Here is a 288,358-nt window from a genome sequence, read left to right as displayed (position 1 = left end):
AGGGTCCTGGGATCGAGCCCCGCATCAGGGGTCCCTGTTCAGCGGGAAACCTGCTTCTCCCTCTCCCACCCTCCACCCCCCTGCTTGTGTTTCTGCTCTCACTATCTCTCTGTCAAATAAATAAATCTTTAAAAAAAAATGAATGTGTATTAAAGATTTTATTTAATTCAGTGAGGAAACTGAGGAGATTTTACAACCAATTCAAAGCAGAAGTCAAAAACAGCACACATTTACATGGAGTAAAGAAACGAGAAATGAATGAGCAAATGAAGGCAAAACGAGCTTCTGTGTGGATAGTCGATGGAACCTCTATTAGATAAGACAGAATTTACATGTCTATAGACAAGAATTTTTGTTTACATGACTATCAGTTACCTACAATTTATAGAATTGTAAAAAAGCTCCTATACAATCAGAATCAGATAACATAGAAGAGTGTCCCCTGCATAGCACGTAGTTTTTCACTGAAGTACAAAATTGTTCCTACATCTATATTTATACCAACTTGAGATTAACAGATAGGGAACTGTTGTCCAAGTAAACAGTCTGAAAGAATGGTACAAATTATCAATGATCTTTCAAGGACCCTGACCAGTAAGACTTCCCAGTGTCATACCATTAATATGTCACTCCATATTCAACAAGAGTAGTAAATACTATTATGTGATTAATGGTACATACAGCTAGTTCCATAATGCTGGTTGAACCATTTTAGTCCATGTTCCTTGAGGACCTACAGCCCAAAACTGTTTGAGACATTGCTCTATCTGCACCTACACTCCACTCTTTTTTTTTTTTTTTTTACCACAAGAGTAGGATCTTTAGAACTGAACAAAAAAAGAGCTCCTGTCTCCTGGACCATAACTGAGATAATGATGACTCTTACGTACAATGTTCCAAGTTCAGATGAGTGTTTAGAATTGCCATATTGATTGACAATAAATATTTTCCTCCACCATCTCCTCTAGTGTCATTTGGCTTTGATTTTACTTACTTCTATTCTATTCTATGCTATTCTAGTCTATTCTATTCAGCTCCACCAACCCAGATCTCACAACACCACAAAGTGAAGGAAGCAATAATTCCCCTCCAGTCACAATTGCTGAAATGGAATCAGCTGATATTTCTACACCTGTTCATATAGCTCAAAGATAACCTTACAAATGTCATGCCCTTCCTTGACATTATAAGCCAAATGAAGACCAGTGGAAATATATGCCATGGGCCTGCCCAATATTGGCATGTGGCAGGATCATATTTTTAAAAATTAAACTGATGCTGTTTTGGTCTCATAGCCCTTAGTAACTCTTAGTTTCCCTGAGGCTTCCTACCTATAGCCTAGAACAAAGAGGCCAACTGAGTTGCTTCATCAGCTCTCAGAAGACACACACGTTTCAAAGCAAAAGCAAAGGGACTAAGGGAAGCAGCTTCCAGGGTACCCTGGCAGACGAGGACCATGGCCGTATTGTCCCCTCAGGACAATACCAGACTCCAAGACATCCTACCACACACCGCCTGCCTGCGGTAGGGGCCAGGTCTAGGCCTTTCCAGAGCAGCCACTCTCCACCAGATGGCGGCAGCTTCCCTGGGGGCCTGATTCGGGTCTCTTTCCCCTGGCAACTATTCTGGCTCCTACTCCAAGTCCCCTCCGGGGTCCCAGCCATCATTTGGCTACTCCCCAGGGCAGCAGCAGATGTACCCCAGGGTTCGCCAAGGACATCAACACCATTTGGCTCAGGGTGTGGTAGAGAAAAAAGAATGTCTAATGAGTTGGAAAGTTATTTGAAGCCTTCAGTGCTTGAAGACCCTTGGGCCAGCCTACAACCAGTATCTATAGTGGATATTGACCAACAATACAGCAATATCCAAGCATTCACAGGCAAAACAGGAAGATACTTTCGTTAACATTTCTGAAATTCACCCAAAGCTTCATGTGTCAGGAACATCTTGGACAAAACTTTTACTTGTGTAATTAAGTTGAACCCTAAGATGGTGACTTTGAATAAATTATTTGGATCTTCTTGGTATTTTTCATCATATCAAGTATTGCTGATATTAGGAAAGATAAACAGTGGAATAATTTGCAATATTTAGCTCTTTAGAAGTACCTACCACATTTTAGAAGATTTACAGTTTCCAAATATTTAATGTTCATGGTTATATAATGGACATTTTTGGTTTTCAATGGTTTTCCAATGTTTTAAAATAAAACATTTTGTCTTTTTAGAAAAAAATTAAAAAGCAAAGGGACTAAGTTGCAAGTGCTTGATAAGGTACAGTGATTGTTGCTTTTTTTTTTAATTGCAATAAGGTTTGACTTGCAAGATATCAGCCAAAGCACAAAAGATTAAGCAAAGAGTTTTATATTAGCCATAGCAACAGTTCCATATAGAAAGTAAGGGCAGATTTTTACCCCCACAAGGAGGATTAAAGACCTTTCTCAGTTGGGGGAAGGAGGGAAGTTCAAATACAAGTGAGGAGTCTACTCCTTGGTTCCCTCCCTTCACCCTGGATGAAATTCAGGCAGTCTCAGACTTTTCTGGTCATTCTTAGATAGTAAAAAGCCCAAATGGTTACATCAAGTTGCAAACAAAGTCTCAATTCAGGAAATAAAAGTGTGCGACCTCAAGTAATTACCAATTTAATTTGATTTAACAGTTCAACTTCTCCCCTCTTTCAACTGGGGTCTTTGTAGGTAGACCCAAAGAATGGAACATGATGCTATTTCCCCACCATAGGCTTCAACACCTATCTTGCTATCTTGCTAGCTGGGTTTTCTGACTCCTCCAGGGTCAAAACAGGAGGAAGAGAAAAGGGAAAGGGGAGCAGGGAGGGGGAACAGGAAAGTTAGTACTTGATTAAGACTGTCAATGGTCCTTGCCCTCTGGTCTGACAGATGTCTAAAGCTGGCTCTTACAGGCCCTTTTATGAGCCCCTTCAGAAATCCTCACTGGGAATATTCAGTTTCATTTCTAGTCCTGGTGGATGCATTTTTCTCTGCCTAGCTGCTCCACCTCAGCATTCCACAACCCATTCTCTCCCTTGGGTTCCCATCACTTGGTCCAGGCTTAGACAAGATTTAAAAGAGCCCCAGGTCTGTTCTTTCTCCCAATGACCATATCCGTTGGAGTAAACACACACACGCATCCTTTGCTCCCACCTTGGATCAGCTGGATAGTCCACATTCCTGCCTTTTACATTTTTCAGTCAGAAGTCAAACACCAGTCCACACTGCCACCCTCCTGCCCGCAAAACTGCATGAATCACATATCAAGGTTTCTAAGGAACTCTTCTCGCCAGGTTTGAGATGAGGGAAAACAAGGCAGGAAGAGCTTACAACAGAACTCTTTTCAAAGACATCCTCTATCCAATCCTCTCTTCCCATTTCCAAAGCTATCCTTTTAGAACTTCAATACCAAAAAAGTTTAGAAACTTCCTTTGAAATTTTTCAAATTCTACTCTGTGATCTCACAATCTACTCTGCCATCTGGCATTTGTCATTTTAGGATCCCAGCCCTAAACTTCCATTTATGGATCCTATTACAAGTGATTTCTACTAGGGGCGCCTGGGTGGCTCAGCCGTTAAGTGTCTGCCTTCAGCTCAGGTCATGATCCCAGGGTCCTGGGATCAAGCCCCACATCAGGCTCCCTGCTCGGCGGGAAGCCTGCTTCTCCCTCTCCCACACCCCTGCTTGTGTTCCCTCTCTCGCTGTCTCTCTCTGTGAAATAAATAAATAAAATCTTTAAAAAAAAACACACACAAGCGATTTCTACTACTAGAGGAAACAACGACTCATGAGCAACATAGGTTCGAGTATAGAGTGGGGAAAAAAAGTTAAATTTTAACACATTTAAGTTATGACTAAATGTTATCCCACCTTGATTCTTATTTACCCTCAGTATAATACACACATGTAATAAGAGAGGCTTGGAAAACAGGGGTCCACAAAAAAAAACCCAATGGAAACAGAAAGTAACTCTCTGCAGAAAAAGCAATAGAATGAAGGGGTAAACAAGCTGGCAACCGTCTGCAAAAAGGTCAGGTGTCCTCTCCCCCATCAACATCAAAATAGTTTGTGTACCCATAGGTCTGCAACCCCAGAAAGATGTATGGAGAGTGATTTAGTGAGTTGATACCCTACTGCTCCATCTGTATCTTCAATGAAAGCAAGAGGTAAAAATGCTCACAGCCAAAAAAAAAAAAAAAACCAAAGAGCCAAATCAGGAGCAACAGTAAAGAGAAATGATGGTTCAAATGGAGTGATCTTGGGGGGCCTGGCTGGCTCAGTTGGAAGAGCACAGGACTCTTGATCTCGGGGTCGTGTGTTCAAGCACACGTTACATGTAGATATTAAATAAATGAAAAAAACTTTTAAAAAATGGAGTGAACTTGAAAGAAAATATTCTGATTTACAAGATTTGTGGCTTGCTGGGCATCTCAGGAAACACTGGGTGATAGCAAAGACTGAGTGTGCCCATGAGCTTAAATACCCACCTATAAGAGGAGTTAAGTGGTATGATTTGCAAATTAGATAAATGAGTTGTACAGCTTGGAGTCCCACAAAGTTTGTGTGAACTTAGACCCCTAATATTTGATATGGTTCCATTTATTAATCTTCTTAACATAACTTCATGTTAGTATTAAAAACACTGTTTCAGGGGTTCATGGGTGGCTCAATCTTTAATCGTTTGCCTTCGGCTCAGGTCATGATCCCGGCGTCCTGGGATCGAGCCCCGCATCGGGCTCCCTGCTCCGCGGGAAGCCTGCTTCTCCCTCTCCCACTCCCCCTGCTTGTGTTCCCCCTCTCGCTGTGTCTCTGTCAAATAAATAAATAAAATCTTAAAAAAAATAAAAAATAAACAAATAAATAAAAACACTGTTTCAGATGTCACCAAAGGCACTAGGAAAGGGGATCCATACCACCCAGCAATATTCTACGAAAGCTGGAGGAACTCATGAAAAACTGGACAGAATAAGAGAACATTAGTATTCTAATTCTTTTGCACTCTTGTGGTTGTTGTTAAATATACATGAAGGAGAGTTCCAAGGGTTGTAGCAGAACGTTTAAGGACCGCCACATGAAGCCTTGCTCATGGCTTATCCATGTGTTTAGAAATTTTGCTTCCACTCAGTAGTCATCTCTCAACCCAGTTTTCGTCCCCTGGAATCTAATGAATCTACTCCCTTTGACCCCTTCTATTTTATTTACTATTGCCATGTAATAAATTACTCTAAAACTTAGCAACTTAAAACAACCGTTTTATTAAGTTCATGAGTTCTGTGGATCAGGAATTCCAACAGGGCACAGTGAATAAGACTTGCCTCCACCTCCTGCTCCCCTTTCCCTGCTAAGTGAGGTCTCAGATGGGAGGACTCAACAGCTAGGATTGACTCTAGGGTAGGGGAGGGAAAGAAATGCTGGAATCACCTGGAGGTATATTCACTCAGATATCTGGCTGGTGGTGCTGCCTGTCAGACCTTAGCTGGTGCCGAGCACTTACACATCGCCTCTTGTGTGACCTCGATTTTCTCCTAGCATGGCAGCATGGAAACTTACATGGTGGCTCAGGTTTCCAAAAGCTGAATCTACATCAGCTTTCTGGCCTAGCTTCAGAAGTCACACAGCATCATTTCTGCTGCATCTATTGGTCAAATGAATCACAAGCCAGCTGAGATTCAAAGGGAAGGGAAATATACCCTCTTGATAGGAGGAGTGGCAAAAAAAATTGCAGCCAATTTTTTAAAACCGCCATACCTTCCCTGACCAACACTTGAATACATGCACGACTATCCCAAATGCATGTCTATTTTTATTTTTGTTATCATTTCCCCATTTTGAGTTATCAGACAGAGTAAGGTAAGGCTTCTCTGAGATAAAGCACTCTGCTTGCCTCTCCTTTTATGACCTCAACCTGGCCAAGTACACACAGAAGCACATAAGCATACATACTCACTCACTGAGTACACACCACAGTTTTCAGGGAATTAATTAAGCAAATGAACTTTAAGATTCAGGAAAACTGTCAGAGTTGATTTTCCTTTTTTTTTTCCCCCACTGCAAAGGGAAGCAAATCTTGAACTGTTCACCATCAAAAAGATTAACCTTTCATTTTGTTCATCTTTCAGAAAATCTTAGTAAGCTTTCCCCTATCAACTCCTTTACACCACTTGATGCAATTTTTTTAAATATCATTGATTTTCACACTAGCTATTGTTTCATGATATATAATTATATAAACAATGTTTCAAGGTAAATGTTCTTTCTAGTCCATAGAGAAGTTAAGTATTTAATCTATTAGTACTGAAATCATTCTTATCTTCTCTAAAATATATTTATATTGTATATACTTATATATATACTATATATATATATTCTTGGGGTGACTGGGCGGCTCAGTCGGTTAAGCATCTGCTTTCGGCTCAGGTCATGGTCCCGGGGTCCTAGGACCCAGCCCCATGTAGGGCTCCCTGATCAGTGAGGAGTTTGCTTCTCCCTCTCCCTCTGCCTTCTCCCCACTGGTGCTTGCTCTCTCTCTCATGCTCACTCTCCCTCTCTCTCTCAAATAAATAAATAAAATCTTTAAAAAAATAAAATAAAATAAAAAATATATATTAAACACACACACACACACACACACACATTCTTAATAACCAAGTAAACAATGACTATTGCTAAGGGAGTTGAGAAAAACGTATTCACTTTGAAACATTTTTTCTTTAATCAAAACTGTTGCTACAAAGTACTATATTGCTTAGAAGCTCTTCATCATCCTTCAAAGAAACACTTTTTCTGATCATATTTTCATTTTGAGTTGAGAGGCATGTATTATACACCACAATTTGATATAATGAATGCACACAAATCACTCCAGTTTTTAGCAAGCCCTCTTTTGTGGCTTCTTGGAGTATCATTTGCCGCTCCCTGATTATTGGCAAACCCAGCGACTCATCAAAGGATAACTATCCTGCCCAGAGATCAATGAAAATACAAAAAGAAAATACCTGTAACTTTTACTTAGTAAATTTACCAAACTATTCTATGCTTGGTTTTACCAGATTATGCAAGGAAGGATAATCCAGGAATTTCAACCATGTTCCTGAATGGACAGTGATAAACAGCACTGACAGTGAAATGGAAGAAACACAAAATGCTCCGGGGCTATCCAGCCTCGGCTGAAGTCTTTATCCCAGGGGAATGAATCCATATCTCATAGGAGAGTTTACATTTATAGGGCTAGTTTAGAGGAAACTGATGTAAAGCAGAATGTGAATGCTGTAGAAGAGATTCAGAGTGCTTTGGGGATTAAAAGGGTAAAAACACATAGGTTAGAGGAATCATGAAAAACCTCATAGAAGAAGGGGCCAACCAGCTGCTTAGGGTTCCACCCTTAAATATAATGAACACCCAAGACTTATCAGATATTTCTGAACAACAACAACATGGAAGAGAGAGACCTAAACGAGCAAACAATATGAAAAGAAAGGGAGAAATAAAACTTGAAAATTTTGAGGGGTGGGAGGGAAAAGGACACAATACAGAGAAGAGATAAAAACTTACAAAGAATAGTCTCAGAGAAATAAGAGAAGGTGTATCCTGTAAAAAAGAAGAGGTGCAAAGAAAACAGGCAATCAAAGAACAGGAAAGAGTTCTTGGAATTTAAAAATCTATACACTAAGAAAATTTTTAATTAAGTAGAAGGGTTGGAAAATAAAGTCTTCCCAGAAAGTAGAGAAAAAGAAAGCAGGGGAATAGAAGAAAGACACAAAAGATAAGAAAATTGGATAATCAGTCCTGGCCATGGAACATCTAATAGATCTGGATACCAGGAAGAGAAAAAGACAGAATGAAAGAATGATAATCAAGAAGTAATTCAAGACAACTAGTGGTGCTGAGGACAGAAGTCTGTAGCCTGAAAGGACTTGCCAAGTGACCAGCAGGATTAATTTCAAAAGTTCCATTCCAAGGACCGCATCACACAATTAGTGACTACTGGGGATAAACTGAAAATCCCTTAAGTCTTCAGAAGAGAGAATAAAAGAAATGAGAATGGCCTTGAACTTTTCAATAATGACCCTAAATGACAAAAGGGAAAAGATCAGAAGTTTTTAAAATTTTGAAAGATAGTGACTTTCAACCTAGAATTTCAACCTAGAATTTCTACGTGGTTAGGTTTTAGAGTGGACTAAAAAGCATTTGCCGACACACAAAGGCTAAATAAATTTACTTCCTGTCTCATAAAAATTACTATGTGTCCAGCAAAATAAGTAAATAAGTCAAGAAAAAGAGAAATCATGGATTCCAAAAACCAGGGTATCTAATTCAGGAATGAGTCAAAGAATAGTTGCAGGATAACAGCTGACCTAGAGAACAACCAGTCTGGAGGTCTCCGGGAGGAAAGTTCCTAGAAAAACAAGAAAGTTAATAAACTAGTTGACTTGCTTAGCATTGGGGAAATTACTGGGAGGGGTTAGACAAATCTCATGGAAAAAATTAAAGATAAATACTGAAAGGTATGCAAGTAAAACAAATGTTACAATCATCAACTCCAGGAAAAACAAGCACAAGAACTGTAAAAGCAAGAAAATTAAATCATAATACATTATTTGTCATAGGAATAAACAATATTTATATAGTACAGTGTTATCTATGACTACCAATTAAACTAAAAATTATAACTCTATTATGATGGTGGAGTGTTGCTATCTAGCCAGGATTCCTTCCCTCCCTGTCCCACCTTTTTCCACCTAGGTTTTGTTCAGGTATCTACCATTTTCTGTCTGGCAATGTCCTTTGGGGAAGGCTGATCCCAATACCAGCCCCAGAAGATAAATCTATTTAGTCCCAATCATGATAATCCCATCCATCCCTTCAGTTATGAAAGTTTCAGGAAGACGCATACGTCCAATTCTGTTGAGGGGCCTCTTAAACAGAAATGCAAGGAAGAGTCTGTCTCCTCTTCTTTCTGTGGATATATGTTAAAGACAACTAAATTTGCTGCCTCCATCCAGCAATCATGAGGGCAATCTAAAGACAAAGTGAACACCCCAAGGATAGTAAAGCAAAGATCAGAAGACTCAGGTTTTGATGATGCCACTGAGTTATGCAACCCTGAGAGATAATATCTTTAGATTTCTGGTAAATGGAAATAATAAATGTCCTTATTAAGCCAGTAAAGTCAGGGTCTTCTGTAATCCTCACTTGAAAGCATTCTAATTGTTTTGGGGTTTTTTGGGGGGGTGGGAAGCAGAGGGAGGAGTGTACAGCCTGATACTCAAAGTACTAAATTGCTAAATCCACATCTACCATTAACAGGACACATATAATATACTATCTAAAATTATTAAATCAAGATAGAGTAGAGCAGTATAAATTCCACATTTAGAAACAGAGAGGCAAATACTTGGGAAAACGTTAAAATAGTAGATAGTTGGGGTGCTTGGGTGGCTCATTTGGTTAAGTGTCTGACTCTTGATTTCAGCTCAGGTCATGATCTCAGGGTTGTGAGACTGAGCCCCACATCAGGCTCTACACACAGCAGGGAGTCTGCTTGAGATTCTCCCTCTCCCTTTGCCCCTCCCCCCTCCCCAAACTCATGCACACTCTCTCTCAAAATAAATAAATCTTTTTTTTTTAATGAAAAATAAAATAGTAGATAGTGGGTAGTTTTCAGGAATAGGAATAAGAGTTGCAGAGAAGTGAGGTAATATTTAATTATGTGGATGATTACTTTGATAAAAATAAAAAGTAATCACAATAAATAAATAAATATGCAAAACAAAAACAAAGAATGTGATTTTCCAAGGTAACTGTACAGAAAGCTTGAGCACCTCATGTAGCTATCAAAGTAGCTACTGACATCCCCCAAAAGCCAAACCAGCTGGTCTTCAAGAAGCTAATATAATAATCATAACCACATAGATCTTACAGTGCTAGGTACCAATGGCTTATAGTGGGGAGCAACCTGAATCTTTTTAATTACATAATGCAATCCTCAGATAGGTTCAGACAGGATTAGAACAAGAGGATATGATTACAAGGTTACATGATGAGGGCTAGGTTGAGGTCACATGACTTCCCAATATTCTTTCCCCAAGTTATTTGCTGGCAGCTAATTTCATCCCTTTTTTATTATTATTTAAAAAATGTCTTCCAGCTCTCATTTCTCTATAATTCAAATATGAAATTTTACTCTCAAGGTCTCAATATATTAAAGGGCTATAACTGAAAAAAAGATCTTTTCAGCAAACTTCCAAGATTTTACAACTGTTAGACAACATTAAGGTCAGATGATGGAATCTGATTTTTTTTAAAATTTATATTCAGTTAGCCAACATATAGTACAGGAATCTGATTTTTGATAATCAAAGAAAACAGAAATGTAAGATTTTGGAGTGAGGAAAAATTTGTCATTCTATTAAATAGAACTCAATTTATTTATCTCTTGATCTTTGACAAATTAACAAATAGGATATTAAAATTAACATTTTAAAACAAAATCTTGTCACTGATTTCAGCCACTTGGCCACCAAACTTTTCACCAGATCAAATAATGAAAATGAGTCAGATTTGCTTTCCCATCTTGTTCCCTGGTCACCTCTTGGTGAGGTGTGTCTGAGTCTGCTCTAAGAAGGAAGTGCAATCATTCCCTAGGATCTGGAAGAGTTAAGGAGGAGGGACCAAGGCATTGAGATGTTGCTATTAGCATTCTGTTAATACCAGCCTGCCTTCAGGTCTCAGTTTACTTCTCCAGGAATCTTCTTTATCCTCCTAGACTAGGATAGGCCCCCTGTTACATCCTCTTATTATAACATCCTACCCTTATCACAACAGTAATCAAATAATTGTTTCTGTAATGAATTGTTTCATGTCTGCCTCCCCTACTAGACAGTAAGTTCCATGAATAACAGGTTGTGTGTATTTGGTTCAGTTTTATATTACCTAGCACAATGCATGGCATATTATACATGGTCAGTAAATATTTGATGAATAATTGAAAAGGGGAAACAAATGGTTTTTATGCATATTAAAGTATGTTCAGCCTTACTCATATATAAATAAAAATGAAAACATCAATAAAATGCTATTTTCTACTTATCAAACTGAAAAGTTAAAAAATTTTGATAATATACTCTGTTGTTGGTAAGAGTGAAGTGTGCCAGGTGGCCCCTGTTGGGGGTGCTATAGGTTGGCAGTCTCTTTGGAAGAAACTTAGCAAAATATTTCAAAACTTAAATACATATACCCTTACATCCGACAATTTCACATCTAAAATTTTATTCTACCATTATGCTTTCATTTCTATTCAAAGACACCTCTACAAGGATGTTCATGGTGATTTTGCTTAAATAGGAAAAGAATCCTAAACTCATAGAATCCTTAACTCTCACTCATGTGAGAGTTAAATATCCCACATCTCTAAGGTAGAGGCAGCCTCCTCCAGCAGTCGTGAGGGAAAGTGAGGGTTTCAACTTTGCCACTGGCCTAAGAGGTTTTTGGCATGGAGGGTTGCAATGTCAGAGAAAAAGCAGCTGGTGGCCTTGGGTCTCCGGGAGGAAGATAACAAGTTCAGGGAGTTCCCTGAGGAAGATTGGTCTTGTTTAGATGAAGATGAAGAAGCAAACCTCTGGGAGGATAACCTGGATGATGACAATGTAGAAGGTAACTTCTCCAGTCAGTTCTGAGGTGAACCAGAGAAACATGCTTATAAGATGGAGACCTCACAGCATCCAGAATTGTTGAAGCAACCTAAGCTTGAACTGGTTACGAAATTCTAGGACAGAGAACCCAGGATAGGACACCTTAAAAAATATGTTTATATATTCTTTTTCTTTTTAAGATTTTATTTATTTATTTGACAGAGATAGATACAGCAAGAGAGGGGACACAAGCAGGGGGAGTGGGAGAGAGAGAAGCAGACTTCCTGCAGAGCAGGTAGCCCGATGCAGGGCTCGATCCCAGGACTCTGGGATCATGACCTGAACCGAAGGCAGACGCTTAATGACTGAGCCACCCAGGCACCCCAAAAATCTAATTCTTGAAGGAATATTTTTCTAGACCAGATAGTCTTTCCACTTAGATCTTTTTTTTTTTTAAGATTTTATTTATTTATTTGAAAGAGACAGTGAGAGAGGGAACACAAGCAGGGGGAGTGGGAGAGGGAGAAGCAGGCTCCCCGCCGAGCAGGGAGCCCGATGCAGGGCTCGATCCCAGGACGCTGGGATCATGACCTGAACAGAAGGCAGACACTTAACAACTGCGACACCCAGGTGCCCCTTCACTTAGTTCTTTTAATCAGTTTGCAATTATAAATATGTAAGATGACTGAATTTTTATTTAGATTATTTTGAAGATGCTCTCCTGGGGATGCCTGGGTGGCTCAGTCGGTTGAGCATCTGACTCTTGGTTTTGGCTCAGGTCATGATCTTGGGGTCCTGGGATCGAGCCCTGCGTCAGACTCTGCACTCAGTGCGGAGTTTGCTTGTCCCTCTCCCTCTGCTCCTCCTCTCCCTCTGTCTGTCTCTCTCTCTCTCCCTGGAATAAATAAATAAAATCTTAAAAAAGAAAAGATGCTCTCCTTAATGTATGTTTATTATATGTCTCTGTTTAAAATAAAAGTCTCTTTTTATATCACTAATAATTTTTCTAAACAGAGACAGATAATAAATGTCTCCTGGGGCGCGTGGGTGGCTCAGTAGGTTAAGCATCTGCCTTCGGCTCAGGTCATGATCTCAGGGTCCTGGGATCGAGCCCCACATCGGGCTCCCTGCTTAGCGGGGAGTCTGCTTCTCCCTCTCCCTCTGCTGCTCCTCCTGCTTGTGCTCTCTCTCTATCAAATAAATAAATTAAATATTTTTTTAAAATGTCTGCTAAGGAGAGTCTCTAAAGTAGCTATAGGCTAATCACCTTCATTTAATATAGAAGGTACATTTCTCTTTTGAAGTGGGAGCCATATTCATTCATTCATTCATAATAATAAATCTAATTTAATTTCTATGACCATGCATTTTATAAGAATTATACAATTCTTATTTATTTTATGAAATAAATTTCAATTAAGTTTTAAATGTTATTTTTAAAAATGTTAATTAAGAAAGTAAATTAAATGCTATTAAGAAATCTTATTAACATTAAATGTTATTAAGAAAAATAAGACTTATGTGAGACAGTTACAACTGTTGGCTAGTTGATGCACCATCATAGCTGATGATCTAATTTTATCAGACTACAAGTCAAAAAGTGCATAGCATGGGAGAGAATATCTCATATGCCTGGAATCCAAGTGAGAGAACTGCCAAGCACCATATGCATTCAGCTAAACTCCTCCCAAATTGAATGAGGCTTTCAGAGTGTAAGTACACCTGAGCCACAGAACTGTCATAAGAATATGGAAACTTGTTACCAAAATAACATAACCTGGCATCAAAAATTTGCTGTTGAATAAGAAAATGTCAACGCATTAAAACATTTCTAGCTACCTCCACCTAAAGCCATTAATTTTCTAATAAAAGTTAAAAGGTGAGCAGTATCTTATTAAGATCACTAATTTTGCAGGAAGAATGCTTCTACCTAGTTTGATTAATGTATAAGGTACTGTAACACTTTATTTTTAGGTTGTAATATATCACTTAAGTAATATTAACATATAATTTCTATATAGGGACACCTGGGTGGCTCAGTTTTTAAGTGTCTGCCTTCAGGTCCTGGGATCGAGCCCCACATCAGGCTCCCTGCTCAGTGGGAAACCTGTTTCTCCCTCTCCCACTCCTCCCTGCTTGTGTTCCCTCTCTCGCTGTGTCTCTCTCTGTCAAATAAATAAATAATATCTTTAAAATATATATATAATTTCTGTATAAATGGACTATTGACCTATGGAAACTTTATTTTTTAAAGATGTATGTATTTATTTACTTATTTATTTGAGAGAGAGAGAACATATGCACAAGTGAGTGGATTGAGGAGCAGAGGGAATCTTCAAGCAGACTCGCCACTGAGTATAAAGGCTCAATCTCACAACCCATGAAATTGCAACATGAGCCAAAACCATGAGTCAGAGGCCCAACCAACTAAGCCACCCAGGCTCCCATTATTGAAAACTTTATTTATTTATTTATTTTTAAGATTTTCTTTTTTTTTTTTTTTAAGATTTTCTTTATTTATTTGACAGAGAGAGAGATAGCAAGAGCAGGAACACAAGCAGGGGGAGTGGGAGAGGGAGAAGCAGGCTTCCCGCCGAGCGAGGGAGCCTGATGTGGGACTCGATCCCAGGACCCTGGGATCATGACCTGGGCCGAAGGCAGACGCTTAACGACTGAACCACCCAGGCACCCTGAAAACTTTATATTGACATCAGTTGTAAATATATATATTGGGGGCGCCTGGGTGGCTCAGTTGGTTAAGCGACTGCCTTCGGCTCAGGTCATGATCCTGGAGTCCTGGGATCGAGTCCCGCATCGGGCTCCCTGCTCAGCGGGGAGTCTGCTTCTTCCTCTGACCCTCTTCCCTCTCATGCTCTCTCTCAAATAAATAAATAAAATCTTTAAAATATATATATATATATATATATATATATATATTGGGGGGGCAGCAAAGCAAAGTTTATTGAGTGATAGTAAAGTGATAGTACAAAGCTCCCAAAGAGAGAGGGGACCCAAGAGGGTTGCCCATAAAAAATATTTTTTAACTCTTTTTAAATGTTAAGAAATTTAGAAAGTTTTTGACCAGGCTGAAAAGGCACAGAGCAAAGGTTGATTCTGCCATGTCAGTCTTCTCAAAGTTAAGGCAGTAGCCTTAACTTAAAATGCCCTTAAGGAGTGGGAGAAATAAGATCAATATTTAAGGGTACAAACTTGCAAGACATAAAAATCTAATGCACAGTATAATGAATATAGACAACAATATTGTATTACAATCATCAAACTTGCTAAGAAACTAAACGTCATTTCCCATCCACTAAAAAGAAAGGATAATTATGCAATGTGACAAAGGTGCTAAATATCACTGCAACGGCAATCACATTATAGTATATAAATGCATCAAATTAACACATTGTATGCCTGAAATTACATATTATAAGTCAAATATACTCAATAAAAATTTTTTAATGATTCAGAACTTAAAAAATTACAATGTTAGATCATTTCGCAACATATACAGATACATTTTTTAAAGTCTTACTATGTCTAAAATTAACCCATTTTAGACAGACAACAGATATTCTTAAATGGAACTGAAACAATGATATTCTAGTAAATAAAATGGATAAATGTTAAAGTTCTAAGAAATTTGATTATCATTTTAAGCAATTAAGCTTAAAAAATATCTACTTCCTTAAAAAAAGCCACATTCTTGCTGAAAATCCTTAAGGCATGAATAGTCTCACAATTCCTTAAACTCAAATGAAATACTTTTAAAAACAAATCTTTGATCAGATGAGATAAATTCAGAGTCCACAGTATGTATTCTGTCCCAGCAGAGAGTTCTCAGTTGTGCAACCAAGAACCTAGTACTGGAACAAGCAGGAAGTGGGGCAGAGGCTGCTAAAAGCCATCTCACAATCACATGACATCATATTTTACAGATTTTCAGATAGATTGCAAAGGTAGCCACCCATATAAGTCCAGTGAAAACTGATGGTCTGCTAAGTTGTCATGTGAGGCAGTAGGACCTGTGCGCGTGAAGTGAACCGCAGAGGTAGGCTTGTCAGTGAGTTGGTGAGTTGGTGGAATGGCACAGGGCTAGGCAGGAGCAGGGATATTGTGCCTTTAAAACACTCGGAGCAAGGGGCACATGCACCCTGATGTTTATAGCAGCATTATCAACGATAACCAAATTATGGAAAGAGCCCAAATGTCCATTGACTGATGAATGGATAAAGAAAATGGGGTGTGTGTGTGTGTGTGTGTGTATACCATGTAATATTACTCAGCCATCAAAAAGAATGAAATCTTGCCATTTGCAACGACGTGGATAGAGCTAGAGGGTATTGTGCTGAGCGAAGTAAGTTGGTCAGAGAAAGACAAATATCATATGATCTCACTCATATGTGGAATTTAAGAAAGAAAACAGATGACCATAGGGGAAGGGGAAAAAAAGAGAGGGAAGCAAACCATTAAGAGATTCTTAACTATAGAGAAGAAACTGAAGGTTGATTAAAAGGAGGTGGGCGGGGGATGGGCTAGATGGGTGACGGGGATTAAGAAGGGCACTTGCTGTGATGAGCACTGGGTGTTATATGTAAGTGATGAATCACCAAATTCTACTCCTGAAACCAATATCACACTATATGTTAACTGGCTAGAATTTAATAAAAATTTGGAAAAAAAATACTCAGAGCAAAGGCTGTTCTTGACCATGAAATCCCACCCCATCCCCACCTCTGGCCAGTCCTTTCTCAGTCTGCCACCTGCCCAGCCCAGAGGCCCGGTGTGTCTCCCCAACCCTTCCCTGCCACCTCCCAGGTTCCTCCCTCCAGAAGGGCAGGGTTTGCTGAAAGGCTTAGCAGTACCTCCAGGTGTGCACGATGGCCCTGGCCACCACTCTCAGGCTAGAGAGAGGGCTTCTGAGGGATACTATGGAAACCAGGGAAAGCTGGGGGATATCTTCCAGGCCACCATGGCATGGTGAAGCATGGGAGTGCATGGGAGGGCTGGAGGAGAAACCTGGAGGAAACCCAGAGGCCAAAGAAAGGGAGGACCAGGAGAATTCCTCCTGTACCTAAAAGGAGTCGGGGTGCCAGAGGATAGTACTGGAGCTAGACGTGGAGACTCTAGGAGACCCCAGCCAAGGTTGCTCAGGTTCCTGGAGCCTCATCCCTAGACATATTTCTATATCAGCTGGGTCAGTGCTAGGGGTTCTAGGCTGTGCATGTGGGGCTGGTCTCTCCCAGGAGAAAGTGCTAAGTTCTAGGCTTTCCTAATACACAGAGGAATCCCTCCCTGTTAGCTTTATGTGTGAGGTACAGAATAAATTTGGTTATCAGGTATGTCTGAAATAGCATTCTCCTTCTCTAGAAAAGCTGCTTATCCTGTCATATATACTGCAGTGAGCCTTTGGCTCTGGAAAAACTAGGCCGCCCTTCTCTATTTAGCAATGAGTATATAACCTAAACCCTTTTTAACACTACAAGCCAGTGAGTTGGAATAGCTGCTGGGGATTGGTTAGAGAGGGATGTGGCTGCAGGATGGGAGGGAGAGGATCTTTGCAGAGACAGTGTTATTATACATGAACAGAAACATCAGGGTGCAGCTAATGAGAATCCTCATCAGGGCCAAGGAAATGTGTTTATCACAACTTAATATTCTTCCTAGGGTCCAGGAGAACGTTCTGCATACTGAGAATCTTATTGGATCCTCAAGGATACAACGATATGAAAGACACTTACAAACACTAGATCTAATGGAATTATCAGTCAACAAAGGCTGATGCCAGCAAGTGACCAGTGTCTAGAATCTCCTTTGTCAGGTCTTAGGCTCATAGTTGCAAAACTGGGACAGCCCAAGGCTAGAATTTTTCTTGGTCAGGGAAACTATCAGGTGCTTTGAGAAATGTCTTCTTCACAACTGCACTGTGATAAACCCATGCTGAAAGTGGGATTCTAGCCTTTTTGTATTTATTTCATTCCAAGCAAAGCCATTTCTGGTACCTAATAAGAACTTAATACTAATTAACATGTTAGACATGGACATTCTTTATTTTAAGGTACATCCTTGTCCAAAATAAATTTAAAGAGATGTGTTTTATTTTGGGAAGAAAGACGGGTGTAGCTATCAACTGACTTTCTTTGTGAAAAAATAACCATTGATAGAAGGCTAGAGGCTTAGCCCAGCAGAAGCTAAATTAGAATCTTGAACTAGAATTGGAGAGTAACAACAAATTTAAACATTATATCAGTCAGGAAACCAGAAACCACACCAGTTGTTTCCACAGAGAGAATTTAATACATGGAATTAGTTAAACAGATTTTGGAAAACTGAAAAAGCAAACAGAGAAGTTTGAAGTAATATAGACTGTAACAGTGTCAGGAAGCAGCTATCACCCTGAAAGTGAGGGGGCACAAAAGGAAGAGGGTGGAGCCATTAAAACTCAAAAACTCAGGGGAGGGGGGCACCTGGGTGGCTCAGTCGATTAAGCGTCTGCCTTCAGCTCAGGTCATGATGCCGGAGTCCTGGGATCGAGCCCCACGTAGGGTTCTCTGCTTGGCGGGGAGTCTGCTTCTCCCTCTGCCCCTCACCCCACTCATGCTCTCTCTCTCTCTCCCTGAAATAAATAAATTAAAAAAAAAAAACCTCAGAGGAGGAACCCCAAGATCTGAGATTCTCTGAAGAAGAGAGACTGCCCAGCTGGTGCAGGTTACCTCTGAGGCTGGAACCAATGGCTATTCTTGGTGTAAAGACCCCAAATAATACACCAATTATAGTTTGACTGGTCAATTCACCATAAGAAAGGATTTAGAGGCAATATATGCAAGAGGACCACCCTTTTTTCCACAAAAGTAAAGCCTGCAAAAATGGCAGAAGACATGAAACTCAAGAATACAGAGACAAATAACCCAACAAAAAAAAATAATGTAAGTATTTAAATAGATATTCTTTGAAAGAAGATATACAAATAACCAATAAGCACATGAAAAAAATGCTCAATATCACTGCCATCAAGGAAATACAAATCAAAACCACAATGACATACTACCATACCCACTAGAATGGCTATAACAATTTTTTTAAGAGAGAGAAAGAACAGTAACAAGCATTGGCAAAGATGTGGAGCATTAAAACCTTTATACGTTGCCAGTGGAAATGTAAAACGGTGCAGCTACTGTGAAAAACAGTCAGGCAGTTCCTCAACAAGTTAGACACAGAGCTATCTTATGACCTAGCCACTGGCATTCAGACAATGTTCTGGAATTAGTATGATGATTGCACAACTCTGTGAATATACTAAAAGTCACTAAATTGTACACTTTAAGAGGGTGAATTCTATGACATAATGTAAATTATATACTGTGAATGATAATGTGAATTATATCTCAATTTTTTTTAAATAACAGGAGAGAGAAGACAAAAAAATAGGGACAGTGTTTTGAACAAGATAATATTAGACCAAGCATATAAATTTGTCTCCTTTTTCTAGAACATCCTATTCAATACCTTCCCACATCAAAGTGCATTTTGACTTTGTTATCTGCCATTCAAAATCTGACTGACTAATCAAGCCCTCAAAACACTAAAAAAAAGTACGTAGAGTGCTTTCATGATTAACCTGTGGCTCACCCATCCAAGAATGCAAGGACAGAAACCTATAAAGCATTGCGTCCCAGCATTATCTACCCTGCAATCCTGGCTTCTGTGATCGGTGGCCCCTGCTGGTTAGGAAAGGGCACCCACCTTTCCATCAGACTCCTGACCCCTACTTGGCACTTTGCACCAATCCTGGACTCCTACAAGACTCCCACCAGCCCCAGGACAAGCATCAGTAGCAGATGAATTAGTAAGATTATGGACCAGGAAGCCATCTACTCATCTACCTTACAAGGTGTCCCCATTCTCCTACTATCACTCCATAGAACTCTCATCACACATCCTCCTTGGCTAGAAGAGGGCCAGAAACCCAGTGGAAGTAGGAACATCCCAGGTATAAACTTGGCATATTTTAAACACCAATTAGTCTTGTTCATACTTTCTTCTCAGGATTTTCCTCCATCCACCCCTTCTTTTCTTTTACCACTGCTTCTTCCTAGTTTATGCCTGCTTTGTTATAATTGTCTCTAGTTTTCTGCTTAGTCTCTCCCATTTCTTATTATCCTACACACAGATATCAAATAACTTTCCTAAAACATTTTCTCTTTTTCACTTCTCTGAAATCCTTCAATGCCTCTTCAGTGCCAGTTGAGTGTTAATAAAATTTAATATCTGAATCTGGTTTCTCTCTCTCCAGATTTACACAAACTCCCAATTTGATGACATACAATACTCTACCCTCACTCTAAGATTGCCTTTGTCTGTGCTTTTATATGTGCCTTCTCCCCCAGTTCCTAATCCTCTCTCATCACAGCCTATCAAAACTCTTCCAGGTCTTCAAGACCTATTCTTTAAGGCCTAGATCAAGTCTTAGCTTTTCCAAGAAGCCTTGATTGTCCCAGCTGAGTTGAATCTCTCTCCTTGAAACCATCACTATTTTCTCTCCCATTTGGCCCCCACCATCCACTACTTTGTAGAGTAATCACTTCTGGCCTCCCCATCTCCCCTCTAAACTTCAGGGAGACAGTGGAGCTTTGGACATCATGAAGTTCTAGTCAAATTTAGACTGCAGATCCATTCTGCACTGTGACTTTAGAACTTTCAAAGAGTTGTTGTCAACATTTAAAAGTTGGGCAATTTCTCATAAAAAGCTGGGTTTCCTGCTTCTCTTGAGAATTTTGATCACTCTGGGCTGAATTCAATTCACACTGGACCTGTACTCCTGTTTAAAAGATGCTAGGGCTGAGTAGTGGCCACCTCTTTAAGATGGGGCCTGTGTCCTCCAGTTCACCCAAATTCCCATCTTGCATAGTCTTTAAGCCTCATTCATGCCCCAAAGGGGTCTCTACTTCTAACATCTCTACAGTGTAAGGGATGGATGGGTGGATGGATGGATGGATGGATGGATGATGGATGGATGGAAAAAAGGGATAAATGAACAAACTAACGTAGCATGTGGCAAAACTCACATCCTCCACGTGTGTCCTGCTGTCCAGGAAGCTTGACAGCTGAATTCTCTTAGCTGCCCCATCCTCCCACTCTGTTCTTTACTTGTCCCGGGTCATGTTCAGAAAAATTCTGGTCTAAGCCTGAGTGGAGAAAAGACGTATTTCTTTCTTCTTTTTTTTTTAAGATTTTATTTATTTTCTAGAGAGAGAGCGAGGGAGAAACAGCATGAGAGGGGAGAGGGTCAGAGGGAGAAGCAGGCTCCCCGCTGAGCAGGGAGCCCGATACGGGGCTCGATCCCAGGACCCTGGGATCATGACCTGAGCCGAAGGCAGACGCTTAACGACTGAGCCACCCAGGCGCCCAAGACGTATTTCTTTTTAATAAGCACTTCCCACTTTCCCTCTCAGAACTCATAATGAGTGTGAAATGACAGTCAAGGTTTTTAAAAAACCATTACTGTGCCTCTGTATCTGAAACTGGGAAAGTAAAAACTCAAAAGGGATCCATGCAAGTCACAGCCTTTGCTTTGGTGTGCCCCTTGGTGACCCACACTGAGGCAACACATGGCTGTGGGCTCCCATTGTTAGAGTAAATGTGACCTTTCTTACACAAGGGGATTGTGGTTTTGATCGATTGAAAGGACCCCATGGGCAGCCAAGGATCAGCATAAAGGGTTAAAAGGTGAACAATAAATATGCCAGTGCATTAATACAATTAGGTTTATAAAAAAGGCACTGAAGCAAAATGGAACATCGAGAGTTTACAAAAGCAGCTGACGTGTTCTGTGTTTTAGAGATGGATTTATGGCTAATTAACTGTCCAGAACCATTCTAACTCCTGTACATAGGAAAACATGAGCTGAGACAAAGAGTGATTGATTTTAGTGGGAAAGTCCTGTATTGTGAAATGAGAGAGAAAGGGAGGACAGTATAAGGCAATTATTTGGAAGGATTGAGTTTGCACAGCATAGATGTGGAATCAGAGTTTTGCTAAAGACTGAGTTTTGTTGCTGCACTATTGTTCTTATTACTGTTGTTTGTGTTGTTTTAAAGTGTCCTATAGTAAGGCAATAGTTATATCTGTCATGGAAAGGTAGCTGGATCACAATATTTACCAGAGCCTTTGAAGTCACTACACTGGAATCCAACATTAGGCATTAATCAACCCTCATTGTACGGAGATTATCATGCTATCATTACAAGAGAGGAAAGAGAAGATTTTGGCTTTAATAGTAATGACTTCTTTCATATTTAGAGTTTTACCTGGATTTCAGGGGCACCGAGAAAGTGCCCATAATAGGAACAGGCACTACCACATCTAGAAAATATAAGTATTTTCTATTTAACTCATTCTGTCCTGGAGTAAACCCTTTCTGCCAACAGTTCCATATGCAACCACTCTTCTAGCCCTGAAACACAGTCAAACCAAGAGAGCGTATACCACTAATGAATACTGGTCTAATACCAAACATCTATATTCAAAGTAAGACCTAACCACAGATAATAGCAATGGGACTCATCATCTCTGTGGTTCTCTTTCCTGCACTTTTTCTAAAGATCAATTGCTCTAACTGTGGTTATCCACTTCCTCCCTCTAGAGAAGCTTCTTCTTTTTTTTTTTTTTTTAATTTTTATTTATTTGACAGAGAGAGAGCACATGGCAGGCAGAGGGAGAGGGAGAAGCAGACTCCCCGCCGAGTAGGGAGCCCGACGCGGGGCTCGATCCCAGGACCCTGGGACCATGACCTGAGCCGAAGGCAGACGCTCAACGACTGAGCCACCCAGGCGCCCCTCTAGAGAAGCTTCTAAGAGAGGTAAGTGGGAATATAATCAGAGAAAAAGAAGGTAAAGTCTAATAACAGAGCAAACATGGACAACAGAAGATACAGGAAGGTCTACCAAGAGGGAAAATGGGTTGGATACAGTTCAAGTTGGCAGAGTAGTTAAGATTAAAGATAAACAAAAAGCTTGCTTTTTTGAAAGGGGAAAACTGGATTCTAGATTCTGCAGATTTGCTGATATCAGGCTCTAGAAAATATAAAGTGGCTTAAACATAGAGTTGGTTAGCACTTAGAAAGGAACTAGAGCTAACTCAGAGCAATTAACCTCTTTTTCTTTTCTAATAGGATGTCTGCACTGGTAGAGCAGGGATAGATCACTGATACGACTTAGGGATTTCAGAAAGTCATGTGACAAAGTCTTTCATAATAGCCTGGTAGGCAAAATGGAGAAACCAAGACAAGATGATAGTACAGATAAGACTGACAACTTTATGATGACAGGGACTGTCATTAACTTGTTCACTGCTGTATCTTCTCTATGCATCACAGATCCTGACCCAGGCTCAAAATATTTGTGTTGATTTAGTAAAGTTAGGTGCATTCTGATGACTGAAAAGCAGTACCCAAAGCACATTGTTTTCTGGATCTCTGTCAACAGATTTTATTTTATTTACCTTCATATCTCCAAGGGATTAGAAAATACCTGGCATACAGTAGACACTTAATAAAATGTGATGAATGAACGAATAAACCTATAGGTCTTTTATAACATTCTTACAAGGTTTTTTCCTTAGTCTTAACCTAGTCAATGTTTTAATCAATGACTTGGTTGAAGATATATTAAAAAGGGGGGGGGCACCTGGGTGGCTCAGTTGGTTAAGCAACTGCCTTCGGCTCAGGTCATGATCCTGGAGTCCCAGGATCGAGTCCCGCATCGGGCTCCCTGCTCGGCAGGGAGTCTGCTTCTCCCTCTGACCCTCCTCCCTCTCATGCTCTCTGTATCTCATTCTCTCTGTCTCAAATAAATAAAATCTTTAAAAAAAAAAAGGGATTATCAGTTACTGCAATTATACACACTGAAACAATGAATAGATGAAATACAATGGGTGAAAAGGACATAGGTCAATATCAATATGACAAAATTTAGTATCACTAAATCTATATTCAAAAAAATGCATGAGACAAAAAAAATAATAAGCACAAGGCATATGATCTAGCAATTCTACTGGGCACAGGCATACCTCAGAGATATTGTGGGTTCGGTTCCAGACCACTGCAATAAAGCAAATATCACAATAAAGCAAGTCAAATGAATTTTTTGGTTTCCTGGTGCATATGAGTTATTTACACTATGCTGTAGTCTATTAAGTGTGCAACAGCATTATGTCTAAAAAAATTAATTTTAAAATATTTTATTGTGGCATGCCTGGGTGATGCAGTCGCTTGGTGACCAATTCTTGGTTTCGGCTCAGGTCATGATCTCAGCGTCATGAGATGGAGCCCTTCATGGGGCTCCACACTCAGTGGGGAGTCTGCTTGAGATTTCTCTCGCTACCCCTCTCCCTCTGCACCCCCAACCCTGTGCACACGTGCTCACTCTCTCTAAAATAAATAAATAAATCTTTTTTTAAAAAGAAGAGAGAGGGGTGCCTGGGTGGCTCAGTCATTAAGCATCTGCCTTTGGCTCAGGTCATGATCCCAGGGTCCTGGGATCGAGCCCCACATCAGGCTCCCTGCTCCCCAGGAAGCCTGCTTCTCCCTCTCCCACTCCCCCTTCTTGTGTTCCCCCTCTCACTGTGTCTCTCTCTGTCAAATAAATAAATAAAATCTTAAAAAATAATAATAATAAAATAAAAATAAAAAAGAAGAGAGAATAGGCACCCGGGTGGCTCAATCGTTAAGCGTCTGCCTTCAGCTCAGGTCATGATCCCAGGGTCCTGGGATCGAGCCCCACATCGGGCTCCCTGCTCAGTGGGAAGCCTGCTTCTGCCTGTCCTGCTCCCCTTGCTTGTGTTCTCCCTCTCGCTGTGTCTCTTTCTGTCAAAATCTTTAAAAAAAAAAAAAAAGAAGAGAGAACTGGCTCATAAAATAAACCCTACCAAATATAAAAGAATTGAACTCGTATAAAGTTTTCTGACCACAAAGGAATTAAACTAAAGTCAATAACAGCAAGAAAAATGTTTCAAACATATGGAAATTTAAAAACACACTTTTAAGTAATCCATAAATCAGACAGGAAGTCTCAAAGGAAGTCAGAAAATATTTTAAACTGAATGAAAATAAAAATATAACATACAAAAATGTAATGTACAGCTAAAGCAGTGTTTATAGAGGAATCGTGTCATTACATACTTATATTAGGAATGAAGACAGTCTCAGATCCATTAAGCTAGGTGTCCATCTTAAAAGAAAAACTGAAAATGAAAAGTAAAATAAACAAAAATATCACAAAAGGAAAGAATTAGTAAAGATAAAAGCATAAATCGATGAGATTAAAACTAACCAAATCAAAAAAGGAGGGGAGGTGCACTAGAGAAAACAAAACCAAAAGCTAGTTCTTCGAAAAGATCATTAAAATTGAAAACCCTCTAGCAAGACCAACAAGAAAAATAGGAGAAAAGACACATATTACCAATTATCAGGAAAGAAAGAGGGAATCACTACAGATCCCAGAGATGTTAAAAGAATAATAAGGAATACTACAAACAATTCAATGCACATAAATAGAACAACTAAGACAAAATGGACCAATTCCTTAAAAACTTCAAAATATCAGGGAAATAAAAGCAAAAATAAACTATGAGGACTTCATCAAAATAAAAACTTCTGCACAGCGAAGGAAATAATCAACAAAAATAAAAGGCAACCTATGGAATGGGAGAAGGTATTTGCAAATGATATCTGATAAAGGGTTGGTATCCAAAATCTATAAGGAACTTATAAAACTCAACACCCAAAAAGCAAATAATCCAGTTAAAAAATGAGCAGAAGGGGTGCCTGGGTGGCTCAGTCAGTTAAGCGTCTGCCTTCACCTCAGGTCATGATCTCAGGGTCCTGGGATTGAGCCCCACATCAGGCTCCTCGCTCAGTGGGGAATCTGCTTCTCCCTCTCCCTCTGCCCCTCCCTGCTGCTCATGAGCATGGCCCTCTCAGAGTCTCAAATAAATAAAATATTTTTTAAAAATGGGCAGAAGGGACACCTTGGTGGCTGAGTCGGTTGGGTGTCTGCCTTCGGCTTAGGTCCTGATCCCAAGGTCCTGGGATCGAGTCCCACATCGGGCTCCCTGCTCAGCGAGAAGCCTGCTTCTCTCTCTGCCTGCCGCTCCCCCTTTTTGTGCGCTTGTGCTCTCTCTGACAAATAAATAAAATCTTCTAATAAAAAATAAATAAATAGGGGTGCCTGGGTGGCTCAGTCGTTAAGCGTCTACCTTCGGCTCAGGTCATGATCCTGGAGTCCTGGGATCGAGCCCCGCATCAGGCTCCCTGCTCCGCGGGAAGCCTGCTTCTCCCTCTCCCACTCCCCCTGCTTGTGTTCCCTCTCTGGCTGTCTTTCTCTCTGTCAAATAAATAAAAAATAAATAAAAATAAATTTTAAAAAAACCTTTAAAAAATAAATAAATAAAAATTAAAAATGGGCAGAAGACATGAATGGGCATTTTTCCAAACAACACATCCAGATGGCTAACAGGTACATGAAAAGTTGCTCAACATCACTCATCATCAGGGAAATACAAATCAAAACTACAGTGAGATATCACCTCACACCTAACTTAGTCAAATGTCTAAAATTAACAACACAGGGCGCCTGGGTGGCTCAGTTGGTTAAGTGACTGCCTTTGGCTCAGGTCATGATCCTGGAGTCCCGGGATCGAGTCCCACATCGGGCTCCCTGCTCAGCGGGGGATCTGCTTCTCCCTCTGACCCTCCCCCCTCTCATGTACTCGCTCTCTCTCTCTCAAATGGATAAGTAAAATCTTTAAAAAATATATAAATAAATAAATAAATAAAATAAAATTAACAACACAGGATACAACACATGTTGGCAAGGATGCAGAGAAAGGGAAACCCTCTTACACTATTGGTAGGAATGCAAACTGGTGCAGCCACTCTGGAAAACAGTATGGAGGTTCCTCAAAAAGTTAAAAATAAAACCACCCTACAATCCAGCAATTGCACTACTAGGTATTTACCCAAAGGATACTAAAATACCGATTCAAAAGGATACATGCACCCTGATGCTTATAGCAGCATTATCAACAATAGCCAAATTATGGAAAGAGCCCAAATGTCCATCGACTGATGAGTGGATAAAGAAGAGGTGTGTGTGTGTGTGTGTGTGTATATACACACACACACACAATGGAATATTACTCAGCCATAAAAAGAATGAAATCTTGCCATTTGCAATGATGTGGATAGAGCTAGAGAGTATTATGGTAAGCAAAATAAGTCAGAGAAGGACAAATACCATATGATTTCACTCATATGTAGAATTTATGAAACAAAACAGATGAACATGGGTTAAAAAAAAGAGAGAGAGACAAACCAGGAAACAGATTCTTAACTACAGAGAAAAAACAGAATTACTGGAGGGGAGGTGGGTGGGGGGATGGGTTAAATAGGTGATGAGTATTACAGAGGACACTTGTGATGAGCACTGGGTGTTGTATGTAAGTGATGAATCACTAAGTGCTACACCTGAAACTAATATTATACTGTTTTGTTAACTAACTGGAATTTAAATAAAAACTTGGAGAAAAAAATAAAATAATAAAAAAATTTTTTTAATCTTTAACTTCAAAATATCAAAACTCACCCCAAATGAAATAGATAACCCAAATTGCCTTATAACTAATGAAAGAATTAATCTGTAGTCAAAATCTTCTGAAAAGAGATTTCCAGGTCCCAATGGATTCACTGGAGGATTCTACCAAACGTTTAAAAAAGATATTACACAAATTCTACACAATCTCTTCCAGAAAACAGAAGAGGAGGGAATACTTCTCAACTAATTTTATGAAGTTAGCATGACCTTGATGATAAAACCAGACAAAGATAGTACAAAAAAACTATAGACTAATATCCTTCATGAACAAAGATGCAAAAATCCTCAAAAAATATCAAATCTAATCCAGCAGTATAAAAAATACACCATGATTAGGTGGGAAAAGAAGGCTCATTCAATATCTTAAAAATTAATCAATGTAATTCACCATATCAATAGTCTAAAGAAGAAAAACCACATGAGCATCTCAACTGATACAAAAAAAATATTTGATGAAAATCAACATCCATCCCAGATAAAAATCCTCAGCAAACTAAGAATAGATGAGATCTTTCTCAATCTATTGAGAAAAGTCATCCTCAAAAAACCTACAGCTAACATATACTTAACTGATGAAAGACTGAATGCTTTCCTTCTAAGGTCAGGAACTTGACAAGGATGTCTACACTCCACCACTCCAATGCAACATTATACTAGAATTCCTAACCAGTGAAATAAAGCAAGAAAAAAATAAAATAAAATGTACTGTTTCACAATATGTAGAAAATCCCAAGAAATCTATTTCAAAAATTTCCTAGAGCTAATAAATGTATTTAGCAAGACTGCAGGCTAAACAGCCAACACAAACACAAACATCAATCATATTTTTATATAGCAGTGATAAGCAATTAGATACTGAAATTTAAAATACAATATTACTTACAATGGCGCCAAAAAATGAAATATCAGGGTATATATCTAAGAAAACTATATACTATAAACCTCAAAACACTGATTTTAAAATAGATGTGAATAAATGGAGAGACATATTATGTTCAAGAATTGGAAGACTCAACATAGTAAAGATGTCATTTGATCTATAGGCTTAATGGAATTCCAGTCATCATCTCAGCAATATTTTTGGTAGTATAGGCAATCTGATTCTAATATTTATATGGAAAAGCAAAGGAACTAGAGTAGCCACAATAAATTTGAAAAAAAAAAGTTGAAAGAATCACACTACTCTAAGATTTACTACAAAGCTACAATAATCAAGAGTGTATTATTAGTGAAGAAATAGACACAAATCAATGGGAAAGAATAGAACCCGGAAATAAAATCACACATACATTAATTTTGACCTAGCATTTCGATGAAGAAAGGGTAGTTTTTTCAACAAAGGGTGTTGGAACAATTGGGCATCCATACACACACACACCAAAAAAAAGCCTCAACCCATACCTGAACCATATACAAAAATTAACTCAAAATGGGTCATAGATCTAAATGTAAAACATAAAACTATACAATGGTTAAAAGAAGAAATATAGAGCGCCTGGGTGGCTCAGTTGATTAAGCGACTGCCTTCGGCTCAGGTTATGATCCTGGAGTCCCAGGATCGAGTCCCACATCGGGCTCCCTGCTCGGCGGGGAGCCTGCTTCTCCCTCTGACCCTCCCCCATCTCGTGCTCTCTCTCTCTGTCTCATTCTCTCTCTCAAATAAATAAATAAAATCTTTTAAAAAAATTTAAAATTTTAAATTTTAAAAAAAAAAAGGAAGAAATATAAAAAGAGATTCATGGCCTGGGGTTAGTCAGAGTTTTGAAACATGACACCAGGGGCCCCTGGGTGGCTCAGTCGTTAAGCGTCTGCCTTCAGCTCAGGTCATGATCTAGGGGTCCTGGGATCGAGCCCCACATCGGGCTCCCTGCTCCGCGGGAGGCCTGCTTCTCCCTCTCCCTCTGCCCCTGCTTGTGTTCCCTCCCTCGCTGTGTCTCTCTCTGTCAAATAAATAAATAAAATATTAAAAAAAAAAGAAACATGACACCAAAGACACAATCTATAAAAGAAAAACATTGATAAATTGGACTTAATCCAAATTAAAAGCTTTTACTCTATAAAAAATACTCACTGTTAAGAGAATGAAAGACCAAAAATACTCACTGTTAAGAGAATGAAAGACAAGCTAGAGACTGGGACAAGTTATTTGCAAATCATATGTCTGATAAAGGACTTGTATCCAGCTTAGATAGATAGATAGATAGATAGATAGATAGACAGATAGATAGATAGATAGATAAATTCTCAAAACTCAATAATGAGAAAACAACTCAACTAAAAGATGAGAAAAAAACTTGAATAGACATTTCACCAAAGAGGATATTTAGAAGGCAATTTAGTGTAGTCCAGTATCTTCAGCCAGTAGGGAAATGCAAATTAAAACCTGGATGAAATATCACTCAATGCCTATTAAAATGGCAAAAATAAAAAATATTGACAATACCAGGTGCTGACAAGTATGCAGAACAACTGTAACTCTCAAATACCACTGACGGAAATGCAAAATGGTACAAGTACTCTGGAAAGTCATTGGAAGTCTTTTATAAAATTAGATGTATCTTGACAATTCTACTCCAAAGTATTTAGGAGATGTGAAGTCCATGTTCACAGAAAAACTTACACATGACAGGTTACAGTAGCTCTACCAAAACTGCCAAAAATTGGAAAAAACCAAATACCCTTAAACAAGTGAATGGATAAACAAACTATGGTGTACCCATAAAAGGGATTGCTACTTGGCAATAGAAAAGAATGAACTGTTGATACATGCAACAACTGAATAAATCAAAAAGGCACTATACTGAGTGAAAAAAGCCAGTCTCAAAAAGTTACATACTGAATGATTCCATTTATATAACATTCTTTTTTTTTTTTTTTTAAAGATTTTATTTATTTATTTGAGAGAGAGAGAATGAGAGACAGAGAGCATGAGAGGGAGGAGGGTCAGAGGGAGAAGCAGACTCCCTGCCGAGCAGGGAGCCCGATGCGGGACCCGATCCCGGGAATCCAGGATCATGACCTGAGCCGAAGGCAGTCGCTTAACCAACTGAGCCACCCAGGCGCCCTATATAACATTCTTAAAAAGATAAAACTATATGATGGAAAGAAGATTAGTAGTTTCTAGGGCTTAGGAGTCAGAGGAGAGTGTAATTACAAAGATCAGTGGGAGGGAATTCGGGGGAGATGATGAAACTATCCTGTATCTTGATTGTGGTGGTGGTGACACAAATCTATACAGGTATTAAGACTCATAGAAATCGGAGGGGTAGACGAACCGTGAGAGACTATGGACTCTGAAAAACAAACTGAGGGTTCTAGAGGGGAGGGGGGTGGGAGGATGGGTTAGCCTGGTGATGGGTATTGAGGAGGGCACATTCTGCATGGAGCACTGGGTGTTATGCACAAACAATGAATCATGGAACACTACATCTAAAACTAATGATGCAATGTATGGGGATTAACATAACAATAAAAAAATTTTTAAAAAGACTCATAGAACTGTACACTAAAAAATGCTAATTTTACTGTATGTTAATTTGTTTAATTTTTAAAGTAAGATAAGACAGTTTTTGTTGGCCACAGCGCAATATATGCCAAAAGTGTGACTTGATCACCAAAAAAACCCATAAAAAACAAAAGCAAAACCATCTTGGGCTGCATTAATGGAAGAATTAAATCCAAATCAAAGAAAGATATAGATGTATTGGACCCTAAACTGATCAGACCACACTTAGAGTTTTCTGTTCTATTTGGACACTGATAAAATCAACACTATCTAGAGGAAGGAGACCAGGATGAATAGGGAATGGTGGCAAGAAGATATTTAGCCTAGAGAAGAAAAGGAATGACATGGTAATTGTCTTATTCTGTTAGAAAAATTGCTCAATTGTTTACTAAGTCTTATTCTGTATTACTCCTCAGGAAGGAACTAACTCCCTGGGAAGTAGTTGCAAGAAGGCAGACCTTAGACAACTATAAAGGAAAGCTTTCTGATAATTCAAGTCGTGAATAAGTAAAATGACCTGCTTAGATAAGCACTGAGCTTCCCATCGTTGGAAATCACTGAACATGTTTAAGCAGATATTAAATAGCCATCTGTCAAGGTTATCCTCAAAAGGATTACCTCACCAAGTAGGAGACTGATCTCTTTAACCTCTTGGGTCTCTTTGAACTCCACCTCCTGTATTCTAAATTATAAAGGATATTATAAGTCACCCGCCCCCCCCCACATTTATCTCCAACTCCCTACAATTCATTAGATTGTACATTAGATACAGAGTGCTCACAAAATCCGCTTGGACTCCTCCTAACACTGACGGTCCCAAAACAGCCTTCTAGGCTGTTTTAATGATTTCCAACCAGCAACAGGAAAGATATGCAGAGGAACAAGTAAAAAAAATTAAACTTGAGCAGAGAATGGATAACTTCTAATCGCATATAGGGAATGTTTGACCCTGCTCTATTTATGTTTGATGAGTTATTGTATCTTCCTAAAAATGGACTAAAATGAGGTTTGAGATGTATTTTGACTTCCCTGATCTGGTCATTGCTCTAGTCTAGAAAAGGAAACCGAAAAGTTCCATGTCTTAAAATTTACCAAAAGGCAGAAAGAAATACCCCTATTGTTTCCTTTCTTTTCCATTATTTGAATATTACTCTTTATATTTGACTCTCTAGTTTTCTCAGTATGAACCATCTAAGGCTAAACCTTCCAAAAGTCTGGCAACAAATTAGGAGTAAGAGTGCCTAGTTAAGGTCCCATAGTGGGTAACATCAAGGCAGGTTTAGCAGCCATCAGGCTGACAAGAATTGCGACAAGGAGAAGGTATGGAGATTAGTTTTATCTGGCGGGATATGAATTAAGCCAACTGATCAGTATTGGTATATCTGAGGTTGGAAGTGCAAGATTTAAAACAGTAGATCAGGCATGACTTAGATAGGACTTCAATCAGACATCATGTGGCACCCCAATGATTCCAAGAGAGCCAAGTTTTGCTGTCCAAGTCCAAGGCTATAATGATGCCTTCCCACATCAGAGTCCACAGGCCTGCCTAGATGGTCTCGTTCCCTTAGTGGAACTCTTAGTTCTGAATTATTTATGTCAGATACAACTTTACTCTTTTCAGGGTATTCCTGAGGGTACAATCTTTCCCTTTCCAGGTCCAATAGAATTAAAAGTCCGTTTGGCAGACAAAAACAATCTATGGTATGGGAAGTCAGGTCACTCACTGGGGTAGGTAATCACTGGAAGGGAGCATAGTGGGGGGTTCTGGGGTGCTGGTAATGTTTCTTGATCTAGGTGTATTCAGATTGAAAATTCTAGTTGTGTACTTATGATCTGCATACTTTTCTGTATTTATGTTATACTTCAATCAAAATATTCCCAAGATAGGGAAAAAGCCCTGAGCAGCACCTTCCTGAGGCCACTCTGGCTCCTGGGCAGCCAGCAGTGTAATCACTCAGCCTGAGCCCTGGACTCTCAGCCCTCTTTCTTTCTTTCCCTGTGTGTGTGCCTGCTCACACATGTTCACTCATACATGTGCACACACCCAGACACAAACAAGATCTATGCAGAGGCATAAGAGGCCGCAAGCACAGACCAGAGGAGGTTTTTTGCCTTATCTTCCCAACCCTGACCCCAACTCCAGGACTTGGCTCATGTCATTCTACAGACCAGGATTTGACATTCTACTCCTCAGTGTTGGAAAGGGGGTCCTCCTTCTCTTGGTAGAAATCCAGACCTCTGAGGTGGAAGAAATAAGATAACTTTAAACATCAGTTAACTAATGACACCGTATGTTTTTAGTTATGTGTATTTAGCAAAAAAGAAAAGAAATATATCAAAATGCTAACAATTTTTACTGCTGAGCTATGGGATGAATTGCATTTTTTCTTTGTCCTTTTCTCCCATTTTCATATTTTCTATGGTAATTGAATACTACTTTGTAATCAAGAAAAAATATATGCTATAAATAAAAATTTATGTTTGTATATTACATTAGCACTTTCAATGTAACTATAAGCATAAGGTTTTTTTTTTTTTTAAGATTTTATTTATTTATTTGACAGAGAGAGAGACACAGCGAGAGAGGAACACAAGCAGGGGGAGTGGGAGAGGGAGAAGCAGGCTTCCCGCCAAGCAGGGAGCCCAATGCAGGGCTCAATCCCAGGACCCTGGGACCATGACCTGAGCTGAAGGCTTAACAACTGAGCCACCCAGGCATCCCAGCATAAGTTTTCTCAGTGGTTCTCTGTATATTTTGGATACAAGTCCTTTATCAGACGTGAGTTTGGCAAATATTTTCCTTCAGCCTGTGGCTTGTCTTTTCATTTTCTTAATAGTCTGTTTTGCAGAGCAGAGGTTTTAGATTTTAATAAAGTCCAATTTACCACTTTTTTGTTTCATGGATTGTTCTTTCGGTTGTATCTAAAAATTCATCACCATCTATTGATTCTTACAATAATTCTCTGATATTATTACCTCCATTTTGCAGATGAGGAAACCAAGACTCAAAGATGAAGTTGACTAAGCGCACATGGGCAGAAGTAATGGATTTGAGACTGATATACTCCAATACACATTCCATTATGCAATGTTGTAATGCTATCTAACTCTATTCTTCTTGCCTTTTTGTTTTCTTTGCCCTTCTTTCCTTTTTTCTTGAAAGTTTTTTTTTTTTTTTAACCTAGGGTGAACATGTTTGCCAGAAGAAATGGCAACTTCCAGAGAAAAAGAGATTGATGAAACTGGTCCAAAGGTTATCACAACAGTATTGATAAGAATGTACTCTAGAGTGCCTGGGTGGCTCAGTCGGTTAACCGTCTGCCTTCCGCTCAGGTCATGATCCCAGGGTTCTGGGATTGAGCCCCGCATTGTGCTCCCTGCTCAGCGGGGAGCCTGCTTCTCTCTCTCTCCCTCTCCACACGCCCCCCCCACACACACCAGCTTGTGTCTTTCCCCTGGCTCACTCTCTCTTTCTCTCAAATAAATAAAACCTTGAAAAAAAAAAGAAAGAAACATGCTCTAAGGTAGCAGTGTCACGTGTTGTGGAAGCTAAGGGCCCATTTCTCTAGAAACACACATAAACACATTTTGCATACAATTTTAGGTATTCTGAATGCCACTGCTGCTTTATGACATAGGTATAATTAGTTTAGTACCTGGTCATCTGGGAGACATATAAAATAATAAATAAATAATATCTAGCATAGTTCCTGTGCATAGTAGGCACTCAATAAATTCTCATTTAATCTGAAGTCTGATTAATTTGGTTAATAGTACTTCTGGCCCTCAAGTAGGAAATCTATACCCACTCGATTTAAAACAGTCTATTACAAGAATTTGCCACAGGGTGTCGCTATTGTTCTAGAGAAAAATTAAGAGCATACAAACCCCCTCCTCCTCGCTCCCCCCACCATGCCGCACCCCCCTCCCCCCAACCTCCTTAATTTAAAAAACTAAGTAATGCCTGTGTGGTGAGGAGGGGGCGGGGAAGGGCATTGCTTTTGTATTCTAAAAGCTTTTTAAAAATTTAATATTAACACAATTCATTGCATTTGAATTATTACTATAAAAATGTTGCATCAACATATTTGGGGTTACTGAGCAGCTGTCCAGGGTGTAAAAAAAATTAAAAAGCACTATTTGGGTTCAGAAAGTTTACTCCAACCCAGAGGATCCTTGGGGAGTCTCAATCTCTCATTTACTCATTCATCAAAGATTTATTACCTGCTATGTGATATGCATCATGTAAATCATAGTATGCCAAGAGGTTTGGGCATATCTGGTCACTTTCACAATAGCTCGGGGTGATTAGACCCTTGCTTAGGGTAGCAATAGGATAGGGATTTGGTTCAGGGTACCTATAGAGAATTTGGTCATCCCAAATAGCCTCTCATGGTTACTTGACCTGAAAAATGTAGTAATAGTCCTACATCCTATAGTGCTGCCTGGGGTAATATCCATCCATCACTGCTAAAATGAGCAGCAGACACCTGTAAAATATCCTCCTGGCCCGTGCCTTCCTCCCTCTGGACACCACTGATGGCACAAGAGACAACATTCAGATGAGCAGTTTTGTTTTGCTTTGTTTGTTTTTTAAGTAGGCTCCACACCCAACGTGGGGCTTGAAATCAGGATCCTAAGATTAAGAGTCACTTGCTTTACTGACTGAGCCAGCCAGGCGCCCCGAACAGTTTTGTTTTATAACAGCATTTTTGAGATATTCACATACTGTAAAATTTGCCCATGCAGAGAATTGTGCGATCATCACCATTATCTAATGCCACATTTTTGTTAGCCCAAAAGAAAACCACACACCCACTATCAGTCACTCCCACCCTTTCCCCAGGCTCTGGCTATACTTACCTACTTTTGGTCTTGCTGGATTCACTTATACTGGACATTTCATATAAATGGAGTCATAATACAGGAACTGTTTGTAAATGGCAAAAGAAAGCAATTCTTTGATCTCTATTCCAACTACCATAGTTTGGATAGATTTCTGCTTCCAGAAAAGTGCTTTTAGAGTAGTGCCCAATATGTAATTTATAAATTCCTATAATATTCATCATGAACTCCTTTGGGGAATTAGTTCAACAATACATCCAAATTGAAGTGAAACTGGTGTTACTCAAGACAAAAGTGGCTGAAATTAGTCATCTTCTGAAATCATTACTTTTTAAGTATGGGTCTGTGAGAATGTGGGCTCACATTCTCTATTATCCCTATTATCTTACATTCTGAAGTAGGAGACAAGAAAAACTAACTATAAAGCTCTGCTATCTCTCTTAATTAATCCTTAAATAAATACCCAAGTCCTCCACCCAGGCCCACAGCGTAGAATGAGCTGACAAGAACCCGCCTGGTGGTGAAAAATAACATCCACAGAGAGAAAACCGTGCTAGGTATTGTGCTAGGCATTTTCCTCCCACCAATTCTGAGATAAGTACTATAAGAATGAGAACATGAGACTCAGTGACATTCAATAACTTACCCAAGGGAGGGTACATGCCTAGTATGTGGAAGTGTTTAATAATGGATAAAAGCACAGAATCAGGAGCCAAGCTATCTGGGTTCAAATCTTGAATTCCACAGCACACTACCTGTGTGACCTTCAGCAAGTTCCTTTACCTCTCTGTGCTTCAGTGGGCCTCTGGAAGGAAGGGACTCTAATAATGCATACCTTACTGGGAGGTTGTAAGGTTCAAATAAGTTAGTACCTAAAGCACTCAGAACAATGCCTGGCATATTAAAAGACCTCTAAAAGTATAAACTATTACTATTATTAGAATCCAGATTTGCCTAGATTTAAAGTTCTTGACCTTGATGAAAAACCATGCCTCTCCATGCTTACCCTCTATTCTTGCAGAGTTAGAAGATCTGGGCCGGAGCTGAACTGACAGTGCTGCAGAAGGTGATGTCTCAGTCAATGTGTAAGCCTGGTGCACTGAGCACATTGGTGGTACCACCCTGTTCACACTCCGGACAATGTCTGCCGCACCTTATTTCCCCACCCACTCTATGCAAATACCACAGCTCTGGCCTGCATTGCAATAGTAGGCGTTATAAGGATGAAAGAGAAGGGCGTGAGAGCGGTTGCCTCCTGCGAGAGCTCTTTTACATCACTGTAAAAGCAGAATAATAAAACTTCACTGTCACTTTCAAGAAAGAGAGAAGCAAAACCAGGCCAATGAAGTGATAACATGAACTAATGACCAGGAAGATATTTGCCTGCCCACATCCCAATGCAAAGGGATCATTAAGATGATTGATGGCAACAGTGGGTTACCATTATTGGTTTTGACAGCAATTGTCTTTAAGAGGACTAGGTCCTGTAGTCCTAGAAGTCTGCTTAGATTTCCAGAAGGAAGGAACTCCAAGAAAAAAAAAAAGAAGAAAAAAAGCTGTTCCCTAAAACATAAATAGAGGGCAAACTTGAATTTTGCTTTCTTTTTAATTTTTCTTATTAAGTAATCTCTATGCCTAGAGGAAGGGAGAAAGATGGCAGCAGCAATGCTGGAACATATGGCTGCATTATGGATGCCGAATCTGAAGGGGAAGCTGGCCGTAGGGCTTCTTTCATCTCATAATGTTTTACCCCAATCACATATCCACACGAGTGGGTCTCCCGACATTTCTCAAAGATAGGAAAAGAAGGATAAAATTGTTTATCCTCCACAATTGCCTGGAGAACCTCGGACACCAGCAGAAATCTACCATTGTCGAAGGCAAATAAAATACAGCAAAGATAAGATGTGGTATTTGGCAAAATTGCTACGAGGAATGTCCATTGACCAGGCTTTGGCTCAACTGGAATTCAGTGACAAAAAGGGGGCCCAAATAATTAAAGAGATTCTCTTAGAAGCACAAGATATGGCAGTGAGAGACAACAATGTGGAATTCAGATCCAATTTATATATAGCTGAGTCGACCTCAGGGCGAGGCCAGTACCTGAAATGCATACAATACCATGGCAGAGGTTGCTGTGGGATCATGGAGAAGGTTTTTTGCTATTGTTTTGTGAAGGTGGTGGAAGCCCCCCCCCCTCCCCACCTCCACGTGAGGCACCAAAGGCGGCCATCACCCACACCAAGGAGTATTTTCAGGAGCTCCGCAATCAGACCATTATTCACACTCTGTGATTGGGGATTCAGACTCCACAGTGTATATATTTTGCCATTTATTTCTTAAAAACAAACAGAAATTAAAGACAAATGCTTATTTAAAAAAAAAAAGTAATCTCTATGCCTAACGTGGGGCTTGAACTCACAACCCCAAGATCAAGATTTGCATGGTCAGGTGCCTGCGTGGCTCAGTCAGTAAAGCATTTGCCTTTGGCTCGGGTCATTATCCCAGGGTCCTGGGATGGAGGCCCACATTGGGCTTTCTGCTCAGTGGGGAGCCTGCCTCTTCCTCTCCCTCTGCTGCTCCACCTGCCTGTGTTCTCTCTCTCTCTCAAATGAATAAATAAAATCTTAAAAAAAAAAAAGATTCGCATGGTCTACCAAATGAGCCAGCCAAGCACCTCGAATTTTAAGTTTTCTTAATAAAATGTGTTATCTCTTTATCTGTATCTCTTATCTGCTTGCCTCTCTGGAATCATTTTAGAGAAGATTTAATAGTCAGTAAATAAATAAATCCCTGCTGTTTGTAACCTGGGTTCTGCCTGAAATGATCAAATGATAAAATATGCTTCTTTTCCAAAATTCTTTTACAATAGGGACGACTGGGTGGCTAAGCACCTGCCTTCCCCTCAGGTCATGATCCTGGGGTCCTGGGATTGAGTCCACATCAGGCTCCTTGCTTGGCCAGGAGCCTGCTTCTCCCTCTGCCTGCTCTGCCTGCCATTCCCCCTGCTTGTGCTCTGTCAAATAAATAAATAAATAAATAAATAAATAAATAAATAAATAAATAAATAAATAAATCTTTTATAATAGAAATTATAATTAATCTAATTAAAGAAACGTGGTATTTTTTACTAAAACTTGCAGATTCTTTTTTAGTCAATTCAACTTATTTTTCATTTTCATACAAACTGGTAAAATCATTTAGCTCACTGGTTACTTGGGTCCAGCCCCTGAGAGAGGAAGCTTTGATAAATTAGTCCCAGTTTATTCCAGGAACCCGGTTAAGTTGTTTCTGGGACTTTTGATCAGGAATGAGCAATACTGAAGAGTCAAAAAAACACTAATATCATCTGTAATAGGTGTTTTGTGTGGGCTGGTGAGGTGCAGATAGAGCTTCAACCACTTACCCCAATTCCATCTCCCCTGAGCTTAGACTGTGCTTCATATACTGCTCATCATCCACCTGACTCTCATTTCATCAGAAGGCTGACATTAAAAACCAGTGACTCAGTGAGAGAGGAATGAGTAAGAAGCCCAAAACATAAATAGAATCCTATTATGCTTGCTCCTCTTTCACATATGCCTCTGGAGTGCGTGAGTGACTAAATAAGTGAGTGAGTGTAAAAGCATTTGAATCTGAGTAACAAAATAAATAACTATAGTACTGTATTATAACTCAAAGTGTAAGTTAAATATGAGTTCATACTGACATGAGTAAATGATTGAAAAAATAAATACATGGAAGAAAAGGGAAAATCTTTCTTACAGAATTCCAAATAATAAATGTAGATATTTTCACCTCCACGATATGGAGCCTAATCTTCCTCCCTTTAGGTGTACGCTGGACTTAGTGACTTCCAAAAATTGAGCAGGGAAAGAGAAAATAGTGACTTGATGGTGGAGAAACCTGGTGCAGACCCCACCTTAGCCAGGTGATCAAGGCCGGCATTATGGGTAATGTCATGTTGATATCATCTACCCCTTGATCCCATACCTACATCACAGAACTATCTAAATATATAAGGAAATTTAATCTTAAAAATATATTTAAAATCTCTTTTGTTTCTTTACACACTTGCCACAATTTAGGGATAGGTATGAGTGTGTGAGTATACTCAGGAATATACAGAAGAGGTTTGAGAGGAAATAGACCAAACTGTTAACAATGGGTACTTCCAGGGAGAAAAGTGTTCTTGGAGGAAAGGGGACAGATGAAAGAGCACTTTCTTTCTTTATTCTATGTATTTCTGCATGGTTTTAAATTTTTTCACACTTTTGTAATTTTATTAATTTTAAAAAATAGAAATGGTCAAAAAGAAAGAGCTCTAGGGAGAAATTTGCAACTTTACACTCCATAGCTCTGGTCTCCTTCCAAACATGAAGAAGTGCTCTCATAAAGCATCTTTTGAAGATCTTCTCTGATTTGTCATTCTCTACTTTCATTGATTTTCAAAATACTTAATTACAACAATATAATTTAATGCTATTCTTAAATTTGAATTCTCCTTTCTCAACTCTAAACTTTAGTGTCTTTTTCCAGCAGGAGTGTTAAGGCTTAGTTAGATGGTGAGTGCCTATATGTCTGTGGGTGTTCTATGTAAGTGATAAATCACTGAATTCTACTCCAGAAACCAATATTGCACTGTATGTTAACTACCTAAAATTTAAATTAAAAAAAAAAAAGAGTAGCTCGCAGGACTACTAATCTTTGCCCATTCCCAGCTAAGGCAAGTGGCAAGTGGGTGAAAAAGAGAATACATGTCTTACACACCAAAGAATCACTGGAGTTAGAATATGAAACCTATGAGAATGACTATAAGAAAGGGAAAGAACATCACATCTTCATTGAATTCCCGAGATATCATTCTTTTCATATGTGAAAACAGGTATTAATCTACACGAACTGCAGATGTCAGCACCATCACCTTAACTCTAACAATAAGATTGGGTAAAACATCCTCTCCACATTTTATTCAATATCCAAGGTGTCTGTGATATCTCAAAGGGTTTGTCTTCTCATGGTTACCTGCAGTCCAAGCTTTGACTTCCTCTGAATTAATTGGTTAAGATTATGGACAGCCCCTTCTTAAGAAACCCCGTCCCTGTTCTGAGCCACGACATTTGGCATCACTTTCTGATTTCTACCGAGGGAGAAATACTCACACAAAGCCTTTGTGTTTTAAAGTTTTACGAGATGAATGGGGTTTACATCACAATTCTACAGATAACTTAAAATCCAGAGTTAGATGTCCATGCCATTCAAATGACCTGCCATTATGTTGAAATCAGAATTTCTACTTTAGCCTCTCTCCAGGCTTCTCACTTTTCCTCTCCCTCTCTTCCCCCCTCCCCTCACAATGTGAGTATCCTAAAGGTATATAAGCTGAAAGCCTTTTGGAAAGCATTTTTCATACTGTTTACTTTTTTATTAGTACAGATAATATCAGAGCTTACAAAATGGATTTTTCTAAACTTTACTAGTTGTTACAATCAGCAGAGAATAGAAATTCTAAGAAATAGGCAATAACTTTTTTCTTCTTTCTATACCCTCTTTAATCTTTAAAATTAACCTGATGCTTAATGTACTGTAAATAGCCCCAACGTCATAAGATTGTTTTTATGTTTTGGGCTTGCATGAAAGAACAGTAACAATTAAACCCATTCCATTCATAATGTTTATGCTTAATGCTGTGAGGAATTGCTATTTTATCAGCCCATTGAGCACTGAAGCTCAATTTGAGTGTACAAATCATATTGTAAAACAAAATAATAACCTTCTAAATGTGTTACTATGTACTATTAATGGCATGCTATAAAATAACTTTGGGTACCATAGTAAATCTACCTTGGAAGTGTGAGTTAAAAATGTTTGTAAAATGTTTTATAAACATGATTAATAATGAAATATAAATAATTACAGACATTTTCCTTGTTCTTTTTTATACAGAAGATACACAGGAATTATGATGTAGATCAACTTAGATCAAGGCCATGTATGTGTGTAATACAATTGTATTATAGTATGGATATAAATGACTATACTTAGTTTTGGTAAGGTGGCTGCTAAAGAAATGTCTATCGTTTTGGTGACAATGGTCAATATATAGCGGTTTACCCAGTTTTTAGGGGAGGTTGCAGTAATATATATAAATATGAATTTTGGAGTATAACTTGATAGTCTGATAGGTTTAGATTGGGAAGGATGGTGTACGCAGGGAACAGCATAAAGAAAAGTACAGGCACATACTGGGAATCAATTCAATGGTTCAGAATTCCTGGGCATTGGTAAATAATGAGAGGCAATGCTAGAATTTTGGGGTAATCTGGCTTGATAATGATAATGATAAAGAGAATTCATCCTTTTAAAGTTCAGGGAAGAGGCGCCTGGGTGGCTCAGTCGTCAAGTGTCTGCCTTCGGCTCAGGCCATGATCCCAGAGTCCTGGGATCGGGCCCCGCATCCGGCTCCCTGCTCCACAGGAAGCCTGCTTCTCCCTCCCCCACTCCCCCTGCTTTTGTTCCCTCTGTCGCTGTGTCTCTCTCTGTCAAATAAATAAATAAAATCTTTTTAATAAATAAATAAATAAATAAAGTTCAGGGAAGACACACTGACATATGGTGAATGGAACTAGGGTGATTCACTTCGGAGTCTTTGGTTTGTTTCCAATTTGACCAGATCAGTGGAGCTGTTAACAATGGGAAGAGAAGAGGCCTGATACCTCCTATTACCAGTAGCATCAAAACAGAAGGGCTATAGCTATTACCATGAGAACTAGGTAGGAAGACACAAGGTGAGGAGTACATAGCCTTCCTCTCTTCCCTACTCTACTCTTTGCTGTCCCCATTAAAGCTGAGATTCGCCTCCTCTGCATAATCCCAACCTTTTACACTAAACTCAACTCAATCTACCTGAGCAAGAATACATCTACTTTGGATGTGGTACGTTAAGAAAATGAACAAGTTTTGGGGGTGCCTGGGTGGCTCAGTCAGTTAAGCGTCCGCCTTTGGCTCAGGTCATGATCCCAGAGCCCTGGGATTGAGCCCCACAATGCCCTGGGCTCCCTGCTCAGCAAGAAGTCTGCTTCTCTCTCTCCTTCTGCCTCTCCCCCAGCTTGTGCTCTCTCTCACTCTGTCTCTCAAATAAATAAATAAATAAATAAACAAACAAGTTTTTAAGCATGGCATACTGTTCTTGACCGCATATATTAATTGCTGATGAATATTCACAAATTGAGAATTTTTATGTTTCATCCAGTTGCTAAGCAGTACATTCCTTTTCAGTGATATAAGGAAACATCATTTCTTAATGCATCCTCTATGATGTCTAGGAATGCATCTGATAGAACATCTTATAAATAAACCATGTTTCATTTTATTTTGCATAGGCTTAAAGTCTTTATTTTTTTTTAATTTTGTTATGTTAGTCACCATACATCATTGGTTTTTGATGTGGTGATCCACGATTCATTGTTTTCATATAACACCCAGTGCTCCATGCAGTACGTGCCCTCCTTAATACCCATCACTGGGCTAACCAATCCCCCCTTCCCCCTCCCCTCTAAAACCCTGTTTGTTTCTCAGAGTCCATAGTCTCTCATGGTTCATCTCTCCCTCCAATTCCCATTTTTCCGTTCCTTCTCCTAATGTCCTCCATGCTATTCCTTATGTTCCACAAATAAGTGAAACTATATGATAATTGACTTTCTCTGCTTGACTTATTTCACTTAGCATAATCTCCTCCAGGCCCATCCATGTTGATGTAAAAGTTGGGTATTCATCTTTTCTGATGGCTGAGTAATATGCCATTGTATATATGGACCACATCTTCTTTATCCATTCATCTGTTGAAGGGCATCTCGGCTCTTTCCACAGTTTGGCTATTGCGGACATTGTTGCTATGAACATCGGGGTGCATATGGCCCTTCTTTTCACTACATCTGTGTCTTTGGGGTAAATACCCAGGAGTGCAATTGCTGGGTCATAGGGTAGCTCTATTTTTAAATTTTTGAGGAACCTCCACACTGTTTTCCAAAGTGGCTGTACCGACTTGCATTCCCACCAACAGTGTAAGAGGGTTCCCCTTTCTCCACAACCTCTCCAACATTTGTTGTTTCTTTCCCTGTCCATTTTTGCCATTCTAACTGGTGTAAGGTGGTATCTCAGTGTGGTTTTGATTTGGATTTCCCTGATGGCTAATGATGATGAACATTTTTTCATGTGTCTGTTAGCCATTTGTATGTCTTCTTCAGAGAAGTGTCTTTTCATATCTTCTGCCCACTTTTTGATTTGACTATTTGTTTTTTGGGTGTTGAGTTTGAAAAGTTCGGATTCCACAACTTCTTTATAGTAAGAACATCTTTGTTCAACAAAAGAACAAAGGATTCCATAAATTCAGTATTTCAGTATATACATTAATTCAAAATAAAAATTTTTATAGGAACATTAAAACCATCTAGTAGCTCTTTTACATTTTAAGACAGCTTATAGTAAATGCTACTCAGGGACTCGTGACATGTATTTAATGATTGTCTTCACATAGAAGCTAAGGAATAGATCAGAGTTAAGGAACAGATCAAACACTTGAAAAAGCACAAATATAATTACTTCTTCCTCTAAAGGCTTTTTGCTTAGTACCCATTTTCTAGTAGTTGGACTTGGAAATTCATTTCTAAGTGCAATAATTTTATTTTGATAGAAATATATTTCAATCAATATTGATTGCCACCTAATTGAACAGAGTAACATATTTGCACTAATGCATATTTTGTTATATAAATTCTAGATTTTATATTTTTTAAATATTAAGGTTATAAAATATATTTTGGCCTACTGAATGTCTTCCTAGTAAGATGTGTCTTCTTGGCAGAAAGAATACTGGGGTATCCAACGTATTATGAACACACAATAAAAAGTAGAAACTAAGACCTTGAAGGAAAGATTATCATTACCTATGAACTCTCAACATTAATAAAAGTGATCATTTTAAAAAGGAGATGAGTGGAGTAGAGGAAAGAAGAAATGAGTCAGTGACATAAAGGTAACAATGAGTTTTTATTCACGTTTTGACTTTACTGTACTTCTTTGTTACCCGAGCTATATACTGTCTTTCACTGGGCTCAAGGTCATCATATATTGCCCCCTCCCCACACCCTCATGCCCTTAAGTTTGCTTTTAGAAATAAATATAAGTAGGTATTCTTTTTTATGGAAGTACAATTGACATACAACATTATATTAAAATAGGTGTTCTTGGCCAACCCTAAAGGCCCTCATTGACAACCCTATTGGGACCCCTCTCACTCTTGAAAGCTTTTTCTGTATCTTCACTTAATAAACTTCTATCGCTTTACTCACACACACACACACAAAAATAGGTGTTCTTGAAAGAAGTGAGCAGGCAAGAGTAGACCAACAAATAGTACTAGAACAACTGGATATCCATACATTTGTTCCCCATAATAAAGGCACATTATGGGGAACAAAAATGAACCTCTACATTTCCTCACGCCATATGTAAAAATTAACCTAAACCAGATCATAAACTTATATGAAAATCCAAAACTGTAAGACTTCTAGCAGAAAACAGAAGAAAAAATATGCGATCTTGGGCTGGGCATAATTTCTCTGAGAGGATACACAAAAAAACATTATTAAATAGGAAAGAAAAAAGTGATAAATTCCATTAACATTAAAAACTAAAAACTTCTGTTCTCTGGAAGATAAACATTAAGAATGAAAAGGCAAGCCAGAGATTGAGAGAAAATATTCACAACACACATATGTAGCAAAGGACTTTACTCTTACAAAATTCAGTTATAAGAAAACAAACAACCCCATAAAAAATGTGAAATGACATAAACAGGCACTTTATAAAAAATATTTACAAGTGCCTGGTAAGCACATGAAAAGATGCTCAACACCATTAGTCATCAGAGAAATATAAGTTAAAACCACAATGAGATACTACATACCCACTAGAATGGCTAAGATGAAAAAGACTGACAAGTAATGGAGATGCATTGTTGGTGGGAATGTAAAATGGTATAACTGTTTTGGAAAATAGCTGGTAGTTTTTTAAAAAGTTAAACATACACCTATCATATAACACAGCAAATCCACTCCTAGGTATATTTACCCAAAAGAAATGAAAACTTGAAATTGGAGCGGGAGACGAACCATGAGAAACTATGGACTCTGAGAAACAAACTGAGGGTTCTAGAGGGGAAGGGGGTGGGGTGATGGGTTAGCCTGGTGATGGATATTAAGGAGGGCACGTACTAAATGGATGATTTATTCATTCACAAACAATGAATCATGGAACACTACATCAAAAACTAATGATGTAATGTATGGTGATTAAGATAATATAATAAAAAAATAAAATAAAAATAAATTTTAAAGAAAGACTTGTGCATGAATATTCTTAGCAATTTTATTAATGACAAAAACTGAATATGACCCACATGCCAACAGGTGAAACAAAGTGCAGCATATCAAAAAATGCAATACAAGAGGCGCCTGGGTGGCTCAGATGGTTAAGCGTCTGCCTTCAGCTCAGGTCATGATCCCAGGGTCCTGGGATCGAGCCCCACATCAGGCTCCCTGCTTGGCGGGGAGCCTGCTTCTCCCTCTCCCTCTACTGTTCTCCCTGCTTGTGCTCTCTCCGTCAAATAAATAAATAAAATCATTAAAAAAAATTGCAATACAAGACAGCAATAGAAAGGAATGAACTGTTGACATATTAACCATATGGTCCTGGGTGGCTCAGTCGGTTAAGCATCCCATTCTTGGTTTCCGCTCAGGTCATGATCTCAGGGTTGTGAAACTGAGCCCCGCGTCAGGATCTGTGCTTAGCACAGTCTGCTTGAGATTCTCTCTCTCCCTCTCCTTCTGCCTCTTCCCTCTCACACTCTCTCTCTCAAATAAATAAATAATTTTTTTTAAAAAATGGATGAACCTCAAAACATTATGCCAAATACTGGATGTTGTAGGTAAGTGATGAACCACTAAATGCTATACCTGAAACTAACATTATACTGTATGTTAACTAATGGGAGTTTAAATAAAAACTTGAAAAAGAAAAAAAAATTATGCCAAATAAAAGATAACCAGATACAAAAGAGTACATATACTAGTCTTATGTAGTATATATATAATTTATTACACCGTTTATATAAAATTCTATAACATTCAAAATTAGTTTACCAGTATGGCAAATTTCATGTTATAATTATTTTATCACAATAAAATAATGAAAAAGAAAAGCAATCTACAGTAATAGAAAGCACACAAGTGATTTCCTAGGACCTGGAGTTGACTGCAAAGCACAAGGAAACTTTTTGGGGTGACAGAAATGTTCTATAGCTTCATTATGGGAGTGACTACATGGATGCATACACTTGTCAAAATTCATCGAAGAGCACAGCTAAGTAAAATAGGCGCATTTTTTAAAAGATTTTATTTATTTATCTGACAGAGAGAGAGTATAAGCAGGGGAAGGGGGAGAGGGAGAGCAGACTCCTCGCTGAGCAGGGAGCCAGATGCAGGGCTCGATCCCAGGACCCTGGGACCGTGACCTGAGCCGAAGGCAGATGCTTAACCAACTGAGCCACCCAGGCGTCCCATAGATGCATTTTTGTATGTAAATTATATATATTTTAAAAGATTTTATTTATTTATTTGACAGAGAGAGACACAGCGAGAGAGGGAACACAAGCAGGGGGAATGGGAGAGGGAGAAGCAGACTTCACACTGAGCAGGGAGCCCGATGCGGGGCTCGATCCCAGGACTCTGGGACCATGACCTGGGCCGAAGGCAGACGCTTAACGACTGAGCTACCCAGGTGCCCCTGTATGTAAATTATACTTAAGTAAAATTTATTAAAAAATTTTAAAACAACAACAAAATTTAAAAAATTTTTTAAACACACACATACACACACAAAACTTTCCTTACAAAGGCAGGAGAAAACGAAAGTCTGGGAAACAAAGTATATGAAGTTCCAGTTATAAGCACATTGAAATAAGTCTTCATTTCAGTCTTTGTTACAAAAGTCCTACTGTGATGTCAGTGTATTAATTTAATATTGCTGCACAATAAATTTTCACAATCTTAGAAATTTAAAACAACACAAATTTATTGTCTCACAGTTTCCATGGGTTGGGAATCTGGGCTGAGTTCATTGCTTAGGGTCTCACTTGAAATCAAGGTGTCAGAGGGATGTGATCTCATTTGAGGCTTAGGGTTCTCTTCCAGGCTCATTCAGGTTGGCAGAATTAGGTTCGTCATGATTAGATGGCTGAGTTTGTTTTCTTGCTGGCTCTCTCAGCTCCTAGAGGCTGCCCTCAGTTCCTAGCCTTATGGCTTTCTCACACCTTGGCTACTATTTCAACAAATCCAGCAGAAAAATCTCCTTTAAAGGTTCAACTGATAAGTCAGGCCCACCACAGATAGCCTCCCTTTTTGATGAATTCAAAGGACATTAATAACATCTGCAAAATCTCATCTTTGCCACATAACATAATCTCATGAAAGGGCTGATATCCAATTATATTCATAGATTCTTCCATGTTCAAGAGAAGGTGACTAGATAAGGTATGCACATAAGGAGGGCAGGAATCTTAGGGGCTATTCAGAATTCTGTCTACCATCGTCTGCCCTCTGGCACTCAATAATTCATGCCCCTCACAAAAGAAAAAGAAGTTCACTCCCTCCCAAGGTTCCCTTCCCCTGCCATTACACTGGCAGCTCAAAATCCATGATCTCATCATCTAAATCATCTATATGTGGTACAAATAATGCTCCCGGGTATAATCCATTAAGTACAGTTCCTCGAAGCACAATTCCTCTTGGCAGACCTGGGAAACTAAAGAGATCAGTTGTCTGTCCCCGAACTCCCATCACAAAATGGTGGACCAGGCATAGAACAGTTAGATATATTTCAGTTCAAAACTTCCATCCTTGCCTTTTCATGAAAGGTATAACAAACTTGCAGGTGAGTAATTTTATCAGCCTGCTTCCTAACAGAATTTTGCTGGGTCTTAGCCTCTGCTGTTTGTTAGAGTAGCACCACCCTTCATTCTAAAACCTGTCTTAGTTCTCTGTTGTTGCATATAACAAATTACCACCAATTCAGCAGCTTAAAACAACAAACATTTACTATCTCCCTGTTCCTGTAGATCAGAACTACAAGCATGGTTTATCAGGTTTTCTGCTTATGGTCATGCCAGGCTGCATCCCAGGTATTTCCTGGAGCAAAGGGCTTATCAGAAGAATTGCTGGAGAAAGATCTGCTTCCAAGCACATTCAGGTTGTAGGTAAATTCCCATTCCTTGCACTTATATAACTGAGGCTACTGGCCCTAAAGGCCGTATCATAGCAACTGGCTTCTTCAAGGCAAGCAGAAGAGTCTTGCTGCAGTCAGCTAAGATCAAGTCTTACATAACAACATAATCATGGAAATGATCTCCCGTCACTTTTACATCCCATCACTTTTGCCATATTCTGTTGGCTAGATATGGCTAGAAGCAAGTCACAGCTTCTGCCCACATCTAAGGAGAGGATTATACAAGGGCATGACTCATTGGGGGCCACCTTAGTATGTTCCTTTGTCTCCATTATTTTCTTCAACCTGAGAAAAACTCCTATGGTCTTTCACATTTCTAGTAGCCTAACACAGAGGAGCTCTAGATAATTTAAAGCTGCAGTTATCAAACCTATGATTTCAGGACCCCTTTTATACTCTTAAAAACATTATTGAGACTTAAAAAAAATTATTGAGGACCTGAAAGAACTTTTGTTTATATGGGTTGTATGTATTGATTTTTAGTAAGACACTGAAAACTTCATTTACTGATTGATTAAAAAGTAGTAAACTCATTATATGTTAATGTACATAACATTTTCTAAGATTTTATTTATTTACTTGAGAGAGAGAGAGAGAATGCACACAAGCCAAGGGAGGGAAAGAGAAGCAGACTCCCGGTAGAGCAGGGAGCCCCGCACAGGACTCCGGGATCACGACCCCAGCTGAAGGCAAACGCCCAACCGACTGAGCCACCCAGGTGCTCAACGGACATAACATTTTTTTTAAATAATTATATTATCCAGGGGTGCCTGGGTGGCTCAGTCGTTAAGTGTCTGCCTTCGGCTGAGGTCATGATCCCAGCATCCTGGGATCGAGCCCCGGGTCGGGCTTCCTGCTCAGCGGGAGCCTGCTTCTCCCTCTCCCACTCCCCCTGCTTGTGTTCCCTCTCTCGCTGTGTCCCTCTCTTTAAGTAAATAAATAACATCTTAAAAAAAAAATTAAAAAAAAATAATAATAATTATATTATCCAAAAAAAATGTGAGAAGAGTAGCATTGTAAAACTAAGATTTTGCAAATCTTTTTCATGCCTGGCTTAATGGAAGACAGCTAGACTCTCATACCTGCTTCCACACATAATTACACATCATACAGCCTCTGGAAAATGCCACTGTACATTCAATGAACAAGTAAGTTACGAAGGCAAAGAATGTCTTCATATTATTGTGCGTATAGTTTGACCTTATAGGTGTCCCGAAAGGATCTTAAGGAACTCCAGGGATCCCCAGACCACACTTTAAAAACCACTGCTTTAAAGAATTGTCATAGGTTGAGGGAAGGAAGGCGTTTTAACTCATTCGAAAAGTTTTCCAGTGCCTACGCTGCGCCAGCTACCGGTCAAAGTAAACTAGATAGATCAGGTCCTGTCCTCGGGGTACTCAGGGTACGGTGACAGAAAGATCAGGGACCGCCTCTGTTGACATTTGAGCTGAGACTTAAGTGAAAGAGGTCACGCCATGCAGAGATCTGGGGAAAGAGAGTTCCTGGCAGAAAAAGGGGGCCCTGCCTCTCTGGAATGTAGGCAGAAGGATCGGGTCGGAAGAGGTCGGACAGGTGGGCAGGACCAGATCCGGCGGGGCCAGGTAAAGAATTAAGAGTTTTAAGTCTAAATTTCTTGACCTTAGCAAAATGGGGAAGAGGGATGTGTGTTTGGAGCTAGGAAAGTCACTCAGAGGTCAAGCACATGCTCCTGGGCCGCGACCAGTTTGGCTTCTCCGAGCCGCCCAACCCGGCCTGGAGCGTCAAATCCGCTTAATGACGCGACTGGGGGCGAAGGGGGTGGGGAAGAGCGCGTCCTACCTCAGGAAGTTTGGATCTCGGCGCCCGCCGTAGACGTCGTGACAGAGGCGGCCCGTTGCCTGGGAGCCAGTGAAACGCCACTCGGCCTCCGCCGCCGTGGAGAGTGCCAGCGTTGGGCCTCGGTCACCATGTCGGTGCTGGACGCGCTTTGGGAGGACCGGGATGTCCGCTTCGACGTCTCCTCGCAGTGAGTCGCTCCCGGGGCCTGTAGAGGGCGCCGCAGCGCGGTTTCAGGAGGAGCCTGCGCCGCCAGAGCTCACGGCCCTCGCGAGAGCGGGAGGAGGTTTGATCCTGTGGTCTGCTCCCCGGGAGACCCCGGGCTGGCCCGACCGCTGAGGGAATGCATCTCCATTAAACCGTTTCAGTCTAGTGCGGTCCCCGGCCCGCCGGGGAAGCTGAGCCCAAATACGTCCGGGACCATGTAGCGCTTGGGCGTCCAGGACCCCCAAGTGAGCTTGGAGTGCCAGTTTCCTGTGGTGGAGGGACGTTGGGCAGGGACTTAGGAGACGAGGGTTCTGGAACTGGGTCTGGAATAGCGACACACCTTGTGGGCCCTTAGGCTTCGCCATCCTGAGCTTGAGCCTCTCTGTCTGTGAAACAAGGGAGGTGGGAATAAGGATTCTCCAAAATTCCTAACCACGCAGACTTTATTTCCATAAGCTTTTATTTAAATCACCAATGGAAAGAAGGAGCTACTTTTTGGAACCTCTCAACAGAAACTCTGGGTTTTTGGGGGGGGTTTTTGTTGTTGTTGTTTTTAAGTTCATGCTTTAAAGAGAGAATACTTAAAATCCTCCTACCCAAAGACGAGGGGGGAAAAATCCCATTGAGATATTAACTGTTGGAAGACCGTGAAGCTAAGATTCTAGGGTTAATGGAATGAATGAAGCTTCTTAGCCACTTCTTATGATTCCTTATTATGACCAAAACCTTAGAAAATGAAATAATTTCCCAGGCTTAGTTGTGGCTAGATATCTAATAATAACATGATCTTAGATCCTTTAAAAAGTTGTGAGGGAAGGGAATTTATAAAATTATAAACGATGGTTACATATTGCACACATTCTATGATTTTTTTTCTATTATTCTTGGAGGGTTCTTAATCCAAGCAAAAGCAAAATTCATGAAATTATTATTTCATGAATAATTCCATTTTTTTGAACATTTATCAAATGCTTACTATGTGCCAGTTACTGTGCTGATAGCTAGAGATACAAAAATAATAGAAAATTATTATCTGCCCCCCATTTTAGTGCAGGAGATACACATAGACAACTAACTATTTTTAAAAATGTGGTAAATACCATCCTGAAAAAAATGAACAAGAAGCTGGGGTATAATAGAAACAGAATAGTTCATTTTGCCTGGGGAAGGCCTTGAAGAAGAAATAATATTTGAGTTCAACCCTGAAGATTGGACAGGGCCTTGTCAGGATAGACAGGAGGAGAGTATTCCAGAAAAAAAAAGAAAACAAAACAAAACATTAGGAGCATAGTCTTGGAAGTATAAACGTCATTGGCTGGAAGGCAGGGTCGGCAGGTAGAGGATGGAGGAACAAACAGAAAGGTAAATTAGCCAAAATGTTTAGTTGAGGATTTTGGACGTCATTTTCTAGGCAGGAAAACTCTTAAGCAGGGAAGTTATATTATGATTATATCTGTATTTTCGGTAGGTAATTGAGTCAGCTGTATGGAGAATGTGTTAGAAGGCTTTACCACATATTCTGCTAGGTTTTTGTTTAGGACACATTTAGAATGCATTCTACCAGTCAGCAAACTATAGTTCACTCTTTATTTCCTTTTATTTCCTGTATCTAATTGTTTGCCAAGTCCTGACGATGCTTTGCTTTAACTAGCTCCTTCCATAACAGCCTGACTTCCTTTCCTCTACTCAGAAACCTCTGAGGGCTCTCCATTGTCCAGAGGACAAGGCCCATACCTATCCGACTAGCATTCAGAGGTCGTGGCATATATTTCTCACTACCTCGTAACATGGATCTTCTTCCCTAGCCAGGCCCATCTTTCCACATTCCCATATCATTTCTTTTTTCTGGTCTTTAATCATGGACTCTCCTCCCTCTCTCTCTTACTTCTCCAAATCCTACCTCTCCTATTTCAGGCTTCTCTACATGTCCCTGGTCACTCCAGGCCCTAGTGGTCTCCAGATTCTTAAAGTTCTTAAGCCCTTATTTTCAAATGCATGAGCATTTGATACTATTTCATTTATACTGTTGGCTGTTTTATGTGCATAAGTCTCTTCTCTCCTTAACTAGATTGTAAGTGGGTATAGTTGTAGCTATTAAAGCCTTGATATTTACTTTAGACAAATGAAAACAAGACCTGGAGAAGTCCTTATTGATTGTTTAGATTCAATTGAAGACACCAAAGGAAATAATGGGGATAGAGGTGAGTATATTTTCTAATATTTTTTATATTTCTGGTTTGATTTACAAATGTTAAATCATATTAGCTGGAGAATAAGATAAGCATTATATGTAAATGTAATTGTGACAGTCAAAGAGTTAAATCCACATAAGACTTTTCTCAGACTTAAACAGGAGAAAAGGTGGGTATTAAACCTGTAGCCAGGGAATGCAGATTCTTCCTCGGAACTTTGGTCCTTCAGCAAGTCCCAGTTTTGACATCAGCTTTCTCCAACATAACTGTTAAAACTCCGGGATCCCTGTTTGTAAGGGGCGTGGGATAGTTCTGACTTTTGAATCTGCCTCCCCACACAAAGAATATGAGGTCATAGAACATGAGTAGGTCATAGCTGTGCTATCTGGAGCCATGCTTCCTTTTAAGAAATCCAAGAGTAATTCACAATCCCCCAGACTGACACCTGGAGATGGACATGTGGAGAGCAAATTTAGTGCTGTATTGTGAAGTCTGTTTGTAGGTTAAGCACTGAAAAGTCCTGTGAGATATCTGTGTATGTCATTGAGGAGCAGCCAGAGTTGGACTCTAGAGTGCGTCTCAAACCAAATTTCCCAAAGGCTGGAACTTTGAAAAGTCCAGGCTGCATACAACAGCTGTACATAGAGCCAGTATCCAGTGACCAGGTCTTATAAGTATCACTACTGTTGTTTTTGGAAAAAAAATAGGGGATGAGTGGGCAGCCTAGTATATCTGAGAAGGTTTTTTAGAGGAAAGGAGGTTTAGGAGGATGGGTCATAAACCTCTTATTGAAAAGAAGAGTAAATGGGGGCAAAGGAGCAGACCTCTTTCAGGTGAGAAAGATCAGTAAATCCTAGAGTCTGCACAGTAACCCTTATTGGGAGAACATGCTCACTGCAGCCTTTCAAGTGGCCACTTGCTCTCTTAGTCTTTCTTCTGGTCTGCTCTGGGGTGGAATGTGAGCAGCAGGTTTAGTTGTGGGCCTTTCTTCCCTGTGAAGGGCACCTGTCGTCACCACCAGCTACAGGCAGATCCTGTCAATGGCAAGGGCCCATCCTTAAAAGAATGCTTAGATCATGGGACGCCTGGGTGGCTCAGTCAGTTAAGCGTCTACCTTCGGCTCGGGTCATGATCCCAGGGTCCTGGGATCGAGTCCCGCATCGGGCTCCCTGCTCCGCGGGGAGCCTGCTTCTCCCTCTGCCTCTGCCTCTCTCTCTCTCTCTATCTCTCATGAATAAATAAAATCTTTAAAAAAAAAAAAAAAGAATGCTTAGATCACATTTATGAAATGCTTCCTAGTGTCGGGCAGGCCCAGGTGAGAGTGAGGTATGAAGGTTTAGCAGCAAACAAGAAGTCTTAGTTTGTGCCTTTGAGGACCTTTGAGAGTGGAATAATAATCTCTAGATATCTGGATCTTGACAAACCTGAATTAACTTAAAGAAGCCAAGAGAAAATTCGGTTGTTCTCATACAGACTGGCAGGAACTCTTATGTGACCGTCCATCCACTAGTCCAGACAAAGACTATGGGTACTAGAACATTTTTCAATTCATTGAGTACTCATTGAGTGCAGAATCTTATACTAGGACTTTGGAATGGGGGGGCAAAACACCTCCCTGGCCAGAAGTATCCATCACAGTGAGTGCCTGAAATCTTCCTATTCAAAAAAATAACTATGTGTACTCACCTCAGAAACAATTCCCCAGAAAATGGAATATTATAGGAGGGTATAGAGCTTCTGGTTAATAAGAAGGTAGAAAAGAGAAGGGGACTCCTGCCTTTACCTGTTTGTTTTGTTTCTTAAATTCCACTTATGAGGGGCGCATGGGTAGTTTATTCCTTAAGCGTCTGCCTTTGGCTCAGGTCATGATCCCGGGGTCCTGGGATCGAGCCCCACATTGGGCTCCCTGCTCGGCAGGAAGCCCGCCTCTCCCTCTACCACTCCCCCTGCTTGTGTTCCTGCTCTCGCTCTCTCACTCTCTCTGTCAAATAAATAAATAAGATCTTTAAAATTAAAAAAAAATTCCACATATGAATGAAATCATATGGTGTCTTTCTCTGACTGACTTATTTTGCTTAGCATTATACTCTCTAGCTCTGTCCACGTCATTGCAAATGGAAAGATTTCATTCTTTATGGCTGAATAATATCCCATGGTTTATATATACCACATCTTTATCCATTCATCAACCAATGGGCACTATATCTTGGCTATTGTAAATAATGCTGCTATAAACATAGGGGTTCATGTATCCATTTGAATTAGTGTTTTTGTCTTCTTTGGGTAAATACTCAGTAGTGTGGGGGTAGTTCTATTTTTAACTTTTTGAGGAATCTCCGTACTGTTTTCCAAAGTGGCTGCACCAGTTTTCATTCCCACCAAGAGTGCATGAAAGTTCCTTTTTCTCCATATCCTCACCAACACATGTTGTTTCTTGTGTTGTTGATTTTAGCCATTCTGACAGGTGTGAGGTGGTGTCTCATTGTAGTTTTGATTTGGATTTCCCTGATGGTAAATGATGAATATCTTTTCATGTGTCTGTTCGCCATCTGGATGTCTTTGGAGAAATGTCTGTTCATGTCTTCTGCCCGTTTTTTTAATTGGATTATTTGTTTTTTGGGTGTTGAGTTTTACAAGTTCTTTATATATTGTGGATACTAACCCTTTATCAGATGTCATTTGCAAATATCTTCTCCCATTCCATAGGTTGCCTTTTGGTTTTGTTATTGTTTCCTTTGCTGCAAAGAAGGTTTTTATTTATATTTAGCCAGTAGTTTATTTTTGCTTTTGTTTCTAAGTCTGAATTTCTTGATCTAGCATTGAAGAACTTCTAGTTTGTCCACAAACAGTCTTTCTTGGTTGCGCCACTGGCTTACATTTGTCACTACAGGTCCAGCACCCATCACCCTTTCCCCCTTGCCCTGGAAAAATGACTTGTATAGACTACGTCTAGGGGCTCCTTATGCATTCTAGCTTTGGGTTGGAAGAGCCATGCCAGAAGATCAAAGGGAGGCAGGAGAGTGAGGTCTGGGTATTTATTCCCCTGGTTCTTTCTTCTCAAGGTATTCAGCTGTGCAGGACTTCCAGATTTGGCTAACTGTTCCCTGTCCTTGTCCCACTGGGCTTGGGGTGGTAACAGGTTTGCAGCACTCACTTATGGTTCCTGACACCCCACCCATACCTTTGTAATAAGTCCTTTTATAAATAAACCTCAGTTACTCTTAATTTGAGTGTGCCATCTGTTGTCTGTTTGAGCAGTGTCTACTCTTCTATGATCTTGAGTGAATCTTATACTCTTGCCATGCCGGGTTATTTATTTTTTGTCAAACATATTATGTTATGTTCCACAGTTTCTCTTCAGAAGGCCTTCCTTTAGGGCGCCTGGGTGGCTCAGTTGTTTAAGCGACTGCCTTCGGCTCAGGTCATGATCCTGGAGTCCCAGGATCGAGTCCCGCATCGGGCTCCCTGCTCACCAGGGAGTCTGCTTCTCCCTCTGACCCTCCCCCCTCTCATGTGCTCTCTCTCTCAAATAAATAAATAAAATCTTTAAAAAAAAAAAAAGAAGGCCTTCCTTTATTTTGGTAACCGCCTTATATCATTCTCACTCTAGCATTCATACAAGCTTAGTTTCTCTGATTTTGGATATTCTAGAGGTTTTCAGGGAGGAAGAAGTATTACCTGGCTATAGATTACTCATCAAAAGAATTCTGTGGTTATAATTTGTTGAAGAAATGTTGGTTAAAGTTAAGTGAGTTTTATTCAGGATATCACAAAGTTATGCTAAAATGTTAATTACATTATAAATCTGTAAGACAGTTTACCATGCTCAGATTTACTTGACTTTTTTCTAGAGCATTTATAGGGACTACGGTTTCATAAGACACACTTTGAGAAATGAAGTTTATCTAACTCTATTTCAGTGTAAGAACATCAGTCTGAAGTTAGGAATGAAAAGCATAAAGCCTTAAGCAGACTTCAGCCTGGTCATAACTTCATATGAGCAAAAATTCTTTGCTTATTACAAAAAAAAATGGGTTTATAAGTGTGGCTCATGTAAATGAGAACTGTTAAGAGAGCAGTCCTGTGGCAGAGATTAGTGTATATATGAAAGTCCTTTGAGAAGTATGATTTCACTAAATGGCTTTGTAATTATTCTATCCCATACTCATTCTCAGTTGTGCACATATGACCTGCCAGGACTCCCAGAACAGCTTCCACCAAGACAAAAATCCAAGACACAGTTCTCTCTGCTAATTTGAGTCAAACCAAGCTGTTGGCATTGAATACCTGTATCCCTTCTGTAACTATCAGATTTTGTTTCTCTGGGATTCTGAATCATGCATTGCATACCTTACACAGGATAGATATGAGCAACAAACATGTTCAGTTGATAAATGTATGAGAACATCTGTGGGGATTACTGCTGTTACTGAGCTAGAGGTTCCATGTCTACCTCTTTCTGTACTGTAAAAATGGGTCCTTACTTAAAGTAACCTATTTTTTTGTTTGTTTGCTCTTAGGTAGACTCTTAGTAACAAATTTAAGAATTATCTGGCATTCTTTGGCATTACCCAGAGTTAATCTTTGTAAGTATCTTTGTTAGATTACACTAAAGAAAAAAAATACTTTGTCAGGTGAACTTGCACAGTGGCTTTTGATAACGAAAAAAGCTATACCATGAAATATGCGGAAAACTTAAGTTGATAAAAACTTTAGCAATCTTAGACTAACCACAGACTGTACCATTTTGCAAAAGAAATATTTTTCAGTCCATTTTGTCTCTTGGACATACACGAGATTAGTGCTTTTACACTGAATGGTTTTTGTTCTTTGCTTATCTTTGACAACTTGCTGTGACCTATTTTCAACTAATCCCAAAGAAGGAAGATCTAAATTGTAATAAAAGTGTAACCTTCCATTGTGTTAAATTTTGTTTTACTTATTTTTTAAAATTATTTTAGATTGTCCAGCTAGACTTTTTCTCTTGAGGTAGTGGTGCTAAGATGTTCAGTAAATAATACTGTATAGGTTTTAGAGAAGCAAACTTCCTTTCTTTCTTCCTTAGAGAAGCTTTGAATGTTGTTTGTCCAAAGAAGCAGAATTTACTTTTAGTTCTTTTAATTATTTAACTTAAATTTCTAATAATTTATTAAAACGTTTTAAAGTTGTACTTTCCATATATTTAATTTTTAACACTTAAAGTTCTGTATGTAGAGGTTTTTATCTCTCAGTTTATGATATCATGTTCTTGAAATTCTTTGCTTTTGAATTTCAGCTATCGGTTACAACTGCATATTGAACATTACAACAAGGACTGCTAACTCTGTAAGTCTGAAAAACTTATTGAAATATATATAGTGAAGAAACATTAGATATTTGAGATTGGACTTTGTTTTCACTGTAAATGGGAAATTGCTCTTGAAATCTGAACTTTTAAATAAATTTGTCCTTACAGAAATTACGAGGCCAGACTGAAGCTCTTTATATACTAACAAAATGTAACAGTACTCGTTTTGAGTTTATATTTACAAATTTGGTTCCTGGAAGTCCTAGACTTTTTACTTCTGTGATTGCAGTACACAGGTATGGTAATACTTTATGGATTATTGAATAATTTTAAGGCAATTCTATGATACAGAGGTTTAGAGGATAAAGTGTGTAAGTGTGGTACTATTTTCCTCCAAGCTCAGAAAATTGCAATATCCTGAAGATAGATAGAAGAACGTATTGCATTATCATTTAATAAGCACTTTGAAAGTATTTTTAAAACAATAAGACTACTGAAGATTCATAAAAATTTCTACTTGAAGATTCTATTAAATTTTTAAGCTACCAGGGTAGTTACAGTGAAATAGAGAGTTCATTCAATATAGATAACCAAGTTGGATAATTCAATTAATGAATTTAAAAAGATTATTTTAGGGGAACCTGGGTGACTCAGTCAGTTAAACCCCCAACTCTTAGTTTTGGCTCAGGTTGTGATCTCAGGGTCATAAGATTGAGCCCCACCTCAGGCTCTGCACTCAGTGCAGAGTCTGCTTGAGTTTCTCACTTCCTTTCCCTCCCTCCCCCCTCCCCGCACTCTCTCTCTCTCTAAAATAAATAAATCTTAAAAAATATATATTTTAGGGGCACCTGGGTGGCTCAGTTGGTTAAGCGACTGCCTTCAGCTCAGGTCACGATCCTGGAGTCCCAGGATCGAGTCCCGCGTCGGGCTTCCTGCTCCTCGAGGAATCTGCTTCTCCCTCTGACCCTCCCCTCTCTCATGCTCTCTCTCTCTCTCAAATAAATAAATAAAAATCTTTAAAATAGGGCGCCTGGGTGGCTCAGTCGTTAAGCGTCTGCCTTCGGCTCAGGTCATGGTCCCAGGGTCCTGGGATCGAGCCCCGCATCGGGCTCCCTGCTCCACGGGGAGTTTGCTTCTCCCTCTCCCTCTCCCCCTGCTTGTGATCCTGCTCTCACTGTGTCTCTCTCTGTCAAATAAATAAATAAAATCTTTAAAAAAAAAAAAATCTTTAAAATATATATATATGGGGTGCCTGGGTGGCTCAGTCGTCAAGTGTCTGCCTTCGGCTCAGGTCATGATCCCAGGGTCCTGGGATCGAGTCCCACATCGGGCTCCCTGCTCGGCAGGAAGCCTGCTTCTCCCTCTCCCACTCCCCCTGCTTATGTTCCTGTTCTCGCTGTCTCTCTCTCTGTCAAATAAATAAATAAAATCTTTAAAAAAAAAAAATAAATAAAATAAAAAATATATATGTATATATATTTTTTACTAGCAGTAGAAGGCATGTCTGGGTATTTTCCCTAAGGAGTTTTGTTGTTGTTTCCTTTGTGGTTGTTTGTTCATTTGTTTGCTAAATTATTTTCACTACCTTAGCTCTTTTTTTTTTTTTTTTTTAATTTTATTTACTTGAGAGAGAGAGCACACAGGGAGAAGGAGAAGCAGACTCCCTGCTGAGCAAGGAGCCCAACGTAGGGCTCGATCCCAGGACTCTGGGATCATGACCTGAGCCGAAGGCAGCTGCTTAAGTAACTGAGCCACCCAGGGGCCCCCACTCTCTTTTTTTTTTAATTCTATAAGGAAATGCAAGTTGACATTTTCTCATTTCCAAGAGAACTCTCAGTCATTTAAGCATCCCAACTCTTGATTTTGGCTCAGGTCATGATTTCATGGTTGTGAGATTGAGCCCCATGATGGGCTCCACACTCAGTGGGGAGTCTGCTTGAGATTCTTTCTGTTCCTCTCCTTCTTCCTCTCCCTCTGCCGCTCCCCCTGCTTGTGTGTGCTCTCTCTCTCTTGCTCTCTCTCAAATAAATAAATCCTTAAAAAAACTAATCAAAACTAATAATAAATACAGAACTTTCTTCTGTATTTATTATTTATCAATAGGAAGGCATGGAGAGAAAACAAAGAGGGATTTTATATATATTTTATATATATATATATATAAATTGCACGCAGCTACACGCTGTCCTAGGGTCCCTTTTGGAGTCGGTACAGATTCATTCCAATTTTCTGTATAGAGGTAGCTGTGAGCACAATGTTTGTAGTTGCAATGAGAAAAGTAATTGGACTCCCAATTGTGCCTTTGACTAAAAGGTGCCTTTGATTAAAACAGAAATGGAGGGAAGCATTTTGATAGGGAAAAATAATTTCCATGTCTGTTATATGCAAGCACTGTTTTTCAGCTTAAAGAGAAAATGTTTCCTCTCATTTGTGCTGTATGATACACGTTGTCTTAAAAATTAGACCTCTAAAAATAGGTTACTGAAATACTACACTAAAATGATAAAGTCTATAAAAGACTGTGACACCAAAATTTATTGAAAAGCAAATTTTTAAATTTATTGTGATAATTACTTGAGTGATATACATAAGTATTAATAACTGTATATTTTGGTAGATAAGTAAACATAACCTAGGAAAACCACATTTTCAGTTTGGGTTGGTCTTTGTTCTTTTTTATAGAGCATATGAAACTTCTAAAATGTATCGTGATTTTAAATTGAGAAGTGCACTAATTCAAAATAAGCAACTAAGATTATTACCACAAGAACATGTATATGATAAAATCAATGGAGTATGGAATTTATCCAGTGATCAGGTATTGTGCAAAAAGCTAATGAACCTTTTGGGTCAGTACTTTGGTAATCATTTTTCCATTGTCATTGAATTTGAATATTCACTTAACTCTTAAAATTAGCTTTATATCTCCTGATAAGCTAGTATTATAGCTCTTGATATGAAATAATATTCTGATTTTCATATTTTTATGGTTTTGTGTTCTTTTTAGCAACATTTGTTGTACATAGAATTTACAGGTGGAGTGGTCCTTAGAGATTATCTAGTTCAGTGTCCATTCACTTACAGACTAAAAACTCAGGCCCCAAAGAATTAAATGACTTCACACATCTAGTTCATCTGAGAACTGTGTTCTTCCCCACATGCTGCACTACTCTCAACATCTTAATAACTTATGCTGATGGAGGATAGCCATGAGGTGGACAGTCATGGAAGACTTTTAATCTGGTCTGTTAGGGGCACCTGGCTGGCTCAATTGGAAGAGCATACAGCTCTTGATCTCGGGGTTGTGAGTTCAAGCCCCATATTGGGTGTATTTTATTTAAAAATAAAATCTTAAAAAAAAAAAATCTGGTCCTTATGGAATTAAACGTATAACTCATTTGGTGATTCCTACATCCATTATCATAACTTCTCATTTGCTCTTGAAGTTATGACCAGTTAAAACATCTAAGTTGGAATAAGTAACACATCAATTTCTAAAGAAAAATTTTCTCTTATCTAAGAATAGTTTCCAGCCTGTGTGTGTGTTACACCCTAGGTTAGACTGATAACCTCTGGGGTAAAGCTATAGCATTTGAATGAAGAGCTTCTTGCTGAACATTGAATCATAAACTTAAGTTGCAATTAAATTTTGCTCATTTGAAAAGTTCTAGTTTTGGGGTGCCTGGGTGGCTCAGTCATTAAGCATCTGCCTTTGGCTCAGGTCATGATCCCAGGGTCCTGGGATCGAGTCCCTCATTGGGCTCCCCACTACGCAGGAAGCCTGCTTCTCCCTCTCCCATTCCCCTGCTTGTGTTCCCTCTCTCGCTGTGTCCCTCTCTATCAAATAAATAAATAAATCTTAAAAAAAAAAAAAAAAACTAGTTTTAAACAGTGATAATGGTTCTGTAGTATATAGACAGCTCTACATCTGAATAAGTCCTCATCAGGAATCAGCAAGCTTTTTACTCTAATGGTCCAGATAGTAAATATTTTAGGCTTTGCAGGTAATACCATTTCTGTCATAACTTCTCAGACTTGCCATTGTAGTGTGAAACCAGCCATAGGCAACAAATGAGCATGGCTAAGTTTCAATAAAACTTTGTTATGGACACTGAAATTTGAATTTCATACAGTAGTCATGTATCATGAATTATTATTCTTTTGACTTTTTTCCAGCCATTTAAAAATCTAAAACTTGGTTTGTGAGGCCAAGAAACTTGGCTTCTTGGCTTGTGGGCCATACAAAATGAGGCAGCAGGCCAGATTTGTCCCGCAGACCATAGTTTACAGATCCCTACTTTAGGTCATAGCTTAGATGTCACTTTCTATAAGCTTCCTTCTGTGTGTTACTTATGCAGGCTATACTTAATTACCACTTTACATTGTTCCTGCTCTAAAATACTGAGCTTGTCTGTACCCCAACATTAGTAGGCTTTATAAGGGTAGGGGTGGCATCACTCTGTTAGATCCTTACCATCTAGCACCACACCTGGCATTTTAAATTAATTAATTAAGATGTTCAGAATTATCAGAAATACTGTACTGAAAATAGGAATGTTATTGTTAACCTAACGTATGTTTATTAAATATAAAATATGCCCTCCTATTCTTTTAAAAAATCCTTAGTTTTGCAAGTTGCTCTCTCCTAAAATAAGAAGAAAGAATGACATAAATAATTATTCCTTATAAAATTAGACTTAGTACTGTTTAATGGGACGTGGGCCAGGAAAAGGGGGCTAAAATTTTTTGTATAACAATTTTTTGCAAGATGAGAGTAGAGGAGGGAAATCTAGACACTTACACATATGTTTATTAACTTAATTATAATTAAGAAATAGGTGGTCTTTTCTGCTGTTTCAAACCTGGTCATCCCAGAAGAGGACTTTTCAGGATTTAGGTTTGTAAGTTAATGTTTTGTGTCCAACCTCAGCATATAAAATAAATTCCTCTGGGAGTATATGGTGGGGAGGAGGTGGAGGTGGAGGTGGATAATGATATGGATAAATGGTAGAGGTGGCTAATTTTGGTGCCATGTACTAGGTATTAAAGATTTTTTTAGATCATTTAGTTACCATACTGTAATAATTTTGAGTAGATGTTGAGGGGCCATATAATTGGAAGACAGTTTTGATTTATAGTTAGTATTGAGAAGCTGTAAAACATTTCTTGTGAACTAATGGGGGTTATCACATAAGTTTTGTCTTTCTCTTACCACAACTTCCTTGTCTTAACTTATCCCAGGTTTTGAATAATAGTTGTAATAAGATCTAACACTGCAGAATGCTTACTGTGTGTCAGACACTGTGATAAGGCCTTTATTTATAGGGGTTATTTTATCAGATCTCCATTTTACGTTTGACACAGTGCACCAAGAACAAATTTTTGCCCATGGTCAGGCAACTGATAAGTACTGATGGTATAATGATTAGAGTCTGACTTAAGAATCCAGGCCCTCAGTCATCTAATTGTTCTTCGATCCAGTGAATAATGAAGTCATTAATACTCCATGATAATTCTGGTATTCTCTGCTACTGTGATAATCAGAATCATTCTGATGTTTAGAAAATAAAGAGTAAGTAGTCAAGCAAATGATCATTGATGTATCTCTTATCTTGTACAGGGAAATTTAGGAACCTTTTTTATTACCAATGTGAGAATTGTGTGGCATGCAAATATGAATGACAGTTTTAACGTCAGCATACCATATCTACAAATTGTAAGTGCATGCATTTTGGTGACCTTATTTTAATGTAGAATAAATAATTTCTGTTCATTAGTTAATAGAACTTTCAGGATTAGATGAATTCTGTCTCCCTCTTTTTAAGTGGCAGCAGTGTAGCTGAGAGCAGACTTTAAAATGTTGATAATTTACAATTTCAACATAGAAAAGACCCAATAGTACTTACATTCAAGGGAAACCCCACCATTATCAACTCGCTATTAAGAGAGAAATATACTGGATTTAAAAATTTTTAATAGTCCCCATACAGGGGCACTTGGGTGGCTCAGTCAGTCAAGCGTCTGCCTTCAGCTCAGGTCATGATCCCAGGGCCCTGGGATCGAGCCCTGCTCCAGGGGAGGCCTCCTTCTCCCTCTTCCTCTCCCCCTCCCCCTCCTTGTGTTCCCTCTCTTGCTGTGTCCCTCTCTGTCAAATAAATAAATAAAAATCTAAAAAAAAAAAAAGAAAGAAAGAAAATCATAGAATCTGATAGGAAGAAAGTGATTTCTGGCCATCTAAAGAAATACAAGAATTTATAATCGTGGCTGGGAAGATATGACAGAGTCTACATAACCATTTGATAAACTGGTGTTTGTATTGTTCATTGCTGTTTTATATGGTTTACATGTGTTAATAGCTTGTCTGACCTAATCTCTATTATACTAAAAAATTACTGAGTAGTAAACAACCTTGTGCTTTTTATTCTTCAGATAGACACTTTTTGTTATTTAAGAATACAGTTACCAAATATGGCCTCTGGAATGAATTCAGCCTGCTCCAAACAACTTGCAATCTGATATCACAGTCTGTCACTAGGACAGTCATATTCATGTGACTTTTAAAAACTAACCCAGCCTTGGGAACCACAAAAAACACTTGCTCTCCAGTACTAAAAGATTGCAGGCCTTTGGTTTAAAATACTCAGAAAAGTTGTAGACTCCCTGATTGTGGGGGATATTCGAGTCAGATAATTTTGTGCATATTTCAGAGATGCCTTCTTTGTATTACTGTACAAGTTTGCTGCCTATTTCTAGTATGAACATTTTCATTTACTTGATCTCTATGGGAGTATAATGAAGGAAAGAGGGAGAATCTTTAAATTATGAAAAGCAGTTACTGTATAGAAGTTGAAAAACTTGTTTGTGCTAAAGAATCACTACTATCAGATAATAAAAACATGCATTTTCTTCTTTTCCATTTTACATCTAGCGTTCAATAAAGATTAGAGATTCAAAATTTGGTTTAGCTCTTGTCATAGAAAGTTCTCAGCAGGTAAGATATTTTATGTCTGTATTAATCTTTAATAGGTTTTTTAAACTATGTGACAGTCTATATTTTTTGTTTTATTTATATAGTAACCAGTTTACATCCAAGAGGAATATTAGCTTGTAACATGTTAAATAAAGAGTTTAAAGTCATATAGTAATTGTCCACATAGGAAAAATCTTTTTATGTTTACTTGTTGGGCAGACATAACCATTATTATCATTATGATTATCATTTTTAATGACAGAGTTAAGTCACTGTACTTTTCATGAATTCTCTCAATCTTTGCACAACCCTATGATACAGTTACTATTTTTCCCCATTTTACATTCAAGGAAACTGAGGCTTGGAGAAGTTAGGAACCTTGCCCATAGCCTCACAACTAGTAAGTGGTGGGAATAGGTTTTGATTCAGGTCTGACTGACTCACCAGAATGTCATTGAGAAACACAGATATATACAAATATACACACACATGCACCCTATTTGGGATTTTATATTCTCACATGCAGATTATACTATATCTAATTATAGTTGCTGTGCCCCATTAGGCCAGGTCTTTGCAGAAATACATTTGAATAAAACATTTACTTATTTGTAAAATCAGCGCTCTTCTAAATTCTAAATATAAATATGAATGTCTAGTCACACCTTTCCCCTGGCCTGCAGATTTGTAGCTTCCATTTACTGAGTGCTTACTATGTTCCAGGAACTGTATCACATATCATGTGTACATTATTTTGTTTAATACAACAATTAGATAACTTTTATGGTTAGAAGATTGAGGCTTGGATGGGGTAGCCGAGTGATGGGTATTAAGGAGGGCACATGGTGTGATGAGCACTGGGTGTTATACGCAACTAATGAATCATTGAACACTACATCAAAAACTAATGATGTACTATATGTTGGCTAACTGAACATAATAAAAAAATAATAAATAATAATAACAAGAAAAAGAAAATTGAGGCTTAAAAGATTAAGAAAAGTATGTTTCCCAGCATCATATAGCTAGTAAATTTGTTGTAAAACCAGAATTTAAACTCAAAATTATATGCTCTCAACCTAAAGCATATGCTCTCACCTTTCACAGTATGCTACTTAATTTTTCAACACTTTTCAACAACAACCTGTCGTGGTCAGGTTTCTTTCTAATTCTTCAAGGAATTAGCCTCAGCTGGGCCATTCCCTTTCTTTTAATATATGGTCTATTCCTTTTCAAGGTCTAGCTCAAGAAAAACTTAGTTCCATTGGCCTTCACAATCTATAGTCTGTTTTTTTAAATCTTAAAATATCTTTGATATTTACTGATGAAATGATGTGATATCTGGATATGCTTCAAAATAATCCTGAGTGTGTAAGGGGAGGAGATTTGGGGAAAGGGGAGGTTAAAGATGGAACAGAGTTGGCCATATGTTGCTACTTATTGAAGCTGGATCATGGCTACATGGACACTTATTGTACCCTTTTTTCTATTTTTGTATATGCTTTATGTTTTTCATTACAAAAGTTTTAATTAAAAAAATCAGCTTACCTATGGTGCTCTGAAATAAGGACATTAGAGCTATAGTTTTTATGTACTGTAAATACCCATTCCTCAGGCTTGTTTTTTGTTTATTCATTATTTTTTCTTACAGAGCGGAGGATATGTTCTTGGCTTTAAAATAGATCCTGTGGAAAAACTACAAGAATCAGTTAAGGAAATCAATTCACTTCACAAAGTCTATTCTGCCAGTCCTATATTTGGAGTGGATTATGAGATGGAAGAAAAGGTAATTTGTTCAGTATATAAAATGCATAGTTTGCTGAGTTGCTTTTACAGTCTATAAAATTCAGATATAAACACATTGTACAGTTTAATTTTGAACCATGTTTAAAATGATGGATATACAGACTCTGCTCGGAGAGCATGACCCCTCAGCCATCACTAATTTGTGCCATCTACCTGTCTTCTCACTGGCTGCTTCATCATACATTCCTGCCCTTCTAGATGAGCAGTTTATCCAGAGAAGTGTCCATGTGCAAGGCTCCTCTGATGTGGACAGACTTCAGTCTCTCACTCTGTTTTATTTTTATTCCACTTCTGCCTCCCACTAGCATTTGGGCAAACTTCACAGGCCTCACAGACACCACACCCACCCTGCTCTCCAGGTACCTCAGCTCTCCTTTGACTTTACTCTTCAGCCTCTCCAGCTGGGACCCTTGTCATCTGGTCTGTCACTGGTGTCCTCACCAGCCACTCCATTAGAGATGTCCTCCCTTTCTGCTCTGTCAGCGGTATTCTGGCCAGAGGTTCTGTCTCGGGTGCCCTCACTGACCACTCATGACAGGTTCCCTTGCTGTCTGTTCTTTTGCTGGCGCCCTCACTGTACCCTGCGATGGTGCCCTTGCCACCCACTCTTTCAGCAGCGTCCCTGCTGGTGCTCAGCGCGTTGAGCCCTATCACATAGCACATATATTATCTATATCTCCTCTGCTCTTGGACTGCAGCGTGTGACCGGAGAAGATCGGGAAGTAGGGCTGGGCAGCTGAGTTCAAATTCACACCCTCTGACTTCAAACAGACCCTTGTTGCCTGGTAGCATTCCTTGCTAGTTTTTTCTCTCCCTGTAATATTCTCTATATATCCCCCTTCCCTTCCAGCTGAAACTTCTCTCTGGGTTGCTGACACTATATTATACATACACTCATGTTTTTCACATCTTTAACCATCCTTTTCTGTTTTCCTCCCAACCTGCACTTCTTTCAAAACTCTCCCTTTCATTCTGCCTTCTCTGTATTTCCCTCAGGAATATAAACCCTCTTCCAGTTTCCTCAACCTATACTTCTGTAGATGACTCCCACATCTTTTATTCTGATCTTGACACATTCTCTCAGACGAGCATGGTTCTAAATATTCCTGAATATTTTCATGTAAATGAGCATTCCAAACAACATAAATTGAATTTCTCATTTAAAAGTTTGTCCTAGTAATTTTCCAAATCTGTAAGATACACTGGGACTTGAGTATCTCAAACTTGGTATACCTAAAATGCTATCATTTTTCTCAAAAGCACCATCCTGCTGATCTATTTATTTTCTACTGATTTACTTTTAGCATTGGCAAAGTCAGCTGTGCTCAGAACCTCAGAGATTTCATTTTTTATTTTCCTGATTGTCTTATTTTACACATTCAATCATACAGTCTCCTCCCTTTTCCTATCCCTTTCTTTTCACTCAAACCACAATTACCATTATTACTCTTGATTGCATAATAATATTGTAAAACATGCCTGGTCCTTGGAACCTGGCAAACCTGACTTTCGTCCCAATTTCACCATTTATTTGTGATGCTAGGCAGATTTGAGCTTCAATTTTCTCGTTATAAAATGAAGATAATCTGGGTGCCTGGGTGGCTCAGTCAGTTAAGCATCTGCCTTTGGCTCAGGTCAGGATCCCAGGATTCCAGGATCAAGCCCTGTGTTGGGCTCCCTGCTCAGCGGGGAGCCTGCTTCTCCCTCTGCCCTTCCCCCCTGCTCGTACTGTCTCACTGTCTCTCTCTCTCTCACTCAAATAAATAAATAAAATCTTTACTTTTTAAAAAAAAAATGAAGATAATCTCTCTCACAAAGTTATTGATGACATTCATGAAATGCCTGGCACATGAGAGACACTCAGTATATTAGTTCTCCTACCCATTGTCTCTCTACCTTTCATTTCTTTTCTTTTTTTGGCCCCCAGTACGTAATAATAACCAGCCATAATAACCCACTCTGTCATCTCATATAAGGCCCTACTCCAAAGCCACTTCTTCAGGAAGGTCTTCCCTGACCACCGTCTAAAACAGCAGCCTCCATCATTTTTTTGTTCCTTATCCCTGTTTGCTTGCTTGCTTTATTTTTGGTAACACTCATCAGTCTTCTCCACTATAAATAATCTCCATGAAGTCAGGGATTTTCATCTATTTAACCACTGTATTTCCAGCAGTTAGAACTAGCACATAATAGGCGCTTTAGTGAATATTCATAGATGTTGAATGACTGCATTGAACACCTACTGTTCCCATTCACTGCTCTAAGAACTTTATACGCATCATCTCTTTTAATCCTCCCAACCGTACTATAAAGTATAGCATTATTATTATCCTTATCTCACAGTTGTGGAGACTGAGGCTTAGCTAGGTTAAGGTACTTGTACAGAGGGGCGCCTGGGTGGCTCAGTCGGTTAAGCAGCTGCCTTCGGCTCAGGTCATGATCCCAGAGTCCTGGGATCGAGCCCCACATCAGGCTCCTTGCTCAGCAGGGAGCCTGCTTCTCCCCTTCCTGTCGTTCCCCCTGCTTGTGCTTGCTCTCTCGCTCTCTCTCGCTCTCTGTGTCAAATAAATAAATAAAATCTTTAAAAAAAAAAAAGTTACGGGGTGCCTGGGTGGCTCAGTCAGTTAGGCGTCTGCCTTCGGCTCAGGTCATGATCCCGGGGTCCTGGGATCGAGCCCCACATCGGGCTCCTTGCTCTGCAGGAGGCCTGCTTCTCCCTCTCCCTCTGCTGTTCCCCCTGCTTGTGTTCCCTCTCTCTCTCTCTCTGTCAAATAAATAAATAAAATCTTTTAAAAATAAATAAATAGGGCGCCTGGGTGGCTCAGTTGGTTAGGCAACTGCCTTCGGCTCAGGTCATGATCCTGGAGTCCCGGGATCGAGTCCCACATCGGGCTCCCTGCTCAGCGGGGAGTCTGCTTCTCCCTCTCCCACTCCCCCATCTCGTGCTCGCTCACTCTCTCTCTCTCTCAAATAAATAAATAAAATCTTTAAAAATAAATAAATAAATAAATAAATAAAAATTTTTAAAAGTTACTTGTACATAGTCACACAACTCTGAACATGGTTGAAACATTGAGGCTATCCTCAGATTAGGGGATCAGGTCACTCTCATCAAGCAATATACTTCTACCCTACACACTCTCCCACCAATTACCTATAGATAAAGTCTGAATTCTTTGGGCTGGTATTAAAGAATTTCAGTGGACACCAGCCTACATTTCCTACCTTATCTGCACAGCCACAGTATCTGGCTGTGCAGGCTGTGCAGGCTGTGCACTGCTCAACTATGAGAACAGGTAAACATAGGCTTTAGTGTGAATGATGCTCCTTGGGATTGTTCAGTACAATAGCCCTGCACAGCTTCTTCTGTCTCATGGGACTCTTCTGTTCTGACCATACTGGATTATTCATCATTCTTCAGCACATCCTGTGGTTTCTCACCTTTGCTGATGCTGGTCCCCTCTGCCAGAAATACCTTTCCCATAATCCTACCTATGGAAGTTATCCTCATTCTAAAAGGCCTAGATTACATGCCATTCTTTTCTGCATGAAAGTTTCTGGGATTCACAAGCCAGAAGTTGTGCTGTCTCTAAACTTCTTTATTATAATAGATACTACATATGTTACAACTATTTTCATAGGTTGAACCATATGATATTAATATCTGACCATGTTTGACTAATAAAAATGGCAATTTCATATGTTCCAACCTAATATTTAGTTATTTGTAATTGTGTTTTATCCTTTGCTCCACCCCCACTAGATTACAAACCTTTTGTGGGTAGGGGCAAGGACTTTTTACCCTTGGTAGTGTTAGCATAGTGCCTAACTCACCTAAAATACTAAAACATTTGGAAAAAAAGGGCGCCTGGGTGGCTCAGTCGTTAAGCGTCTGCCTTCAGCTCAGGTCATGATCCCAGGGTCCTGGGATCGAGCCCCGCATCGGGCTCCCTGCTCAGCGGGGGGCCCGTTTCTCCCCCTCCCACTCCCCCTGCTTGTGTTCCCTCTCTCTGTATCTCTCTCTGTCAAATAAATAAATAAAATCTTTAAAAAAAAAAATCTGAAAAATGAACTAATATCAGCACCACATTTTATTCTGCTTTACCATTGGAATATTGCATGCAAATCTTAGTTCTTTTACTCTTCACAAATTCTATTTAATGACTATTTTGAAGAAAATTGAAAATTTGCTGTATCCAAACTTAGTTTTTTTAAACTACGTGAAAGAAATCAAATTAAGTCCATTGAGAGTTTTTCTTTAAGGATATCTCCCAAGTATCATATTAAGTTTGTGTAAATTTGTCATATTAATACTTTTGATGATATTGACTTCAGATTTAAAAGCTTAGGTTTAACTGATTTATTACTCATTAGTTTTAATAGAATATAAATTATACAATGATTTTTCTAAGACTTGAGTAGTTTTCAATTGTTTTATCCTTTTACAAGTATTTACAATTCTCACAGCACAATTTACTAAAATTAATTAATATTGTCTCCTTGATGCATTTTTTTTCCTTGATGCATTTTAATATCTACTGATTTTTAGCCACAGCCCCTTGAAGCTCTGACAGTTGAACAGATTCAAGATGATGTAGAAATAGACTCTGATGATCACACGGACGCTTTTGTGGTGAGCATGACAAAGAAGAGCTACTAAATTTCTTATGATTTTTTTTATCTGAGTCATGTTTAAGTAATGGCTTAAGTGTATAAAACACCATAGAACTTGAGACTTTTGAGAGTTATCTTAAACATGAGTTGGAAAGTAATTTTTTTTAAGTTAAAGATTTTTTCCTTGTGTGAAATTACTTCTAAATTACCAAACTGGGAAATAGTTTTAGAATACTATTATTCAGAGGATTTCAGATCTATGAAAAATTTTTTATACCTTAGAATAATAGAACAGGTTAAATAGTTAATTAAATTAATTTAAAATCTATACTTTTCATTATTAATCCTTATGAGATGGACGTCCTTTCAATTTATTGGTATATTATCTTAAAAAGTGTATTTGAACTATGAGCTTTCCTGTTTCCAAATTTGTATTATTCATAGCCAAAATAATACTAATACTTTCTATATAGTGTAGTGTATGAATCTGACCAGCATACCTCTCTGGGAATAAATATTTTTTTAAAAGTGTGAAATTAGTATAAAATATTTAATTATAAACTACAGCATTTGCTGACACATTGAAGCACTGACTGTTTTGTTTTGCCAGCACCTTCTTCTAAACCAAAAGTAGGGATGAAATTTTATAGCTTCTAAGTCATTCTTTTTATCTCCTTTCAAGTTAACAATGCTAATTGTATACTAAATTACAAAACACATTTTTTGGAGCTCAAAGCATAACTCTTATAGTCATTACTAATGATTGACGGAAGAAGTGAAGTCCACTACTAGCATAGTAAAGATAGGTGTGAAGACCATTAGACACAGTAACAGAATGTAAAATACATTTAGTTACACAATTGTTCTGTAAATTAATTACTTGTTCCTTGGTCCACTGACCTGTTATATGTCAAGTATGTGAAATATAATTTCTTTGTCTTATAGGCTTATTTTGCTGATGGCAATAAGGTAAGGACATTTTATCTATAGTATATGAAATAAAAACTTTCTATATTCCAAAATTTAGTATTCACGACACTTACGTGAAACCTATTTTTTGTTTTTTTCCTCTTCCTTGCCCACCTTCTCTTTTCCCATCTCATCCTCTTATCTCCCAAAAAGCAACAAGATCGTGAACCTGTATTTTCAGAAGAACTGGGGCTTGCAATAGAGAAATTGAAGGATGGATTCACCCTACAGGGACTTTGGGAAGTAATGAGTTGATCTTGAGTTGAGCTGGATTTCTATTTAAAGATATCTCAAGATTAAAGATACTAGGCGCCTGCTATAAGGCATGGAATAGTTTCTACTTTTACAGAAAAAGCTTTTAAGAAAGGGTTTTTTAATGATTAAGGAAAAACTCATTTAAGATTTTATTGCCACCTTTCTAAAACTTATATTTAAAATTGTAATCAAAATGTATCTGGTTTGTAAATATGTTTATTTTGTACCTAATGCTTGTAAATTATTAGTCTGCAGATAATAAATGACTCTATCATGTTGGGTTTAATAAAGAATTTATACAGCACCATTTAGTGTTTTTAAAGTGTTATTTAAAAGAATAAGACTATTCTTATGGAGTAATCAAAATACTGCCTTTTTAATTGTAAAAATCTGGTTTAAATAAATTATCAAATAGTTCCAAATGTAAGCCAACTCTAATATAAATTGTAGCCCTTAAACTTGTCATGTTTAAGTGACCATTTCTGTAAAACCTAAAAATTATGGTTAACTCTGGAGTATATCAACCCCTATGTAATGTTTTGGGCACTATCTTATAATATAGTTTTGGCAAATATACATTTATTTTGTAAGGAAATAGTTTTAAATAGTTCGTAAATAAATTGTTCATTTATTGACTTTCTCTTTGTTTGTACTCATTGAAACCTCTTTGAAGTTTTCAAAAAATAGGATATTCTCTGATTTCTTGGTTAGCTGTGATTTGGGAACTTCTCTGGCATCCGTGTTTTTTGCCGCTGCTTTGGTATAAAGAAACATTGTAAGGAACCTTTGTCAAATCATTGAAATTAGCCAAAGGACCCCTCTTTCTCTAGAGGGAAAGGAGTGTGTAATAACATATAAAATAAGATGCAACTGTATGTACAACCATAAACACATAGTAAAACCAAATGCTAGCGGGACGCCTGTGTGGCTCAGCCAGTTAAGCATCTGCCTTCAGCTCAGGTCATGATCCCAGGGTGCTGGGATCAAGTCTCGCATCGGGCTCCCTGCTCAGTGGGAAGCCTGCTTCTCCCTCTGCCTGCTCTGCCTGCCAGTCCCCCTGCTTGTTCTCTCTGTCTCTCTCACACAAATAAATAAAATCTAAAAAAAAAAAAAAAAGGGAGGGGGCGCCTGGGTGGCTCAGATGGTTGGGCATCTGCCTTCGGCTCAGGTCATGATCCCAGGATCCTGGGATCGAGCCCCCACATCCGGCTCCTGGCTCAGCGAGGAGCCTGCTTCTCCCTCTCCCTCTGCCTCTCTCCCTGCTTATGCTTTATCTCTCTCTCTCGCTGAATCTCTGTGTCTCAAATGAATACATAAAATCTTTTAAAAAAAAAATTTAAAAAAATGCTAGCCAAGTGCTAACCTGAGTTTAATTAAAATCAATGAAGAAAAGCTATACATTGGTTTCTTTATTTAAAAAGGAAAGGATTTGTACATTTTTAAGAGATGGGGTTATAATAAGCAACCTACATTAAGGGGGGAAAAAAGGTTGTTTGAAAAATTTACACAGGTCACAAAATGCTGCCAGGAATATGTTTAAATAGTTTTTGAAGCAAAACAGACTTCATAATTGCTGACTAGTAAGAAATCTCAAATGTCCTATCATGGTGTTTGCATCTGACTCAGTAATCTTTTCAAATGTTAGTTGTTATGAGTAGAGAGAAATGAGTCATTTATTGTTTAAACAAGGGAGCAGCTGTTAGTTTTTTCTAGTGTGTTAAAACCTTTAGTGACATCTATAAATGGAAAAAAGTCAATGAGCTCTTCTTTCAGCTGTTGTTTTAGCAGCTGACAGTACCTTTGACTTCACTGTGATGTAAAATAAGAAAAAAACCTTTACTCATAGATAGAGACCTTGGAAGTTTAAAAATACACAATTCACTGATCTGGGGGCATTTATTCATTCGACAAATATTTACAGAGCACACGAGGCCCTGGGGCTATAGCACTGAACAAAGCAAACCAAAAAAAATTCCTGTCTTCAAGGAGCTTATATTCTTTTGATGTTTAAGAATACCAAACTTCGAGGGGCACCTGAGTGGCTCAGTCGGTTAAACGACTGCCTTCGGCTCAGGTCATGATCCCAGGGTCCTGGGATCGAGCCCTGCATCGGGCTCCCTTTGCTCAATGGGGAGCCTGCTGCTGTCTCTCCCCCTGCTCATTCTCTCTCTCTCTCTCTCAAATAAATAGAATGTTCAAAAAAAAAAAAATACCAAACTTCGAAATTATACAGTATTTCTGCAGCCCCACTGAGTTCAGAAAATGTGACAGTATAATTTTGTAATAAAATAGTTCATGAAGAGGTATATATGATGTTATATGCATATAAACAAAAGATTTTTTTTTTCAAATGACTTCTTCATTCTGTAATTAATAGAGTGTTCTATTAGAGTCAACAACTTAGATTATTATCTCAGTTATATATTCTTTTTTTTCCTTGAATAAGCTTGTTTTCCAAATTATGCAGGTGATATAGCACTTCTTCCCGATTTTGCTGTGTTCTGTTGATAACATTGTTTGCATGGTGTTTCATCTGTTCTGTATTTTAACTTTTTATTTAATTTTTTTTTATCTTCACTTAAATCACAGGATATCTTTAGTAATCATATGTGATTTTTTTCTTTACCTTGTGTTGACTTTTAACTATTTCTATTTCTTTCTGGACTTGATTCATTTTAACCTTTTGCCTTTATGCTACTTGTTTTATAATTGTTTGCCACATCAGATCCTTTGTAGAGAAAGGGTATGAATAACTTAAATAATTTTATAATGTAATTCAATACCAATTATAGTTTTTCCACTTAAGAAGGATAATTTAGAATGTCTTAGAAAATTAGCAGTTTCTCTGCATTTGTTACTTCAATTATGATGGGGTATTGTTATTAAAGGTTTTTGTTTAATTATATTAATAGTACATAAACAGAAGTCTTTAAGTTTCCTACTTCTAAAAGAAAATTGTAAATACCACTGTTTTAAGTAGAAAATAAAAATTTGTATGTAACAGTAATTGGAAAAGGGGTTTTGCTTGTGAGTATTCAAATGAACTCACCTCATATTCTTGACCTTTGCATCATTAATTCAGACAGCCAAGGAGTTTGCCACTAGACCATTTTTAGCGGACTGACTCATTTTTACGATTCAGTTTTCTATCAGTTCAATAAACACTTTCTTTAAACATACCTTTATTGGCATATGTTCTCTAATGCTTTATGTATCTTAAAGCTTCCCACTGCATTTCAATCTCTCGTTTCTTAGCTGTTTCCTTAGTGATTAAAAGTTCCAGTTGTTCCCTTCAATCTAGAACAGCTGCAAGAACAACTCTTCTTTCCAAACTAGCTCTCCCGAATTCCCGTTGTTAGAGTTGGTGTCTATATTTAGCTGGTGGGATTAAATTGCAAAGGCTTCAAGCTGGGCAAAGCACACTGATCTGCCTTTTTACAGCTAGACCTGCGTGCTGCAAGGAGCTAAGGCCTTCAGTGTCCCCTTCCTTACCCAGGTCACCCACAAAATGGATTCCCAGCGGGAGCTCACAGAGGAACTGCGGCTTTACCAATCCACCCTTCTTCAGGATGGTCTAAAAGATCTCCTGGAAGAAAAAAAATTCATCGATTGCACCCTAAAAGCAGGTGACCAAAGTCTTCCTTGCCACAGACTGATTTTGTCAGCTTGTAGTCCTTACTTCCGTGAGTATTTTTTATCTGAAATTGATGAGGGGAAAAAAAAGGAGGTAGTATTAGATAACGTGGATCCTGCTGTACTGGATTTAATCATCAAGTACCTGTACTCCGCCAGTATTGATCTCAACGACGGAAATGTACAAGATATTTTTGCCCTGGCCAGCCGCTTTCAGATCCCCTCGGTGTTCACTGTCTGTGTTTCTTACCTTCAGAAAAGACTTGCTCCTGGTAACTGTCTAGCCATCTTAAGATTAGGACTTCTTCTTGACTGCCCGAGACTCGCCATCTCTGCCCGTGAATTTGTGTCTGATCGCTTTGTACAGATTTGTAAGGAAGAGGACTTTATGCAACTATCTCCACAGGAACTGATCTCAGTCATTTCAAATGACAGCCTAAACGTAGAAAAGGAAGAAGCAGTATTTGAGGCAGTGATGAAATGGGTGCGAACAGACAAAGAAAACAGGGTTAAAAACCTTAGCGAAGTGTTTGATTGCATCCGTTTTCGCCTTATGACAGAAAAATATTTTAAAGATCATGTTGAGAAAGATGATATAATTAAAAGCAACCCAGAACTCCAGAAAAAAATCAAAGTTCTCAAAGATGCCTTTGCAGGCAAACTCCCAGAACCCAGCAAAAATACAGAGAAGGCTGGGGCTGGTGAGGTGAATGGGGATGTTGGTGATGAAGATTTACTTCCCGGTTACCTGAATGACATTCCCAGGCATGGAATGTTTGTCAAAGACCTCATCCTCTTGGTTAATGACACAGCTGCCGTGGCTTATGATCCCACAGAAAATGAGTGTTACCTTACTGCATTGGCTGAGCAGATTCCCAGAAATCATTCTAGCATTGTTACCCAACAAAATCAAGTGTATGTGGTAGGAGGACTGTATGTGGATGAAGAAAATAAAGATCAACCTCTACAGTCCTACTTCTTCCAGGTAAGAAGCACTATTTTTATAAAAGTAGAGGCATAAAGGAAACTGTTATTTACCGTCCCGTCAGCTGATGTGTGAATTATTCAGGCTGCTTGTGTTTTATTCTACTTGATATCCTATTCCAGTCCCTTGCACTTTTGCCACCTCGAGAGCTGACAGAAATGCTTAAATCAGTTCCTTTCACTTCAGAACCTGAAGAATGAGGTTCTAATTAATGTGTAAGTGATGACTCAAGATTTTCTTTATACTCTTACCCAAAATGTCAAGTTTATAGCTGATGGTGACTATGATCTTTCCAAACCCGGTGTTTTAGTAAAACTTAAATTTAATCTTGTACCTCTTTTCTGAAAAACAGGTGAATGTATTTCCCTAAATCATAGTACTTTACACATTACAAAAATGATAATTGATCAGGTTTTCAGCCTTTTTCCAGGTTTTCTTGAACCGATCTGAAGTTCTTAAAGGTAGCATTTAAGTGTCATTTATATCTACTGCCTAAAATGTAATTTTGCTGCAAATGAAGAGAACTTAGTACTTAATTTACACTCTTGGGGTTACCTCCTGGGGAAAAGTACCTATACCAGTGCCATTAACTTGAACTCATTCATTATATTTAGAAATTTTTATTCATGATGATTTTTTTTCTAAGTAGGCTCCATACCCTGTGTGGAGCCCAACGCTGGGCTTGAACTCACAACTCTGAGATCAAGACTTGGGTGCTTAATGGACTGAACCCCCCAGGCACCCCATTGATTTTTATTTATTACAAGTGACCACATGTATTTGGATCAGAGTTGTACTTAGACATTATTACAAGTTAATCTGTTTTGTGAAACCACAAAAGTGCCCGAGAAAACAAATCCTCCAAACTAATAGATTCTTTGTGGTTTATTTGAAGAGAGTTTGTTTCATATTATCAACATGTTATATTTTATCAGTTTATGAAGGAATCAGCGGCTTAACCTTTATCTGTAATAATGCTAATACCAGGGGCACCTGGGTGGCTCAGTCGTTAAGCGTCTGCCTTCTGCTCAGGTCATGATCCCGGGGTCCTGGGATCGAGTCCCACATCGGGCTCCCTGCTCAGCGGGAAGCCTGCTTCTCCCTCTCCCACTCCCCCTGCTTGTGTTCCCTCTCTCGCTGTCTCTCTCTCTGTTAAATAAATAAAAAATCTTAAAAAAAAAAAAAAGTGCCAATACCAGTACTTTGTAGCTTACAGCTAGCTCAGAGGAGTTTGTTTAGGTCATAGCTACCCATAGCCTGAGGTTTATGGGCACTTGAGTTGGAAAGGCCAAAGATAAGTGTAGAATGTCACATCACAGTCACTGTGTGCTCTGAGAGCATGTGACATGCTGTGTATTCACAAAAATACTACCTTTAACCAGCTTTTTCTAATCTTGAAAAATGTAATAATACATGTTAATCATGATTCTTAATTTTCAAAGTTCTGTTGAAGAGTGTTAACTACGAAATATAAAAATAAAATAGAAGCCATAATCATAAGTATTTGAATGCATGCCAGAAAATTTCCTAAGCCCTAATTTTAAATTCACTGAAATTTCAGAAAAGCCAAATTCAAATTAAAAGGCAATAATTATATCTAGGAAGTAAAAATGACATCAAAACACAGATTGACAGGGGCGCCTTGGTGGCTCAGTCGTTAAGCATCTGCCTTCAGCTCAGGTCATGATCCCAGGGTCCTGGGATCGAGCCCTGCATCGGGCTCCTTGCTCAGCGGGAAGCCTGCTTCTCCCTCTCCCACTCTGCCTGCTTGTGTTCCCTCTCTCACTGTCTCTCTGTCAAATAAATAAATAAAATCTTTAAAAAAAAAAAAAAAACACAGATTGACAAAAACAAAAAACAAAAAATACAGATGGACAGATATCTAGAAATCATAGATCCAAGAAATACTTAGTCTTTATTCTCTTCCATCTTGTTACTAGTCTTGCTTTTATTGGTACAGCTTCACATTTCTGTTTTAAGAAACCTGTTTGATGCTCTTTATAGCTACAAAAACAGTTATACAAAGTTGAAAAGATCGACTTCCTGTCATTGCCCTTGCCTTGCTCCTTTAAAAAGGCACAAATATGGTGCCTGGGTGGCTCAGTTGGTTAAGCGACTGCCTTCGGCTCAGGTCATGATCCTGGAGTCCCTGGATCGAGTCCCGCATTGGGCTCCCTGCTTGGCAGGGAGCCTGCTTCTCCCTCTGACCCTCCCGACCCTCCCCCCTCTCATGTGTTCTCTCTCTCTCAGTCTCTCTCTCTCAAATAAAAAAATAAAATCTTAAAAAAAAAAAAAGGCACAAATAGTGAGCAAGATGCCAGGATAAAAACACCTGACTATAAAAAGGGTTATTTATGACTCACAAGAAAATGCATGTATGAGAATATCATATCAGGTTTTATATTGTATTTTTCTGCTTGGCCACATCTGTTTAAAATGTATTAAGTTAGGAATAATATGATCTTTGATTGTATGCTAGAAATAGACAATGAGAATTTTTTACCTGGGTAAGAGAGGAGATTTTTTTCATAAATTAATAGATTCATCAAATCTTTGAATAGCACCCCATCTTAAAGTAATCTTGGTCTAAACCCTGATCTTAAGGATGAAGAAACTAGAGCCAGAGAGGTTAAATAGCTTGACAGCTCGTCTGTGAAAGAGCCTGGTAGGCAGTCTCCTGTTACATTTGCTGTAGTAAGTGCCCTCACTGGGGGTGGTGGGGGATGTGGGCAGTACCGGCCAGCATGGGCAGTACACCCTCCGGTCTGAGATTATGATGGCTACTGTTCCCATTTAAAAAACAAACAGGGGATTTATATAGCTTCTATTTGAATATCACTTAAAAGCTCTGTGAGCATTTAGTATAAAGCCTGTCACAGAACCAAGACTTCATAAATGTTCATTATTTCTACTGGAGTACACACCACTTTCTTGATCAAAGGATTTGTTTTCAAAAATGAAAACATTACGGCTCACAATCTAGATGTTACAATTCGTGAATGTAGAGCTAACAATACATATGTGAGGAGTAAACTGCTCATCATATCTAGTCTTAATTAGTGCTTTGCTTTAACCAGAGTTACTGGCAAGATATACACAGACTTCTACGGAGATCCCTCCCTTGACCGCAGCCTTTAATATCTGCACCTACTCTTGGTATCCAGTTATTCTCGGGTTTATTCCTTTTTCTTCTGCTACACAGAAGTAGCACTACAGAGAACAACAAATCTGTAACTGCACTCCCTCATGAAGCAGTGTTCTTGTGCCTTGGTGTCCTAAAATGCAAACTGGAAAAATCTTAAAATGACCAATAGTAAATGCTGGAACCGACACCAGCCATACCAGAATGACCTGCGGGAGCATGAGCACTTAGAGAGCTGTCTTAGGCTTGCAGAAGTGGCAGTAGCAAAAACAAGCAAGTTGCTTCCTAAGATAATTTTTTTTAAAAAAAGAGACAAGGGTATTTCAAATGACTTCCAACAAAAGGCTGGGAGGTTAGAGCTGTTAACACCTGCCTATGTCAGAAGTCATAAAGCGAAACAGAGAGAACCTAAACAAATTTTGAAGGAAAGAAAGAAGATGTTGCCTAACATCCCAGTTGTCTGTGGACTGAGCGACAGGTCCAGCTGTCCTGGGTGCTGGCTTGGGGAGCGTGTTAAATATAGCATTCGGGGGTCACTCACATACTGTGACCCCTCCCTACAGTGACAACCTCTCTTTCCTCAATTCCCTCAAAGTATTACGATGCCTTTTTTGAACCTGAAGAAGGCAACAGGGGAAGAAACTTTGACAAGGAACCTCACAGTTCTAACTGACCTCTAGTGACTCTGTTCTCTCCTTCTTTTCTGCAGAGTTTGGTATTTTAAGTGAGCCAAGTAGATGTTCTCATTCTTCTTGGTAGTCCAGAGGTAAAATATGATACTTTCAGATTGCAGTTTTATTTTACCTGCAATATCTTTGACTATCTCAGTGTATTCTACACAACATGTAAAATATAACATATTTCTCGGTACAACTGTAACTTTTTTCTAACAAGTTCCACAATTCTTCATATGTTTTTCTTGCAGCTTGATAACATAGCATCTGAGTGGATTGGACTTCCGCCTCTGCCTTCAGCCAGGTGTCTCTTTGGTCTGGGAGAGGTAGATGACAAAATCTATGTAGTTGCAGGCAAAGACCTTCAAACAGAGGCTTCGCTGGATTCAGTATTATGCTATGATCCCGTGTAAGTTGACATGACGTTCCTGTTTCCTAAGCATTTAGGTATATGAATGCCTAATACATATTCATAATTTTAGGCCCTGGTACTAACTGAAAGCACAGAAATTCTATCATCTTTTCATTGCAGGGCTGCAAAGTGGAATGAAGTTAAAAAACTGCCTATCAAAGTCTATGGCCACAGTGTGATATCACATAAGGGGATGATATATTGTCTAGGAGGAAAGACAGATGACAAGTAAGTACCCTAAAATCCCCTTTTGGCTTACATCCAAATGATTTTTTTAAAACTTTGTGTTTTTCTTAAGTAAACTCTACCCCTAGTGTGGGGCTTGAATTCACAAGCCTGAGATCAAGATTTGCATGCTCTACTGACTGAGCCAGCCAGGCACTCCTCCAAATGATTTTTTATTGAGAGAGTTCTTTCCTCCTTTCATTTGAATCTACATACTGAAATGGGACTTGGTTCTCACCCGTAATATTGTGGAAGTTAAAGTTTCAAAATAAAATTTTGAAAAGCTATTGGAGGATATTATAAATTATTTCTAAGGGAAACTGAAGGGAAATTTAAATAAAATTTAAAAGTTGCTAACATGGGATCCCTGGGTGACTCAGTTGGTTAAGCGTCCGACTCTTGATTTCGGCTCAGGTCATGATCTCAGGGTTGTGAGATGGAGCCCTGCATCGGGCTACACGCTCAACACAGACCCTGCTTGAGATTCTCTCCTTCTCCCTCTGCCCCTCCCCCTGCTCTCTTGCTCTAAAATAAATAAAATCTTAAAAAAAAAAAAAAGTTGCTGAAGTGAACTTGTAGATTCCAGCATATTGCTAGGAACTAGCATGATATCTCCATCATAAGCATTCTTACAGTGAAAAAGCAGCATTTAGGAGCATAATCAAGTCTTTAATTGAGCTAATTTTTCATTATATTTCACTACATTAAAACCAGTGGGTTTTTGGGACACCTGGATGGCACAGTAGGTTAACCCTCGGACTCTTGGTTTCAGCTCAGGTCGTGATCTCAGGGTCCTGAGATCAAGTCCCTAGTAGGGCACTCCTAGTTGCGCTCCCCAAGTCGGGCTCCCTGCTCAGTGCACAGTCTGCTTGAGATTCTCTCTCCCTCTCCCTCTGCCCCTCCTGCTTGTGCTCTTACACTCTCTCTCCCTCTCTAAAATGAATTAATAAATCTTAAAAAAAAAAATAGTGGGTTTTCTTATTCTTTTGGCCATAACTAAATAAAAATTAAGTGTACCTCTGTAATGTAATACTTAAAATATAACTGCTAAGGCAATAGTGCATAAAAATATTACAGATTTATACTTTACATTCATAAAAGAGAATTTAGATAGATGAGTTTGAAACTGAAAAGCATGGGGACTGAAAAGAGGGCAGTTATTTCCGAAACAATGTTTCACTGACTTACTGCTGGAGGGAGGTGATATTCAAAACATTTAACAACTGGTCACAAAGAGGCACTGATCAAACAGAACTACTACACCTGGTTCACTCACTCATTCCCAGTCTCTTGTGAAGAAAACAGGATAAAAATCATATAACTTGATTTCTAGGCACTTCTCAAGGGATAGGTCATTAGGAAAAAGATTTTGTAACTCAAAGGGAGATGTGAGTTCAGAGTGCTCCAGAAGTCAGTTAATTAAACCAGTAGCCCATCTGGTAAAATGAAGATTTTCACTTTAAATAGAATTAATTTCCTGCCCCTGAAAACTGCCTAATTTGGCTTGTCCTCATTTGCGCAGGTTCCTTAATAAATGAAGATGTCAATCCTGGAAAAGGAACCAGAATTAAGAAATTACATGGACAAAGCAGGAAAGGAGAATAAAATATGGAAATGTGCTAGAAATAAAGATCTATATTCTGAGTGAATAATTAATGGTCATTATTAAATTAAAATGACAGCACAGGAAACGTGATTTTAAAAAGCAATGGGAACCTTAAAAAACAAACAAAAAATGAAAAAACAAAACAGAAACATACTCATGGATAAGGAAACGAACTGGTGGTTACCAGAGAGGGGAAAGGTTGAGGATGGACAGATAATATTGTAATAACTTTGTATGGTAACTAGACTTACCATGGGTGATCATTTCATAATGTATAACAATATCAGCTCACTGTGATATACACTTGAAAGTAATAAGATGTGGCATGTCAGTTATACTTCAATTAAAAAATAAAAATAAATGATTAATTGTTTAAAAAATAATGGGCTTTTATACAGTCTATCAATATTCAAAGATAACATATTTTGAAATTTTGATATTTTCCTTAATCCCAGCTATTCCCATCAAATAAATATTTAAAGGAAGGCCATATTATAAACTTAGTGCAAAATCTTATTTTGGATATTTTTCCTGACTAAATGGAATGGAAAATGTGTATTAAGCAGTGTTCTGACTTTGGAAATGTAGTGACCCTGCCAAATGATTTAAATTGTTTCCTTCAAGTGGTATTAGTAACTAGGAAATTGATATGTCAGTAAAAGCATACAGGTCTTGGCAGTAAGAATATATTAATCTTGAGAATATGATTAACCAAGACTACATTGCTTGACGAATGCCAAAGTCAAGAACTTTGAAATGAGTCATTATCTAAAAGTAAGCACTGAATGGCGCTAGTTAACACCACTGAATTTGAGGAACATGATTTTGTAATCATGCCCTTGTCAAGAAGTTTTAAAGTAGGGCACCTGGGTGGCTCAGTTGGTTAAGCGACTGCCTTCAGCTCAGGTCATGATCCCAGAGTCCTGGTATCGAGCCCCACATCGGGCTCCCTGCTCAGCAGGGAGTCTGCTTCTCCCTCTCCCTCTGCCACTCCACCTGCTTGTGTTCTCTCTCTGTCAAATAAATAAAATCTTTAAAAAAAAAAAAAGAAGTTTTAAAGTAATACTTATAGTCAAATATTAGAGGAAATGCTTCTACTCCCAATACCTGGTCTTTCATAAGACTAAAGAAAAAAGTTGTCCTCACAGAAAGTTAGGGGTTTTGTTTGTTTGCTTTTTGGCTTTACCAAATATATCCAGGGGCGCCTGGCTGGCTCAGTTGGTAGAGCATGTGATTCTTGATCTTGGGGTTGTGAGTTCAAGCCCCACATTGGGCATAAAGCTTAAAAAAGTAAAAACTGGGGCACCTGAGTGGCTCAGATGGTTAAGCGTTTTCCTTTGGCTCAGGTCATGATCTCCAGGTCCTGGGATTGAGCCCCGTGTTGGGCTCCCTGTTCAGCAAGGAGTCTACCTCTCCCTCTGCTCTGCACCCCCCCACCAGCACATGCCCTCTCTCGAATAAAATCTTTAAAAAAAGCAAAAGCAAATCAAAAAACCCCACAAATATATCCAGTTAATCAATTATTATTTAGCATTTTGAACTCCCATCACTAAATTATGAATAACTTTAATGAACCATAAGGAACATGCTAAAAATAATTCAGATGAGTACAGGTTTTCCTGGTAGCATTTAGCATGTAAAAACTGTTCTCATTACTCGTCTACTCAGATGACTATTTGCCTAATCTATAGTCCCAGATTTCTTTTTTTTTTTAAGATTTATTTATTTATTTATTTGACAGAGAGAGAGAGACAGCTAGAGAGGGAACACAAGCAGGGGGAGTGGGAGAGGGAGAAGCAGGCTTCCCGCTGAGCAGGGAGCCCGACGCGGGGCTCGATGCGGGGCTCGATCCCAGGACCCTGGGATCATGACCTGAGCCGAAGGCAGACGCTTAACAACTGAGCCACCCAGGCACCCCTAGTCCCAGATTTCTTAAAATGCATTGGTATATCAGTATATACTAAAATGAAATGAGCCATCATATTACATAGTTAAATTTAAAATACTTTCATACCTAATTATTTTTTTTAAATTAACTGATTCATTCCTAGGAGATTCAAATAATAAGATAAACTTCACATTTTTGTTACTTGGCACAATAAAGGGTTTATGAATTTTTTTTAACTCTATTCCTGTCTTCCATTGAATTTAGCAGGAGATAGGATTAAAATCTACTCTGCCTGGGCAGTTGCCAAAAGGAAAGTTATCCTACCTTCCATTAGTATAATTAAGTTCCCCACATTTGGAATTGTCCTTCACTTGTGTCATGTTCAGATTAAGAATACTTCCAAGTTTTTCTAACTCTGTTTGATGTGTTTCAGATGGGAAGCAAAGCTAAATGATTAGTGAAATTGCTTCCTTCAGAAAAGGAAGGTTCTAACCATTTTGTTGTCTTTTATGTTTACAGAAAGTGTACAAACAGGGTGTTTATCTACAACCCAAAAAAAGGAGACTGGAAGGATCTGGCTCCAATGAAAACCCCCCGTTCCATGTTTGGAGTGGCAGTGCATAAAGGCAAAATTGTGATTGCGGGAGGTGTCACTGAAGATGGTCTTTCAGCTTCAGTGGAAGCTTTTGACCTCACAACCAATAAGTGAGTTGCTATATCTTACTACAGCGTATGAATCACTCTACTTTCTAACTCTGGATGAAAATTAAGCTTTCTAATTAGGACATGGGGAGAGGAGAGCAGGGAGGCAAGGATTAAGAGAAAGCATCTGGATCTGGGTTTCTTCTGCTCTTACTGGGTGTGAAATGCCTAACATTCTGATGCATTACATGTGTTTGCAACTTGGAACACATAACCCTCAAGTTAATGCCAGAATGTCCAATTCATCCTTGTTATTAACTTTTGTGAATTTAGTCACGCAAAGGCAATACTTCTGAATAATCATATGCATGTGGATGGGTATACATGTCCCCATACGGGTTATTTGATTTGAAATATGTAGTTTAAGGATGGAAAGACCTCCACTTAGCTTGTGATGTTTGTAAAACACGAATGCTTCAGAAATTTTTTTATGCTCTTTGTAATTTTCCTAAAATATTCATATATAAGGTTTTACTCGCTTAAAGTTAATGTGAAAAGATACTTGACAGATATTCTTTATGTAAAATCAGTCTTTTTCAAATTTTTGAGCTCACTCATCTGGGTAAGTATATAATTTTTATACTCATAGTTTAGCAATGAAGAAAAATTAGAGCACTGTCATTACTTTTTTAAGGAAGCATGTTATGCCTGATTACAAAATAGACTTTAGTATCTGAAAATCACCAAGGAATTTTTATGGGAGAGGATTTAATGATCATTAAAAATCATCTTTTTGGAAAACTATATAGTATGGGTAAACACTCATAAGACATTAAAAAGCAGCACACAGAATTGTAAATACTTTATGTTCTTAGTTTTTTTTATAGGTATGTATAGATGTTTATATTTAAATTTGTATGCTTTTTGAGAAATAACAAAATTACACTAAAATGTTCCTTGTGATTATTCTGGAGGCTATGATCATGGGTGGTATTTGTTTTCTTCTATACCTTTCTGTATTTCCAGGTTTTCTACAATGTACATATACTACTTTTATAGTTAGAAAAACAGATAATATGTTTAAAGGTCCACTTTTAATGCCAGAGTAATAAAATAGAGAGTTGCCAAAATGATTAACTCATTCTAGACTCTTGATCCTTCCAACTAATTCGATTGATTTTATCATTAGTTGTCATGTGGCTGTTAACATTAAAAAGTTCCCTTAAATCCTTTATTTAAAAAGATGATGTATAAGTCATAAAAAAGAAAATTACCAACCCTAGTTTCTAAACTAGGATAATATAAGGTTAGTCACATGCCTTTATTGCAAAGGACTTAAAGATTTCTTGAGAAATGACAGAAATCAGAGTTTCTCAAAATGTATATATATGCATTCAAATGAAATCCAACACCGTAGGACCTAGGAGGCCTAGAACTGCCACAAAATGCCCCCTGTTTATAGCACCATTGCTGAATATGCTAACTGATGAAGGTGAAATTTTCTGGGAGGACATATTGAGAGCTTTATATTTAATCTGGCTGCATCTTTCAAGTAAAGGAATATTTAGGTATTTTTCAGTAACAAACTCAAACCTAATTTTAGATGCCTTTGCTACTTGAATTTTTAAATTAAAATTTTATATAATTGTTCAGTAAATACATTTGACATTTCCTTAGGTTTTACATTGACTCTATTTTCAATAATTCCTAGATGGGAGGTAATGACTGAATTTCCCCAAGAAAGAAGTTCCATCAGTTTGGTCGGCCTAGCTGGGTCCCTGTATGCCATCGGTGGTTTTGCCATGATTCAACTGGAGTCCAAAGAGTTTGCACCCACTGAAGTCAATGACATATGGAAGTAAGTTTTTTTGACTCCCATTTCTGGACCAAATATTCAATCAAATAACTGGTAATGGATAAAATAAACAATTCTGCAGTAAAGAGTAGGCCAGACTTTCCCAACATGTATGCTTCTTCTTGGTAGTAAACACATTTTGAACCTAACTGGACTTCTGCATGTGCCACTTACTTGAGGATCAAGTACTGCTTCTAACTGTGCCTGGGGAAGGACTGTTCTCGGCCTGTAAATCAGGAAAATGAGTAAAATGAGACATGGACTGGTGATCCCTTAAGCTCCATTCTAGCTCTAAAAGTGTAATGCTCTAGGCATCCGGTAGAGCAAAGGCTACTTCCAAACCTTTCTACTAGAGAGTACTTTATTTCCTAAGAAAAGAGAGTTCTGAAGAAACATTTAGCTTCTTGAATTTTCCATGAATTCATTAATCCTATTTTGAATCTAATTTAAGTGGTTTTCCAGTTTTTGAGGATTCAGTTACAGAAGTTTTTCAAAAAGAAAAAAGTGAAAAGTAGCAATCCATTTTACCTCCCAGATAGGTGCTGGGCAGATGTCCCAAGTATGACACTTGCAGTTGTTACTCAGTTGAATATTTTAAAGTTAGGCTTAAAACGAATGTAGTATTTCTACAGTGTGTGGGGGGTGGAAAATTTTACCATCGTTTCTAATGCTGTGACTGCCGCCTGGAGACCAGGGTATATACAAGAAGTCTTGGGAGCAGAAGTGTAGGTTGTGTTCTGCACGGAGAGTCACATAGTTGGGCAGGGCATACAGTATGCAGATGTCTAGTTACCTTAGGATACCGCATGGTCTGCCAAATGGTGCCTGCTGCCTTCAGCCCAGGAACTGTGCTTGCTGAGAAAAATTTATAGGAGGTAGATCTCAGTTGCCTGAGATGAGCATTAGTGAATTCATACTGTACACTCATCAGAAATTGCCAAACTCATGCTTGAAGGCCAGTCCTCACTCTCAAGGATGGATGCCCTTACCTGGTCTGTCACCAGATTGTCCAGAACCTCAGACATACTCAAAGGACGGTCTATGACCAGCAGTGGTAGCATCTCCTGAGAGCTTAGAAATGCAGAATCCCAGGCCCCACCCCAAACTTAATCAGAAACTTCATTTTAACAAGATTCCCAGGTGATTTGCATGCACATTTAAATTTGTAGGTACAGCTTTAGAAGAGTGATCAATGAAGGCATACCACCAAGGCTGAGAGTGGAAGTGGTATTGGTTCTATACCTGACCCAGCACATGCCTTATTCCCTGGTGAACAGGAAGGCTGAAAGGCCCATGGCTTAACCAAGCAATTATTTTATGCATCAAACATCATTTCCTAGTGTTGTTGTAATAGTAACTAGCTGTGTAGAGGGCAAGAAAAAAAAAGTGGCTATAAAGGGAAGTTGACTATTAACTCATCTCCCCCCAAAAAAGGAGGAGGAAGAAAAAGAAAGTGGAAATTTCCAGGGAAGAAAGAGGTGAGACTTAGGGAGAAGTTGAGATGGAAAAAGACTGGAAGCAGTAGGAAAAAAAGAATGAAATAATGGAGGGCTGAGAAGATCAGGTTTTTGGAAAACAGGGATAAATACCAACAGTGAATAGGCAGTGATTCTTAACCCTGGCTGCACATTTAAATCACCTGGGATGCTTTTAAAATATACCAGCACCTGGACCTCAATGCAGGCCAATTAAATCAGGATTTCTGCAGTTAGGTCCTAAAACCTTCTCAGGTGATTCTAATAGGCAGCCAGGGTTGAGAAACACTGATGTTAGGGAATGGTGCCATCAATCAGCTGAATCCCACATGAGCCTGTACGCTTCCTAATGGTGACCAAAAGCCAAGTTGTTTCAGCAGGAGCATGTTGTAGGCAGCAAAGGAGAGAGAGCATCTCTGCTAAAAGTAGCCCTTACCTTGCTGAGGGGAGCCTGAAAAAGGGATCCTCTCTGATGATGGTGTATTTTGCAAGTAGGGCAGTGGTTCCCAAGGTTCACCTCGGGAGCTTCAAAAAGTACTGTCCCCTCTGTCCTACCTTACTGACTATGATTTAATTAGTCTACAGTATAGTCTGGGCTTTGAAACTTTCAAAAGACCCCTGGATGAGTCTCATGTGCAGACAAGTTTGGGAACAACCAGACTGGGGAAAGGCAAGAATGAATTCATCACTGACTGTCTGGCTGTAAAATTTTTAATCTAGGTATGGGTGTTTTCCGCGCGGGTGATAAAATCTAGGGCAATAATTCTCAAATCTTGCTGCATATTAGAAATCACTTCGGAAACTTTAAAAAATGATCATGCCCAGGCCACATGCCATACCAGTTAAGTCGATCTCTGGGGGTGAGAGCCAGGCATCAGTATTTTTAATGTCTCTAGGTGGTTCCAAATGTGCAAGTCAAGTTTGAGAACCAGTGATCTGCTGTGGTTCCCAAGGCAGCATCAGCACCACCTGGGTACTTGTTAAATATGCAAATTCTCAGACCTTACCTCAGATCTACAGAAACTCTGGGGATGGGGCCCAGCAGTCTGTGTTTGAGCAAGCCCTCCAGGTGACCCAGATGTGTGCTAACATTGACAGCAACTGACCTGCAGAAAGGTGGCGGCCCACTTGTCCTCAACTTCCTAGTGAATCTACCCACACATGCAGAGATGAAATTCAAAGACGAAAACTATCGGTATACCGGTATAGCACCTTCTAAACCTAGAGACCCTCTTGGTGTGATGTGTAAAAACCTTTTTTTATTCTTGTATTTTTTATTGAAATCTTCCCATTATTTAGGATTGGCCAAGCTGAAAGTAAAAATATAACTGCTAGGAAGCAAATGCTTTTAAGACTCATTTAACCTCCTATTGCTTAAATGTGGTCACTTTTTCATTAGGTCTTTAAAACTATTCCTTATCTCTTAGTGTGTTGCCCCAAATTTTGTAGAGATAATTAAGGGTTCTTCCCTTTATTAGTGGTAAAATATTTTTGTCTACTTTTCTCAACATAAAAATCACTTAGTGCTCAGTGCAAATATTAAGATTAAATTTGGACCACTGATGAAATTAAGTCAGATAGCACATATCTTACATAGGTATTAGCCAACTTTTTTAATTTTTTACTTTAAATCTTATTCATCATCATCGAATGATTTGGGGGTATTTCCTATGGGTCAATTATTGATAGCTTCTGAAGGAGGGAGGATACTAAAATGCATAAGATGTTATTTGCCCTCAAGTACCCTTGAGCTTGTTGAGAACATAAATATAGGGGAAAAAATTAAAGGAATGATAACTGCTATAATAGATACTATACAAAGGACAACATGAGAAACGAGGGGAAACTACGAACTCTGCTTGAGGAGGGCGAGAAAGGCTTCAGAGAAAAGGCAGCGTTTCGGAATTCGTCAGGCAGAGAAGGCATTCCAGGCACCAGGCAGAAGAGAGGCACACATATTTCAAAGCAATTCAAGTTCCCTGCATCTTTATAACCGTGACTAGTCCCCGCAGGAAACAACCCAATGTTAGTTCTCACCTAACACCAAGTGCAAAATCTAAGAGTAGTCCTCACACGGGACATTAAAGCAGGAGGGGAATGGATTCTTCGGAGGGATCCCTACTGTTAGGTGCCATGCTCCACACAAGTATATTGGAACAATTGAAATTATAATCAAGGCGACTAGCCATCCCTGTTCTTCCCAGTTCTTACTCTTAAGGTAGTCTGCTGACCTTGACTCAGAGACCAGCCATCATCATCTGTCCAAAGGTGAATAACTGATTGCTTAACTGTTGATTACTCCTCATCTCTGAACAGTCTTTGATCCCCAGAAAAGGCTTAACTGCCTAAGCATCCCGATTAAATACCATGGCAGGAAGTTCAGACATACGCTCATTCAGAGAAGGCATATTTGGGGAGGAATTCAAATGCTACTCTACCAGTCAGGTGCATGCTCCTCTGGACAAGAGCCAGTAGGGTTTTCTCGAAAACCCTTATTTGTATATTTAATACAAGGAGACCTACAGAACTATTTAAAAACTGCTTATTGATTACTTTTCTTTTCTCCATCAGGTATGAAGATGATAAGAAAGAATGGGCTGGGATGTTGAAGGAAATACGTTATGCTTCAGGAGCTAGTTGCCTAGCAACACGTTTAAACCTCTTCAAACTGTCTAAACTGTAAACAGGGAGGTGAAAAAACACAATAGAATGGGATGTGTTTTGTTTGGAAATAGGGCTTTAATTTACTCTGTTTTCAAAAGCCTATGCAGAGATTCATGTAGAAATTATTCACTAAGTAACTGTCCATGAGGTTAGCAGTGGGCATCAAAACCTCAAAGTCACTGAAATCTTTGGTGTAATGATCATTGTTTAAAACCATTTTCTAGTAAGAAATTAAATATTAAGTTGAATGGATTATTTCTTTTGTTAATCTGTCTCAATCAATTGTAAAGGTTTCTAAATTTGAGTTGTTTACTAATTCTTTCATTTGCATTGTTACGGTAACTTCACACTCATTTTTTATTATAAATTAAATTGGAAAGAAATATGTACATCTACATTTTAATGTTTAAAGTATCAAATATCACTTTCCCTTGTGCTTCAAGATATGACAAGAATCCTATGCATTATGTTAAAGATTACATGCCATGAGAAAACTTTGGAAATGCTTTTTAAGAAGTATAATAAGTGGGTCTCATCTGAAGGAGAAAAATCTCTAAGTAGTCAAATTCAAGGGGTCTTTTTTCTCCATTCCTTTTGTGATACTAGTATATTGTTCATGATTTAAATCAAATTTAATTTTTTTTTTAATTTAAAACCAGTAAACCACAGTCTTCAAGCTCCTAACTACAGTATCTGTGATAGAAGGGTTAAGGATTGTCCTTAGGAAATGAATTGATTGTTTAAATTGCTGGGCATTAGTTGGGGCCAGTGAGGGTACTGGAGGAGGGTATGTATTTGTTGGTTTAAGTTTTATCTATTTTTTCCATGAAAGAGCTACCTATTCACAAATTTTGATAGAAAGAAAGGTGACTGTATCATTGCATTTTCTGGGATATAAAACACCATATTCAAGATGTCGTTCTTAGTGTACACACTAAGTTGACACCTCGGTCTATCCACAACCATCACATTCAACTCTGCAATCATCAACTAAGCATCATTAATGGGTTTCACATGCTTTCATAGACATGTTTGACTTCTATCGTTACACATCTTATTTTCTGAGAAACCTGACTTGGAACTAATTTGGAGTGTTCAAGCAATTTCATAAAGAACAGGTGAGTGTTCATACAGCTTTATTGTCTCTATGGAAACATCCAATAAAAACCAGTTTTACTTTGGATCTCTGAAGTAGAATCCTGGGTACTTTTCTGTATTGACAAATACTGCTCTAGACTATACCACGATTATACAATCAACAAATCCTGAGGGTGGGAAACTCCACAGGTTGTTCAGCAGAAAAACTGGAAGAGAAAGGGATGGTGGGAGATGCTTATAGATTAAGACACACTTAAAAGCGGGGGAGGTGCAAATTATGGTGTCTATAGAGATGCATACCTGAGTGATAAAAACTGTTACAGGAAGTGCTTACTATAAAAGCAAGAGAGTGGTTACTATTGGGCAGAGAGTGCTGATCTATACAGACATGAGATTAAACTGTAAAAATAATACTTTGCAATGATGAAAATGTTCTAGAATCAAATAGTGGTAATGGTTGCACAAAAGTGAATATTTTAGAAACCACTGCATTGTATATTTTTAAAAGGGTGGATTTTATGGTATGTTAATTATATTTCAATGAAAAAAAGAATGCTTTAAAAAAAATGCTTTTAACAACTCCAGTTATGTAAATAGAAAAACCATCAAACACAAAATATAAGAGTATATATATAAAGAAAACCATTTGAATCAGGCAGCCTAGAGGAAGACCAGTAAGAGATGTGGTACATGAGACATCAGAGTATGTGTAACAGTAAGTGAAAGGTACAACAGGGTCATTTAATCAAGATTTCCATGTATTCAAAGTATACTATAACTGGGTTTTCATTTATATCCAAAAGAAACAATTTATAATCCTCATCGGTCTAATCATTTTATTCTAAAAGTTGCTGAGTAAAATATTTTAACCTATTCAGGGTTTATTTCTCATAATTTGCTTGGGAAAGAGAACACATTCATGAATATAGAAGACAAACACTTAGAATTTAGCATTTCAGCTAATACAAATGAATATCATAAGGAAATCCAAAATGAGGGAGAATGGTTAGGGGAGACATCTTTCATTTGCTTACTGTTTTGATCCTGTTTTTCACAAAAGGTTCTGTGAAGTTTACATGTTGCAAAACGATTATGTATTGGATTTCACATCATGCAAAGTAATGATTTTTTTTTTTTTAAGATTTTATTTATTTGAGAGAGAGAGCGAGAGTGCTCACAAGCAGGGGGAGTGGCAGGCAGAGGGAGAAGCAGGCTCCCAACTGAGCAGGGAGCCCGATGCGGGGCTCAATCCCAGGACCCTGGGATCATGACCTGAGCTGAAGGCAGACACTTAACCAAATGAGCAATGCAGGCATTCCATGAAATAACAATATTTTGAACAAGTACTTCAACTACACCTAAATCAAATATCAACAGACCAAAATCTATGCAGGACACATGTTTTATAGCTATGCTTAAGACTCAAGGGTACCTGGGTGGCTCAGTTGGTTAAGCGACCGCCTTCGACTCAGGTCATGATCCTGGAGTCCTGGGATCGAGTCCCGCATCGGGCTCCCTGCTCAGCAGGGGGTCTGCTTCTCCCTCTGACCCTCTTCCCTCTCGTGCTGTCTCTCATTCTCTCTCTCTCAAATAAATAAATAAAATCTTAAAAAAAAAAAAAAGACTCAAGGCACTCTGGCTACCAGCTTAAATGAACTTAGATGGTCATGAAGTCAGAAGACAGCAAGTTTCAGATGCTAATTACCTACATTCCCACCAGGTGGCCTGAGGATAGTTACAACATGGCTTTCTGTCCAGCACAAATACATCACTATTGGAAGAAAGGTTAGGGATTATATCACATAGTAGACCCTTAGTAACTATTTTATTGAATAAATGTGTTGTAAGACAAGAGAAAATCATTATTCCCCCATCATGGGTAGGATCAGACCAGGTCAAGATCAGTCCATTTCCCACTCCATATCTTTTCTTCCATTTATTTAAAAAACAAACCAAAACAAAACCTGTCTCCTCCCACTTTCTATTAAACCAGTCAGGCTTTCACACATACCCCTTTCCCAAAACTCCTCTTTTCAAGGTTACCAATGATCTTCATGTTGCTAAATTTAATGGACATTTCCCAGTCCTCGCTTTACCTGAGCCATCAGCAGTATCTGATACAACTGCTCACCTCCTCCTCCTTGAAATGCTTTCTCGACTTGGCTTCTAGGAAGTATCACTACCTATGACTTTCCCTCCTACCTCACTGGCCACCCCTGCCCAGCCTCCTCTGCTCATTTCTCTTCTTCTTGACCTCATGTTGGGGCACCTAGAGCTGAGTCCTCAGACTTCTCCTCCATTCACACTCTCCTCTAATCACATTTTAGTGATTTCATCTACTTTCATCACATTAAATACTGCTGACAACTTCCAAATTTATATCTGGCCCTGGACCTCTGCCTTCTCCAAACTCATTAAAATGCCTATTTGATATCTCCACTTAAGATGTTTAAAAGGCATCACAGGGACGCCTGGGTGGCTCAGTCGGTTAAGCGTCTGCCTTCAGCTCAGGTCATGATCCCAGGGTCCTGGGATCGAGTCCTGCATCAGGCTCCTTGCTTAGCAAGGAGCCTGCTTCTTCCTCTGCCTGCCACTCCCCCTGCTTGTGCACACATACACACTCTCTCTCTGACAAATAAATAAATAAAATCTTTAAAAAAAAATAAAAAGGCATCAAAAACTCAACATGTCTAAAACCAAACTCATGATCCTCCCACCCACTGCACCTCCTACTTCTTCCTCCCGTAGACTTTCCCATCTCAGCCAATAGCAATAACATCCTTTTAGTTGCTAAGGACAAAAACTTAGAATTATCCTTGACTCCTTTCCCTCATACTTCATATCCAATCAGTGAGCAAATTTTGTTGCCTCTGCCTTCAAAATACATCAAAAAAATCTGAGCACTTCTCATTACTTCCACGGCTACTACTCTAAGCCAACCATCTATTTTTTACTTATTTATTTTAAGTAGGCTCCATGCCCAATGTGGGGCTTGAACTCAAGACCCTGAGACAGAGTTGTATGTTCTACTGACTGAGCCAGCCAGGCGCCCCACCAACCATCTATTTTTTGTCTGGATTATTGCAATGATCTTCTAATGGGTTTCCCTGCTTATACACTTGCCTCACTGCAGTCTTTTCCCATCTCAACAGTGTAGCCCAAGTGATTCAATTAAAACATGGGTTCTTATCATTCCTTTATAGAAACTCTCCAATGGCTGCTTATCTCACTCACCATACCATGAGGTCAGGTCATATGTATTTGACTCTATTTTACCTTTTCTCCTATTACACTTCTACCCTCAACCTCCTACTTGTTCTGCTCTAGCCACAGAGGATTCCTTGTTATTCTCAAATATGCCAGGCATATTCCTACCTCAGGATCTTTGTACCTATTGGTCTCTCTGCCTGGAATACTCTACTGCCAGTTAGCCTCACCTCCTTAAGTCTTTACTCAAATACCACCTTAGTGAGTCCTCAGATCACCCTATTTAAAATTATACCTACCCAAAATATTCCTATCCCCTCTCCCCCAAATCTTTCTCCATATCACTTAGTATCATCTATGGTATAATGTAATTTATTCATTTATTTTGTTTGACTCTACCCATGGCAAATATGCTACATTCACTGCTATATCCCCAGCATCTAAAACACTTTCTGGCACTTAGTAGACAAAGAATGAATTATAAACTATTTAAGTTTCTTAAAAGCTACAAGTCCTTTATATTAAGAATTTTATACAATTTCCCAACCAGATAGTAAAGAAATACTGGAGAAATTAAAATGTCTGTTTATTTTAATAGGTATTCAACTGACCTTCAAATCAATCAATTCTGTACTATTATTTTTTCATTGAGTCAGGCCACTTAATTAAAATAAGTTCAGTTGTGACACACCATCGTCACTAATTTTAAATAAAAACTACAATCATGATTTGCCTTCTCCAAATATACGTTCTCTCAGGTAGTCCATCCGAGCTTCCTTTGTTGACAATGCCATAGAGTTCCATTCAAAATGCGGGATCTGTAAAATAAGCCATGTAGTTTGAATGGAAATTTTAAAGCAACAACAAAAAGACATCAGGGAAGACTTGTAAGCACCACTGAGCTGAGCTGTAGGAACCTGTGAAATTAGTTTACATAAACATAAACGATTTTTAGAAGCCAAGTCGGTCTTTCTTCCTGGTAAAGCCCAGAGACCTACTTCTTCCTTACAGTTCCTTTAATCCTCCTGTTCCTACAATACCAACAGTAGACATTCTTCCTATTACCTTTCCAACATACATATACTTTTCTCTTGTATCTCTACCCATCTCCACAGTGCCTCTCATAAGATAAATTAAAAAAACCAATAGATCTTCTAGAGAGAATAAAATAAAATTATTTTTATTTACTATTCAAAAAAAATGAAGGATGTTCTGTTTCAGAGATATTTTAATATAACTTTTTTTAATATTAAAAAAAGGTAATTCTAGAACTTCCACATTAAAAGGGAACACATACTGGTTGGACCTAGAAGGTATAACGCTAAGTTAAATTAAGTCAGACAGAGAAAGACAAATACCATATGACTTCATTCATATGTGGTTAAGAAACAAAACAAATGAACAAAGAAAAAGAGAGACCAAAAAAACAGACTTAAATACAGAGAACAGGCCTGTGGTTATCAGGGGCTAGAGGGGGAATGGGTGAAATAGATAAAAGGGATTAAGAGGTACAAAGTTCCACTTACAAAATAAGTCACAGAGATGAAAAGTAGAGCATAGGGAATGTAGTCCATAAGACTGAAAAAATGGTGACAGATGATCACTACACTTAATCGTGGTGAACACTGAGTAATGTAGAGAATTGTTGAACCATTATGTTGGATACCTGAAACACTGTATGTTAATTATACTCCAATTTTTAAAAAAGGAAACATATGTACAGCCAGTTCCCTGGGGGGTTTTTTAGAGGCTAAATTACATGAGTATTTCATACCTGAATTACATGATAGCCCAAAATTTCCAACTGTCGTTTTTTCATAGCAGATTTTCCTTTCAAGTGAGGGATGTTTCTACAAAAAGCTCTTGAATCCAAAAATTCCAGAGCAATCCTACAGAAGATAAAAAAAATTTGCTTCTGAAATCAAAACGAGAAACAATAATTACAAGCCTTTCAGGAACAAAGTTGCATCTTTATGGGCGCCTGGGTGGCTCAGTCGTTAAGCATCTGCCTTTGGCTCAGGTCATGATCCCAGGGTCCTGGGATTGAGCCCCGCATCGGGCTCCCTGCTCCACAGGAAGCCTGCTTCTCCCTCTCCCACTCCCCCTGCTTGTGTTCCCTCTCTCGCTATGTCTCTCTCTGTCAAATAAATAAATAAAATCTTAAAAAAAAAAAAAAGTGGAGAAAAAAAAGTTGCATCTTTATAAATTAATTTATACAAAAAACAAATGAATATAAATGAGTATTCTATTTTTCTACTTAAATTAGTAATTGATGACAAGTAAGCCTATTCATTATAATTTACACCAAATTAGAGTAAAAATCTCCATGTTTTCATTTGTTTCCTTGTCCAATATATATTTACCATGCAACTACCATATGGAAGGCACTGTGAGGGATACAAACATAGAGAATAGCTTATAGTCTAACAACATGGGATACATATTAAGTAACTGCAATACAGTGTAGGAAGAAGTGCTACTGGATAAGCGGAGAGGTAGGGGAGCTCCAAAGCAGATACTGTTTGCTTCCACTGAGGACAACGAGAAGGTTAGCACTTTAGTTAGACTGCCAGGCGTTGGGACAGTAAAGGACAGACATAAATGCCGAAGGCAGAGGAAAAGCAAAGGCACAGAGGCAGAATGCAGGAGATACATGAGAAGCAGATTCTCCTACAACTGATCCTGATAACGGAGTTCATTAAATTATGCCAAACTTAACGTTTAACAAAATCTGAAACTAAGAAATAAGTTACCTTTCAGCTCCTGGTGGCAGTCTTGATCCAGTTATTTGGGTATTTGATTCCCAGTGCATTTCTGGCAGTTTTCCCAAAGTTATATTGTGGCTTCCATATGGAAGAGCTTTTTTTCTTTTATCCAAGATACACTCAAAATCTGTAAGTACAGGAATCAACAGTATGAATTAAGTAAATGCTTACAGCTAAAAGTTTAAGATAATATTTTAAATTTGTATACATATAGCAATATACATGTATACACACACACACATATGAAAGAATGATGTACAGCTCCCTAATTATCCAACTTGTTTGATAAGATCTGGTCCAATGGCACCTCTCTTTGAAAATCAATCAATAAAAATCAACCAGCAAGTATTACTAAACTGTATTTAGTACGGAGTTATATTTAGTGCTGGCATAGGTCAAATAACATTAAGAGTTTTATTTTAATCCTCTTAAATCTCTTGGTAGCATTTGGAGGAAGCTGAACCTACTCATCTGAAAACTAGTAAGGGCAAAGATTCAAACATGTATCCTGTCTTTCCTGTATGAACTGTACATAAGAGTAACTAAATAGTTGGTATGGGAAAGTTCTTTTTAGACAAATTCCAGCTAATGCAGAAAAAATGATAGATGTTGAATATCACTACTTTAGGGGCACCTGGGTGGCTCAGTCGTTAAGCGTCTGCCTTCGGCTCAGGTCATGATCCCAGGGTCCTGGGATCGAGCCCCACATCGGGATCCCTGCTCCGTGTAAGCCTACTTCTCCCTCTCCCACTCCCCCTGCTTGTGTTCCCTCTCTTGCTGTGTCTCTCTCTGTCAAATAAATAAAATTTTTAAAAAAATATATATCACTACTTTACCACCCCTAATGAATAATGGATTTAGACAATAATTTTAATGACTGATAAAATCTGTAGGTGAAAAACTGATAGGAGAACTTTCTAATGGATGAGCTGGTAAATCTTTAATATAACAAAAATAAGACAACCAGCACTGTATGTCTTCTGATATGATACAATAAGAAGTACATACGACTATGAAATAGTCTGGGCAAAACAAACAAACAAACCCAACCTGAATTTAACCTGAATCTAATCAAGCCCCTAGATCTAAGGAGTGACTTACAGGAAAACAAGGGATGCAGGAGCAGGTTAAGAGATACAACAGAGGTATAACTGAAAAGTCTAGAATGTGAAAAAAAAATTTTTTTTCAATAAATAAATTGTAAGGGGAAAAGAAAGAGGTAGAACTTAAAAAGGCCTATCAACCAAATGTAATGTCTGGACCCCAATTTTAACAAATAAACTAAAATAAAACATATAAAAGACAATTGGGACATTCGAACATTGACAAGCTATGTGATATTAAGAAATTTTTATGAATGGCGGTGGGGTGATAATAATGGTACTGTAGTTATATATCTTTTTAGATAAACATTTTAAGATATGTGTGATTTGCTTGAAAAGGATCAGGTGGGACTCTGGTGAGTTGACAACTGGTGATGCTGTATGGGAGTTCATCATACTATTCTATTTTTTGTATATGTTTGAAATTTTTCTGTAATAAAAACAACTGTAAAAGTATTTAAACCAAGACAAAAAGGACAAATGAAAAAAGAAACAACAAATGAAAAGGGAAGAGTAGGTTTAATTATCTGCTTTTTATACATAAGGGAAACTGGGGCACTGAAGCAGCTTCGAGCTAATTATCAAACGTGAAATATAGTTCTCTCATTGAGAGAATGAATTCTGGAGCTAGAATGCCTAGGTCAAACACTGGCTCCACCATTTGTCAACTATATAACCTTGGGCAAACAATAATGTCTCAGCCTCAATTTCCTTATCTATGAAATAGAATAATTTATGTACCTGGTAGGGGCATAATAAATTTAGTATATATAAAACACTTAAAACAATGTCTAACACATAATAAACAGTATGTAGGTATATCATTTTCTATTGCTGTTGTTATATGAAAATTGCAGCACTGTTTGACAGATGCATGTACCTACAAAAAGCCCTAAGGATTAAATAAATTTACTCAATTCAATGAAATATGTATGCAGTCACTAAAAATAATGTATATTTCTGGGCACAGAAAAATATTTGCAATATATAAACATAGCTACAACCATTATAGTATAAGTTATTTTTGGTTTCAAACAAGTCAGTTACAAAAACAGACAGCAAAAGTAAACAATGGTCATATCATGATAATTTCTCTTCTGTTATCTGTCCTTTCTGGTTTTTCTATAAGTAGGTATCCTGTGATTTTTTTTAACTGAATTTTTTTTAAAACCTTAAGCAATGCTTCTAGCCCATAGTTATTTATTTATTTATTTTTAAAGATTTTATTTATTTATTTGACAGAGAGAGAAAGGGACACAGCAAGAGAGGGAACACAAGCAGGGGGAGTGGGAGACAGAGAAGCAGGCCTCCCAACGAGCAGGAAGCCCAGTGAGGGGCTTGATCCCAGGGCCCCGAGATCATGACCTGAGCCGAAGGCAGACGCTTAACGACTGAGCCACCCAGGCGCCCCTAGCCCATAGTTATTAATTATACTATTATACTGTCTTAATTATGCTAATCCATGTACATAAATATTACCAATTAAATATTTTTTAATGATTTACATACATTTCACATAAAAATAAGCCTCTTGACAACAGGAGGTACAAATATGAATTGGAAATACAATGGTCTTGGGACAGAGTAATCTTAGTTTCAGTACTAATTACACGTTATGCATGATTTGTTATGCGTGATTTTTTTTCTGTATTTTCCAAATGTTTTACACAGATAGGACTATTTATAGTTTGAAAGAAACATTAACAAAAACAAAACAAAAAGAATAAAATGAAATAACAGGAATAAAGAGCCGGCCACAGTGCCTGTCACAAAGTTGGTGCTCAATAATTTTAAATTATGAGATGGAATTACAGACCATTTTCATATTCATATTTTAGTGCGTTTCCTTCTGTGAGCATTATTTTTACAGGAGTATATTTTAAAATACAGATATATTTTAAATAGTACAGATTAACAGTATACAGATGGTCCCCAACCTATGATTTTTCAACTTTACAATGGTACCAAAGTGATATGCATTCAATAGAAACCATACTTCAGATTTTGAATTTGGATCTCTTTTGATGCTGGGCAGCAGTAGTGAGGATAATAAACTTAGAACGATTGCTTTTCACTTTCAGTACAGTTTTCAATAAATTACATGAGATGATTCAACACCTTATTGTAAAACAAGCTTTGTTGTAGATGATTTTGCTCAACTGTAGGCTAATGTAAGTGTTCTGGGCACATTTAAGGTAGGCTAGGCCAAGCTATAAAGTTCAGCATGTTAGGGGTGTATTAAATGCATTTTTTTCTTTTTTTAGAGAGAGTGTGCAAGAGCAGAGTGCAAGTGGGGGATGGAGGAGGGCAGAGGGAGGGAGTGAGAGAGAATCTCAAGCAGGCTCCACACCCAGCACAGACCCACAGGAGGGGCTTGATCTCACAACACTGAGATCATGACCTGAGCCAAAATCAAGAGTTGGACACTTAACTGACTGAGCCACCTAGGTGCCCCTAAATGCATTTTGACTTCAATATTTTCAACTTACAATGGGTTTATTGAGATATAATCCCATGGTAAGTCAAGGAAGATCTATATCAATATTTTAAAACAACCCTCTTGCAGAGAGTTCAAGTTGTCCCCCAATATCTAATACTTCCCTTCATTTTTAGTAATAGAATTCCTAATTCTTAGCTGGGTACATGGCCACCCAGAATGAAAACATTTCCTAAACTCACTCATAGCCAAGTATGGCCATATGGTATAATTAAAAATGGTATGTGCAACTTCAAGGAACTGTGCTTAAAAGGACACCCTTCCATTTCCTTCCCTCCACCTTCTGCTTAGATTGTAGATGTGCTGGCTAAAGCAGAAGGAGCCATTTTGGACCATAAAGTGGAAGCTACCTACATGTTGAGGTTGTAGTTTATAATAAAATAGAAGGATCTTGGGACGCCTGGGTGGCTTAGCCAGTTAAGCATCTGCCTTCCGCTCAGGTCATGATCCTGGAGTCCTGGGATCGAGTCCTGAATCAGGGTCCTTGCTCAGCAGGGAGCCTGCTTCTCCCTCTGCCTGCCCCTCCCCCTGCTTGTACACTCTCTCTCTCTCTCTGACAAATAAATAAATAAAATATTTTAAAAATAAAATAGAAGGATCTTGATCTTTAAGGCTTGTGGAACTGGCATCCCAGCCCTGGATACCCTATGCATATGGGAGAAGGAAATAAACTTTATTAAGTTCCTGTTATTTGTGGATTTCTGTCACTCATAGGCAAATGAAATCCTAATGTAAAACCAAACAACTGAGAAAATGTGTTTTGTAGTGCAAGATGGGGGTATAAATGACTAATTTGGTTCAGTCTTCTGAACACACAATCTGATCATCCAGCTTCTGCCTAAACATTTCTTCTTCACAAGGCAGCCCATTATTTCATTTTTTGACAAATCTCTCATAAAATTCTCCTTTTATTGACTTAAAATGATTCCTTTACTTTTTACCATACTTTTATCCTGAAATAGATATCTAATTCTTCTTTCACATAATAATCCTTCAAAGATTATAAGTTATGCTCACAATTTTTCCAGTTTTCAAATTAAACATTCCTAGCTTTTTTTTTTTAATAAAATTTATTGAGCCCTCACTATGTTCCAAGGGCAGTGCTAAATGTTTTTCATACAATATATCAGTTAGCCCTGTTAAGCGGGTATTATTATCCCCATTTACAGATGAAGAAACTAATAATATTCAGAGGTTGAGGAACTTGCTGAAGGATTGAAATCTGTGCAGTTCCCGTCCTCTGTAGTTCTAAGACAGGATTTCTAGACTCCTTTGTTTCCAGGCCCCATTTGTCACTGTCTCTCACAAAATGCAACACTCAAAAAAAAGAATACTAAGAAATGTCTGAAGGACAGAACACAGTGGTACTACCAGCTTTCTTCTTATTATTAATAACATAGGTTAAAATAGTATTTGATTTTTGGCAACCATTTACAGTATTAGTTAATATCAGGCTTATAATCCTATATAACATCCTGTATGTATGCAGATGTTTTCTAAACCTAAATTTAGAAAGTTTATGTTCTCTTAAAATTTCATCTTTTCCTTTAAGTCCACCACTTGAATTTAGCTATTTTTTTTTAAATCTTATGTTGCCATCCAATTTATCAGCTAGCCTACTAATTTTATGTCACCCACTACCAAATCAGAATGCCTTCTACAACTAGACGACTGAGAAGGTTAATGAGTTTATTTAGAGTTGAGCACAAACCTATGGAAATCTTCATCCAGGTGGATAATCCAACTTTGTTTTTGACATAAAACAATGAAAAGATGCTAAGTCATTTCCCTGACTTTAGGGTACTTAGTGGAGAGGAAAAAAACTTTTGAAGATCTAGAAATGTTCAGTGAATCTGAATCGGTTTTACTTAGAATTGGTGAAAGATTGGTAAAAAATTAAAACAAAAAAACCAAAATGCTGATGGTTATCAAAGCTGGCCCAAGGGAACTTGAGGAATCATTGCACTCTTCTATTTCGGTCTGTTTGGAAATTTCCATTTGATGAGATGATTCTACTTTAATTAGTTCAGTCTTCTGAGAGTACCTAATAACCTACCACAGACTCACCTATTCTGTGGTAATAAGGCGTAAGAACCGAGGCTTTTACACAATTGGTTCCTCCCAGCACCTCTGCTAACATTTTATAAATCTGCTGTTGTGCTCCATTCATGCTGCCAATATCTTTATGAAAATAAAAATAATTAGGTCACTTAAAATAAGTTCATCAGTTTCAAATGAAAATCAACCCAATTCTACAAACCGAAAAATCAAGATTAATATTTTCAAAAAGAGCTTTGATATAATAGCACATGCAATGGTATTAAATTCAGAACGATACAAGTTCTGTGCTCTCTACCAGAGAGGTTTAGTGTCCTAAATATTAAGAAATTCTTATAACACAAATCTCACCTATAAAATGGTTCTATCAAACAGGTCATGGCACTCTCGGTAACTCTGGTGTCAAGGTTGGGCTTAACAAGGTGCTAACTAATAATTCACTTGGGAATTAAATTTTGCTGTCTGACCCAAAGACAAGGCAAACCTTTATTATACTGTTGTTGACAGAAGCGGTCATGAAACCACGGAATCTGATACTCAGGGCACTCCAAGCAGACTGCTCTATTTAATTCCATAAGACGAAACTGGACCTTCATATTTAGAGATGAACATAAAACTGAAATCAAAAACAAAATATTAATTGATTTTGACAGGTTGGACCTAACAAAGACAATCCATTTTTTTCACATTCATTTATCCCCATTATTTGTTAGTACTTTTATTCTCACCTTATAAAATTGTTTCATTTGCACACACATGCTTTATATTTTTAAATTATTCAGTGGCAAGATTAGGACTAACTCCTATGTCATAATCACTAATCATGAATATTACAACTACATTTTTAAAAATACCACCAAATAATTTTCATTGACCTAATATTCCACATTTAGGTATCTATCCTAAAGAAACAAAGATGAGGTCAATGATTCATGTATAATAATCATTATTTATAATGAAGAATTGGAAACAACCTACATGATAACAAATGTTATTACATTCCTATCATAGCTGATTACATAAACACTAAAACAATCATGATACCAAAAAATATTTAATGGCATGCAAAACTGTTCAAAATACAGTTCAGTGACAAAGGCAACATACAAAAGTGAATATACTAATAATCCAAATTTTGTTTTAAAATACATATAGAGGGGAGCCTGGGTGGCTCAGTTGGTTGAGCAACTGCCTTCAGCTCAGGTCGTGATCCTGGAGTCCCGGGATCGAGTCCCGCATCAGGCTCCCTGCTCAGCAGGGAGTCTGCTTCTCCCTCTGACCCTCCCCACTCTCATGTGCTCTCTCTCTCCTCTCATCCTCTCTCTCAAATAAATAAATAAATAAAATCTTTAAAAATAATAATAATAAAATAAAATAAAATACATATAGATATATAAACATACACATAAGAGCAGGAGAGAGACAGAAAAGAAAGATACACTCCAAAATATTATTAAAAGTGGTAGTTTCACTTGGTAGTAAGATTATGAGTAATCTTTTATCTTCTATTTTATACTTTCCTGTTTTCCAAATTTTCCGTAAGAAGGAAATACTTTCATAAACAGAAAAAAAATATGTTAACATTTAAATGCTTTAGTATAGGTAGAGTTGAAACTTGGATATAAAGTATAGGTAATAGTTTAATAAATTAAAATGTAGATACAGGGCCACCTGGGTGGCTCAGTAGGTTAAGCATCAGCCTTCAGCTCAGGTCATGATCCCAGGGTCCTGGGATTGAACCCCACATCAGGCTCCCTTCTCAGCGGGGAGCCTGCTTCTCCCTCTCTCTCTCTCCCTCTGCCCCTCCCTCTGCTTGTGCTTCCTCTCTCTCAAATGAATAAATAAAATCATTAAAAAAATTAAAATTAAAATTAAAAAATGTAGATACACACATTCAAGTTGAGAATCCATTTTGGCTAAGAATTTGATGTTAAAAATTGCCTTCAGCAGATCTTCCGGAAAATATCCAAGTATGGCCAAAGAATAACCAAGAAACACTAACATGAAAGGATCCAATCCACCTAAAACAAAATTAAGATAAAAAAATTATAATGTACAGCCACCTCACATATACATGCACACACTTTATTCAGGTCAAGCTGGGTTTTAAAATAATGATACAAACACAGCCTTGACAAAGCTAATCTATACTGTTACAAGTCAGGATAGTAGTGAAGTGCTTACCTTTGGGTGGGAGTAGAGTAGGAAAGGGGGACAGGAGAGAAGGACACTGTGGTAATACTGTTTCTTCACCTGGGTATTGACTCCTTGGGTGATTCAATTTATATAAATTCATACTATGTGCTAAGGATATGTAAATATTCCTATATTATTATTTTACTTCATAAGAAGTTTCAAAAATTGCTTTGTAAAGAGAAAGAACTCAAAACAAAAGGTCAGTAGTGTATGTAATAAGTGGTCTGAGTCTCTATGTATTGATGATAACAATATAATAGTGCTCAGAATGTGTTCGGTATCATTCTAAGCTCTTTACATATATTAACTCATTGAAATCTCATTTCAGTATACAGCAGGAATAATTATTATCTCCGCTTTGTAAATAAGTGTACAGGGGCACAGAGAAGTTAAACGACTTGCCTACAGTCACACAGTTAGCAAGTGGCAGTGAGGTTTAACCCTGAGAGCCCAGCTCCGGAGCCTGGACTACTATTCTGTGCTGCTGTTAGGGATCTCAAATATCCGGGCTGAGTGTAGACACATATGAAGCTCAAGTTTCAAATAGCACCTCCTCCCTTACCTGTCACCCAACAGCATGGCACATGTCCCAGAGTACAAGATTGAGGTTATTTAGCTGATTTGCCTCGTCCAAGAGACATTTCTGATGAGAAGGAAGGGGTCCCTACTGGCAGCAATATTCTTAGAAAGGACAAAAAAGATGTTAAATCTTTCCTTTTGGATTGTTTGCTGAGTTTATTTAATAAATCAAGATCAAATCATAAATGAGGTTAATAGTGACCTGTCAAATCTAATATTTATTCAGAATAAAATTATTATGCCATTACTTAAAATTTTACTTATAAAGGTATCCAAGAATTTTCCAAACATTCTCTTGGTAAGGCTTAAAAAAAAAAAAATCAAAGCTGTATTTCTCAACCTTTCTTCTCTTAAACTCTCTATTTATTTTTTAAAAAAAGATGTGCTTTCACTTCCTTCTGGTTGTTGGCACAAGACTGAACAACCAGGAGAGCATACTAAGTCTCAGTTTCAAATCTCCTCTTTCTACATAATTATGTTACTAAAAAGAGGTATACATGAATGCCACACATGCATACGCCCATTCATGACTAAATATAAACATATCACAGCAGCCCATTTTACTTGTCTATTCACAAAGTAGTATCAGACATGGTTATCATATCATGGTGTCAGTCAATGGCAGGGGTAAGGAAAAAAAACAACAACCAGTATTTAGACTATAAAAGACCAAAGAGGTATCAACCTAATGCAGTGAGTGGATGCTGGGTCCAAAATAACCATTTTTGAGAAGAATGAGGGAGATTTAAACATGGACTGTGTATTAGATATTAGGGACTATTAATTTTCTCAGGTGTCATAATAGTATTGTGGTGATATAAGAGGTCATTATTCTTAGCAGGCACACGCCTAAGCAATTAGGGGTGAAGGGTCATGATGCCTACAACTTACTGTGAAATGGTTCCGAAAAAAATAAGAGAGCAAGAGAAACAGTAAAGCAAATAGGATAAAATGTTAACAATTACTAAGTCTGCCCAGTGAGTATACAGGCACTCTTTGATTCTTTCCATTTTTTCCTTAAGCTTGATATTTTTCATAATAAAAATGTTTCAAAAATGGGTACAACTTTTTTTAGGTCTAGAACTCATGGTTCTTATAGTTACCCCTTAAATGAGAGCTCTCTCTTACCACAGTGGCAATGGTATTCTCCAACCTACTTACTCAATGTATTACCGAACAATATACCTACTTAAGTAAGAATTCAGGTATTGAATGCAAATCCTGAAAAATTCATCATTTTGAGGTGGATCATAGTTCAAGATGCTAAATGGAGGAATAATACCAAGGATCACAAAAGGGTGGATCTGTATAAACACAACAAAATGTTATAGTTTAAACTTCAGTAAAATAAAACAAAAATTTAACCTAATTATTATTTTCGGTAGAAATCTTTTTCTAACATGCCTAGAAGTAAAATGATAAATGCATCACTACTTATTACTTTTTCCACCCTGCTGTAATCTATTTAGTCCCACCACTAGTTTCTAGTAACTCTAAGTATCAATGCAGAAAAAAATCAGATAATCTGCAAATTATTTTTGTTAGGTGTAAAATCCTGTTCCAGAATTCATTAATCATTAAAATGAATAGGAAATAGTATTACTAATTTCCATGATCTCAGTGCATTTTATAGACTCATCATATAATGTAATTAAGGAAGTTAGTTTATAATCATTTTTCTTTCATTCATTTTTCTTTCATTTATTTTTAAAATTTCATTATTCACTCATTCATCTAAAACTTAATGACTGCCAAGTACTATGCTAAACAAGTAGGACAGACTTTTATTTTATTTTGGGAGAAATACTGTCTCCTAAGTAAAAGCCTTATCCCGATATAGATTTAATAAGTGAATTTCTTCTCACATAATCCAAAAAGCAACATTTTAGGAGTAAGCCAGAAATAAATTTGTAAGAAGACACACTGACAATTTAAGAATATAGAAGTCAGTGTACACCTTATGTTTTCCTCATTTTTCACACTTTTGAATGTAGTTGTTCTTAAAGATAAAAGTAGTACCATAGGATTATAGAAAATAAAACAACAATCATTCATACTTCATTTTCTTAAAACAGTATTGTTTTAAGTATTTCTTTCTAGACAATAAATTTTGACTACAGATCTTAAAAATATCATAGTGAACCAAAAGATGACTGCTATACTCCCCAGATCTACACTGTTGGAGGAAACAACTTTAGAGAAACAAATTGCTGAACCAGACGCTAAAATTGAATTTTTAAAATTCAAATTCCAGGGGTGCCTGGGTGGCTCAGTCAGTTAAGCATCTGCCCTCAGCTAAGGTCATGATCTCAGGGTCCTGGAATCCAGCCCAGTGTTGGGCTCCCTGCTCAGCTGAGAGTCTGCTGGTCCCTCTCCCTCTGCCCTTCCCCCACCCACCCCTGCTCAAGTTCGCATGCGCGCTCTCTCTCCCAAATAAACAAAATCTTTTAAAAAATAAAAAATAAGGTGCCTGGGTGGCTCAGTTGGTTAAGCTACTGCCTTCGGCTCAGGTCATGATCCTGGAGTCCCTGGATCGAGTCCCGCATCGGGCTCCCTGCTCAGCGGGGAGTCTGCTTCTCTCTCTAACCCTCCTCCCTCTCATGTGCTCGCTCTTTCTCATTCTCTCTCTCTCAAATAAATAAATAAATAAATATCTTAAAAAAAAAATAAAATAAATAAAATAAAATAAAAAATAAAAAATAATAAAATTCCAATTCCAATTAAGTTCTCAAAATACTTATGATAAATATTTATGCTTTTAGAAGTTGACAACTATTTAAAACTCAATTTCACCTTTTCAATCTGCTGAACAACCACTGAGGCTATCCTATCAAGTAGCAAAGTACTGAGGTAGTTAGTTCTAGCAATAAAAGATGCAATCTCTGCAACATTTTTGTAATTAATTTCATCCATCAAACGATGTAAAGTACCAGCTGTTTCTTCAAGAAGTGACTCAGCAAACCAGTCTCCTTTTAAAGATTTAAGTTCTTCCCTTAAAAGATTCAAATTGTTGTATTTTCGTAATCTCTGAAGACCATAGTGATCTAGTTTTTGAAGCAGTTTCAGTTGTTTCCCAGTGGTATTATCCAGATATTTGTGATCATAATGAATCCATCTTAAAACAGATGTAGCAAAACCATTCAGGTCATTTAGGTCACACTGCGGTAAAATGGCTTCAATTCGAGATATCCCCACTTCATCTAGGTGAGGAGATGGAAGAATGGACAGAGCATAGACCAGGATGGAAATCTCACTAGGTATAACACTAATTTTCAAATATCTATAAGGAAGGGGGAGAAAATGAAAATGAAAAGATCAAAATTAATAAATCAGCAACAAAATGAAAAGTACTTAAAGTCTGAATACATAATTATTATTATAATTAACAGGTGTGGTAGGTGTAAAATACAAGTTAATTTAAGAAGGATTAGATAAATTCAAAGATGACAGGTCCACAAAGGACTACCACGAGAAGTCTTAAGATTTTCTAAGGCACATCTCAAATATTTTATGCAAAAATGAAACCACAGTCCCTAACATACCAAAGATCAGGGTCAAAACAATGTTTCCAGTGCTGTTGCTAGAGACAGATTTTGGGCTGAATGTTTGATATGACCTGTTAGGAGCTGGTATGACCTAGTATAGGCCCTGCCATACAGTGATTACTCAGTGACACTAGTTCCCTTCTCGCTCCTCTTTTCCCAAATTCCCATGGTAACAGTCCCACCCCCAAAGTAAGAGTCCAGCCACCAGGACAGCAGTTGTTAAATTACAAATTAAAAGTTGGGAGCTTTTATTTGTTTTTTCTTTTATTTTTTTTTTAGTGTTTTATTGTTATGTTAATCACTATACATTACATCATTAGTTTTTGATGTAGTGTTCCATGATTCATTGTTTGTGTATAACACCCAGTGCTCCATGCAGAACGTGCCCTCTTTAATACCCATCACCAGGCTAACCCGTCCTCCCACCCCCCTCCCCTCTAGAACCCTCAGTTTGTTTTTCAGAGTCCATTGTCTCTCATGGTTCGTCTCCCCCTCCGATTTCCCCCCCCTTCATTCTTCCCCTCCTGCTATCTTCTTCTTTTTTTTTTTTCCTTAACATATATTGCATTATTTGTTTCAGAGGTACAGATCTGTGATTCAACAGTTGGGAGCTTTTAAAGAATCTTTTGGCTTAGAAGTACTAGAAAAAATCAAATGTAAATTAAAATGAAGTTGTTGAGTTCCTTTTTAAAATATTAAATTAGCATATTAAAATAATCATAATAGCAATGCTAGTAAGGCCCATCGACACAGGCATTCTCCTTTACTTACTAAACTTAAAAAGTAATTATATCATTTGACATGGTCAATCCCGGTCTAGGAAACCAGACTAAGAAAATAATCTAAAGGGCGCCTGGGTGGCTCAGTCAGTTAAGCATCTGCCTTCGGCTCAGCTCATGATCCTGGGGTCCTGGGATCGAGTCCCTGTGGAGCAGGGAGCCCGCTTCTCCCTCTGCCTTTGCCTTCTCTCTCTCTCTGTCTCTCATGAATAAATAAAATCTTCAAAAAAAAAAAAGAATCTAAAATGTGAGCAAATGGCAACTATACTTCATTAAAAAAAATTTTTTTTGAAGATTTTATTTATTTGACAGAGAGAATGAACAAGTAGGCAGAGCAGCAGGCAGAGGGAGAGGGAGAAGCGAGCAGGGAACCTGACGTGGGGCTCAATCCCAGGACCCTGGGATCATGACCTGAGCCAAAGGCAGCCGCTTAACTGACTGGGCCACCCAGAAGCTCCTAAAAATTTTTTTTAAATACACAGGATTACAACAGAAAAATAGATAAAATGCTAGCAAAGATTTGTGTTATGTATCATATTTTTACATGGCTAAAATTTGAAAACTAAATGTTCAATGAGAGAACACTTAAATAAATTATGGTATAGTCATATGATGGGTAATATCCAGTCATTAAAAAGATATACAAATAGTTCTAAATGATGTGAGAAAATGCTAAGTGGGTAAGGTTAAGTGGGGGAAAAAAGTACAAAACTGTATTCTCAAGGAGGAGGGAAGAAAAATTTTATATACACATGTAAGTTAAGTACATATCACAGGTAAATAAATCAAATTGTTGTCAGTGGATAAATGAGTTTAGGACTGATTTTTATTTTCTCTTTTATACTTTTTTCTATTTTCCAAAATTTTCAAAATGATTTTTATATGATATTTGGCCCACTGCATGACACAAAGTAGGTACTCGATTAGTACTAAATGAATATTTTATTCTTATAACCACAAAAAATAAATATACCCTTTTATATAAGGAAAGCCCCAGAAGCTATGTTTGCAGAATTGACCTAAGGGGTAGAACTTTCAATATGAACCAACCTTGTAATAATTGTCTAAAAATAAACCCCCAAAAGATACAATCTCTCCAACCTCCACCTGATATTTTTTCTGGAAACACTTCTTCAAATTCCAAAACTTACATGTGCATGCGTGTTTATTTACAATACACCACACACCCACCAGCATGGCTAAAATTGGAAAATAAAAATATGTCAAGTGTTGGCAGGGATGTGGGGCAACAGGCATGCTCAGCTCACATTCTGCTACTGGGAATATAAACTGATATGGTCACTCTAGAAAACCATTTACCAGATCTACTGAGGATGAACAACGTATGTATAACCTATGAACCCACAATTACACTCTTTGGTAAATATCTACAGAAATGCATACATATGTTTACTAAAAGATATGGATATTCATAACAGCACTATTCATTATATTCAGGATATTCATAACAGCACTATTCATAATAGCCAAAAACTGGAAATAAATAAAATATCCATCAACAGTAGAATGGATAAAAATATTTTTGTTATATCCTTACAAAGAGAACACAATACAGCAAAAACATGGGTAAATCTCATAAACATAATTATTGAGCAAAAGAAGCCAGACACAATAGACACACAAAATAGGCAAAACTAATCCATGTAGTTGGAACTAGAGGTAGTAGTTAACCTGGGGGACAGGGAAGCAAAGTAATGAGGAGGAGAAAGATATATTTTATGTAGATTACATTTCAATATGGTTAAAAAAAAAAAGGCCACATTATTCTAGTATATGAATTCCCTGTGTTCCCTGAATGGCTTCAGGGGCTATTTATAGTAATAGTTATGTGAATAGTTTAATTAGACTGTGTTCCTTCTAAAGTCTATTTGATACTGGGAAAGTAAGCACCTATAATTTCCATACAACATCCTCCAACTAACTTTTTGATAAGATTTTAAACTCCAGAGATGTATAAGGGCCCTCACTACTCAGAATTACTAGATTTTAACATTATCGTATTTGCTTCAAGTCGTTTTACAAAGGAAATAAAACATCACGGGAAAAGCGGAATTCCCTTTGACACTCCCACTTCTGTTCTTACTTTTCTGTTAACATACCTATAGGCAAACAGGACTGTGTAATTTCACTTTTTAAAAAACATTGTGCAGACCAAATAAACCATGTCCCTGGGCCAGTTTATGATACTTAATTTAGAACATAAAATTCTACATTCAGAGGCTATGTAAAAGTCTATGCTGGGTGCCTGGGTGGCTCAGTCGTTAGGCGTCTGCCTTCGGCTCAGGTCATGATCTCGGGGTCCTGGGATCGAGCCCCGCATCAGGCTCCCTGCTCCGCAGGAAGCCTGCTTCTCTCTCCCACTCCCCCTGCCTGTGTTCCCTCTCTCGCTGTGTCTCTCTGTCAAATAATTAAAATCTTTTTAAAAAAAAGTCTATGCTAAATATGAAAAGGATGAAGAAACAATAATCCTGCATATAATCACCTTGGTAAGAAAAAAGTTATTTCCTTTTTTTTTTTTTGTATAGGTTCTTTTTTTTTTTTCTTTTTTTAAGATTTCATTTATTTATTTGACAGAGTGAGAGCGCACAAACAGGAGGAGCAGGAGGAGAGGGAGAAGCAGGCTCCCCGCTGAGCAGGGAGCACGGGACTCGATCCCAGGACTCTGGGATCACGACCTGAGCCAAAGGCAGATGCTTAACCATCTGAGCCACCCAGGCGCCCTGAAAAAAGTTATTTCTTTAAGAAAAGGGTGAACTTTCTACTAACATACCTAATAAGCACCTGATAAAGTGCCAATTCTTATTCTTCAATTCAAATCCTTCTTAACCTTAATGGCATATCATTTTACTATAATTAAAATCATTTTCAACTCTACACCAATCCTTTTGATTATGGCATAGAGTCCCATGCCTGGTCTTCCAGGAATCAAAATCAGAAATCATAGAAAAATGGAGAAAAAGATTAATCTAATTTTAGTTTCATTCAAGTCATTATTCTGATTGTTAAAATAAAAAACCTTTTCATGCAAAAGTCCATTTTGACTCCATTTCCATAAGCATACTTGGAAAACTGAGTAACTTCCCTGTTAAAATATGAATGTTATAGCCATAGAAAAACAGAAAACATTAAATTATAAAGGTAAAATACTTTTTCAGTAACATTACTCTTAAATATTTTATTTTAAAAATTACAAATTAAAAAATTTAATATGCTTTAAAACAATCTAACATGCCTTAAAACAGGCATGTAAGCAGACTGAAGGCCCCTAAATATAAATGCTCCCAAATGGAAGTTTTGCCTTGTTGGGCAGCTCCAATCTTTTCATAGTTATTGTATTCTTGCAGGACAGGAAAATGCCTTGGCTTTTACTGTTATTCATGCCTGGGGAACTCATCACCAACTGGCTTCATTTCAGAATATACCAAGCATGAGCACTGGCAGAATGCACACGGGGAGAGGTAAGTGTGTTAACATTTTAAATAACAAGCCACTTAATTCTGCCTCCAAAAGTTCCAACAACTCTCTACATAATCAAACAAAACAAACATTGAGTCTAGATTATAAAATAAATAAACACCGTAACCTTACCTAAGCAGTAATTCTCTCAGTTTCACAAAAAGCTCTTTACTTTGAAAATGTAGAAAAATCAATGCTTGAGTTATCCTCAATAACTCTATTGGTTTATAGTTATCCAAATGTTTATGCAGAATTGAAGCAATTCTATAAAGAATGATAAAACATATATTACAATCAACTCATTCATTTTGTATTAAGTATTTACTGAGGAGCTCTTTCATGCCAGACATGCTCTATGTTGGAGAAGCAGCAATGAATGAAATAAGGTTTTCCGCTCTTAAAGAGCAGTCTCAAAATGGTGACAGAAACATAAACAATTAAGATAGAATGACAGAAGAGCTATCAATGAAGTGTAAATATGTAATTATTAATAGTAATAGGAGAGAAAAGCATAAAGTGTCACTTTCTAAATAAAAAAAACTCACAGAACAGCCATTAAATTCCACATCTTCCCCACAAAGAAATCTTTACCAAGAGTTACTAACAATTAGCAAAACTGATTTAATTTTCTTCCTTAATTCACTGGCCCTCTAATGGAATGGATTAAAAGCAATAAGAAATGCTAAGAGGGAATATGTTGGAAGAAATGGGGCAGAAGGAATACTTTAAAAAGGATCATATAATGGATAATAAAACATTAAGTATATATAATCTGAACTATGTATTTTTTTTCTTCTTAAATTTCTTTAAAAAAAAAAGACAATATATGGCAGTATGATTTCAAGGTAATTGTGGTGTGAAACAATTCAAGTTCACATAGATGCTCTCTACTTTCCTAGATTATGATCCTCTGCTTGAAAATAACAACAGCAGCAAATGAAATGAAAAATGCTATAAACAATTTAAACATCTCTATTTTAAGAAACAAACTATTTAGATAATGAACAACGCCTTAAGTGTTAATTCCTTATTTCTTCAAAACCAACAGCTAGATTATAGAAAAAAACATAATGCATCCTCAAAAAAAGTTACTTATGGATGACAACTAAACATTAACACCATGAATTTCAGGAAAGACTACTTTTTAATCAGATGTGAATTTCTGCTTTCCATCTCTTCCATTGCTCTCATCACTGCCAGGGCCTGCTGTCTGGTTAGCTCCTCTGACATCAGTAACAGAGTTGATTTAAGTCTAGAAGTAAAGAAAAATATTTTTATGTTGAAGAACTGATGATTAGCTTATAAAAAGTTCTTTTTTAAAATAAGTTCTTAGGTAAGGTGCCTGGGTGGTTCAGTTGGTCAAGTGGCTGCCTTCGGCTCAGGTCAGATCCCAGGATCCTAGGATCGAGCCCCACGTGGGGCTCCTGCTCAGTGGGGAGCCTGCTTCTCTCTCTCCCCCTCCCTCTGCTCGTTCTCTCTCTAATAAATAAATAAAATCTTGGGGCGCCTGGGTTGTTCAGTCGTTAAGCGTCTGCCTTCGGCTCAGGTCATGATCCCAGGGTCCTGGGATAGAGTCCCACATCAGGCTCCCTGCTCAGCGGGAAGCCTGCTTCTCCCTCTCCCACTCCCCCTGCTTGTGTTCCCTCTCTCACTGTGTCTCTCTCTGTCAAATAAATAAATAAAATCTTTAAAATAAATAAGTAAATAAATAAAATCTTTAAAAAAATAAATAAGTTCTTAGGTAATGAATAGAAAAGAAACACAAACAAAAACTGAATTCAATACGCAGTATCAATTTTCTCCCCACATAATAGGGGAGAATATAAATGACTGAATAAAGAAAAATATATTGTTTTTATCAAAGGAATTAAGGCTTCAGTACACTCTAATCTTAAACTGGCTCTTAAAAAATACAGACAGAAGGTTTTTTGGGTTTTTTTGTTTTTTTTGTTGTTGTTGTTTTGTTTTTAAAGATTTTATTTATTTATTTGAGACAGAGAGAATGAGAGACAGCATGAGAGGGAGGAGGGTCAGAGGGAGAAGCAGACCCCCTGCTGAGCAGGGAGCCCGATGCGGGACTCGATCCCGGGACTCCAGGATCATGACCTGAGCCGAAGGCAGTCGCTTAACCGACTGAGCCACCCAGGCGCTCCAGACAAAAGGTTTTTAAAGTGATATTCAAATAAGGTTATAATGATTATAAGTACAACGATTCAGTGAAATTATTTAGTACTACAGAGCTAAAGAACTAAAAACTGACATTCTAACAATATCCCAATTACCTTAAATTGAGTAAGATCCGATCAGAAAGTCAATATACCTGCATATTAACAGAAATCTCATACACTAAATACTTGCTGTGACACTATAAACTGAAAATTTACAAAGACAATCATTTTGAAACCATCCAAAGTAGTGCATGCACTAATACGAGTATCTATATAAAACTGTATCTTTTAGAATAATTTATTTTTTTAAAGATTTTATTTATTTATTTGTGAGAGAGAGAGAGTACACAACCACGGAGAGCAGCAGAGGAAGAGGGAGAAGCAGGCTCCCACTGAGCAGGGAGCCCAGTGCAGGCAGGGCTCCATCCCAGGACCCCAGGATTATGTGTTGAAGGCAGAGGCTTAACCAACTGCCACCCAGGTGCCCCTATAGAATAATTTAGAAAACAAGCCCAAAATATGAAATCTGAAGATAACAGGAAAAACTAATTCTCTATTCTTACCGGATAGCTCTACACCATCCTTTTCATAAACCTTATCAAACATTTCAAACCCAGCTTCTCCTCAAAGATTTTCCCAGCCATTTATGTCCACATTTTTCTCTCATTTTCCTATCTACTATCTCTATCACTAATTTGAGTACCTATTCATAATGATATTGCAATATCATGGTATTTACACATTTTTATTATATATACATTTCTATCCTCCCAGTTGGAATATAAATTCCTTAAAGGCAGGGACCCAATTAAATTCAACTTTTGTACTGCTTTAGCATATGAGATTCCAACAGTACTTGGTGACCCAAAAAAAAAAAAATTTTTTTCAATAAAAGCTTTTTAAGTAGTTATCTTGTTCCCATCTTGAACAGTCTCTTAAAATATATCCTTAAATGTCTTCATATAATTCAAAGGACCCTTAAAAATAAAACTCTCCATGAATCTTTTGGTAAGAGAGTAATGATGTAGATACCTCTATTATGCAACTCTTGGAACCCCTGCTTAACTGAATCTACTAATCATACTTCTCTCTTTGCTCATACCTAGTAATCATGTATTAATTTAATGCTTGCTCATCTTTATATCCCAAGCAGTTCTATCTACATCAATATCTGGCAAAACTGGGAATTTTTAAAAGATAGGAAAAAGATGAAATTCACTCCAACCTGACAAGGGAACATTTACCAAGGTGCTAAAGAAATGCCTTTGATGGGCGCCTGGGTGGCTCAGTTGGTTAAGCGACTGCCTTCGGCTCAGGTCATGATCCTGGAGTCCCTGGATCGAGTCCCGCATCGGGCTCCCTGCTCAGCGGGGAGTCTGCTTCTCCCTCTGACCCTCCCCCCTCTCATGTGCTTGCTCTCTCTCATTCTCTCTCTCTCAAATAAATAAATAAAATCTTAAAAAAAAAAAAAAATGCCTTTGATGACAAATATAAAGACGACAAAGGATAGAATGGTCCATTGTTAAGGCTATTATAATTCTGAATATTCTACACCCTATACTGGAGGTGGGAGAGTCTTATATCTGTGTGTAAAGTCAATCATATGGGCCAGGAAGGGAGAATAAAAACACTTAAAACGGTACTCTCCACAGAGAATATCCATCTCCCTCATCCTTCCTTGTGTTGGTCACCACGATGGAGTTATTGGCTCTTTCTCAGAATTTAACAGTAGACTAAGAGCTTGAGATGTAAACTAAAATAATCAGAGAAGGAATCAAGGAGCAGACATAAGAGATTATTCTCCCTTCCAGGGCTGCATGGAGTGATGTGTGCCTTCCAGAACTGCAAGGAGGTCTAAGCTTGCAAGGCTCCAAGCAGTTACAAGAAAAGTAAAGCATTTTTAGCTGAACTTACTGTTTCTTTTCTTCAGGTCCTGCAATAGGTCCCAATGCTACAAACAGTTTTACAAAGCCATCAGGGTGATCAAACAGAGGAATCATTTCAGTTAGCCTCTTTTTAGCCATTTTAACAAATTCAAAACTATGAAACTGTAGAAAGTGATATAGACTAAGTATTTTACTGATGGAGTCCAAATCAAGGTGGTTCATATTGCTTAAAAACACTTTATTGCACATTTCTAAGAGTGGATAATAACTATATTTAGTATTTCGAAGAAATTGTACTATTCTTCTTGCAACGTTGACCTGGGAAGAATCTATGGTATCAAAAAGATGTTCTGTTTTGTTCACTAATTGTTCTTGAAAACGTTGTGATATTAAAGAAGATATGCTGACCATCAATACAGACAGGGACCTAAAAAGGAAAAAGATGCAGATTTTCACCTTATTTAAGAATAAAGAACAACTCTAAGACTAAATGATTAGATACAGAAAAGAACTAGTTAAGATATTATGGATTTTATTAAGCGTCTGCCTTCGGCTCAGGTCATGGTCCCAGGGTCCTAGGATCGAGCCCCATGTCGGGCTCCCTATTCGGCGGGAAGCCTGCTTCTCCCTCTCCCACTCCCCCTGCTTGTGTTCCCTCTCTCGCTGTCTCTCTCTCTGTCAAATAAAGAAATAAAGAAATCTTTAAAAAAAAATTATGGATTTTTACCACAAAATTTTTCCTTTAAATATTCTTACAGGACTTGAACGCAGACCTCCTAGTAATCAAATGCCTTTAGATAAAAAATAAATAAATTACAGTAGCTTTTGTTAACTGTGTATAATATCTTACTCTATAGATAACTGCCTTGAAGGAAAATATTTTAGTGAAATTCACTCAGAAATCACTTTGGACCAAAAGCCCATGAATACAACATTAAAAGTCTCAATTTATATTTTTGGCAGTAGACTTCGCTTTGTTACTCCTTTCTCTGTGTATCGATAACTTACGAATAAAACTCTTGGTAAAATATTTCTCACTAATAAATGACTTTATATTTTTTAATGTCTCATGCTAGGTAGATAGTAATATATGACAGCAAGTACTGAATATAAGGTAGCATTTAATATTTCTTCACTACAAATTACTTTTAAGGAACATAAATCATTCTTCCAGGCATTGAGGGAGACTTCAAAATTACAAAGGTGAGGTCCCTGCTTTCAAAACACAGATCTTAACATAATACAAAAATCAGAAAACTACAAATACAAGAATGCACCCATAAGAATAAGGAATGCAAAATGGAAAAGGTATATAACAAATGTTCAGGGATGATAATTATAAAACATTTACAGAAAAGACACAAAAATGTAAATATAAAACTATCTCAACCATTAGGTTAGGGGACTGTTTGCATTTATTTTTGTTTTCAAATTTCTTCAACCTTTCCAATAAAATAAATATATTTTAAAAACCCAGTTGTACAATACTTTGACTTCTCTACTCAAATGTTTCATGTTAATATTTAGCAACAATTAGTAACTTAACATTGCTATTTCATTTAACCATAAACCCTCTGAAATGATTTTTTTTAATTGTATGTGTATCTGTAATTGCAGATTAGAGTAGGGAAATGTCCAAAGATTTTAGTAGATTCTCAAAGGGATCTATAAGAATTTTTTAAAGTTAAAAAAATTTACACTGACTTTTATTTTCTCTGCTTTTACAAGCTACTTTGCTATATGTGTGTGAAAATATATATAACATAAAATTTACCATTTTAAACATTTTTAAGTGTACAGTTCAGTGGTATTAAGTATACTCACAGTGTTGTGCAACCATTACCACTATCCATCGGCAGAACTTTCTCATCTTCTCAAACTAAAATGCCTTATCCATTTGAACAGTAACTCTCAATTCTTCACCCCTGCCAGCCCCTAGCAATAACCATTCTACTTTCTGTTTTTATGAATTTGACTACTCTGGGAGCTCATTTAAGTGGAATCATACAGTATTTGTCATTTTGTGTTTGGCTTATTTCACTTAGCATAATGTCACCCATGTTGTAGCATGTAACAGAATTTCCTTCCTATAATTATAAGGCTGAATATATCCCATTGTAGCTATATACCACATTTTGATTGTCCCTTCATCTATCAATGGACATTTAGGCTATTTCCACCTTTTGACTATTATGATAATGATGCTATCAACACTGATACGTGCTACAGACTGAACTGTGTCCCCCGCAAACTCCATATATTAAAGGCTAGCCCTCAATGTGAGTATATTTTGAGACAGAATCTTTAGGAAGGTAATTAAAGTTAAATGAGACCACTGGGGACAGGCAAACCTGTAGCTTGCAAGTAAAGTAAAATCTAAATATTTCACAGAGCTCAACAATATCATGTTATACTTTATATACTTTATCTCTAATTTCCACAGCAACATTGCAAAGGAGATTCCAAAGTAGTACTGTTTTATAGATAAGGATACTAAAGTTTCAAGAGATTAAAGTCACATAGGTAGTAAGTGGCAAATCTAAGTGTGTGTGCATCCAAAGCCCAGAATCTCTCTACCATATATCTACCTTAAATACATTTACCTTAAGTCCTCTATGGTTTCCAGGTTCCTATGTACAATATCAGCTATTTTTCCCATTAATGGACTGAAATATAAATGCTGATTTGCTAGGCAAGAGGAAAATTTTGACAGCACATTAATATCAAACCTATTAAAGGAAATATACAAAGGACATCATTACTATTTACTTTCACTTAAAACACAATACACAATTATAAAATAAAAAGCAATCAGAAGTATTAATATACTACTAATACATTACTAACATAAAAGGAATGTTTTTTTAAATGTTGATTTTTTATTATTATAAAAGTAACCCATGCTAACAATAAAAAAGTCAGATCCTATTGGAAGATTTTTTAAAGGGAAAAATCACCTGAAATTATTTGAATCATTTATCTATTAATTTTTTGAGGTGACAGATCAATTTCAACATAAGGTTGTACATTAACAAAACAACCACTACTATAACAAGGCTGTGAAAAACTCCAGAATTTTTCTGTAGGAAAAATGATCCCATTTCTTCAACAAGTAAATGGCAACAGAAAAGAGGGAAGGAGAATTGTTACAGATTTTAAAAGACTCTTGGAAAAAAAAAAAAAGACTGAATTCACTAAGACAAGCATAATGAAGTCCACAGCAGCACAATATGTTAATAGCAAAAAACTGCAAACAATCTAACTATCTATCAAAAGTACATTGGATAAATTGTACATATTCATAAAATACCACACAGCAATAAAAAAGAACAAACAACTGAATCATGCAAATCATGGAGGAATCTTTAAAACAAATACATGCTAATTCAAATACATGCTAATTACCCTTGCTAAGATCCATCATACAGTGTTAACCCATAATGTATCCTCTTTGAATCATTACAAATTATGTTTATATAACATTTATAAACATTTTAACAAAATCATTAATAGCAAATGTAGTAACAAAAAATTAACATCATAGGCCACCGAGACCAAAAAATCAGAAGTTGTTATTTTATGACACTATTAAAAATTCTACATAGGAAATACAAATTAGAGTTTTAAAATTTTTTAAACATTATCATTATGAAAAAATAAAAGTATCACTAAAAATAAAAAACATCATATAGAATAAAATCTTCTAAGCTATTTTGAAATGAAAAATTAAAAGGAAATGTCTGATTGGGAAGTACAAGTGTACATTTGTAATTTAATGGTTTAACGGAAAAACAAAAAAAGCCATCTGTTTTACAACTGATTTGTTCAAGCTGCATAATACACATAATAATGCTGCTTTAAAGAAAAAATTTTAAAGGGCGCCTGGGTGGCTCAGTTGGTTAAGCCGCTGCCTTCAGCTCAGGTCATGATCCTGGAGTCCCTGGATCGAGTCCCGCATCGGGCTCCCTGCTCGGCAGGGAGCCTGCTTCTCCCTCTGACCCTCCCCCCTCTCATGTGCTCTCTCTCTCATTCTCTCTGTCTCAAATAAATAAATAAAATCTTTAAAAAAAAAAAGAAAAAATTTTAAAATCTGAGCTATTTTCAACAATGACCAAATTTAACCCAAAAATCCAGTAGTTTGGACTGCTTACAAAAGAAATAAGGTATTTCTCCTTACTCTCAATAAAAGATAACTACAGATAAAGAGAATGCAAAAATGGAGAAGAGACGACAGATGGGTTTAGGTCATGAGATTTATTAAAATCACAATTCAGTAAATGAATGTAGAATCTCTCAGCCCAGAGAACTGTTTGATCCTATTTCATTTAATCCAGCACATATTAACAGAGGCTAACAGATATAACAGATATGTAATTATATATATACATATATATATATAAAACTATAATTTTAAGAATTTATCATGGTTTGTGCTTTAAGAAGCAATATGCTGAAAGGGCATAAGATGGGGTAATAATAACCAGTGATAAGCCTGCTCCTCTCTGTCTACTGAAAAATATCCTGTTCTTTCTTCTGCATCTTAGTCAATCCTTTCCTTTCTGCCCTAGGTTTCTACTTGGTTTAGGAGAGCTGTTGTGTTTTGTTGGTTTTGTTTTTTACTTGTTAATCCCCATTACCTATTTCAGCCATCCCTCCCCTACCCACTTCCCCTCTGGTAACTATCAGTTTGTTCTCCATACTTAATTTGTTTCTTGGTTTGTCTCTCCTCTCTTTATTTTCTTTGCTCATTTGTTTTGTTTCTTAAATTCCACATACGAGTGAGATTATATGGTTATTTGTCTTTCTCTGACTTATTTCACTTAGCATTATGCTCTCTAGCTCCATCTATGTTGTTGCAAATGGTAAGATTTCATTTTTTTTATAACTGAATATTCCATTGTATAAATGTACTATATCTTCTTTAGCCACTCACCTATTGATGGACACTGGGGTTGCTTCCATAGTTTGGCTATTTTGTAAATAATGGGGCTATAAACATTGGAGTGTATGTATCCCTTTGAATTAGTGTTTTTGTATTTTTGGGGTAAATACCCAGTAGTGCCATTACTGGATCATAGGGTAGCTCTATTTTTAACTTTTTGAGGAACCTCCATACTGCTTTCCACAGTAACTGCACCAGTTTACATTCCCACCAACAGTGCAAGAGGGTTCCTTTTTCTCCAAATCCTCGCCAACACCTGTTTTTTGTGTTGTTCATTTTAGCCATTCTGACAGGTGTGAGGAATTATCTCATTGTAGTTTTGATTTGCATTTCCCTGATGATGAGTGATATTGAGCATCTTTTCATGTGTCTGTTGGCCATTGGATGTCTTCTTTGGAGAAGTGCCTGTTCATGTCTTCTGCCGATTTTTAATTAGATGATTTGTTTTTGGGGTGTTCAGTTATAACAGTTCTTTATATATTGTGGATACTAAGCCTTTATTGGATATGCCATTTGCAAATATCTTCTCCCATTCAGTAAGCTGCCTTTTGGTTTTGTTGATTATTTCCTTTGCTGTGCAGAAGCTTTTTATTTTGATGTAGTCCCAATAGTTGATGTTTGCTTTTATTTCCCTTGGCTCAGGAGATGTATCTAGAGAAATGTTGCTATGACCAGTGTCAGAGAAATTACTGCCTATGCTCTCTTCAAGGATTTGTATGGTTTCAGGTTTCACATTTAGGTCTTTAATCCATTCTGAGTTTACTTTGGTGTATGGTGAAAAAAAAAGAAAGTGGTACAATTTCATTCTTTTACATATGGATGTCCAGCTTTCAAAACACCATTTGTTGAAGAGTGTCTTTTGCCCATTTGATATTCATTCCTCCTTTGTCAAAGATTAATTGACCATATAATTGTGGGTTTATTTCTGGGTTTTCTGTTCTATTCCACTGATCTCTCTAGTTTTATGCCAGCACCATACTGTTTTAATTACTACTGCTTTGTAATATAACTTGAAATCTGGTATTGTGATACCTCCGGTTTTTTCTTTTTCAGGACTGCTTTGGCTATTAGAGGTCTTTTGTAGTTCCATACAAATTTTATGATTGTTTGCTCTAGTTCTGTGAAAAATGCTGTTGGTATTTGATAGGGATTGCATTAAATCTGTAGATTGCTTTGGGTAGTATAGACTTTTACCAATATTTGTTCTTTCAATCCATGAGCATAAATGTCTGTTTCTTTATATCATCTTGAATTTCTTTCATCAGTATTTTATAATTTTCAGAGTAAAGTCTTTTGCTTCTTTTTTTTTTTTTTTTAATTTATTTATTTGAGAGAGAGAGAATGAGAGACAGAGAGCATGAGAGGGAGGAGGGTCAGAGGGAGAAGCAGACTCCCTGCCGAGCAGGGAGCCCGATGCGGGACTCGATCCCAGGACTCCATCCCGGGACTCCAGGATCATGACCTGAGCCGAAGGCAGTCGCTTAACCAACTGAGCCACCCAGGCGCCCAAGTCTTTTGCTTCTTTGGTTAAGTTTATTCCTAAATATTTTATTGATTCTGGTACAATTGTAAATGGGACTGTTTTCTTAATTTCACTTGCGGCTGCTTCATTATTAGTGTATAGGAATGCAACAAGTTTCTGCACATTGGTTTTGCATCCTGCAACTTTACTGAATTCATTTATCAGTTCTAGTAGTTTTTTGGTGGAGTTTTTAAGGTTTTCTACATACAGTATCATGTCATCTGCGAATTTTGAGTTTTACTTTTCCTTTAAATTTGGATGCCTTTTATTTCTTTATGTTGTCTAATTGCTATGGCTAGGACTTCCAGTACTATGTTGAGTAAAAGTAGTGCTGTCCTCACCTTAGGGAAAAAGGTCTCAGTTTTTCACCATTGAGAATGATGTAAGCTGTGGGTTTTTCATATAAGGTCTTAATTATGTTGGGCTTTGTTCCCTCTAGACCTAATTTGCAGAGGGTTTTTATCATAAATGGATGTTGTACTTTGTCAAATGTTTTTTCTGCATCTAATGAAATGGTCATATGGTTTTTATCCTTTCTTCTATTGATGATGTATCACGTTAATTATTTTGTGAATATTAAACCACCCTTGCATCCCTGGAATAAATCCCACTTGATCGTGATGTATGATTTTTTTAATATATTATGAATTTGGTTCGATAATATTTCATTGAGGATTTTTGCATTTATATGCATGAGAGATATTGGCCTGTAGTTCTCTTTTTTTGTGGTGTCATCTGATTTTGGTATCAGCATCGATACTGGCCTCAGAATGAATTTCAAACTTTTCCTTCCTCTTCTATTTTTTGGAATAGTTTGAGAAGAACAGGTATTAACTCTGTTTAGTAGAGGGGCACCTGGCTCAGTCGTTAAGCATCTGCCTTCGGCTCAGGTCATGATCCTAGGGTCCTGGGATCGAGCCCCGCATCGGGCTCCCTGCTCAGCGGGAAGCCTGCTTCTCCCTCTCCCACTCCCCCTGCTTGTGTTCCCTCTCTTGCTGTGTTTCTCTCTGTCAAACAAATAAAATCTTAAAAAAAAAAATGTTTAGTAGAATTCACCTGTGAAGCCATTTGGTCCTGGACTTCTGATTTTTGGTTTTTTGATTACTGATTCAGTTTCATTGCTGGTAATCAGTCTGTTCAAATTTTCTATTTCCTCCTGCTTTAGTTTTAATAGGTTATATGTTTCTTTTTCTTTTTTTTTTTTTTTAAGATTTTATTTATTTATTTGACAGAGAGAGAGATAGCAAGAGCAGGAACACAAGCAGGGGGAGTGGGAGAGGGAGAAGCAGGCTTCCTGCCGAGCAGGGAGCCCGATGTGGGACTCGATCCCCGGACCCTGGGATCATGACCTGAGCTGAAGGCAGATGCTTAACGACTGAGCCACCCAGGCGCCCCAGGTTATATGTTTCTAAGAATTTATCCATTTCTTCTAAGTTGCCCAATTTGTTGGCATATAAGTTTTCAAAATATTCTTTTTTTTTAATTCTTTTTTTTTTTTTTAAAGATTTTATTTATTTATTCATGAGAGAGAGAGAGAGAGGCAGAGGCAGAGGGAGAAGCAGGCTCCCCGCGGAGCAGGGAGCCCGATGCGGGACTCGATCCCAGGACCCTGGGATCATGACCTGAGCTGAAGGCAGACGCTTAACCGACTGAGCCACCCAGGCGTCCCAAGTTTTCATAATATTCTATTACAGTTGTTTGTATTTCTGTGGTGTTGGTTGTTATTTTAAAGATTTTATTTATTTTACAGAGAGAAAGAGAGCATGAGCAGTGGGAGGGGCAGAGGGAAAGGGAGAGAGAGAATCCTAAGCAGACTCCCTGCTAAGCGTAGAGTCCGACATAGGGCTCAATCCCAGAACCATATCATGACCTGAGCCAAAAATCAAGAGTTGGACGCTTAACTGACTGAGTCACCCAGGCGCCCCCTGTGGTGTTGGTTGTTATTTTTCTCTTTCATTAGTGATTTTGTTTATTTGGGTTCAATCTGATAACTCTGGCTAGAGGTTTATCAATTTTGTTGTCTTTCAAAGAACCAGCTCCTGGTTTCATTGATCTTTCTATTGTGTATTTTTAGTTTCTGTATCATTTATTTTTGCTCTAATCTTCATTATTTCCTTCCTTTTGCTCAGTTGGGGTTTTGTTTGTTCTTCTAACTCCTTTAGGTGTAAGGTTACGTTGTTTGAGATTTTTCTTGGTTCTTGATGTCAGCCTGTATTACTATAAACCTGCCTCTTAGAACTTTTGCTGCATCCCAAAGATTTCGGAAACTTGGTTTCTTTATTTTCATTTGTTTCAATGTAATTTTTGATTTCTTGTTTGACTTCTTGGTTCATCAATTCATTGTTTAGTAACATGTTATTTAGCCTCCATGGTTTTTATTTTATTTTATTGAGGTATAATTGACATTTAACATTACATGAGTTTCAGGTATACAACATGATGAATTGATATTTATATACAGTGAAATGATTACCCCAATAAATCTAGTTTCCTCTTGTCATCATATAAAGTTACATAATATGTAACATAGTATCACTGACTATGGTCACCATGCTGTTCATTGCAACCCTATGACTTATTTGTGACTGGAAGTTTGTACCTCCTGCCCACCACCTTCTCCTATTTTGCCCAACCTCCAACTCCCCTGCCCTCTGGCAACCACCAATCTATTCTCTGCATTTATAAGTTTTGTTTTGTTCATTCATTTGCTTTTAGATTTCCATATATAAATGAAATCATGTTTGTCTTTGTCTGATTTATTTCATTTGGCCTAATATCCACAAGGTCCATCCGTGTGTTTAGAAATGCCAAGATTTCATTCTTTTTTATGGCTGAGTAATATTCCATTATGTGTGTTCACATATGTACACACACCACATCCTTATCCATTCATCCATCAGTGGACACTTTGGTTGTTTCCATATCTTGAATATTATAAATAATGCTGCCATGAACATATTTCTTTTGATTAGTATTTTTATTTTCTTTGGATAAATACCTAGAAGTGAACTTACTGGATCAATGGTGATTCTACTTTTTGTTTTTGTGGTAACTCCATAATGGTTTCCATAGTGACTGTACTGTTTATATTCCCACCAATAGTGCAAGAGGGTCCCCTTTTCCCCAATCCTCACCAACACTTGTTACTTCTTGTCTTTTTTATAATGGCCATTCTGACAGTAGTGAGATTATACCTCATAGTGGTTTTGATTTGCAATTCCAGTGATTAGTGATGTTGAGAATATTTTCGTGTGCCCACTGACCATCTGTATGTCTTCTCTGGAGAAAGATCTATTCAAGTCCTCTACCCATATTAATTAATTAATTAATCACGTTGTTGTTGTTGTTGTTGTTGTTGTTATTGAGTTGTAGGAGTTCTCTATATATTTTGGATATTAACCCCTATTCAGATACATGATTTGCAAAGATCTTCTCCCATTCAGTAGGTTGCCTTTTTGTCGATGATTTTCTTCACTATGCAAAAGCTTTTTAGTTTAATGTAGTCTACTTGCTTTATTTTGCTTTTGTTGCCATTGCTCTTGGAGTCAGATCCAAATATATATATGTATATCACCAAGAGCAATCTCAAGGAGCTTACTGCCTGTTTTCTTCTAGGAGTTTTATGCCTTCCGGTCTTATATTCAAGTGGTTTACTCCATTTTGAGTTTACTTTTGTGTATGCTGTAAGACAGTGGTCTAGTTTCATTCTTTTGCATGTGGCTATTCAGTTTTCCCAGCACCATTTATTGAAGAGACTATTCTTTCCCCATTGTATAGTCTTGTCACCTTTGTCATAAGTTAATTGACCATATGTGCACAGGTTTATTTCCTGGTTTTCTATTCTGTATCATTGATCTATGTGTCTGTTTTTATACCAATAATATACTGTTTGATTACTATAGCTTTCTAATGTGGTTTGAAATCAGGGAGAATGGTACCTCCCCTGTTTGCTCTCAAGATTGTTTTGGCTGGGGCACCTGGGTGGCTCAGTCGGTTGGGCAGCTGCCTTCAGCTCAGGTCAGGATCCCAGGGTCCTGGGATCGAGCCCCATACCGGGTTCTCTTATCAGCGGGGAGCCTACTTCTCCCTCTCCCTCTGCCGCCCCCCTGCTTGTGTTCGCTCGCTCACTCTCTCTCTCAAATAAATAGATAAATCTTAAAAAAAAAAAAAAAGATTGCTTGGCTATTAGGGATCATTTGTGGTTCCATACAAATTTTAGAATTATTTGTTCAATTCTGTGAAAAACCCCATTAGAATTTTGATAGAGTTGCACTGAATCGGTATGTTGCTTTGGGTAATATGGACATTTTAACAATATAAATTCTTCCAATCCATGACCATGGAGTATCTTCCAATTTTTTGTGTCCTCTTATGATTTTTTTCACCAATGTCTTAATTTCCAGTATACAGGTCTTTCACTTCATTGTTTAAATTTATCCCTAGGTATTTAATTGTTTTTGAAACAATTGTAAGTAGGACTGTTCTCTTACAATGGGATTGTCCTTCTACTTCTGTTTGTGTACAAAAGCACAACAGATTTTTTTGTATTGATTTTGTATCCTGTAACTTCACTGAATTACTTTATTAGTTCTCACAGGCTTTTGGTGGAGTCTTTAGGGTTTTATATATAGAAAAATATTTTTTCATGTCACCTGCAAATGGTGACAGCTTTACTTATTCCTTTCCAATTTGGGTGCCTTTTATTTCTTTTTCTTGTCTAATTGCTCTGGCTAGGATTTGCAATACTGTATTGAATAAAAGTAGTAAGAGTGAGCATCTTTGTCTTGCTCATGACCATGAGGAAAAATGTTGGGCTTTCCATCACTGAGCATGATCTTAGCTGTGGGTATGTCATTTATGGCCTTTATTATGATGAGGGGCATTCCTCTCTACCTACTTTGTTGAGAGCTTTTTTTTTTTTATCATAAATGGATGTTGAATTGTGTCAAATGCTTTTTCTGCATCTATTGAGAGGTTCATGTAATTTTTATCCTCCATTTTGTTAATGTGCTATATCACGTTGACTGATTTGTGGATGTTGAACCACAAATCTTTTTAATGTATTATTGAATTTGGCTTCCTAATATTTTGTTCAGGATTTTTACATCTATGTTCCTCAGGGACACTGACTTGTAATTTTCTTTTTTTTTTTTTTAAAGATTTTATTTATTTATTTGACAGAGACAGAGACAGCGAGAGCAGGAACACAAGCAGGGAGAGTGAGAGAGGGAGAAGCAGGCTTCCCACTGACTAGGGAGCCCAATGTGGGACTCGATCCCAGGACCCTGGGATCATGACCTGAGCCGAAGGCAGCAGCTTAACGACTGAGCCACCCAGGCGCCCCTGACTTGTAATTTTCATTTTTATGGTGTCCTTGTCTGCTTTTGGTATCAGAGTAATGCTGGCCTTGTAAAATGAGATTGAAAGTGTTCCCTCCTCTTCAAATTTTTGGGAGAGCTTGAGAATAGGAATTAAATCTTTGAATGTTTGGTAGAATTCACCACTGAAGCTGTCTGCTCCTGGACTTTTGTTTGTTGGGAGTGTTTTGATTATTGATTCAATCTCCTTGCTAGTAATTGGTCTATTCAGACTATTTCTCCATGATTTAGTCTCGGAAAACTGTTTCTAGGAATTTATCCATTTCTTCTAAGTTGTCCAATTTGTTGGCATATAATTGTTCATCACAGCCTCTTATTAGCCTTTGTATTATTTTGGTATCAGTTATAATGTTCCCTCTTTCATTTCTGATTTCATTTATTTAAGCTCTCTTTCTTTCTTAGTAAATAGCTCAAGGTTTATCAATTGTTTACTTTTTCAAAGAACCAGCTTAGTTTCATTGATCTTTTCCTTTTTTATTTGAGAAAGAGAGAGCACAAGCAGGCCGGGTGGAGGGGTGCAGGGGGGGAGGGAGACTCCCCACTGAGCAGGGAGCCCAATGTGGGGCTCTATCCCAGGACACCAAGATCATGACCTGAGCCAAAGGCAGATGTTTAACCGCCTAAGCCACCCAGGTGCCCCTCATCAATCTTTTCTATTTTCTATTTTGTTCTATTTGAGAGAGAGCACACACAGGTACAAATGGGGGGGGGGGCAGAGAAGGAGGGAGAGGGAAAGAATCTCTCAAGCAGACTCCATGCTGAGAGCAGAGTCTGACTCGGGGCTCAATCTCACAACCCTGAGATCATGACCTGAGCCGAAACCAAGAGTCACTTAACTGACTGAGCCACCCAGGCACCCCTCTTTAGTCTCTATGTCATTTATTTCTTCTCTGACCTTTGTCATTTCCTTCCTTCTACTACCTTTGCGCTTCATTTGCTCTGTTTTCTAGTTCCTTTAGGTATAAAGTTAGATTATTTCAGAGTTTACTTGTTTCTTAAAGTAGGTCTCTATCACTATGAACTTCCCTATTAGAATTGCTTTTGCTGGGCGCCTGGGTGGCTCAGTCATTAAGTGTCTGCCTTCGGCTCAGGTCATGATCCCAGGGTCCTGGAATCGAGCCCCGCATTGGGCCCCCTACTCAGCGGGAAGTCTGCTTCTCCTCTCCCACTTCCCCTGCTTGTGTTCCCTCTCTCACTGTCTCTCTCTGTCAAATAAATAAATAAAATCTTTAAATAAAAAAAGAATTGCTTTTGCTGCAAATTTTGGAAAGCTATATTTTCATTTTCATTTATTTATTCATTTTTTTATTTCTCCTTCAATTTCTTAATTGATCCATTGGTTGTCTGGTGGCATGTTGTTAAATCTCCACATATTTGTAATTTTTCCAGTTTTTTGTGATTGATTTCCACTGTCATATCATTGTGGTCTGAAAAGATGGCTTGATAGGGTTTCAATCTTCTAAAATTTCTTGAGATTTGTTTTATAGCCAAACATATTATCTATCCTAGAGAATATTCCACTTGCACTTGAGAAGAATGTGTATTCTGCTGCTTTTCGGTAGAATGTTCCGCATATATCTAAATCCATCTGGTCTGATGTATTTTAAGGCTGATGTTTCCTTATTATTTCTGTATGGATGATCTATTCATTGATGTAAGTGGGATATTAAAAGCCCTTATTAACACTGGATTGCTGTTAATTTCTCTCTTTAAGTCTGTTAATATTGCTTTATACTTTTAGGTGTTCCTATGTTGGGTGCACAAATATTTGCAAATGTATCTTCTTGCTAGATTGAGCCCTTTATCATCATGTGATGCCCATCTTTTCCTTTTATTACAGTCTGTTTTAAGTCTATTTTGTCTGATATAAGTGTAGCTACCCCAGCTTACTTTTGGTTTCCATTTGCATGAAACAACTTTTTCCATCTCTTCACTTTTAACCTGAATGTGTCGCTATATCTGAGGGGAGCCTCTTATAGGCAGCATATAGATGGGTCTTGCTTTTTTTTATCCTTTCAGCCACTCTATATCTTTTGATTGAAGAATTTAGTCCATTTATGAGGGGAGGGGTTGCCCTTTTCATCAAAACATTTATTAAATGAATAACCACACTCAGCCTCAGTTGTGTATGGGCTATTAAAGGCTTAAATCCTTAGCTAAAACCAGGAAAACTGCTGCCCCTTCTTCACCTTCACAGAGCAGTTACTGTTCATAGTTGGGCCAGCCTTATGGGCTGCGAAAGGGGTAAGTATCCCAGAGCAAGATTCTGCTGAACTGGAATGGAGCCAGGGATGAGGACACTGAGCCAACCCCTCTAGGCAGTGATCTTGTGCTCTGAAGACAGATGGGGAACATGAAGGCTCTTTTCTGGCTAGGATGAGGCATGTAGGTGATGGAAAAGAAAGCCAGAGAGAGGCTGGGGAAAGGAGACAGGAATTGCTTTTTATTGACTTGGTAGTGTGTTCTGCAGTAGAGCCCCTTCAGGTTTAAGGGCATTTTTTTCTGCTTCCTTTCTCCTTCTGCAACTTCTCCTGCTGCCTAGCTGCCATGCCTGTAATCTAGCATCCATTTCCTCTGACAGCAATATAACTTATCTTGCAAACTTCTCCCTTTGGGCTTTTCTTTGAAGCTAGCCTTTCACTGGAGTGCAGGGCAGCCATCTGTGTAAGACCAGTTTGGGAACTCTGTAAGGGGCCCTTAGCCAGAGGGGTTGGCAGCCAGGCCCCGTCTGGGTGGAGAAAAACAGTCCAGTGAGGATTCAGCCCAGCTTCTGGTCCCCCAGTTCTCCCCAGACTGGCACTCACTGGAATTGTCACTGGCTGCCCACCTGAGCCACCACACTACTGTGCAGCCTCGGGACACCTAAAGCAACCATGCTGAAGCCACAGAGCCAGAAGTGGGCATCAGTCCATTTATGTTTAAAATAACTATAGATGGGTATCTACTGTCATTTTGCTATGTTTCCTGGCTGTTTCGTAGTTCTCTGCTCCTTTTAACTCTTGCTCTCTTCCTTTATGGCTTAATGTCTTTCTTTGGTGTTATGTTTCCATTCCATTTTCATGATCTTTTGTATATCCACCATACATGTTTGTTCTGTGGTTTCCATGAGGCTTACATATATTAGCCTATACATATACCAGTGTATTTTAAGTTGATAGCAAGTTAAGTCTGAATGTACTCTAAAACTCTACATTTTTACTTCCCTTCCCACATTTTATGTTTTGGATGTCACATTTTACATCTTTACATTTTGTATATCCCTTAACTAACTGTTGTAGTTATACTTATTTTTACTACTTTTATCCTCTAACCTTCATGCTAACTTTATAAGTGATTAGTCCACTACCCTTAATATATATATTTACCTTTACCAGAGAGATTTTTACTTTCATATATTCTCTTGCTACCAATTGGCCTTTCTTTTCAGCTTAAAGTACCTTTAACGTGTCTTATAAGTCTATTTTAGTACTGGTGAACTTGTTCAGTTTTTGCTTGTCGGGAAAACTTTCTCTCCTTCAATTCTAAATAATAATCTTCTCAGGTAGAATATTCTTGGTTGGAAGTTTTTTTGCTTTCAGCACTTTAAATATATCATGTGACTCCCTTCTGGCCTGCGAAGTTTCTGCTGAAAAACCGGGGGGGGGGGGGGTCCTTTGTACATAACAATACATAAAAAGCTGTTTTTCTCTTGCTGCTATTAAGATTCTCTTTAACTTTTAATGTTTTAATTATAATGTGTCTTGGTGTGAATCTCTTTGGGTTCATCTTATTTGGAACTCTCTGGGATTCCTAGATCTAAACGTCTGTTTCCTTCCCCAGATTAGTGAAGTTTTCAGCTAATATTTCTTCAAATAAGCTTTCTATCCCTTTCCCTCTCTTCTCCTCTGGGAGACCTATTATGAGAACATTATTCACTTGATGTTGTCCCATAGCCCCCATAAGGTAACTCCACTTTTTTTTTTCTTGCTGTTCTTTTGAGTCCCCTGGTCCCAGTCACTAATCCTTTCTTCTGGTTCCTCTAGTCTGCTGTTGGAACTTCTGTAGTGTGTCTTTCAGTTTAGTTATTACATTCTTCAGTTCCATGACTTCTGTTTGTACTTTCTTATGTTTTCCATCTCTTTCTTTAAGTTTTGTGTTTATCCATTCTTCTCCTGAGACCAGTAAGCATCTTTATGACCATTATTTTGAACTCTTTATCAGGTAAGTTACTTATCTGTTTCATTAAGTTTTTTTCAGGGGTTTTATCTTCTTTCATTTAGAACATATTCCTTTGTTTTCTTTCTTCCTTGACTTTCAGTGTCTGTTCCTATGTATTAGGCAAAACATCTATCTCTTCGGTCTTGAAGGAGTGGTCACAGAAAGACTGGGATATTTCAGTCTGCTATCTGTGTAGTGCTTTGTGGGTATTAGCCTGCCAAAAACTCTGACTGGTTCAGTCCCATGGGTCCCAGAAACACAAGCCTCCCTGGACACCAGAGGCAGGTGTTCAAAGGGCATTCCTTCTATGGACTGCCATACTTGCCAGCTTTGGCAGGGCCAAGGAGGACCACTAGGCCAAGGCAAAGCTGCCTACCAGCTTTCGCAGTGTGGGGCTGCAAGGGGCACTGGGCCAGGGGAAGCTGGCCCAACAGGTTTGGTGGGGCAGAGCCACAGAGGAGCACAAAGGCAGGGCAAACAACTTTTACAAGGTAGAGAGAGAGTGCAAAAATGGCACCTGCCAGTGCTGGTGCTAGCAAGGTGGAAGAGTGCAGAAATAGTGCCCACCAGTGCCTCTAGCCACAGAGAGGGTTCCAACAGACACCTGTCCCTCTGACAGGCACTTTAAGCTTACCCAGTGAATCCCTCACATATGGCCTAGGCACCTCCAAACTGCTACTTTCATGCTGGGTCCCAGGACAAGTAAGTCTGTGTGTGAATACTTTAAGAGCAGAGTCCCAGTTTCCTACAACCCTTGGGTTTCCTTGATGTAAGCCCCATTGGTTTTCAAAGCCAATTTTGAGAGCTCATCTCTCTGGTACAGGTCCTAAGAGTTGGGGTTCCTGATGTGGGGCTCAAACTCCTCACTCCTCAGGGATCCACTCCATATTTGTTAGATTCCTCCCTCTTGTGAGTCACTGAGTCGGGAGTGGGGTTCTTGGTGAGACCATGTCTCTGCCTCTCCCACCTATCTCGAGGTGGCCTTGGATCATTTGTTTTGGAGGAGTTGTTCAGCTAGTCCTCAGGTCTTTTTCAGAGACAGTTGTTCCATAGGTATCTGTAGATTTGGTGTGTCCTTGGTAGAGTGAGTAGGGTCTTCCTATGCCACCATCTTGAACCACCTCTCTGTTCTTTTTTAAATCCTCCTTTCTCTTTCCCACTTTGATTTTCCCTTTCTTCACTAACATTTGTTATACTCCACTAATAATGGATACAGGCTATGCTGAATCCCTATGTCAAAAAGTTCAAAATTTTCAGAAATAGCTAAACATTTTCCAAAATAAGGTCTGTTATTATCTCCCTTTTTTTTATAAATGGAGTTTCTCACATATTCTTATAAAGTATAAATAATATAGTTCTTTATTTATAGAATAGACTTCTCTAGGGGCGCCTGGGTGGCTCAGTCAGTTGAGGGTCTGCTCATGATCCCAGCGTCGTGGGATCGAGCCCCACATCGGGCTCTGTGCTCAGCGGGAAGCCTGCTTCTCCCTCTCCCTCTGCCTGCCTATCTGCCTACTTGTGATCTCTCTCTCTCTCTTTCAAATAAATAAATAAAATCTCTAAAAAAAAAAAAAAAAATAGACTTCTCTATGCTCATAAGAACACCCTGAACAAATTTTACATTTTTCTAGGTGATTACTGATTATGGCAACATGCTACAAATATAGCTATGTACAGGAAAGAGATCTGATCGTATTCACAGCAGTAGACTTGAAAACTTCTAAGTCACCTATGAGTTATGTTCATTGCCTCTCCATAAAGAAGTGATGAATAAGTACCTACAAATGCTGCTAAACAATGTTAAATAGTTTCCCTTTCTAGTAAACTGGTGTCTCCTTTTCTCAACTATCACTCAGAGAATCTTTTCTTTTTTTTTTTTTTTAAGTTTTTTAAGTGAACTCTACCCCCAATATAGGCTCAAACTCACAATGCCAAGATCAAGAATCTCATGTTCTACCAATTAAGTCAACCAAGCACCTTGAATCTTTTCTTTCTGAAGTAGAATCTTTCAGAAAAGAAGATCCAAAAAGCCAAAGAGCTGTCACTGCACCTTACTTATATTTTGATTAATTATATATGTGCAAAAGCACACTGTTCCCACTCTTAAAGAGAAAATATTCGAGTTTTCTTTCTCTCTTACGGAAAATACACATTCCTTATTATTTTCCTTTACACAATCAAAAAATCCTCAACCTAAATGAGTTCACATTTTTTTTTCAGTGAAGCTTGATAGGTAGGCAGCAACTCCCCATTCTTTCTCTACAAGATTTTACTGAGCTAACCTTCAATAGGGTAACTGTGATCTAAGATGATGAACCCAGAGTACTTGCCTTTCCAGTCTTCTCCATGCTTCTGTAACTAGCGCTGCAACCAGGTCATGGGCCTCAGTAGCACACCTCAATAAAATCAAGAGAAAATCATTTTCCATACATAAACACTTTTAAATTATTAAAAACAATTATGCAAGTAAGAATTATAATGCAAAAGTGAACTTCAAGTTATCGTACTCTTACACAGTCCTTATTTCTGGTCCATTCCCTTTTCAGTATTCTGTTTCCTTGATACAATATAATAAACATCTACATTTTATCCCATGCCTCTCTCATTCTTTTATCTGTTCAATGCCTTCCACTGAACAATGAAAATGTTTAATGATACATATTATAAGTACACATAATATATATTAATTTGCTCTGATTACAAAAATATTTTTATAGGAGAGAGTTTGTAAAATAAAGAAAAACTTGAACAGGGTACTAAAAATCATTTATAGGTATCTGTACTAATAAATAACCACCATCATTAGTTTGGAACATTTCATTCCAGTTATCTTTTCTACACACATAGGAAATACACATATTTCTTTTACACTTTTATATTCTGCCTTTTTCAATAAGTTAACATTATATTATGGACATTTGCCCAAGACATATTGTTCACAACAATTTTTAAACATTGTACACTATTCCCTTACGTGAATATAATATCATTTAAACACACAACTACTTCTAGAATTTTAGTTTTTCAATATTATAAAAAATGTTGAGATGAATATCAATGTACAATAACCTTTATATGTATCTCCAATTACTTTCTTAGGATAAATCCTAGAAGCAAAATTATTGGATCCAGGGTATTTTTATAGTTTTTGATATATATTGTACCACCAGAGCACATAAGAGTCCCTCTTCCAGTATATCTTCATTAACAATGAATACTTTCTATATAACTAAAACACATATACTGTATTTTGTATGTATAAAAATCTCTTTTTAACCAATTTCAACATCTTTATATTGTTAAGGCTATATCAGTTTGTCTCCTAAAAATCAAAGACTTTCAGGTTGAGCCATGAAGCAAAATTGAACTACATGTTGTTTTTAAAACTTGAAAACAAAATTATATTTTATTCTTGAAATCCTTCCATTACTAAAATATGACTTAGAAGGGAAACATAGAAATATAGTTTTTAGACAAATCATCACCAAGCAGCATTTCTCCATCTGCCTAACAGAAATGAGTCTGATGAGGTATTTAACACAATGTTTTGGTAAGTTGGAACCTGACCTTGCATAGATATTTATAATATATATTAACATATTAAAGGCTCTGAAGAGTCCTGCAAAAAATACTTGTTTAATTTTGTCTTATTCATCATTTTCCAAGTTAACATGACCACTGAGAAAGGAAATGTATACTGATATACAGCCTGGATAATCATGTGAGAAAACTGCTGTTTTTCCATCAGTGAGACAAAGAAACAGACTTATTGCAACTTTTGTATGTTATTTTTCTCTTCTATATCTGCTAGATACTTTATTCAGAAAATCCAGTTCTTCTGCAGGCTGGATTCCCTTGCAAACAATGTAAAATTTCTTTTCTTTTTTTATGCTTTCCCAGCTTTACTGAATTATGATTAACAAATAAAAATTGTGTATATTTAGATTGCAAAACAGGATATTTGATATACATATACAATGAATATCCTCTAAACATCTTAAAAATATTAAATGATCAGGAAAACTATTTACAGAAAAAAAACGCAGTTTTTCATTTTAAAAAGATTTTTAGAAAATTAAGATATAAAAATAAACTACAATCATTTCTATAAAATCTGAAAGTACATTACTTACTGTTGTGTGATGTACAAGACATTCACCAGGGTATCATCATTCATGAATTCCATTTGACTTGTAGCTAAATTATGAAGAGTAAGAAATTGGGGATGGTCTCTGATACATTCAACATTTTTCAAAAAGCTGGTCTTCTGCTTTTGAAACTGCCAAAGTATATTAAATGCACATTCCACTTGCTTTTCTGAAAGTATGGCTTTGTTTTTTTCAATAAGATCAAATACTTGCTCTTCATCTGTACACGTAATCATCTGGCTAATTAGTGGTTTACAGCTGCAGGTTCGAAATTGAAACACTCTCCAGGAGAACGGACAAATAGCTCTTAGGCGAAGCATATTTACAAACAATGAGTCTAAAAGAAAGGTAATTTTTCATTTACATCACAAATTTTCTTAGGTAACGAAAACCATTTGCAACTAGTAGTCAGGTGCAGTATGCTGATAAAAAGGTAACTATTTTTCCTTCACGTATTTTGCTTCCATTATAACTCCAAATCCCATTCATTCCAACATGCAGCTTCTGTAAAAGGATTGGTTTAACATGGTTATGCTAATATTATTAATAACAAATGAGTTCCAAAATTCAAATTAAAGTAACAAGCTTTTTCTGCATTAACTAGAGACTTTGTTCTTTTTTTTTGTAAAGATTTTATTTATTTCAGAGAGAGAGTACACAAGCAGGGGTGGGTGGGGGGTAGACAGGCCGAGGAAGAGGGAGAAGCAGACTCCCCACTGAGCAGGGAGCCTGATGTGGGGCTCGATCTCAGGACCCTGAGATCATGACCCGAGCCGAAGACAGATGCTCAACCAACTGAGCCACCCAGGCACCCCACTAGAGACTTTGTTCTTAGTCTGAAGCAAACAGCAGGATTTGGTCCGAAACTAAGTGTCCAGGAAAAAGGACTTCTTTCTGCACTCCATTTAAAAAATGTTTGTTAAATCTGACATATATGTAGCTTTCAAATTTGATCACAAAAGCAGAAGGGAAAAAAATCTTAAACTCAGAACCATCTTTTTAAACAAATGAGTCAAACTATTTGCAATAAATAAATATATCACCTTTTTTTAATTTTTTTTTTAAGATTTTATTTATTTATTTGAGAGAGAGAGAGAGAGCACATGAGACTGGGGGAGGGTCAGAGGGAGAAGCAGACTCCCTGCCGAGCAGGGAGCCCGATGCGGGGCTCGATCCCGGGACTCCAGGATCATGACCTGAGCCGAAGGCAGTCGCTTAACCAACTGAGCCACCCAGGCGCCCAATCACCTTTAACATGTTTACAAGGAACAGCCATTAATTCAGAGCCATACATTTTTTTTTAAGGTTTTATTTATTTATTTGACAGAGAGAGACACAGCAAGTGAGGGAACACAGCAGGGGGAGTGGGAAAGGGAGAAGCAGGCTCTCCGCGGAGCAGGGAGCCTGATGCGGGGCTCGATCCCAGGACCCTGGGATCATGACCTGAGCTGAAGGCAGACGCTTAATGACTGAGCCACCCAGGCACCCGAGAGCCATACATTTTTTTAAAAACGTTTTTTCAGGTGGTTCAGTCAGTTAAGCATCTGCCTTCAACTTGGGTCATGATCCCAGAGTCCTGGGATGAAGCCCCATGTCTGGCTCCCTGCGCAGTGGAGAGCTTGCTTCTCCCTCTCCCTCTGCCCCCCCATCCAACTCATGCTCTCTCTTGTTCTATGTCAAATAAATAAATAAAACCTTTTATAAAATAAGTGAACAAATAATTTTTTTCAGGGGCACCTAGGTGACTCAGTTGGTTAAGCAACCGACTCTTGGTTTCTGTTCAGGTCATCTCAGGGTGGTGGGATACAGTCCAGGACCAGGCTCTGCCCTTAGCACCCAGTCAGCCTGAGATTCTTTCCCTCTCCCTGCCCCTCTGCTTCCCCCTCCGCTTGCAAGTGTGCACTCTCCCTCTCTCTCTAAAATAAATAAGTAAAATGTTTTTTAAAAATTTTTTTCAGAATAGTTTCTGGTATATTTACTTTCAGGATAATTTCTTGCCCCTTTCTTCTGGTACTCTAAAAGAACTCAAATAGTTTGGTCACTATTGACCTTAGATCAGTTTAAACCAATAAGCAAGATGATTAAAGCTCCAATCAGGACATATAAAGAAATCAAGAAATGTATCAAGACATGATGAAGCAATTTAAGAACCGAAGATAATTATGAAAAAGGATAATTTGTTTTAAAAATACATTATAAATGTTTATATTTCTAATTCAGAAACAACAGAAAAGCTGGGACTAAAATCATAGCATCTAACACTTCTGAAACATTTCACAAAGGACTTCTAAAATACATTATTCCATTAAATTCTCTCAACTAACCTATCAGGTAGATATTATCATTTGCATTTTACAGATAAGAAAAGCTATTTTCAAAAAGGTTAAAAAACTATTCTAGTACTTGTGAAGCTGAGACAATCACCCAGTTATTTCAATTCTTTCAACTTGTAACACCTTACATCAACAAAACCAACACTAAAAGATTGCCTCAGACTCCTCTCTATAGCTATGCTAGGCTGTTCACAAGAAAGAAAAAAAACAGTATTGGTACTTTGTGGCTATCAGTACAGCATGCTGACCAAAGCCAACCTGGGTCACACACATACACAAAAACCCTGTACACAGCACGGATATCCTCAAGATTCTCCTATCTACCCACAATAGAAAATGGACGCAGGGGCGCCTGGGTGGCTCATTCGTTAGGCGTCTGCCTTCGGCTCGGGTCATGATCCTGGGGTCCTGGGATCGAGCCCCGCATCGGGCTCCCTGCTCGGCGGGAAGCCTGCTTCTCCCTCTCCTACTCCCCTTGCTTGTGTTCCCTCTCTGGCTGTCTTTCTGTCAAATAAATAAAACCTTAAAAAAAAAAAAAAAGAAAAGAAAGAAAAGAAAATGGAAGCAGCTCAATGGCTAGAATACCAACACGTCAAGTCCCCAGATCTGCCCCCAGATAAATGACCTTGGGGAAGGCATTTAACCAAAGGAGGGGCCTTGGGACTGTGAGTGCAGGGTAAACAGTGAAACCCTGTGTAAATGACAAGCATTCTCCACGCTGGGCGCACAGTAAGCCCTGAACCAACGAAAGTGATCTCCCGCGTCCCCTCTAGCAGTGGGCTCAGCCCTGCCCTCCTCCAAGCACTGGAAAAATCCAATACCCGGAAGGAGGTTCTCAGCTAAACCCTGCATCTCGGGACCGAAAACACGCTGGGTGATGGAAAACCTGCCGCCGCTACCCGGCCCTGACTTGCAGGTTAAGCTCTTCCCTCAACAAGCTCCAACTTTTCTGGAGGATTCCAGGTAACGCTCGTCACGATAGCTCAAAAGTCAGGGCTATTTCTGGTCCCCAACAAGTGACGTAACAGGCTTGGTTGTGGCGTTCCCTCCCGTCCCCCCACATCACATAGTTTGCAGCCTTTCCTCGAGAGACATCACCTATCTTCTGACGATCCAGTCCCCAAACCGGGAAAAAACGCCGGGACAGCAGAGCGTGTTCAGCGGAAGGCACGTACTACATGCCCCAGAGGACGCAGCGGCGAGGCCAACGGAATGGACGTCGCTTACGCATTCGCGGGGAATTCTGGGCATTGTAGTTCCACGTTGAGAGACTCTGGGACAACACGTTTTAAACTGTTGAAGTTACAGGTGCTTTAGGTCATTGTTTCCCAATCATCTGAGGTTTTCTCCCAATCCATGGAAGACTGATTATTTTAATAATATATAATAAAAAATGGGACGCCTGGGTGGCTCAGTTACTTAAGCGTCTGCCTTTGGCTCAGTTCATAATCCCAGGGTCCTGGGATCAAGTCCCACTTCAGGCTCCTTGCTCAGCAGGGAGCTTGCTTCTCCCTCTGCCTGCTGTTCTCCCTGCTTGTGCTCTCTCTCTCTTTCTCTCTCTCTCTGACAAATAAATAAATAAAATCTTTAAAATATATGTATAATAAAAATGAATATTTAGAAAATAGAGATTTGAAAAGGTAAACAGGGAAAAAACAGGTGGATTTTGTTTCTTACAATATTCAACATATATGAAATAACTGTCAAATGTCTATAAGAGTAAACTCTTACTCTCAGTATCAGCCCTTGTGTCACAGTGAGGCCAGTCTTTGGAACCGTACTTTTTTTTTAACAGCTTTATTGAAAAATAATTTACACACCGAGCAATTTACCCATTTACAGTATACAATTCAATGTTTTTCCTAATTTAGCGTTGTGGAGCATCACCACAATTCATTTTAAAATATTTTCATTAAGTCCAAAAAGAAACCAGCTAACCAATAGCAGTCACTTCCCATCCCCCACCTCCAACACCATAGACAACCGCTAATGGAGAGCACATTTTGAGTTGCACTGATTTAGATTGTTTGGAAACAGATCAACTGATAACAAATTTGAAGATTGAGGTTGACCTTAATGCACAGAATAGATAGAGTTTCAGAACAAACATCAGAAAAAGCATAGGGATGAAACTGGGCATAACCTGTGTCAATACCCTTCAGTCAAAGACCTATAGTTAAAGTTGGGATTACTGACCAGTTGCAATGAAGCAGAACACACCCCAAGGAGTGTCAAATTAGAAGGTGTTAGAAAGAACTTATTATGGTATTCAGCCTTGTGTTAAGTGATTTGGGGGAGGCTAAGGGAGCTTTTCTCTGGACTGGATGCTGTGAGGAAGCAGGGATAATTCCATTATTGGGTAACTTAATAAACTTTATAGGGCAGGAGGAATGAAGTGAGGTTACAGCTGTATTTGATAAAGAGGGAGCAGTCACTCATAAAAGCCAGGATAGGTAGATGTTTGGTCATTTTTTGTGATTTGGACAATGTTCTTGTTTTGGTCTCAGTTCTGTATGATTATGGAATGGTCTTGTCTGTGTCTTGTTCCATCATAGTCAGATAGTGGCCTTGTCTCATGTTGGTGTTCTGTGCAATTGTTCAACAGAATACCAACGCTGAGCTATGAGTGCCAGACCAGCTCCTGGCAACAATAAGGCCTAAATAATAGTGTCAGGACTATCTAGAAGAAACTAACTATAGTTGCTTCACTGTTGGGACCTGTTCATCTCCTTCTCACCAGTTTGCAAAATTGTAAGGAGACTGGCCTAAGAAACGAATACCAGAAGCTTGCCTTCCTTTGGAATCTTGTTTATGTACGGAAAGGAAACCCTTTTGTTTAGTCACTGTTAGCAACTTTTTTCTTTACTTGCAGTCTAGGGCATTCATAAGATATATATTTATGTATAAATCACACCTGAGAACAAAATTAAGGTAATAATTTAAGTCCATAGCTATAAAATTGTATTCTAGCTGAAGCATCTTTTACAAGAGCTAACAAGTGGGTAACAAAGTATGGCTCTTAATTTCCTCCTAGCAAATGTCAATGCCCTTCAGCCAAAAATCACAAGAAGCCTGCAGTTGAGGTTTATTACTTGTTGCAGCTAAGGAAAATGCAAACTTCAGGGAATCATTTAGCTGCTCAGTAAAAGAGTACTAGAAAGAAACTGTTATAGGATTTGGGCTTTGATTGGGTAATTTTGGGGAAGGTCTAAGGAAGAAAATGTTTGCTCTATCTTGGGTGCTCTAAGGAAGCAGGGCAATTCTATGATTGGGCATCTAATACATCTAAGTATAAGAAAAGCAGACTAACGGGGGGATAAAGCTGAAATTGGTAAAGAAGTAGCATTCACTCATTTAATATCTTTGGTATTTTGTGTGGCACGGTGAGCTTGTCTGATGTCAATGTTCTGTGAGATTTTTTATGTCCAACAGGAGGACAATATGCTTTAAGCCCTGCCAGAATAGTTTGAAATAACATTGAGTCTTTTTTTTTTTTAAGATTTTATTTATTTATTTGACAGAGAGATAGAGAGAACAAGTAGGCAGAGAGGCAGGCAGAGGGAGAGGGAGAAGCAGGCTCCCCGCCGAGCAGGGAGCCTGACGCGGGGCTCGATCCCAGGACCCCGGGATCATGACCTGAGCTGAAGGCAGCCACTTAACCAACTGAGCCACCCAGGCACCCCGAAATAACATTGAGTCTTAACAATGAGCATTAGGCCAGTTTCTCCAACATCAGAGACTGTTTTCTTCCCCCTCACAAATTAATTTGAATGTTTTTCTCCTGGAGTAATTCTGCCAGTAAAAATGTGTTTGTTGTATATAACACCAACAGCACAGTCAAGAAGAGAAAAACTAAGTAAATTGGACTTCATCAAAATTTATTTTTTTTAAAGATTTTATTTATTTATTTGTCAGAGAGAGAGAGAGCACAAGCAGGGGGAGTGGGAGAGGGAGAAGCAGGCTCCCCTCTGAGCAAGGAGCCTGATGCGGGGCTCGATCCCAGGACCCTGGGATCATGACCTGAGCCAAAGGCAGACACTTCACTGAATGAGCCACCCAGGCATCCTTGACTTGATCAAAATTTAAAACTTTCATTCATCAAAGAACACTGTTAATAGAGTGAAAAGGCAACCCACAGAATGGGAGAAAATATTTGCAAATGATATATCTGATAGATTAATATCCAGAAAATGTGAAGAACTCATACAAATCAGTGAAAAAAAAATTTTTCAATGGGCAAAGGACTTGAACAGACATTTCTCCATGGTCACAGGCACATGAAAAAATGTTCAACATCACTTATCATTAGGGAAATGCAAACCAAAGTACAATGAGAGACCACTTCACACCCAATAGGATGGCTATTACTAAAAAAATCAGAAAATAACAAGTGTTGGCAAGGGTGTGGAGAAACTGGAACCCTTGTGTATTACTGGTGGGAATGTAAAAAGGTGCAGCTGCTGTGGGGAAAACAGTATGGTGGTTCCTTAAAAAATTAAACAGAATTATCATGTAATCTAGTGATTTTATTTCTGAATACTCAAAAGAATTAAAAGCAGGAACTTCAGCAAATATTTAAACAGCAATGTTTGTAGCAGCATTATGTACAATAGCCAAAATGTAGAAGCAACCCAAGTGTCCATTGACAGATAAATGGATAAAGAAAATGTCATATATACATATAGTGGGATTTTATTCAGCCTTAAAAAGAAAGGAAATTCTGACACATGCTACAACATGGATAAACCTTGAAGACACTTTGCTAAATGAAATAAGCCAGACACAGAAGAACAAATATTGTATGATTCCATTCATATGAGGTACCTAGAGTAGTCAAATCCATAGAAACAAAAAGTAGAATAGCAGTTACTAGGAGATGTGGGGAAAAGGTAATGGAGAGTTGTTCAGTGGGTATAAAGCTACAGTTTTGCAAGACAAAAAGTTCTAAAGATTGATTTCACAAAGTGACTATACTTAATGCTACTGAACAATACACTTAAAAAGGGCTAAGACTGGGGCACCTGGGTGGCTCAGTTAGTTAAGCCTCTGGTCATGATCTCAGAGTCCAGGTCATGATCCTGGAGTCCAGGTCCCCCGTCAGGCTCCCTGTTCGGTGGGGAGTCTGCTTCTCCCTCTCCTCCCCCCCACTGTGCTCACTCTCTCTCAAATAAATAAATAAAATCTTTTTTTAAAATATTTTATTTATTTATTTGACAGAGAGAGAGAGCAAGAGAGGGGACACAAGCAGGGGGAGTGGGAGAGGGAGAAGCAGGCTTCCCGCTGAGCAGAGAGCCCAATGCGGGGCTCCATCCCAGGACCCTGGGATCATGACCTGAGCTGAAGGCAGACGCTTAATGACTGAGCCACCCAGGTGCCCCTAAGTAAAATCTTTTTTAAAAACAGCTAAGATTGTGTATTTTACTACAATTTAAAAAAAAAAAAAAGGTATTCAATTAAAAAGAAAAGGGCAACCTCACTGGCAATAAGGAAATTACAAAATAAGATGATAAGATTCTTTCATCCATCAAATTGGCAAAAACTAAAAAAATTGGAAACCTTCATGAAGGAAAAGAGCCATTTTTATACAATCTTAAAGTGCTTCAACCTTTCAGGATACTAATCGGGCATTATATGTCACATTGAAAAGTGTACATATTCTGAGATGCATTAATCTCACTTCTGGCTATCTTTCCTGCAGATTTATAAGCATCAATACATAAGGATATATGTAAAAGATGTTTATTACAGTAATTTTTGTATTAACCAAAACTTGAAACAACTGAAATGTCCAAGAGAAGAATGGCTGGATATATTGTAGTATATCCATACTATGGAATGGTATATAGATACCAAAAAATGCTCATAATATATTTTTATGCAAAGAAAAGCATTTTAAGAGTAATATGTGTGAAGGGATCTCATTTTTGTTGAAGGAAGGGAGAGAAAATTTTAAATGTTAGTACAGGAATAGAATATTATTGGGTATCTCAAGGGAAAGGAATTAGAAAAAGTTAGAATATTATTGGGTATCTTAAGGGAAAGGAATTAGAAAAAGGGGCAATTATTTTTAAACCTCTATGGAATGTTCAGAATTTTACAATACCTTATATTATTGTAAAATATATGTGATAACAAGCATGTATTCTTGAAAAGTTTAACATTTTTGATGATATGATTGGTGATATAGAAGAAAATAAGAACAAACAATAATTTGTCATTTTCTGTGGGTAGAAATGAAATTTTTCATTCTTCTAAAAAAAGGTAAGTTGGGGTGGGCTCAGTCAGTGGAGACTGACTCTTTTTTTTTTTTTTTAAGATTTTATTTATTTATTCATGAGAGACAGAGAGAGAGAGGCAGAGGGAGAAGCAGGCTCCCAAGGAGCAGAGAGCCCGATGCAGGACTCGATCCCAGGACCCTGGGATCATGACCTGAGCTGAAGGCAGTCGCTTAACCAACTGAGCCACCCAGGCGCCCTCTTTTTTTTCTTTTAAGATTTTATTTATTTATTTGAGAGAGAGAGTGAGAAACCACACAAGCAGGGGAAGAGGCAGAGGGAGAGGAAAAGGGAGAAGGAGGCTCCCTGCTGAGCAGGGAGACTGATGCAGGACTTGATCCAAGGACCCCAGGATCATGACCTGAGCCAAAGACAGATGCCCAACCCGACTGATCCACCCAGGTACCCTGAGGCTGTGACTCTTGATCTCAGGGTTCAAGCCCCATGTTGGGTATAGACGTTACTTAAACATAAAATGTTTAAAAAAAAATAAAAGGCAGACGCTTAACGACTGAGCCACTCAGGCGCCCCAGTAAAAATACTTTTTAAAAAAATCTCTAAAAATAATATAATAATGGTAAGTTAATTGTAGTAGCCCAGCCCAGCAACTTCCCCTCTTTTGGTATCAGACTCCATTTTTCACACTACAAAGACTGAAATGACCTAGGCTAGGCCAAATCTAGTACTTCAGGCCCATAGCCTACTAGATGGGTAATGCTATCTGCTGTGATAAATAAAGCCAAACGTCAGTGGCTTACCTAACATAATTTGATTTTTTTAAAAATTCTATTAGCTAACATATAGTATATCATTAGTTTCAAATGTAGCATTCAGTAACTCATCAGTTGCATATAACACCCAGTGCTCATCAGGTTACATGCCCTCCTTAATGCCCATCACCCAATATCCCCATCCTCCCATCCACCTCCCCTCCAGCAACGCTCAGTTTGTTTCCTATAGTTAAGAGTCTCTCATGGTGGAGCACCTGGGTGGCTCAGTCGTTAAGTGTCTGCCTTGGGCTCAGGTCATGATCCCAGGGTCCTGGGATTGAGGCCCGCATCGGGCTCCCTGCTCAGCGGGAAGCCTGCTTCTCCCTCTCCCACTTCCCCTGCTTGTGTTCCCTCTCTCTGTCAAATAAATAAATAAAATCTTAAAAAAAAAAGTCTCTCATGGTTTTTCTCCCTCTCTGATGACTTCCCATTCAGTTTTCCCTCCCTTTCCCTATGGTCCTCTGTGCTGTTTCTTATATTCCACGTGAGTGAAACCATATAACTGTCTTTCTCTGATTGACTTATTTAGCTCAGCATAATACCCTCCAGGTCCATCCATGTCGACATTAAATGGTAAGTATTCATCCTTTCTGAGTAATATCCCATGTATATATACCACATCTTCTTTATCCATTCATCTGTTGATGGACATCTTGCCTCTTTCCACAATTTGGCTATTGTGGACATTGCTGCTATAAACATTGTGGTGCAGGTGCCCTTTAGCATCAACATAATTTGATTTCTTGATCATATCACATTCCAGTGTGGATATCCCTAGTCAGTGGAGGAATTTTCACTATATGGAGATTCAGGAAATTATACTTCTTTTATAATCTCCCAGGGCCTTGAAACTATCTGGATCCAACTAACAAAAATAGGAAGAAAGGACACAGAGAAGACATAGCACTTTGTAAACATCTTGGCCTGGATGTAATATACATAATTTTCACTTATTTTCCACTGATGAGAAGTATTCACCTATCCTCACTTAGATGCAAAGGGACAGCTAAAAAAAAAAAAAAATGTAGGCAGGTCAGACACTTCCCAGCAACACCCCTCACTATGTAAGTGGGAGTACAAATTTTGGGGCTGTCACTACAGTGCTAATCAAAGACTTCTCTGGAGTTTTATCATTGGAGCTGGCAGCGACTTAGATTATTATTATTATTTTTAAAGATTTTATTTATTTATTTGACAGAGAAAGACACAGCGAGAGAGGGAACACAAACGGGGAGTGGGAGAGGGAGAAGCAGACTCCCTGCCGAGCAGGGAGCCCGATGTGGGACTCGATCCAGGGACTCCAGGATCACGACCTGAGCCAAAGGCAGTCGCTTAACCAACTGAGCCACCCAGGCGCCCATCGCGACTTAGATTATTAAAATGTGAGGTAACCTCTTCAGTCTAGAGAATGTAGCCAAAAAACAGGTAAGCCAAATTAGACAAGAGGCAAGTTCCCTGATATTCAATCTATTCTTTCTTCTCTGTATTAGTTATCCATTGCTATTGTAGTAAATCTTCCCAAGACATAGTGACCTAAAACACACTTATCATCCCACAATTTCTGTGGGTCAGAAGTTCAGAAGTAGTTTAGCTGAGCGGTTCTGGCTCACAGTTTCTTATGTGACTGAAGTCAGATATCAACAAGGACTATAGTCATCTGAAGCCTTAACGAGGTTGGAGGATTGCTTCCAAACGGCTCACTCACATGGCTTTTGACAGGAGGACTCAGTTCCTTTCTGACTTTTGCCAAAAAGCCTTTCTTGTCACATGGGCTTCTCCATAGTTTGCTTAAGCATCTTCTTCTTTTTTTTTTTTTTTTAAGATTTTATTTATTTATTTGAGACAGAGAGAATGAGAGACAGAGAGCATGAGAGGGAGGAGGGTCAGAGGGAGAAGCAGACTCCCTGCTGAGCAGGGAGCCCGATGCGGGACTCGATCCAGGGACTCCAGGATCATGACCTGAGCCGAAGGCAGTCGCTTAACCAACTGAGCCACCCAGGCACCCGCTTAAGCATCTTCTTGACATGGCAGTTGATTTTCCCTTGAATGAGTGATCCAAGAGATACAGCGAGGAGGAAATCAAAATGCCTTTTATGACCTAGTCTCCAAAATCACACTGTCACTCTGCCTTTTACTATTCATTAAAAGAAAGTCACATTAGAGAATTTATAGACATTTTAAAGTCACCACACTGTGCAACAGTTTTGTTTCATGAAGCAATACATTCCTAATTTTACCTAAACTAGCTCAAGCTGGGTTTATTTGCAAATGAGAGCTCTCACCAATACTGGAATCACAAGGTATATACAATAAGAATATTGTACAACCACTTCAGAAAATTCTTTGGATCTACCAAAACTGATCCTACCCATATCCTAAAATATAGCAATTCCATTCCTAGGTATATTTCCAACATATAAGTGAAATATATGTTCTCTAATATACCAGATACAAGAATGTTCACAGAAGCTTTATTCAATAAGAGCTAAAACTCAAAAACAAATATCCATCTAAAGTACAACAGATAAATAATTGTGCAATACCCATTGTGATGGTTAATTTTGTGTCAACCTGACTGGGCCAAGGGCTACCTAGATTAAACATTTATTTATGGGTGTTTCTGTTAGGATGTTTCCGGGTGAGATTAGCATTTGAATTGGTGGGCCGCTGCTCTCGGGCAGTACAGGCAATGCCTTAAGGTGGGGTGGGGATATGGAGGGGGATTGTCCTTTCAGTTTTACTGCTATTAAAATTGGTCGAGACCCTTACATATATCACATGCCCAACTGTTGCTGATAATTTACCTACCCTAAATGAGTGAAAAATCTTTCTATACAATAACAAAATCTAAGTTCCTTTAGCTAGTTCCTTTAAAACTCATTTACCCCACGTCCCGTGTCCCCACAAGGATTGTCGTCAGCCCGCCTCCTTCCAAATACAGAGGCATTTATTTTTTAACCCAATCTAGGGATGCTTGCCTCTTAAAATAATTAAAACACAATATATGTCCTATTTTCCCTAGAGAGCCCTGGATTTGGAGTCAAAGATTTGCTTTTGTATTTAGGAACAGTGTATTTAGCGGGGGGAGGAGGCACTTAACCTTCCTGAGCCTCGATTTCCTTATCTGTAAAACAAGCATCAATAACCTATATCATGGTGTTGCTGTGAGAATTTTAAAGGAGAGAGAGCCTCAACGCCTAATGTAATTTCCTCTTTCCCTCAACTAGCACTTTGCTCGTTTCTGTTTTTTAAAACTTGTGTCACAGCGTTAACTGGAAGCTGAACTGGAAGCTCCTTAAAGGTAGGGCTTCCTTCCCAACTCTGGCAGAGGATGAATACATGTTTACTGGATGAAGCACTTCATTTCACTAAGAATATGGCATTTTGACGGTTACAAACGTTCCCAACCAACTCACACCAGAAGCATTTACTACCTATGCACTAGGTATGTAACAGGTACCAATATCCGAGAACTCCAGGGAGGGCTTAGGTGACGCAAGCAAGAGAACACCACCAGGAGCGGCGGTCAACCAGTGACGTACTTCCTGCGCGACGATTTCCCTCCACGCCGGGACTGGCTTGTGGGGGAGGGAGGCGGTTAGTGGGCTTTAGCGCCTTTTCTGGCGGCGGTAGATTTGAAGCGCTTTAAAGGACCGGACCCCGAGAAGTGAAGACTACAGGAGCAGGTAGGTGGCGCGAAGCCCCTGTTGTTTCGGTGGCGTCCTTTGCAGCAGTCCGGGGGTACGAGAGCGGGAAGAGCCCGAGGAGAGGGGCGGAGTCGACGCGTTAGGCCCGGCGGAGCCAACCGTCTTCGCCTCGAGGTATCTGGGCTGCCTGGTCCCTGAACAAGCCCCTCAAGGACCTTGGCTCTGGCTTTGCCGCTGTTGCAGCTGGAGAGGACCTCCAGGCGTGCCTCCCGGGCCTGGGAAACGGTCCTCCCCCTGCCAGCCCCCGCCCTCTCACTTGGGCGCACACCTCCCTCCCTGACGCATTTTGCCGCACAAGCTGTAATATGGCGGCAGCAGCGGCGGCCTGAACTCTAGGGAACAAGGGTGATTTTTGATGCTTCAAAATCGTAAGACTAATCGCTAATGCGGGGTAGGTGGGAGAATTGGTGGGAAAGGAGTAACCTGATGTCCTGTCAGGTTAGGGTTGGAGACTTGCGGGCGAGGAGCCTGGATCACAGGGGTTAAGATTAGACTGAAAACAGGCTTTCCTCCTACTCCGATCTTTTCCTCTCACAGACAGCGGCTATCGTACATAGTTAAGTGATACAGGCCTTTTGATTAAAACAAATCCAGGCTCTTCCCTTTTCCTCCCAGGGCTGTCTCGAAGTTCACCCACGTTTCCGAGGAGCTGTGAGCAGCGCAGGCCTTTTAGGAGAAGATAATTACTCTTTAGGAGGAAGGCGATGGCTTCAGAGCTCCATATGCCTTGGGGGAAGTGTGCGAATTTGGCTCATCTTTAGTCTTTTAAGGAGCTAAGTTGGGGTCTGCGGGATTGGAGAACTCCTAGTCATTTTGGAAATGTTATAAAAGCACCATTTTGTCCGTTGATTTAATTTATTCCTACAGCAGTACTTTGTTCAGGACCAAGCTTTTGCAGTAGTGATGACAAATACGTCCAAGAAACAAATGTTCTGGACTTTTGGGAGTCCGTTAACTTTTAGTAGCTAAAACCAAATGGAGGGGAAAACATGTGTGCGTGTGTCGGTATAAAAAAAAAAAAAGCCAGTAATTTGCCGGTTCGTAAAAATGATGGGTGAGGAGGTGTATGAACATTTTCGCAGTAGTGCCGTAAAATCCAGAAGAGGCACGGATATCTAGAATGGCTGCTTCTCATATTTTTTAAGTATCCGAAAATTTACCCGTTTTAGCATTTCCCCCTTTTTTTATTTTAACCGTTTTAGATAGGATTATTTCTATAATAAATTACTTCTCTCTTAATTAGAGTTCATTTTACATCGTTTAAGGTTTATTATTCAGGATTATAGGTGCCCTGAAATCACAATGGGTCTTGTAGTAGGATTCTGTGCCTTTTTTTTTTTTTTTTTTGAATTGTGTTTACTTTTAAGGTTTTTGTCTTTGCAGGCTGTTGTCAGGGTTGCCTTCCCCTGCTTTCAGCAGTGTACAAGTATGCAAGCTTCCTAGTTTAGAAAATTTGGATTTGTTTCTGGCTCAACCATCTTTCTGAACCTCAGTTTCTTCATCTATAAAATATTTTGCTTTCAGGCTATCATCAGCTGTGGGCTTCAGAAATAAATAATCAGGTTTGTTAAAAATTCTGTGTAAAATTGATTTTCAGTAAGAAGTCAGCGGTTCTCCTAAAGAACATACATTTATTGTGACTTATTAAAGGCCTTTCACTTTTGGTGCTTATTATTGTGGCCTTGCAGTTATCAGTGGCCTCTGAGTAAAGTTTTTGTCCTTTAGATATTTTGCATATTTTAAATTAGGTTTTCTGTTAGGCAACATCCATTGTGCATGCAAAGGGAAATTGGTAGCCATTCATAATAGTATGAACTAGTCATCAATAGTATGAACCATTAGCAATTAATTCTTCCAGTGTTGCTCTTTTAAGAAACAGATGTTGGGGCGCCTGGGTGGCTCAAATGGTTAAGCGTGTCTGCCTTCGGCTCAGGTCATGATCCCAGGGTTCTGGGATCGAGTCCCACATCGGGCTCCCGGCTCAGCGGGGAGCCTGCTTCTCCCTCTGACCCTCTCCCCTCTCATGCTGTTTCTCTCTCGCTCGCTCTCTAAAAAATAAATAAATAAAATCTTAAAAAAAAAAAAAAAAAGAAACATGTTGATGTTTTCCCATTTTTTTTTACTAATAGGGTATTTCAATAGAATTATAATGTATTACTTAGTTTTAGTATTCTAATATACTAAGATGTCTAGCTTGTCACATTAGGAGTCCACAGATAATTCAAGTGATTTGAAGAATTTGTTGCAGATTTTTGCTACATTGTGTTACTTCACTTTTTTTGGCCTTTAATATTAGCTAGCACCAAGCTTTAGTTTTTATTTAAGTGTCAGTGGTTTTACCCTGGTTTAATGCATATACTATCTCTATAAGAACTCTGTATTTCTATTTCTGTGGGCCAATCTTGCATCTTGAAATTTACTACAGGGAGTATTGTGTAAATACTCAGAGAAAACTTCCATAACTGGGGACTTTGTACTTTCAGTACCAGACAGGAAATCTTTTGCACTTTTTTTTTTTTTTTTAAGATTTTATTTACTTATTTGACAGAGAGCACAAGTAGGCAGAGGGAGAAGCAGACTCCCCACCGAGCAGGAAGTCCGATGTGGGGCTCAATTCCAGGACCCTGGGATCATGACCTGAGCCGAAGGCAGCTGCTTAACCAACTGAGCCACCCAGGCGCCCCCCTCCCTTTTTTTAAAAATATTTTATTTATTTATCTGACAGAGACATAGTGAGAGAGGAAACACAGCAGGGGGAGTGGGAGAGGGAGAAGCAGGCTTCCCGCCAAGCAGGGAGCCTGATGTGGGCCTTGATCTCAGGACCCTGGGACCATGACCTGAGCTGAAGGCAGACGCTTAACGACTGAGCCACCTAGGCGCCCCATCTTTTGCACTTTTAAGAGGTGTCTTAAAGCAATCACCAACCTCTTCTTGAAAGAGGTTGTACCAGAAATATAGGCATCAATTTTTAAAATATTTTTTTATTTTTATTTATTTATTTTTTTAAAGATTTTATTTATTTTTTAGAGAGCGAGCGAGAGAGAAACAGCATGAGAGAGGAGAGGGTCAGAGGGAGAAGCAGGCTCCTCACTGAGCCGGGAGCCCGATGTGGGACTCGATCCCAGGACCCTGGGATCATGACCTGAGCCGAAGGCAGACGCTTAACCATCTGAGCCACCCAGGCGCCCCCAATTTTTTTAATATTAAAATGGTTGTTTTAAAACATGAATGATTCCTTAAGTCATTGATTTTTTAAAATGAATGAAGCCTCTTTATATATTAAGCTACTCTTAATTATGTATAAACTTTAGCTTAAGGTTTATTCATAATTATGTCATTGCATTATGGTCATAGGGTAGAAGGTAAAATTAAAAAGCCATTATCTGGAAAATTTGTGAATAAGCTGTTTTCTATAGTGAAGCTGTTAAAGTACTTAACCAGAAAACTCTTGCTTTTTTCCACTTATGACCTTGCTCCAGTCACTTCAATTCTTTAGTCCTCTTGTCAAATCTATAAAATCAGAAGATTGGACCAGATTAGGGTTCCTCCAAACTTTAAAAGTCTGTACAGGAATTACCACATTGACTAACATGTAGCTATTGTATGGTGTAAGTGTATCTCTGGAGAGAGTGGTATACATTTATCATTGTAAAAACTTAAGTAATTGCAGGTACAATATTAAGAGTGTTTAGCAGGGCTTTCCCAGTTAGTAGTATAGGCTTTTTTATTTCGGTACTAATAAAGCATAGTTTTATGCTCTCATATTGTATGTTTAGAAAGTATGTAATATCATTTTTAACACCGAATTTGGCAACATTACAGCTTTTCTCTTTATGTTTTCTAAAAGATTTAAGAATTTAGGAAATGCCTATGCACTGTTGTTCATGTTTCTACCAGCACAGTGGTTTGTGACTATCAGAGACACTAAGCAAGGGGGCACCATATGGAAGAGTTGTCTTTTCTGATGCCTCAGAATGTTAACTTGTTTGTGCTTAATTAGCAATATGATATTCATAAATGCACTAAAATGTTTTTGAAACAGTATTTTCATTTCTCATTTGATCTCTGAACTGTATTGGGGGTAAGGTGAAGAGGCTGGTGTGAATGTCACATTGCCTTCTTTGAAAGTAATCTTCAAGATCTATGGTTTTAATTAGTTTAATATGCTTGCACTTAGAGGTGGAAATATATATATTTTCTAAAGATTTTATTTATTTATTTGACAGAGACAGAGATAGCGAGAGCAGGAACACAAGCAGCGGGAGTGGGAGAGGGAGAGCAGGCTTCCCGCCGAGGAGGGAGCCCGATTGGGACTCGATCCCAGGATCCTGGGATCATGACCTGAGCTGAAGGCAGACGCTTAAAGACTGAGCCACCCAGGCGCTCCCTTTTTTTAAAAAAATTTTTTTTTTTTAAGATTTTATTTATTTGCGAGAGAGAGAATGAGAGAGAGCATGAGAGGGAGGAGGGTCAGAGGGAGAAGCAGACTCCCTGCTGAGCAGGGAGCCGGATGTGGGACTCGATCCCGGGACTCCAGGATCATGACCTGAGCCGAAGGTAGTTGCTTAACCAACTGAGCCACCCAGGCGCCCGAGGTGGAAATATTATGTGAAAATTGTTACCTGTTTTATTAAACTTAAGCAGACAAGAACTTTCCATCTTTATTTTTTTTAAGATTTTTATTTATTTGAGAGAGAGAAAGAGAGCACAAGCAAGGGGAGAGGGAGAGGGAGAAGCAGACTCCCTGCTGAGCAGGGAGCTGGTTGTGGGGCTGATCCCAGGACTCTGGGATCGTGACCCGAGCCAAAGGCAGACGTTTAACCAACTGGGCCACCCAGGTGCCCCTCCATCTTTATTTCTTAGTCCTGAACTGAAGATGCTCCCTCTTATAATGGATTCTGTTTATTAAGAAAGAAAAGAAACATTTTATTAGTAAAATGCAACTCAGGCAGATCTAGGGAATAGGTTCTGTTTCAATTATGGAATAGACTCAGAAGGTGGTTACTGACTGGTAGGCTCTGGGAGAATTTACTGACTATGGGGCACCTGGGTGGCTCAGTCATTAAGCGTCTGCCTTGGGCTCAGGTCATGATCCCAGGGTCCTGGGATCGAGTCCCACATCGGGCTCTCTCCTCGGCGGGAAGCCTGCTCTCCTGTCCTATTCCCACTGCTTGTGTTCCTGCTCTCACTATCTGTCTCTGTCAGGTAAATAAATAAAATCTTTAAAAAAAAAAAAAGAATTTACTGACTACAGATAAAAATTAGCAATATTCCATGTGAGCAGCAGTACATATAGGAGGAGGGTACTGAAGTTTAGGCAGAGTCTAGTTCTGCTCATGCCTTGATTTACTAGTATTATTTTCATTTGATAATGTAGTCCTGGGCCAGGCCTTGTGCATGGTGTTGAAGATACAAGGGTACTGAATTTGAAGAGTTTACAGACAAGTTTATGACAGTGAAAATAAGATTAAACAAAGGAGGATCATTTAAGCTTTAGAGAGTCAAGGTGAAGTTCCCATAGAATGTACTCTGGCTATTTGAATCTTTAAGGACACAGAGGAATTAAAGACCTCTAATTCCTGCTAAGGGAATTAGCAAAGACTAATTGAGAGGGCAAAGACCTGCTAATCTTAATAGTTTAAAAGCTTTACTGTCTACTTTTTGAAGACTGAGTACTGTGTTGACCTCTTCATACTGTGTGAAACTTCTAAATAATTCTTCTAATGTCATAAATTACTGCATTATTTATTGCCTAATTGCAAATACTGTGTCCTTTATCATATATTTTAGTAATTAGTTGCCTATGTCCTTGTCCTGTCCCCTTTCCCATCCTTCATGTTACTTTAAGATGAATATCGAAATTATTTTATGTATGAAACTACAAGATTAAACTTTTTATGTATGAATTTGTTACCTCTTACGTTTTTATGAAATACATTTGTTACAGAAGTTTACACATCCTAGCATTTGCTATTTTAAAATATTGACATACAAAACTATGATATTGTGGATAAACATTGAAAACAACTGTATTTCTCTCTGCTTAGAAAAAAGAATATACATGAACATTTTTAAAAGTTATAGCTTAAGTGTCAGGATTTTATGCATTTTTATATGATCGAACTTTTTCAGTGAGTCTGTTAGCTTTATTATGTAAAAAGTATTTTCATTATGAAAAAAGTAGGTGAGGTTAAGTATCACTCAAATTTCTGAAGGAGTCAGGCAGGTGAAATGAGTTCATGAGGTCAAGTAGATAGTAAATAGTAATGAGTAACAGGCCATAGTTGGAGGCAGACCATGTTGATTGCTGTACAGGAGTGGAGCACATTATTTTTGTTTTTCAAGAAAATATCTGAATTTTATGGAAATAGCTGCAACTCACTTAGGTTAAATAAATTTGCAACAAAGCAGGCTACTATTCTGAAAGCTTTCATTATATACTATTAGGAAATTCGTGAATTAGTTTATTGAAAATTGCATAGACTTGATTTTTCCCTGAATTGTATCTTTGGTATTTCTCAGTATTATATTCTGTTTACTTTTTCTTGAAAACGTGATAAATTGATCAGATGCTTATCTCATGTTTGATTTTAGGTATTATTGAGTAATATCAGGAAATCATAATTATAGAGGAAATACTATGTACTATATTTCTGATTAGGTAGAATCTGATTTCAGTAATATTAGAGACATAGTGTTGAGCCATCTTTCTGTCATCATTGTTCTTCTTTAGCTATGACAAGAACATTTACATACTTGAGATTTCTGTAGTGCTTTTTTTTATTATTTTATTCTTATTTTATTCTTATGTTAATCTGTAGTGCTTTTAATAATTGCTGTCATCTTTCTTGAATTTAAGGCATTTTTTATTTACTTCAGAAAAACTAATTTTAATCTATTTCTGTGAAAAGTATCCTTATATGGTATAACCTGTGTATTATCATCACTTATAGGCATATCCATTATAATCTTAGATGATTATATATACATTTTTATTATGAATTTTTTCTTTATAATACCAATTATATTTATTAAAGAAAAGTAGAATGAAGTACAGTAAGGCAAAAACCGTCTTGGTCTTACAATCAACACAATAATGACTGTTTTCAATTTTTTTTCTTTTTATAAATCTTTAAATTTTGAAGTTTAGGAGTGGTTGATTATAATGCTTTTGCATATACTGTTTTGTATCTTATTTTTTTAACAAATCACACACATTTTCCAAATTACTAATGTTTATAGCAGTACTTTAACAACTATGATATTTTGTTCAACCAGAGACCATGATTTAACCATTTTTTATGTAATATTGACTAGATTGCTTCTGATTATATGTTCTTAAAAAGAGCACTGATAGCTAACTTTATACATGAAGGCTTTCTAAAAGGGTAGTTTCTTACAAGAGATACCTAGTATGTGAATTTTACTGGTTTAAGGTGAAAACTAGTTTAAGGTGTAAACATTTAAGAGATTCACATATTTGCAGAGGAGCTGCGTACTGTTTTAGTCTTTTAGAAGATCTTTACTATTTTGATAAGCAAAACATTAGTGTTTTTTAAATTTTTTTTAAAGATTTTATTTATTTGTCAGAGAGAGAGAGAGCGTGCGCACAAGCAGGGGGAGTGGCAGGCAGAGGGAGAAGCAGGCTCCCTGCTGATCAAGGAGCCCCATGCGGGACTTGATCCCAGGACCCTGATCATGACCCAAGCCAAAGGCAGACGCTTAACCAACTGAGCCGCCCAGGCTCCCCTTAGTGTTTCTTTAAAAATATTCATGATTGTAAACTTAGTATCTGTCTGTTGAAGAAAATTCAGAAAACAAGTACATAAAAATTATCCTTAAACTCATGGCCTAAACAGAGTCAATGTTAATATTTTGGTGTAAATCTTTGGGGTGGCTCATTTTACTTACTCATTTTTGGGGGGATATAATTGATATTCTATTTCAGGTACAACATGATGATTTGATATTTGCATATATTGCAAAAACGATCACATTAAATCTAGTTAATCATCACCTCACGTAGTTACAAATATTTTCTTGTGATGAGAGCTTTTAAGATCATCTCTCTTAGCAATATACAGTATAGTGCTATTAACTAGTCATCATGCTGTACATTACATCCCCAGCACCTAAAATGAATTTAGGTTTTTTGTTTAGTTTTTTGTTTTTTTTTTAAGATTGTACATATAAGTGAGATCATACAGTATTTGTCTTCCTCTAACTTACTTCACTTAATATAATGTCCTCAAGGTCCATACTTGTCATAGTAATAGGATTTCCTTTTTTTTTTTTTTAAGATTATTTATTTATTTATTTATTTGAGAGAGAGAGAATGAGAGACAGAGAGCATGAGAGGGAGGAGGGTCAGAGGGAGAAGCAGACTCCCTGCTGAGCAGGGAGCCCGATGCGGGACTCGATCCCGGGACTCCAGGATCATGACCTGAGCCGAAGGCAGTCGCTTAACCAACTGAGCCACCCAGGCGCCCTCCTTTTTTTTTTTTTTTAAGATTTTATTTATTTATTTTTGAGAGGAGGGTGGAGAGGGAGAGGGAAAGAATCTCAAGAGAGCAGAGCCCGTCCTGGGGCTCCGCCTCATTGACACTGAGACCATGACCTGAGCCGGAAACCAAGAGTCGGGCACCCAACTGACTGAGCCATCCAGGCACTGCAGGATTTCCTTCTTTTTTGTGGCTGAATGATATTCCTATGTGTGTGTGCGCACATACCACATTTTCCTTATTCATTCATCCATCAGTGGACACTCGGGTTGTTTCCATGTCTTGGCTATTATAATAATGCTGCATAATTTATAATCAATAATCAGTATTTTGGTGTAAATCCTATCTTTCACTTATATTGAAATGTAATTGACATATTGCACAGTGTAAGTTTAAAGTGTACATGATTACCACAATAAGTTTTGTTAACATCCATTGTCTGATGTAGGTGCAAGGAGGAAAATGTTTTTTCTTTCGATGAGAATTTTAAGGATTTATTCTCTTAGCAGTTTTTTTTTGTTTTTGTTTTTTTCACTTTTCCAATGAGTATTTATTATTAGTTAAGCCATGATTCAGAATCCCAGGGTGGGGATCACCATGCACCCAGGTCCCCCTTCACCTCCCTGGGAGAAGGAGGGAGGACAGAGGAGAGGTGGGTAGAGCCAGTTCAGATCTTCCCAGGAAATGTGCCTTCTCCCCGCTGGTCATCCCAGGCTGACACCCAGGATTTGGGGCAGAGGGACTTGTACACGCGACGGTACCATTTGCACACGGAGACATCACCCCCTTTAGCAGTCATTGCCTTCTCACAGTGGTGGAAGTCCAGGTAGTTCTGCCAGCAGTTCCTGGTCTGGTTCTGCTTGGGGAAGCGGCTGTCAAAAGGGGCAGTCTGGTAGTTCTTGATTTTGGTCTTGATGTCTTCTGCCATGGTGCTGATTGTAAACACACCACAGCAGCACCTCACAGCTCAATGTCTCTTAGCAGTTTTCTAATATACCATACAGCAGTTAACTATAGCCATCACGTTGTTTATTACATCTCCAGTACTTATAACTGGAAGTTTGTATCTTTTGATATCTTCATTCAATTCCTCTACCCTCTCTCCCCAGCTCTGGTAACTAAAAATCTGATTTCTTTTTCTGTGAGTTTGGGCAGGGTGTGTTTGTATACATATATTTTTTGTATTTACCTTTTTTTCTTGGATTCTACATATAAGTGAGATCATACAGTATTTGTCTTTCTCTGACTTCACTTAGCTTAATGCCCTCTAGGTCCATCCATGTTGCAAATTGCAAGATTTCCTTGTTTTTTTATGGTTGAATAGTATCCTATTATATATGTAAATATACCACATTTTCTTAATCCATTCATCTGTTGATGGACACTTAGATTGTCTCCCTGTCTTGGCTGTTGTAAATAATGCTGCACTGAACATGGTGGTACAGGTAAGTCTTCAGCATAGTGGTTTCATCTCTTTTTAACGTATATCTCTTATGTGTAAAGTTGGGAATTTTTGCTAACTTAATTTTTTCACTTAATATATTATGAATATCTGGGGCGCCTGGGTGGCTCAGTCATTAAGCGTCTGCCTTCGGCTCAGGTCATGATCCCAGGGTCCTGGGATTGAGCCCCGCATCGGGCTCCCTGTTCGGCGGGAAGCCTGCTTCTCCCGCTTCCACTCCTCCTGCTCGTGTTCCCTCTCTCGCTGTGTCTCTCTCTGTCAAATAAATAAATAAAATCTTTAAAAATATATATATATATATATTATGAATATCTCATCCATGAGTAGTTTTTGATAATTTTCCTTTTTAGTTTTTGTAACTTTTAATAATATGTTCACGTGGTATAAAACTGAAAAGGTATAGAAAGTTAGTTATATAGTAAAAACAAAAACAAAAACAAAACTTCTTATCCATCTTCCCCAGCCACACATTTCCTCTCCCACCAGCTGCCTCTGTATTAGACAAGCAAACATATACATATTTTTTTACTTCTTTGAAAAATATACAAAGAAAGCATGCCATAACCCATATCTGTACCTTGCTTTTTTTTTTTTTTTTTAAGATTTTATTTATTTATTTGAGACAGAGAGAATGAGAGAGAGAGAGCACATGAGAGGGGGGAGGGTCAGAGGGAGAAGCAGGCTCCCCGCCGAGCAGGGAGCCCGATGCGGGACTCGATCCAGGGACTCCAGGATCAAGACCTGAGCCGAAGGCAGTCGCTTAACCAACTGAGCCACCCAGGCGCCCCTGTACCTTGCTTTTTAATTTTTTTTTTAACTTAAAGTTTAAACTTAAAGCAGTACATAAACTGCTTTCTCATTCTTTTTATAGCCTTGTACATTGTATGGATGTAATACGATTTATGTAATCTCTCCTTCTTTATGGACATTTATATTTACAGCCTTTTAACCACAGAAACAATGGTGCCTTGAATAACCTTGTACATACCTTATTTTGCAAATGTGTGGGATATGTATAAAATCTTTCTAAATTGGGTTACTGAATGAAAGTATTTAATGCACTTGTAACATTGTGTGTTGTCAAATTGGCAAAGGATTGTATCAATTTACCCCTTTACTATTGGCAACAATGTCTGAGGTCAGTATTGTTTATTTTTGTTAGGTGAAAAATGTTATCTCTGATTTTAACATGTAAGAATATGATTTCCAATCACTAAATGAATATCATCCATTTCATGAGAGAATAATTTATTTAACCAGTTTATATTACTGCACAACTAGTTTATTTTTTATTTATAAAAAGCACTTCAGTGACTACGTGTGAATTTTTTTAAAGTAAAGGGTAGATTTGAGTTTTTTTTGTTTGTTTGTTTCTGTTTTTGTTTTGTTTTTTGTGAAAGAGAGAGAGAAAGAGCACAAACGGGGAGAAGTAGGCCTCCCGCTGAGCAGGGAGCCTGATGCGGGGCTCGATCCCAGGACCCTGGGATCATGACCTGAGCCGAAGGCAGACACTTAACTGAGCCACCCAGGCATCCCTGTAAGTTTATGTTTTTAGTAATCCAACATGGGGCTCAAACTCATATGACCCCGAGATCAAGAGTCATATGCTCTTCTGACTGAGCCAGCCATGTGCCCCCAATTTTTTTATACTTAAAATCTTTCTAACAATATAATGTTTTTCATTTAACATTTTTTCCATATTTTTAAAAATTGCATTTTCATAGTATAATAGATCATCATATGAATATTTCTTAATTTACTTAACTGTTATGTTGGACATGTAGGTTGTTTCTAATTATTATTAAACCAAAATCAAAGAATATTTCATTTAAAATGATTGCCTTCAGGGCGCCTGGGTGGCTCGGTTGGTTAAGCGACTGCCTTCGGCTCAGGTCATGATCCTGGAGTCCCGGGATCGAGTCCCGCATCAGGCTCCCTGCTCGGCAGGGAGTCTGCTTCTCCCTCTGACCCTCCTCCCTGTCATGTGCTCGCTCTCTCTCTCATTCTCGCTCTCTCAAATAAATAAAAAAATAAAATCTTTTAAAAAAATAAAAATAAAATGATTGCCTTCAGAGAGATTCCAAGATACTGAATTACTAAAGTGTTAAAGGTTAGAATGAATATGAATATATTCAAAGTTGTTGGTCTGTAATGCCAAGTTGCTTAGCAAAATTGTTAATACGGTTTGTATTTTTAATTTCACTTTTTATAAATTGTTCATGTTCCCTTGGGTGATTTTTGTGCTTTTAATTGTTTGGTGCATGTTCCCTATGGTATTGGTTCTGAAAGGTGGGGCAGAAGAACCTTGGGAGATTTTTTGATTGTCAGATGTGCTGATACTTAAATAGGGCCATGGGAGATTGATGTTCTGCAGTGAGTTAGGATTGTCCTAGTCAGTGAAGAATCATTCTGGCACCCCATTCTTAAGCACCGTTCTACGGTAAAAAAGTAACACATCATGTTTGTTGAAAATATTTTCCCGTTTTTACTTACTTTTTTTTTTTTTTAAAGATTTATTTGAGAGAAAGTGTGCGCTTGTGCCAGTGCACGGAGTGGGGGAGGGGGAGAAGGAGACCGAGAATCTCAAGCAGACTTCCTGCTGAGCACAGAGCCCCACGTGGAGCTTGATGTCACCACTCTGAGATCATGACCTGAGCCAAAACTAAGAGTCGGAGGCTTAACCAACTGAGACACCCAGGCACCCGTTTTCTACTTTCTAATTTCCTTCTGACAAATAGGAATAATAAAATTCTTCATGAAGTCAAATCTGTTTATTTCCTTTATTTATTTATTTATTTATGAACCTGAAAAATTATTTAATACCCAGTTTGGATAAATATTCACATGTAGTTTTCCTAGTTTCCATTGGGGGAGGGGCTTGATCCCAGCACCCCAGGATCATGACCCGAGCCAAAGGAGATGCTCAACCGGCTGAGCCACCCAGGCGCTCCTAAATTTTATTAATTTTAAATTGGGAAACTAATACATGAATATATTCTCAATGCAAAAATTCAAACCTTATAGTTAAAGCTAAAGACTCGCATTGACTTCATCGCTACTCCCAGTCCCTTCTGCGGAGTGCTGTCAGTTTTGCTATGTAACTCTTTATCTGTAGAAATAAGAGTATTAGTTTAGAGTATAAATACAATGCTTAGGTGCAAATTGATTTTTTTGTCTTTTCAACTAAGTAATAGGATTTTTGGTTAGAGTATATAGACTTTTTAAACTGCTATATAATATTAAATAGCATGTATATACCAGAATTTATTCAGCTGTTCTCTCATTGTGGGATATTTTGGATGTTTCCTTTTTGTTGTTAACAGTGTTGCAAAACTGTTCTCACACATGCCTCTCCTTTCATGTATAATCATGTATCTGTTAAGTAACGATTTCTTACCATAGCCAAGCCCTGTTTACAGCACTAGGAATTAAGAGGGGAGCAAAACTGAAGAGGTTTATCACCTCATGGAACTTATATTCTAGTAAGAAGAATAGATATAAAAACTTGAATTAATAATAAAATAAATTAGCAATAAATGCAGGGAAGAAAAATAGAGCAGGTAAGGGGATATAAAGTGTTGGAGGACAGGGGCTGCTCCTTTGAATATACTGGTCAGGGATGCTTTCTTTATGGAGGGGATACTTCAGCAATGACTTAAGTGAGGGAATGAACTAAGTGAAGATCTGGGGTAAGAGCATCCCACACGGAGGAAACAACAAATGTGGAAGACCTGATAAAGGACTAGGCCTTGGGATGTTTGTTGTTTTTTTTTTTAAAGATTTTATTTATTTATTTGACAGCACAAGCAGGGGGAGAGACAGAGGGAGAGGGAGAAGCAGGCTCCCCACTAAGCCAGGAGCCCGATGTGGGGCTCAATCCCAGCACCCTGAGATCATGACCTGAGTCGAAGGCATACTCTTAACCGACTGAGCCACCCAGGCGCCCCGGGATGTTTGAGGAACAGCTGGAACATGTGTATCTAAAGCAAAGTTGAGAAGAATATTAGATGAAGTTGTAGAGGTCAATAGGGCTAAAATATTTAGAGCTGTGCTGTCCAGTACAGTAGCTATGAGCCACATATAGTTATTGAGCACTTGAAACATGGCAATTTTGAATTAATAAACACTGGATTTCTAAGACTTAGTACCCAAAGAAGAATGGGAAATATCTCTTTATCACATTTTTATGTTGATATATGTTGAAGTAATATTTTGGACATACTGAGTTAAATAAAATATATTATTTAAATTAACCTTTTTACTTTTTTTTTTAAAGATTTTTATTTATTTATTTGAGAGAGAGAATGAGTGAGAGAGAGCGCACATGAGAGAGGGGAGGGTCAGAGGGAGAAGCAGACTCCCTGCTGAGCAGGGAGCCTGACGTGGGACTCGATCCCGGGACTCCAGGATCATGACCTGAGCCGAAGGCAGTGGCTTAACCAACTGAGCCACCCAGGCGTCCCACCTTTTTACTTTTTCAAATGTGGCTACTAAAAATTTAAAAACTATAAATGTGGCTCATATTTCTCTTGGACAGCGGTGGTTTAGATTCTTAAAATCCGTGGAAAGACATTCTGATTAAGTGTGATATATATATATATATATAAAGAAAACATTAGGCAGAGGAATGAAGTGGTAAATTGTGCTTTTAAAGGATCACTCCACTCAGGTTATTCTATGGAGAATAGATAATAGAGGACCAAGTAAAAACAGGGAAACCAATTAGGAGGCAATTGCAGTATTCTAGATAAGAAATGACAATAATGGTAAAGATGGTGAGAGCATTTTTTTTTTAAAGATTTTATTTATTTATTTGAGAGAGAGAGAATGAGAGACAGCATGAGAGGGAGGAGGGTCAGAGGGAAAAGCAGACTCCCCGCCGAGCAGGGAGCCCGATGCGGGACTCGATCCCAGGACTCCAGGATCATGACCTGAGCCGAAGGCAGTCGCTTAACCAACTGAGCCACCTAGGCGCCCGGTGAGAGCATTTTTTAAGCTAAAATTAAGTCAGTGCCAAACTGACTTATTAATGTTTGGATAATGGCTATGAAGGAGAATGCAACCAAAGATGATTCCAAGTTTTCAGCCTTGGCTGATTTGGACAGTGATAATATTTACTAAGTTTTGAGAGAAGTGGGCGTAGAGAAGTAAAGTTTTGTTTTTGATTTTTTATTTTTAATAAAGTAAACTTTATTGAAGTACAATGTAGTGTACCGGAACCTACGTAAAATCTAAGTGTAGCTCAGTTTTCCCAAAGTGAACTCACCCAGGTAAACAGCTCTCAGATTAAAAAAACAAAACAAAACAAACACTATTGTGGTAGCTCCCACTTGTGCTCATAACTCCATAAATTAGTAGTGGTATTCATTGCAATTTAAAGTACCAGAGCTATAGGCTTTTTACATTGTGCCCTAGAATTGAGAAACTCAGACAGTTATCAAAGATTGTGTCTAAAAGGTTATGGGTAATTAGGGATTTTTCTGATCTACCATAAATTATGCCTGGTTTTGTTTTAAGATTTATTTAAGAGTGAGAGATCACGAGGGGGAGGGTGGAGGGAGACACAGACTCCCTGCTGAGCAGGAAGCCGGATGCAGGACTTGATCCCAGGACCCTGGGATCATGACCTGAGCCAAAGGCAGACGCTTAACTGACTGAGCCACCCAGACACCCAAATTATGCCTGGTTTTCAAGAACACAGTACTGTATGTAGGAAATTAGCTGTAATTATAAACAATCTGGTATGTTTGGGACAGTATTTTTTTATACTATAGTACTCATTGTAAGAATAGTATAGTATAGTGCTCATGTAAGAATAGAAATCTTCACCTGGGGTATTGTGGTTAAATAAGTAGTTACATAGGTTTTTTAGGGGGAAAATAATTCGTTAAACTTTCTCTTCTCTTCCTCTACCCCCAAAAGTAGAAATTTTAAGAAGGCCTACAAAAATTATTTAAAAGATAAAGGAGGGGCACCTGGGTGGCTCAGTTAGTTAAGCGTCTGCCTTCAGCTCAGGTGATGATCTCAGGGTCCTGGGATCAAGTCCCTCATCGGGCTCCCTGCTCAGCAGGGAGTCTGCTTCTCCCTCTGCCTCTCCCCACACTCATGCTCTCTCTCTCTTTCTTGTAAAAAATAAATAAAAAAAATAAAAGATAAAGAATAATCAGGTACTAAGTTTTTAAGAAAGTCCTCAGATTTTTTATGGATTGAACATATTCTCAATTTCAAGTGTGCGGGAATTTAGATTCTGTACAAGTAAAAACAGTGCAACAAACTTGGCAAGATACTAAAATTGCTAAGTTTTTTTTTTGTTTTCAGTAAGGCTAGGCTACAGGAGGATTTAAAGTTTAGCTTTTTGCTTTTGTTTCATGTGAAACAAATTCTAGTTTCCACTATTTCTATTAGAAATAAAAAATGGAACAGTCATGAGAAAATGGTATTTCCCCCCCTTTCTCGTGCAATAATGCCAGAAGTTGAATATACCAACACTTGGGCTGAATTTGAATGCAGTATATCTTTTTGAATGCAATATATCTTTTATGTAATTTAATCCCTAATTCACATAATCAGCATTAAATGAATAAATACATATCTACATTTTTCAAATTGCTAGTGATCTGGGCAGAGTATTCTGATTTGTAGTTTATGGGTTGTATAAAATTGATAAGGGGTGGTGATATAAAACCTACACGTGTGATGAAATTGTTTAGAACTAAATAAATACACAAGCACTCAGATGAGTGCCTTTAAAACCGGGAAATGTGAATGGGATAAAGGATTGTATCAACATTGTTCTGCTTTTATGCTACAGTTGTGCTATTATATAACAGTTTTCTAAATTCCTCCAACGGTAAAGTACATACTATCGTATTATTTCTTACAATCTACAGTGACTCTACAGATATCTCTAAAAATTGGTAAAGAGAGGAATCTATTTAGGATGGAGAGTATAGATTTTTCACAACTTCGCTGGACTTAAAACACTGCTTGTAGAGCTATCAGCTTAGATATGATAATTTTGAATGAACAGAAAATAGCCTCATATGTAGTGTTGTGATTTTACTCAGAATGGGAAGCTACCATATATTATTATCGTTAAAATATCCCACTTTCTTCCTTGATGATTTATTTTTGGTATTTTCTAGGAATTTTTAATGTTTTTCTTTTTAAAACACCATTTTAACCAAAACTCTCCTTTTTGTTTTCAAGGAGTGAAAGGATTGGATTAGTCTGCCCTTGATTTTTCTCTATTTAAAGGTAATCTGCTTGAGTTCACTAATCATACAGACTTAATACAATTTTCTGTTTGGGTAGCAATCTATATTCAGTGGTTAAAATAGAATATTTTTTTTTAAAGATTTTATTTATTTGAGAGAGAGAATGAGAGAGAGAGAGCATGAGAGGGGAGAGGGTCAGAGGGAGAAGCAGGCTCCCCACTGAGCAGGGAACCCGATGTGGGACTCGATCCCAGGACTCCGGGATCGTGACCTGAGCCGAAGGCAGTTGCTCAACCAACTGAGCCACCCAGGAGCCCTAAAATAGAATTTTTATTATATTATGGCTGAGGTTTTTCTTTTGTGTCTTTTCTGTTTCACAAAATGCAATTTAATCTCTAAAAAAAAAAATCCATGTTATTTATGTCATGGAAGTAAATATCAAAGTAAGTTCAAACTACATTTCTAGTTTGTGTTCCAGGAATTTTTTCTCCTACAGATTTATAAGAAATTTTTGCTGTTTTGGTCTGTTTGCCTAAAACTGTATTTTGTTCATAGATTGAAGTATTGGAGCCATGGGAATAAAGGTTCAGCGTCCTCGATGTTTTTTTGACATTGCCATTAATAATCAACCTGGTAAGAAAATTAATGTTCCCATATAACATTTATAAATGAATATTTAATATTTTAAATTAGTAAACTATAAATGAGCTTCCTTCTTTTTCAGCTGGAAGAGTTGTCTTTGAATTATTTTCTGATGTGTGCCCCAAAACATGCGAGAACTTTCGTTGTCTTTGTACAGGTTTGTTGACATTTTTAGTTGGCCTAATAGTAGTCCCATTTGACTATGGTTTTAATTTTTTATTTAACATATTTTAATTTTCTTCAGATTATGTACCATTGACCAAGATGTGAAAGTAATATTTATTTATTTATTTAGAGCGTGAGCGGGGATGGGGGGGCAGAGGGAGAGAGAGAGAGAGAGACTCTTAAGCAGCAGAGCCCAATGGGGGGGTCAGTCCCATGACCCTGAGATCCTGACCTGAGCCAAAACCAAGAGTCGGATACTTAGCTGAGTGAGCCACCCAGTCACCCCATGAAAGTAATTTTTAGAAATACTCCTTGTAATGGGCTTTTATCTGAGATTGATTTCTAAATTTCTACACTCTCCAGAAAAACATGGGTGGTTTTTAAGTGAATTTAAAAAAAAAAATTGCAAGTTTTATAGATTAAACACATCTACATAGTTTAAAAGAGGTGTATTTTACAGAGAATAGTTTTCATCATTAATTTTGCTTTAATACTGCTTCCTTGATTTTCTTTCTACTAAATGGCCTACTAATTTTTTTCTCTGTAGGTGAAAAGGGGACAGGGAAATCAACTCAGAAGCCATTACATTATAAGAGTTGTCTTTTTCACAGAGTTGTCAAAGATTTTATGGTTCAAGGTGGTGACTTCAGTGAAGGTAAGAAAATCATGTATGCTTTGTTAAGTATCCTAGATCTAAAGTTAGACAAGTATCTAGAAATACTCAAATAGACAAAAAGAAGGAAGCACATAGGAAATAATTTTTCTTTGGATACATGAAGTAATTTCAGAAATTTGATTCTGGATAAAAAACACCATTCATCTCTTAGTAACCTATCCGTATATGTGTTTCGTCTTGTCAAAACTAGTAATCCTTAACTACAATGTAGGTTTTCCTATACTTTTATTTATTTTCTGTTTTTTTTTTTAAGATTTTTATTTATTTGTGGGGGGGGGGCGCACAAGCAGGGGGAGAGCACAAGCAGGGGGAGCGGCAGGCAGAGGGAGAAGCAGGCTCCCCGCTGAGCAAGTCCAGTGCGAGACTTGATCCCAGGACGCTGGGATCATGACCTGAACCTAAGGCAGATGCTTAACTGCAGGCGCCCCTAGTTTTTACCTATACTTTTAAATTGTAAAAACAAACTATTTTTAAAGATGATTTGAAAAAAATCTAATTTTTATTCAAAGATCTACATAATCATTAGAATCTGAATGTTCTTTTTTCTCACATACCTTAATAGGCTTTGTCACATTTTTGCTGTTGTATCGAAGGGGAAAGAAAGTAATTTGGGATCTTGTCAATATTGAGTTTAAATTAGTATCTTTTATGATATGCTGTGAACCTTTGAGTATTTTTGATTCAAAGTCATTTGAGCATCTACTTTGTAATAAGTATTTTATTTAGGGCGTAACTTGGAACAGATTACTGTCGAGAGTTTGAGTCTCATGTTTTTCTTTCTTAGGAAATGGACGAGGAGGGGAATCTATTTATGGAGGATTTTTTGAAGGTAAAGATATTTACATATACTTTGTATTTTTAATGTTTTCTATATTATCTTATTTATCTCTATTGAATCAATAGGATTGTTAAACAGTATACTAATATCCAACTACATTCAGTGAATCTGAAAGTTAATTTTCTTGTGAAAAATTTTATGTAATTTTTCTTATAGAGGTAGGATTTTTTGTGTGTTTAGGACATTAATACATCATGTTATCTGAAGGGTTTCAATGATCTGTAATAAACTCTTGGAATTATAGTGCTAGAATGGGAACTTCCATAGCTTAATCTTAATTTTTATTAAGAGATTTAGCAGTGTTTCATAGTAACAATATCCACATGTACTTAGTGGGTCCATTTTCTATGCACTTTAAAAAAAAAATCTCTTTAATATATTAAACTTTGGCTATAATGTTTTTCTCAACTTTAAGTTTTCTCTTGGGAATTTTTTATTGATGTGAAGATCATTTGAAAGACTATAAACATGTGAATGTGGAAATAATTTTATATTTCCCATCTTTCACATTAGGGATTAAGTGAAATTTTGTTTCACATTCCACTTGCGTTCTCATATTCTAATCCAAGATTGGAAAGCAAGATACTCTACAATAAATGATGCTATGGCAGAGATTAAGTTAATGAGTGCCTCTCTGTGTTTAAAATAGGATACGTGCCTTTTTGTGCTCAGAAATGAAACAGATGAAATGTAAAAATCCTATCTGGTTTCTTTCTCTTGCTTTTTAAGGAACATTTTATTTTTTCCTTGAATAATCAAAGAAAGTTGTGTTGTTTTTTAAAAAAAAATATAAAAGACAAATGCAAATGGAAAGAAAGGGGGTTGTTAATAGTATTTGGATTTATAGCAAGGGATTGAAAATTAGAAATATTTTAATCTAAAAAGATGGGAGAGGGAGTTGGTTAATATTTGATTTCTTTTTACCTTTTATCTAAATTTTGTCTGGTGCTAAAGAGCGCATATGAACAAAAGAGATGAAGAGTGAAAATGAAACTTTTTTGGAGGTTATACCTGTAATGTAACTGAAAACTTTGCTTTTCTATAGATGAGAGTTTTGCTGTTAAACACAACAAAGAATTTCTCTTGTCTATGGCCAACAGAGGGAAGGATACAAATGGTTCACAATTCTTCATGTAAGTATGTATGCCGTGATTATTTAAAATATGCCTTTTTTGGTGTGTCATTTCTCACTGATCACTAATAGGGGGATCCATAAAGGGGAAATTTTTTGAAGGAAGGAGAACAATGAATTGTTGAAGAGAGCAAAATTGTTGAAAGAAAATTGAACTGTATTGCTAAAGTTTCAAAATGATGAAGACTTGTCAAAAGGGCACAGGAGCCAGCCTGAAGGGGTGAGGTTCCCACTGGCCAAATTAGAACAATTTGAGCATCAAAATAAATAATGATAGTGTCAGACTATCAAATAAAATAGAAACCCAGGAGCCCATATAGGTATGAGTAATAAATGAATAAATAACAAGGGAGAAGGAAAAGCTTGTTCCTTAGTAGAATGTCAGCTAGTAATGTAAAAGGAATGATAGAAAAGTCACCATTTTGCATTCATCTCAGTAATGATTGATTGAGGAAAGAATTATCTATTTAGAGGGTAAATTTAATAATAAACAGGATATTTACAGAGTATCTCCTTATAAATTACTTGATTACAAAGAGTAAAATACAATTGATCCTCATTATTAAGAGACTCTATATTTGTGAATTTATGTACTCCCTAACATTTGTTTATAGCCCCAAAGTCAGTACTGTTAATCCTTTCCAATTCTGACCCCCAAAAAATTTTGACCAGGCTCTTGTCAACAATGCATATTTTTGGGGTGCCTGGGTGGCTCAGTCGTTGGGCGTCTGCCTTCAGCTCGGGTGGTGGTCTCGGGGTCCTGAGATCGAGCCTTGCATCGGGCTCCCTGCTCGGCGGGAGCCCTGCTTCTCCCTCCCCCACACCCCCTGCTTGTGTTCCCTTTGTCGCTGTGTCTTTCTCTGTCAAATAAATAAATAAAATCTTAAAAAAAAAAAAATTAGGGCGCCTGGGTGGCTCAGTTGGTTAAGCGACTGCCTTTGGATCAGGTCATGATCCTGGAGTCCCGGGATCGCGTCCCACATCGGGCTCCCTGCTAAGCAGGGAGTCTGCTTCTCCCTCTGACCCTCTGCCCTCTCATGTGCTCTCTCTCTCATTCTCTCTGTCTCAAATAAATAAATAAAATCTTTAAAAAAATAAATAAATAAAAATAAAAAAATAAAAAAAATTTAAAACAATGCATATTTTTTATCATGTCCTATGGATACAGATTTGGTCTCCTCTTCATTAGCCTTAAACTCTCCCCTCAAGAGGAACTTAATCAGTAAGCACCATATAGATTATTCTAGTGTTTTACTGTTCCATATTTGTAACTCCCTTCTTTAACAATGAGAAACTTGGCTCCCATTATCTTCAAAATTTCTACCTATTTGCTGAATCCTAGAATAAAAAATCACCGTTCTATACTGCTATGAAAAGTAACCTACTAACTAGAGTTACTGTTTATAGTTATTTTTGGTTTTAGATTGAGGATATGTAGTTAAAATAACTGTTTAAAAGTGACTTGGGCAACTGGGTGGCTCAGTCATTAAGCGTCTGCCTTCAGCTTAGGTCATGGTCCCAGTGTCCTGGGATCGAGCTTCGCGTTGGGCTCCCTGCTCGGCGGGAAGCCTGCTTCTCCCTCTCCCACTACCCCTGCTTGTGTTCCCTCTCTAGCTATGTCTCTCTTTCAAGTGGATAAAATAAAATCTAAAAAAAAATAAATAAAAATAAAAGTGACTTGGGTTAGTACATTTTGGTGTGAATTTTGTGTGGTTTTGTGACTCAAAATATGTTAGGTTCATTTGTTTATGATTATATTTTGTTCTCTCACCTTATTTTGATTTGTTTTTTGAGTTTTTGGCTTTGTGTTTGTTTATAAAACATTGTGTGATTCAAAAAGAATGCCTCTGAAAGTATCACTCCCACCTAACTCTTCACCTCCATTGACATTCCCCATTTTTTCATCCCATTTCCACCCATCCATTTTAGTAACCAGCCTCATTAGATTCTGGTTTATCTTCCTGTATTTTTTTTTAAGATTTTATTTATTTATTTGAGAGAGAATGAGTGGTGGGGAGGGGCAGAAGTGGGGAAAGAGAATGAGAGAGAAGCAGACTCCCTGCTGAGTGGGGAGCCCAATGAAGGGCTCCATCCCAGGACCTGGATATCATAATCTGAGCTGCAGGCAAACCTTTAACCAACTGAGCCACACAGGCACCCCTTCCTGTATTTCTTTTTTATAAAAATAAGCACAGATAATATATTTTTTCTTATTTTCCTTTCTTACATGGTAGATAGCATATACTATATACAATGTTTTGCTCTTTTCACTTAGCAGTATATCCTGGAAATCGCTCCATATCAGTTCATAGAGATCCTTTTCATTTGTTTTTGCAGCTGCATAATGTGTGAATATACTCTAGTTCATTCAACCAGTTGCCTATGTGGGGATTTTTCTGATTATTTAAATGAAAACAATTTATATCATGTTGGTTGTAGAAAAAGAACACAGATAAAAAGAAGAAAAACATTCCCATCCCCAGGGTATCTTTCTCGGCAATAAAAATGTAAGCTAAATGTTGCATATAGGGATGTCTGGATGACTCAGTTGGTTAAGCGTCTGCCTTCGGCTTAGGTCATGATCCCAGGGTTCTGGGATCAAGTTCTGCATCGGGCTCCTTGCTCAGCGGGGAGCCTGCTGCTCCCCATGCTGTGCTCTTTCTCTCTGACAAATAAAAAAAATTTTTTTTTTAAAGATTTTTATTTATTTATTTGACAGAGAGAGAGATAGAGAGAGCAGGAACACAAGCAGGGGGAGTGGGAGAGGGAGAAGCAGGCTTCTTGCCGAGCAGGGAGCCCGATGTGGGACTCGATCGCAGGACCCTGGGATCATGACCCGAGCCGAAGGCAGACGCTTAACGACTGAGCCACCCAGGCGCCCGACAAATAAAAATCTTAAATAAATAAATGTTGCATATACTGTTTGATCAACTTTTGGATACAGTATAAATCTCTGCACATCACGAAGTATTAATTAACATTTTAATAGCTATATGTGAATCCATTGTTTGAATGTATTTTGCTTTATTTAATTTTTAAACATTTGACTTGCTTTTTGGTTTTCACACTGCTTCAGTGAACATTGTTGTACCTGTTTGATGCATTTTTAATTATTTTACATAAGCTGCTAAGAGTTTACTTAGTGAAATGTTTACACATTGTTTTTTTGAAGATTTTATTTATTTGAGAGAGAACACAAGCAAAGAGGAGGGGCCCGAAGGAGAGGGAGAAGCCGATCCCCCCCCTTCCCCCGCTGAGCAGGGAACGTGACGGGGGCTCGATCCCAGAATGCTAGGATCATGACCCAAGCTGAAGGCAGACGTTTAACGGACTGAGCCCCCCCAGGTGCCCCTGTTTACACATTTTTAAGCCTTTCCATGTATATTGCTACTGTACTCAGATATCAGCAGTATGTAAAGTGCCAGTATCACCAGATTCTCAACAACACTTAAGTGTTATCGTTTGTTTTCCTTTTTTTAAGGAAAAGCCTTCCTGTGCTAACCAAAACCTCTCTGTTAAGTTTATGTAATCCTTCATGTATATATATATATTTTTAAAGATTTTATTTATTTATTTGAGAGAGAGAATGAGATAGAGAGAGCATGAGAGGGGGGAGGGTCAGAGGGAGAAGCAGACTCCCTGCCGAGCAGGGAGCCCGATGCGGGACCCGATCCCGGGACTCCAGGGTCATGACCTGAGCCGAAGGCAGTCGCTTAACCAACTGAGCCACCCAGGCGCCCTCATGTATATTTTCAGAATCTTCCCTCTATATGTTGATTTTTCCTTATCTCTTAATTTGTAGGTTGCCCTTCTTTAATTTCTGTTTTATTGTTTTTAAAGGAGAAAACTTCAGTTTTTAATCTTAAATTATTTTTTATTGTGGCAACGTATGTGATATAAAATTTGCCATTTTAACCATTTTTAAGTGTATAATTTAATGGTATTGATTATATTCACAATACTATGGAGCTGTTACCATTGTATCCAAAACTATTTCATTGTCCCAGAAACTAACCCATTTCTTTTTACCCTTAGCCCCTGGTAACCTCTATTTTCTGTCTTTATGAACTTGCCTGTTCTAGATATACAAGCAGAATCATACAATATTTGTCCTTCTGTTTCGAGCTTATTTTATTTAGCCTGTTTTCAAGGTTCAGCCGTGTTGCATGTATCAGAACTTTGTTCCTTTTTATGGCTGAATATACTCCATTATATATAATGTACATACTACATTTAGTTTAGTGGACATTTGGGTTGTTTCCACCTTTTGGCTATGATGAATAGTGCTGCAGTAAACTTTGGCATACCCATATTTGTTTGAGTCCCTTCTCAATTTTAGGTATATACATAAAAATGGAATTGCTGGATCATATGGTAATTCTATATTTAGTTCTCTGAGGAGCCACTAAACTGTTTTCCACAGTGGTTGAATCATTTTACATTCCTACCAGCACTATACAAGAGTTCTAGGGGTTTTGTTTTGTTTTGTTTTGTTTTTAAAGATTTTATTTATTCAACAGATAGCACAAGCAGGCAGAGTGGTAGGCAGAGGGAGAGGGAGAAGCAGGCTCTCTGCTGAGCAGGGAGCTGGACGTGGGGCTCGATCCCAGGACCCCAGGATCATGACCTGAGCCGAAGGCAGCTGCTTAACCGACTGAGCCACCCAGGAGCCCCCAAGAGTTCTAGTTTTTCTACTCATCAGTACATTTTTTTTCTTTTTCTTACCAATCTGAGAATGACCATGAAAACAGAGGAGTATTGGTTTAGGGGTTTCAGGTAAATTCTAGTGAGCAAGTGAACTTGGCAAATACAGTATCTGAGGCAAAGACTGACTAAATCTGGATGCAAGTTATATATATACATTGAATGTAATCTGTAATACAAATACATGTATCGTATACACATAGGGTTTTACATCTCTAGATGGTTTAAGCGAGTTCAGGTGAGCATAGCTGTTAGAGACAGAAAACAATAATAGGTTAGTTTTAAAAGCAAGATGATCTTGTAAAAATACATGTACATGTTTGAACTTTTTTCATTAGTGTGTGGGCTTTAACCAAAGGTTAGCTTAAATTGTGTTCCTTCTTCCAAATTTCTAATGCCTTTTTTGATTAGATTCTTTAAAATAACAAATTATATATAGTGCCCATCTTCAGTCTGTTACAGCAGTGTGTCTTCATAGCTACTCAGATACCAGTTTTCTTAACTATAGGGGTTTAAGATTGGTGTGGAGTGGAAAAAGGATTTTAAAAAATTACTTCATTTGTTGGACGTTCGCTTACTTTGAGTTTGGTCCAAAGTTTTTTGCTTGTTTGTTTGTTTTAAGATTTTATTTCTTTATTTGACAGCACAAGCGGGGGGAACAGCAGAGGGAGAAGCAGGACCCTGGGATCATGACCTGAGCCAAAGGCAGATGCTTAACCAGCTGAGCCACCCAGGCGTCCTGAGTTTTGTCCCAAGTTTTAATCCAGATCTCTTTCTTCATTGTGAAGTTTCCTTGTTTATCAGGGGTAAAAAGCTCAAAAGTCTTTAGGTCTTAGGCAAGTAACATAAGCAAATAAAGCCTGCTGGGATAAGAATCTACACTATTAATCCCTGTATTAAAAAGACAGGGATAATCAGCCTGACCCATTATTGCCACATGCCAGGGGCCACACCTTCCAGCTTTCCAGTAAAGGTCTGAAATCTGGATTTTTATCTTAAAGTATCCAAAGTTTTGAATCTTGGCAGCTAACTGAAAATTTTATAAACAATAAGGACCATTTCTTTTCTGGTCCAACAGAACATGTATGAGGGCCATCTGAATATTATCCACAGGGAGTACGTTTCAAGATCCCCTAATGAATGCCTAAAACTACAGATAAAAGTTTAATTTATAAATTAGGGATGGTAAGAGATTAATAGCAATAGTAATAAAATAAAACAATTATAATAATACACTGTAACAAAGGTTACATGAATGTGGTCTCTGAAAATATCTTACTGTACTCATCCTTCTTGTGATGAAGTGAGATGATAAAATGCCTACCTGATGAAAAGAAGTGAGGGGTGCCTGGGTGGCTCAGTCGGTTAAGTGTCTGCCTTCAGCTCAGGTCATGATCCTGGGGTCCTGGGATCGAGCTCCACATCAGGCTCCCTGCTCAGCGGGTAACCTGCTTCTCCCTCTCCCGTGGCCTGCGTCTCCCCCGGCCTGCCTCTCCCCCTGCTTGTGCTCTGTCAGATAAATAAATTAAAAAAAAATTTTTTTAAGATTTTATTTATTTATTTGAGAGAGACAGCGAGAGAGGGAACACAAGCAGGGGGTGAGGGAGAAGCAGGATTCCCACTGAGCAGGGAGCCTGATGCGGGGCTCGATCCCAGGACCCTGGGATCATGACCTGAGCTGAAGGCAGACACTTAACTGAGCCACCCAGGCACTGCAAAGAAGTAAAATCTTTAAAAAAAATGAAGTGAGGTGACTAACAGGCATTGTGACGTAGTATTAGGCTCCTATTGAACTGACAGTGTGTGAGATGGAGGATTATCTGCTTCTGGACTGCGATTGACTGCAATTGACTGTGGGTGACTGAAACAGTGGAAAGCAAAACCATGGATAGGGGATTGACCTATGCTTTAACTGTTTAAAATGTTAAGATTGAAAAACACTATTGTTAAACCTATGAACTGATAGAATCTTTTGATAAATTATGGTCTGTCCATACAATAGAATATTATACAACCATAGAACTTTATACACCTATGAATATTCAGTAAGAACCCAGTCACATGCAAGAAACATAGATGGATAGAAATGACACCAAAATGTCAACTTTAATTACATGTAAAATTTCAAGAATGAGTAGGTATTAGTTTTATGATCAGAATAAGTTTTTGAAATATGTAAAAAGCATCTTGCATTATTTCTGTCTACTTAAGGTTAATGTAGTAAGATTCTATTATGTTAAAATAGCATGTGATTTCTTTGCAACTTTATTTCCAATGCAGTTATTTTCTTTTCCTTTTTAGAGCTGCTAACTTTGTTTTTCTCTTACTTTGTTTTTATTCCATCTGATGACTTCCAAAGAACAACGAAGCCAACTCCTCATTTAGATGGGTAAAGATTATTTTAATTTATTTTATGACCATTTTAAATTAATGTTAAAATTAAAAGCTGTTATTTGATCATCTTATAATTGACTCTTTAGGCATCATGTTGTTTTTGGGCAAGTGATATCTGGTCAAGAAGTTGTGAGAGAGATAGAAAACCAGAAAACAGATGCAGCTAGCAAACCATTTGCTGAGGTGCGGATACTCAGTTGTGGAGAGCTAATTCCCAAATCTAAAGGTAAGAACAAGTGCATATTTCTGATAATGCTTATGTATACAGAACAAGCAGAGACATTCTAAATAGTTGGCTTGAAATTTATATTAATGTGAATATAAATATGAGGCATTTGTGTTTTCTAAAAGTGTTTTATCTTCATACTTTGTTCATTTACCATGGAATCACTTAATTTTCTTGTTATTTGCTATAATTTATCCTTCCACTTTTTTTTTGTTTTGTTTTGTTTTAATGGTAGTTGTCTAAATAGCATGGTAAATAAATACTCTTCTAGAGAAAGACGCAGCGAGGGGGAAGATGACAATTGAAGAGAATAACATAGACTATGAAACTGGGAATAAATTATTTTCCTTTCGTGCACTCCTGAGATTCAGAAGCATCTGGCATATTTGAGAAACTTCTTAGACCAAAAGTTTTGAAGTTAACATGACCAGTAGTTTGATATATTATCTGAATGGTAAGAACTTTGTTTTAAGTGAATATTTTAAGTGTTTATATAAGTGAAATATGTAACTGCTACCATTTATTAGATATTGGGTCTGTTATTCTAAAAGTATAGGGTGAGATTACCTGTGGAGAAAACAATAAAATAATAAATAGACTCTGTTTTTCCCATTCTAACTTGTCTAGGGAATAATAATACCAATACTTAGTTTTTCATGTTTAACATATATGAGAGTCATCTATAATCTTTTCTGATCCTCACAATAACACTGTAGTATTTCCCCCATTTTACAGATGAAAATAGTCAAGGAGATTAAGTTATTTACCACATCAGGGGGCTAAGCTTCAAACCCAAGCTTGATGGCTCCAGATCTAGACTTTTTTCTATTATGTATTGCTGACTCATTAAAGTCTTTAACATTCCTTTCAGAATTGCCATAAGTAGAACATTCTGTTCTCAAGTTTTAGGCATACTGATTTCTTTGTGTCATTTAGAAATATACACATTTGTGGAGCGCCTGGGTGGCTCAGTTGTTAAGCGTCTGCCTTTGGCTCAGGTCATGATCCCAGGGTCCTGGGATTAAGCCCCACGTCGGGCTCCCTGCTCGGCAGGAAGCCTGTTTCTCCCTCTCCAGCTTCCCCTGCTTGTGTTCCCTCTCCTGCTGTCTCTCTCTGTCAAATAAATAAATACAAAATCTTAAAAAAAAAAATACATTTGTTTTGTTTTAATTTAATTTAATTTTTTTTTTTTTAAGATTTTATTTATTTAAGAGAGAGAGAGAGCATGAGAAGGGGGAGGGTCAGAGGGAGAAGCAGGCTCCCTGTCAAGCAGGGAGCCCGATGCAGGGCTCGATCCCGGGTCTCCAGGATCATGACCTGAGCCGAAGACAGTCGCTTAACCAACTGAGCCACCCAGGCGCCCTGTTTTGTTTTAATTTTAAAAGACCCAGGATGTTCATAAAGAAGGCTTATTTTTAATTTTCTGTTTCTTTATTCTCCTTTGATTCCGATGACTTCATTTTCTTCTCTGTCATATCAAACATATACCTTGTAAACCATTGCAGGAATATGCTGCAGCTCATAATGGGAGTGTTTATATAACTTCTTGGTGTTCATGAGCCTGGCTCTCTGTCTATATGTACAAGCAACAGGTATAATGTATGTGTTGTGTTTGTGAGGATCCAGTAAAGAATGAGGTGTTACTGAATAACTTTTATTTTTTAAAAAATGAAAAATTAAAATGCAATCTGTGTTAATGTCTGCAAGTTTTAGACCTTGGCTCCGTTGCTTAGTTCCTCAAAGTGTTGTTAGTACAATTGGAACATTTTCGTTTAAGGCGTTATTTCTTCCCATATCGTCTAGGAAATCTATCTTTTATTCTCTACTAAAAATTAGGGGTTTTTTTCTTATATTTTGTGGTCTATAAGGTCTTGTGTGTTAGAATCTGTTCTCTGCTTATAAAAGTTAAGGATACTGTGGTTTATATATTTGGAAAGAAATAGCGGTAATAAAAAGATACACCTTTTAAACCATAAGCAGTTATCATAGATTCTCTAGTAAATTTGGTGTAAAGATTCTTTTGGTAATAAAATGTCAGTGTTTGAATATTTGCTGAAAGAATGAGAAAGTGAATGAATGTCACTATATTTTATTATTTATGTCTTTATTTTTTAAAAGATTTTATTTATTTACTTGACAAAGATAGCACAAGTAGGCAGAGCAGCAGGCAGAGTGAGAGGGAGAAGCAGGCTCCCTGCTGAGGAAGGAGCCTGACTCAGGACTCGATCCCAGGACCATGGGATTATGACCTGAACCGAAGGCAGCCGCATAACCGACTGAGCCGCCCAGGCACCCCTATTTATGTCTTTATAACATATTTTCACTTAACAGAGATAAATGCTAATTTTGCCTATGCCATTATGACAAGAAGTTGTGCTGAAAATTGATGTAGCATCTTACTGTGCTAAGGAAGCATACCTTGCCCTTACCAGTTTCAGCAGTTTGGTGGGGGAGGGACATTTGGCCCTTTATTAGTGTCTGCCCAGGAGTTCCTGAAAAGGTCAGATTTGTTTTGAGTGATAACTTCCATGCCTATTCTGTTCTGGACCGTACTGTGGAAATATGAAAAGATCTTTATATTCAAGGTCACATAGTTCAGAACCTATGACCTTTATTTACCATTCAGAACATTCGTCAGAATGGATTTTGTAATGCATCTATATAATCTTTTTTCTAGGCAGAGCTGGGTCTCACATCGAGTTTATGTTTTATGGCCTCCTTACCGTTTCAAATTGGAAACGGTCAAAAAGTTTTGTGTAACACGGTGGTGTTCATCATCATTATATTTAAAACCTTGTTTGAGAGATTTACACCCCAGTTTAAAAAGAAATAAATACAGAATCTTTCTTTTCTTTTTCTAACTTCCTGAAAGAAAACAAAAAGACTTCTGAAGAATTCTGACTGTCTGGGCCCACCTGTATATGGTCTTGGTGAGTCTGGGCAATCTTCTTGGGCCTTTCTCCCTTTGCTGTTGCAAGATTGGAAATTCTGCTTTTTGTAGCCACTTGAATGTGCCTGAGAAGGTTCATAGTCAAGCAGAAGAACCTTCCAAAAGATGCAGAAATGGAACACTGGAGGCTAATGAAAACTGCATTTCTGTAGAGGCTGTCATGGGGCAGAGTGGAGGATAGAACACAGACCACCAGAGAGTGAAACCACTACCTTGGTCAAGATACTCAACTGGTTTTTCAGGAGTTGGCATGACTTCAGGTCATGGTCTTTTCAGAGTTTGCTAGAGGTGTACTTTGACCATGCAACAAGAAACAGGGCCATTGCTATATTACAGAAACAAAGTGCTGAGTTGTGGCAACAGGACAATAAATAGATAGTTATATGAGCAGAAATTTTGCATATTATGTGGGTAGGAAACATTGCCTGGCAATATGCAAAGAACAGAGCAAGGAAAGCAGCTAGTGAATCTTGTACTCAGGAGATGGTAAAGAACACCAGAGACTCATTTGTATAGCAACAGGATCCCATTCATTGCCCTTAATCTGGAATTAGGAGCAGTGGTGATGGCACTTCTAATGGAAAATAGTGAGATGTTAAACTTAGAAACTGATTAGAAGATAAGACCAGTAATATGAAATGAGAATATCTAAGGGAGACCTGTTTTAGGAGTAGTTCTGTTCTTTATTTCTGTTCTGTTCTTTAATCTTACTTGATGGTGCCCTAGAAATTTCCTTTAATATAAAGGTTTCACATGAAATTCATTGGTGTAAAATCTGTAGATCTCAAATAAAAATGAATAAGGCAGCATTTTTTTCACCTGAGATTTTTACAAGCAAAATGTTCTGGAGCTTTTTTTTTTTTTTAACTTTAATATCATACTAGTAAAGTCAATACCTAATTAATAGATTACACTACATCCTATCCCAGCCCTCAAAAAGGTCTATGAATAGGTTTGGGAAATTCTTTGACCTGATGATAAGCAAACTACATAATCTAAAAAAATTATCCAGAAATGGCCCCAAAGTTGAAAGTGTTACTCCTCGTAATTCCTTTTCATCCATTATGAATTTTAATTTGCCTTGTCGTTTTGCTTTTAGTAATGTTTAATTTGACCTTAAGGATACCTACATGTTTCTAACAGATACTTTGGAACAGATTGTGTGTAAGTGGTTAGGCAAGTATAGGAGGATTTTTTGCGGGATGGAAACCATTATTATCATACTTGGAAGTTTTAAAATATCTACAATTTTTAACTTTTTATTATTTTTTTAAGATTTTATTTGAGAGAGTGAGCGAGAGAGAGCATGAGTGTGGGGAGAGGGGTGGAGGGAGAGGGAGAAGTAGACTCCCCACTAAGCAGGGACCCTGACTTGGGGCTCCATCCCAGGACCCCAGGATCATGACCTGAGCTGAAGGAAGCTGCTTAACCAACTGAGCCACCCAGGCACCCCAGTATCTACAGTTTTTGGGTTTTTTTTGGTAAAGATTTTATTTATTTATTTGACACAAAGAGACACAGCGAGAGAGGGAACACAAGCAGGGGGAGTGGGAGAGGGAGAAGTAGACACCCTGCTGAGCAGGGAGCCCGACGTGGGGCTCTATCCCAGGACCCTGGGATCATGACCTGAGCCAAAGGCAGATGCTTAACGACTGAGCCACCCAGGTGCCCCTCTACAATTTTTTTAAATTTAATATATTCATTTGCTTTAATATTTAGAGGCCAAAAAAGATAGTCAGTGAAGTCTCCTTCCTGTCTCTGCCCATCAGTTTTCATTCCCACATTTTGTATATCATTCTAAATGTATGTGAATTTTGGTCAAATTCCTAAAATGGAATTAATAGATTACAGGGGATAAATTCCTAAAAATGGAATTAATAGATTATAGGGGTCATGCATTTGTAATTTTGATAGACACTGCCATTGAACACAAAATTAATTACCCTTATATACTTTGCAAAGCCATGTATTGTCAAACTCTTTAATCTTTGTCAGCCTAATAATAGGTGGGATTTTTTTTTCAGCTGATTTTAATTGGCATTTCTCTAAGGTGTTTGATACTAGCATCTTATTTTTTTTAAGATTTATTTATTTTTAGCATGAAAATGGGGGAAGGGGCAGAGGGAGAGAATCTTCAAGCGGACTCCAAGCTCCATCTCACGACCCTGGGATCATGACATGAGCCAAAACCAAGAGTTGGGACACTTAACCGACTGAGGCACCCAGGCGCCCCTAGCATCTTTTAATTTAAGAATCATTTATAGTTATATGAACTGATTGTTCCTTTATCCCATATCTTTTACCCATTCTTGTTTTTTCTTTCTGAAATTCCAAGCCACTTTCTATTATTTCCTTTCTCTTTAGAGAAATTCCTTTAGCCATTTGATTGATTTTAATTGCCAGTGTAATTTAATTTAATTTAATCCAGTGTAATTAACATACAACATTCTCTTAGTTTTAGATGTACAGTATAATGCTTCAACAATTCTATACATTACTCAGTGCTCATCATGATAAGTGTACTCTTAATCCTTTTCACCTATTTCACCCCCTCCACCGCCCCCCCCAATTCTGATAACCATCAGTTCTCTAAAAGAGAGTTCGTTTGTTTTGTTTCTTAAATTCCACAAGAGTGAAATTACATGGTATTTGTCTTTCACTGACTGACTTATTTACTTAGTATTATATCCTATAGATCCATCTGTGTTGTTGCAAATGACAAGATTTCGTTGTTTTTTATGGCTGAGTAATACTCCATTGTATATATGCCACATTTTTGTCCATTTATCTATCAGTGGACACTTAGGCTGCTTCCATAATTTCACTATTTTAAATAATGCTGCAATAAACAGGGGTGTATATATCTTTTCAAATTAGTGTTTTGTATTTTGTCAGTAAATACCCAGTAGTGGAGTTACTGGATCATGTGATAATGCTATTTTTAATTTTTTGAGGAACCGCCGTACTGTTTTCCAGAGTGGCTGCAACTGTTTGCATTCTCACCAACAGTACATGAGAGTTCTTTTTTCTCCACATGCTCATCAACACTCGTTTCTTGTGTTTTTGATTTTAGTCATTGTGACAGGTCCGAAGTGATACTTCATTGTGGTTTTAATTTGCATTTCCCTGATGATGAGTGGTGTTGAGCAGCTTTTCATTTGTCTTGGCCATCTGGATGTCTTCTTTGGAGAAATGTCTATTCATGTCTTCTGCCCAATTTTAATTGGATTATTTGGGTTTTTGGTGTTGAGTTGTATAAGTTCTTCATATGTTTTGGAAACTAACCCTTTATCGGATATGTCATTTGCAAATACCTTCTCCCATTCAGTTAGTTGTCTTTTAGTTTTGTTGATTGTTTCCTTTGCTGTGCAGAAGCTTTATATTTTGATGTAGTCTGAATAGTTTATTATATTAATAGCTTTATATTACCTTTATATTTTGATGTAGTCTAAATAGTTTTTTTGTTTCCCTTGCCTCTGGAGACATACCTAGAAAAAAGATGCTGCAGCTAATGTCAGAGAAATGACTGCTTGTGCTCTCTTCTAGGATTTTTATGGTTTCAGAACTCATATTTAGATCCTTAATCCATTTTGAGTTTATTTTTGTGTATGGTGTTAGAAAGTGGTCTGGTTTCATTCTTTTACGTGTTGCTGTCCAGTTTTCCCAATGCCATTTGTTGAAGAGACTGTCTTTTACCTGTTGTATATTCTTGCCTCCTTTGTTATAGGTTAATTGACCATATAATCATGGGTTTATTTCTGAACTGTCTATTCTGTTCTGTTGATCTCTGTGTCTTTTTGGGGGCCAGTACTGTACTGTTTTTTTTTGTTTGTTTTTTTGTTTGTTTGTTTTTTTATTTATTTGAGAGACAGAGGATGAGAGACAGAGAGCATGAGAGGGAGAAGCAGATCCCCCGCCGAGCAGGGAGCCCGATGCGGGACCCGATCCCGGGACTCCAGGATCATGACCTGAGCCGAAGGCAGTCGCTTAACCAACTGAGCCACCCAGGCGCCCCGTACTGTTTTTTTTTATTATTTTTATTTTTTATTGTTATGTTAATCCCCATACATTACATCATTAGTTTTAGATGTAGTGTTCCATGATTCATTGTTTGTGCATAACACCCAGTGCTCCATGCAGAACGTGCCCTCCTCAATACCCATCACCAGGCTAACCCATCTTCCCACCCCCCTCCCCTCTAGAACCCTCAGTTTGTTTTTCAGAGTCCATCATCTCTCATGGTTATACTGTTTTGATTACTACAGCTTTGTAGTGTATCTTGAAATTTTGGGATTGTGATACTTTCAGTTTTGTCCTTTTTCAAGATTGCTTTGACTATTAGGATCTTTTGTGGTTCCATACAGATTTTAGGATTGTTTTTCCAGTTCTGTGAAAAATGTTCTTGGTATTTCAATAGGATTTGCATTAAATCTGTAGATTGTTTTGGTAGTATGGACATTTTAACATCTGTTCTTCCAAACCGTGAGTATGGAATATCTTTCCATTTGTGTCATCTTCAATTTCTTTCATCAATGTTTTATAGTTTCAGAGTGCAGGTCTTTTACCTCCTTGACTATAATCTACTCATTCTTTTTTTTTTTTTTAAGCTTTTATTTATTCATTTGACAGAGACACAGCGAGAGAGGGAACACTAGCAGGGGGAGGGGGAGAGGGAGAAGCAGGCTTCCCGCTGAGGAGGGAGCCCGATGCGGGGCTCGATCCCAGGACCCTGGGATGATGACCTGAGCTGAAGGCAGATGCTTAACGACTGAGGCACCCAGGCGCCCCTCATCTACTCATTCTTAAATTACACCTATAAAGGGACTGTTTGTTCAGTGCTTATTAGCATTTTGTGAGTACAGATATTAATCCCCACTATTCCTACTCCTCTGAAATCTTTTTTTTTTAAACATTCTTTTTTTTTTTTTTTAAGATTTTATTTATTTATTTGAGAGAGAGAATGAGATAGAGAGAGCATGAGAGGGGGGAGGGTCAGAGGGAGAAGCAGACTCCCTGCTGAGCAGGGAGCCCGATGCGGAACTCGATCCCGGGACTCCAGGATCATGACCTGAGCTGAAGGCAGTTGCTTAACCAACTGAGCCACCCAGGCGCCCCCTACTCCTATGAAATCTTAATGTAGTATAGTCAGTTCTGCTATACTGTTTGTTTTGAAAACAGGCTTTTGTTTTATTCAATTGGTATATTAGAAAACAATTTGAACATAATACCTTTTTCACCTTTGTTTATACATGATCTTGTTTAGAAGAAACATAAAGTGAATGCAGAAAATTACACCCAGGGTAACAGCTTCACAGGAATACACAAAAATTACACATTACACACACCTTAAACATCAACTAAACTATCACAGTTATTTACTTGTGTTATAAGTCACACTTAAGCACAATCTACTGCTGAAACCTTCCATCTGATTTTAGATTACCCTTCCACTACTTTACAGTAACTCACAAGTTATAGCCCCCTAATATTTATTGCCACAGGTGAACCCTAGGTTTTTTTCAAAGTAAAGTGCCACATTTATTGTTGTATTTATGTATTAACCATTTAATGTGTGTAAAACTCTGCTGCCATTTTTATTAGTTTCCTGTACTTTTTTTTTATGTTATTGATGAAGTTTTTGGGTTTTGCACCTTTTTCCCATTTTTCCCATAAGCCATGTAGTTTTTATTGTGTAATTTTTCATACACAGCATAGTGATTTATAGGAATACATATGTTGTGTAACAGTGGAACTGACTTCTTGAAAGCCTTTCTACTTTTGTGTTTCTTTTATTTTTTTTTACTTTTGTGTTTATTAACCATACTCACTTTAAATCCTTATACAATTTATAGTCAGTTTCTAGAAAATTTACTAAAGTGTATATTTTCTGATGCTGTTTGCTATTGAATGCACACTTGTTGGTCTTATTTTCCAAATAGATTCTAAACTCTGAGGGAAGGTGCATATCTTTTAAGTTTACTATGGAACTTGCCCATATACTCTACATCCTGCCTTCATGTTACATACTTATCTATAAACTGTTTACTTTAGTATTATATGTACTATATACTATCTATATATTACTCAAACATACAGTTGACCCTTGCACACGGGTTTGAGCTGCACGAGTCTACTTATACATGGATTTTTTTTAAAATATATAAAAACAGTGTAGTACTGTAAATGTATTTTTCATCCTTATGATTTTCTTAATATTTTTTCTCTCACTTATTTTAAGAATACAGTATATAGGGGCGCCTGGGTGGCTCAGTTGAGTAAGCATCCAACTCTTGATTTTGGCTCAGGTCATGATCTCAGGGTTGAGAGATTGAGGCCCATACCTAAAGACTCCGTGCTTGGCGTAGAGCCTGCTACAGTTGCTCGCTCTCTCTCTCTCTCCCCCCTCTCTCCCTCCCTCCACCCCTCTGCCCCCCCCCCCGTCTCTCTCTCCGCCTCTCCTTCTCTCTAAAAAGGTAAAATAAAATAAAATACAGTATATAATCCATATAAACCTACAAAAATATGTGTTGCTTGACTATAATTATTGGTAAGGTTTCTGGTCAACAGTAGGCTATTAGCAGTTAAGTTTTTGTGGAGTCAAAAATTACACATGGATTTTTGACTGCAAGGGTGTGGTCATCTGTATTTGTTGATCTGAGAAGGATAAAGTTTCAGTTAGATTCACAATGTGCATAAATCATATTTTTAAATTTAGTTTAACACAGATTTTGAGACTCAGGATATATTCTATTAGAACTAACTCTCTGTCTCTATCTCACTCTCTCCCTTGCTCTCAAATAAATAAAATATTTTTTAAAAAGTGATATGTGAACTAAATTATGGTCATTTGAAATGTATTTAATACATTTGGTGGGGAGGGCGCCTGGGTGGCTCAGTTGTTGAGCGTCTGCCTTCGGCTTGGGTCATGATCCCGGAGTCCCGGGATCGAGTCCCACATCGGGCTCCTTGCTTGGCGGGGGGCCTGCTTCTCCCTCTCCCACTCCCCCTGCTTGTGTTCCTGTTCTCGCTATCTCTCTCTCTGTCAAATAAATAAATAAATAATTAAAAAAAATACATTTGGTGGGGAGATTAGGCTTGTTAAAGAAGCAAACTGCAGTGTATTTACCCTGGGAAAGAATCTCAATGCAAAATAAATATAAGTTGGAACTGGTAAATAAAGCTTTGTTAATCTGGTAAATCATGGTAATCAAGTAAAGCATTACTGTGTTTATGTGAATTATTTTGCTTGCCTATTTTGTGATCTCATATTTAGAGTTATTCATTATGAATTTATTCCTTCAGTTTAAGTTTGATTACCTCCTACCCACCCACCCATCTCTTAGGTTTGTAGTATATATAAGTGGATGTTTCAGTTTGTATATGTTTACATACCCATTCTGTGCCTCAACCGACAACATTGGGCTTGGGTTCAGATTAACAGTTGGACTCATGAGACAAAATACAAAATAGACTTTACTCAGCACTAAGTTTATTTTCCTTTAGGAAAGGATTCAGGACAGGAACAGCATAGTTTGTACAGCAACAACATAGTAGAGATCTCATGATTTCTAGGCAGAGCTTGCATACGTCCCAGGCATCTCACTTTTGTTATGTTCATGACCCTGAGGAACATGGCTGTGTGATGAAGCCTTTACCTCAGGTCCCTTCACCTTTTTTTTTTTTCTCTCCTCCCCCCTGCCTTCACCTTTTATACCTTATTCCCATTCTCCAGTGCAGCAGCATCTTACTGGTACTGGAAAAACAGTCTTGGTGTGGTGAACTGCAAGTCCTGGGTAAAGTACATAGTAACTTCAGCCAGATTGTCATTTATTTTTTAATTAGTACACTCCTATAAATTCTGAGCTAAGAGTTTCAAGAATGATTTGGCCAACTGCCAGAACCTCAGGTGCTCCTGAGGCTAAAGGAAAGGCTATAAACCAGCTGTTAACCCTTTCAATTAAGGTCTGTAATCAACCAACAGTCAGTCCAAAGATGTATTTTCTTTGTGCTCTGATTTTTTTTTTTATCATGGAAAATACTAACATATACAGAAGTGGTCAAAGTAGTATAACCAAACAATAGTGTTCATTACGCAGCTTCAACAATTAAGTCATGGCCAGTATCATTTTACCTATATCCTGGCCAGTTCTCCCTTTCTTGTTGTTTTGAAGCGAATTCTAGGCATGACATTTTATTGATAAATATTTCATTATTGGTCTAAAAAACGATTCCTTTAAGAAAACTAATATCATAATTGTGTACACACATGTATATTCCTAAATATTCCTGTCAGTGTTCCAATTTCTAATTGTTTCATTAATGTAATTTTTTTAATGTTTTAATTTGAATCCAAGTAAGGTTCAGACATTGGGTTTGTGAGATTTTTTTGATATTGTTTTAAATAGATTTCCGGTACCATCTCTTTTATTTCCTTGAGATTTATTTGTTGAACAAGCTAGGTCATTTGTCCTGTAGTGTTTTCCATTATTACAGACATTAGATTATACTGATTGCATCTTTGTTATGTAATGTGTTCTTTTTTGCCTCTATTTCATATGACTTTGTAGTTAGGTCTAGAAAGTTGATCAGATGCAGTTTGGATGGGTGGATGGATGGATGGATGGATGGATTTATTTGACAAGAGCAAGTGTCATATACGAAAAGTAGTTTTTGTGCTCTGCAGCAGTTCTTGGTGTCAGTGCCTCATTATGAGTTGCAAAATGATGATATCCTAATCATCATTTCTGCTTCATTTATTCCTGAATACTTTTGATAAAAGAGCATTTTCCTTTCATTTACTGTTTGGTTAGCCTGTGGGTACAGTTTGTATAAGGAAAAGCAGGTAATTTCTTTATATTTTATTTACCAATATCATTATGAACTGATGAATTCTAATATATATGAACTGATGAATTCTAATATATTTGATGTGTTCCAGTTTATTATACTTATCCATATATCAGTGTTGTCACATCTTTGGCCTGATTTCTCTTTAAGTCCACCATAGTTTGAATTAGAATACCTTTAGATGAGTCAGGCTCTATTCAGTTTGTCTTATCTTTCCCCAATTCCTGTTGTATCATACCTGGTTAATTTCACTTATTTATATTTGTTGCCTGGTCCTTAAAGCATTTGAGTTTTGGGATCCCTTTAAAAATTATTACCTACTTAATCCAAAATAAAATTTCAATTTGAAATTATTTTTGTAGCATAGTTTTGTAGCATAGTTATTAACCATTGGCAAATGACTACCGTCTGTGGTAATTCTCTTCAACTAAGCTAAATTTCTTAATCATTAGAGGAATGCTCAGGCATTGAAACAAGCCAATGCCAGTGGAGTCATGTTTCTTATTTTCCACATTTATGCAAAGTATTTTTTATGTGTGTTATTTCTCTCTTACAGTTCTACCTCTATTCTTGATAATAGAAAAAGTTGAAAACCACAAGAAGATTCTAATCTGGGACTCAAAATTCTGTGCTTTTTAGAAACTGTCATTTAAGTGTTTCCTAAAATCAACTTAGTGTTTTAGACTTAACCTGTTACTTTTCCAAAATTCTTTGGCGTAATAGATAGAACTTCGATCTATGAATCCAGGGATCTGGATTCTAATCCTAAGTCTTGACTCCTTTCCTGTACTCCTCAGTTCACATAGCTGGATGAGCTAAGTGTTAAATACTGGACTTAGTGAGAATCTGCTGCAGACCTAAATTTCCACTTATAAAGTTTATCTAAAAAGTGCTGACCAAAACCATTTTTGTTTCTTATTAAAGCTAAGAAAGAAGAAAAGAAAAGACATAAGTCATCGTCATCATCTTCCTCCTCATCCAGTGACTCAGATAGCTCAAGTGATTCTCAGTCGTCTTCTGATTCTTCTGATTCAGAAAGTGCTTCTGAAGAGAAATCAAAAAAAAGAAAAAAGAAACATAGGAAAAATTCCCGAAAACACAAGAAAGAAAAGAAGAAGCGAAAGAAAAGCAAGAAAAGGTCTTAATTTTAAATTCTTTTATAATACTAGCTTTATATTCTAATTCCCTTCAGTTTATAAGTAAATCTATTGGGATTTTGGATCATCTGCATGGCGATATTAAAATAGTGAGAAATATTTCCTAGCATTAAGTATAAGACCATTTTTTTTTTTAAGATTTTATTTATTTATTTATTTATTTGAAAGAGAGAGAATGAGAGAGAGAGCACATGAGAGGGGGGAGGGTGAGAGGGAGAAGCAGACTCCCTGCCGAGCAGGGAGCCTGATGCGGGACTCGATCCAGGGACTCCAGGATCATGACCTGAGCCAAAGGCAGCCACTCAAGCAACTGAGCCACCTAGGCGCCCCAAGTATAAGACCATTTTGATTCTACAGTCTGTAGATTAAATTTAGGTACATTCATATCATTTTCAACAAAGCCATTCAGTTCTGTTTGTCTGAACTCAGTGAAAAGATGCTTTTGGTTTTATAGGTTTGTGTTTCTTAGGAGGAATATATAGGATTAATGAGAATTAGAGGAAACCAATTATTAATTTCCTTATTATAGCAGTCTCTCTTGCTTTTTTTGTCCTTTATTTCCTTTGTTGCTATGAAAACACAAGGGTAGAAGCAAATATTATCAGTATATTTACTTTCTTTTCTGTTTTGTCTGAAATAATCTATGTACTAAAACTTACGCCTGTTGTCTTTAAAGCAACTAATTTCTTTGCCTACATTTTTAAGTATTTTAAATTTATCAGAGTACATTGCCTGTGGAGTTCCATGTGTTAGATCCATTTTATTGGAAAATACTTTCTGAGAATGTGATAGTGGAAACAATTGGTTTTGCTTTTGGGTTGGTTAGCTGGTTTGTCAGACAAATGAAGGAGGATTTTCTGTATGTTATTGCATCTTTGAGGGGGTGGGCAGGATGGCTTATATGTTGTGACATCTTACAAAGGAAAGAAATACCAACAATTGGAAATTTGGGGTAGGTGCATAATAATGAAATGGAATTTTTTTTGTATGTTTTCTGTTAAGTGCATCTAGTGAAAGTGAGACTGAAAATCTTGAAGCACAACCCCAGTCTACTGTCCGTCCAGAAGAGATCCCTCCTATACCTGAAAATAGATTCCTAATGAGAAAAAGTCCTCCTAAAGCTGATGAAAAAGAAAGGAAAAACAGAGAAAGAGAGCGAGAGAGAGAGTGGTATGTTAATGTGTCTATCTTGTAGAATGCCCTACACTCTTTAAAACAGAACTTTTTTTTTAAGTCTTTATGTACTTTAAACAAGATTTAATTGGTGACCTTGTCCCAAGATTGAAATCTTTTTTTATAGGATAAAGTTAGCAAAGCTCCTTTTTGTTAACTATATATCTAAAAAGAGAAACTGATTTAATTCAAACAGATTTTGAATTAAAAGTTACTTTTTTGAAAAATAAGCACTGCAAAAAGATGCATTGTGGCATTTCAGACCAATTCCATTTAAAACCCAAGCTGTCTGTGTAATTTGTATATATTAAACTTCTAAGCAAGTAAGAACCTTTATTTTTCAATTTAATAGGGCAAAAATGCTGTTTTCATGCCTAATTTATAGTATTGTGGTAATGAAAATTGATATATTCAAGTTCTTTGAAAATGTTTCTGCGTAAATTCACATTATTAGTATTAGTTGGCCTATTGGTTCTTTGTAAATCATTTTAATAATTATCTCCAAAAATAGAAAAAAGATTGAAGTCATTTTCTTATTTATGATTAGAAATGTATTGTTAATAACATAAAAGTAATAAAATTCTGAGTATCTCCCATATACTTTCACAATACAGTAAAAATATAAAAATAAATCTTAGTTTTATTTTAAAAAAAGTTCTTTGAAACTTGGGGTAATTTCAGTGGAGTGGATTGAGTTAATTTTTCCTCAAGTACTAGGAAAGGTATTTTTAAGGAAATAAATATTACAGAGATAATGTTTGAACTACTTTAGAATGAACTTTTCAAACATAACTTACATGGATATTGTTTGTGCTAATTAAATATTAACTCATTATTTTTTGAAAACAGTTTCCCTTTTTGGTATAAACCAGGATATAAATGTTTTGCTAATTCACGCCAGCTTGTGTCTACTTTATTATCCTTAATTACTCTTTTCTGTAGTTCTTTTGACAGTGAACAGTTGCTTATAGGATTATAAGCTACTTTGGAATAAGATGGGGTTGTTTTTTTCTTTTTTAAAGATTTTATTTCTTTTAGAGAGAGTGTGTGCGTGAGCAGAGGGAGGGGCAGAGGGAGAGAATCTCAAGCGGACTCCCCATAGAGCACAGAGCTCGACAAGGGCTTGATCCCAGGATCCTAAGATCGTGACCTGAGCCGAAATCAAGAGTCAGATGCTCAACCCTACTGAGCCACCCAGGCACCCCTGGAATAAGATAGTTTTAAAATTATTTTCTTAGTGGCATACCGCCTATGCTGAGCTATATGAACTCTTCTATGTTGATTTTCCTTAATGCTGTCAAGTTAATTTCATCTTAAAAATGGTTATTTAACAGGGTTTCTCAGCACACAGCTGGCATTTTGGGGCAGAATAGTTCTTCATTCTCATGCATTATAAGATTTTAGCATTCCTAACTCATGGTTCTAAGTACCAGTAGCACTGTCTAGTCATTAACAGTTGAAAAATGCTCCCATACTTTTCCAGATACCTAGTAGGAATTGATAACATTGAAAACTACTGATTATGTATAAGATTTAAATTTATTAGTTTAGATCAGTAAAGCTATATTCTCCAGATCCATTTTTATAGTTGTTTTAATTTAAATTTAATTCATTAACATATATTTTATTAGTTTCAGAGGTAGAGTCTAGTGATTCATCAGTTGCATACAATACCCAGTGCTAATTACATCAGGTGCCCTCCTTAATGCCCATCACCCAGTTACCCCATCCCTCCAGCAACCCTGTTTGTTTCCTGTAGTTAAGAGTCTCTTACAGTTTGTCTCCCTCTCTGATTTCATCTGAATTTATTCTTCCCTCTCTTCCCTTATGATCATCTGTCTTGTTTAACCTGCACATTTGTGTGAAATCATATAATTGTCTTTCTCTGACTGACTTATTTCACTTAGCATAATACCCTCTAGTTCCATCCACGTCGTTGCAAATGGTTAAGATTTCATTTTTTGATGACCAAGTAATATTCCTGTGTGTGTGTGTGTGTGTGTGTGTGTATTTTAATTTTCCCTTTGCTTCCTTCTAGTAATCCACCTAACTCCCAGCCTGCTTCATACCAGAGGCGACTTTTAGTTACTAGGTCTGGCAGGAAAATTAAAGGAAGAGGACCAAGGGTAGGTGATTCTTTTCCCAGAAATCTTAATAATATTGCATTTATTGTAAATAATTTGAGTGTTTCTTAAATATTGTTTTATAAGTAACTAAAATTTAGAGTAGATATGGATATTATGTTCTCTTTTTATTTTATTTACTTTTTTAAAGATTTTATTTATGTATTTGACAGAGACACAGCAAGAGAGGGAACACAAGCAGGGGGAGGGGGAGAGGGAGAAGCAGGCTTCCCACGGAGCAGGGAGCCCGATGCGAGGCTCGATTCCAGGACCCTGGGATCATGACCTGAGCCGAAGGCAGACGCTTAACGACTGAGCCAACAAGGCACCCCATGTTCTCTTTTTATAGTAACTTCTTTGTGTTGGTACTTCCAAACTGAAAATATATGGATGTTAATAGATTTTACATGTGCATGGTGTAAAATGAGATCAGTGTCTTTCTTGTGCCTCTTTGTTACTTCCTGACCATTGTATCTCTGATCTTGTTAAAAATTAATAAAAATTAACCCTGTTCCTGTATTTCATCCTCTTCCCTGGATTCTCCCCATCCGAATATCTTGAGTCTTCAAAACTTTTTAGAAATGTGGCTGTACTTGGTATATTATTTCTTCACTTCTTACTCCTTTCTAAACCATTTCAGTTCATCTTCTACCATTCTGCTGAAAATAGCACTTGCTATATGGTTGGCTATATGTCATAAAATCCAGTGGGTCCTTTCTGTCTTTGTCTTACTTACTCTCCCTCCTTGTAATACTCTTTCCACTTGCTTCTGTCCTATTTTCTTTCTCTCTCTGGCCAGTCTATTTTGAATGTCCACTGCCAGTTCACACTCTTATACCTGGCCTTTAATATAGTAGTACCTCAGGATTCCAACTCTTCTCACTCTGCATATGGTCCTTGGGCAGTCTCATCACTCCCACAGCTTCAGTGGCTTACCTGTGTGTTGATAAGTATCAAATGCTGATTTGCTTTTCTGGTGCCAAGACTTATTTGACAGCCAGCTAGTTGCTTAACAGACACCTCACACTCAGTGTATATAATGTTGAGCATAAGCACTTCCTCTTCAGACCTCCTTTAGGTTCCTGCTCTCACTGATAGACACCAACACCTGTACAGTTACTTAAAGCCCAAGAATCATTTTATTTCTCTGCTTTCCTACCTTGTATATCTTTTTTTTTTTTCTAAGATTTTATTTATTTATTTGACAGAGACACAGCGAGAGAGGGAACACAAGTAGGGGAGAGTGGGAGAGGGAGAAGCAGGCTCCCTGCGGAGCAGGAAGCCCCATGTGGGGCTCGATCCCAGGACCCCGGGATCATGACCTGAGCCGAAGGCAGACGCTCAACCAGCTGAGCCACCTAGGCGCCCCCCTACCTTGTATATCTTATCCAACACCAAAACCAAATCCCTTCATTTCAACCTTGTAAATACTTTGAAATCCATCTATTTCTCAAGCTTCACTCCCACCACCTTAATTCAGTTTACCTTTGTATATTCTCTGAACTATAAATGGCCTTCTAACTGTTCTCATGGCAGTTCTCAAACTTTTTTGTCTTCGAACTCTCTTTACACTTTTTTTTTTTTCTTTTTAAATGCGGGGCTTGAACTCACAACCTTGAGATCAAAACCTGAGCTGAAATCAAGAGTTGGACACTTGACTGAGCTACCCAGGTGCCCCAGAATCTCTTTACACTTTTTTTTTTTTTAAAGATTTTATCCATCCACTCATGAGAGACAGAGAGAGAGAGAGAAGCAGAGGGAGAAGCAGGCTCCCAAGGAGCAGGGAGCCCGATGCGGGACTCGATCCCAGGACCCTGGGATCATGACCTGAGCCGAAGGCAGACGCTTAACCATCTGAGCCACCCAGGCGCCCTACACTTTTTTTTTTTTTTTTCTTAAGATTTTATTTATTTGACAGAGAGAGACAAAGCAAGAGAGGGAACACAAATGGGGGAGTGGGAGAGGGAGAAGCAGGCTTCCCGCCGAACAGGGAGCCTGATGCATGGCTCGATCCCTGAGCCACCCGGGTGCCCTTCTCTTTACACTTTTAAAAATTATTGAGGATCCAAAGGAGCTTTTGTGATATGGGTTATATCCATCGATATTTATAGTTTTAGAAATTAAAACCAAGAACTATTTATTTATTTTTATTTATTTTTATTTTTAAAGATTATTTATTTGAGAGAGAGAGAATGAGAGAGAGAGAGCACATGAGAGGGGGGAGGGTCAGAGGGAGAAGCAGGCTCCCCGCCGAGCAGGGAGCCCGATGCGGGACTCGATCCAGGGACTCCGGGATCATGACCTGAGCCGAAGGTAGTCGCCCAACCAACTGAGCCACCCAGGCGCCCAAACCAAGAACTATTTAAAATACAAGAATATATAAGCACACATTCCATTAGCTATGAAAGCAAAGATACTAAAACGTCATGTAGTCTGAAAAACTCCACTGTACAATAATGAAAGAGTGAAAATGAAAAGGCAAATAATATGATATAATGAAAATAGTTTTGACTTCACAGATCCCCTGAGTCTTGGGATCCCTAGACAGCATTTTGAGAATCACTGATAGAATTCTTTCTCTAAACAGCATCCAGAATGGTCTTTTTTTTTTAAAGATTTTTTTAAAGGTTTGAGACACAGAGAGAAACAGCGAGAGAGGGAACACAAGCAGGGGGAGTAGGTGAGGGAGAAGCAGGCTTCCTGCCAAGCAAGGAGCCTGACGTGGGACTCGATCCCAGGACCCTGGGATCATGACCTGAGCCGAAGGCAGACGCTTAACAACTGAGCCACCCAGGTGCCCCCAGAATGGTCATTTAAGAATGAAAATGTCATTCCTTTGCCATCGATTATAGGATAAGTCCAAAATTGTTACCATGGCCTATGAGACCTTATAAAATCTAGTCCTTGCTTACCTCATCAGTATTATCTAGTATTACATTCCCTGGAAGTTTTTTTTTGTTGGTTTGTTTGTTTTTAAGATTTTATTTATTTATTTGTCAGCGAGACCACACAAGCGGGGCGGGGAGAGGCAGGCAGAGGGAGAAGCAGGCTCCCTGCTGAGGAAGGAGCCTGATTTGGGACTCATCCCAGGACCCTGGAGTCATGACCTAAGCTGAAGGCAGACGCTTAACTGACTGAGCCACCCAGGCGTCCCTCCCTGGCAGTTTTTATCTTTAGCCGTACTGATCTATCTTGTGGTCATTTCTAAAAAGTGCAATGTTTTTTCCTGTTTTGGGACCTTCAAATAAGATATTTCTTATGCTTCACATATTCTTCCTTACCCATCCATCCTCACACTTTTACCTTCTTTTCCTTACCCTTGCCTGTGTAACTCTTGATGCATGTTTGTTAGTTGTTAGCTTTTAATTATCATTTAACCTTCCCTGTACTAGGCTGGATCTCCCCTGTTACATATTCTCTGAGCACCTTGTATTTCCTTTATGCTGATTCTAATTGTAACTGATTTGTGCTTTGAATATCTGTGATTATATATCTATCTAAGGGTTCTCCTAGCCTTATAGAATTCAAGTTCCAAAAGAGCAAAATTGAGACATGTCTTGGCTCACTAATGTTTCTGCAACACATGGTAGAGTGGTTGGCCATTCCAAGAGCTGAGTAAATATTGGTTGAATAAATGAACATTATGCATTTACTCAGTTTTTCTCCTAATATGGGATATTTGCTTGGAAACATCAAGAATACATATTTCCAAATTGAAACTTGGCAACTTGTAAGGGTTCCTGTACCTGTTATGGTCCAGTAGCATCACTTAAATAGGATAGTTCTGTGGAGAGGACATGGGTGGCTAGAGTTTGGTGGTTAATGCTTTTTATTTGGAATTTATAGTATGAGTGAGTGTTTAAAGTATTTTTGCGTCACTGGTTTCATACCTGAAAATTAGGAAATCTTATTTATTTTAAAGATTTTATTTATTTATTTATTTATTTATTTGAGAGAGAGAGAGAAACAATATGAGAGGGGAGAGGGTCAGAGGGAGAAGCAGGCTCCCCGCTGATCCGGAAGCCCGATGTGGGACTCGATCCCAGGACTCCAGGACCATGACCTGAGCTGAAGGCAGTCGCTTAACCAACTGAGCCACCCAGGCGCCCGAAATCTTATTTATTTTAGAGGGTATAGAAGTATAAGACATTTTATTTGAACCTAGAAATGTATAGGCTATAGCTATAATTGTAATGCTTTTATATTTTTAGGAGGTTAATATTTTTCCCATTTTATTCTTTTAAGCGTTACCGAACTCCTTCTAGATCCAGATCAAGGGATCGTTTCAGACGTAGTGAGACTCCTCCACATTGGAGGCAAGAGATGCAGAGAGCACAAAGAATGAGGGTATCAAGTGGTGAAAGATGGATCAAAGGGGATAAGTAAGATTTACCTATATTATTTCACATATAGTGACAAGTATTTTTGTTTTTACTCTTGTACATAAAGTTGTTCAATTTATAGCCATTTCAATTGTTTCTGAATATTTTTAAAAATACAGAATACCATTTTGGCTAATAATGGACATCATCCTTTTTCTAATAAAATTTCCAAAAAGCTTTTTTTCTCCTTATTTTTTAGGAGTGAGTTAAATGAAATAAAAGAAAATCAAAGAAGTCCAGTTAGAGTAAAAGAGAAAAAAGTAACTGATCACAGGCATGTGTCTGAGAGTCCAAACAGAAAAAATGAAAAGGAAAAGAAAGTTAAAGACCACAAATCTAACAGCAAAGAGAGAGACATCAGAAGAAACTCAGAAAAGGATGATAAGTATAATAAAAACAAAGTGAAGAAAAGGGCCAAATCTAAAAGTAGGAGTAAGAGCAAAGAGAAATCAAAGAGTAAAGAAAGAGATGCAAAGCATAATAGACATGAAGAAAAGAGGATGAGATCAAGGAGTAAAGAAAGGGATCATGAGATTGTTAAAGAAAAAGAAAAGTCTGATTCTAAAGGAAAAGATCAGGAAAGGAGTAGAAGTAAAGAGAAGTCTAAACAGTTAGAATCAAAAAGTAATGAGCATGATCATAATAAAAGTAAGGAAAAGGATAGACGTGCACAGTCTAGGAGTAGAGAACGTGATATCACTAAAGGCAAACACAGTTACAATAGTAGAACAAGGGAACGAAGCAGAAGTAGGGACAGGAGCAGAAGAGTGCGATCTAGAAGCCATGACCGAGATCGCAGCAGAAGCAAGGAGTACCATAGATACAGAGAACAAGAGTACAGGAGAAGGGGAAGGTCTCGAAGCCGAGAGAGAAGAGCATCACCAGGAAGATCAAGAAGTAAAGATAGAAGGAGGAGGAGGAGAGATTCACGGAGCTCAGAGAGAGAAGAAAGTCAAAGCAGAAACAAAGAAAAATATAGAAACCAAGAAAGTAAGAGTTCACACAGAAAAGAAAATTCTGAGGGTGAGAAGAGAATGTACTCTAAAAATCGTGATCATAATAGCTCAAATAATAGGGAAAAAAAGGCTGATAGAGATCAAAGTCCATTCTCAAAAATAAAACAAAGTAGTCAGGACAATGAGTTAAAGTTCTCCACGTTGAAAAATAAGGAGGATGAGAAGACCAGATCCTCAGTGGAAAAAGAAAACCAAAAATCAAAGGGTCAAGAAAATGACCACATACACGATAAAAATAAAAAATTTGATCATGAATCAAGCCCTGGAACAGATGAAGACAAAAGTGGATGAGTGAGTTGTGTAAACTTCTTATTTCCATTCTGCTCAAATTTTAAGTTTTAGAGACTTGCTGATGAATCTCCTTTATGTTGTTTTCCTCTTTTCATTGTTTTTGGGTTTTATGTTTGTCCCTTTTTTTTTTTTTTAATGTGGACTTTATTGAGTTGATCTTTTGATAATCTGCAACCTGGATAATTTGTACTGCTAAAGTTTTAATAAACTTGAAATGAGAAAAACACTTTGGTGTAATACTGTGTGCTGTGTTTAACTATTTCATGTATGCATTTTTGTGTTGCAACAATCAGCCAATAGCAAATGTGCTATTCTACATCCCAGTTTGTGTGATTAGCCAGTTGAAAACAAGCATAACTGATTGTTGGAATACATTGTTACAGAAGCTTGTGTTTCTCATGATTAAAGTAACTTTAGAAGCCACTAGATAGAAGAAATCTTGTATAGATTTTCTGATTGCATTTAAGTAGAGGCTTGCAGCAGCAGCAGCTTTTAATTAACACAGAAAAGCAGGATCCTAATAACTTGAGATCTTAAGTCATCACTTTTGATTTTATAGTAATTTGTGCTTTAAAAGTTTATATTGTACTGCCTATGTTATTCTTTGTAATTCCACTCATAGCTTGATTCATACTAATATTTTTCCTGCCTAGTTTTATTTACTTAACTATTTACAAAAATAGTTGAGTAATTTTTTCAGTTGATGTACTGATTGAGTTTGACTTGCTGTTATACAGCATCTGACAGGAACTGTACCTTGGAAGATCAGATTGTAATTCTCAATTCTACGTCACTTTTGGTCTGGAGAGATGAAATTTTTGCTTTGGGGAACATTGTTTTATAATTACTATTATCTTTCTCTAAAATGAAGATATTTTTCTCACTAAAACATACCACTTGTGCAGGTCTTTAAGTTAGATTCTAAGAATTGTTAGTATTGACATACTAACTTCCAAGATTTCTCTTTTGGCCACTGATCTATATAGAGTTGAGTGTTAATTCTGCATGGTTCTTGTTTTGGATTTGGTTTTTTAACTTGAGCTGACTTCTCTAACTCTCATAGTTGTGAGTTTCAAATGGCAAGAAAATGCATCTTTTCTATTTATGTATCACAATAGGGTATAGCATGTTTATGACTCTGGTTTCTTTCTATTCAGATGGCTTTATACCATTACTGTTAACATTATTTAGCTTGGCATGTGCAACATTGCCACATAGAGTAGAAAGTTGCAAAATTTGATAGCTTACAGAGTTAAACAGTAAAAGATACCCAAAGTCCATTTAGAATTTTGTGTGTTGTATATTGCTATTTTTGTGATGTGTGGCCTTTTTTTCTGTAATATCTTCTAAATAAAATACTGAACATCCAGCAAACACAAAACCTGCCTCATTTGAGAAGAAATTTCAGAATTCCAATTAATAGTAGCCTTTAGAGTGTTTTGTACTTTCATATTTGTCAGTGTAGTATCAACTCTTACCAAGGTAGCTTTTTGGTAAACCCAGTAACTACTCAGTGCTATTTGTACTGAGCAAAGCAGTGCTTAACATAATACTTCCCATTAATGATTAATACAGTAATGAACATTTGGCATTGTGGTAGCTGTTTGCATAACAAATAATAGGTAATGATTATAAGATTGGAATATCTTGAAGCAAATAATCCACAATGAAGTCTTTCTAAATTTTTTTTTCCTGATGATAAAAGTGATAGATGTTTATGATAATCTGGGGTGATTGATTCCTTAGAGACTTTGACCACAAACCTACGTTAGGGATGATTGAGTCTTGAGTTCCCAAGCTATATAATCTGTTACATATTTTAAATTAGTTATTGTCTTTTAAATTCAGTAAATTGCATTTTAAAAATATCTGTTATAAACTATTTGAGCTTCAAGGTGCTATTTAAGAAAGGTTTTCTAATAACAAAAAAACCCATGCTAGGTAAAAATACATGTTGTCTGATCACAGAGCTGTATCTAGTAAGAATTATAGACAAGTAACCATAGGGAAAAAATTTTAGCAATTTCTATAAGTAGTATTCTCCTGTTCTGGTTATCAAAAGAGCAACTCCATGCTAAGCATATATAGACATTTTAAAACTTAGTTTTTATAGTAGAACAGATACAGTGAAGAAATTGAGATGAAAGATGACAATCAGTTAGATTTTATTTTCAGAATAAAAACATTTAGAAAATAATTAAACAGCATTAACTGTACCTCGTCTGCCTTTACATCTGTATAGCACATAGCTCAAACAGTCCTTTTATTGCATTTTTAATAGTTGTGCCACCTTTAGCTTTTACTTTGAATATACTCCTTCTTGAAAGCTGGCTCTTTCCTGTCAAATTGATTTTATAGTTAAGTCTGAGCTTACGGTTTACCTCGAACTATCTTTGACTTCATATCCTCTAAAAATATTTAATTGGTTTATTTTATTGTTTGGCAATATCTGAGAATTTTTTTCATGATTATTTCATTCTTTTTTGGGGGTAAACCATCTGCCACAAATTGACACAACAGAGAGATTAATGTTGATGAGCAGTAGAGAATCTACTGGGTTGCTTTAAAGTATTTTTAAATTACAGTTAATGAGCTCATAGAGCATTGTAATTTCTAATAGAGTTCCTTAAAGCCCTCACAGAAGTTTCAAAGAATTTGATAAATCTATCTTTGCACAAGTGTGATACTGATTCATACTGGCTTTGCTGAATGCCCTAATCAGATGCTTGTACCCAGTGAAAGGTATGAAACTGAAAAGTAAACATTTCTTAATATTATGGACAGGAACACATTGGGTTTCTGGTATTTTGAGTAATGATATTAAAGGACAATTCTAATTTGTTTTCAAGTTAGTATATGGAAAAGTTAGTGTTTTTTTTTTTTTTTTTTTAGTAGCTCACTATGCTTTTTAGTCCAGGTGCAGTTGTTTTTCATCACACTTTGAACCTTTTATAGTAAATTTCTATAGAAACTTGTTCCCTTTCCCTTCACCGGAAGGTACTTTCAATATACACCATAAATATAAAGAAACATAAAATGGTTTATTTTCCTGTCTTCTTTTGGTCATGTTTACTATAATTATTCAGTTTAGTATTCATATATTTACAGTTGAATAAACTCCAAGGATTGTAGATTTATAACCTGTTTATTGTGAAAAGATATGTTTTGTTACAATACTTGTTTTAAAAATTGATAAACTCCAGGAAGTGCAGCATTGGTTGACACCTGCCCATAGCGGGTTTCCCAGCTGCCTTTAAAGGATTCAGACAAATGCAAACGCTGGCCTGTGGTGTAACACAAGAAGTAAATATTAAGAGAAAAATCACATAAATAAAAATCCATCAGCAAGGTTGGAGAAGGGAGTTGTTGAGGGGTTTTGTTTGTTTTTAAGTATAGGAAGAAATTGTGGGGTTAAGTTGTGTTTCTGCTTTTTCTTTTTTTTAAAGCAAATGCCTGTGTTACCAAAAGCCCATGCTGTATATTTTGTTTCTGTTTTGTGTGTTTCTAGTACTTTGAAGGATTGATAAATGAATTGGTTATTTGTATGTGGGGATGTTAAAAGTTGTGGCTGCTCTCTTTGTAGAAGGGAAAAATTCAAGTGAAGTTAATGCACTTCTTTTCCTAGCTCAAAAGTCACTGTGATGTATATTTTTTTAATGAAATTTAGGAATAAAGCTGTTGTCACAATTGTATAATTAGTTTCAAAATGCTGCTTCTCTTATCATTAGTCTAGTAACTGTTAAAACTGTTTTCTGCAAACTGCATTTTACAGAATTTAAATTCTGAAACTATCAACTTTTATAGTTAAACATTGTATTAAATAAACTATAACAGTTTGTTTTGTATTTTTAAAATTACTGTTGTATTAGTTATTCAACCTTTATTTTTATTAAAAGCTAAATAATGAAGATAAATCAACTAAAATATACTTTTATTTTACCCATGGGGATATAGAATTTGTATTAGGAAAAACTGAGCAAAGAGTTTAACAGTACTGAGCTTCTTTAGGAATTTAGTCAGCAGTGATGATTTCTAGAAGGTTTGGAGATAAATTCTAGTGTAAATGTTTAATCATAATGTTTCAGATTACAATGTGTCTTTTGCCTCAGCAAACTTAAGGTTAGATTTGGAATTTGCATTACTGTCTACTGGAATGCTACGATTTGCTTTTTAATTCCTCCAAATTTCTCATCATTGGGAACATTGTATTATATCCTGTGCCTGCCAGTTTTAATATAACACTTGACATTGTAAAGCCATATAGATGTTAATTGATTCGTAAAACAAATTGTCTAGTTTTTGGTTTCTTGTTTGGTTTCATTTTTATTTAAATTAGATATATTTAGGGAAAATGCACCAACTTGAAAGTTAGTCACTGAAAATATATATGGTTAGATAAAAATGTTCTGACCATTCAGTGGTTTATATGTGTTAAGAGGTATTAAATTCTTGAATTCTGGAGTGTTTTTAAATGCTTTATTTAGCCAGAAGAATATGTAAAATGTGAGTGCTTCATATGGACTGTGTAAATTAATTGTGTATTAAAATACTTTTAGTATCAATTTGCTTTTTCTATTTTCATTGCTTTTTAGGCTTCCTTCTTAAACATATTTCCCAACCTAATACTGTTATTTTCTTTTTATTTTTAAGTGCTGATTGATAATTTTTACACCTTTCCCCCCTCAATACCCAAATATATATCTCAGCCACACGTTTATTTTTTAAAGGACTTCTCTTACTTATTAAAAAGGTTTTATTTACTTGAGAGAGAGAGAGCACAAGTGGGTCAGGGGGAGGGGCAAAGGGAGAGGGAGAAACAGACTTCCCGCTGAGCAGGGAGCCCAATGCGAGCCTCAGTCCCAGGACCCTGGGATCACAACCTGAGTCAAAGGCAGGTGCTTAACCGACTGAGCCACCCAGGCGCCCTTAGGCACACATTTTAGCTATGGATTTCTTATCCTATTGGCAGATTACAACAGTTGTGTTTCCACTGTTCTGAGTGCCTTGCAACTCAGTTTTTTTTTCACTCAATTGTTTTGTGATTAATTTTTAAGACTTTGCATAGCCCTTTTGTTTTTAATGTGCTTAACTCTAGTAGAAAGACCAGCCCAGTTGAAACTAATACAATGAAACTGTTCACATAAGGTAAGAAAACTAGTAATGTCTTTAATGTTTTATGTTCTTCACTGGGATAAGTTGGTTATAAAACATTTATGAAATTAACCATTTTGTAGAAACGTGTTTCCTGTGTTGTAATGTGAAGATAGCTTCATCCAAAACTAGTAATCACCCCCAAATGTACAGTACTTTCTAAAACAGAATTTAAAGAAAAAGATAGGTGGCAGAGGCTCCCTGACTTTATTTATTAGTTCATTGAGCCTTTGCATCTAAGTAATTTTTAAAATGGTGGCAACCCTAGGCCAAAAGAACTACCAAACAATTTAGCAGCCCTGTGAGAAAGGAAAATAACCTGTATTTCGCTCTTAAACACATTCACCAATGGGATAATATGTGAAACTTACTGTACAACTCAAACTTTTGAGTCAGATTGGATGCACAGTCACCTGTGTATCAAATTGCTCATATAACTACTTGTAGAAAAATTACTTCAAGTAACTCGAAAACAGTAATTTGCACATGTCTAGCAAGATACACTCTACAAAATAAACCACAAGTCAAACTCTGTAATCCTATTGTTAGCAATAATATTGGTAGTGTTTGAAACTAAAAAGTACTGAAGGATAAATAATTAAATTTCTGAAGAGAAAATACTTACAATGCAATATTATTCAACTATAAAAAGGAACAAAGTACTGATAATGGTATAAGATGGATGAAACCTGAAAATAGCTAAGTGAAATAGGCTACAGTACGATTCCATATAATTATATGAAATACCCAAAATGGCAAATCCATAGAGACAAAGTTGCCAGAGGCTGTGGAAAGGGAGGGGAAGTGGGAGGTGACTGCTTAGGTACAGGGTTTCCCTTTGGAGCAATGAAACATTCTGGAACTAGATATGGTAATGGTTGTACAATATTATAGCTATACTTAATGCTACTGAATACATTATTTTTAAAGGCTAAAATTACACTGTGTTGTGTATGTATTATCAAAGGGATTTATTAAACTTTGGTAGTGAAGAATCCATTAGAACAGACATAATTGCACTTAGACGAAGAGCAGCTTTATTAACAAATTATAAGCATAAAATTCACTTATTTGTAGCTCATAATACTAGCTACAACTTAGTCTTCTCGATCTCAAAAATAAACTTTTTCTACCATGTAAAACCTAGCCTTCCCTTAGACTTTTGAAAATTACTATATTTTGATCCCTGAGAGTTATAGAAAGGGAGCTGGACTCCGGCGCCGTCATTTGCCTGATAACAGGGTCTTAATCCACCTCTGTTCACAAAAACTGGCCCACGGCCACCTCCATGTCCTTCCTGTACAGCTTTTACAAGAGGATAAATATATTTATTTGTTGATTCAGACTCAAGTTCAATTACTTCTCTGGCATAATCCTGAAATTCCTTCTCCTTTTCAGCCACAAGAGCTTCATTAAGTCTGCAATACTCTAATTCTGCTTGTTTTTCTTGCTTCGTGTTCAATTTATTTTTGGCCTATTTGGAAAGAAAGAAAGTGCAGTTTCATATTGGTAAGATCAATTTTCTAAATATACATAGCATTTGAAGTTGTAGATAGAATTTTCTAAACTCGTTGATAGGTGACAAGCTCTGAATTAACAACTACAGTTGACCCTTGAACAACATGGGGGTTAGGGATGCCGACCCCTGGTACAGTAAAGAATTCATGTATAGGGCGCCTGGGTGGCTCAGATGGTTAAGCGTCTGCCTTCGGCTCAGGTCATGATCCCAGGGTCCTGGGATCGAGTCCCGCATCGGGCTCCCTGCTCCTTGGGAGCCTGCTTCTCCCTCTGCCTCTCTCTCTCTGTCTCTCATGAATAAATAAATAAAAATCTTTAAAAAAAAAAAAAAAAGAATTCATGTATAACTTTTGATTCCGCAAAACTTCTAATAGCTTCCTGTTGACCAGAAGCCTTACTGATACATAAAGTTGACACATTTTGGATGCATATATGTATTATATGCTGCGTTCTTAAAATAATGTCTTTTTCTTAATTTGGGGTGGGTGTATTTCTAGGCTATGTGGTTCATCTCCAGGTTTTTTCAAATGGTAGCAAGTCTCCAAAAAATTTTCCAATGTATGTATTGAAAAAAATCCATGTGTAAGTGGACCCCCACAGTTCAAACCTGTATTGTTCAAGGGGCACCTGTATATACTATAATTGCAGAAACTCATGCTTCTCACAGTAGTATGCTCAAAGCAGTGGCTCAGTGAAACTTAATAGCCTTGTGCAATAACATATCTTCAAGCAAACAATATAACAAAGTAGTTAAAAGCATGAACTTTAGGTAAAAAATGAGTTTAGAATCCTGTTTCTACCTGTATAAAAATGTGTACTTTGGCAGGTATAGAAGACCTACCGATCACTGCCTCCAACGCATCTACTATTTTTTTTTTTTTTAATATTTTATTTATTTGACAGAGACACAGCGAGAGAGGGAACACAAGCAGAGGTAGTGGGAGAGGAAGAAGCCTTCCCACAGAGCAGGACCCTGGGCTCATGACCTGAGCCGAAGGCAGATGCTTAACGACTGAGCCACCCAGGCACCCCCCCCCCCTTTTTTTTTAAATCTCTACACAATGTGGGGCTCAAACTCACGACCTTGAGATCAAGAGTTGCATGTTCTTCCAACTGAGCCAGCCAGGTGCCCTCCCCCCATCTACTATTCTGAAAGAACTCACTGAAATCCACTGTTCTAAGTCAGCCCAATATACCATATGAGCCAGCCAAATAAGATTAAATCAGCAGTGAATATCTGAACTAAATTAAACCAATTACATTTTCTTTTCCTAGGAACTTGAAGTTGTAACAAGTGACATTTATCAATGTAGGTTGGTTGATCTGGAACTGGTTGGAGTAAGTACTCTAAGCGATTTACCAAAAGCCAATTTATATCTCATAATTTTTTTTTCTTTTAACTTCTTTTAACTCTAATATTTGCAAAAACATTGTTCTTTTAACTGATTTTATGAGGTGATTTTAATGAAGTCTGATTGACAACTTCTTGTCTTAGCAGCATTTTAAGAAATGCTGAGTTTGAGTTTGTAAAAAATTGAGTGATTTTGTCTACTTATGAATATATTTAATATTTATGAAAATATTTTCCTAAATCAGTAACCAGCACTTAAGTATAAAAGAGCCCAAACCTGATAACTACTGTACATTGAAAATTATAAATAAGTAGAGCAACCATAACATATGAAATACCAAATTTTTTTGGCATTTAATTCAATTCAAATACAATTCAAAATTAAGGTTTATGTGCTAAAAAAAAAAAAGGCTTATGTGCTATTTATTGAATTGGTGATACAATAGCAGGAATTTGAAAAAGTAGAAAATGCCCTTCAAAAAGATTGAGAAAATCAGAAAAAGCTAAAACCACTCTCATAAAAGGTAAAATACTATAATTTGGGAACTTAAAGAGCAACTAGGATATGTTTGTTTGATCGCAATTTGTGGAAAGATATTAAGGAAGCAAGGAGAAACACGTGAAGTACAGAAAGGAAGTGACAAGGGAAGGAAAGGATTATCATAATGGATCATATGATTGATGCCTCAATTTTGATTGCATTAAGCATAAATAGATTTATAAAGAAACTTTTAAAATACTGTTTTAAATTCCTAAAAATTATAACAGATGGGGGGAAGTAACAAGCATCTTTAGGAGATGCTAATTATTTTGAATACTGGAAGATGAAGGGATCAAGTATTTATTCTGTCTTTTCTTTAAAAACTGTACCTCAGGGAAACCAAATTGTTGATCATGAAAAGTTCTTTGAAGACTTGAGCAAATGAATAAGAAGAAATGAGAGAATATCAATATCTTGCCACCTCATGAACTAAGAAATCTAGGCCATAGTCATCAAAGGCTGTTCATGTCACAGAAAGTGACAATGTTCACCGTGTGCCTTCTGATGGAAGTATACACCACCATGTAAGAGGAATTTTCACCAAAGATTTGAACCTGAATCTGACCTCAACTAGATTTTTACCTGAAATGCAGGAAACATAATAAACTATACAACAGGGGTTCAACCATAAAAATCCAGACTGTAGTAATTCTAAAAGACAAACCCTGTAAACCAGTAAAACCCCTCAACAAATAAATTGGAAAACAAACAATAAAAGACAAAAAGGGAGAACTTAAGAAGAGAGGGGTGGAGGAGGAGTGTTAGATAAGAGACTTGAAAGACATATCAACCAAATAGAATATATGGACCTTATTTGATCCTGATTAAAACAAACTAAGGGGTGCCTGGCTGGCTTAGTCCATAAAGCATGTGACTCCCGATCTCAGGGTCTTGAATTCAAGCCCCACATTGGGCATGGAGTCTACTTAAAATTTTTTTTTAAAAACCAACAAACAAAAAAATACGAGACAATTTAAAGGAAATTTAAAGACAATATTAATTGTTTAGATGTAATAATGGAATTGGGATTATGTAAATTTGTAGAGTCCCTGAGTTTTGAGAGATACATACTACATTGATAAAATGATATCTGGGATTTGCTTCAAAATAATATGGCAGATCCTACTTCTGGCAATGGCTACATGAGGAGGTTGGCCATTTCCCCTCTATAAAAATAAGTTTAAATTCTCATTTCAAAGCACTATTAAATGACCATGTATAAGCAACTACTTGAGAAATGTGTTTTCATGAAAAACTGCTACTAAATCAGGTAAGAACTACAAGCTTTTCTGGGGGATATTGCTATCCCTCCAGCTCCTTCAGCTCAGGTGGTGAAAACTTGGAGATTTGCTGGACAATGATGACAGATTCCATTTGGATTGAGTGGCAAAGCAGCTAGAAATTTAAGGGGGAGATTCTGGAAGTGAGATAGGCATAGAAGGGCTGAAATAATAAACTCTATGGACATCCTTGTCTCACTGATAAACTATACATTCACACAAGAGACCCCAGGGAGCTTAGCAAAAATTAAAAGCCTGGGGGAAATTGTGAATTTGCTGTCCTTAGGAATAACATCCTCAACCCACACATAGCTTGTGCGGCAGGGGTAAAAGCATTACTGTCTTAACATCACTGAACTGAACATCAACTCCACTCACATTATTGGTTAACTGTCAAACTGTCAACCTGCTGAAAACCAAAAATAAAGAGAAATTGTTGAAACCAGCAAGAGAAAAATGATGCATCACATTTAGGGGACCAACAATATGATTAACAGCAGATTGCTAATGATAAACAATGAAGGCCAAAGATGATGGAACAATATATTCAAAAGGCTGGGAAAGAATGATATCCAGTAATTCTATACCCAGTGAAATGAAGACAAAGACATTTCCACAAACACATAAATAATTTATTGCTAACCCACCTGCACTATAAAACATGCTAAAGGAAGTCTTTAGGCTGAACAGAAATGGCCGAGAAACATGAAAAGATGCTCAATATCACTAATCACTAGGGAAATGCAAATGAAAACCACAAGTGAAACCCAGTTCAAACCTATTACGGTGGCTATTGTAAACAACAACAAAACCATCAACAACAAACCCAAAACAGAACAAATGTTGAGTATTCAGAGAAACCGAAACCCTTGAATATTGCTGGTGGGAATGTTAAGTGGTACAGCTTTATAGAAAACAGTATGGTTGTTCAAGGGGCACCTGAGTGGCTCAGTCAGTTAAGTGTCTGACTCTTGATTTCAGCTCAGGTCATGATCTCAGGGTCGTGGGATTGAGCCCTAGGTAGAGCTCCATGTCCAGCGTGGAGTCTGCTTGGGATTCTCTCTCTCCCTCTGCCCCTCCCCCCACTTGTACTCTCTCTTTCTCTCTCAAAATAAATAAAATCTTAAAAAAAAAAAATAGTACAGTGGTTCTTAAAAAAGTTAAACCTAGAATTACCATATGATCTGGCAATTCTTTTTCTGTGTATAAAGACAAAAGAAAGCAAGACTCAACAGACACTTGTATACCAATATCCATAGAAGTATTATTCACAATAGCCAAAAGATGGAAACAACCCAAATGTCCACTGATGGATGGATGTATAAACAAAATGGGGTATATACATACAATGGAATATTATTCAGCCTTAATAAAAAAAGGAAATTCTGACACATGCTGCAACATGGATGAGTCTTGAAGACATGATAAGTAAAATAATACAGATACAAAAGGACAAATATGATTCCACTAATATGAGGTACCTGGCATATTCAAATTCATAGAAACAGAAAGAATAGTGGCCACCAGGGACTGGGGGAATGGGGGAATGAAAAGGTACAGAATTTCAGTGTAGGATGATGAAAAAGTTATGGAGATGGATAGCGGTGAGAGTAAATGCACTTAATGGCCCTGAACTGTTACACTGAAAAATGGTTAAAATGGCAAATTTTGTTATGTATATTCTACCACATTAAAAATCTTAAAACACAATAATAAGAAAACCCAGGGTACCTGGGTGGTTCAGTCGCCTTCAGTTCAGGTCATGATCCCAGGGTTCTGGGATGGAGCCCCATATCAAACTCCCTGCTCAGCGGGTAGTCTGCTTCTTTCTCTCCCTCTGCTGTTCCCCCTGCTTGTGCTCGCTCTCTCTCTCTCTCAAATAAATAAAATTTAAAAAAACCCAAACAACTCAATTGAATAATTGTCAAAAGATCTGAATACATACTTCATAAAAGAAGGCACACAAATGTCTATAAAGGACATGAAAAGATCTTCAAAATCTTTAGTCATTAGGGAAATGCAAAACGACACCATGAGATATCACTACACTAGAAATAGTTGAAATTAAAGGATAACAAAAGCAAGTGTTGATGAGGATGTGGAACAGTTTGTCCTCGCATATGTTGCTGGTAGGAATGGAAAATGGTATAGCCATTTTGGAAAACAGTTTTAAGTCATAAATGATTGGATGCCAGGTCCTCTATATGTGTTCTAAAATCTCTGGTACCCCTATCACCCCAACTCTGAAACCTATGAGATCCCAATCAACATAATCTCTGGCCTATAGTTATAAAGAGGGGGGGGAAAAGTAAAACGAAGAAGATAAGCATCATGGCCTGCTGTATGCAATTGCATTTTCTTTAATATTTACTAAAGCACAATAGACACTGAAGAAGGATAAATATTTGTGCAAAAGACATAAACCTAATATGGGAACTTCAATACATATAAAAAGATAAATTAACTTCACATTTTTTATATATTTTATTGTGTCATAACCATAATGATCATTTGATCTTATTTGACAGATGAAACCACCTGGGAAACAGAAAACTAGCATGAACTCTACATTACATATTTACTGTTAAAATAAGTATAAACATTTAAGAATAATTACCATTTGCTGAATATGGGCATCTCGAACTTCCTGTCGTTCTTTATCAGCTTTGCGTTTTTTCTCCTTTTCATGCTCCTGGAAAATCCGATCTGCTTTCAGGATAGCCAGCAATTGTTCTTTATCCTCTTGTTTCCTCTGTCTTTCTTCTTCCTCTTTATTTTTCATCTAGATGTTACAAAGCAAAGGGAAACAAATTTTTTTTTTTTTTTTTTTTTAATCAACCAGTGCTCTCTAATAAAGCACAGTTAGAAAGCTCCAAGCAGAAAGCCTGGAGCAATACAAGGGCAGAAGTTACAGGTACCTGGGCTGATTCCCACATGGATCAGTTTACTTTGGTTTTGTTCTATTTCCCAAATAACAGGAAACACACAATGAAAACTTGAGTGATACTGGTTTAAAAAATAAAATACAAGAACAGAATAGCAAGATCTTCTCAAGGTAGGGGAATATTTGTAGGTAAAAAATTAGCTGCTATAATGTTTATAAACTATCCAAATTAAATGTTATGACAGTCAATTATGTAGGAGATAAGGATTATCTGAAGGATTAAGAAATACAGAAATGGGTTATTTTTATTTGGTTAGTCTTAAAAACACTCAAATGTATATTAAGTGAATAACAATTTTTGCATTTCAGATGGTTCTGAAACAGAAGAGATTATTTTGTCTAACAATATCTTATTTGTAATTGATTATCATATGATCTTCTGTTAGAAATTAAACATGGTCTGATTTCAAGAATATAGGAAGATAACTCATACATTGTTTTTCAAATCTTTGCTAGTTTTTTGTCAGAGAGGGAGAGGGAGTGGAAACTACAGTGGAAAGGACTTAAAATTTTTTTTTAGTTTTTATTTGTCGTAATTGAATTGCTTACCACAACAGCTCTATATTCTGCAATCGCTTTTAATTCTGCTTTGTTTTTTTCATATTTTTCTTTTTCTCTTTTTTCCCATTCAGCCTCAGCTTCTGCAGTATCTCTGGCAATAATCAAATCTTCATTGTCAAGTTTCTCTTTTATTAGTTCACTCAGGAAGTTATTTATTCTTTCTCTCCTTTCTTCCATTAGCCTATAACAAAATAACCATCACTTGTTAAATCTTCATGAATAGATTTGTTATGGAGCCAATATAATTTCATTAGAAATCAGATATTTTAGGGGCACCTGGGTGGCTCAGTCAATCAGCTGCCTTCAGCTCAGGTCATGATCCCAGAGGTCCTGGGATCAAGTCCTGCATGGGGCTCCCTGCTCAGCTGACAGCCTGCTTCTCCCTCTCCCTCTGCCTGCTGCTCTGTCTACTTGTGTTCTCTCTCTATCTCTCTGTCAAATAAATAAAATCTTTAAAAAAAAATCAGATAATTTATAGTTTTTTACAAAACTGAATGGAGCCCCAATACTCCTTATATGTACTGATTATTTTAAGTGGAAACTATTTTTAATACTTTATTTTTAGAATAAAGCATATTTTAAAAATCCAAAGGGAGTAATACATATAATATCTTGTGTACGTGCATGTGTATGCGTGCGTGCATGTAGGAAATAAAGTATTAAAATTCTCACAATGAAAAGATTTTCAGAATACTTAATCAATTGACACCCTGCTTACTCTAACTTTGGAGGCTTAGGTTATAAAATAAATCAACAGCCTTTCTTTAAATGAAATCTCAAAAATATCTAGTAAAAGTTATTAAAATCCTGAATAAATCCATCCTCTTACTATATAGTCTGTTTATAATTTATTCATAGCACTTTATTGACTTCATCTATTTATATGAAGATAGACAACGGTCCTTTTACATTATGAGATTCCTGAGCTCAGAGAATGGGTAAGTCCTCTCTCTAGTTCAGAGCCAAGCATGGTGACTGGCACATCATTAACCATAACTAGGTACTTCTTAAAGGAATAGGGGCATTTTCATTTAGGATTGGACAAAAAATACTTTTAAATTTAGGTGTGACAGATTCACTAATTTATGGAATGAATTTGCAAAGCAGTGTGGGAGAAATGATAAGAAAGGACACAGTGCCTATCCCAAGGAAATTACAGTCTAAAGTGGAGAAAAGACATTTGTGCAAATAACAATACATGGCAAAGGGTGATACATGCCAATGAGAAAGCTAGAAAGTGATATAGGCAGATGAGAAAAAAGGAAGGCTTCATGGGAAAGGTGACATTGCATCTAGACTTTCAACAACAATATTCTAAACACTTTTATTGATTGCCTACTATGTTCCAGACATTATTCCAGGTCCTGGGGACATAACAGTAAACAAAAACATTAAAAATCTCTGTTCTTCTAGAACTTTCATTACAGCTGGGGTAGAGGGATAGTGAACAAAGTAAATAATTAAAATGGTGCTATATCATGCAATGAGGAAAAAGCAAGCAATTAAACAGATAAGCAATTGGGGGTGGGGCTGTAATTTTAATTAAGGTTGTCAGGGAAGGCCTCACTGAGAAGGCAACATCTGAGTAATGATCCTTTTGAAAGAGTTTAGGGAGGTCAGCATTCCCCAGAGAGGGTACAGGAGAAGTCCAGTGTGAGTGATGAGGAGGCAAAGAAGGAGAGAATAGTACAAGACAAAGTCCAAGAGATGAGGCTGGGGTCAGCTGGGAATTAGGATGGTGGAGAGCCTTATGGGCCTTAGTTAATACTCTACATGTGATATAAAGCCACTGGAATGCTCTGCATAAGGCAAAAGTAGAATGTAGACAGAAACACAGTGTACTGAAACTGTCCTCCTCTCTCTTACCTCATCCCAAACTTATCACTAAGGTAACCAATGACCTCCATATCTGACATTTCATTTTTAAAATCTCATTTAGGGGCGCCTGAGTGGCACAATCAGTTAAGTGTCCACCTCTTGGTTTCTGCTCACATTGTGATCTCAGGGTCATGAGATCAAGCTCCCTGCTGGGCTCCACACTCAGTGCAGTCTTCTTAAGATTCTCCCTCCCTGTGCCCGCCCCTTTCCCCCACTCTCTCTCTAAAATAAATACATAAATCTTTTTTAAAAATCTCATATAATCCCTCTATTGATCTAACACCAATGACTGCTCTCCTCTTATTGAAACTCTCCTTCATGTTGTTTCTCTGATTTTCTTCCAATCTCTGGAAACTATTCTTTGGTCTTCGCATGATCTTCTTCCTCCCAAGGGACTATGCCACCTTCATTTCTTACCTACTCACCATAGGTGAGCTCAGCTGTATCCACAGTTCCAACTACCACTTATATATCAGTGGCTCACAAAGCCATCTCTAGCTCATATCCCTCCCCTACAGCAGAGATTTCACTATTTCCAACCATCCACCAGATAGATGTCCTTGATATTCCAAGGGAAACCTAACTCTGAAATCATCATGTCACTAAATGCCCTAGTTATATATAATGACTTACTCTTCTTTTAAAAGATTTTATTTATTTATTTGTGAGAGAAAGCGCACAAGCAGAGGGAGAAGCAGGCTCCCTGCTCTGCAGGGATCGATGCAGGGCTCGATCCCAGGACCCTGGGATCATGACCTGAGCCGAAGGCAGACGCTTAACCGACTGAGCCACGCAGGCATACCAAAATATTTAATTTATTTATTTATGAGAGAGAGAGAGGCAGAGGGAGAAGCAGGCTCCCCAGGACCCCACAACCTGAGCCAAAGGCAGACACTTAACCGACTGAGCCAGCCAGGTGCCCTATAATGACTTATTCTTAAAAATTACTCTCATATCACAACTTCTAATTTATAATAATTTCAGATAGTACTTTATTAATTATATGAATTACTTTTAAAGCTTACCTGTGTGTTTCAGCTTCTTTTTCTTTCCCTATTTGTGTAAGACGCTTTTTTGCTTTGATAAATTTTCTAATCTTTTCATCTTCCTCCTCTTGCTGCTGCCGTTCTACAGCTTTGATGATATTTTTGTCATTCATATGTTCCTTGGGGGAAAAAAGACTGTATTATCACAAAGAAAAATATCTTTCAACATATGAATATCTAATGAGAACCTATCAAATGGTCCAAGTTATTTCTCTCTTGGGAATTTATCCCAAAGAAACAATCAGAGGTACGCATTAAGCTTTATGTACCATGTACTTTATCCCAAAGTTATTTATAAGAGTGAAAAATTGGAAACCTCTAAATCTTTAATAATGAAGAGACGGTTAAATAAATTATACTCTCAATGATATGGGAAGATACAAATAATATAATGGGTAAGTGGGGGGAAAGGAGAATATAAAATACTACATAGCAAATTTCATATATATATATAGTACATATATAGGTACAAGTTTATAATGTATATACTACTGGAAGAAATGTATCAAATGTTAATAGTTATCTCTGGGGTATGAGATTATATATGTGACTTTTCATCTTAATGCTTTTCTGTATTTCCTTTCAAATATCTCATTTCTTTAAAATATGTAATTAAAAATAATTCTAGGGGAGCCTTGGTGGCTCAGTTAGGCAGCCAACTTTTGGTTTCGGCTAGAGTCATGATCTCAGGGTTGTGAGATCAAGCCTCACATTGGGCTCCACACTCAGCAAGGAATCTGCCTGAGATGCTCTTCCTCTCCCTCTGCCCTCCCCCTTGTGCCCCTCCCTGTGCTTTCTCTCTGTCTCTCTCTCAAATAAATAAATAAGGGGCACCTGGGTGTCTCAGTCAGTTAACTGTCTGCCTTTGGCTCAGGTCAAGATCTCAGGGTCCTGGGATCAAGCCCATGTCGGGCTCCCTGCTCAGAAGGCAGTCTGCTTCTCCCTCTGCCCCTCCCCTCACTTGCTCTCTCTCTCTCTCTCATAAAATCTTTAAAAAAATAAATCTTTAAAAAATTCTATAATCAGAAAAAATACATTAAATATTTTCATCAATTTTCATTTAACATTTAAATAGTTAATATACTTCTACGGTACACAAATTAAAAATATTTAAATGATACACAGTATAAAGTGTCCTTCCTTCCCCATCCACTGTCTGTCTCCCTATATTCCTAATTCCTCCACTGTCTTGATCACTGTGAAACTAGTTTCTTGTCCAGACTGTCTTTTCCCATATACACAAGAAAAGGTACAGATATATAGTCTAACAAAACATTTTAATATAGGTCATTATTTTTCAAAATAAAAATCTGTTCATATCAGCATATATTCCATGACTCCAGCCTGAGTTAGCCATCATAAAAATAGGTGCCTTTGAACACAATAGCCTGGATATATAGATATTAGTGTATTTAGTTACTATAAGTAGAAACCAATTCAAGTGAAGATGCAACACTTAATCTTCCAATATATTTATAACTCAGGGCTACTATGCACCTAGCATTCTTAAGTACTCTCCTATCTTATGGCTATTACTTTTAAAAGCCCATAATCTGGTTAGGAGAAGCATTAGTGAACATGAAAAGCTAATAACAGTATCAAACTGTTAAAGGTGATTGTTTTGAATGATTTCTTAAAAGTTTTATTTTGCTGGTTTTTTTCGAAGTTTATTGTAATGTTCAAACAGATTTTTTTTAATAGGAAAGAATAGAGTTAATTAACACAAAGTTAATTCTCATTTTTAAAAGTTGAAAGCCTCAGCCCAAGGTCACATTGCTAGTTAGTGGCAGAGTTAGCATTCAAAGGTCTGTCCCATTCCAAAGTATCTTGGAGAGATAAACATATTGCATCCATGAAACAAGAATAAGATTTTATGGAAAAGGAACAATAGCATTACAGGTAAAACTCTTGGAAATTAAAACTTTGGTAGCTAATTGGTAGCTTAATTTGGTAGCTTATTTTATTTTTTTTAAGATTTATTTATTTATTTGAGAGAGAGAGAGCAAGCAAGCGGGGAGGAGCAGAGGGGGAGAGAGAATCTCAAGCAAACTCTGTGCTGAGCATGGAGCCCGACTCGGGGCTCAATTCCACAACCCTGAGATTATGACCTAAGCCGAAATCAAGAACTGGATGCTTAACTGACTGAGCCACCCAGGTACCCCTTGGTAGCTAAATTTAAAATTCAATAGAAAGTTTAAAAGACAAAGTTGAGAATAACTCTCAGAGTCAAACAAAACCCAAAAAGGGCAGGAACAATTAACTGCCTACCCAAGATTCTTTCTTCTTTTTTTGCATTAGTAGCAGGACCCACATTTTCTTTAGAGTGGCAACATGCTCATCTAAAAAGACTATTTCCAAGCTTTCTTTTCAGCTAAGTGTGTCTAATTGTGACCAATGAGATTTAGTGGAAATCGTTAAGTGAAACTTCTGGAAATGTTCCTTAAAAGGAGAACAGATAGTTGGGCATTCTTTTTTTGTCCTTCTTGCTGCCTAGAATGTGGATATGAGGGCAAGAGCTCCAGCAGCCATTCAGGGCCATGGGGCAACTTTGAGGACAGAAGCCATCTATGTTCCAAGAATAGCAAAGCAAAAAAAGAGAAGCCATTTCAGACTGTTGATTCTGGAGTTGCCATATTAGCCATGGAATGACTACTCTGCACTTCAAAGTTTTAATTTATTTAAGGTACTATTACCTTTGAGCCTTACCCTAACTAAAAAAATGAGAAAAGTTTGTTGTTGTTGTTTTTTTAATTACAGCATCAATTCAGAAAGTCCAATGTGTATCAGAGGGGTTCTAGAACAGAAGAGACAAAATGGAAGATTATACAAGAAATAAAATAAGAAGAATTTCCAGGATGAAAGGAATATATGTTTCCAGATTGAAAGCATCAACTGAATGCTCAGCAAAATAATAAAAAACAACTATATCAAAGTATGTCCCTGTGAAATAAAAATGACCCAGAAATCTTTCAGAAAGAGAGAGAAAAAGAAAATACAACAGATCACATAAATAGGCTGAAAAACCTAAATGGCATCATACTTCTCAACAGCAATACTGGAAGTCAGATGATCATGAAACCATGAATACAAAATTCTGAATTCTGAACGAGAATTCTATATCCAGTCAAACCATAAAGCAAATATGACTTTAAATGACAACCTTTTCAAGTAAGAATTTTAAAAATTGATCTGTATACCCTTTCTTAGGAAGTTACTTGAAGACGTATTTCAGTAAGATGAGGAAGTAAGCTAAGAAGAAGGAAGGCATGGGATTCAGGGGAAATGGGAGCTGCAGCCCAGGAAAGTGACCCAGGGAAGTCCCAGAATGACAGCTGGGCAGGAGGCCCAGAGAAGGATGGAGGACTTGCATGGGGGAGCTCTAAGAAAATCAAGAACATAGATAATTTAATATTACTTAGATGAATATTTGAAAACTAGTATCAATATACATTTGACAACTTAGAGAACATATGGGAAAAAACTAAGGTATATAGTCATCAAAGCAAACACACAATTATTTTAATCACAGAAAAACATTTATGCAAGCAAAGAAATATAATCATGGTATATTACTTGGCTCTTCAGAGAACAATATTTATATAATAATAATGATTTAGCTAAAATTATGGCATGATTATTTCAGGGGAAGGGGACAGCATTAGAAAAGAGCTAAATCCTCAACTACCAGGCCAGAGGGACAATGTCTAAAACTGATAAGTCAAGACACATATCTTTAGAACTTAATATATTTTTAAAATATGCAGATAATTTAGAATATAGTTTTATATCAGAACAAACAACTAAAAGAACCTGGAAGTGGCTGTCTCCCTGAAGCAGAAGGGGTAAAGCAAAGAACTGCTACTCTTCTTTTAAGCCTTTTGGTGGTGTTTGATGTTTAAATTTTGTGCATGTATTACTTAAGAATAAAAACTAATTTTAAAGAAAAGAATGTAAAAATTACAAAATAAAGTGAGTTGCAATAGGCACAAAATAACTATTACATTTATTGAGCACTTATTAACAGTGCAGCAGACAGGGAACACACATCACCCAATTCATTCCTCACAACTCTCATTTAAAGGATAAGAAGATGTGGGGCGCCTGGGTGGCTCAGTCGGTTAAGCATCTACCTTCGGTTCAGGTCATGATCCTGCAGTCTTGGGATCAAGCCCTGCATCGGGCTCCCTGCTCAGTGGGGAGTCTGCTTCTCCCTCTGCCCCTCACCCTGCTTGTGCTCTCTAATAAATAAATAAAATCTTAAAAAAAAAAGATATGAAAATGTATTTACTTGAAAAAAAAGTCTCATCCTTTTCTTTCTTGTTCATGCATGAGAACACATCCACATAAATCCATAGCAAATGCAGCTCCCCCAAAAGTACACTTAGAAACCCAACTAATGACAACTTGTTTTCTACTCCACAATTATTTCTAAAAAATATATTAAAAGTCATGCATTGGACTTTATACATATTTTTAAAGATTTTATTTATTTATTTGACAGAGAGAGAGAGAGATCACAAGTAGGCAGAGCAGCAGAGGGAGAAGGAGAAGCAGGCGCCCCGCTTAGCAGAGAGCCTGATGTGAGACGCAGTCCCAGGACCCTGGGATCATGACCTGAGCTGAAGGCAGACGCTTAACCAACTGAGCCACCCAGGTGCCCCTGGACTTATACATTTTTTGAATAAATGCTGTATATTTAACTTACAAAAAACAGTCTTCTGCTTTCATTTATCTCTTCTTTTTTCTTTTCTAGTTTTTTCCTCATTTCTATTTCATATAATGCATTTTGTCGCTTTATTTCCTTAGCATCCTTTTCTTCATGTTCTCTCCTTCTTTCTTCTTCCTCTTTATGTTCCTTGATTCTAAAGTAAAAACATAACTAAAATTGAGAGCAAAGCAGAAAAATGGGTTATATTTTGAAGAAATGAATTAGATTCTTACCTGGGATGATTTGAAGCTGTGGGGAAATTTGTGAATTTCTTTGGTGACAAGAACAGATATATAAAAAGCAGTAATTAAAGCCAAATCTAATTTTGGTTAGCCCAGAATTGCCAATATTTTCCTTTCTCCAAAATTTGTTTCATTCCTGATCAAAATTAAGTCCTATACCAGATTCAAATGTTCCTTTCCTTTAGAAAGAACTAGGTAACTGAATGACAGTATAGTGGGATGGTGACATTATTTTACAGAGAAGTCCTTAATCCTTAGTGTTTCTCAATTTCAGCACTACGGGTCTAGCCTCTTAGGAAATGGGCTAGCCACCTTGGCTGTCATTCTTCGTCTAGCCAACATTCAGTAGCTATTGATGCCTTCTGTGTGGTAAGCCATGCAGGGCTTACTTGTGAGTTCTTCAGAGATCCTTGAGCACCCTCCTTACTGCAGGGCTGTGATCTGGGAGATCTAGCTCCAGCTCTACCTCTTCAACCCACCTTCCCAGCTCCGTCACCATCACTACCATGAGCTTCCACCATCAGTACTTTAATGCAAACTCTGAGTGCCCTCACTGGCAATCAAGCCTCTGTGTACTAGCAAGGCAGCTCAGCCTGAGATGCCTACTTGCCCGTGCATCCTTGTCGGCCAGTCAAGTGTGCAGGCTGCTCCCCTGCCATTCTCTATCTGCTGTCTCTAATTTTTTTCCTTCCTGAACAGGTAGACACAGGGTAGATCAACAACACACTTACATTAAAAAAAGACTGAGGAATAAGCCTTTCTTTCATATGCACCCAATCCAAAAGAATTTTTTCTTGGAGTCTCATCGCTCAGCTGCAGAGGGGGAAATCCCCTTCCCTAGTGCCATGGAGGAGCACACAGGTGAGCCGGTAAGTGCATGTGGTATCAGGAAGCCAGTGCACGACAGGAGATCCCCAGCTGATACATCTGTACAGAGTAAGCAGCTTCAGAGCCGCAGTCACTTTCTTTGGGAGGAGCTAAGAAAAAAGTCACCGACGGCTACAGCTAAACCAGGTTTTGTTTTTTTTTAAAAGATTTTATTTATTTATTTATTTATTTGTAGGTCTCGTTTTATTTTTTAAAGATTTTATTTATTTGACAGAGACACAGCGAGAGAGGAAACACAAGCAGGGGGAGTGGGAGAGGGAGAAGCAGGCTTCCCGCTGAGCAGGGAGCCCGATGCGGGGCTCCATCCCAGGACCCCGGGATCATGACCTGAGCCGAAGGCAGATGCCTAATGACTGAGCCACCCAGGCACCGCTACAGCTAAACCAGGTTTATGATTGCCCTAAAAATACTAGATTTTCAAAAAAATTTTTACTCTGTATTTGTTAGAATTCTTAGAAGAAGATTCTTTGAACTGGTGAGAAACCCACCTGATGAAGAATGGAAGAACAAAATTCCAGCCAGTGGGAAAAACCTATGAGAAGGCCCTGAGGCAAGCAAAGGTTTGACAGGTGCTTAAGGCCTGGGAGATCGGTATGATAGAAGTAGAATAAGTGAAGGGAAGGAGTGGTAGGAAAGGAGGTTGACGAGATGAGGCCAGATCACACAAGGCTTTGCGGGAGATGGTCATTTCCATTTTCTTTTAAATGAACGGAATGCCACTGAAAAGTTTTAGGTGGGAGAATAAAATGATCAATTTTTATTTTAATAAAATCTCTCTGGATGATGAAAGGAAAAGGACTTAGGAAGAGAGAACAGGAGGCCAGTTAAGGGGTTGATGCAATAATCCATGGGACATGAAGGTGGCCTGGACTAAGATGACAGCAGTAATTTTAAGATTCATTTTGGAAAAAAAATCCAACATCAATTGCTGATAAGATTTGTTGTGGAAAATAAAGGAACATGAAGAATTGAGGTGTATTCCTAGGTTTCTGATTTGAACAACTGAGTGGATAAGGATGCCAGTAGAAAGTCCACTGTGAGGGTGGAGAATCAAAATTTTATTTCATATTACACATTTTAGACTTTTTATATCTATGAGACTTCCAAATGGAGATGTTTTAAAGGCAGTTGGATGTGTGAAGCTGGGACTCAAAGGAGTGGTCTGAACTAGAGTTAAAAATGTGGAAGTTATTAGATTTAAGATGGTTTTTTAATCGTTAGAATGGATGAAGATCACTTAAGCCCTCATCTCTCTCTCTGCTTTTTCGCTAGATGATCTTATCCAGGGGGAAGTGATGCAAACTATCCTACGATGATTTTTCCTTCTGAGAAGCTGATGAGATTAACAGTAACTAAGTGAGCTCTTCTTAAGCAAGGTCTATTGGCCCCTTTCCGGAGAAATGCTTCCCTATCAATAGAAGGAAATAGAATTATATGCAGTATAATAATCTACAGATACTGTTAAATTTCTTTTCAATAATTATGTTTAAGATTCTTAAGATTCTCAAAATCCCTCCATTTGGGGATTTTTGGTGTGACTAGACTAGAGGCCTTCATTTGCACCATCCTCATTATGCCCACTGGGCTGTGAGCCACAGGCAGATTCTTATACTGCTGAAAGCCCAACAATGGAATAGACTGCCCAGGTCTGCAGCCTAGAGATTGTTTTAAAAATGTGTGAAATCTCACTTTCAGGCACAGGGCCAGCAGCTGTACAGTGTGTTTTAGTTATCCATTGCTGAGTAATTACCCCTGAATTTAATGGATTAAAATAATAAACATTTATTATTTCACACCATTTCTGAGACTCAGGAATCTGAGAGTAGCTTAGCTGGGTGGTTCTCCAGAGGTTGCGGTCAAGATGTTAGGTGGAGTAGTAGACATCTGAAGGCTTGACTGAGGCTGGAGAACCCATTTTTACATATCTCTTGGTAGGAAGCCTCAGCTCCTTGCCACATGCACCTCTACATAGAGCTGCCTGAGTGTCCTTACGCCATGGCATCCTCAGGAATGAGTGATCAAGATAGCAAGAAGGAAGCCACAATGCCTTTTATATCCTAATCTCTCTCGGGATGTTACACATCATAACTTCTACTCATTCTCTTCGCTGGAAATGAGTTACTCTGTATAGCCAGCACTCAAGGGAGGGAGGAATTAGATTCCACCCTCTGAAGGGAGGAGTATCAAAGAATGTGTGGACATATTTTAAATCACCACCAGGTAATACCTGAATAGCACTTGGTAATACAATTACCAGGGCATGCAAAAGAGTGTTGCCTCTTGGTATCCTCTAATTTCCACTTCTTTGTGATTAAAAGAATTAAAATACGGTCTTTTCTCAAAGTGGAAAGTCATTCCAAATTTTGGCACATCTTAGATACATGGCACATCATGACTTGGCCCTTGCCTCTCCCCAATCTCTTTAACACTGCTCTCTTAGGCCTCTTACTATAGTCATCTTGACTACTTGTAGTTACCCAAATCCACCATACTCTAACTTACTTCTGGGCCTTCACCCCTGCTATTTCCTCTGCTTAAAATAATTCTACATCCCCACTATTTGCATGACTTATTCCTGCTCAGTTTTCATACTTTGGCTAGAACTGATCTTTTCTAAAAATTAGCCCCTTCTCTAGACAAGATCAGATGTCCATTTTATATGCTTCTATACATTCTGTATATGTATTTGCCAAAATATCTACTCTTATACCCTAATTATTTGTTCCATATTTATAACCTCCTCCCCAGATTGTGAACTTCTTACATAAAAAAAACAATTGTATTCATTTTCACATTTTCAGTTACTAGAATAGTGGCTGGCAAATGGAAATTGTCCAATAAATGTTTATAACAATGAATGGATGATTGGATAAATGAATTTGCTAATGAATGAATAAATAGCCTATCTTAAAAATTTTCCCCTCAATAGACCCTTATTTTAAATTTTTTTCTTTTTAGTTTTAAATAGGGCTCCACACCCAACATGGGTCTCAAACTCACAACCCTGAGATCAAGAGTTGTGTGCTCTACCAACTGAGCTAGCCAGGTGCCCCTGAATAGACTCTTACTATTCAAGAAAGTGGGGGGAAACTCTCCTCCTCTCTTTTCTACCACATGGTCCTCTGTATCTATTCAGGTTAATACCAGTGTTAGTATTCCAGTTCTATTGTTGACTTAAAGAGGCTTTTTGTGGGCTCATTACCATTCCTACAGTATATTAAGTGACACGCATTCTGAATTGTATAAAACTGACACATGAATCAACATCCAACAGAATACTACTTGGTGATAGTTCTGTAAATTCATATGCCTAAAAAAATTTATAATAATAGATTTACATTTTCCTTTGTTGTCTTCAATTACAGAATTGAATGTTTCCTAATAAATTTAAGATGGAGGACTTCTGGAAATTTGCAAATTGGCAACCCAAGCCCACATGTCAAATATCCTTCCCTTCCTGAGAATGGAAGAAATTTTATATCACTACTAGAAATGAAATAAAGCAAAGTCTTAACTTATACTTGAATTTTCAAGAAATTTCAGCAAATACGGGCACTTGAGAGTACAATCAGGTTAAGTAATACTTGGCCATCATTCACAAAGACAGAGCCCACCATGAAAAGGAAAGGAATTTAAGCTGACCTCAGAGCCCGATCAACATCTCCTAGACTACACTGAAGATAAGCCAAAGAAACAACTCAAACAAACCTTAGACCTGCTGGAACCTCTAAGCAGCACATGGAAAGACCACAAGGAAAGGGGATCCTGTGGCCTGATCACAATCTACATGCAAAGGTTATAGGTAGGTGGATGGCTTGTGAAGGTGTTAGCACTTGCCAGGCAATTTCCTGGAGATCAATCTGCTACCTATAACTATCTCAGAGCCACAACAGCCAACAGAAGAGAGATTTCTCAAACGTGGTACACTGGTCAAATATTTGCCTCCCTCTGCCAATGGCTCTGTCCCTAACTTGCATAAATCCTTGGGTCTCTACACTGACAAAGAAAAAATTACAATAAATCCAGAGGTTTCCCTTCTCTTTTTACTAAGGATTACAAGAAATGAAGACTACACAATATGGCAACACATGTGTCCTGAGAATTGATATCTATGTCACTCAGACATTTGTGACTATGAGAAGTAAATATATATATACAAAACTCAAAACCATAATAACAAAAAGACAGATTTAAGCACATAAAAATTAGTATCTTCTACATACTAAAACCATTCAGGGATGACTGGCTGGCTCAGTTGGTAGAGCATGTGACTTTCAATCTCAGGGTTGTATGTTCGAGCCCCATGTTGGGTACAGAGATTACTTAAAAATAAAATCTTTTTTTTTTTTTTTAAGATTTTATTTATTTATTTGACAGAGACATAGCGAGAGAGGGAACACAAGTAGGGGGAGTGGGAGAGGGAGAAGCAGGCTTCCCGCCGAGCAGGGAGCCCGATGCAGGGCTCAATCCCAGGACCCTGGGATCACAACCCAAGCCGAAGGCAGACTGAGCCACCCAGGCGCCCCTTAAGAATAAAATCTTTAAAAAGAAAATACTAACACCATTTAGAAAAGATGACAAAAATCTGCAATATGTCTAATAAAGGCTATAATATCCAACATATATAAAAACTGCTTATTAATCAGTTTTTAATCAATCACAAACATACATATCAATACAAAACAACCTACACAGGAAACAATGGAGTAACCAATTTATGATAAAAACCAAAACAGATGAATATTTAAACATGAAAAAATAACCTGCCTCACTAGAAATTAGGAGAAATGTAAATTAAAAGATACTATTTTTTGGTCCTTTAAATTCTAAAAACAGTACTTCCCAGAACTGATTATAACATAAAGAAAAGGGTATCAGATATAATTGATGATTACACACTTAAAACCTTCTCAGAGGGCAATTTTGCAGTATCTCTTCACATGTAAAATCCAAGCTCAGTTCAAGAAATCTACCCTACATAACTACATCTTTGCACAAAAGTTACAAAATATATATGGTCAGGGATGTTCACTACAGCATTGTTAGAAATGGAGGAGGGAAAAATCCAAACTTCCCTCAATAATAACATAGTTAAATAAATAATGGTATATCCTTAGTGTACAATATGATTATTGTAAAAGATGTGACAGATCCATATAATCTGGCAAAAAAGATATTCAAGGTATATTGTTGAGTGAACAAATGAATGTATTTTTACAGAAAAATACACTGTAAAACATTCATTGTTAAAGATATATACACAGTTAAATATGCCCTGTCTACAGATATTAGTAATAGTAATAAAACATTCTGAAGGGGTAGTCACAAAACTATTAATAATGGCTATTTGTGAAGAGAAAAATGGGACTTAAAGAGACATTGAAAAGGGTGGATATGAAGATGGGCTTTTCAATTTTATTCCAAATTTTGCTGTATTGAATTTTAACAAGTATATATTCATTTATTAGTTGCAAAATTAAAAAAAATAACTTTGAAAAGTAGACAAATATATGCCCAAATGTTAACAGTACCTACTTTGGAACACAGAGTTTCTTGTGATTTTAATTTTCATTTTGTTTTATTGTATTTTGTAATTCTATAATGATTATATATTAATGATATGTTTAAGTACAAAAATAATTTTTTTCTTTAAAAGTATAATATTGTTTAAAATGTTTTGATACATTTACACAATCTATGCACATTTAAACTACAATGTAAAGAAACTGGTAAGTCTCGGGCACCTGGGTGGCTCAGTTGGTTAAGCGACTGCCTTTGGCTCAGGTCATGATCCTGGAGTCCCTGGATCGAGTCCCGCACTGGGCTCCCTGCTCGGCGGGGAGTCTGATTTGCCCTCTGACCCTATTCCCTTTCATGTGTTCTCTCTCATTCTCTCTCTCTCAAAATAAATAAATAAAATCTTAAAAAAAAAAAAGAAAAGAAACTGGTAAGTCTCACATTGGAAAAACAAGGTGGCCTGTAGATGAGGAAGAGACTTTTTACTGAATCCCCTTTGTGCCTTTTCCTATTTGCATGTATCAGCTATTTAGAAAAGTAAGTAAAATTATACACAAATATAATCCCCTCTCCTGATATATATAGTAGCTACTTTTTTTTTAAAGATTTTATTTATTTATTTATTTGAGAGAGAGAATGAGAGAGAGAGAGCAGGAGAGGGGGGAGGGTCAGAGGGAGAAGCAGACTCCCTGCCGAGCAGGGAGCCTGATGCGGAACTCGATCCTGGGACTCCAGGATCATGACCTGAGCCGAAGGCAGTCGCTTAACCAACTGAGCTACCCAGGCGCCCCTATAGTAGCTACTTCTTAACAAAAGTTCAGGTTTGATTTCTATTTACTGATATAGCAAAAGCTCATGATACACTGGTAAGTGAAAAAATATACAATGACACTATTGATCCAATTTCATTTTATAAAATATGAGTATATATGCTTAGAAAAAAAGTCTGTATCAGTGGCTCAATGATTGCCAGGGCCTGAGGGTGAAGAATATAACTTAGTGCAAAGGGGCATGAGGGAAATTTTGGGATGATGGAAGGATTCTATATCTTGATTTAGGGGTAGTTATATAGCTATATGCTTTTTAAAAGGTGAATTTTATTAGTAAATGTAAATTATAGCTCAATGACTCTGACCCCATCCACCACCACCAAAAAATGTCCATATGGCTATATACCAATATGTCAAAACAATAACAGATTATTGTGGTAGATTAGATTATTGCTCAAAAAGATTCACTCTCTCACTTCCCACTTCCATGGGAGTCCGTTTCTCTGTTCCACGGTTGTTAGACTTGGTCATATGATTTGTTTTAGACTTATGGTAGATCAAGTGCACTTCCTTGACTTTTGCCTTTGAGTTTAGCCATATTCTTGTAAGCTTGGGCTCATTCTCTTGCATCTCTGTCAATACCATGAGAAAAGTTTCCCCACGTGGCTGCTGTCCCTTCATCCTGGATCTTAAAAATGAATACACATGGAGCAGATCAGAGCCCTCCCCACAGCAACCAGCAAACCCAACCAGTTCTGTAGTGTGAAGAAAAGCTGTACAGCCAGGCCCAACCAACCCACGGAGGCATGAGAAATAAATGTTTATTGTTGAATGACACTAGATTGTGTGGTTGTTTGTTATGCAGCATTATTGTGACAATAGTAATTAATATATTATCTCTGGGTAAGAGAGTAATAGAGACTTTTAACCATTCTTCGTATTTTTTCTACTTACTAGGTATTTCAGCATGTATTACTTTTATAATCTGAAAAAAAAGCTTTTGTGAGAAAAATAAGATACAATAAAAGGTAATTTATATATACATACTGTTTTAAATGATCATTGGCAAGAGCCATTCTATCTCTGCGTCGTTTTTCTGCTCTTTCTTGTTCTTCTTTAAAAGCTTTTTCAATGCTGAGTTTCAATTGTTCTTCCCATTTTTTATCTGATTTTATTTTTTTCTTTTGGAATTCAATCTGTGCATCACGTTCTTTCATAACTCTACTAAGAAGAAGTCCTGACTACAAAAAAAAAAAAAATTGTGGCATTTTAAGAAAATAAAGTCTATTATGTATAGATACGTTAAATATACAGAAAAATACAAGAAAACCCAAGTAGTACATGAAAGTGTTTCACTCTTTCTGTCTGGTAAAATTGATATTGCTTTGCAAATTCAATAGCCTTTTTTCTTTCTCCTTGTTTGTGTATTTCTTCCTCTATATCAAGAATTTGTCTTTCTGCCTCTATTTCTTCATCACGCTTCTTTTTGGCTTCGAGTTTCTGTTCTTTCATCCCCTAAAAAAAAGAAAAAAATCAGTCTTCTGTTTTTGCTTTTCAACTTAATTTCACAAAATTTAACATTACATATGAAATAATTTGAGCTTTCATTATGAGTTTTTATTGTAGTTGTATATATCAATAAATAAAATATGTTACACTTATAAGCTAATAATTTAATTGAATTTTTGGGTAGGTAACATGTTTACATGGTTCAAAACTCCAAAATATTGTAAAGGTATACAGGGAAGCTCTCCCTCTAATCCTAACTTCCATCAGCAATCTCAAAGATAACCACTATTATCAGTTTCTTATATTTGCTTCCAAAGTTCCTTTCCATATTTATATAAATATATATATTACTATTTTTATTCCTTTAAAAAAATCAACAGTAGCATGTTTATATGCTCTTCTACACCTATGAGGAATCTATCCAATGTATCATGTCAGATGAAGTCTCTCTTCTCCTCTACAGGTCATACTTTCTATGTCTTAAGAAAACCTTACTTTACCCTAAAATCCTGAAGATATCCTATATTTTAAATTTTTACTATTTTAGTTTTCACATCTGGGTCTTTCATCCAGCTGAAATTCATTTTTGTATATTCTATACCATAAGGATATAATTTCATCTTTCCATATGCCAATTACCTCAGTATTAGTTATAGAATACCCAATCCTTTCCCTTCTGACTTGACGGACATTTGTCATGTCAAGTTCCCATATATAACATGTGAGTGTTTCTAGGCTCTCTCTTCTGATTATTTTGTCAATCTCTGTGCCTATAAAACAGTTTTTACGACTACATTTCTACCACATTTACTATATTTCTTCTTATATTTTAACATCCATGGAGATATAAAGTATTATGTACAGTGTGCTACTTCTGTGTGTATATATAGTATATTCCACTCCCCCATCCCTTTATGGACAAGGTACTTCCCTAAAATCAAGTTTTTTAGAGTATAATTTACATACCCCTTTTAGTGTAGTTTTACAAATGCACAGTCGTCACTCATAGAACAGTTCCATCTCCCCCCAAAATACCCTCTTGCCCTGTTACACCAACCACTCCCCCCATCTGCAGGCCCTGGCAACCACTGATCTGTTTTCTTTCCTGTAGTTTTGCATTTTTCAGAATGTAATATATGTAATATATGATATATGTAATATATATGTAATATTTGTAATATATGGTATGTCATATTTTTCCCTCTTCTAGAAAAAAGAATAAATTATGAACACTGTTCCTAAAGCAAGGTACTACAAGTTTCTGTGTCCCTTCCCACAGCTGGGAGAAAATATTTTTGAATCAAATATCTAATAAAGGATCTGTATTCAGAATATATTTTTAAAATTCCCTAAACCCAATAATAAGAAATAAGAAAACAAACCCCATTTATTTTTTAAAGATTTAATGATTTAGTTTAGAGAGAGAGAGAGAGAGGATCTCAAGCAGACTCTCCGCTGAGCATGGAGCCCAACTCGGGGCTTGATCCCAGGACCCTGAGATAATGACCTGAGGCGAAACCAAGAGTCAAACGCTCAACTAACTGAGCCACCTAGGTGCATACCAAAACAAACCCCATTTAAACATGGGCAAAAGATTTGAATAAACACTTCACCAAAGAAGACAGACAATAGAAAATAAGGGGCGCCTGGGTGGCTCAGTCGGTTGGGCATCTGCCTTTGGCTCAGGTCATAATCCCCATGTCCTGGGATCAAGCCCCGCATTGGGCTCTGTGCTTGGCAGGGAGCCTGCTTCTCCCTCTCCCTCTGCCTGCCTCCTGCCTGTCTGCCTACTTGTGATCTCTCTCTCTATCAAGTAAATAAATAAAATCTTAAAAAAAAAAAGAAGTCCATAAAAAGATGTTCAGCATCATTGTAATTAGAGAAATTCAAATTAAAACTATAATTCAAATTAAAACTACTTCATACCTATTAAAATGTCTATAATTAAAAAGACTGACCATAGCAAGTTTGGTAAGAATGTGGAGAAAATAGAACACTTATACACTTCTTATCGGAAAGTAAAATTACAACTACTTTTAAAAACAGTTCGGAAGTTTCTTACAAAGTTAAATATGCAACCATAATATTATCCAGCCATTCTACCCAGATATTTACCCAGGAGAAGTGAAAGCATATGTCTACAAATAGACTTATACATGAATATTCATATGTAGCTTTATTTATAATAGTCGAAAACTGGAAACAGCTCATGTATCAACATTTGGTTGATGCTAAGATCATCAACAATTGAACAGATAAAGTGTGGTACGTCCATACAATGGAATACTACTCAGCAATAAAAATGAATGAACAATTGATATACACATCAACATGAAAGAATTTCAAAATAATTGTGTTGAATGAAATTTATAATAGAAAGCAGATGAGGGCAGGAGCACCTGGGTGGCTTAATCAGTTAAGTGATGGACTCTAGATTTCAGCTCAAGTCATGATCTCAGGGTTGTGAGATGGAGCCCCACATTCAGCTCCGTGTTCAGCGGGGAGTCTGCTTGAGATTCTCCCTCTGCCCCACCCCCTGCTTGTGTGTGCACAGGTGCACACTCTCTCTCTCTCTCAAATAAATACATAAATCTTAAAGAAAAAAAAAAAAAAAAGAAAGAAAGGAGATCAAGACTGCCTGGCTGGCTCAGTTGATGGAGCATGTAACTTTTGATCTCGGGGTTGTGAGTACAAGGCCCACATTGGGTGTAGAGATTACTTAAAAATAAAATCTTGGGGCGCCTGGGTGGCTCAGTCGGTTAAGTGACTGCCTTCGGCTCAGGTCACGATCCTGGAGTCCCAGGATCGAGTCCCACATCGGGCTCCCTGCTCAGTGGGGAGTCTGCTTCTCCCTCTGACCCTCTTCCCTCTCATGCTCTCTCTCATTCTCTCTCTCACAAATAAATAAAACCTTAAAAATAAAATAAATAAATAAATAAATAAATAAAATCTTGAAAAAAAAGAAAACAGATCAGTTGCCTGAAGAAGGGTGGGAGGAATGAGAGGGAGTAAACTGAGTATGAGGAAACTTTGGGTGATAAGTATGTTCATTATCTTAATTATAATGGTTTCAGGGGTGTGTAAATATGTCAAAACATCAAATTGTACACTTTAAATATATCTACTTTATTGTATGTCACTTCTCCTAAATAAAGCTATTGAAAATGTGTTTCAAAGTATTTTTTATGATTTTACATGTAAAAAATACTTTCTAAAAGAGTACTAAGAAAAAAGAGTCAGTCTTCAGTGCATGTGTACTCCTGGGTGATTAATACTTACTGCATACGTATTAGTCCAATGCTTTACCACTTCTTGGGACCGGAAATGCATTTCTTTCTTTGCCTTTCTTTCTGCACGAAGACATGCCGCTTCTCTTGTCAAACTGTCAAGGCTATCTTGAATCCTTTTCCACTCATTGTGTGGAATTATGGTAACCTGCTGGAGATCTACCTTGCTAGGTAGAAGAGGTGGATAGAGAGCTTGATCTTCTTCAGAGTTCTTTATTTCTAATAAATTTTTAAAAATGAATATTAAAGACTTTCAAAAGTTTAAATATTTTTCCTCAGACATTTCTATATTGTCATGATGTCTGGAAATTGTTTTAAATAATAATTTTATTCTTGTTATTTTAAGAACACTGAGATTAAGTGCAAAGTACATAAGAATTTGACATCAAAAGACAGATTTGAGTCTTTCCTTGGTCATTTCCTTACTCTGTAAACTTAGGCAAGTCATTTAACTTTTTGGAGACTCAGTATCAACATCTTTAAAGTTGAGATCAATAATACCTTCTGGTTATTAAAACATCGTTATTAAACATTGTTGTTTTAAACAAATGTTGTTATTAAAACTTTTTTTTCAGGGGCTCCTGGGTGGCTCAGTCAGTTAAGCGTCTGCCTTTGGCTCAGGTCATGATCCCAGGGTCCTGGGATCGAGCCCTGCATCAGGCTCCCTGCTCGACCAGGAGCCTGCTTCTCCCTCTCCCTCTGCCCGCCCTCCCCCCCCCCCCCGCTTGTGATCTCTCTCTGTCAAATAAAAAATCTTTTTTAAAAAAAACCCATTTTTTTCAAAATTGACCAAGTAGCAGTCTATAAATGGATAATTTGGGGGATGTTCATCTTTAGAAGTTGTAGACATCATCATTGATTCTATTCAACCCCTTCCTAATTGAGTAGCAACAATGTAATTTGGAGAACTAACTACAGTCTCAGGGTGGGCCTCATTAGTTTAAGAATACTTCCATCTCCTTTGCCAATAATTATTTCTGTAATAAGAAAACAAAAGGAAAAGAGATTTATTTGAGACTTTTAGAAAAGTTCTTTCTTGTTCTTCTGGGAGAGACATTTGAGAGTGATTCTTAAACTAGATATGAACAAGGAAGCATGAAGAACAGATAGGCAACCATCCTATGGCCACAAAAGGAAGTAGCCTTACAATGAAGCTATTACTGTGAACCACAAAAGAAAAACAAAGGAGGAACGTGGGGCAATGAGGATCTCATTATGATGCCAAATCAATCAGACCTGAAGCCTGGAGTTCCTGTTTCATGAGCAAATAAATTTCCTTATTTTTAAATATGATTGAGCTGGGTATTCTATATATGAATTAAAAAGCATCCTAAATGAACATACCACATATGAACTATGTAAATCTAGACAAAATTATTTAACTCTCTAATTCCTTAATTGCAAAATGGAGATATTAATAGGACCTATTTTATGTGGTTGGTGTGAGAATTGTTATATATGTAAAAAATTTAGAATAGGGTGTGGCACACAGTATGTTCTCAATATATATTAGCTATTATTATGTTTACTATTTTTATTATAAGAGGAATGAAACAGACATACAGAGAAAAGCAGGAGCAAGAAATCACATGACTTCAGAAAGAGAGAAAGATACTGAGAGAAAAGCTGCCAGGATCAATTAGAGTCTCCTTGGGGTTTGAATTAAGGTTGATGGGATTGAGAAATTGGTTGCTAAAGTAAAGTGTGAGTTTAGAACCATAGGTACCATCTTGCCTATCACATACCAAGTATCCACCTACACAATAAAGCTACTACACAAAGCTGGGAAGTAGAATAGGGTCCTGGATCAAATTATATCTAAATTCCCAGCTATGTGAGCCCAAATAGTCCCCTTTTGTTTTAACTATTATGAGTTCGATTAGTCACTTGTAACCAAAGAGTCCTGACAAATACATCCTTGTAACAAATTTCCTTTGTTTTGCCTAAACTGTCTCAACTTGATTTGTGCTACTTACAATTAAAGGCTAACTAAACAAAGGCTACTAGGTTAAACCATCTACCTTTTGATTAACATATTGTTAAGCATATTGATATCTTTTTCTTGTGACAACTTTTAAGATCTACTCCCTTAGCAAGTTTCAATTATGCAATATGGTATTATTAACTATAGTCACCATGCTGTACATTACATCTCCAGGACTTATTTTATAACTGCAAATTTGTACCTTTTGACTTCCTTCATTTCTCCCACTGCCCACCTCCTGCCTCTGGCAACCACCAATCTGCTCTCTGTTATCTATGAGCTTGGTTTTTTGGGGGGGGGTTGTGGAGTTTTTTGTTTGTTTTTTATGTTTCTCATATATAAGTGACATCATACAGTATTTGTCTTTCTCTGTCTGATTTATTGCCCTCAAAGTCCATGTTACTGCAAATGGCAAGATTTTATTCTTTTCTGTGTCTAAATAATATTTTTGTACATATAAACCATATTTTCTTTACCTATTCATCCATCAGTAGACACTTAGGTTGTTTCCATATCCTGACTTGTATAAATAATACTGCAATGCACATGGAGGTGCAGATATCTCTCTGAATTAGTGTCCTCATTTTCTTTGGGTAAGTACCAAGAAGTGGAACTCCTGGATCATATGGTAATTCTATTTGTAATTTTTAAAAAGATTTTATTTATTTATCTGAGAGAGAGACAGCGAGAGAGGGAACACAAGCAGGGGGAGTGTGAGAGGGAGAAGCAGGCTTCCCGCTGAGCAGGGAGCCCGATGTGGGGCTTGATCCCAGGACCCTGGGATCATGATCTGAGCTGAAGGCAGACGCTTAACAACTGAACCACCCAGGCGCCCCATTTGTAATTTTTTGAGGAACCTCCATACTGTTTTCAATAACGGCTGCACCAATTTACATTTCCAACAAGAGTGCACAAGGCTTCCCTTTTCTCCACATCCTCACCAACATTTGTTATTTCTTATCTTTTTGATAATAGCCATTCTAACAGTCACCATCTTTTTATTATGTTATGTTAGTCACCATACAGTCACCATTTACTGTGGTTTTGATTTGCATGGTTTCTTCTTTGACCCATTTTTTAAAATCTAAAAGCATTTAATTTCTTCATATTTGTGAATTCCCCAAATTTCTATTATTGATTTCTAATGTCATTCCACTGTGTCTGGATAATATATTTTGTATGATTTCTATCCTTTTAAATGTATAAAGGCTTGTTTTATGGCCTATCATATGGTCTATCCTGAAAAAAGTTCCATGTGCATTTGAGAGGAATATATATTCTGCTCTTGCTTTTGTCTTTTGACAGTTTGATCAAGCTATGTCTGGTTCTGGATCTGTTGGGTTTATTCTATTTAGAAGATCAATGAGCTCTTTAATATGTAATGTTTTTCATCAAATTTGTGAAGTTTACAGTCATTATTTCTTCAAATATTTTCTTCTACCCCTTTCTCTCCTCTTCTCCTTCTAAGACTCAAACTGCATGCATGTTGGTTATACTTGTTGGTGTCCTACATTTCTCTGAGGCTCTGCTCATTTTTATTCATTCTTTTTTTGTACCTACCCCTTAGACTGGACACTCTCAATCAACATATGTTCAAATTCATAGAATTTTTCTTCTGCAAGCTCAAATCTGCTATTGAGACCCTTTAGTGAATTTTTCATTTAAAATATTGTGCTTTTCAACTCCAAAATTTCTATTTAGTTTCTGTTTATAATTTCTGTATCTTTATTGATATGGTCTATTTTGTGAGATGGCATTCTTAATATTTTCCTGTAGTTCCTTTGACATTTAGTTCTTTGAACATACTTACAATGGCTATAAATTTACACAAGAAAATTGTTTAGGAAGTCTAACATCTGGCTTCCTCAGGAACAGTTCCTATTAAAACTTTTGTCCTGTTTGGGACATACTTTCTTATTTCTTTGCATGCCTTGTCATTTTAAGTAATATGTGGCAAGTCTAGATGTTAGATTCCCCCCACACCCAGGGTTTTTGTTTGTTTGTTTGTTTTTGTTGTTGTTGTTTGTTTAGTGATTTTCCTGAACTAAGCCTGTAAAGTCTGTATTCTTTGTTGTATGTGGCTATTGGAATCTCAGCTTGGTTAGTTTAGTTGTCAGCTAATAACTGGATAGAGTTTCCTTAAATTTAATTTTCTTAAATAAGTTTCCCAGACTTTGCCAAGAAACTCTCTGTGAATGGTGGAGCATGACTTCGACTCTCAGGCAGATAGTTTACAACTCTGTCTTAGCCTTTATTTTTTTTTCTCACAGAGAGCCTCAAATTCAGCCAGAGGTGAAAGCTTCATTCTCAGGTATTTCCTGGGCATGTGCATAGCACTATGCATGCATTTGTCCTTCTGGATTCCCAGGAATAAGTAAGGAGCTTCTACCCCTTATGGATATCTCATTTCCCAGGTATTCTTAAGTTTTTTGGTTAGTTTGTTGTTTATACCCAACAGTTATCACTATGTCAGATAGCTGTGATGTTAAAGTTGTTGGGGTGCCTGGGTAGCTCAGTTGGTTAATCGGCTGCCTTCAGCCCAGGTCATGATCCCAGGGTCCTGGGATAGAGCCCTGCATTGGGCTCCTTGCTTAGCAGGAACCTGCTTCTCCCTCTCTCTCTGCTTGCCACTTCCCCTGCTTGCTCTCTCTCTCTCTGTCAAATAAATAAATAAAATCTTAAAAAAAAAAGTTGCTACTGATCGTTTTAACAAACATACCCAGTAAGCTCTGAGTCAGGTCAAATAAAATCAAGCCCTGTGAGTGGGATTTTCCAGGGGAACTGTGAGACAGGTCAAATAACAGTTATCTAAAAAAAGGCGGGGAGGCTTTGGGGAGGATCCAATCCTGTTCTGCCCCCTTCACAGGTTACTAAGCCACTGGATTTCACTGTGGTTGCAGTGGTTTTCTAGACTTCCATGGGGCTAGGAGAAAAGTATGGGATTAGAGCAAGTTAAAATGCAAAAAAACTTATTGTTGTTACCAAGATTCAGCTATTTTTCCTGATAAACACTCCTGGTTGTTGCAAGCCTTTGGTTAACTTCCTGAGTTCTCAAACAAAAGTTGGTTCTGACAATTTTTTTGTCAGTGTTCTTTTTGATTTATTAGAGAGGAGGACTTTTGGAGATTCTTATCCCACCTTTCTGGCTGATGTCACCCCACTAAATCTTTAGATAGTTGTTTTACAGATAGTGGTCTACCTATCTGAACCCCTCTCCTACTTCACCCTCTTCTAAATGGAGATAACTTATTTTTTTATTTTTTTTTAAAGATTTTATTTATTTATTTGACAGAGAGAGACACAGTGAGAGAGGGAACACAAGCAGAGGGGAGTGGGAGAGGGAGAAGAAGGCTTCCCACGGAGCAGGGAGCCTGATGGTGGGACTCGATCCCAGGACCCTGGGACCATGACCTGAGCCGAAGGCAGTTGCTTAACGACTGAGCCACCCAGGCACCCTGGAGATAATAATTTAGCAGTGAGGCTCAGATGGTAACTTTTTTTTAAGTTTATTTATTTGTAATCTCCACACCCAATATGCGGCTCACACTCACGACCTGGAGATCAAGAGTCACATGCTCTACCGACTGAGCTAGTCAGATACCCCTCAGATGGTAACTTTTGCACCGAATGACACAAAACATTATTTAACATCTATCAGATAAGTCAAAGTCTTTTACTGTAGTACTGTGTATATAAGACAATGAGTATGTGAGAGTAATTGTGTTTTTTCAATACATGTCACATGGGTACTGTCTCTCTCCAACCAGTCAGGACCTTCTGCTGCTACTTATGGCCCTTCACTGCAGAAATACCCAGTAGTGTCCACTGGTGAGACAATGGCTGGCCCTCACCCTGCATCTGGCATAAAGAGGCTCTACTGCTACAGAAATTCAGGCAATGACATGAAGAAAGTCCAAAGTCCCAAGGTTCAAGTGGTCACCATGACAACATTAATTGGGAATTTACAGACTTAAGAAAATAAAATCATTGGAATTGCTAAAGAGTTCTTTAGATGTCCCCCTAGGCTACTTCTATTCAGAAATCAGATTTTTATAAAGGTCATCTAGATTACAATACCTAAGTAGCATTATTTTTTACACTCCTTCACTCTAGAGATGAAGAAATTGAGACATTTCCATTAGAGACTTTCCTAAGAGCACTCAGTAGGTTCACAGCACAGCCAAGACTGTAATGAGGTCACTGATATTTCCAAAAGATATACCAATTCACTCAATGAATAACAAAAGCTTAAGGGAATTCAGCAAACACCAGACTCTTGGAGCTCAACTGCACAGCTTGAGGATCAGACCAACTGGTCAAGTGGGAGTCTCTGACTTACCTTTTCTCCGCTCCTATATGTGTAAACTTTTCCCCACCTACCCATTTACCTGAAGGCAAAACTGTCCATTTACACAGAGCCCAACAATGCCCATGGGGCTGCTTTCGAGTTGGTGGAGCCCTTTTCAAAAAGTAACCAAAACTCTCATTTGCCACCCTCGCCTCTCACCCTATGCCTGGAGGCCAGAAACAATCCCTGTGCCTCGATAGGCCAGTTTAGCTCACCTGTGCCTTCCTTCGCCCGTCCACAGCGCCTACCAAACCGCACCAGCATCTCTGACGGGGTGCCCTCTGTGACTTGGAAAGGCGACCCCGACGCTGGGCGAGTAGGACTCCAGCCGGCCGAGTGTTTGCCAAACGGCTCAGTTGCTTAGCAACGCCGCGGGAAGTGACGGCCGCCGCCGCCAGGGAACGTTGGACGCGCTGCGCTGGGCCGTAGGGCTGGGAGACCGGGACTGCGCCTGCGCGGGAAGTCGTGGCCCAGCGTGCATGTTGGGTTACCCTCACTGACAGGCAGAGGAACGAGGTCGGAGTGCAGAGTACGCGGGAGCCGCACGGAGGCCAGGACGGCTGCTGACGCCTGGTCTGGGTCAGGGAGGAGCCCTGGGGACTCGGCCCGGCCCGGTGCTCCCGTCCTCATCCAACGCGCTCCTCACAGGGGAGGAGCCCCAGCGAGGTGCCTGCGCCTCCGTTCAGGGCGGACCCTGCAGGTGTGTGGGAGAGCGAGGCCTGGGCTTGCTGTGTGCGGCCCACAGACCTCCTCGCGGGTGGAAGGTGGAGGGCGGAGGCCTCCCTTCCACTGAAACCCAGAGATTAATGGACAGAAAATCTGTTTTTAAATACTTTGGTTTCTAAGCGATGATCCAGGCTAGATGAACCTTATTATTATCATTTTTTAAAGATTTTATTTATTTATTTGACAGAGAGAGACACAGCAAGAGAGGGAACTTGGGTATTGTCCCAGAACATTCATGTTAGGACCTTTAAGACATTTTAAATTGCTTGGTAAATACAGTATAGTAAAATTGAATGTATCTGTGGGACCAGTCAGACCACGAAGGACGCAAAAATCTGTTCAGAGTGGATGCAGGCTTGGTTTCAGAAGATCCTTTTCTGACACATCGGGGTACAGATGATTTCATTATAAGCTAGTTGGCTAGGACACCTACACATTAGGCACCAAACTAGAGTCGCTCAAATGAAAGGAGGTAAGATTTTTAATCACTAAAGTTCTAACACATAGTTGTGCTGTTTTTCTTCAGGTTTTCTGTCAGATGTTCCACCGTAATAATGCTGGTAAGTATGAAGGGATTAATAAAATATTTGTTGACAGAAATGAGCTTTTGCACATGTAGCATTTGGTGGGTTTTTTTTTTTTGAAAGCATAGTTTTAAAAAATGTCAAGAGCTGGGAAAGGTCAGAGATTTTTATCCCACTTGCACGCTAACAGCAGTCTGCCAGAGTTTTGTAGAAGACACAGACCCCTAGGCAGAGATGAATTACATAGAGCAGTAACCGTAGCCCAAATATCAGCAGTTTTGCCCCACTTCCCACAGGGTGATGCAAAGAGGACCAGAAGTCACCTGCAGGTGGAGTGTGTTGCATTACAGGACAGGAACGCTGAGCTTAGGGAACCATAATATTTATTATACTTAACAATAAACATGCCTTTCAAGGCTTTTCACTATGCATACATTTTTGAGACAATAGCCCAGAGCATAGCGCAGTGAGTGTCTTGCTTAAAAGGCATGTCGAACCAATAGAGACCCATGGAGAATTACCTCCCAACAAAAATTCTCTGGAATTTTAACTAAATAGGTTATAGAAAGTATTGAATCATTAAAATTCGATGTCAATAACTTGCCAATTTGACATGGTAGCCCAATATCAGTCAACTTCCAATACCTGGTTCACCTAACCCATGGACGTTTACAACTAAGTCTATCTAGAGTTAGTTATTTATTTCTCTGACTCCACTCCTGTGTTTTATTTTGTTGTGAAATTAAGGTAGCATTTGCATTTTGATCTGAAACAGAGTTTAAATTATTCTGGGGAAAAATTATTATAAAATCAGTGTAGAAAAAGAACGCATTGCAATTGAAGCACCCATGATCCTACCACTGTACACATAGATTTTTTTTTTTTAAAACAAAAATGAGATTATACGGTACACACTGTTTAGTGACATTTAATTTGTACTAAACATCTTAGCTTTTACTGGCTAAATAAATATTCCATTACCCGGCTATCACATATATATCTTATTTAATCAGTCCCCAATCCTTGGATGTCTGTGTAGTTTCCAATTTTCATTATTGTAAAAAACACATAGGCTATTGTTAATACTGAAAACATTGCAGAGATACCAAATATATACTGCTCATGCTTTTGAAGAGAATAGTTAATAACTGCTTTTGGAATTTTAACAAATTGGATACAAAATAGATTCACATTCTTAAAACTAAATTTTTGTGCACATCCTTAAGTTTTGGAGACCTTTTTAAAAAAATATAGCACTAATCTTTGAAAATTTATTGACAACAGAATGTAGTACTTGTCTCTTATTTAACAAGTAAAAATAAAAAATGGAATCTGGAAATCTCAACATAATCAGCCTAACACTTGTGATTTTATCCACTGGATAAAATGGTAGATTCCTATAACATACGCTGTTTTATAATTAAGACCTCTGTTTAATCAAGATTTTGTATCTCCCCTTGCCAATACGTGCCTAAGAGAAAACAACATAATTAGAAAACATTAATTTTAAAATATCTTAAATACTTTTATTAAATTTAGGAGTTAAGAAGTCTCCATTTTCTTTGCTCCAAACCAGAAGACTTTGTTCCCTGCATATAGAGTAGGAGTAATGTTGGTTAAAAACTGGCTGGTGTTTAAAACTGAAGATTATCATGACTATTTAACCTAAACCCTATTCTGAAGTAAAAATAATTGTCTTGGAAGTATTAAGTTGGGTAAGTATTTTTTAATAAAGGTTTATGTTGAGTGGGGACAAAAAAACTAGTAGAAAAAGATCTGAAATTAAGAAAAGTACACTTTCAGGGGTGCCTGGGTGGCTCAGTCATTAAATGTCTGCCTTCGGCTCAGGTCATGATCCCAGGGTCCTGGGATTGAGCCCCGCATTGGGTTCCCTGCTCGGCAGAGAGCCTGCTTCTCCCTCTCTCTCTCCCACTCCCCCGCTTGTGTTCCCTCTCTCACTGTCTCTCTCTCTGTCAAATAAATAAAATCTTAAAAAAAAAAAGGAAAAGTACACTTTCAGTTAGAAATTAATAGTCAACAGCAGAACTATGTTAACTTCAGGCTTATGATATATCTTATTATTTTGAGGTTAATAGTTCAGGAATTTGGTAACTTGTGGCTCATTAAATCTAGGTTTGAGACAGTTTTCAACCAATGAGTTACATTTGAAAAACTTAAAAAAAAATGTATAAATACAGAATGCTTGAAAAGCATGTTTATTTTTTTTCAAGATTTTTAAAATTAATTAATTAATTAGAGAGAGAGAGAGAGCGAGAGCAGGAACACAAGGAGGGGGAGTGGAAGAGGGAGAAGCAGGCTTCCCACCAAGCAAGGAGCCCGATGCAGGGCTCCATCCCAGGACCCCGGAATCATGACCTGAGCCGAAGGCAGATGCTTAACGACTGAGCCACCCAGGTGCCCCAAGCATGTTTAATTTAAAGTGTGCCTAGAGTGTAGTACTAATGTGTTTGCCAACTATGCCTTATTGCTATTTGTTACATTGTGTGTATGACAGTGAATTCTGAACTTAAATCTCTGGGAGCCAGTCATAGACACCTGGATTAGATACTTAGAGATACAAGGATCCAGAGTATCACAATATTATATACTGTCTAAATTCACACAACAAGAGCTACCCTTCTAGGTTAGTTATTCTCCAGATATTCTAAATTGAGAGACATAGAATACTTACTCTTGTATGAGTTAATAAGCTCTATTCTCACTTTCACCTGCTGGATATCTATTCACCTCCTGGCTAAACCAGAGAATATATGTGGTTAAATGCCATGTTTTCCATTTCTAATTGATATCTTCTTTTTCTTTTTGGTGAGGTTCTTCACTTTCTTTTTAGGATTTGTTGTTAAAACCTCAGAATGGTTATAAGTAGGTCGTAGATGTGGTATTATGGTTAGTGTGTGCTTTGGGACTAATGAATGTTTTCATATAATAAACATCCTTTTGTCAAAATGACCTACCTAGTATTTATTTTTAAACTGATTAATAAGTGGGGCACCTGGGCTGGCTCATTTGGAGGACCATGTGACTCTTGATCTTGGGGTTGTAAGTTTGAGCCCCGTATTGGGTGTAGAGATTCCAAAAAAGTAAATAAATAAACTTAGAAAATAAACTGATTAATAAGCTTTAAATATTCTATTTTTTAGGCACTAGAGTACGGTACTTGAAGCATGAACTTTGGAGTCAAGTGGACCTGAGTCCAAATTTCAGCTCTTCCACTTAACTAAAACTTAACTAACTTAACTAATACTTAAGCTTCAGTTTATATATCTTTAAGATGAGGATAGTAATTTCTACTTAATAGGGTTATGAAGTTCAGTGAGATGATGAGATTGTAAAGTTCTTAGCCTAGTGCCTGGTGTATTGTGATATCTTTAAAAGTATTAGTTACTCTTTAAAAAAAGATTTTTTTGTTGTTTATACACAGTAATTGTAGCTTCTCTTGGGTATTCTTTATAACTGTCTTTTTTACATAATTTTTATCCATACCATCTGTTGACCAGTTTTTCCTTTTCTTGAGATTTATAATTAATGACCTTCATTATCATTTAATGAAAACAAAGAATTAAGTAATTGTCATATCATAAGCAATGCGATTTTTCACACATACCCAGATTATTTGGTATTCCAGAGCTAAACTGTCTAAAGAAAATATAAATGAATGTGAAAATTGTTAACAAAAGTTACTTCTAGTCTAGAAGAATAGAATTGACTCTGAACTTTAAGTAATTTGTTTAGGATTTCAAGTATAGCATCAAGCAACCATTTAGTTATAACACTGGCATTAATGATTTCAAGCTAAATACCTTTTTTAGGAAAATTACTCAGATTTTGCAAGATGTTTTTGCAAGTGTTAAATTTGGTCAGAATTTAGGTCAGTATACAGAGGATTTATATTATACGTGACTTGTTATTTTATATGTGGATTATTGTAAATATTTTAAACTAATTTGTGATTGATAATTTTTTTTAAATTTTTTTAAAAGATTTTATTTATTTGCGAGAGAGAGAATGAGAGACAGAGAGCATGAGAGGGAGGAGGGTCAGAGGGAGAAGCAGACTCCCTGCTGAGCAGGGAGCCCGATGCGGGACTCGATCCCGGGACTCCAGGATCATGACCTGAGCCGAAGGCAGTTGCTTAACCAACTGAGCCACCCAGGCGCCCTGTGATTGATAATTTTAACAATAAGAGTGATTAGCCTACTTTTTTCTGTCTTTTTAAAATAAATTTCCTAAATTAGACTGTAAGAGAATAATTATTTCATTACACCTCTCAGTGGCTTACTCTGTAGTTTAATTCTGAGTGCTCAAAGAATCATCCCCACCGGAACACAAAAATACTGTGAATATCCTTTTAGATATTTTGTTTCCCTTTACTTAAAATACTCAAAATGGACTTTGCTTCTTAGGAAAAAGTGCTTAAATGATAGTCTTAAATGCTTAATCATTTTAATTTTTTTATATTAACCCTTTGTTTTAGCAGATTAACACTCAGTAATGTTTAAGTAAGTATAATAGCTAGACCTGTAAAACAGTGTGTTTAGGAAACAATATTTCTTCTTTTTCAGGGTAACCCACATTTGCTTTTGGAACCATGAAAATTTTGCTTGTTTTTGACTTTGACAATACAATCATAGATGATAATAGTGACACCTGGATTGTACAGTGTGCTCCAGAGAAAAAGCTTCCTATTGAACTACGAGATTCTTATGAAAAAGGATTTTGGACAGAATTTATGGGCAGAGTCTTTAAATATTTGGGAGATGAAGGTGTAAGAGAAGATGAAATGAAAAGAGCAGTGACATCAATGCCTTTCACTCTAGGGATGGTGGAACTTTTGAACTTTATAAGAAAGAACAAGGATAAATTTGACTGCATCATTATTTCGGATTCAAATTCAGTCTTCATAGATTGGGTTTTAGAAGCTACCAGTTTTCGTGATGTGTTTGATAAAGTGTTTACAAATCCAGCAGCTTTTGATAGCAATGGTCATCTCACTGTGGAAAATTATCATGCTCATTCTTGCAACAGGTGCCCAAAAAATCTTTGCAAAAATGTAGTTTTGGTAGAATTTGTAGATAAACAGTTACAAAAGGGAGTGAATTATACACGAATTGTTTATATAGGTGATGGTGGAAATGATGTCTGCCCAGTAACTTTTTTAAAGAAGAATGATGTTGCCATGCCACGGAAAGGATACACTTTACAGAAAACTCTTTCCAGAATGTCTCACAATCTTGAACCTATGGAATCTTCTGTTATAGTTTGGTCTTCAGGTGTTGAAATAATTTCTCATTTACAATTTCTAATAAAGGAGTAATATGCCAACAACTGAAATGTGTATCGGTTAAGGGTAGGTACAACAGCATAAAACTAAAACCCCAAATACCAGTGGCTTTAAAAAAAGAACAATTTTTCCCTCTCACTTAAAAGAATTTCAGAGGTAAGTATCCCAAGGCTGCTGTGTGCTCTAGCAACCTCCGCACTTGGCTTCTATCTCACATTCCAAGATTGCTGTTCAAGCCTTTTCCCTCGCATCAACACTAGTCGGCAAGAGAGAGGGCAGTGAATGAGAAGTTGCACCCTCACTTAACTTTCTCTGGCCAAGACTTAGTCACGGTCCCTCCACCTAACTGCGAGGAAAGATGAAAAATAAAGCCTTTATTCCGGATGACCATATGCCTGGGAAAAATTGGAGAAAAAAAGGAGGACAGGATTGAGGTAGGTGCAATTAGTGTCTCTACCAAAGGTGGGTGATAGGTAGATTATATTTTTAAATTTATTCCCAGAGAGAGTAGTCATATATTTTACTTTCTTAGATGCTTACCTCAAAAGCATGTCTCATAGTTACAAATCTTAAGAATAAACCTGATACTTTATTCACATAATAATAAAAGGTTCCGGGACGCCTGGGTGGCTCAGTTAAGCATCTGCCTTCGGCTCAGGTCATTATCCCAGGGTCCTGGGATTGAGCCCTGCATCTGGCTCATTGCTCAGCAGGGAGTCTGCTTCTCCTTCTGCCTGCCGCTCTCCCTGCTTGTGTGTGCGCTCTCTCTGACAAATAAATAAATATCTTTAAAAAAAAAAAAAGAATAAGATTCCAAAATGTATATAATGTCCTACTCCCAAGTCAATATTTTTTTTAAGATTTATTTATTTATTTGAGGGCGCCTGGATGGCTCAGTCGTTAAACGTCTGCCTTTGGCTCAGGTCATGATCCCAGGGTCGTGGGATCGAGCCCTACATCGGGCTCCCTGCTCTGCAGGAAGCCTGCTTCTCCCTCTCCTGCTCCCCGTTTGTGTTCCCTCTCTCGTTGTGTCTCTCTCTGTCAAATAAATAAATAGAATCTTTAAAAAAATTATTTGAGAGAGAGCATGAGCAGAAGAGGGGCAGAGAAAGAATCCACAGACTCTCTGCTGAGTGTGGAGGCTGACATGGGTAATCCCAGGACCTGAGATCATGCCCTGAGCCAAAACCAAGAGTCGGCTGGCTGCTCAACCAACTGAGCCACTCAGGTACTTTAAAATCAGTATTTTAAAGATAGGGATGCAGTATCTATTGCACAAGTTTTTATGAATTTCAGATTTTCCTTTTTAAAATGAAATAACAACATTCTTCAAATATCTTAAATTTATATCAGCATCACAGACTATAATTCCAGTATGCTGGTTTAGTCAGTATGTTATTTCTATTTAGCAATACAATCTTTTATTTTATTTTTTTTTAAGTAGGCTCTACAGCCAGCATGGAGCCCAATGTGGGGCTTTAACTCACAACCCTGAAATCGAGATCTGAGCTGAGATCAAGAGTCAGATGCTTAACCGACTGAGCTACCCACATGCCCCATTTTTTATTGTTGTTGTTGTTCTTTCTTTTTGTTCTTTACTTGAAGTTTAGTTGATACCATGTTACATTAGTTTCAGGTGTACAACATAGTGGCTGGACAAGTTTATATGTTATATGTTTATCATCAGGCTAAGTTCACCACAGGTGTAACTCCCATCCGTCACCATGGAAGGCTGTTACAATACTGTTGACTGTATTCCCTATACTGTACCTCTCATCCTGTGACTTACTCATGCCATAACTGGAAGCCTATATCTCCCACTCCTCTTCACCCATTTCCCATTCCCTCCACCCCACACTCCTCTGGCAACCATGGGTTTATTCTCTATATTTATGGGTCTGTTTCTGCTTTGTTTTATTTTTCAGACTACACATATAAGTGAAATCATATGGTATATGTCTTTCCCTGACTTATTTCACTTAGCCTAATGTTCTCTAGGCCCAACCATGTTTTTGCAGATGGCAAGCTACCATTCCTTTTTGCGGCTGAGTAATATTCCTGTGTGTGTGTGTGTGTGTGTGTACACATCATATCTTCTTTATTCATCTATGATAGACACTTAGCTTGCTTCCCTATCTTGGCTATTATACATAATGCTGCAATAAACATAGGGGTGCATATATCTTTTTGAATTAGTGTTTTTGTTTTCTTTCGGTAAATAACCCATAGTGGAATTACTGGATCATGTAGTACTTACATTTTTTTTTTAATGAACCTTCATACTGTTGTCCATGGTGGCTGCATCAATTTACATTCCCACCTTTTTCCCCACATCCTTGCCAACACTTATCATTTCTTGTCTTTTTGTTACTAGCCATTCTGACAGGTGTAAAGTGGCATCTCACTGTGGTTTTGATTTGCATTTCCCTGATGATTAGTGATGTTCAGCATCTTTTCATGTGTCTCTTAGCCATCTATGTCTTCTTTGGAAAAATGTCTATTCAGGTCCTCTGCCCATTTTTTTTTCTGCCCATTTTTTAAATTGGACTGTTTCTTTGGTGTTGAATTGTATAAGTTCTTCATACATGTTGGATATTAACCCCTTATTGGATATATCATTTGCAAATAGTGTCTCCCATTCAGTAGTTTGCCTTTCTGTTTTGTTGATGTTTCTCTTTGCTGTGCAAAAGCTTTTTATTTTGGTGTAGTCCTAGTAGTTAATTTTTGCTTTTGTTTCCTTTGCCTGGAGGAGATATATCTGGAAAAATGTTGCTAAGGCCAATGTCAAAGAGATTACTGCCTGTTTTCTTCTGGGGGTTTCATGGTTTCAAGTCTCACATTTAGGTCTTTAATCCATTTTGAATTTATGTTTGTGTATGGTGTAAGAAAGAGTCTGGTTTTATTCTTTTGCATGTAGCTGTCCAGTTTCCCCAGCACCATTTATTTTTTATTGTTATTTTTAAATATGAGCCTTTCTTTCTTTCTTTCTTTTTGAGAGAGAGAGAGAGAGAAAGAGAGAGAGAGGAGGGACAGAGGGACAGAGAGAATCCCAAGCAGCCTCCACACCTGGTGCAGAGCCTGATGCAGGGCTGGATCTTATGATCCTGAGATCACGATCTGAGCCAAAATCAAGAGTCAGACACTTAAGTGACTGAACCACCCAGGCACCCCTTCCCAGCACCATTTATGAGAGAGACTGTCTTTTCCTTATTGTATATTTTTGCCTCTTTTATTGTAGATTAATTGGGCACATAATTTTAGGTTTATTTCTGGACTCTATTCTGTTCCATTATCTGTGTGTCTATTTTTGTACTGGTACCATACTGTTTTGATTATTATAGCTTTATAGTATATCTTGAAATCTAGGATTGTGATACTTGCAGCTTTGTTCTTCTTTCTCAAGATTGAGCAATGCAGGCTTGAGTGATACAATATATAATAGTAGGAATATTCAACATTTAAGAGACTGTTTCATATGAGGATATTAGCAAAACATCAACTGCTTTGAAAGTTTTATAATTCTATGCTAATTTCTAGATTCTCATGTTTTAGGCATAAATTTCCATTATGTAGTAATAGAATTTTCTTTTCATCATGGAAATCTCCAAAAATAGATTTTCAATATAATTTAATGGGAAAATTTTGTACCATCTATTTTTTCTAGGCTAAAAAAGTAAATCTTTGTTTTGCTGTAAATTAATAAATTAGATTATGTTGAAACACATTTATTTTTAGGTAATTGAGTAAGGAAATGAAATGAGATTATCTAGGATATTTAGAGCTCCCAGGTGCTTGGCAGAAGCCAAGAGGAAATTAATATCCTAAGTGTGGTGGACTGACTCTAAGGTGGCCCCCCATGATCCCTGTATCCTGGTATTCTTGTGTGTGTGTGTGTGTGTGTGTGTGTGTGTGTGTAGGGGGTGCCCTATGATTTGCTTCTAATCAATGGAATACCACAAAGATGATGGGATGTACGTGATAATGTGACATGATTACATTACATCAGATTGTAATGCTCATCTTGTTAAGGAATTCTCTCCTTTAATTTAATTTAATTTAATTTAATTTTATTTTATTTAATTTTATTCTTTAAGATCTATTTATTTGAGAGAAAGAGAGAGCGTGCATGTGTGTGTGAGCAGGGGGAGAAGCAAAAAGGATCCCAAACAGACTCCATGCTGAGCATGGAGCCCAATGTGGGGTTCAATCTCACAACCCTCAGATCCTGATCTGAGCTGAAACCAAGAGTCCAAGGCTTAACCAACTGAGCCACCCAGGCACCCCTATTTTATTTTTATTATTTTAATTCTCTCTCTTGATTTTAAAGAAGCAAGCTGCTGGGGCACCTGGGTGGCTCAGTTGGTTAAGCGACTGCTTTTGGCTCGGGTCATGATCCTGGGGTCCTAGGATTGAGGCCTCATCGGGCTCCCTACTTGGAAGGGGGCCTGCTTCTCCCTCTCCCTCTGCCACTCCCACTGCTTGTGTTCTCCTGCTCTCTCTCTTTGTCAAATAAATAAATAAATAAAATCTTTAAAAAAAATACAAAATAAAGAAGCAAGCTGCTATGTTGTGACCAGGACTTCAGAGAGGGCCACATGGCAAGCAATTAGGGTGGCCTCTAGCCAACAGCAAAAAGTAGGCCCCTGGTCCAGTAGTCCTTAGGGAACTGCATGCTGCAACTTGGAAGTGGATCCCTTCCTAGTAGAATCTCAGCTGAGATCACAGCTCAGGCTGACACCTTGATTTGGCTTTGTGAGACCCCGGGACAGAAGATCCGGTGGAGGTATGTTTGGACTCATGACCCACAGAACCTATGAGATAATCAATGTCTGTTGTTTTAAGATGCTAAATTTGAGGTAATACTGTTATGCAGCAATAGAAAAATTAATGCCGTAGGCCTCAAAATAATTTCTATAAATAGTTTTGCAAGTACCTTGTAGGGCATACAATAAAAAGTAGCCACACCAAAAGACATGAATGAATACCAGCAGAAGCAGAAGCTTCCATTTAAACATATCTGCAGGACCTCTAGATATTAGCATTTTCAGACACAAACTAAACTTATGTGAATTTTGACAAAGAACTGAAAATTACATAAACAATATGGAAATACTAGAACTGAAAATTACCATGACCAAAATTAGAATCTTGGTGGATGAATTTGACAGCAGAACAGGCACAGCTGAAGAGTTAGTGAATGAGCACAAGTTAGAAGAAAACATCCAGAATGGTGTGGAGAGAGACAAAACAATGAAAATACAGAAGAAAAGTTAAGAAACATGGAAGATATGTAAGGTCTAACATAGGAAATTGGTGTCCCAGAAGGAGAGGAGAAAGAAAATTAAACATGCAGTGTTTTAAAAGATAATGACAGAGAACTTTACAACATCAAAATAAATTCAAGAGTCTTTACGAATCCCAAACAAGATAAATAAAAAGAAAAACCACATGGAATCACATCACTGTAAAACTGATAACCAAAGACGGAAAAAGCAGTCAGAGAAAAAAAATGACATTGAAAAGAACAACAATTAATCTAATAGGTGGCATTATTTCTTTCTTAAATGTTTGATACAATTCAAGAGTGAAGCCATTCAGGCCTGGAGTTTTCTTTGTTGGCAGATTTTTAGCTACTAATTCAATTTCCTTAATAGATACAGGACTATTCAGGTTGAATTATTTTTCTTGAGTAAACTTTGGTCATTTGTTGACTATGTTTATGTATTGCTGCATAGCAAATTACCTCAAAATTTAATAGCTTAAAAGTAAGCATTATCTCACAGTTTCTGTGGGTGAGGCATTCAGGAGCACTTCACTGAGTTGTTCGGGATCTTTAATGGGTCAAGATGTCGGCTGGGCTTGTAGTCATGAAATTTCCACTAAGGCTGGAGGATCTGCCTGCAAGGTGGCTTGCTCACATGGCTTTTGGCAGGAAGCTGTAGTTCCTCACTGCTTGTTATCAGGAAGTCTCAATTTATTGCTGGTTGTTGGCAAGAGGCCTCAATTTCCAACCACTTGGGCTTTTCCAAAGAACTGCTTGAGTGTCCCAAAGACTTGGTTTCCTGCCAAGTGAGTGATCCAAGAGAGAGGGCAGAGAGGAAGCCACAATGCCTTTTGTGACCTAGCCTCAGGAGCCAAACACCATCACTTCTGCCGTATTCTATTTATTAAAACAGAACACTAAGCTAAGCCTACACTCAAAGGGAAGGGAATTAGACTCCACTTTTGAAGAGGGAGTTAAAGAATGTTGGATATACCTTAAAACCACCATAGTGTCTCTCAAGGACTTGACTTCACGTAATTTGTGAAATTCAGGGACATAGAGATTTTTTGTAATATTCTCTTATTAACCTTTTATTTTTATAGAGAACACATGTGTACCTATTATTTAAATTTTACCATTAACATTTAACTGTTTTTTTCACATACCTATACATCCCTCTATCTAGCCATCTTTTGGGGTTTTTTTTTTTTTTGCCTTTTTTATTTTTATTTTTTAAAGATTTTATTTATTTATTTGACAGAGAGAGACACAGCGAGAGAGGGAACACAAGCAGGGAGAGTGGGAGAGGGAGAAGCAGGATTCCCACCGAGCAGGGAGCCCAATGCGTGGCTCGATCCCAGGACCCTGGGATCATAACCTGCCTTTTTTTAAAAGACTTTATTAGAGAGAGAGCATGAGCAGGGGGAGGGGCAGAGGGAGGGAGAAGCAGGCTCCCCACTGAGCAGGGAGCCCGATGCGGGGCTCCATCCCAGGACCCCAAGATCATGACCTAAGCAGAAACCAAGAGTTGGACGCTTAACCGACTGAACCACCCAGGCGCCCCTGATGCGCCCACATACTGATTTGCTTTTACGGCATTTCAATTTTTCAGCTCCTGGTTTATACCAGCCCTGAAAGAGAGTTAGAAAAGACTTTTTTATAGTCTCCTAAGCTGCTTCAAGGGATAGCTGATGTGTCAGTAAGGCAATGGTGGGCAGGCTCCAGATGGGGTGGAGTAGCTCTGTTAATAGTGTGAGTGGGACTAGAACTTATAGCCACTTCCCTACCCCTATAATCAGATATGCTCCTTTACAGAAGATGAGAAGAGTTCTCTACTGATGTAATAACCACACAACACATCTTCAGATGAGACTCACTGTAGGAAACGTATAAACAATAATTGACTACATTCTTTTACCTAATACCCTATCATTTTGTGCACCCTATTTGATTTCTTTTTTAGGTGGACAATATGATAGTTCTGTTGTAGACAGATATTTTTGATGTGCTCTATAAGGGCTCATGGAATAATACAGGCCAAAAGCTACATCTATCCTTGTTTATGTCATACAAACTGATGTCTGTATGATGACTGTTCAAATGGAAACAAAATATTAACATAGATGTTTCCTAACACAGAAATTCTTAGAAAGTCCCATTGTTTGTGGAAAATGTTACTCAGTTAAAAAAAAAATCAGTTTGTCATATATTTAAATAATAAAATGTCATTTGTGTATCTAAACAACTAGTAAATAATATTTATTTACAATTAAACTAAATATTTTTTACCTCATAAGATTTGTATGATCAGTGCAAAATGGAAACCTTCCTTATTCACATTTTTAAAAAGATTTATTTATTTTAGAGAGAGAGCACGAGCTTGGGGCAGTGGGGCAGTGGGGCAGAGGGAGAGAGAGAGCAACAGACTCCCGACTGAGCACAGAGTCCATTGTGGGGCTCGATCTTATGACACTGAGATCATGACCTGAGCCAAAATCAAGAGTCCAACACTTAACTGCCTGAGCCACCCAGGCTCCCCTCATTCACATTTTTTCTACCATTTAGTCATTTTCTGGATTGTGTTACATACAAAAATCACAATTCTTTTCACAAGTTGGTCCAAACAATATTTTATTATCCTCAGTTCAATATGAAAGTATGTCCTTTCAGGGATCTATTAACAGCTTAGCCCTTCTCACACTTAAATCTAGAAGATCCTATTGCACAATTTTGGAAGCTAAAAATCATTCAACAAATATTTTTTTTTGGCACCTGCTATGTGCAAACAAAGCAAAAACCTGTGGAAGTATAGGACTCTCTCTTCCAAAGAAAGATACCCTTCTAAGAATTTACAATTTGATTGAAGAGTGGGACATGTACATTTATAATTCACAATACCAAAGTACGCTTCATAATGCATCTTAGTAATTAGCATAAGCTGAAAGTACTTAGGTCAAGAAAGGACTAATTGACCATTTAGCACAGTGTTTTGCACTCCATCAATTGATTGTGATATAAGAGAAACTTTATGAAAGTGGTTGACTGTGATCCACACTTTAAAAAATGGAAAGGAGGGGCACCTGGCTGGCTGCGTCAGCAGAGCATATGGCCCTTGATCTCGGGGTCATGTTTTCAAGCCCCATGCTGGGCATGGAGATTACTTTTAAAAAATGGAAAGGATTTGGAGAGATGAAAAGTATAGAGCTTCCCAGATGGAGGGAATAACTTGAACCAAGATGGGAGTGAGCACAGCATATTCATGAGGCAGTGATGAGGTGATGAAGTCAAGGGTTTAAACTGGGGAGGACTGGAATCAGTTTTGTAAGTGGGATTTGGCCAATTTATGGACAGGTTTGAAAGCTAACTGCTAGGGTTTGAATTCTTCCTGCGAAGCTGTCAGGAGTAAGCAAAGGGAACTGATGTGTACAAAGTCGTGTTTGGGGAGATTGAAAGGTTGTGGACAGCTTGGGAGAAAAGGGGAGAGATGACACAGGAAAGTCTTGCTGTAAACCAAGTGAGAAGTGACAAAGACCTGATAAGAGAATTAAAATGAAGGGATAAACCAGATGCTTTGAATTTGAAAATTAAAAAACAGTCGACCCTTTTAGACCCTATGCTAATCTGCACTACTGCGGATTAAGACACTTATGTCATATCCTAGAGAACTGTGGGCTCTTGAGCAAGTTTTTAAACAAAATTCCAAAAGTCTTCATTTTAATACATTCACGTTTTCATTTATACAACAAATATTTATCGAACACCTGTTGCATGCAGACATTGTTCTAAAAATACAGAAGTGAATTAGAGATAACAACTATGAACAGACAAAAATCAGTGCTTTCATGGAGCTTACATCGTAGTGGGAGAAGTCACACAATAATCTGATAAATAAGCAAATAGATATAATTTTCTAGATGGTAATAAGTACTATGGATTAAAATAAAGCCAGTAAGAGGGATAGGAAATAGCAGGTGGGGCAGGGAGACCATTTTAAATAGGTTTGTAGAAGAAGGCCTCACTGAGAAGTTGATATTTGAGTAAAAACCTGATGGAGGTGAGTAAGGGGTTGTGTAGCAGTAGCCGCAAAAAGCAGTTGTAGGCAAAAGAAATAGCCAGTAGTGAGGACAGAAGCAATGCTGTCCCTAGTGAGGGCAGAAAGCACACCTGGGTGTGGGGTCCAGGAGGCCATTATAAGTAATTTGGCTTTTACTAAATGAGACACAGAGTCATTGGAGAACTTTAATCTCTGATTTATTTAAAAGTATCAGTTTGTCTTGGTTTATTTGGGCCAATGTTCTTACCTTTTTTTTTTTTTTTCTGGTCATAAGAATTGGGTTTCTGTTGCTTGTAACTGAAAAAGTTTCTAGGGGTGCCTGAGTGGCTCAGTCATTAAGCGTCTGCCTTCATGATCCCAGGGTCCTGGGATCAAGCCCCGCATTGGGCTCCCTGCTCAGCAGGAAGCCTGCTTCTCCCTCTCCCACTCCCCCTGCTTGTGTTCCCTCTCTCGCTGTGTCTCTCTCTGTCAAATAAATAAATAAAATTAAAAAAAAGAAAAATATCTAGTTTATTGTACCCTGTCTTCTATTAATTTTATCTGGAATTCAGCTTTAACTGTGGTACCAAAACATATTCTCAATAAACTGCTATCTTTAAAGTGACCCTCCCCCACAAAGTTGTAGACTAGTTCCTGTTTTGAGTCTTTCATAAGTTTTTTGAACAAGTGCTCCCAAACACCTGAAACATTATGTACTCACTTCTACATTTTCAGACTGGTATTGAAAACTTTTCATCATAAATTTAAACATTTTCTAAGTCTGTGATTTCTTTTTTCTTTTTTTAAGATTTTTAGTTATTTCTTTTTGGAGAGAGAATTTAAAGATTTTACTTATTTCCAGAGAGATAGAGAGTGCGAGTGGCGTGCAAGGGCAGAGGGAGAGAATCTCAAGCAGACTCCACACTGAGCATGGAGCCTGACCCGGGGCTTGATCCCATGACCTCAAGATAATGACCTGAGCTGAAATCAAGAGTTGGACACTCAACTGACTGAGCCACTCAAGTGCCCCCCAAGGTTGTGATTTCTAATATATTATAAAGAATGACTTTTTTAAAAAAGATTTTTTTAAGTAATCTCTACACCAAACATGGGGCTCAAACCCACAACCCCGAGATCAAGTTGTGCCCTCCACTGACTGAGCCAGCCAACCACCCAGGGATGACTTTTTAATAGGAGTTTAAATAACTCTTAAATCTATTTAGTAAAAGCTATCTATAGTAATTTGAAACCATCATTCATTTAAAAATACATAAACAGGTATCTAAGATCTATAAAGAACTTCTCAAACTCAATACCCAAAAAACAAATAATCAAGTCAAAAAGTGGGCAGAAGATATGAAAAGACACTTCTCTGAAGAAGACATACAAATGGCTAACAGACACATGAAAAAATGTTCATCATTATTGGCCATCAGGGAAATCCAAATCAAAACCACATTGAGATACCACCTTACACCAGTTAGAATGGCAAAAATGGACAGGGAAAGAAACAACAAATGTTGGAGAGGTTGTGGAGAAAGGGGAACCCTCTTACACTGTTGGTGGGAATGCAAGTCGGTACAGCCACTTTGGAAAACAGTGTGGAGGTTCCTCAAAAATTTAAAAATAGAGCTACCCTATGACCCAGCAATTGCACTCCTGGGTATTTACCCCAAAGACACAGATGTAGTGAAAAGAAGGGCCATATGCACCCCAATGTTCATAGCAGCAATGTCCGCAATAGCCAAACTGTGGAAAGAGCCGAGATGCCCTTCAACAGATGAATGGATAAAGACGACGTGGTCCATATATACAATGGAATATTACTCACCATCATAAAGGATGAATACCCAACTTTTACATCAACATGGATGGGACTGGAGGAGATTATGCTAAGTGAAATAAGTCAAGCAGAGAAAGTCAATTATCATATAGTTTCACTTATTTGTGGAACATAAGGAATAGCATGGAGGACGTCAGGAGAAGGAAGGGAAAAATGAGGGGGGGGGGATTGGAGGGAGAGATGAACCATGAGAGACTATGGACTCTGAGAGACAAACAGGGTTTTAGAGGGGAGGAGGGTGGGGGGATTGGTTAGTCCGGTGATGGGTATTAAGGAGGGCACGTACTGCATGGAGCACTGGGTGTTATACGAAAACAATGGATCGTAGATCACCACATCAAAAACTAATGATGTATTGTATGGTGACTAACCTAACATAATAAAATTTAAAAAATAAAATAAAAAAATAAAAATACATAAACAAGGGGCACCTGGCTGTCTCGGTCAGTGGAGCATGCAACTCTTGATCTTGGGGTTGTGGGTTGAAGCCCCATGTTGGGTGTAGAAATTACTTAAAATCATTAAAAAAAATAAAGGACATAAATAAATTGTTCTTTAATGTGTGAATTTTTTTCCTTTTTTTATAGAAGTATAATTGACACACAATGTTACATTAGTTTCAGGCATGCAACATAGTGATTGGAAAAGTTTATACAATCTTATACATTATGTTGTGCTCACCGTAAATGTAGCTACCATCCATCACCATGCAACCCTATTACCATACCATTGACTATATTCCCTGTGCTGTACCTTTTATTCAACAGTGGAAAATTTTAAGCTCTTTCCTTTTTCTTCTTGAGCCCATTTTTCTGTTCCACTTCTCCCATAAAATGCTGTCCTACTGAAAATACAGGCAGTCCTCATTTCACACAGTAGTGCAGGAGCATAAAATGACCATGCAAGATTACTATGCAAAGTAATGTTAATAATTAGTGGGAAGCATTTTAATTGTCTTGTGACCTTTACATTTTTTGCTAAGAACATTAAAAACTGTCTTACTGGGTCGCCTGGGTGGCTCAGTCATTAAGTGTCTGCCTTCAGCTCAGGTCATGATCCCAGGGTCCTGGGATCAAGCCCCGCATCAGGCTCCCTGCTCCGCAGGAAACCTGCTTCTGCCTCTCCCACTCCCCCTGCTTGTGTTCTCCCTCTCGCTTTGTCTCTCTCTGTCAAATAAATAAATAAAATCTTAAAAAAAACCCTTACTATCAGTTACAAATGTATAGGAAAATGAAAAACATAGCAGGATCAGTATTTACTTAGTGCACTGCAATTAGAAACATTGAGGATAAAAGTATTTCTTTGTAAAAAAAAATTTACTGAGTAGTTTGAACAGTTCTTGCCTTTTTTTGGTCATACTACTTAGAATACAGAGTCTATGCCCTAGTGAATTGTCGTACCTTTTTCTAAGTTTGGATCGGCTTCCAACATTTTATCCTTTGCATTTTCAATGCTGTGAAGAATCTCCATAAGTTCCTTTTTTTTTTTTTTTAAAGATTTTATTTATTTATTTGACAGAGACACAGCGAGAGAGGGAACACAAGCAGGGGGAGTGGGAGAGGGAGAAACAGGCTTCCTGCGGAGCAGGGAGCCCGATGTGGGCCTCGATCCCAGGACCCTGGGATCATGACCTGAGCCGAAGGCAGACGCTTAACCACTGAGCCACCCAGGCGCCCCGATAAGTTCCTTTAATATGAAGTTTTTTGCCAACATCTCTTCTTCTGGGACATCTTCATTCCTTTTGTCAACAACCAGTTTCCTCCCTTAAGTCCCTAAGTTGGCCTGCAGCAATTTCCACCGGCTGCATAGCCAGACTCTCTCGAGTGGTGGCAGTGTCTACATTCCCATGGTCAGCTGTTTCTTCTAGAATTTCATTCTATTCAATTCAAATTTCACTTGTGGCAGGATCCTTCAATTTTTTGCTGGCCAATGTCCTCTTTCAATGATCTATTTTTGTAAAATATTACACACAGGGACACCTGGGTGGCTCAGTCAGTGAAGCGTCTGCCTTCAGCTCAGGTCATGATCTCAGGGCCCTGGATCGAGTCCCACGTCGGGCACTTTGCTCTGCTTGGGGCCTGCTTCTCCCTCTACCCCTTGCCCTGCTCACGCATGCATGCGTGCTCTGTCTCTGACAAATAAATAAAATCTCTAATAAAAAAAATATTACATGCATTTACCACTGGCAGACATGGAGATAAGACAACTACAAGCTTTGCTGTCCGCATGTGAACTGAATAAGAAATGCACAGTGACGAATCACCAGTGATTTTGAAAGAAGAAACATGATTAGTCACTGACCATGATGTTCATCTGTTATTTATGTGGTGATTCATGGATTGAAGAGCTAGGGGCGAAATTTGCATTCTGTGCAATTACAGTTAATACACCATAGTAACTGAAATTTGAATCCTGTTTAGGAGATTGGTGTTATTTAACTAAGCCACGGTAACTGAAATTCGTGCATGTTGGAACCATTCAAAGAAAGGATTGTCTGTATACTTTTATTCTTTTTGTTAATCACCTCTTTAAACTTGTCTGCTACAAAAATGGACACAAATTAAAATTTAAACTACCTTATGTCCTTTATTCTTAAGTAGTAGAAAGAATTCTGGGCTGATTAACATTACAATTATTATAATTGCTCAGACAACATAAACTGTTTAAATTAAAAGTAAAAATTTCAAAAATTATTTCAGTCTGATAATTGGGCTATTTTCTTTCCACTTAAGCCATATGTCTTTGGCTAAGTATTGCTTACAGTTGGAATGAGACAGAGTTTAGATCAATGATATTCCTGTTTTTCATTTCGGTAGATAAAGTCCATGAGAAAATGTGTTCACATAGACAAGTGGATGGGAATGAGAGGAATTTTGTTGTAGCAGTACCACTCATTTTGTGGATTCTTTCCAAGTTATTTGTCAAAAATGCTCTTTGAGGGGCGCCTGAGTGGCTCAGTTGGTTGGGCGACTGCCTTCGGCTCGGGTCATGATCCTGGAGTTCCGGGATCGAGTCCCGCGTCGGGCTCCCTGCTCAGCAGGGAGTCTGCTTAGTCCTCTGACCCTATCCCCTCTCATGTGTTCTCTCTCTCTCAAATAAATAAAATCTTTTTAAAAAAAATGCTCTTTGACTTTTGCTAAAAACAAGGAATTTGAAAACTCTGACTTACAGAAGTACTTGTTACCCAGTCGTTAGAATGTTCACTTTCTTATTTTCCAGGAAGCATACCCAAAAGGCTTTGCCAGATGTCACCAGCTCCAGGGCAGCTGTTATACACCTGTGCCGGTTGTATACGGTACAGCTCCTAAGGACAGTGTTCACACTGCTCTCTACTTGAGGGGGATGAGCTGGAGTTGGGCAGTGCACAACTTACAGAGCTGTTTGTGGTGGCCTTATAAATTATACCTACTATTTTATACTTAGCAGCAACTTATTTAAGCCAGTATGTAAATGAAGTATGCAAAATTTCCTGTATATGTCTATCATTTACACACATTGATAATGATATCACAATCAGCATATCAAACATTTAATGACATAGCAATACTTAGTGGAAAGATGTACTAATATGGTAAAAACAATAAATAAAATTGTTATTTTTAGAAACCAAGGGTCTTTTGAAAAGCAAAGCGTGATGTCAAAAGGCATCTAACTCCATGCCAAGCTCAATATCTGCCAAGAGTCATTTATATCTCATCTCCATGGTGGCTCTTTATTTCCTTAAGACTTGAATTCACAGATGGCACATTTGTTTTCTTGAACAGTGTCATTACTTTATTTAACTTATGAATGCTAATTATATGTTTCTGAGTGCATCAAATCTATTAGCATTTGCAGTGGTCTCTTTGACAAAGCATATGGTAAAGAGGAATTGCGCTGGCAGTCCCCTACAGGACCTGCTCTTCCCTTGGCAAGTTGAGGCAGTCTAATATATACTCATAGACACTTTTTTTGGCCTTTTAAAAAATTGAGATATAATTGATGTGTAACATATACACTTTTAAGTAATAATTCACAGCCAGGAAACATCAGGCAATGGAAGCAAAAGTTTTTGTGTTTTTTTTAAGATTTTATTTATTTATTTGAGAGAAAGAGAGAGAGCACAAGCAGGGGGAGGGACAGGTAGAGAAGGAAAAGCAGACTCCCCACTGAGCAGGGAGCCCGACATGGGGCTCCATCCCAGGATCCTGGGACCGTGACCTGAGCCAAAGGCAGATGCTTAACCGACTGAGCCACCCAGGTGTCCCAGAAGCAAAAGTTTTAATTGGTCCGTAGAGCAATCTGAAAAAACTGCACCAATGACAATATAGTGAATTCTATTATTCAGTAATAATTTATCCCATGCCCTCTTGATTCTAGAAGCCCTTGCTCTTAGTTAGGTGGAGTCTATAGTATTTTCTTTGCATCAAAATTGGCATCATAGTCATCTGTGACACTTCAGTGACAAACATGGAAATAATGCCCCATCTTCAATCAGTCACAATCATGGCCTTGAATGATAGCACCAACAATAACATCACTATCAGTCATGAAGGACAAGCTGTCTATAATCACAACTAACTACAAAGTTTATAATTTTTTGAAGACATGTTTAAAAATACTAATTTCCCTGTTGAGGTTGTGATGGAGAATTAAGTGTAAATATCCTGTCATTATAATAGCTTTCATATATAACATTTCTATGCCACATCCAACACCCTCTCACATTTGTAATTTTATTTTGTCTTCCCAATAATCTTAGATTGAGAAAATAGTGGTATTTTCTGTTTTACATATCAGAAAACTAAGGATCAGAGAAATTTGGTGACTTGCTTAAGGCTGTATGTTACAAAAGTGGCAGAGATGAACCTTAAGCATAAAACAAAATCTCGGATACTTTTCTTCTCTACCAAACTGTTTACCAGATGTTGAGATATTGAACGTTTTGTTTTTCTTCCATTTTGGGTCCAGTGCTCTACCAAACTGTTTACCAGATGTTGAGGTATTGAACCTTCTTTTTTTCCTTCCATTTTCGGTCCAACATCCATTCTTCTAAATGTGCAAAAGAATCACCTGAGGCCCTTGAATAGAATACAGATTCCTAGGTCTCCACCTCAGAGAAGTCTGGGTGGTGGTGGTGTTTGTGGGGTGCTGCATCATTAGGATTGACCTGTAGAATGAAACTAAAACCACCCAAATGAGAACAAGCAGATGTTATTTATTCAGCTCTTGCTATAGCAACAGAGTCAGCCACCATCACTTGTTTTTGGCAGAGGCTCAAAGGCAGGCAGGGGAGTGGGAAAACTTTAGAAAACTGAAAAAAGGAGGAAGGTCTCAGGTATCTTCTGACTGGAGGATGTTGGCCTGGGAAAGCTGGAGGAGGGCTACTAGAAGCAGGGGGTATTTTATGTGATTGGTTTGGGGAGCATATTGGCTTTCCCTGGTTGGTCCTGAATTGGAAGTCCAGCAAAAATAGGGAAGCTGGTAGTCCTTGAGGATGTCCTGACTGTTCTGGTCCGGCTGCAGAGGTTATGGTTTGGCTTCCTGGGCTTCTTACATGGTTCAGAGTTCTGTGTTCACATAGTTTGGCCATTGCCCACATTTGCATATTCTGTCTCTCAGACCATACTCCGAGAAACACACTGGGCTTCTGGTGTTCATTTCATCCTGGTCTCTTTCCTCCCTTACCATAGCTAGACTGTAAGCTCCATAAGAGCTCTAGGTAACAGAGCCTAGCCCTATCAGACCCTCAATAAAAACTTGCAAATGAATGGACGAATGATAAATGACAAGATTTGATACTGGCTTTTGCTGGAAGAACAAAATGAACCTTCTGGTGTAGCACATGGACATCTTTGATGGGACTTGCTGTCACCAGGAAGAAAGACTAGAGGCTGCTTCTTCCAGCTACTCCGCTCTAAATACCTTAAGCTGAATCCTTCACCCTGGCTGCTCTCCGTTTTTCTGAAAGCTTCCAGGTTAGTGTGCAAATCAGCCCCAGGGGCTCCCTCCTGAGTGCTCTGCTGGGGGACGGGATGGTGTTCGTGGGAAAGCGGCCGCTACTTCTGGCGTTCTCAAGGCCACCTCGACCCCAGACCTTTAAGGTTTGCAGCATTCTCTCCACACTTTCCCCTCCATCTCTCCCTCTAGGGCCTGGGCTGGTGGGAGCTACCGAAGGAGGGGGAAAGGGCATCCCCCTTCCAACCCCCGCATGTGGTCTTAATTCGGGAGTTTGTCTAGACCGAAAACGCTCGGGGGTGTGTGCTGTGTGTAAGACCCAGACCCAGGGAGAGCGGGGAAACTAGTCGCGCAAGCGGTCTCCTCAGGGCAGCCTTCCCACCTGCTGCGGGGAGGAACCGCCGGGAAGGGGCCGCAGCCGCGTGCCCGCAGCCCCCCGCCCCGCCCCTGCTCGCAGCGCCGCCCCGCCACCCGGGAGTTCCCGCGAGTGGCCCCGCGCCCAGGCCGCGCGGGGGGCTGTTGGGTTGGAGGCGGGGAGCAGCCGGGGCACCAAAATAGGAGCCGCTTGTGGGCTGGAGCTGCACTAGCAGGCACCCTCCGCCGCGCCTCTTCCAAAGATGGTCAGAGGGTCCGGAGGCGCCCCCGCCCCCGCTTGCCGCTAGCCCGTCGGCCAGCACCGCGTCCCGGAGCCGCAGCCGGAGGTAGGTGCCCCGCGGCCCCGCCGCCCGGGGCCAGCCGGGGGCGAGCCCGCGGGGCCGGGCGCGGGAGAGCGAGGCCGCGCCGCCTCCCGAGCCCGCCCGCGGCAGAGGCGCGGAGACAATGGCCGCGCGGGCGCCGGGCCGGGCCGGGCGCGGGGCCGCCCGTGGCGCCCTCCCCACACCTGTGCGGCGTCCCGGGGCAGACGGACGCGGGCACCCGGCCCGGCGGGCGGCGCGCGGCCCCCTCGAGTCGAGTCCCCGCGCCAGGCCCGGGGCGGGCGGTCTCCGCGCGGGAACGCGGGCCCGGGGCCCAGGCGCGGGGCGCGCGGAAACCCCTGCGACAGCCGCGGGGGAGGGGGCGCGGGGATGGGGGGCCGCGGCCCGGCCGCTTTCTTTTCTCTCCTTTCTTAAGCAGAAAGGTACAGGGCTTCCCTTTTCCAAGATTTCTTCTTTTCCAGTTATATTTCGATCCTCCCTTTCTTGGCAGCTCGATGCGACTTGCAAGGGAGATGGAGCTAGTGAAAAAAGGTTGAATTGGGGCCGAGCCGAGACGGCCAGAGTCCGGTCTCTAGTGGGGCGACCCCTCGGACAGTGGTTTGCCAAGCGGGGCTTCTCTCTCTCGGACCGCCAGCTCGGGTCCGATTTCGGAGACTGGGTGAATGGGGTAGCAAATCAATATTTCGTCTTTAAAAGATTACTGAAAAACCGGGGGGGCCTCGTTTCAGGCTTCAAGCTACCCGGAATTCAAATTGAGCATCACATAAATTACGAAATAGTCTATCCACATTTTGCGTTTGTTACTTAGAATGCTGAACTTAGTCTAGGTTTGGCGTGTATGCGATGCTAATCAGTCATCATAAGGATTGGTGTATTTAGCATTGATTATTTGCGGTGATCTGCAAAACTGAAAACACGTTTGTTTCATGTTTATTGCAGCCATGGCTCTAAAAGGACAAGAAGATTATATTTACCTTTTCAAGGATACAGCGCATCCAGTGGATTTTCTAGATGCATTCAGAACATTTTACTTGGATGGATTATTTACTGATATTACCCTTCAGTGTCCTTCAGGCATAATTTTCCATTGTCACCGAGCTGTTTTAGCTGCTTGCAGCAATTATTTTAAGGCAATGTTCACAGCTGATATGAAAGAAAAATTTAAAAATAAAATAAAAATCTCTGGCATCCACCATGATGTTTTGGAAGGCCTTGTGAATTATGCATACACTTCCCAGATTGAAATAACTAAAAGAAATGTTCAGAGCCTGCTTGAAGCAGCAGATCTGCTACAGTTCCTTTCAGTAAAGAAAGCTTGTGAGCAGTTTTTGGTAAGGCACTTGGATATTGATAATTGTATTGGAATGCACTCCTTTGCAGAATTTCACGTGTGTCCAGAACTAGAGAAGGAATCGCGAAGAATTCTATGTTCAAGGTTTAAGGAAGTGTGGCAACAAGAAGAATTTCTGGAAATCAGCCTTGAAAAGTTTCTCTTTATATTGTCCAGAAAGAATCTCAGTGTTTGGAAAGAAGAAGCTATCATAGAGCCTGTTATTAAGTGGACTGCTCATGATGCGGAAAATCGAATTGAATGCCTCTATAACCTACTAAGCTATGTAAACATAGATATAGATCCAGTGTATTTAAAAACAGCTTTAGGTCTTCAAAGAAGCTGCCTACTAACTGAAAATAAGATACGATCTCTAATATACAATGCTCTGAATCCCCTGCATAAAGAGATTTCCCAGAGGTCCACAGCCACAATGTACATCATTGGAGGCTATTACTGGCATCCTTTATCAGATGTTCACATATGGGATCCTCTGACAAATGTTTGGATTCAGGGAGCAGAAATACCAGACTATACTAGGGAGAGCTATGGTGTTACATGTTTGGGACCCAACATTTATGTAACTGGGGGTTATAGGACGGATAACATAGAAGCTCTTGACACAGTGTGGATCTATAACAGTGAAAGTGATGAATGGACAGAAGGTTTGCCGATGCTCAATGCCAGGTACTACCACTGTGCAGTCACCTTGGGGGGCTGCGTCTACGCTTTAGGTGGTTACAGAAAAGGGGCTCCTGCAGAAGAGGCCGAGTTCTATGATCCATTAAAAGAGAAATGGATTCCTATTGCAAACATGATTAAAGGTAAGTACAGATTATATTTATTCTATAATTTTTTAGGTGTGCGAGGTTAGGCCAGTGGTCTAAATTCTCTTGCAAAGAACTTTAAAAAGAATGTATCACTTTGGAATGCTATCTAGGAACTATAATAGATTATACAAATAATGGTGGACAGAATGTTCCAAGTAGAAGCATAGTAGAGAAGTCCACAACTTGTCTGAGGTTATGTGATTAGAGTATGCTCCTCAGACTAGAAAAATAAGAAAACAGTACAGGGTGCCTGGGTGGCTCAGTCGTTAAGCATCTGCCTTCGACTCAGGTCATGATCCCAGGGTCCTGGGATCGAGTCTCATATCGGGCCCCCTCCTCGAGGGGAAGCCTGCCTTTCCCTCTCCCACACCCGCTGCTTGTGTTCCTGCTCTCGCTATCTCTGTCGCTGTCAAATAAATAAATAAAATCTTTAAAAAAAAAAAAAAAAGGAAACAGTACAATTCATTCTACTTACTCTACAGCCTCTTTCAAGCCTAGATCTTGCTTCAGGTCTTTTTTTTTTTTTTAAAGATTTTATTTATTTATTTATTTGAGAGAGAGAGCACATGAGAGGGGGGAGGGTCAGAGGGAGAAGCAGACTCCCTGCCGAGCAGGGAGCCCGATGCGGGACTCGATCCAGGGACTCGATCCAGGGACTCGATCCAGGGACTCGATCCAGGGACTCGATCCAGGGACTCCAGGATCATGACCCGAGCCGAAGGCAGTCGCCCAACCAACTGAGCCACCCAGGCGCCCCCTTGCTTCAGGTCTTAAGAATTTATATTTAAGTCAAAGACTAAACGAAAAGAGAAGGTCGGGTGGTTTTATTAGTTCATATGCAATTATTCATTTTTGCTTGCTCTTGAAATTGAACCCTTTTCAGTTCTGCTTTTAAATATTCAGCTTTTTCCCTCCCATTATCTGATCATCTCTCTTTTCAAAGGTCTTTCATTAAACCCTTGAACGTTTCGGTCCCTCTAGAGTATAACAAATTACATTCTCTCAAAAACTAGAGACAGATCGCCTCTGCTTTTTGTGATTCAAGTCTTGGTTCCGAGCGTAAAAGATAGGGGCAGACCCCCTCCCCTCCCTCATGTGACCCACACAGCCAGACACACTGTTGGGTTTCAATGTCTGTCTGATAAACACTGTATTTTCTGCTGTGTTCAGTGCTGGATTAGCCTTGCTCTCCTTCCCTCCCACTGGCAAAAAAAAGTTAAACTGAAATCTTACTTAATTACATTTATTCATTTGTGCTGGGCAGTTGCACAAAAGCAACTGGTAGGTTGTTTCTAAATTTGTGTCATTTTATCCCCAGTGTTCCTTCCCAGACCTTTGTTTCTGTTTTAATACTAGTGAGGGTGTGGGAATCTGACCTGGTCTGGGAATCTGACCTGGTGTGATCGTCGGACGACAAGCAGGAAGCCCAAGAGGCGGACCAGTCTTGTTATGAGGCACCATTGCTCCTAAAGCCAGATTGCTTGGGTCCAAATCCCGCCTTCCCATTTCCTTGTTGGTGTGTGTGGGCAAATTGTTTGATCTCCCTGGGCCCCGGTTTTATGGTCTATACAATGGAGTGACAATATTATGTAGCTCAGGGTTTTGAGAGGATTAAGTGAATTTATGCATGTGAGGTGTGTAGAACAGTGTCTGGAGCAGAGTAAGCACTCAGTAAGCGTTAGGAATTGTTGTAGGTATTATTGTCATTATTCATTGTTCATTATTGTCATAACGAAGATCGTTATAAAAGAACATGTCAACTTTGACAGAGCAAAAATATCTTTCATATTAAATCATGGCCGCCCTCCTGCATGCCCAAAGGTTCAGTAGTAGTTGGTAGAGGGGTACAAGGGGGCTTAGAGCCCACTGCTGTTGCTGTTCTGGTTTTGGACTCTGCCTGAGCTTGACCCCCTTCCTGGTCTCCTCCCCAGGGTGGTCCTCAATGTCCTCCTGACTCCTTTCCTATTAGAGAAACAAGGAAGGTTCAAATACTGTAGCAGCTGTTGTCAACCTGGATACATTTCTGCCCCTCTTTCTTAATGATGAGATAACAGTTGTCATAGTTTCATAGTTAAGAGCATATTTCCATGAAGATGAAAGTTTATTACTTTATTGCTGTTTTTAAAAATCATATCTGAAACACGCTTGCTGAAAAGAAATGCTTCCATGGTGGGTCCAAAGTTAAAGAGGGCCACATGTGTTCCTGCCCTCACCTTGAGTGGAATGGGAGACCCTCATACACTGAAGTACCTCCCCCAGGGACACCAGCTGTGTCTGAAATTCCAAAGTTTTAGTTCTACTTTCACCTTGAAGTTTGATTCCTGGTTATACCTAATCGTCCTTGGGAAGGGTAACCCTGTGTTGGTCATACCCAGCTTTGGCCAGTGCTGGTTTTGAGCTTTAAGTTTCTCATTTTTCTGTTGCAAGGGTAACATTACTTTTCCCAGTTGGTTTTATTTTGTAGTCCTGAAGTGAACTAGCAGCTTCCCTGGTAATCAGAACTTAAATTGGGTAGAGTCAAATTTCAAATTCATTTCCTTTTTTGGTTTTGGGATGTACAGAGAAGAAATAAATACTTGGCTGTTTAGGAGCTCCTGACTTTTTTTTTTCTCCCTCATCATAACTGCCCTGCTTATAAACTCACATTTATGTTGGAGTAGATATGCACAAGGAGATTGAGCTGCACCCAGCATGTACCAGTGGTACCTAAGAGCTGGCTGAAAGACTAAACCGATGTATTCGACTAAAACGAGCCTCATCTTAACTTCCTCTCTTCTCTCATCTTATTTCTTTTATTCTTTCTCTTTACTCATCTTTTCCTCCCCATATTCCTGGAGCATCAGCATTTCCCGATTTTCCAAGCTTAGGGCCTCACCATCAGTTTTGCTTGTTTCTGACACAGTCGTCAAGCCTTATGTGTTTACCTGTGTCTCTTGCCTCCATGCCCTTCCCTCCACACCCAAAGCCCCTTCTAAATCGGGCCCTCAATACTTTGTACCTGGGCCAATATCTGGATCTTTCTGACTCTTTTTGTCCTTCTGCTTTTCTCTCCCTTCTCTGTTTAAAAATCTTTAAAATCTTGCTGAATGAGATCTACGTTTCGTAGTTGGGTGCCAGGATCCTTTGCGATGTGGCTCCCAACTTACTGCATCAGCTTCCGTTCCCATCCAACAACTCGAGCTGGGCTACTTGCCCTTGCACGTGCTGGCATCAAACGGGGCTGCTCGCCTTTGCCTGCTGAGCCTTTGCACTCGCCTTTTCCTCCATGTAGGATGGCTTCCTCTCCCCTCTACCTGCCAAAGTCCTACCTGCCCAGACCCAGGTTGAATTCTGCCACCTCCAGCCATGATTTCCCTGCTCTTAGCAATGTCACCTTGCTCTGAACGTTCACAGTGGTTCCATACCCTGTGCTCTAATTACTTGGTGTTTCACCCTCTCTTAAAAGAGCGCAAGGAGCCTTTCTTGTTAATTCTTCCATCCCTCATAGTGCCTAGCACAGGGCCTGGCGTCTGCTGTCAATAATAACAGAAACAATAATAAACTTAGCCCAATATTCATTGCAAAACACAACGATAGATCAATCTGAGGACATGATTTTAATTAACACACAGGCGTGGGAAACGCAACTGCCTGCGTCTTACACGAAGTTATCTATGTCATCGGCGGCCACTGCGGTTACAGAGGGAGCTGTACCTACGACAAGGTCCAGAGCTACAACTCAGATATCAATGAGTGGAGCCTCATCACCTCCAGTCCACATCCAGGTAATTAAATACTCTTCCAGATAGCACATGTTGTAATACAGCTTAGCAGTATGACAGACTGCTAAAAATGGCCTGGAAAAAGAAAATGCTAGATTTATAGCAGACTACCCATGGGTGTAATTAGAAGGCTCAAAATACTCATATGCCCATCTAACAATAATCACAAGCTATTCTGATTAGATCACATCTACAAGTACTTTCCCTGATGTCTTTACGGGACACATTTTAAGCCTGTGTGGTTAAAAATGGTAGTTTCTTTTTAAAATTTTTTCACCTAGATTCTTTTGTTGTGTTTCTTATTCCTCTGTTGTGTACTTTCTTTCATGTATATACATTATATAAAACACAAGTCTTATAGACAGTTAAGAAGTACTAGTCTGATACAAATGGCCAATAGACACATGAAAAAGTGCTCAACATTGCTCGGCATCAGGGAAATCCAAATCAAAACCTCAATGAGATACCACCTCACACCAGTCAGAATGGCTAAAATTAACAAGTCAGGAAATGACAGATGTTGGCGAGGATGTGGAGAAAGAAACCTACACTGTTGGTGGGAATGCCAGCTGGTGCAGCCACTCTGGAAAACAGTATGGAGGGTCCTCAAAAAGTTGAAAATAGAGCTACCATTAGACCCAGCAATTGCACTACTGGGTATTTACCCCAAAGATACAAATGTAGGGATCCGAAGGGCTACGTGCACCCCGATGTTTATAGCAGCAATATCCACAATAGCCAAACTGTGGAAAGAGCCAAGATGTCCATCGACAGAGGAATGGATACAGAAGATGTGGTGTGTGTATACAGTGGAATATTACTCAGCCATCAGAAGGAATAGATACTTACCATTTACATCGACATGGATGGAACTGGTATTATGCTGAGCTAAATAAGTCAATCAGAGAAAGATAGCATATGGTTTCACTCATATGTGGAATATAAGAAACAGTGCAGAGGACCATAGGGAAAAGGAGGAAAAATTGAATGGGAAGTCATCAGAGATGGAGAAAAACCAGGAGAGACTCTTAACTATAGGAAACAAACTAAGGATTGCTGGAGGGGTAACTGGGTGATGGGCATTAAGGAGGGCACGTGAGGTGATGAGCACTGGGTGTTATACGCAACTGGTAAATCATTGAACACTACATCTGAAACTGATGATGTATTACATGTTTGCTAATTGAATTTTAATTTTTTAAAACGTCACCAAACTGCCAAAAAAAAAAAAAAAGTACTAGTCTGTCGAAAGGTTGGGAGGAGTGCCCATTGATTGAGTTCGACAGGAGATGGTTTCTTCTTTTAAAAGCATGTTCTTTCTGGGTTTCAAACACTATTAAGCACTCAATCTTGTGATAGGCAGAACCCTGTGTTAGCCTTACTTTAACAATCACGAAGGGGACATGTGGTCACAAGGAATGGCCGGCCTTCTGCCCTCTGTGCCTTTGTTCTTTGACTTGTCCCTTTGTGAAGAGCTCCGAGGGAAGTATGAGCCATAGCTTGTTACGGTTATGACACGTGTTTAAGACTTGTCATTAGGAAAGATTTATATCACCATATCACTATACTACTTTGAATCATTTTCCATATAGCATTAGGCTTCTTTCTGTGTGAGTCACTGGTGAGCATAATTGGAATTCACAAGCTTGAACAATCTGAGAGTGATAATAAGTAACAGTTAACCTTCTTGAACACTTTCTGTAGGTCAGGTACTGACTAAGGACTTTACATGTAATATTACCTTAAATTCTGTCTACAACCTTGTGAATAGGTATGATTTACCCCCATTTTACATATTTAGAAATGGAGGCAAGAAAGGATAAGGTCACACGGTTTGGAAGTGGTAGACCAGGATTCATTTCGGCAGTCTGATTGTATAATCTGTGCTGTGGCCGCTCAGCAGCCCCCCTCTCCTTAAGGGAGCGGGGCTGTCCTGCTCGTGACCACGCAGCTGTATCCATCCAGGCCACATACATTTCGTCTTGCAGTTCAGGGGAAGCACCCCACACCTGGTGCTGCATCTCCATATGCCATGGGCTTTGCCTAACAAGTGACTTCAGTCACAGGCTGTCCTGGCTCTGAAGACATCATGGAACAGGTAGCCTTCTATCTCCTCGGAGCCCAGATGTATTAGCCCAGACTCCCCGCCATTTTCTGTTCTGACCAATGAAGTTATAATGGAAAGTAATAATACCAGCTCATATTAAGCAATAGCTAACATTTATTTAGTGAATATGAGCTGGGCACTAACTATTCCAGTAATTCTACATGTCTTAATCTATTTAAACCTCACAGCAATCCTGTGAGCTAGGTACTATTATTACCTCATTTTACAGGTCACTGGGGCAAGGAGACGGTAAATAAATTGCCTGAGATCAGCTAGCTAGTGCTCTTTAGAGGTGAAGCTCAAATCCAGGCAATCCAGCAAGGAGGCCATGTTTTTAACAACTGCACTGCTATCTCATTTGATCCTCCTGTTAACCTTATCAGTTAGATATGACTTTGACATCTTTACAAAGAAAACCCAATATATGAAAAGATTAACAAATCAGAGGGCAGTTATTTACATTACAAATTTAATATATATTTCATATAAGGGTTCCTTTAAAAATAAACATCTTGTAACATATTTAAGTTGCATGTAGCTTGTTCACTGCTTGAAAGGGAGTCTAAAAGGCAATGAGATGTAAGCCAAAGCATGAAAATCCATGGCCAACTGAAAAATCAATCAGAAATAAATATTAAATTCGAGTATAAATCAATGGGAACATATAATGTTTGTCAACTTTTGCTTTCCAATGGACTTTTTCCTGACATAAAGCAAGAAACAAAGGTAGCAAATTGGCACCCTGCATTGTCTGTTCTTTTTGGCTTTCAGTAGAGGAGGCTCCATCCCAGGACCCTGGGATCATGACCTGAGCCTAAGGCAGACGCTTAATAACTGAGCCACCCAGGTGCCCCTAAGATATTTTTAACTGGCTTGTTACCAGTATTTAAAATTCAGGAGATTTCAAATAAAAATCATGATTTCTGGCCTTTAGAACAATTGTAGCAACCTTGGACCACATTCCTTTCTGGCAGCGATCACTGGAGCCCCATAGCGGCTGTTCCCTTTTAAACGGCGCTTGCGTGCTCCGTTTCACTAGTCTCTTCCATTCTTGTCCCGGCATAGACCTGGGGGCCTGTGCCCTTGCTTCTGCTTCTCCTACCCCTGGCCTGCTTCATTCAGCTGGTCGGTTAGCTCCTTAGCCCTTGATCTGCATCTTGTGAACTGTAGCAAGTATGCTTCTTCTGCATTGTAGGAGCACCTCCTGAGGACTGTAAAGTGCCAGTCTTGAGTCTCCCTTACAGATACATAGCTTAGACTACAAAGAAATCATGACTACTGTTATTTTTCAAAGGTAATATAAATGTTATCTTTTTTCTCAATGCCTTTAAGAGTGGTAGTTTGGGATAGTTAAAAACCAGGGGACTCTAATTCCATTAAATTCAAGATAACATTTATTGAGACCTTACCTTGGGAAAGATACCATTCTAGTTATTGTGTAAGACACAAAGATGATTAAGAGCTAGTCTCTACTGCTACAGGAACCCAGAATCTAGTAGCAAATACACATACGTAACAGGAATACAAGGCAGTAATACAAGTAAGTGCTCTTGAAATTGAGGGTAAAAAGAGCTCGAGTCTAATTTAAGGGAAATCTGGAAATCTTAGAAGGCTTCCAAGAGTGTGTTGTTATGATTTAGGCCTTAAAGAATGGCAACAATTAAGGTATGTTTTGAAGAAGGGTTTTCTGGCAGAAAGTTAGCCAGTGATGGGAGGCAGAAAGGCAAGTTCCAGGTTTATTTGGGTCCTGAGTGCATGTATATGATGAGATGGTACGGGGTAGAATGAGAGATTGGATGGGAGAGTTCAGTTGAGCATTTCATGGAGGGCTTTGAATGGCAGTCAGGAAAACTTTAAAAATGGAGAACTACCAAAGGTTTTAGAGCCTTTTAGAATAGATTAGGAGGAAGACAGCAAGGAAATCCATTATAACTGTGGTAATACACCAGGTGAGAAATGCTGAAAGCCTGAAGTGGTAGGAGGTGAAAACGGCTAGATGTGAGGAATGTTATGGATTCAACATGGGGAGAGTTGAAGGACAAGCTGGTGGGAAGGGAAAAGAGGAGCTGAGTTGGAGCTCAGTTTTATAGTTAACTGTGGAGGACTCACCCAGAAGAGATGTCCAGCAAGCAATGGGAAATGTGGGTCTGCAGCTTAGGAGGAAGAGTGTGGTTGAATTTAGAGATCTGGGTGTCATTTGTTTGGAGGTGATGACTGTGGGTGTGGAGTTGGTTGAGATGCCTTGGGAGGGTAGGACTAAGAGTACAGCTATGCACAGAGTCTTGGGAAACAGCACCAGTTAAGGGATGAGCTGGAAAGGAAGAGCATGGGAAGAACAGGGAAGAAGCAGGAAGTGATAAAGGGGAAAAACCCATGGAGAGCTATGTGAAGTGGGAAGAGAGTTCTTTCCCGGCTCCGCCATTTATTCACATGGCTAATCTTGGGCAGCGGCTTAAGCTCTTGGGTCTTACTTTCTAGTAAAAAAGTTAGATTAGATAAGCTTTAGGTCTTTTCAGTGAGAATAATCTTAGGACAAAGTCTAAATCATGGGGCGCCTGGGTGGCTCAGTCGTTAAGCATCTGCCTTCAGCTCAGGTCATGCTCCCAGGGTCCCACATTGGGCTCCCTGCTCAGCAGGAAGCCTGCTTCTCCCTCTCCCTCCCCCTGCTTGTGTTCCCTCTCACACTGTCTCTCTGTCAAATAAATAAATAAAAATCTTTAAAAAAAATAAGTCTAAATCATTTCAATGGATATTGAATACCTGAAAATACTGTGGTTGTCTCTGAATTCCTGCATGGCTTTATTCCTATCACTCATGCAACAATGAATACAGACTGCTGTGTATTTATACTGAATATTTGTGTGTAAACTTTTTGAGCATAGACAGATGGTGCCATTCTTGTACTTAGGTTGAAATTGTTCGTTCCTTCATTTGTCCAACAGAGGTTTGCTGAACCTTTCCCACATGTGATGTATAGTGCTAGGAGCTCAATAAACAAGGCACAGTCCCTTAGGCTTCGTAGAGTGACCAACAGGAAAAAGGCAGTTATAGCTGTAGAAGAAAAACTTTCCATCAACAATAATAGAAGGTTATGTTGTATTTGGGCAACAGGAAAAAAAACTATCAGGAATCGCCTTATTTTAAACATTTTTCCTGCTATAGGAAGATTGAGATATTTTTCTTAACATGAGAACCACAAATTGAGGATTTTTTTAAACTTTTAAGAAAAGCCTAGAGAACTCATTGTTGAATCACTTACACCAACTGATAAAATTTCTGAATCATTGATTTTCACAACCATTTGATAGAATGATTCATATAATTTATATAAAGTTTCACAAGTACTGAAACAAATAAATTCTATAAAAATTCTGCATGTAAACTCAGGTAAAATAAATGGGGTTTTCAGAGGTGGAAAGATTCAGAGGTGGAAAAATTCTTATTTTCCTGGCTGTCAGATTCTTGAGAACAACAGTATGTGGACTCAAAGCAAAAATGCCCATCTTCTGAGATTTTTCCTTCGCCTTTGGAACCTAGATAGCAAGAATTTTACTGATAAGAATGTGCTTGCATTCTTAAAGGGGAAATCACATTTTTGATTACACATTCTCTCTTTCTAAAGGGGGGTTTATAAGGTTTTTTTCCACAAAGTTATGGGAGTGCACATTGGGTACAGAAGGTACAAGGTCCAATTCATTCATTGATCCAACAAACTTTTTATTGAATCCTTACGAGGTTCCAGACACTTGCCATTCCCCAGTAGGAATGGAGTAGTGGGCGGGACGCAGTTGCTACACTCTTAGAGGGGAGAGGGACAGTAACCAAGAAACATCAGACAGTGAGAAGTGCTGTGGAGCACATGAAAACAGGGTGCTGTGCTGGGGATGCCTGGCTGGCCACATCAGGCTGGGTGCTCAGGGGAGGGCCCTCTGAGGAGATGACCGTAAGATGAGACCTGGATGATAAGAAGGAGGCGGCTGTGCAAAGTCCTGGGAAAAGAAGAGTTTCTAGGCAGAAGGAACCCCTCAGCAATGGCAAGCTGAGTCTTCATTTATTTGCCGTAACATTAGGGCCCCTGAAAAGTCCTGCTCTTCCTTCAGGCCTGCAGCTAGATGTATTTAAGTGTAATCCTATGGTTGATATTCCCAAAGAATGAACTCATAGGCTAGTAGTGGTGCTGGAAATGGGGATGTGGAAGAAGCATGGTGGGGACCAGGGTGAGGCCAGAGAGACGCCAGAGGCACAGAATCGGGACTCCCTAAGAGAATGAGAGCACCGTGGGCACCCCACCTGCCTTGCCCTAGTGACAGTCCTGGGAAGGGAGAGGAAGTGAGGTTGTGAAAGAGCCGGGTGCCCTGAAGAACCAGCAGGTTTGCGTGTGGATGGGGGGTATACATAACATGGGAAAAATTAAAACAGCCCAGAAGGCTGCCCACCCCCACCTCAGCCCGGGACCCAGACCTCACACAGCAGCTGTCTGCCTTTGAGCTTCTTTTAGTCTCTTAGGATGGTAGACTCTAGTTCCCCACTAATCTGGTTGTGTGTTTCACTAACTCCTTAACTTGAGCAGCAGTGTGAGCGAGGTGAGCCAGGTCATCCTTCTGGCCCCTGGGGCGACAGATGCTACAGATCGCCTGCCCCTAGTTGTAGGGGGTGGCTACTAGGACCTGAAGGAACCTACACCCGTTCCCTCAGACGCCTTCATGTCAGAATGTCAGAGGGTCTCCACAACTTGTACACAGAGGTGTAGAATAAAAGGTGTCTGTGCTGGGGACTTCCCAGAAGGGCAGTGGTCTGAGGATGAGTTCCTCCCTGGCATCCTGCAAAGCCGGATGAAGGATTACCCAAGGAGAATGGCAGGGAGAGGTGATAGGGGATGGATTTTAAGATTCAGTATTGTGGTAGAGGAATCAAAATGTCGAGAAGACTCTATTTTTGCATACTACATTGTAAGGGATTATTACATCACCAACCTAAGGTATCTCTTTTGTTTGTTATCCTAATAAAAATTTGCTTTTTTCTTTTTAATAGAATATGGATTGTGTTCAGTCCCATTTGAAAATAAGCTCTATCTAGTTGGTGGACAAACTACAATCACGGAATGCTATGACCCTGAACAAAATGAATGGAGAGAAATAGCTCCTATGATGGAAAGGAGGATGGAGTGTGGTGCCGTCATCATGAATGGATGTATTTATGTCACTGGAGGATACTCCTACTCAAAGGGAACATATCTTCAGAGCATTGAGAAATATGATCCAGATCTTAATAAGTGGGAAATAGTGGGCAATCTTCCAAGCGCCATGCGGTCCCATGGGTGTGTTTGTGTGTATAATATCTGACTGAATCCAAAGAAATGACCCAGTAATCACTGTTGCGGGGTGTAGTAAAAGAAAAGAGAGAGAGAATTCGGGATTTGGAGTCCCTTACTTATCGTTGTAGACTGGCACATAATGGGTGAATTCCCAGGCCTACCCCCCACTCTTCCCTTAACGCAGTGATTAACAGTCAAGAAAAATCCTATGTGTATTTACAGTTGAATCAGTAGGGTTAACACCTTATAACCTCTGCTTTTCAAAGGTAATATGGAATGTTGGACACTTGGCAAAAAGTAAAATATCTTCGTAGTGAATTTTTCTCCTGGTAGCATCAACACTGGGTGCAGGTCAGAATCATTCTGTGGAGTGAAATGTCTCTTCTGACACTGTAATGTATAGTGTATATTAAGGTTCCACTTAGCTAGCAAGGAATTTGAAATTTAAGGAGGGAATCTTCTCTACCTCTACAAAATCAACACTTTAAAACAGGTTTTTTTTTTCCACAGTTAGATGTATTTAGAATGTGGACTGACTTTGTCTTTTTTTCTTTGTAGTGTGTATAATTTATTGTTGTTCTTCATTTACCGACTGCCTGAGGTATACGAGATACTGTGCAAAAGATGATTACTGTTCAGGGCTTGCAAACTAAATTTAAAAGAATGGCAAATCTGAAAAATGGCAGAGAAAATAGTTAAATACTTGCTAATGCTAAGAGCTATTTTTAATTTTCAGCCTTGATGTAAATTGCTAGTTTAGGTGTCTTTAGTTCAAGCATGTTAGAAAAATCCTCTTTATTCGTAAGTATAAATACATATCTGCATACAAAATTGAATTTTAGAGCCAGAAAGCATGTAGAACCGTTGTGATGTAATAGAAAATATTTTGAGGAGAAGAAATTTGCATTCATTTCCCAGCTGTGCCACTAACTAGATTTTTGTAACTTGAATCGAGTCACTTAACCTCTCCTCGATTAGAGCTTCGTGACCCATGCACTTTGGGTCATAGATGTGCCTACATATGGGTCCCCATAACCCCTGGGGCAGCCAGAGGTAGCCTGGCTGGCTGGAGCTTCTGGGCAGAAACACCTTTGTCCACGTTCCCCAGTGTGCCTGCAGTATTACTTTCTGTGTGTGCCAGAACTTGAGAAAAGTTGGGAAGCATTGCTTAAGTTAGCTGAAGTTTTAGTGATCTCTTAGACCATCTATCTACACTCTTCATTTTCTTAAAGAGACAGTAATTATTTTTAACTTTATGGAAGTTGAAAACTACCTAATGCTTCTAATTTTTTTTTTTAGAAAGAACCTCTTTAATGCATTCATTTCAGATGGCATTTTAAATAGACACAACCCTTTGGGAATTCAATATGGTACCACATAGAGGGAGCCCAAAAAATGACCATATCTTTGCCCCATAAATTCTACTCCTAGATTTGTAACCTAAAGAATAATATAAAAACAAAACAAACAAAAGGAAATGCATGAGGATGTTTATGTCTGCATTATTTATAATAGCAAAAAATTGGAAATAGTCTACATGTCAAAGAAGAAAGTGGGCTAATAATGAAGTATCATACTGCCATTAAAATAATTATTTGGAAGACTGTAAAAACATGGACGTGTCTGTGATATGGTAAGTCAAATAAGCACAATATAAAAGAGTATGCGCACTATGATTGTGACTTTATAAAATCTTTTTGCATGTGGAAGGTAATATGCAAAACTGAAATCCATTGTGTTAGTGTAGGGGGATGTGGAATGATTTTTAATTTATTTAAATGTTTTTCTTTAATACTTGTGTTTTCAATAAAAATAAGTAAATCACTGTATACGTGGTAAAACTGCTTGAATTTGGCCTGAGCGAGTCAAAGGGTAGTCAGAATTAGTGAAACCCACTGAGTTATAGATTATTTCAATCTATAATTGAATTATAGACTATTTTACAGCTTTCAAGAACACTTAGCAATTAATGCTGGGCCAGTAATGTGATGCCCAGTAGTGTTTTAGAGATCTGTTTTATGGAATAGATGAAAACAATTGCAATCACCTTCCCCTGCTTTTATCGAGATCCTATAAAATCCTGACTCAAGTCCAACCTCTGGGAATTCTCTGCTGCTCAGCCCCAGTAAAACTCCTATTGTCACATGTAAAGGATTTATCATTATATATGTATAGTATATATAATATTGAGTTCATGGGTCATATCTTATTCCTAGTTTTTTCAAGACCTAGTATTTCATTTTTCTATCCAGTGTACTTTTTAATTTTTATTTACTTATTTATTTATTTTAAAGATTTTATTTATTTATTTGACTGAGAGAGAGAGAGCGCACAAGCAGGGGGAGCTACAGAGGGAGAGGGAGAAGCAGGCTCCCCGCGAAGCATAGAGCCCGATGCGGGGCTCGATCCCAGGACCCCGGGATCATGACCTGAGCCGAAGGCAGACGCTTAACCGACTGAGCCACCCAGGCGCCCCTCCAGTGTACTTTTTTAAGAACAATGATGGTATTGGTTATTTTTACAGAAAAGCATTCCACAGGTGCTTGAAAGATCTTGAAAATAGTTTGTGGCCTGAGGTATTTAATGTATTGCTCCTATTTTCCGTAAAATTCTGGTTTTGCTATTGCTCTGTGCACACAAGGAAGGTAAGATAAACGCTTCTGTCAGAATTATCCCAAGTTCCAAATCACTGTAGTGTGAGTGAAAAATATTTTACTATAATTAAATGTAAGTCATTGCTTTGGGAGGGCCAGCACTATTTTGCAAAATAATTAAAATTGTGGAGATGATTTTAAGTATGACTGAATTAAGAGGACTCTAAGTATCCAAATTTTGAAGTTACCGTTTCTCAGGGCGCCTGGTTAGCTCAGTCGGTTAAGCGTCCGACTCTTGATTTCAGTTCAGGTCATGATCGGAGCCCCGTGAGATCAAGCCCCGTGTGGGGCTCCATGCTGGGGCTGCAGCCTGCTGAAGAGTCTCTCTCTCCCTCTCCCTCTGTCCCTCACCCCCACTCCCTCTTTCTCTCTCTCTCAACGAATGAATGAATGAAGTTACAGTTTCTCACAAGTCATATTTTTAGTTTTGAGTTGCAACCGAAATAGGGTCAGCATCTAGAGTACTTGCTTAAAGGCACATTAGCCTCTGTTATCACATTCATGTAAATAATATGCCTGTGTGACGGCCTGAATGTTTGTGTCCCCCAAAATTCATAGGCTGAAGCCCTTATCCCCAGTGTGACTGTAGAGATAGGGCCTTAGGGAAGTAATTAAGGTTAGCTGAGGTTATAAGGGTGGGGCTTTGATCAGATAGGATCAGCGTCCTTGTCAGAGACACCAAAGAGCTTTCTCGCTCCCTGCCTGTGCAAAGCCACAGTGAGAACACAGCATCTGCAGGCCAGGAAGAATTCTCACCGGAACCCCATCTCATCTGGGACTTCCGGCCTGCGGAACGGTAAACACTTCAGTTGTCTGAGCCACCCAGGCTGCGGTGTTTGGTTGCAGCAGCCTGAGCTGCCTCATACAGCCTGCAAACAGGATAGTGCTTTATATGAGGCAGTGTAGGTGCTGAGTCAGCCAGGGGCACACAGTCCCTTCCCTAGACAGTACCCCCGCCTTCCCCCTCCCCCCTCCCACACAAAGCAACCAGGAACAGCTGTTTTATTAGTCTGGCAATGTCTGAAACTCTATAAATACCGCTTCATTTTTCTTAGGTGATAGGAGATGTAGCTAGGGGCTTCCATCTGCCTAGCTCTTGCCAAGACTGTCTCTACTGATGCCCTAACTCCCTCTCTACAGGGACACCTACACATTTGGAAATTGTGAGTCGTGAACTGTTAACTCTTCTTTTTATTTTTTTGTTTTTAGAGATTACAAGCAGGGAGTGCGGGAGGGCAGAGGGAGAGGAGAGAGAGAATCTCAAACAGGCTCCACGCTCAGCGCGGAGCCCAGCGTGGGGCTTGATCCCAGGACCACGAGGTCATGACCCCAGCCAAAACCAAGAGTTGGACACTTAATTGACTGAGCCACCCAGGCACCCCCCTAGTTCTCTGATTTAAAACATAATATTCTCTTTGGGGCTTCCCTGGAGTGGTATTGAGCATCTTGCTCAAACCATCAGTGAATATTCTAGATTCCAATTAGCCACAATTTAGGGGTGTTCTAGGCTGGCTTAGGAAGAATCAGTGTAAACTGTCCAGTTGTATCCATAAGATTACCAATATTCCAACTTTTACCTTTCAAATTCAAACCACACCACAGGCTCTTACCTCTGTGTACCTACAAGTGCCTCTATTATAGAGGTTCTTGTTGGGGAATCTGAAATGTCAGAGTTGTGGACTTCAACCTTAATGGGGAGAGATGGAACCAACTGTTCTCTCTCTCTGCCTTTCCCACCCAAAAACCCACATACCTTACCACTTCTTTTTTTTTTTTTTTTAAAGATTTTATTTATTTGTTTGAGACAGAGAGAATGAGAGAGAGAGAGCACATGAGAGAGGGAAGGGTCAGAGGGAGAAGCAGGCTCCCTGCCGAGCAGGGAGCCCGATGCAGGACTCGATCCAGGGACTCCAGGATCATGACCTGAGCCGAAGGCAGTCGCTTAACCAACTGAGCCACCCAGGCGCCTGGAATTTTATTTTTTATTGAAGTATAGTTGACATACAATATCTTACTAGTTTCAGGTGTACATCATAGTGATTTGATATTTTTATACGTCAGGAAATGATCCTACAATAAGTCTAGTCACCATCTGTCACCCTACAAAGTTTAATTATAGTATTATTGATTATGTTCCCTATCCTGTACTGTACATGCCAGAGTTTGGATATTTGGATAAGGACGTGACCGTAGGATCCCCGCCCAGCTTCCTGCTTTGCTTTTTCCTGGGCACCTATTATTTTATTTTTTAAAGATTTTATTTATTTGAGAGAGAAAGAATGAGACAGAGAGAACATGAAGGGGGGGAGGGTCAGAGGGAGAAGCAGACTCCCCGCTGAGCAGGGAGCCTGAGGAGGGGCTCCATCCCAGGACTCCAGGATCATGACCTGAGCTGAAGGCAGTCGCTTAACCAACTGAGCCACTCAGGCGCCCTCCTGGGCACCTTTTAAAATAACCACTTAGAGTGGAGCCTGGGAAAAGTTAGTGGCTTCTGCCCCCACCACCTTTTAAGTACTAAGTGCTTGCTACCCTGCTCCCTGCTCTCTAGCTCCTGCTCCCTCCTGACCTGGGACGGAAGATTGCCTTTGCCCTGGCTCCTTGTGTGCCCCCTACTCCCCCAGCTCCCAGTTTCTGGCATTTGTAATAAATCACATGACTTTACTTCCTTCATATGAGTATATGGAAACCGTGGCTTCATCAAAATGACCCTGGGGTTTTCACTTCCCCAAAGTGGGAGCCCTGATGCTGAGGGAGCTACCTGCTGACCCCCTGTGGGTGGCTTATGCCTTCTCCTTCAGGACATAATCTGCATATTCTTAATACACCAGCTAAGGGCCCCCTTACACAGATACTCCATACCTAGATCTTTGAGACTGCCAAATGGTGATTTCCAATGCTGTAACCTTTTTTTTTTTTTTTTAAGATTTTATTTATTTGTATGAGAGAGAACACAAGTAGGGGGAGCAGCAGAGGGAGAGGGAGAAGCAGGCTTCCCGCTGAGCAGGGAGCCCGATAAGGGGCTTGATCCCAGGACTCTGGGATCATGACCTGAGCCGAGGGCAGACACTTAATGACTGAGCCACCCAGGTGCCCCCCTGTAATCTTTTCTTCATTTACTTCATTTTGCCACAGAAAAGTGTTCTGGTTCTCAAGAGTCACTTGGGATAACAGAATTAGAATATCACATTATAGTTCATTTGCTTTCTGCCACATCTTACACACACACACACACACACACACCATTCTCAGAATAACGGTACTAACATGCAGCTTGAGTATGCATGTTCAGTAAATTGGGGCTTCTTCAAAATTCCAAACAGAAAGCAGATGCAGACGTAAGGTTGAAAAGTAAGAACATTTTAGAGGATCTTATTCTTCACAATTAAAAATAATTTTTTTTAAGTAATCTCTACACCCAACGTGGGGCTTGAACTTAGAACTGAGATCAAGATCCACATGCTCTACTGACTAAGCCAGCCAGGCACCCCAAGTTCTTCATAATTTTTGAAGGTCTTTGAAAAAGTCTTTGTTAGACCTTCCTTCTGTTTTCCATCTTCCAATTTCTAACAGAAGCCGTTTATGCTTGGGGGCTCAGCCAAGAGCTTATGGGAGGACTCTTCCAGATAACAATTCTCCCCTGTCAACATGTTAGGAAGTCTAATGAACACAAAAGACGTGTAAAATGATTTTCATCTGTTTTTAAGAAAATATAGAAACCCAAAGTTACTGGTTTAAAAATGTACCTATTCTCCTTTTTACTTCTGCTTTTAAAAGAAGTGAGGAGGGCAAAGTGAAGGAGTCCATAACCTTGGTCTCCTCAGGCAAGAAGCAGCTTCCCTAAGAAGGTTTGGGCCAGGAATTGCACGGTTTAGGAGCCCCTTGGATCCAGACATCTATGCAACCACACGAAATCACAGCACACACCTGGTTATGAAATCATTGGAAAGTTTAAACCAAAATCGCACCCAATATAAACTATTGTTCTTCTCTTGGCCCGACACAACTTCAGTCTTCAGGTGCGTTTCGTGGCTTTGTATTTCCTATTTGAGTTTTTCGTCTGGTGTACTTGTAATATTTTGAACAGCAGTTCTAACTGGGCATCCCTCCATAGCGACATCCGCCTTCTGTGAACCTCTGTGTCTTTATGCTATAAGTTATAAATAAAGATGTTCTTGGCCATTGCAATGGAGGAGCTGAAGCTTTGAAATGTTTTTTCAATGAGGAAGCTCAGGTTTTATGAGAAAATATAACAAAACATCTGTGGGAGTAGCTCAGCATCCTGTCTCATAAATCCAGGATTAGAAACTTTCTCATCAGGTTCTTTTCTTTTCTTCCCCCTTCCCTGTCTATAAAAGCCAAACATGTAGAAGAGTTTCAGATGAGGGTAAGGAGAGCCACCCAACCCAGTTCCTCAGAGGTACATTTCTGAGGGCAACCAAGAAAAAAATGTATCAAAATTACAAATGAGAAATCCTTTTGAACCAGCAGAGAACGTTATTAGCGTGGGAACACTTCCCATCTCCTGATGTATCCTTCCAGGCAGAAGCAGCTCTGCTAGTTTAATATTCTTGGCTTCTCTTGCTTCTCCCAAGGGAAGGAGGGATGGCTTTCCTAATTATTAAATTTGTAAAAAATAAACTGGGAAGTCTCCACTCAACCCCTCTTCTTCCTAAAACCAGCACAGGGAGGCCTATAGTTAATCAACATTGCCTTGATTAAATGGAAAGAAATTGAGAATTAGGAAGCCCTCTTATCTGCAAATATAAGTCACATTCTTCAACATCATCTTTTATCAGTAATGAAGGTCATATTTTGACCACCTATCTGCCTAATTCTTTGTATTACTTCCCAACTGGTTCAAAAGTTGGGTGAGGATGAGGAGTGTTATTTATTGCTCCAAGATCCAAACACACATCTAAGAATTTATCCTACAGATACATTTATGTATGTGTGAAATGACACATGGATAAAATTATTCATTGCAGCACTGTTTGTAACAGCAAAAGACTGAAAGCAATCTGAATGTCCGTGTAGAATTATTTAAATAAATTAAGACAGCACTGCACAATGGAGTATTATATAGCCATAAAACTTGAGAAAGCTCCAAAGAAAGATTAAGACACACACATACACACAAAAACACAAGGTACAGAACTGTGAATATAGTGGACTGTCAGCTGTGTAAGAAAGGGAAAAAGGCATAAATAGTAGTTAGTGCATTCATAGAGTATTTCAAGAAAGATATACAGGGGGCGCCTGGGTGGCTCAGTTGGTTAAGCGACTGCCTTCGGCTCAGGTCATGATCCTGGAGTCCCTGGAGTCCCTGGATCGAGTCCCTGGATCGAGTCCCTGGATCGAGTCCCTGGATCGAGTCGAGTCCCTGGATCGAGTCCCTGGATCGAGTCCCACATCGGGCTCCCTGCTCGGCAGGGAGTCTGCTTCTCCCTCTGACCCTCCCCCCTCTCATGTGCTCTCTCTCATTCTCTCTCTCAAATAAATAAATAAAATCTTTAAAAAAAAAAAAGAAAGAAAGATATACAGGAAAGTAATGATTTTATTTAGTTATTTTGCCTCAGGGGAAAGAAACATAGTAGCTAGGTGCATTTTATATTTGTTGCTCCTTAAAGTCACAGAAATAATGGGTGAGTGAAAATTCAAAGCAGAAGTCATATGTCTCAAAGTCCTATTAAGT

At 38.2% G+C, this 288,358-nt stretch overlaps 8 protein-coding genes and 2 pseudogenes across 14 annotated transcripts; 7 read left to right on the top strand and 3 right to left on the bottom strand.

The window, feature by feature from the left end:
• Positions 1 to 11,218: 11,218 nt before the first annotated feature.
• On the top strand, positions 11,219 to 11,776 carry LOC118012685 (annotated as a pseudogene).
• Positions 11,777 to 37,186: 25,410 nt separating this feature from the next.
• Positions 37,187 to 37,935, top strand: LOC118012356 (annotated as a pseudogene).
• Positions 37,936 to 50,821: 12,886 nt separating this feature from the next.
• Positions 50,822 to 73,736, top strand: BBS5 (Bardet-Biedl syndrome 5). 2 transcript variants are annotated; one of them, XM_035007824.1, is made up of 12 exons: positions 50,822 to 50,987; positions 53,123 to 53,205; positions 57,717 to 57,782; positions 58,472 to 58,521; positions 58,652 to 58,779; positions 61,166 to 61,301; positions 64,104 to 64,199; positions 65,412 to 65,474; positions 67,105 to 67,239; positions 71,809 to 71,892; positions 72,819 to 72,842; positions 72,996 to 73,736. In XM_035007824.1, the coding sequence occupies exons 1-12, from the start codon at positions 50,929 to 50,931 to the stop codon at positions 73,095 to 73,097; spliced, it is 1,026 nt and encodes a 341-aa protein (XP_034863715.1). In that variant the 5' UTR covers positions 50,822 to 50,928; the 3' UTR covers positions 73,098 to 73,736. The 2 variants fall into 2 exon arrangements, with proteins under 2 accessions (XP_034863715.1, XP_034863716.1); XM_035007825.1 differs by lacking the exon at positions 50,822 to 50,987 and adding an exon at positions 51,097 to 51,249.
• Positions 73,737 to 76,515: 2,779 nt separating this feature from the next.
• Positions 76,516 to 93,481, top strand: KLHL41 (kelch like family member 41). The gene is made up of 6 exons (XM_035007823.1): positions 76,516 to 77,715; positions 81,783 to 81,940; positions 82,064 to 82,171; positions 86,182 to 86,367; positions 88,016 to 88,162; positions 92,206 to 93,481. The coding sequence occupies exons 1-6, from the start codon at positions 76,606 to 76,608 to the stop codon at positions 92,315 to 92,317; spliced, it is 1,821 nt and encodes a 606-aa protein (XP_034863714.1). The 5' UTR covers positions 76,516 to 76,605; the 3' UTR covers positions 92,318 to 93,481.
• A 3,691-nt stretch (positions 93,482 to 97,172) lies between these two features.
• FASTKD1 (FAST kinase domains 1) lies at positions 97,173 to 143,427 on the bottom strand. The gene is made up of 16 exons (XM_035008360.1): positions 143,404 to 143,427; positions 143,275 to 143,350; positions 139,829 to 140,180; positions 138,026 to 138,091; positions 122,260 to 122,385; positions 119,685 to 120,083; positions 116,744 to 116,854; positions 115,735 to 115,866; positions 110,595 to 111,081; positions 108,991 to 109,105; positions 106,919 to 107,047; positions 105,511 to 105,642; positions 105,036 to 105,149; positions 99,357 to 99,495; positions 98,378 to 98,492; positions 97,173 to 97,421 (listed from the first exon to the last, which is right to left on the bottom strand). Exons 1-16 carry the CDS (start codon positions 143,425 to 143,427, stop codon positions 97,326 to 97,328), a joined length of 2,613 nt encoding a protein of 870 aa, XP_034864251.1. The 3' UTR covers positions 97,173 to 97,325.
• A 9,301-nt stretch (positions 143,428 to 152,728) lies between these two features.
• PPIG (peptidylprolyl isomerase G) lies at positions 152,729 to 207,386 on the top strand. Of its 5 annotated transcripts, none has more exons than XM_035007816.1 (14): positions 152,729 to 152,907; positions 170,101 to 170,148; positions 170,664 to 170,741; positions 170,833 to 170,907; positions 171,463 to 171,570; positions 172,376 to 172,420; positions 173,475 to 173,562; positions 180,625 to 180,654; positions 180,746 to 180,885; positions 193,607 to 193,820; positions 194,842 to 195,009; positions 197,051 to 197,138; positions 201,381 to 201,517; positions 201,717 to 207,386. In XM_035007816.1, exons 3-14 carry the CDS (start codon positions 170,681 to 170,683, stop codon positions 202,822 to 202,824), a joined length of 2,262 nt encoding a protein of 753 aa, XP_034863707.1. In that variant the 5' UTR covers positions 152,729 to 152,907; positions 170,101 to 170,148; positions 170,664 to 170,680; the 3' UTR covers positions 202,825 to 207,386. The 5 variants fall into 5 exon arrangements, with proteins under 5 accessions (XP_034863707.1, XP_034863712.1, XP_034863710.1 ...); XM_035007819.1 differs by lacking the exon at positions 152,729 to 152,907 and adding an exon at positions 152,955 to 153,296; XM_035007820.1 differs by lacking the exon at positions 152,729 to 152,907 and adding an exon at positions 152,955 to 153,319.
• LOC118012351 (cytochrome c oxidase subunit 6B1-like) lies at positions 161,961 to 162,372 on the bottom strand. Its single transcript, XM_035007822.1, has one exon. The coding sequence runs from the start codon at positions 162,355 to 162,357 to the stop codon at positions 162,097 to 162,099; it is 261 nt and encodes an 86-aa protein (XP_034863713.1). The 5' UTR covers positions 162,358 to 162,372; the 3' UTR covers positions 161,961 to 162,096.
• A 1,642-nt stretch (positions 207,387 to 209,028) lies between the features above and the next one.
• Positions 209,029 to 242,977, bottom strand: CCDC173 (coiled-coil domain containing 173). Its single transcript, XM_035008359.1, has 10 exons — positions 242,839 to 242,977; positions 242,563 to 242,706; positions 236,008 to 236,234; positions 232,561 to 232,734; positions 232,267 to 232,460; positions 223,800 to 223,956; positions 219,074 to 219,213; positions 216,159 to 216,351; positions 215,283 to 215,447; positions 209,029 to 209,449 (listed from the first exon to the last, which is right to left on the bottom strand). The coding sequence occupies exons 1-10, from the start codon at positions 242,975 to 242,977 to the stop codon at positions 209,105 to 209,107; spliced, it is 1,878 nt and encodes a 625-aa protein (XP_034864250.1). The 3' UTR covers positions 209,029 to 209,104.
• PHOSPHO2 (phosphatase, orphan 2) lies at positions 242,816 to 249,485 on the top strand. The gene is made up of 3 exons (XM_035007815.1): positions 242,816 to 243,047; positions 243,600 to 243,633; positions 248,181 to 249,485. The coding sequence occupies exon 3, from the start codon at positions 248,207 to 248,209 to the stop codon at positions 248,930 to 248,932; it is 726 nt and encodes a 241-aa protein (XP_034863706.1). The 5' UTR covers positions 242,816 to 243,047; positions 243,600 to 243,633; positions 248,181 to 248,206; the 3' UTR covers positions 248,933 to 249,485.
• Positions 249,486 to 266,507: 17,022 nt separating this feature from the next.
• Positions 266,508 to 282,288, top strand: KLHL23 (kelch like family member 23). 2 transcript variants are annotated; one of them, XM_035007814.1, is made up of 4 exons: positions 266,508 to 266,676; positions 267,610 to 268,824; positions 272,442 to 272,594; positions 279,730 to 282,288. In XM_035007814.1, exons 2-4 carry the CDS (start codon positions 267,612 to 267,614, stop codon positions 280,038 to 280,040), a joined length of 1,677 nt encoding a protein of 558 aa, XP_034863705.1. In that variant the 5' UTR covers positions 266,508 to 266,676; positions 267,610 to 267,611; the 3' UTR covers positions 280,041 to 282,288. The 2 variants fall into 2 exon arrangements, with proteins under 2 accessions (XP_034863705.1, XP_034863704.1); XM_035007813.1 differs by lacking the exon at positions 266,508 to 266,676 and having other exon boundaries at positions 267,295 to 268,824.
• Positions 282,289 to 288,358: the final 6,070 nt, after the last annotated feature.

Source organism: Mirounga leonina, unplaced genomic scaffold (assembly GCF_011800145.1).
Source record: "Mirounga leonina isolate KUSES-001 unplaced genomic scaffold, KU_Mleo_1.0 Mir_151, whole genome shotgun sequence".
NCBI classification, from domain to species: domain Eukaryota; kingdom Metazoa; phylum Chordata; class Mammalia; order Carnivora; family Phocidae; genus Mirounga; species Mirounga leonina.
The sequence above is the reverse complement of the archived record's forward strand: the minus strand, read 5'-3'. Positions and strand labels throughout refer to the sequence as shown.

Bases quoted from the DNA above. Each gene is read 5' to 3' on its own strand.
- KLHL23 (XM_035007813.1), top strand. From the start codon at position 267,597: ATGTTTATTGCAGCCATGGCTCTAAAAGGACAAGAAGATTATATTTAC. The intron at 268,825-272,441 runs GTAAGTACAGAT...ATTAACACACAG, and splicing joins TATTGCAAACATGATTAAAG to GCGTGGGAAACGCAACTGCC. The intron at 272,595-279,729 runs GTAATTAAATAC...TCTTTTTAATAG, and splicing joins CACCTCCAGTCCACATCCAG to AATATGGATTGTGTTCAGTC.
- CCDC173 (XM_035008359.1), bottom strand. From the start codon at position 242,977: ATGAGGACGGGAGCACCGGGCCGGGCCGAGTCCCCAGGGCTCCTCCCT. The intron at 242,707-242,838 runs GTAACCCAACAT...GGCGTTGCTAAG, and splicing joins TCCTCTGCCTGTCAGTGAGG to CAACTGAGCCGTTTGGCAAA. The intron at 209,450-215,282 runs GTAATTATTCTT...CTTTCCAAATAG, and splicing joins ATGCCCATATTCAGCAAATG to GCCAAAAATAAATTGAACAC.
- LOC118012351 (XM_035007822.1), bottom strand. From the start codon at position 162,357: ATGGCAGAAGACATCAAGACCAAAATCAAGAACTACCAGACTGCCCCT.
- PPIG (XM_035007821.1), top strand. From the start codon at position 170,681: ATGGGAATAAAGGTTCAGCGTCCTCGATGTTTTTTTGACATTGCCATT. The intron at 180,655-180,745 runs GTAAAGATTATT...TTGACTCTTTAG, and splicing joins CCAACTCCTCATTTAGATGG to GCATCATGTTGTTTTTGGGC. The intron at 193,821-194,841 runs GTCTTAATTTTA...TTTTCTGTTAAG, and splicing joins CGAAAGAAAAGCAAGAAAAG to TGCATCTAGTGAAAGTGAGA.
- KLHL41 (XM_035007823.1), top strand. From the start codon at position 76,606: ATGGATTCCCAGCGGGAGCTCACAGAGGAACTGCGGCTTTACCAATCC. The intron at 77,716-81,782 runs GTAAGAAGCACT...TTTTTCTTGCAG, and splicing joins TACAGTCCTACTTCTTCCAG to CTTGATAACATAGCATCTGA. The intron at 81,941-82,063 runs GTAAGTTGACAT...TTTTCATTGCAG, and splicing joins GTATTATGCTATGATCCCGT to GGCTGCAAAGTGGAATGAAG.
- PHOSPHO2 (XM_035007815.1), top strand. From the start codon at position 248,207: ATGAAAATTTTGCTTGTTTTTGACTTTGACAATACAATCATAGATGAT.
- FASTKD1 (XM_035008360.1), bottom strand. From the start codon at position 143,427: ATGCCCAGAATTCCCCGCGAATGC. The intron at 116,855-119,684 runs GTAAGTTCAGCT...CTTTACTTCTAG, and splicing joins GGACCTGAAGAAAAGAAACA to ACTTAAATCAACTCTGTTAC. The intron at 98,493-99,356 runs GTAACTTATTTC...TATCTTCTGTAG, and splicing joins CTGCCACCAGGAGCTGAAAG to GATTGCTCTGGAATTTTTGG.
- BBS5 (XM_035007824.1), top strand. From the start codon at position 50,929: ATGTCGGTGCTGGACGCGCTTTGGGAGGACCGGGATGTCCGCTTCGAC. The intron at 58,780-61,165 runs GTATGGTAATAC...TCTTTTTTATAG, and splicing joins TCTGTGATTGCAGTACACAG to AGCATATGAAACTTCTAAAA. The intron at 67,240-71,808 runs GTAATTTGTTCA...ACTGATTTTTAG, and splicing joins ATTATGAGATGGAAGAAAAG to CCACAGCCCCTTGAAGCTCT.